Below are 243793 nucleotides of genomic sequence, written 5' to 3' on the forward strand. Positions count from 1 at the left end.
CTGTGATAGCCACGGAATGGTTTAGCCAGGATTCGGGTTTAGGTTCTTTTCACTCCATGTTCTGTGTTCCCTCTGGGTAGTGCTTCTAAAAAGGTCTCAGGTGCATTCTGGTAAGTATGGCCCCAAAGTCCAAGTTCTTTACACTACCCGTTATCTTATCATCAAGTTCACCAGGTGGTAAGAACGCTGTAGGCTGTGGGTTCAGCTTCTGCAAACGTACAGCGGCATGAAAGCACAGGAGGAAATGGGGAACTGTTTAGGTCCATCAATCGTGCAATAACCGTTTTACTGGTATAAGTGTCTTTCTGTCTCATTATTATGCGGCGGTGAGTCATTTAGGGGAGGACCAAAAGGGAAAGTCCTGTCTCTTGTCACCTACAAGAAGTCAGTGAGAACAGCTTAGGCAGAAAGGGGCAAAAGCGGGCGCTGGGAGTCGAGCCACCAGCTCTCTATTCCCACCCTTAGCCTCGCGTCGTCCCGAAGACGAGACGCGCCGAAGGGGTTAAACGTAGCTTGGTGTAGGGGGGCAACCGGCCACCGCCCCTTCCCAGCATCACCTCCCACAATGCCTCGGGCTCCCAACCAGTTCCCGCACCTCGCGAGACTCGCCCAGCCCCTTCCCCGAACGACTGCCCGTCCCCCTTCCCTACCGAGCTCTGCGCCGGGCGGAGGAAGGGAGGAGAGGGCGGAAAAGACGGGACGCGGGGCACGTCGGGAAGTGTGGTCCAAGAGTTTCATGCAGCCATATTCTTCCGGAGCGGAGGAGGCCAGAAAGGCAGCCGGAACTACGACTCCCAGCCGCCCTTTCGGTTTGTTTTTGTTCAAAAAAAAAAAACCCCCACACTCCCCCTCCTCACTCTTCACACACACTCACACACACCCACGGCAGACACGCATACACCCGGGCGCCGAGGGGAAAGCCGATTCTCGCCTTCCCGCCCCGCCGCCAGTCGGGTCTTGCCCTCTTAGCAGAGCGGGAAAGCGGAGGCCGGAGCCGTGACCTCTGACCCCGTGGTTATGCGGAGCCGCCGCATTCCTTAGCGATCGCGGGGCTATTGCCTTCGTCGCCGCCGCCGCCGCCGCCGCCGCCGCCGCCGCGGGCGACTGACGCAGCGCGGGCGCGTGGAGCCGCCACCCCTCCCCCACCGCCGCCCTCGCGCCGGGTCTCGCGCCAGCCGGTCCCCGCGCGCCCGCCCCCTCTCCCCGGCCGCACCCGAGTCCTCGCGCGTCGCCGCCGCCACGCGCCCCCCGCCGCCGCCGCCGCCGCCGCCGCCACCCCAGTCCCGCGCCGCCGCCCGCCCCGCCCGGAGGTCCCGCGTGGAGCCGCCGCCGCCGCCGGGGAGGAGGAGGATGAAGGACAAACAGAAGAGGAAGAAGGAGCGCACGTGGGCCGAGGCCGCGCGCCTGGTGAGGCTAGCCGCCGAGGGGGCCTCGGTGGGGGTTGTGAGGGGTGGGCTCGCCGAGCACCCCCCAAAGGGAGGGGGAGGGGCGAAGCCCTGCCCACTTCAGGAGGGGGCGGGCCACCTTCCTCCCGGAACGGGACAACCCCCTAAGGCATTGGGTGGGGAGAGGTCCCCCGCCGGGTCGGATGTGGCGCCTTTTTCTGCACGCCCCCCAACCCCCCCACATTCCTGCGGAGGGGCGAGCTGGCGGGCCGGCTCCTCCTCCTCTGGGCGGCGGGGCCCCAGCCTCCCCTCCCCCACTATTTGGCAGCGTCTAGGGGGTCTGGGGAAGCTTCGTTTGTGCACTCGGGGGAGTTAGGTTTCCGGGAAGGGTCGGAAGCTCCTCCCTCGCTTCCTGGTGGGCAATGGGGTGGTGCGTTTGACTAGGGATGGGAAAGAGCCCCCCCAGTCTGAAGGACGCCAGTGGCATTTTGAGCTTTCGCAATCTAAACCGGTGTGTGGAGGGAAGCAAAGGCTCACTCCCAGCCTGAACCCTGAGCCTTGGTTCTCAAACTTTAGTGTCCTGTGGGGGCACCTGGGGAGGTTGTTAAGAATGTTCATCCTAGGGCCCTACTTAAGACCTACTGAGTCTGAGATTCTGGAGTAGAACCTGAGTATCTTCATTTTGACCAGCTTCTCAGGTTGGTTGTAATGCAGGTGACCCACGGACCACACTTTGAGATCTGCTGACCCAAGTCCACAAGCTAGCCCGAAGATAGGCTATCTGCAGACAGCTAACTACACTTTGCAAAGAATGTTTGCGTGTGTTCTCTATTCCATAGTGTCCTCTTGCATGTATACATGAAGTGTTGGACAAAGACCAGGTGTCTCTGTTTGAAGATACTGCTCACTGAGGACTTAGCAAAGGAGAGAGTAATTTGAGTATTTGAAGCTGCCTGGTAATGCGGTTTTTTGTGAATCTTCTGTTGTCCCAAAATGTCAGAGGACTTGCAAGTGAAATATATTCCTGTGGATTTGCACCCAAAAAATGAAGACACTTTGAGACGTGTTCTTATAAAATCTTGCTGATGACAATAGTAACAGGTTATACTTGTCTCAGAGATGTCACTTCATAGAACTGTCACAAAGCAGGGTTATAGTGCAGATAGCATCCTTGTGTCTTGACACCCTGTAGTTTATATGTAATTGCTGTAATTCACTTTTAATCATGAATGAAGCTCACCCTTTTAATATCTTTAATTTTATTGGGAAGTGAGGTTCCTGCCTCAGAGGTGTTGAGCAAAAAAGATGAATATGTGTTGGAGGTTTTTACAAATCTTGGTACACTCTTTTCTTTCTTGGAGCCTTAAAACTCAGTTATTGACTTAAAAGAGGAATGCCGTTTGGTGTGTAGGAGAAATTTCACTGGTGTACCTGATCGTCTTTCTTAGGCCTTTTTTGCCCGAGAAACGGAAGTAGCAATTAGTTTGTTGAAGTTTTGTGTTTCAGTTACTTTGTTTTGGTTTGGCATATGAAATTTGAAGATTTTGAAGCACCTAAGTATGTTTTTCAGATGCAGTCAAATTTGGAACCTTTGGTTAGCTTTCAGGATCTCTTGGAACTTTCAGGATTTCTCCAGCATTGCTTCACCTGCAAACAGATTTAGGCCCAAAGGAGAGTAGTGAGAGCCAGAAGGACGCGCTCGCTTTCTCCTGGAGGTTGAGGCTGTTCATTGAAATTCTCCTCTGAGTTTCTGTTCTGCAGGTGTTTATGACTCTGGGCACCAAAAGGAAATTTGCTTGCCAGAGTTTTACTTGTTAGAGGTAGGTGAAATTACCTTTAAATCCTGTGTTATTTATGTCCTGACAGAATTCTAAAGTCTGCTTGTCTTAAAGCTCCTTTGGCTCTTCCTAGTTGAAAGACTCTGGGAATTTAGGGGTCCACTATTGAGCCTCTTTAGATTCTTGAGTTTACTGTGATCTACAATCCAGTATCCAGGTTGCTATTTCTGTTTTTATCATTGGCTCAGTTCATGCCAGTTTGTTCCCAGTAAATTCTTTTTCTTTTATGGTTCTTCATTAAAAAATAGTATCTCCTCCTGGAAATTACTTACGTTCTTAAACTCTTGCAAGATGACTTGTGGAAATATGATGTGTAGTTTTGTATATCTTTTATTGTTTTTTGTTTAGGGTTTTCTGTCCCTTTGGATGGACCAGTTGGTGGGTGAGGGGGAGCTCTTAAGGTTTCTCTGCTCATTTGGAAAAAAAAAAATTGCTATAACCAAGTGCTGGAGAGTTTGTGAGTGCTTACACTGGAGAGAAGAGTGAGCTGTAGTGGTAGGAGGGTAGATTCGTTTTAAGCACTCTTTGGACAGGTGAATTTGGAGTGCTTGCTGTGGCAGTCAAGATGCACTTGCTTGGGGGCAGTTTCATATTGCTCCTGACCTTGCTCAGTTTGGTGGTTAAAATGATACCAGGAACCCTTTTTAAGCTATTTTGGTAGGAAAGAAGAGACTTCTGGACTATTTCAGTAGTGTAGTAAATCCCAGGAGATTGATTTTTGCAGCTCTTAATTATGTTGTTGAGAAGTAGATATTCTTTCAAACACTTGCTAGTATTGTTTTTCCTAGATGTAGGAAGTAGACTTTAGGTGGTTGGGTGTGTCTAAATCCTCCTGCTTGTTAGAGACAATTTGTTTGGGAGAAATAGCTGAGTGGATTTCCCTTTAGATTGAATGCCCTTAAATGGATTCTCTCTGGCTTTGAGAAACTTCATTGCCTGCTTTATCTTTCACTTTGATTCATGACTGACCATTCTTACATCAAACATTTTTTCCCCCTTTGAAGTTGGAAAAGAGATACTTTTTGTATGCTCTAGAAAGACAGGGTGGGGATAGAACACTGCTGAATTGTTCTTACACTAAAAGCTGAAGGCATATACAGTTTTAATAAAAGTGAATACTCTGTATCTTTTGATGTAACTTCCCTATAGAGATTCCATGTCCTGTGTCTTAGATTCTCAGGCTCTTCCTGACTGCTGTTTAAATAATTGGTAACTAATTTTTGAGTCATGCTTCTTAAAAAAAACAATTACTGTGAAAAAATTCACTAGCTCAGCTCACAATTAGTATCAAAGAAGTCATATCTGTGGCAGTGAACATTAGTTGCTTGTATTGTGGGTTTGCTCATCAGTGCTGCTTAACTTGGCAGTTAGGTTCTTGGAATTACAGATATGGATAAGGTCTGCCCTTGAGGAGCTTATGGTTTTTCTGGGGTTAGAAAAGGTTGAACCCTTCTCTACCAGGTGAGTAGAATTTCATTACAGGCATGGTAAGTGCCAGCATAGATGTATAAATGGTAATAGACATCCTGATTCCTGTGTACTGTCCAGGCATAATTATGAATAGTTAGTTCCTCCTTTTACTCTCAAGTGTTCTGCTTTGGAAGATGAATTATATGTGTTGTGCAACTATGGGGCCCTGAGAAGAGATGCTTAACTATCTGGCAGAGAGTAGAGAAGGCTTCCTGGAGGAAGGTGCTTTCCAAACTGAATCTTGAAGGGTGAGTAGGAGTTAGACTCCTCACAGAGGACATAAGCAGGATCTGGAAACAAAAAATAGGAGAGAGTGTGTGTTTATCTGCAGGGTGAAAAGTGTGGGAATCGGGTAGACCTGCATGTAGTTATTGGAACATAAAGTTTGTGGAGTATCAGAGAGCCAGGCAGAGACCAGATTGTGAGGGTCTGGCATGCCTGGCCAGCACACACGCCCTTTGTGTCTGGCACTGTAGGCACTTACTCCGTTATCTTTGCAACAACTCTGAGAGGAAGGCCTCAGTATCCATCCTTCCTTCACAAATGAGGAAACCTAGACTCAGGGCGGGTAGGTAACTTGCCCAGGTTTTTTTGTTGTTTATTTCGCCAAGTTGTGTCCAACTCTTTGCACCACGACTCTTTGCCCAGGTTTAGAAGACCAGAATTTGAATTTTTAAAACCAGGTCTATCTGCTTCTAAAACCCGTGCTTTTCTAGTGGGCCAGTGGCCTCTCTGGAGTTTCAGCTTCGCTGTATGGAAATAGGTTGCTGTCGAAGGACTGTGTCGAAGGACAGTGCGGAAAGTGATGAGGGCAGGTTTATTTTGTTGGACTGACCTCAGGCTATAGCAGATTAAGTTTTGCAAAAGCAGAGCTTTGATCTCTTTTACTGATGAATTTCTTAAATTGTTCCTAGCACAGAGTGTTTCTTGTATTTGTTGAATGAAGGATGGCAGTGGAGTAAGAATGAATTTGAGGAAAGCAGGGATGTTAGGGAAGAGGCTGTTGTGTCAAGTCGCGGCAGAAACTGGCTGTGGGGGGACTTCCCTGGTGGTCCAGTGGCTCCAAGACCTCGCACTCACAATGCAGGCAGCCCAGTTTCAGCTCCTGGTCAGGGAACTTGATCCCACGTGCTGCAGCTAAGAGTTTGCATAGTGCAACTCAAGATCTAGAGTGCTGCTATTAATATTAAGACTTGGTACAGCCAAATAAATAAAGTAAAAAAAAATTTTTTTAAGGAAAGAAACTGGCTGGGAGAACTGGGGGACAGGTGAGAGTGAAGGATGATGCCTTGGTTTCCCAATTAGGTGATGAGACAGACTACCAACCAAGAAGAGGAATATCAGAAGAGAGGAGATGATCATGAGGGATGTCTAGTACCGAACTGAATATTTGGGGCCTGAAGCTTAGGGAGAAATACAGGCAAGAAGTCGAGATTTGGGAGTTAATTCAGTATTTTGGTAGTGTTGAAACTGTGAGAAATGATGATGATACCCAAGAAGAATGTAAACACTGAACAGAGAGGTTAAGAATGGGACCATAGGAAATAGGGGTTTTATTTCAGCACCTGCTTCTCCAAAACTAGACTTCTTTATCACTCAGAACTCGTGTTCTTCCACAGAGAGCAGCTTCACAGCAGTACTGTTAGGCTTCTTGCTTTGCATTTTATCTGTGACACAGCCATGCAGTACTTTGTTAGGGCTGTTAAATGACTGTAAGATGTTGGTGTGGTTTGGCATAACCTCAGCAGCTGCACTGCTAGAGATGGTACAGAGATACTGACAGCCTGTCTTTTTTCCTCCCTGAAAAGGATAACATTTCTAAAACAACTCAGCTTGTTCAAGTGAGAGAGCTCTGGTTGCTCACTAAGACATTGTTGCCGGGGCTTAATTATAGATGTCACTAATATAAATGGGATGTTCCATGTCTCCTTGTTTTGCTTGCACCAGTCATACAGAATCGTAGCATTGTATTGCTGAAAGGCAAATTGTCCTGTACTAATTAACACCAGAATTCCACAACCCAGTGGCGAAAGTCATCATTTAAAAAATAGAAGTATCTGGAATTCCCTGGCAGTCCAGTGGTTAGGGCTCCATCCTTTTGCTGCTGAGTGTCCAGATTCAATCCCTGGTTGGGAAACTAATCTGCAAGCCAAGCAGTACAGCCACCTGCCCCCTCCACCCCCTCCCCCCAAAAAGATAAAAATATTATAAGTAGTGAAACTTACTTGGGAAGGAAAGCCTGAATGCAGTTCTGTCTTACAGTTTATAGTATTATGTATTCCATAGTTTAGTTGTATTAACAGCATCAGGTTAAGTGGCAGTTAAAGTTGGGAAGGCCCCACATACCATAACATGGATGCTAGGAGGATGTGTATTTTCAGAATTGAAAATTAGAATATTTATCTAATTGCAGTCACTTTCATCAACTAGTTAGATATATGTGTAATTTGGTTTCAGAAGTAATTTTGACTGTGGAAAAACGAAGATGTCAGCAGTGGTACCTCATTGCAGAATTGTAGCCCATGTTATATAGTGATGGATATAAATGGGAACTGCACACTGAAATCAGAACATTTATATTTCTTCAGGTACTGGAAAACTATTCGGATGCTCCAATGACACCCAAACAGATTCTGCAGGTCATAGAGGCAGAAGGACTAAAGGAAATGAGGTTTGTATGGCTCTTGTTGCTTAATGTTAGGGTTTTATAGGACATGTGTCTTCTTGCAGTTAGGTAGTGAATGAGAAAATCCACAAATGCATATATGTGTGCACACATACACACACACATATTTGATGGTAGTGTGGAGCTGTCTGAGCGTCGTACGTCCTCTGGGTGGAGGGCGGGAGTGGCTGCAATTCTGTTGGTTTTCGTCAGAGATGCAGCAGGTTGCCCTATCCTTGCTCTACTATACATTTCAACGTGGAGCTTGTTTTTGCATAAGGAGTCAGCACATTTTCTCTTGTATTCCGTTTTGCAAGTTTCAGTGGTAGAGAAGGAAAAGACTGATCTGCTCCATCATGTCTAAAACTATCTCTGTACCATATCTCTGAAGTTCTTTGTTTTAGGCTCAGAGAAGGGTGATCCAATCATCATAAAACTCAACTTTTTTCCCCTACTGATTCTAGCCATTCCTTCTATGAGCATGCTAAATTTGGGGATGACCTTGATTTTCTTATCCTATGATATATTTTTCCTAGAGAAGCAACAAATTGGAAACACAAAAAGAATTTCAGGCACAAATAAAAACCAAGGACTGTCCTGTATCCTTTCTCTGCTCACCCCAACCTTTTTTTTCAACATTTAAGTGGCAGAGGAGTACACAACACAGTCCCTTCTTGGGATTCAGAACAGTCAGCATATATTTTGCTGGTTAAGCTTTAGCTACTTAAATTGATCTTTTAAGATCAAAATATCTTCACTTTCCAGTTGTCAGTTCAAACATTCTCAAACTGACATTTTGTGGGGAGGGAAGATCGGGATTGTCTGGATCATGTTCTGGTATTTTATTTAAATACTGCCTATGCACGGTGTAATGTTGTAATTGCATCTTTTGTTTTATTTTGTTTTTATGGGCTATTCCCCATCGTACTCCTGTCTGCATTGCTGTTGGACCACTATGCCTATAGAAGGTAAATTAGTCCTTTTGGGACAGATGGAATTGAGAACATAACTTGTTTCTGCTTCTGGCTCTTACAGGGATTATGAAGTGGTTGGTCATGGTGGCTCGTGATGAGTGAGCAGCTCTATAATTTGTAGACAGAGGGATAGTGTGTAGGAGTCACACTGTTGGAAGAAAGACTCTGCCAGCATGCCTTCCCGTGTAGCAGAGATGTTAGCACACCCACTTGACACTCCAGTTTCTGCACAAGATTTCTTATAGAGATTGATCCTTGGTAGATTGGTCCTTGGTGAAATTTTTTTTTTTTTTTTTTTTTTAGCATCCAGGGTGTTCCAAAGCCAAATAAGTAATAGTTTTTTTTTTTTTGACTTTTTTAGACTCAAAATTTATTTTTGACGCAGCATAAATTAGGGCCTCTAATTTTGAAAAATGCTAAGAGGCATTACTTAAGATATTGGTATTTATTTATCTTGCTGGGGAGAGGGACAAGAAGGTACACAGGTAAACTCTAGTACTAACATGCTAGTGCCAAACTCAGTTAATAATTTGTCTGTATTTTTGACAGCTTTTCTTTTTAAGATGGAGTAAGCAGTCTCTAACTCACTTGAGTTGTCATTGTTTTGCAACCTTCTGTTGTAGCAGGGACCATGAAACAACTTAAGATGCTATCTCTTTTTTTGGTTTAATGGTTGAGCATTATTGCGTACTAAATCCATTTGACTTTTTACATTCAAATTTAAAGTGTTGCTCCTGGGTAGATATAAAATAAAATGCATCTTTCCCCCTTCCCAACTGAGAAAAAGCAAATGACATACTATTCCTTTTGTGTGCGTATTAAAAAATAATTTAACTGGAAAAAAAAAAAGTATACTTATTTTCTTGGGACAGCACCTTTGATGCTTGGTCTTTATGTTAAAAATGTTATGTGGCAGTTTCTGAGCATGATGTGCAGGTTGAAAGATAGAGGCTAGGGAATCTTGGTTTTGTTTCTAATCAGCATTAAAATTTAATTTTAAAAATTTTGAGTAAATAAAAATATTGGGTAGTTGTTTTTTTTTTTTCCAAAACTCCTGAGTGTACCTGAAAAATATGTGCAGTGTTTCTAACTTTCTTGAGAGTTTGGTTCATATCGTCGAAAAGCACTTAAGAATCATCAGGAAAAAAAGAAAAAAAAGAAAAAAAAAAAAGGATCATCAGGTGTGGAGTAGAGATATCACGTAACGTGTTATCCCAGAGCTCTCTGAGTGTGATTTACATGAATTTCATGTGCTACTCCTTTGCCACTTTCAAAATAGAATCCTTGTCGTGGGATATTTTATATTTCTTCCTGTTCTTCTTGATTTAAGAATGAGTTGAAGGGTAAGAGATGTTTGAGTAAGTAGATATCTTGATTTGTATGACCTTTTTCCATCCTTGTATGTTTTTACAGTGGGACATCCCCTCTTGCGTGTCTTAATGCCATGCTACATTCCAATTCCAGAGGAGGAGAGGGGTTATTTTATAAACTGCCTGGCCGAATCAGCCTTTTTACACTCAAGGTAAGTCATGTAAATTCTCCTTTAGTGCAGTGGTTCTTAAAATTTTAGTGTTCATAAGGGTTACCTGGTAGGTCTGGAATGAGGCCCACAAATTTGCTTTTCTAATAGGCAGACAAGGGATGCTGCTGTTGTTCTGAAATGGCACATTGACAGATGACCTAGTGTGAACAGGTTATTAGGAATTATTAAATATTTAGTCATATCAGCTATTGTGTCTGTAATGTTTTTCCTTGTCTGTATCTTTGCAGATTATATGCAGTAGAGGGATAAGTATGTGTGTGGGTCATTGCAGATGTGCTTAATTATGAATTTGTTTGTAATAATGTTGTGAAGGATAAATTACCGGACAGCTAAGTAAGACCTACTCTCTGGAAAATAACTGAAATTTGAAAATACTTGTGGAAATTCAAAAACTCATTAGCATTTACCAAGTGACACTAATTACTATGGGAGAGAAATCAGGTAGAATTCACAATAAAGCTTAAGTAGAGCTGAATTGAACAGGCTAATTGCCTTTCTATTGTTTATGATATATATCATTTAAACCAGGAGTTGGCAGATTTTTTTCTGTGAAGGACCAGATATTTTAGGTTTTGTGGGCCACACTGTCTCTATCATAACTATTCAACTCTACTGTTGAAGCAGGAAAGCAGCTACAGGTAATGGACAAATGAATGGGCATAGGTGTGTTCCAATAAAACTTTATTTATAAAAACAGTGTGCTAGATTTGGCTTGGTGGTGGTGTTTGCTGACTCCTAATTTAGACATAGTTGACCTGTTGATGATGAAGGATGAAACTGAAAACCTGATCCTAATCCTTGTAATCATCCATAATGTAGTTATAAATTGCAGTAGTCCATAAACTTTTCTGTTTTAGTTTTATTTTGATCGACTTGTTTATTAAAAATGAAGACTTGAACAAACAACAGCTGTATAACCTGTGGTCATAAATCTTGATCTGTAGATACACATGTGTTTCTCATGTTCCTGTGTCTGTGCTGTTTTCTATATTGTTTTTATTTGTAATATTTCAGACTTTAAAAGGCAGCATAATGTAATGTTAGAAACTGAGCCTTGGAAGAGATAGCCCTGATTTCAATACCTAGCTCTGTAACCTGGGACATATATAACCCTTCTTTATGGTCGTGTATGCATACCTGACACAGTCAGTCCTTAATAAATGGTAGCCTTTAAGATATTCCTTTAGGTTCCTTAATCTTAATTGCTTGTTAGTGGCATTTTTCTATTATATATTATGTATTGTAATTATATGTAATTGTGTATAGTTACAGTTGTATGTATTATATGTATTACAATGTGCTTGTTAATGGAATGTTTCTCTTTTAAGAGGAAGGAGAAATATCTATTTCTGTGGACACCTTAAGGAAAGGAATTGAGTTTCATTTGTCTTTGTAATTTGACTCAGCAGAATTCTTGGCATAGTTCATGCTTAATAAATATTTGAACTGAGTTCAATATCTTAATTTTCTGAGTGAACTCTGCTGTATGAATTTGCTGTAAGCTTAGGGGTGTTCTGTTAGTCTGCAGCCCATGTCTGGGATGCATTGATTGATGTGTTTGGCACGTTCTCTTACCTGCATATGCCTTTATGTTGCCCAGTCTTCCTAGCAGCTTGCTCATTGGAGTTGTACATCACCTCTCTGATATTTTTGAGTTCATGGTTTGCTTGTCTCTTTCCCCCATTGAGACTGTATACTTGAGGGCAGAGAGTGGGTCTTTTTCATTTCATTATCCACTTGGATAATGTACAAAGTGACTGTCAATGAGTGCATATTTAACGAATGAATTAGTGAATAATGGCTGCATTCTGGTACTTCATCATTATCCTTTGCTTGTGACATTTGATAGTAGATAATTCTTGTAATCTTGATGAAACTATCTATAGACCTGCCTCTGGCATTTCACTCACAGCCAAAATGAAAGATACTTATTCCTGTGGCTTTGGTAGACTTTTAGCTTGGCTGATTATCCACGCTGTCTCTTAACATTTTGACCTATTATAAAGTGATACATGGAAATGTAACAAGTAAAATGCAACAGAGAAAGTAAAGGTAACCTGTAAATTCAGCTACTTGTAACCTAGATAAAAATTTGTATAAATAATATTTGAAAAAACTGGATTGTAATTTCTTTATGGCTTTGGTGCTTATTTGTTTAGTTAATATGTTTGTTGTGTTGGTACATACGGACACACCTTATTCTCCTCCCCACCTCTACCCCCTTGGGCTTCTTGAGAGTCTGAATCATTGATTAGTCTTATTAATTGCCTCATTATCACCACACTGTCTTCTAGAAGTTGTGCAGACATTTAGTTTATTTTTATTTGGGAATGGATAGAAAGGATACCAAAAATCTGAACCAGCTGATAACCAACCACCTGAGGACCTAGGTCTGCTGAATCAAGTCCACGGTGGTGCATTTTTTTCCTTTCTTATCTCAAAAAAAAATTTTTTTTTGAAAAAATTTGAGACCTACAGAAAAATTAGAGTACTGCAGCCAGCTTGCTTTCTTCCTGATTGTTACAAGTTTGCTTCATTTGCTTTATCTCTCTATGCATATGTATGCGTTTTTCCCCAGAACCATTTAAAAGTGTTAAACTAGTACTGGTATTTCACCCCTACACATCTCAGAATGTATGTCTTAAGAACAAAGACATTATGTTACATAACCATAGTATCATTATTATAGTCAAGAAACTTAACGATATAGTAGTATGTAATATAAATCTATATTCCCATCTTTTCTGGTTTTAAAAATATTCTTTATGGCTTTATTTTTTAAGTCAAGCGTACAGTCAAGAGTCATACATTATGTTTGTTTGTCGTATCTCTACAATCTCCTTTAGTGTGGAACAATTCCTTTACCTTGTTTTGTTTTTCGTGGCATTGATATTTTTGAACACTCCAGGTTGGTTGTCTTATAGAATTAAGTACATTTTTCAGGGACTAATAAGCATGTAGAAATCTTGGTTATTTCCAGACGCCTTTACGTTTGTACTGCTACATCTTGTCTACTGTTCCAGGTTGTCACCCAGAGCCACTCAGCAGTGAAAGATGGAAATAATGGGATGTTTTGTATGGTGTCTGTCTAAGGGTAGTTTGCTCCGAGTCTTGCTTGTAATAAGGGACAGGAAGGCACAAATTATTTAACTCATACTCTTGTTTTTCATTTTGAGGGTGTAGTGACACCTGTGAAATCCTGTGGTGTTTTTTCTGCCTAAGTGTTTTTCATATTGTTGAGGAGAAGCACGTGCAGAAAGATTTGGTTTCTTTCTCTGAAACTCTCTTCTAGTGGACCATAAAGGTCAGAAAGCATGGGATTTTGCTACTTAGTTGAAAATAGTTTTTTCAGTTCTAAATACATTTGTGTAGCTTTATCTATGATTACCAAAGCTTTACTGATAAGCCAGAGTCTTCTAAGGCTTGCCACAGGATTCCTTCTCTGATAAAATTTGTTCTAGGTAAGGTAATGGTACGTTTGACACATCATACATAAATGCTTGCATCAGGCCTTAGAGCTAGTCCTCAGGTATGGATGGGGCAGATGAAATCTGTCCATGCTTTGAATTCTTGATTTGAGTTGCTCTCCTTAAGCTTTCTCTGAAGTTGGCTGTCAGTGTCCATCATTGCCTGGTTAGAGATGGGATTTATATTGTCTTTTACACTTGGGATTTCCTATCTTTGTAAACCAGTGAGAGCGCGTTTGTAGTGTTCCATGTTTTTAGGACTCATGCTGAACTACTTTGCTTCTGTGACGATGTGGTTGTGTCATTGGTGAGGTTAATCTGGTTTGGTGGGTGGCCATTCCAGCACTCACTGTCAGGCATGACTGCAGTCATCTGAACATGGTTAAGTTTTATTGTGAAATGATGCTCAAGTTTTTGCACCTTATTATACCTCACATGGTGATGCAGGGCTCAGCCTTAGGGGTCCTTTAATTCAAATAACAAGTCTAGCTGAATCTTTTTAATATGTAGAATATATAAATTTATTAAAAAATCTTCCTGGTAAAAGAAATAGATGTCTGCACTTGAAATATTCATCCATTATCACATTTTGCAAATAAAAGCAAATGGAGGAAGAGAGGGAGGTAAGTTTTGCAGTTTCACAATGTTATTTATAGAACTACAATTAAATTTTTCTTGTACAGCTCCACAATTACATCAATTCTAGAGCTATTTACATTACCATTAAATATCAGGGAGACTTTGATACAATAAATTATAGAGTCTGTCATTTGAAAGGCAGTACCAGAATCCATTTTGATTTTTGATAGGTGCATATCAAGCAAAGTGGTCTTTTAAAAACACAAATCATATCATACCACTATCCTCCCTGGTCCTTGCCTACCTCTCTGATTTGCTCTCCTGACACCTTCTCCTTGGTCATTTTACTTCAGCCACCTTGGCCTTCACTCAGTTTCTCAAAGGCCTCAAACTCGTGTCCACCCCAGGGCTCTTAGACTTGCTAGCCACTCTGTCCGGAAAACTCTGGAGTAACTTCTTGTTGTTTGGTTGTTAGTCCAAGAGTATCTTCCTAGTGAGGCTTTCTCTAAATACTAATTCTAGTTACACAACGTTGACAGGGTTTTGGTTGTTTCAAAGTCCTGCCTTGTTTGTTTGGTTACTTGGTTATCACTAGGCTCCCTCTGCTAGAATAACAGTGCAGGGGCTTGTTTTCACTGTATCTCCTGCATTTGGCAGATAATACATATGTAATAAGTATTGGGTGAATGAAAAATAGAGAATAGCATCATCAAAATCTTAAGCCAGATAGTTCTCCTGGAAGTCTAGTTTTGTTTCATATGTTTTATTACAGAATATGCTTATTCTGGGTTATTTTTTCTTCTCAGCAAGTTGACTTCTTAGAATCTGGTTTTTTTCTTGCCCTCTTTAGAGCAGTTAGTTCTACGTTAATCTGTGAAAGAATCTGCTGACACTAGAAATAAATCTTTCCTAGGCTGTAGCCATAATCTGCTTCCTCCAATTGCTGAAGGCAGAAATTGTGCTGTTACAGTTTAAATGTTTTAGGTATGTTTTAGATATCATGTTACTCTTTTTAGAGTTTTGAACTTTGATCATTTTTCTTAGAAATAATTTCTTTTATATAAACTGGTAATGATGTTTTTAGATATCTTTTATAGTTTATGTTAGCTTTATCAAATACATGATTTTTTAATGTGTAGAATCCTAAAATTTCAGTGTGGAAGAGCCCCTGAAATCATCTAGTTTATTGGTATTTTGCAAACAGAAAAATGAGCTTCTAACAGTTTAAGTGACCATGTGTCCTTCATGACCATGTATCCTATTCATGACCATGTATCCTTGTGACAAATGCATGTGGCCTAGTTGAGACTAGAATCCACGTTTTGAGTTTGAGTTCTTATAGCTCAGTTGGTGAAAAATCCGCCTGCAATGCAGGAGACTCTGGTTTGATTACTGTGTCGGGAAGATCCGCTGGAGATGGGATAGGCTACCTACTCCAGTATTCTTGGGGTTCCCTTGTGGCTCAGCTGGTAAAGAATCCGCCTGCAATGTGGGAGACCTGGGTTTGATCCCTGGGTTGGGAAGATCCCCTGGAGAAGGGAAAGGCCACCCACTCCAGTATTCTGGCCTAGAGAATTCCATGGACTGTTTAATCCAGGGGGGTCACAAAGAGTCGGACACGACTGAGCGATTTTCACTTTCTTTTCATTATGCCAATTTAAAATAGTTTTTCTCCAGGTTTTAGGACCTTTGGTTACTTCATCTTTTTGAAGTGTCTTATGAGTTCCTTGATATTTCTCAAAATGTTACTTTTATTCTCTTTAATGAAAGTTCTTGTAATTGTTAAGCACAAGTAACTTTTCATATCCTTAAAAGTGTAGTCTTTAGTTATGGACAATTGGTTTCCTTTTCTGCACGTACATTAATTATATCAACATTTCTGCTGATGGTGGTTCTGTTCTGTACCAGAATGAGTGGTGTCTGGTGGTAGTGAGAGCACTGGACTAGAATAGAGGTCTGGGTTTCAACATAGCGCCTCAGGTCCTATGGAATATCTCCATTTATACTGCTTTGTCTCCGACACTGAGAAGTTGAAATAGGTTGGTTGTTTAAAAAACTTCAGGTGTAAAACCTTTTTTCTCATGAAATGGAGCTGCATGGTATAGATGATTGTGAAACTGCTCTGGTAGAAACAAGCATCTCTGGTGGATTCTGCTATCCCCATCCTGTGTCCCAAGCACCCAGGACATCTTTCCCAGACCCTAAAGCTCTGTTGAAACCTCCTGGAGTCAGAATTCGGTGAAGATCCTTTCTGTGCTCACATTCTAGCATCTAGACTATGTTGTGTGAACAGTTAAGTCAGCTCTGGATATTTTTCTTTTGAGTTGCATTTGGAGTTTACTAGAGGCTGACTTTTATTGTAAACCTTTTCCACTCTGTACTGCATAGAAGGTCTCTTGGTAGAGTGGTACCATTTGCTGTGGTTAATGGGAGTAATAGTTTGGTTTTGATGGAGGTTTTGACCCCTCAGTTGGTAAAAGTTTTGTTATTGGAGTAATTCTCAAGGGCTGCCTGGCTCCACCTTTGAAAAGTGGGATATTCTGTTGTCTGACAGAATGTTCAGCTTGCTCAGGGAAAAAAGAGAACTTGCTTGTCAGTGGAGCCCTGGTCTGACTCTGGTTTGATGCCTAAAAGATGATGAGCGGCCCTTTGTCCTGCTACCTCCTGAAGTTCCAATCCCTGTAAGAATGAAGTGGTAAATGGTAAAGGTCAGGGAACAGAGGTTTGGATAGCACCACCACTGGGATGATTTTTATGCAGTTCAGAGGGGTGGGCAGGATGATAATTTTTGTAAGTGTGATTTTTAAAGCACCAGCATTGTAGGAAAATGAAGACCTTGTCCATGCTTTAGCCTTCCTTGGGACTGTGTGTGAAAAAATGCTTAAACTTTTTTGGTCAGCCAGTATGAAAACTGCATTTGATTTCTTCTCAATCCTACACATCAGACTCTTTGGGATGGTTTGAGGAACTTGTTTAGTCTAAGGAAGTTTCTTCTTTTTCTAGTTTAGTTAAATCTAGTAGAAAAGATGGAAACTGATGCTTGAGTGCTGACTGTATTCCAGACAGACGTCATACTGCTCACATTGGTCTTTTGAAAACAAATATGTTTTCCGATTCCTGTACTAATGGGGGAAACAGTCTGAGAGAATTTAAGTACGGTAAGTCTCCTTGGTATAAATCTTCAAGTTGTGAACTTTCAAAGATGCGATGTGCATCCCATCAACATCAGGTGTGAATTGAGTGAAACTGCAGCTTGCCCTCCATCTCCTACTGCTGACAGTCTGTCATCTCTACCACCTTCCACCTCTCCTCCAATATAGTTCCCTGGTGGTCTAGTGGCTAGGATTCGGCGCTTTCACCCCCACCTCTCCTCCAGTCAGTAACTCTTTTTGCCTGTTCACTCGATGCCAGCCCCTGTGTGCCAGCTGTTGTGCAGTGCTACTATACTTTTCAAGGCACTGTAAGATTAAAATTGTTTTATTTTTTGTTTTTTATGTATTATTTGTGTGAAAAGTATTATAGATCTATTACACTACAGTACTAAATAGCCAATTGTGTTAGTTGGGTACCTAGGCTAACTTTGTTGGACTTATATACAAATTGGATATAGGAATGCACTCTCAGAACAGAACTTGCTCATTTGTAAGGGACTTAATGTAAATGGTATGAAGTCACATTTTTGGTTATTTGAGAGACTGATATTTAACACATGGAGGACAGGTCAGAATATTCTGCCAAATGAGTTGGTTCTCAAATGTTTGAGATGCATTCTCAGGGTTCTGAAAGAATAACTTCAAATTCTTTGTGCAGCATGAGGTAGGAGAAGAATAGGGAGTTAAAAAAGTGTCCCATTTTCTTCTGGAAGATACTGTCGTCTTTGATTCATGTGTAGTAGATGGGCTTTGAAATGTGTGCCTTTCAGTCAGGTAATCCTTTTATTTTAGTTTTCTCTTTATGCCAGCTTTTCGTTAGTAAATTAACTCCTGACATTTCTTTCAAAATTGGTTTTTGTTTTTTTTTTTGGTCTGCATTTCCACTGCCTTAAGTTATCCTTGTATGCTGGCTGCTGAAATAGCTTCTGCCTGGTCTACTTGGTTTCCCTTTTGCTTCCTTAGAATCCAGTTTCCTCTTTTGTAATCCATAAAGCAGCTAGAGAGATTATTTTAAAAAACATCATTTGATCATGACACATTTCTGTTTGACTCCTGGCAATAGTTTGCCTTTTTATACTGTTCATGGGGTTCTCAAGGCAAGAATACTGAAATGGTTTGCCATTCCCTTCTCCAGTGGACCACATTTTGTCAGAACTCGCCACCATGACCCATCTGTCTTGGGTGGCCCTACACGGCATGGCTCATAGTTTCATTGAGTTAGACAAGGCTGTGGTCTGTGTGATCTGTTAGGTTGTAGTCCATGTGATCCGCTTGCTCCTTGGAAGAAAAGCTATGACCAACCTAGACAGCATATTAAAAAGCAGAAACGTTACTTGCCAACAAAGGTCCATCTAGCCAAAGCTATGGTTTTTCCAGTAGTCGTATATGAAAGTGAGAGTTGGACTATAAATAAAGCTGAGCGTTGAAGAATTGATGCTTTTGAACTGTGGTTGAAGAATTGATGCTTTTGAACTGTGGTGTTGGCGAAGACTCTTGAGAGTCCCTCGGACTGCAAGGAGATCAAACCAGTCCATCCTAAAGGAAATCAGTCCTGAATATTCGTTGGAAGGACTGATGCTGAAGCTGAAACTCCAATACTTTGGCCACCTGATGGGAAGAATTGACTCACTGGAAAAGACCCTGATGCTGGGAAGGATTGAAGGCAGGAGAAGGGGACGATAGAGGATGAGATGGTTGGATGGCATCACCGACTCAGTGGACATGAGTTTGAGCAAGTTCTGGGAGTTGGTGATGGACAGAGAAGCCTGGCGTGCTGCAGTCCGTGGGGTCGCAAAGAGTCGGACACAACTGAGTGACTGAACTGAACTGAATAGTTTCCCATGGTGTTTACCAAAAACTTCAAACTTTGCTCAGCCACACTGCTCTTCTTTCAGTTTTTGTAATTCCATAAGCTCTTTCCAGTTTTAAGGTCTTCTATTTGGAAGTCTCTTCTCTCCACTTGTTGCCTGGCTCAACTGAGTGGGTCTAAACTTAATTGTCAGGCGCTCAGAGGAGCCTTCTCTAAATTGGGTTTGCCTGTTGTGCCCTGAACTTCTTTTCACTTGTAAGTTTGCAGTTATAATTATTTGGGTGATCATTTGATATGTTTGTCCTGACTAGGCCCTAGGGGCAGAGAATCTGTTTTATTTTGTTCTGGGTTATATCCTCAGTACCTATCATAGTAGGTTTGTTAGACAAATGCAGTGGAAAAACACATAGAAAGAGGTTGTTCTGATTTAATTGGTAGCAGTTCTCTTTGCCAAACAGTTAAATTGATTGAGAATAGTAATTGTCAGTATTAAAACTGAAATATGTAGTACAGAATGTTTATCAGGATCTCTTTTTCATGGAATGGAGTGTTTGAAAACATCCAAAGTGTAAGCTTTGTTTTCTCAAAAAAGAGAAAAGTATGTCCAGTGTTGCTCTTGAGATCTAGTGACATTGGTTCCTAACATTGTGTATGTGCCCGCCTTCTTTTTTTCTACTGCTTTTCTCTCACAAGTGTTCTAAGGTCTTATTTCCATGATTATATACTTTAGTGTGGGTCTTTTTTTCACTCCACATGACTTATTCAGATGTCTGATGATTTTTGGTTGAGGACCTATTCTTGAGAGTCAGGCTTTTAAATGCTAGTGGCAAATTTCAGTGCATTGTGGTTTTGTGGCTTCACTTGTCTTCTGCAGCGGTAGTGGTGGTCACTTAGATGCTTGGTGTTGGAGTAGGGGTGTCTATCTCCTGATGCAGACTGAACAATCATGATTTTCCCACCTCAAACCCGTTTCACCCTTAGTGAGAATTCCATCTTTTAAGTTGCTTAGGTAGAAACTTTGGAGTTCTCTTTGAACTTTCTTTTTCCTTCATGGCACATGTAATCATCAATAAATCCTATTGGCTTAAGTTTCAGAATATACCCTGTCTTACCATCCGCTCCCCCCCCCCCATTCTGGTTTAAGTCGCCATCATCTTTCTTCTAGATTGTTGTAGTAGCTTCCTTGCTGGTCTCCATACTTCACTTTTACCACCCTCCTCAGCACTGGAGCCAGGAAACTTTATTCAAAAAGTCCTGTCAGATTGTGTCATTCCTGCAGTGCTCAGCGCCCCCCCCCACGGCCCCCCTTCACTCAGGGTGAAGGCTGAAATCCTTTGAGTTGCTTGCAGTGCCCTTTCACCATCTGCCTCCCTCATTCCCATCTCTCTTCCTCTTGCTCTCTCCCCTTTCACTCGTTCTGGTTGATAAACACAGTGGCTTCCTTGGTGATCCTTAACATGCCGCCAGTGTCATCTCAGGGATTTTGCCCCTTTGCTTCAGCTGTCTGAAGTGCTTCCCTCCCGAAACACCTTCGTGGCTTGCTTCCACACCTCCTTCCAGTCTGTGCTCAAATTGTACCCTTACCTCTTCACACCGCATAGCTCGCCCAATCTCCCTGTTGCCTGACTTAGATTTTTTTCTCTTGGTATTTATCGCTGTCTGATATACTACATTATATAGACTTTGTTTATTGTTAGTTTCTGTCTCCTTTGACTGGAACTAGTCCACTAGGGAAGAATTTTAATTTTAGTTAATGTTGTTTCTTCAGCCCCTAGGAAAAAGGTAGGTACTCAATAAGTATTTGTGTGAGTAAATGAATCATAGTTTATTTCTTTTAATTTGGTAATACAGTGAATTATATCAGTATATTTTTTTTCCAGTGTTCAAGCATCCTTGTATTCCTAGGATAAACGTCATGTTGACATGGTTTTCTTTTAAATACCACATTGTTGGTTTAGAGTATGAATAGTTTATTTAGGATTTACATCTGTGTTCATGAGTGACCTATCTACATTTGATATTTTGGTTTAAGCCTTGCCCTGTTTTGGCATCAAAACAAGCTGTGCCGTTTTCCCTGTCTTGATTCTTAGCTATAGTGTCTGTAAGACAGTTTTCTTTTTTTGTAAAATTTGCCTATGAAACCTACTGGACATGATGTGTCTTTGAGAACATGTTGTTTTTACTTTTTAAGATTGTGAAATATATAAATTATGCAGAAGAGAATATATGCAAGTTGAGTGTTATTTTAAATAATAATAACTAAGAAATAAACTCCTGTGTCCACTAGCCAGCTCAGGAATAGAACATCCTCTATACTCTTTGAAGCCTCTGCTCAGATCTGTCTCTATCCCTGTAAGATAACCGCTGTTCTCATTTTCATATTAATCATTGCCTTCCTTTATTTCCAGGTTTACCCACATGTGTGTGTATTGCAGAACATGCCTTTTAAAAATACCTTTATGTGAATGGAATCAAACTGTATGTGTCTTTCTCAGACTTGCTGCTTTTGCGTGTACCATTTCTGAGCTTGATCTGTGTTGGTGCATTTAACTGAAATACATCATATTTTCTGCTGCATGCTGTCTTAGGGTTTGAATATTCCATGATTTCTTTGTCCATTCTGCTCTTGATGTGTATTTGGGTTGTTGCTGGTTCTCGCTGTAACAAACACTGCAGCATTGATTACTCCTGTGCATCTCTTGGCGTCTGTGTGCGGTAGCTTCTGCAGGGTGTGTACATTGCTGGGAATGGGGCTGACTAAGTCGGTCTTGCACCTGATCATCATTACTAGGTAGTACAGCTGTTTTTCAAAGTAATTGTATGAATTTACATTCCTTTCGTAGTGTACAAGGATTCCTGTTGCCCCATGCCTTGTGAAGGTAAAATAGTTTATTTTCCCCCCGTTTTTAAATTATGACATCATTTACATACAGTGGAATTCACTCATTTTGATGTACTACTGTACAGTTAAAAATTCATGTGAATTTTCACATTTGTTTTGACATTTTCTTTGGCATTTTAATAGTGCTATTTAAAGGTATGCCGTATGTGGCTTGAATGCGGTTGCTCCAGTAAGTGTTGGTGCTAACGTGCTTTTCCCTCCCCTGAAAATTCACTTTTGTATTTATGGACAGTAAAATTCACCCTTTTCAGGTTATAGTCCTTTGAGTTTTGGGAGACACATAGAGATGTGTATTTGCCATCATCATTAAGATATAGAGCAATTTCATCACCCTAGAATCTTCCCATGCTTCCCCGCCCCCCCCCATGCTTTTTTGTAGTCACTTCTTCCCACCTCAGCTCCTGCCCAGCCATTGATTTGTTTTCTATCCTTGAAGTTCTGCCTTTTCTGGAATGTCATATAAATGGGCTTATACATTATGTAGCCCTTCAAGTGTGGCTTCCTTCACTTAGTGTGAGGTGTTTGAGACATAGCCATCTTGTAATGTACAGTATAGTCCCCCCTTATCCAAGATACTCACTCTTTGCAGTTTCAGTAACTGGTGGTCAACTGCAGTCTGAAAATATTAAATGAAAAATTCTGGAAGTCACCAATACATAAATGTTAAATTGCACAGTGATCTGAATAGTGTGAAATCTTGAGCCATCCTGTGCCCTCCCACCCGGGATCCCCAGCCATTGACATTGTGTGCTTCCAGCATCCAACTATGGATGCTGTCATGGCTCAGTGATGTAGGGCCACCCAAAGCAGATGATCTTCCTCTTGTAGCCTACCACACAGTGCCTGTATCATTCACCTCCCTTCATCTCACATCGTCACAAGAAGGGTGAGTGCAGCCTAATAAGGTAATTTTGAGATAGAGACTACATCTACATAACTTTTATTACAGTTCTCTTTATTATTGTTGTTAATTACTTATTGTGCCTAATTAGTAAATTAAACACACTTAATTATCATTGATGTGTGTACAAGAAAAAACATAGTATACACAGAGTTTGACACTATTGATTTCAGACTTCCTCTGGGGGTCTTGGGACATATCCCCCATGGATAAGAAGGTGCTACTGTATATGAATAGTTTGTTCCTTTTTATTGCTGAATAATATCCTGTTGTATGGATCTACCATGTTTTACTTATCCATTCCTTAGCTGATAGACATTTGGATTATTTTCTTTTAATAACCAATATTTTATTTTTATTTAAACAATTTAAGATTTTTTATTGATGTATAGTTGCTATACAGTATTTTATGTTGAAGGTGTACAGTATAGTAATTCACAAGTTTTGAAGATTATACTCCATTTGTAGATGTTACAAAATTCTGGCTGTATTCCCTGTGTTGCACAATATATCCTTGTAGCTTATTTTACACATAATACTGAATTGGCCAAAAAGTTTGTTCAGGTTCCTCTGTAATATCATATGAAAAACCTGAATGAATTTTTTGGCCAACTCAATAGTTTGTACTTTTTTTAAAATTGGAGGATAATTGCTTTACAATGTTGTGGTGGTCTCTGCCATATATCAATGCCAATCAGTCATAATTATATATTTTTATATATATATATATATATATATATCCCCTCCTTCTTGAGTCTTCTTCTTCCCCACTTCCCCGGGACATTTGGATTATTTTCTTGTTTGGACTATTAAGAGTAGTACTATGAATATTTGTATACAAGTCTTTGTGTGGATAAACGTTTTAATTCCTCTTGGGTAGATACCAAGCAGTAGAGTTGCTGAATTATAATTCCTGTTTACTTTTCTAAGAAACAGCCAAACTGTTTTCCAAAGTGACTGTATAACCTTACTTTCAAGTTTATTGTTCCTTAGTAAAATTTTTTCTTCCCTACCCCCCAGCAATATTATTTTTTCCCTGAAATTATTTTGTTACTGATACAGCACATCCAGCTGTCTTATAATTAGTTTTTGCATGGCATATTTTTCCCATCCTTTTGCTGTTAACCTATCTATGTCTTTTATCTTTGAAGTTTCTTTATATTTCTATTTGGGCTCTTATTTATTTTTAATCAGCCTAATAATTCCTACATTTTAATTAGGATGCTTGAACCATATACATTTAATGTAATTACTGATAAGGTTGGATTAAGTCTTCCATCTAGTTCTTCATTTTCTCTTTTCCTGTTGAATTTCTATTTTTCTTTTCCTGCCTTCTTTTGAACGAGTATTTTTAGTTTTATGTTTCTTTGAGACATTTATTTATTAAAAATTTTTTATTGAAGTATAGTTGATTTACAGTGTTTCAGGTTTACAGTAAAGTGATTCAGGTATGCATATACATATATATCCATTCTTTTTCAGATTCTTTTCCATTATAGGTTATTACAAGTTACTGAATATAGTTCCCTGTGCTATACAGTAGATCTTTGTTTATTTTATATATAGTAGTGTGTATTTGTTAACTCCAGGTTCCTTATTTATCCCTCCCCCCTTAACCCTAGATTGAGTGTTTTTAATATTCCTTTTATCATCACAGCTTATTAACTTTATCTGTTTTTTTTCTTCAGAGGTTGCTTTATTGTTAACAGAAGGCACCTTTAGTTTTACATTGACCACCTTTGAATAGTATTACACATTTCACATAAAATGTAGGATCCTCGTGATGCTTCCATTTACTTCCTCCTAGCCTTTGTGCTAGTCTTTTTTTTTTTTAATTGAAGGATAATTGCTTTACAGTGTCGCATTGGTTTCTACCAAACATCAGCATGAAACAGCCGTAAGTTTATTTTTTTTATATATGTGTGTGTGTATATATATGTGTGTTTAATTTTATTTACTTACTTTTGGCTGTGCTGCATCCTCATTGCTGTGCAGGCTTTTTCTCTAATTGTGTGCGGGCTTCTCATTGCAGTGGCTTCTCTTGTTGCAGAGTATGGGCTCTAGGTATGCAGGCTTCAGTAGTTGCGGTACATGGGCACAGTAGTTGTGGCTCCCTGGCTCTAGGGCACAAGTTTAGTTGCTCCCTGACATGTGGGATCTTTCTGGACCAGGGATCAAACCTCTGTCTCCTCCATTGGCAGGCACATTCTTTACTGCTGAGCCACCAGGGAAGCCCTGTGCTATTCTTTTCATACATTCTACTTCTTCATAGGCTATACACTTCACAGAGCATTGTTGCTTTTGCTTTAAACAATTCTTTTAGAGGAATTTTAAAATGAGGGGAAGTCTTATTTACCCACACATTTACTATTTCTAGTGTTCTTCATTTCTTTGTGGAAGTCCAGGTTTCCATTTGTTACTATTCTCCTTCCTTCTGAAGGACTTTTGACAGTTCTGTGGTGCAGATCTGCTATTACAGATTCTCTCAGCTCACAGTCTTTATTTTACCTTAAAGACTATTTTATCTAGACATATTGAAAAGTTTTTTTTCCACCCCCTTAAGCATTTTAAAGATGCCCATCCTTTGTTTTCTGGTTTCCATAGTTTCTGATGAAAAGTTTGTGGTAATTCTTACATGTGTTCCTCTTTTTTTTTCTGTTGCAGGTTGGAAGATTTTTCTCTGTAGTATAGGTTTTGACAGTTTGATTATGGGCTGCAGTGGTGAACTTCTCAAGTCTGTGGGTCAAATTTGAAATATTTTCGGCCATTATTTAATCTTTCTCCCATTATCGTATTTCTTCTGGGATGGCATATGTATTTGGCCACTTTACCACAGATTACTGGTGCTGTTAATTTTTGCCAGTCCTTTTTTTTCCTGTGCTTCATTTTGAATATATTCTGTTGTCACTGGTCTTTTTTCCTGCACTATCTAATCTGCTTTTAATCTGATCATTGCAAATAATGTATTTTTCATCTTTAGAAATTCCTCTGTTTTATATCTTTGTTTTTCTTATTGTGTTCATGCTTTTAATCCTTGATCATAGTGCATGCATTAATAGTAGCTGTTTTAAGTCTTTATCTACTAATTCCATCTCTGTCATTTCTGAGTCTTTTGCTATTGACTCTTCTGCTTATGAGTCACATTTTCCTTCTTCTTGGCATATCTAGTAGTTCTCTTTGGATGCTGACAATGTGAATTTCACATTGTTGGGTGCTACAGTTTATCTTCCTTTCAAGAGTGTTGGGCTTTATTTTGTCAAGTCATTGGGTTACTCCCTTTAGATTAGCTTACTCCCTTTGAGGCTAGTTTTTAAGCTTTGTTAGGGCAGGTCATGGAGAAGGCAATGGCACCCCACTCCAGTACTCTTGCCTGGAAAATCCCATGGACGGAGGAGTCTGGTAGGCTACAGTCCAGGGGGTCGCTGAGAGTCGGACACGACTGAGCGACTTCACTTTCACTTTTCCCTTTCATGCACTGGAGAAGGAAATGGCAACCCACTCCAGTATTCTTGCCTGGAGAATCCCAGGGATGGCGGAGCCTGGTGGGCTGCCGTCTATGGGGTCGCACAGAGTCGGACACGACTGAAGCGACTTAGCAGCAGCAGCAGCAGGGCAAGTCAGAGTAGCCTTTTCTCTAAGAAGGAATTTAATTCTCCTACTAAGTTACTTCCCTTCTAGGGTCTCTACCAAATGCCTCAAATGATTAACTGTGTCCCTCTACTCTGGCTGGTTGTAACTCCTAAGTCTCCAGTCCTTATATGTTTGGGAGAGTTACTCAGCCATTCATTGCCCAGCCTAATGGAGTTTCACTCCATACATGTGCAGAGACCCCATGCAGATTTTTCTGCAAAGCTTCCTTCTTTCTGAAATTCTGTTGTGCAACCTCCAGCCATCTCTCCCAGCCAGAACTTTGATCTCTGTCTCAGCTCAGGAAACTGCTTGAGATGCCCTGTGTGTGTGTATTTTTTTTAAAAAAAAAGATAAACTATTTCCTGAGTTCTTTTTGGTAATTCAAATTCAAGACTATAGGTTTTTGGTGTGATCTTTTCTGATTTTGCATGTATGCCTTCTTTGTGGAAATTTTGACTCCTATTAAAACCACGTAATTGTTCATTTGCTTTTCCCTATTAATAGTCTTCTCAGAATAACAATAGCAACAACACCATCACCAGTAAAGTAAAAGTAAAGTGAAAGTCGCTCAGTCCTGTCCAACTTTTTGCGACCCCATGGACATACAGTCCATGGAATTCTCCAGGCCAGAATACTGGAGTGGCTAACCTTTTCCCTTCTCCAGGGGATCTTCCCAACCTAGGGATTGAACCCAGGTCTCCTGCATTGCAGGTGGATTCTTTACCAGCTGAGCCACCAGGGAAGCCCTCTAAAGGGATTTTGTTGTTGTTGTTGGCCTTAGGGTGTATCTCACTAGAGATTTAACACATCACTGCAGTTTAAAAATCACTTGAAATAATTTGTGTGTGGTCGTTCCATTAACTTGATACACAGTTCTGTGTATTAGTTTTATTCACTTTTTAAAAATAGATTACATGTGTTATTTTGCCTTAAAAGCAATTTTAATTTTGCTTTATAATAATATAAGGGCTTCTCTGGTGGCTCAGAGGGTAAAGCGTCTGCCTGCAATGCAGGAGACCTGGGTTCGATCCCTGGTTTGGGAAGATCCCCTGGAGAAGGAAATGGCACCCCACTCCGGTACTCTTGTCTGGAAAATCCCATGGATGGAGAAGCCTGGTAGGCTACAGTCCGCGGAGTTGCAAAGAGTTGGACACGGCTGAGCGACTTCACTCTCACTTTCATATTAATATAAAATATGTGTGGTTAAATATACAGCACAATATTTAGTGAATTCTGTCTCCTTTCTGGTATCCTTTACCTGCTCCTTCTTTTCCCTATGGTAAGCATTTTATTTTATTTTTGTTATTTTCCTTTCTTCTCAGAAATATAAACAAATAACATATTTGGATTTATATCTTCCTCATTTTTTAGAATGGCACCATACTCTTCCCCAGTTTATTTTTTTTTACTTAGCAGTATGGCCAGGAGATCTTGTAGCCATATTATGGAGATTGTTCCTCTTTACAGCTGTTTAGCACTGTATTTTGTGGATTTACCATTGTCAGTACTAATCAAAGTGTGATCCACAGACTGTTGTCAGTTTGTGAACTATCATTCTTGTCTGTGATAAGTACAGAAATTAGGAATGTTTAGAAACTTATTGCAGTTTGACATTGCCACAACATCTGCGCATGATTGGTGGACTCATCCTCACTCTAGAGCAAGAGTGTAGATCAGCTTGCGTGTTTTCAGACTTGCGCAGTGAGTCACGTGTACTAGTCATGTGCAGTAGGACCACATACTGGTCTTTGATGGGTTGAGGGAAAAACAACGAAACTGGTTCTTTAACCCAGATGGAGTATTTTAATTTGTGCACCCTTTGGTGGTGTACATGGCCTCACAAGTTTTGACATGTATACTTTTTTTTTTGACATGTATACTTTTAAATTATTTCTTCAGTTCTAAATATTTTGGGAGTTCTGTTGTAAAATTTTATTTAATTCATGAATTGAAGTGGTTTTTTTTTTTTTTTGGTTTCCAAATGTATATATTGTGTTCCCCTCCTTCCATTTTATTCGTTGTATTAAATCAGTGTCAAAGAAGTGATAATGTGTATTTTGGATCCTGTTGAGACTTCTTTTCTGGTTTAATATTATGGTCAGTTTTTTTAAATGTTTGAGGTGTGCTTTGACAGTATATATTTTTTACTTGTCTGTTTTCTACATTAGTATTTATATATTACCTGTCAAATTTTAAATTAAGTTTTAAAAGGTTTATCTTTAATTTTTAAGTCAAACTTTAAGTATCAGTTTGAGAAGTATTCCCATTTAACTGTAGATTTCTCCTTGAGATCAGACCGTTCTTCCTTTACATATTTTAATTCTATGGTGTTTGTGTTTTTAGTTACATATTATGGTGTAAGAAAGCACAGCAAAGCTTAGTGTTTTAAAAAAGCAACCATTTCAATCATGTCTCATGAATCTCTGGGTTGATTGGGCTTAGTAGAGTGGTTCTTCAGCTCCACTTGAGCTGAGGTTACAGACATGTGGGGCCTCTATTAGACTGAAAGGTCCAAGACTGATGACAGTTTTGGCGGCGTGACAGGGATGGCTGAGAGGCAGGGCTGAGCTTGGATGGTGCTGGAATGACTAGCTTTCTTTTCATGTGGTCTTGGGGTTTTCCCTTTTTCACAGTCCTTCCTATGCTGTTTCTCTGGCAAGGTTATCCAGCTCAGGGCTCTCAAAAGTGCAAACGTGGGAATTGCCAGGCATTCTTAAGGCTCAGGACTGGCACAGGGCTACCTCTTCCACACTGCGTTGTGCAAAGCAAGTCAAGAGATGAGGCCAGATTCAGTGGGAGGGATCTGTACAAAGACAGAATACCAGGCGGCTTCATTTGGGCCAGTTTTAGAGACTGGTTGGTTACCACAGTGTGCATTCAGGTTTCTGATTGTTAGAATCTTCAGATTGCCTAGATTGCCTCTTTTATGTCCCTCTTTAGCTATATAAATGCTTTTTGCTTTGGATTCTTTTGTCTTTTGGGTGGGATATGGTTGCTATATTCTCTTCAAGTCTTTTACTTTGAACCTTTCTGTTAGTGTTTTTGCTGTTGCTTATGAATAGTTTATAGCTGGATTGTTTTTTAATATTTAAAGTTTCTACATTTTAATAAGTGAATTAAATCTGTTTACATTTATTGTGATTACTAATGTATTTTTGATCTTTTTTTTAAAAACATCTTTCGCATGCTTTTTCTTGTGTTGTTGCTCCTTTTCTGGCTTTTATTCAACTGATTAAAAAAATCACTGTCTTTTATTTCGCTTCTCTTACTGTGGTAAAATATACATAACAAATTTGCCTTTTTAACCATTTTAAAATGTGCAGTTCTGTGGCATTAGTAAGTACACACACATTGTTGTGTGTGTACAGTGGTGTGTGTCACCCCTGTCCACCTCCAGACCCTTCCCCAACTAAAACTCCACCCATTAACCGCTGTCTGTTTCTTCCTCCTCCAAATTCTACCTTCTGTCTCTGTGAATTTGATTACCCTAGTAGTTAGATAAGTGGAATCATACAATATTTATCTGTTTGTGACTGCCTTATTTCACTTAGTATAATATCTTCAGGGTTCATCCATGTTGTAGCATGGACTCACTTGTAAAGTTCCTCTTTTTTTACTCCTGTTGACTTGTAAGTTATTTATTCTGTCATACAGATTGCTTTTACAGTTTTCAGCATGAATACTTAACAGCCTAAACTGAGTATGTGTCTCTCCTCATGAACAATAATTGCATTTTACAATGTTTTAATTCTGAGTATTTCATCTCTCTCATGCTCTTCTCTAATTCCACCTTACTTTTAGCTCTCTTGAAGACAGACATTAAAAAAATGTTTAAAAGTTAATCTTTATGTTGAGCTGTTACAAATTTATTGGCTTACCATGACTTGTTGCATCCTGTTCCTTCAGTTCTATGTTTCATTTCTTTTGTATTAATGTACACTGTTTATATAGCACTTTCAGTTTGGATCTGTAAGTAATAAACTACCTTTGTATATCTTAAGGCCTCTTTGTCCTTACTCTTAGATGGTGTTTTACCTGTGTAATTTTGTAGTTGACTGTTACTTTTCCTTGTAGCAAGAGGTCATTCGCTTGTTTTCTGGCATCCATTGTTGCATTTGAGAAGTCTGGGATCTGTTGCTACTTTATAATCGTTCTTTCCTTTTGGTTGCATCTTACTACTTTTTGCTTGCCTTTATTTTGCAGTCTTGCTATAGTGTATGCTGCTGCTAAGTCGCTTCAGTTGTGTCCGACTCGGTGTGACCCCATAGACGGTAGCCCACCAGGCTCCACCGTCCCTGGGATTCTCCAGGCAAGAATACTGGGGTGGGTTGCCATTTCCTTCTCCATTGCATGAAAGGGAAAAGTGAAAGTGAAGTCGCTCAGTCGTGTCCGACTCTTAGCGACCCCATGGACTGTAGCCTACCAGACTCCTCCATCCATGGGATTTTCCAGGCAAGAGTACTGGAGTGGGGTGCCATTATATGAGTAAATTACCCTGGCAGTCTGAAAACTTAATGTGTTCAATGTTGTTCAGTGTCCTTTTTTTCTTTTCTTTCTTTACTTAATTTTATTTATCTGTTTTTGGCCATGTTGGGTCTTAGTTGCTGCACATGGAGTCTTTGTTGCTCACGGGAGCACAGGCTCAATAGTTGCAGCTCACCGTCTTAGTTACCCCTTGGAATGTGGGATCTCAGTTCTCCAACCAGGAATTGAACCCACGACCCCTGCCTTGAAAGGCGAATTTTTAACTGCTGGACCACTAGGAAGTCCCCAGTATATCTTTGAATATTGTCTTTCTTGCTTCCTCTTCTGAGATTGATACTTACTGATATTTCAGTGTGTTAAAACTTCTCATTCTGCCTTCAGTGCTTTCACATTTTCCGTCTCTATTTTTTTGTGCTACATTCTGTGAGGTTGTTTCAGATCAAGAATACTAATTTCAGATAAAGTTTACTATTTTAGTTTTGACTGAGCATTACGCTTTATAATCACATTTTCGTTTCTAGATTTTCTATCTGATTCTTTTTGAAATTCGTGTAATGCTCATTCTGTCCTGTTCTTTTTAACTTTATTTCTGTACTTTGATCTGGAGGCCTGAATTTGCCTATTTGTTGTGTCTACTGAAAATCCTTCCTGTCTTGGATGGCTCATTTCTTTATATAGTTTTTAATTTTGATGTATAAGCTTATCATCTGTGGAATTTGTTTTGTTTTTTTTTTGGTGGAGGTGTCCCTGTAAGGAAGTTTTGCACTTCTCCTGAACCTGGCAGGTTTCTGTAGCATGATTCCTGTGGTTAGGCTAATTTCTTGGCTTGGGGTTCCTGGACTGTTTGGGTACAGTGATTTTTGGAACTCATACTTGTGATGATGGGGTTTCATTTTCTCAGAGGTAATTTTTTCACCTCTTGACTTCTGGCAAATGGGAGACTTCTATTTCAGGGACTGGAAATGAGAGTTCATGTTATTCCTGTGTAGTTTTTTGGTGGCTTTGGTATATTATGCATTTGACCCATTTTCAATTTCTTGTCTCTTAGTTTCTTTCAGGAACACCAGCTCCAAACCCTAAGTCCTATATGTGGTTTTAGTAGCCCTGTGAGTTGTTTGGCCCTGTAGCTTGTATCTAGCCTCAGGGAATTTCCTATCTTGCTTTTGGGCTTGCTAATTTGTATGTGTTGTATTTTGCACAGTTTTTCTACATATTTGGATTGGGAGATAAGTGCTGCTGTGTCAGGCCTGTCTGCCATGTTCACTGGAAGATTCCTGACACATTTGCTCACTTGTTACATCCTGTAAAACAAGTGTAACTCACTAAAACATAGAAGTTTCTGGGTTCTGTCAGAATCATATTACTGGTGATGCAGCTGTCGTGTCATTGGGATTTTTCACCTCACTCACAAAGCACTGTGTCAGATACATATCAAGGATGTATCAGTTGACATCATTAATGGCCCCTTGCAGTTTGATTGATCAGAGTGTTTTGATTGCCTTGTGCTCTAGCACAGTTCTTCCTCATCACTTGTTCTTATGGGAAAGAATCACTGCAGTGGCCCAGTGTTGTTTTCTGAGTTTAAATATGTCTTGGGATAGAGAAAAGATTCCTCATCTTTTCTTTTTTTTTTTTTCTTTTTAATTCTGCTGCACCACATGGCTTATTATGGGGGAGGGTCTTCGTTCCCCAACCAGGGATTGAACCTGGGCGGTGAAAGAGCCAAGTCTTGACCACTGGACCTCCGGGGAATTCCCAAGATTTTCTTCATTTTTTTTTTTTTCTGTAAGTGATCTAATCTGTGCCCCTTGGCACGTGGGATCTTAGTTCCCACATGCCTGGGAACCAGGGATTGAACCCATGTCCCCTGATTCAAAGCACAGTCTTAACACTGAACTGCCAGCGAAGTCCCTAGTGATCTAATCTTCAGCTATCACAGCCGAGTGAGCAAATTAATTCAAAAACTCCAGATCCGCATACCCAAAAGGACATTTCCATGCAAAGATTCCACTGTTATCACAGCTTCACCTTTGTCTGTATATAGTGTCCTCTTTTTGGCATCACAGATCAGCCTTCCTCTTGGGTTTCCTGCATCTGTCTGTGCCCTCACTGTCTTCTCAGTAACCCAGACTCAGAAGCTGAGTTACTCCTGACTTCTTCTTTTACATGCAGTCAGCTGCTAGATCCAGTTACCACTTTGTCATAGTAATCCTATCTTTTCTCTTACCAGGACAGAATCAGGGTATATAATCTAGTTCACAGTCTCTCATTATCTCTCCTAATTTTCCTCTCTGATCAGTCTGTTTATCTTATCTAACTCAGACCAAGGTCTCACCTTCTTACTCTCCTTTCTCATCCTAAACTTTTGGTGAAGTTCCACGAAATGGCTTGTATGTGTGGTGGAGGTATTTTTCCTTTAGGCATATTACAACATAACTAGAAAAAGAGCCAGAAATGTATTTCCCATTTTTGTTCTGTTTTAAACAAGTTAGTGAGTCATGAAATTGTGTCTGTGGTGGTCAGGGAGTAGGGGAAAGGCTGAACCTAGAGACTGGACTTTTAGTCATTAACTAATAGAATGACTTTGGATAAATTACTTATCTCTGAGCCTCAGTTTCATCATCTATAATATGAGGAGTTGAATTAGGTGATTATATTATAGTTAGCATTTATTGAGCTCTTAATTTGTTCCAGGAACTGAGCTAACAGTATTTTCATGTATTGTTATTTGTAAAGAAACTTTTTATTTGGAAATAATCCTCAACTCACAGAAAAGTTGCAAGGATAAAATAAATACTACAAAAATACCCTTATCCCATATACCCAGATTCAACTATTGTTAACATTTGTTAGCAATGGAAATACATGCATTTATGTTCGTAAGGTGTATTGAACTGGAGTTTTCTTTTCATGTGAGAATAATGCTGTTCTTACAGAATGAATTCGTGTCTTTGGGTTGCTGTAGCAAAACACCACAGATGAGGTAGCTTATAAACAGCAAAAATTTATTTCTCACCATTTTGGAAGCTAGAAGATCCAAGGGTCGCTCATGGTAGGATGAGGGCCCTCTTCTGAGTTGCAGACTTTCTTTTTTCCCCTTGGCTTTGCCACATAACATGTGGGATCTTAGTTCCCCAACCAGAGATTGAACCTGTGTCCCCTGCACAGAAATTACAGAGTCTTAACCACTGGACTATCAGAGAAGTCCCCTAAGTTGCGGACTTCTTATTGTACCATCACATGGTTATAAGAGTGCTGATTCCATTCATAAGGTCACTAATAATCCACCTCATGCCTTAATCACAGCTCAAAGGGTCCCACCTTTGAATACTGTCACATTGGACATAAGGATTCCAGTATTTGAATTTGGAAGGGGATGTAGGGGACACATTCAGATTATAGCAATTAGAAACTATCTTTTCCTTTTAGATTTTCTGAAAGAGTTTTTATAGAATTGCTATTATTTCTTTCTTAAATAGAATTCACCTATGGAGCCATCTGAAGTTGGAGATTTTTAATTATAAATTCAATTTATTCTATAGATATAGAGCTGTTTAGGTTATCTCTTTTTTCTTTGGTGAGTTTTAGTAGTTTGTGTCCTTTTCATCCAGATTGTCAAAATTATTGTCATAAGGCTGTTTATAATATTTATTTCCTTATTATCTTTTTAATATTTGTAGGATCTGTAATAATGTCACTGCTGTCCTCCTGATACTGGTAATTGGTGTCTCTGTCTTTATTAATCTGCCTAATGGTTCATCAGTTTTAGTAATTACCTGAAAAATCAGCTTTTAGTTTCTTTAGCTCTTTTCTATGGTTTTTCTGTTTTCTATTTTGTTGATCTCTGCTTGTTTTCATTATTTTCTTTCTTATGCTTGATTTTGGTTTAATTTGCTTCCTTCTCCCCATTTTTCTCATGATGGAAGCTGGGGTATTTATTTCTTTCCTAACATAAGCATTTAATGTGTACAGCAAAATTTGATGTATTTTTTTTCCATTCAAAATACTGTTATAATTTCTCTGTTGCTTCTTTACGTTACTGGTTATTTGGAAGTTGATATTTAGTTTCAGTATATTTGGGAAATATCCAGAGATCTTTCTGTTACTGATTTTTAATGTAATTATTGTTGTGGTAAGAGAACATACCTTGTATGATTTGAATCCTTTTAAATTTATTGAGGCTTGTATTATGGCCCAGAATACAGTCTGTCTGGATAAATGTTCCATGTGTACTTGAAAACAGTGTATATTCTGCTGTGGAGTGGTGTGTTCTGTAAATTTTGATTAGCTTGTTGGTGGATAGTGCTTTTCAAATCTACATATATTCTTACTCATCTTACTGATTTTTCTATCCACTTATTCTAGCATTATAACTGTATATAGGGAGGGGGTATTGAAATCTCTAATTGTGGATTTATGTATTTCTTTTAGTTTTACCAGTTTTTACTTCAGGTATTTTAAAATTCACTTGAAAAGGCACAAAAACATTTAGGTTCCTCTTGATGAACTGATTCCTCTGTCATTTTGAAATGATCATTTTTATCATTTCTGGAGCAAAGGTAATATTCTTTGCTCCAGAATCTGCTTTATCTCATAATAATATAACCACTCCTGCTTTCTTTTGATTAGTATTTGCATGGTATGTATTTTTTCCTTTTTCTTTTATCTTGTGTCTTTGTATTTCCTATGAGTATTTTGGTAGGTTTGTTTATAGTTGGCTCTTGCTTTTATGCAGTTTGTTAATGTCTGGCTCTTTGTTGAATGTGTAGACCATTCACATTTAGTGTGATCACTGATGTCACAGAGTTTGAGTCTACTACCTCGTTAGTTTTCTATTTGTGTCATCTATTCTTTGTTCCTTTTTTCTTATTCTGCCTTCTTTTGCATTATAGATTTGAAAAAAATATAATTTTTCTTCTTCTGTCTCTTAGTTGAACTTTTAAATTTTGTTTTACTGGTTACTTTAGTATTTATTGTGTAGATATTTAACATCACAGTTTGCCTTCAAGTGATATAACACTTTACCTGTATTTTAGGAACCTTATAGCAATGTACTTCCACTCCCCACCCCTCAAGTTTTTGTACTGCTGTTGTCATACGCTCTACTTCCACAGATGTTATAAACGCCACAGTACATTGTTATTATTTTTCATTTAAACAGTCCTTTTAAGAGTCTTTTGAGAGATTTAAGAAATGTCTGGTGTTCTTTATTGCCTATCTGAAATTTTCATTCTGCCAGAAAGACTTTCTTTAATGCTTCTTGTAGCGCAAGTCTGCCAGTGATGGTATTTTAAAGCATTTGTGTGTCTGAAAAATTATTTCTCATTCTTTCTTTAAGGATATTTTTCACTTGCTACAGAATTCTTCATTGATAATTTTTTTCTTTCTGTACTTCGAGGATTTGCTCTTCTGTTTCTGGCTTCCATTATTTCTGATGAGATGTGTACTCTTATTTTAATCTTTGTTCCTAAGTAAGCATCTTTTTCTTCTCCTTTTTAAGATTTTCTTTTAAAAAATTTCTTATTATGTATTATTTATAAAATAATTTATAAATTATTTATTTTATTATTTATTTATAACTTATTATTTATTGCTGTGCCAGGTCTTAGTTGTAGCAGACAGGATCTTTTAGTTGTGTCAGTTGGGATCTTTAGAGCATGTGGGATCTAGTGTCCTGAGCAGGGATCAAACCTGGGCCCACAGCAGTGAAAGTGTGGAGTCCTCGATTGTCAGCGATTTCCTAAGATTTTCTTTTCATTACTGCTTTTCAGCAGTTTCATTATAATGTGCCTTAACATGATTTGATTCATGTTTCCTGTTGCCTGGGTTTTGTTACATTTCTTGGGTCAAATTTGATAAATATTCAGCCATTATTTCTTCAAATATTTCTCTCTGACATCTCCCCTCCCCCTTTGGGGGCTATAATTTATAGTTTGATCAGTTGAGATTGTTTCAAAACTTAACTTATGTGCTGTTTCCATTTTTTTCTGGTGGTTTTGTTTTGGATAGTTTCTGCTGCTACATCATTGCCACCAACCTTTTTTTACTGTAATGTTAGGTCTGTTTGGGTGGTGTTTATATTTTACATGTCTCTGCTTAATGTGCTTAATTTTCATCACATGAAATATACTTCTGTAGACATACCTTGTGCTTTGCTTTATTGTCATTTGTGTGGAATGTGTTTTGTTTTACTTGAAAGTTTATGGCAACTCTTCCTTGAGCAAGTCTGTTAGCATCATTTTTCCGACAGCATTTGCTCCCATCATATCTCTGTGTCACACTTTGCTAATTTTAGCAATATTTTAAACTTTCTCATTACTGTTATTTGTTATGGTGATCAGTGATCTTTGATGTTACTGTTATAATTGTTGTGGGGTGCCATGAACTGTGCCCAGATAAAACTGCAAACTTAGTAAGTGTTCTGACTGTTCCACTGACTAGCTGTTCCCCCCTCTCTCTCCTCCTCCTTGGGACTCCTTGTTCCTGAGAAATAACAGTATTGAAATTAGGCCAATTAATCCTACAATGGCCTCTTAAGTGTTCGTGTGAAAGAGTTATGTGTTTCTCACCTTAAGTCAAAAACTTGAAATGATTAAGCTTAGAGAAGAAGGCATGTTAAAACCCAAGATATCCTAAAAACTAGATCTCTTGTGCCAAATAATTAGCCAGGTTATGAATGTGAAAGAATAGTTCTTGAAGGAATTAAAAGTGCTACTCCAGTCAATGATAAGAAAGCAAAGCAGCCTTATCCTTGATGTGGAAAAAGTCTTAAGTGGTCTGGATAGAAGATCAAACCAGCCGCAGCATTCCCTTAAGTCAAACCCGCATCCAGAATATGGCCCAGCTCTCTTCAGTTCTGTGAAGACTGAGAGAGGTGAGGAAGCTGCAAAAGAGAAGTCTGAAGCTAGCTGAGGTTGGTTTATTAAGTTTGAGAAGAGAAGCCCATCTTGGTAACATAAAAATGCAAGGTGAAGCCACAAGTGCTGATGTAGAAACTGCAGCAAGTTATCCAGAAGATCTCGCTAAGAAAAGTAATGAAGGTGGCTATAAACTATGGCCTTCTGTTGGAAGAAGACGCCATCTAGGACTTTCATTAGCTAGAGAGGAGAAGTCAAAGTTCAGCTTTAAAGGATAGGCTGACTCTTACTAGGGGCTAATGTGGCTAGTAACTTTAAGTTGAAGTCAGTGCTCATTTACCATTCTGAGAATCATGGGGCCCTGAAGAATTAATACTATATCTACTCTATCTGTGTTCTAGAAATAAAACAGCAAAGCCTGGGTTTATAACACAGTTTGCCGAATACTTTGAATCCACTACTGCTCAGGAAAAGAAAACTCAGAATATTAATGCTTATTGACAATGCGCCTGGTCACCCAAGAGCTTTCATGGAGACACAATCAGTGTTTTCGTGCTCATTAACACAACATCTATTCTATAGCCATGGATGAAGGAGTTATTTCAACTTTCAAATCTTATTATTTAAGAAATAGATTTTGTAAGGATAAAGCTGCCATAGATAGTTATTACTCTGATGGGTCCTGGCAAAGTAAATTGTAAAGGATTAGCAAAGTAAACTGGAAAGGATTAACCATTCTAGATGCCATTAAGAACATTCATGATTCATGGGAAGAGGTCAAAATACTGACATTAAATAAGCAGGAGTTTAAAAGAAGAAGTTGACTCCAACACTCATGAATGACTTTGAATGGTTCAAGACATTAGTGGAGGAAATAAATGCAGATGTGATGGAAATAGCAAGAGAACTAGAATTAGAAGTGGAGCTTGAAGATGCGACTGAATTGCTTTAATCTTATGATAAAACTTGAACAAATGAAGGGTTGATTCTTATGGATGAGCAGAGAAAGTGATTTCTTGAGGTGGAGTCTACTCCTGGAAAAGATGTGAAGATTGTTGAAATGACAGCAAAGGATTTAGAATATTACATCAACTTAGTTGGTAAGGCAGCTGCAGGGTTTGAGAGGATTGACTCCAGTTTTGAAAGAAGTTCCACTGTGGGTGAAATGCTGTCCAATAGCATTACCTGCTGTGGAGAAATTTTTCATGAAAGAATCTTTTGATGTGGCATATTTTATTGTCTTTATTTTAAGAAATTGCGTGGAGAAGGAAATGGCAACCCACTCCAGTATTCTTGCCTGGGAAATCCCATGGACAGAGGAGCTTGGCAGGCTACAATCCATGGGGTCTCAAATGAGTTGGACATGACTTAGCCACTAAACAACAACAACCATCCATCCGTAGTCCCACCTGTTAGAGGTAATTTGTGTTACTCTTTTCGAGTGATGCTAAATAACCTATTTGTTAACATGTGAATTCAAAGCACTAACTGATTTGCTCTTGGAGAATCTGAAGCTTCTAGTCTGAGGAATTCTCAGGTTTCTCAAGGAAGAGGCAGGATACATGAATCTGGAATGACAACAGCCAAGTCAAGAGGACCCCTAAGGGCCAAGGTCAGAGAGATCAGAACCACGAGAGGATGATCCTTGAGCAGACACCCAGGATGGAGACAGAACCAAAGGGTAGACACCACCCATCCCCCAGCTGTGGCCACTGCAGGAAGGTTCCTGAGAGTCACAGGTCCACCAGCCTCCTCCCCATCCAAATGACTGCTCTTCTACTGCTTTCTGTGAGAACAGTCTTAAATGGAGTCTCTGTTTCATAAACGATGGAACTCTGTAAAAAAAAAAAAAAAAAGAAATTGCAGTGGCCACTCCAGTCTTTAACCACCATCCTGACCAGTCGAGCTATAAACATCAAGGTGAGACCCTCCACCAGCAAAAATGATATGACTTGATGAAGTCTTAGGTGATGGTTAAAGCAGTGGCACCCCACTCCAGTACTCTTGCCTGGAAAATCCCATGGACAGAGGAGCCTGGTAGGCTACAGTCCATGGGATCGCGAAGAGTTGGACACGACTGAGCGACTTCACTTTCACTTTTCTCTTTCATGCACTGGAGAGGGAAATGGCAACCCACTCCAGTGTTCTTGCCTGGAGAATCTCAGGGACGGCAGAGCCTGGTGGGCTGCCGTCTATGGGGTCACACAGAGTCGGACACGACTGAAGCGACTTAGCAGCAGCAGCATTTTTTAAACAGTAAAGTTTTTTTTAAATAAGATATGTACATTATTTTTTTAGACATAATGCTATCACACAGTTAATAGACTACAGTGTAGCATAAACATATGCATTGGGAAACCAAAAACTTGGTGTGACTTGCTTTTTTGCAATAATCACTTTATTGCAGTGGTCTGGAACTGAATCCACATTCACAGTATCTCCAAGGTTTGCTTGTAATAACTTTCTGTAGACTCTTCAATAGTCCAACCATGTGTCATTTTGGGGTCTGTTTCTATTTATTTTTCTTGTCATTATGGGTTAAATTCCTCTGGTTTGCATTCCTAATAATTTTTTATTGGATGACAGACATTGTGAGTTTAACGTTGGATTCTGGATATTTTTGTATTCATGTTAATATTTTTGAACTTTGTTCTGAAATGCAGATAAAGTTACTTAGAAATGTATCCTTTTGAGTCTTGCTTTTAAGCTGTTCAGTTCACTTCGGTCGCTCAGTCGTGTCTGACTCATTGCGACCCCACGGACTGCAGCACGCCAGGCTTCCCTGTCCATCACCAACTTCTGGAGCCTCCTCAAACTCATGTCTATCACGTCGGTGATACCATCCAACCATCTCATCCTCTGTTATCCCCTTCTCCTCCCGCCTTTAATCTTTCCCAGCATCAGGGTCTTTTCCAATGAGTCAGTTCTTCACATCAGGTGGCCAAAGTATTGGAGTTTCAGCTTCATCATCAGTCCTTCCAGTGAATATTCAGGACTGATTTCCTTTAGGATGGACTGGTTGGATCTCCTTGCAGTCCAAGGGACTCTCAAGAGTCTTCTCCAACACCACAGTTCAAAAGCATCAATTCTTCAGTGCTCAGCTTTCTTTATTGTCCAACTCTCACATTCATACATGACTACTGGAAAAACCATAGTTTTGACTAGACAGACCTTTGTTAGTCAAGTAATGTCTCTGTTTTTTAATATGCTGTCTAGGTTGGTTATAGCTTTTCTTCCAAGGAGCAAGCATCTTTTAATTTCATGGCTGCGGTCACCATCTGCCGTGATTTGGAGGTGGAGTTTATTGTTCCTGTGTTTATTTTTATAAAGATACACAGATACATGTTTTCTTATTTTCTTTTCTTTCTGTTACAGAAATGGCCTATATGTGTTCCTTTCATTCATTCTTACTTAATGCTCATAACAGTCTTTTTCCTTAGAGTTCTAACATTCTTACTCAGACAGTAACTACCCCTGGCCTAACAGTTGCATTAGTTTCTTAATTAGTGCTCTCTGGTTTTCAGACTCTTTGCCATATGTAATGCAGTGTTCAGATTCCTGTCAGAATGATTCTAAAATACAACTCTGATAATGTTTGGTGGTGTTGTTTAGTTGCTAAGTTGTGTCTATGACTGTTTGCGACCCCATGGACTGTAGCCTGCCAGGCCCGTCTGTCCATGGGATTTCCCAGGCAAGAATACTGGAGTGGCTTACCATTTTCTTCTCCAGGGGATCTTCCTGACCTGGAGACTGAACCTGTGTCTTCTGCATTGGCATGTGGATTCTTTACCACTGAGCCACCTTGGAAGCCCCTAAGTTGTTTCACACCTCTGTAAAAAATCAGTTGGCTGTATTTTGTATATGGTTCTCCTTTTGGTCTCCGTTCCATTTATACCTGTGTGCCTTTTCCTCTGTTGTACCATGTTGTCTTGATTACTGTTGTATAGCCATATGATAAGTTTTAAAATTAGGTGATATGATTCCTCCAATTTTATTCTTCTTCAGAACTGTTTTACCTATTATGGTATCTTTGCCTTTCCATATAGAACTGTCAACTATATCTACAAAATATTTTGAGATTTTAGTAGTAAATACATTAAACCAATAGATGAGTTTGGGGAGAAATGGCAACTACGTTGAGTCTTCCATTTTATGGATGGTATGACTTTTCATTTACTTAAGATTGTTTTTTATATTTTCATCATCAACAGTTTTGGGTTTTAGCATCCATAGTCTATACATGACTTGTTAGATACATACCTTAATTTGTAAATAGTATGGTGCTTTTAATTTTGGTTTCTAATTATTGATTGCTAGCATATAGACAGTATTGATTTTTATTTTATTTTTTAATGTTGGCCTATATCCTGTGAATGTGATAAATTCACCTATTCTAGGAGTTTTTCCTTTAGATTCCTTGGGATTTTCTGTGTAGATAGTCATGTTATCTGTGAATAGGGCCAGTTATGTATGTATTCTTTCTGATGTGTGTGCCTTTTATTTCCTTTTCTTGCCTGATTTCACTGGCTCGGATTTCAGGTGATACGTTAAATAAGAGTGGTGAGTGTGGACATCCTTGCCTTCTTCTCAGTCTTAGTGGGAAAGCAATGCAGGAGATGCTGGTTTGACCCCTGTGTTGGGAAGATATCCTGGAGAAGGAAATGGCAACCCACTCCAGTATTCTTGCCTGGAAAGTCTAATGGACAGATGACCCTGGCAGGCTGCAGTCCATGTCGCAAAAGTTGGACACCACTGAGTGAGTGAGCATACTCAGTGTTTTACCATTAGTGTGATGTTAGCTATAGATATTTATAGATGCTCTTTATCAAGTTGAGAAGGTTCTATCCTGTTCCTAGTTTGTGGAAAGTTTTTGTCATGAATGTGTATTGAATTTTGTGAAAAATTATATTGCGTTGATGAATATATGATTTTTTTTACACGTACCTCATTTTAATTGATATTTTTCATGATAAATGTTCAGTACGTTTTCATGTTCTTACTGATCATTCGTGTCATCTTATGTAAGTTTTCTATTAAAGTTTTTCCCATTTAAAAAATAATTTATTTGTATTTTTTAACAATGATAAGCTTTCAAAAAAACTTTAAGTATAGTGCAAAATTGTCACTTCTCCGGAACCATTTTAGAGCCTTGTTACAATACTTAAATGTATAACTTTACAATTGAGGACATCTGCTACATGTTCTTAATTCAGTTCAGTTCAGTCGCTCAGTCGTGTCTGACTCTTTGTGACCCCATGAATTGCAGCAGGGCCTCCCTGTCCGTCACCAACTCCCGGAGTTTACCCAAACCCATGTCCATCGAGTCGGTAATGCTATCCAACCATCTCATCCTCTGTCGTCCCCTTCTCCTCCTGCCCCCAATCCTTCCCAGCATTAGGGTCTTTTCCAATGAGTCAACTCTTCACTTGAGGTGGCCAAAGTATTGGAGTTTCAGCTTCAACATCAGTCCTTCCAGTGAACACCCAGGACTGATCTCCTTTAGGATGCACTGGTTGGATCTTCTTGCAGTCCAAGGGACTCTCTCAAGAGTCTTCTCCAACACCACAGTTCAAAAGCATCAATTCTTCGGCGCTCAGCTTTCTTCACCGTCCAACTCTCACATCCATACATGACCACTGGAAAAACTAGACGGACCTTTGTTGGCAAAGTAATGTCTCTGCTTTTAAATATGCTATCTAGGTTGGTCATAACTTTCCTTCCAAGGAGTAAGCATCTTTTAATTTCATAGCTGCAATCACCATCAGCATTGATTTTGGAGCCCCAAAAAATAAAGTCTGACACTGTTTCCACTGTTTCCCCATCTATTTCCCATGAAGTGATGGGACCAGATGCCATGATCTTAGTTTTCTGGACGTTGAGCTTTAAGCCAACTTTTTCACTCTCCTCTTTCACTTTCATCAAGAGGCTCTTTAGTTCTTCACTTTCTGCCATAAGGGTGGTGTCATCTGCATATGTGAGGTTATTGATATTTCTCCCGGCAGTCTTGATTCCAGCTTGTGCTTCTTCCAGCCCAGCGTTTCTCATGATGTACTCTGCATAGAAGTTAAATAAGCAGGGTGACAATATACAGCCTTGATGTACTCCTTTTCCTATTTGGAACCAGTCTGTTGTTCCATGTCCAGTTCTAACTGTTGCTTCCTGACCTGCATACAGGTTTCTCAAGAGACAGGTCAAATGGCCTGGTATTCCCACCTCTTTCAGAATTTTCCACAGTTTATTGTGATCCACACAGTCAAAGGCTTTGGCATAGTCAGTAAAGCAGAAATAGATGTTTTTCTGGAACTCTCTTGCTTTTTCGATGATCCAGCGGATGTTGGCAATTTGATCTCTGGTTCCTCTGCCTTTTCTAAAACCAGCTTGAACATCTGGAAGTTCACGGTTCATGTATTGCTGAAGCCTGGCTTGGAGAATTTTGAGCATTACTTGACTAGCGTGTGAAATGAGTGCAATTGTGCGGTAGTTTGAGCATTCTTTGGCATTGTGTTTCTTTGGGATTGGAATGAAAATTGACCTTTTCCAGTCCTGTGGCCACTGCTGAGTTTTCCAGATTTGCTGGCATATCGAGTGCAGCACTTTCACAGCATCATCTTTCAGGATTTGAAATAGCTTAACTGGAATTCCATCACCTCCACTAGCTTTGTTTGTAGTGATGCTTTCTAAGGCCCACTTGACTTCACATTCCAGGATGTCTGGCTCTAGGCGAGTGATCACACCATCGTGATTATCGGGGTCATGAAGATCTTTTTTGTACAGTTCTTCTGTGTATTCTTGCCACCTCTTCTTAACATCTGCTTCTGTTAGGTCCATACCATTTCTGTCCTTTATCGAGCCCATCTTTGCATGAAATGTTCCCTTGGTATCTCTAATTTTCTTGAAGAGATCTCTAGTCTTTCCCAATCTGTTGTTTTCCTCTATTTCTTTGCATTGACTGCTGGAGCAGCCATGAAGAGATACCCCACGTCCAAGGTAAGAGAAACCCAGGTAAGACGGTATGTGTTGCGAGAGAGCATCAGAGGGCAGACACACTGAAACTATAACTACAGAAAACTAGCTAATCTGATCACATGGACCACAGCCTTGTCTATCTCAATGAAACTAAGCCATGCTGTGTGGGACCGCCCAAGACGGATTGGGTCATGGTGGAGAGGTCTGACAGAATGTGGTCCACTGGAGAAGGGCATGGCAAACCACTTCAGTATTCTTGCCTTGAGAACCCCATGAACCAGTATGAAAAGGCGAAAAGATAGGACACTGAAAGATGAACTCCCTAGGTTGGTAGTCCTCCAACATGCTACTGGAGATCAGTGGAGAAATAACTCCAGAAAGAATGATGGGATGGAGCCAAAGCAAAAACTACACCCAGCTGTGGATGTGACTGGTGATAGAAGCAAAGTCCAATGCTGTAAAGAGCAATATTGCATAGGAACCTGGAATGTTAGGTCCATGAATCAAGGCAAATTGGAAGTGATCAAACAGGAGATGGCAAGAGTGAACGTCGACATTCTAGGAATCAGCGAACTAGGATGGACTGGAATGGGTGAATTTAACGCAGGTGACCATTATATCTACTATTGTGGGCAGGAATCCCTCAGAAGAAATGGAGTAGCCATCATAGACCACAAGAGTCCGAAATGCAGTACTTGGATGCAATCTCAAAAACGACAGAATGATCTCTGTTCGTTTCCAAGGCAAACCATTCAGTATCACGGTAATCCAAGTCTGTGCCCCGACCAGTAACGCTGAAGAAGCTGAACTTGAATGGTTCTATGAAGACCTACAAGGCCTTTTAGAACTAACACCCAAAAAAGATGTCCTTTTCATTATAGGGGACTGGAATGCAAAAGTAGGAAGTCAGGAAACACCTGGCGTAACAGGCAAATTTGGCCTTGGCGTACAGAATGAAGCAGGGCAAAGGCTACTAGGGTTTTGCCAAGAGAATACACTGGTCATAGCCAACATGTTCTTAATACATGTATCAAATTCAAAAAATTACATTGAGGCATTTTTGCCATCTATTCTTCAGATTTCATTTAAGTTTTGCTTAATTGTCCCTGTAATGTCCTATGCCTAAAGAATCTAGTTCAGAATTTACATGTTGTATGTAGTTGCTGTAAATCTTTGGTCTCCTTCAGCCTAGAAAAGTTCCTTTATCTTTCCTTGACTTTCATGACCTTGACTCTTTCAAAGATTATTTCATACTTGCTTCATAAAATGTGGTCCATTTTGGGTTTTCTTAGGTTTTCTCATGAGTCAGGTTATGCATCTGTATCAGGCATGTCAGAGAAGTGACACTTCTGAGTGCATCTTCTCAGTTTGCTCATTATTTCAACTTGTCCTGTTACTAAGGATGTCACTTGGTTAAGGAGCATCTGCCAGATTTCATACCTGTAAAGCTCCTCTCCCCCCCCTTTTAATAACTTTTGTGGGAGGAGCTTTGAAACTGTGATATACCATTCTAAATTTTGGTTTATTTATATCAATATGATACCCTAGTTGTCTGTTTCATTCAATGTGTTACAACTTATTAATTTATTTATGACTGCACTGGGTCTTCATTACTGTGCATGGACTTTCTCTAGACTCAGTGAGCGAGGGTTACTTGAGTTGCGGATGTTCATATTGTCCCTGATTTGGCTGGTGGGAGTTTTGTCAGTCTGGCTGCTGTGTCCCTTTGACATATTACCATCATTCTTGGAGTGATGTCATCTTTCTGGCAAAAGATGGTTTAGGCTCACTGTGTGCTTTGCCTGCCTTGACACTGGTTCTTTTATCGTGTAGTGGTATTTAGAAGCCAAGATCTAGGTTCTAGATATGCTTACTGTGATTGGTGTGTAGTTGATCCTAGGTCCTCTCAGTGAGAAGAGGCTAAGGAATATTTGAGTATATTTACATACATATCTCTAATATATATCTTAATATATTTACTTGTTTAATTTTCCCAGTCTCTTAGATAATCTCTCCTATCACTGTTGCTGCCCTTCCCTCATGAACATGATCTCTTGACTCCTCTTAGATTCCAACCCCGTCTCCTGGCTTGGCCCCCATGGATGATAGACCCACCTGCACAAACTCTGACCGACCCCTCCCCTCCCCCCCGCCCCGCACACTAGGCTGCCTTATATAAACACCCTCCTCACCCAACTTGAGCTTTGATAACGCTGCCTCTGGTCATTCCTTGTTTGGGAGTTTCACCCTTCTTGAGCTCTCACTCCCACACCATGCATGCTACCCTCAAATGTGAATACCTTCTGTCCCCCACTCAGACTTGGACATCCTACTCTTGGCCACTGGGGCTCCTCTCTCCACCTTTCTCACACACACACACCTAATGGAAGGAAGAAAAAAGCAGCGCTTTCCTTTTTATTTTTAAGTTGAAGTATAGTCATTTTGGTTTTCATTTGTAGATTTAAAAAAACAGTATCCCATGGATACAAGTCCTTTGTCAGATACACGTATTGGAGATATGTTTCCCGGTCTGGCTGCCTTTTCTTTTTTTTAAGATCTACTCCCCTCCCCTCGCAGTATGGGGGGTTTTAGTTCCCTGACCAGGGATCAAACCCAGGGCCACAGCAGTGAAAACACTGTGTCCAACCTCTGGACCACCAGGGAAGTCCCTACCTTTTCATTTTTATTAAGCTGTCTGATTGGAAATATGAAATTTTGAGAAATTGCAAATTTTATCATTTTATCAACATTTTTAAAGGATAAAGTTGGTCTTGGCCAATGAATATTTACTACAGTTTCTTCTATAGAAGCTTTGTATTTTTTGGCTCTTAAGTTTAGGTTTGGCTCCCTACTTTATCTACTTTGTATCTACTTATTTGCTAAGTTTTAGAGTAAACATATTTAATGCTTCTAGAATTGCAGGCCTATGTGTATATAGTTAAAATATTATCTTCAGGAGTTGTTACTTGCTTTAGATCCATCCTTGCCCTCCTTAGATGTGGTTGTATTACTTGAAACATATAAAGCAACAAAATTTAAAGTATCACAGTGTTTTCTCTTTTTAAACCTGTGGGAAAACAGGCATTGTCATACTTTGATTTAGGAACACAAATCAGTACAACTTTTTTTGAGGGCAGTTTGGCTGTTAACAAAATTACTTTTACATCTACCTTTTGATTCGTCATTTCTACTTCAAGAATTTACCCTGAAGATACACCTTCAATAATATAAAAGCACAGATTCACAAGGTTATTCAAGGCAGTGGTGTTTCTGTTTGTAAAATATTTAAAAGCCATCTAAATGCCTTCATGTGGTGAAGTAGTTGCATAAACAAACTTTGGTATGTTTGCATCGTGGAGCATTATACAGCTGAGAAGAGAATGAGGAAGAATATCTATAAAGTGAAAGAGTGATTTCCAGGATACATTGTGGTTTTTTTTGTTTTTGTTTTGGGTTGCATCACACTGCATCTTAGTTCCCCAACCAGAGATTGAACCTGTGCCCTCTGCATTGGAAGTGTGGGGTCATGCTGTGGAATGGATCTTTTTTCATTCATTGTGCTGGGCATTTTGCCTTATTAAACCTGGAGACTCAGGTCTTTTAATTTTGGGAAAACTTACCATCCTCTTACTATCCTCTTCTGTTTTCTCTTTTTGGAACTTCTGTTTGTTTTATGTGGAACTTTTCTTGATGCAGCCTATTCTCTTTTTCTTTTGAGTCACTTCTCTGGGAAATAACCTATTGGTTGTTGCTGATTTTTTTTTTTTTTGGTATTATTTTAAATTACTAGCATATTACTCATTTCTCAGATGTTTCTTCATTTTATTTTTTTTAAATAGCATTTTGTACTTGTCATTGTCTCTCTGAGAGTATTTGCTGTGGAGCTTCATTATCTCTGTTTTCTTTCAGTTCCCCCTTTTGTTTATTTTAGTTGCTAGCCTTAATGTAGCAGTAGTGCTTACTTACCTGGTGGTCCTTGATAGATCATTCACGGTGAGAACTGACACATCCTGTGTTGTGGGCACTACTTGTCGACTGTTGTCGAGTGGGGACCTGGATGTTGTGTTTTTTAAATTCCCCCAATTATCTGTACCTTGAAGGAGTTTTTTTCTTCAGCTGCTCACCATTTGCCAGGTAGCAGAGAGCAGGCCGGGGTTGGAGTTGTGGGGCTGCCACTGTTGGGAGAGCTTTGGGAGTCAAGTTGAAGCAGAGAGCTAGGGTGTCGCCGTTTTGTACAGGTCTTTAATACTTTGGCTTCTTGAGTGTGGTACCTCACTCTCTCTGTACTCCTGGAGCTAGTGTCTTCTCTTCCAGAAAAGCATTAGTCACTCAGTTGTGTCTGACTCTGGGACTGTAGCCCGCCAGGCTCCTCTGTCCATGGAATTCTCCAGGCAAGAATACTGCAGTGGGTAGCCATTCCCTTCTCCAGGGGACCTTCCCAACCCAGGGATCGAACCCAGGTCTCCTGCATTGCAGGCAGATTCTTTACCACTGCGCTACATGGGAAGCCCCCTATTCCAGAACCTCTCTGATTTAGTCCAGTCAGAATATAATAATCTCCTGTTTTCTTCTGGACCCAGAGGAGGGTATTGCCTGACTGGGGACAGAGAGATCTGAGAGGTCTAACTTCTTAGAATTTCAACTAGTTCTCCTGTTTTCATTCCCATGCCTCACCTCTGTCTGCAGTGGTTCCTGGTACCTCTTAATTCCTGTCCCTGTGGGGATTTTACAGTACAACTGGCTTGCTCATTGTGACTTTTCCTTCTGCGGTCTTAGACTTCAGTTGTCTTTCCCTGCTGAGTATTCAGTCACTTCTTGTCTTCCTGCTATTCATCTTCTAGAATTATGTTGCTAGTTCTCATGTGCTGCCTTTTCTTCCTTCTTTCTCTTTGTGCGTTTATACCTTTTAAAATACAGCTATTCCAAATGAAGCTGCAGGAGTTTGCAGAGAGCTGTGTGTGTGTTCATTTCACCCTGTTGAAATGGGAGCTGCAGCTTTTGTGCAGAGGAAGTGGGAAATGCCTTTGACTTCCACACCAAACCCTACCCCTACCCTTCTTCATGCCATCCAGGCCTGTGGCCCTTCTTCCTTCCCAGTAGCAACCAAAGATTGTCATCAGTTTAAAGTGCATCCTTCTTACTCATATGTATCCATAAAAAATGTGTACTTTGTTTATATAGATGTATTTTTTATTCCTCTTACCTACCATTTAGTGGTATATCATATCATCTATCCAGTACCCAATTATAGACATTTAGGTTTTTCACATTTTTTTCCAGTTTTGCCCAATTACAAACTAATAGTAAAACTGCTGTTAATGATCATCCTTTTACTTTTGTACTCGTCATATGCAAATGTGTGACATTTTTCTAGGAGATGACTTTCTTTTAATGGGTAAAATGGAGGTGGTCTGTGGGGGACTCAAAAATCTTTCATTACATTTTCTTTATATGTTATATCTATTGGTGAGAAAAGTTGAATTATAAAAACTTCTAAATGTTTTAAAATTTTTATTGAGAAAAGTGCTTTTTTAATGGTCTAGTAAGAAAGAAATTATTGCTAAGTCATGTCCGACTCTTGTGATCCCATGAACTTAGCCTGCTAGGCTCCTCTGTCCATGGGATTTCCCAGGCAAGAATATTGGAGTGGGTTGCCATTTTCTTCTCCAGGGGATCTTCCCAACTCAGAAACTGAACCCAGGTCTCCGACATTGCAGGCAGATGCTTTACCAACTGAGCTACATGGGAATCCCCCATGATCTAGTAACCCTTTGTTTGGTCTTCCCAGGTGGCTCAGTGGTAAAGAATCCTGCCAATGTAGGAGACTCGGGTTTGATCCCTGGGTCGGGAAGATCCCCTGGAGAAGGAAATGACAACCCACTCCAGTATTCTCGTCTGGGAAATCCCATGGACAGAGGATGTTGGTGGGCTATATAATAGTCCATGGAGCCACAAAAGAGGCAGACACGACTCAACAACTAAATAAATCCCTTATTAACAATACTGAAATACAAAATGTTTTGAGAATTGAAAAAACTTATTCCTAACTCGTTTGGTAGTAAAAACCTGGCTTGTCTAAACTCATTTGGCGGCAAATCTCTGCTCTAGACTGACAGGGACACTTTAAACGTATTTATTCCACTTAGTATGTCCATATATGTTAATTCAAAAAACATTAACATCTGTGATTATGGATTACTGGTGGTGTTAATATGATATATTGCCATTCTGAAATTCAGGAAGCCCTAACTTCTAAAGTACATCTAGACCCAGGGGTTTCAGAGGAAGGATCATGGGCCTGTCAACTAGAAAGTTTGTTTGCAGCCATCAGTGGCACATCAATCAATTTATTTTGGTTGATGGAATTTATTTTTGGTTGATGGAAACTACTTTTTTGTCATTAGTGAGATCTCAGACAATTTCTTCTCTAAATTCAAAGAGTGTGTTCATTTTCAAAAGAATAGCTCTTCCTTTTCTCTTTGACAGCTGTAATATTGAAATTGCTTGTGATAATGCAAATGGATTTCAAATTCAGAGAACGTATTTTACAGTAGATATTTTAAAAAAGGATAAAGACTTTTCTCAAGCATACACACAGAAGTTGCTTTTTGCTAGTTTTAATTTTCCTTTAAGGTTCACATAAGAAAGTTAAAACATAGTAATAGACCATTGTCTAATCATGAAGTTTTACTTTGGATCTCGGAGAAGGCAATGGCACCCCACTCCAGTACTCTTGCCTGGAGAGTCCCATGGACGGAGGAGCCTGGTGGGCTGCCGTCTATGGGGTCGCACAGAGTCGGACACGACTGAAGCGACTTAGCAGCAGCAGCAGCAGCATTCATGTTTTTAGAGGTGTTGAATTTAGTAAGCAATTTTTTATCCAAGTTTGTTGGGATGTAACTCGCAGACCATATAGTTCACCCGTTTAAAGTGTACAAGTCAGTGGCTCTTAGTATATTCATAACTGTGTGCAACCATCACCATTATCTAATTCCAAAACATTTTTATTCCCTGTAAAGAAATCCCACACCCTTTAAAAGCAATCATTTCCTATTCTCCCCTTCCCCACCCCCTAGCACTGCTAATCTACTCCTTAAATTTGTGTGTGTAGTTAGTCGTTAAGTTGTGTCTGACTCTTTGAAACCTCATGGACTCTGTCCGTGGAATTCTCCAGGCAAGAATACTGGAGGGAGTTGCCAATCCCTTCTCCAGGTGATCTTCTAGACCCAGGGATCAAACCTGGGTCTCCCACATTGTAGGCCGATTCCTTACTGGCTGAGCCACCAGGGAAGCCCACTCCTTGAATTTACTAGAGCTTTATTTTATTTTTTTAAAAAGCAGAGCTTCTCATCTTCTTTTTGAAAATATCTTTTGCTTATTTGCGGCTCATTGCTTGTCCCTGTACAATCAAGTACTACTAAAAAAACATTCAGCTAAGAGTTTTATTGAATCTGCTAGTCAGTTTGAAGAGAATTGACTTCCTTACAGTGTTGAGTCTTACATTCAAGAACATAATGTAGCTCTCCATTTATTTCGGTTTTAAACATTTCTCGATAAAGTTTTGTTTTCTTTATAAAATGGTTATGTTTCTGTTGTGAGCTTTATCTCAGTAATTTATGTTCTTTGTTATAAATTACATTTTGTAATCGGTATTATTGCTGATGTTAGGATCACTGGCTTTTTTTTTTTAATATGATTTCGAATCTTACATCCTTGCTGAATACTAGTTTGGAGTCTCTCAGATCTTCAGTGTAGCTAATTATACTTATTTAGAATTTATGATATTCTTATTCTAATTCCAATTCCTTCTTGTTTCTTTTTGCTATGCATTGGTTAGGAATTCTGATATACTGTTGAATGGTTGGTATGTTCTTAGCTTTTAATAATACACGTTAAACAACCCTTGCATCAATCAGCCTTCCCTAAGAGACAGTATAGATTTTTTTTTAAGCATTTGACTTATGGGAAAATATTTTATCTGGTTTTATTTATTAATGCTGATTGTTCCCCCCACCCCCATCACTAGCCTGTTTACCAGTTGCCTTCCAAACTAATAGATTTGTATTTTAAAAACGTTTGTTTGTGTTAACAGATGAACGTGGGTAAAAACTATATGGCAGGTGTTCTTTGTACTGTTTTTATTCTTACAGCTTTTCTTTAAATTTGAAGTTGTAATGAACTGCTGATGTATGCAGCAGCATGGATAACTCATAAACATGAGACTGAGGGAACTTCGCTGGCAGTCCAGTGAACGACTCTGTGCTTCCACTGCAGTGGGCACGGGTTCGATCTCTGGTCAGGAGACTAAGATCCCACATGCCATTTACACATACAACAAAAACAGGCGAATTAGTTTTTAGTGGTAGAAATTGAAACAACCACTATCTCTTGGGTGGGAGGGGCAATGTTTGTGCGGATTGACTAGGAAGGGGCACAAAGGGAACTTTTAGGGGTTCTGGGTATGGTCTGTATCTTGATACGCATTTGTCAGAACTAATCAGGTGGTATACGTTTCACTCTTTGTAAATTATCCCTCAGTTTTTTTTTTAAAAAAGGGAAAGGACACGAAGGATGTACATTGATTCAAGGACATTCTCCTACATAAGCACAATACAGTATTGTTCATCCATGTTGTAAGTAACTGTAGCTCATTCATTTTTTTATTATTGTATAATATCCATTTATTGAGTATCGGTCAATACAGTCATTGACCAGTCCATGTAGTGATTCTGTTGATGGGCACCTTGTTTATAGCCGAAGTTACAGATGATGCTGTCGTGAACATCTGGGTGTGCTTTCTGATATGGATATTTATGTCTTTCTCCAGAGAATTCAAACCTAGGACTGACATTGCTGGGTTATAGGACAGTTATATCTTCAGCTGTGTCAGATAATGCCAAACTACATTCTCAAATGCTTGAATCCATTTTCAGTGTCCTTGTTCACATCCTCATTAGCACTACTTGGTATCGTTAGTTAAACTTGAATTTCAGCCATTCTTGTGGATGTGATAACATCTCGTTGTGGTTTTAATTTGCATTTTTTTGGTGTGTCTTCCTTACTTAGTGAGGTTCAGTATCTTTTCATGTGAACATTGGCCATTTGGATACCCTCTTTGGTACAGTGCCTACTTCATGTCTGCTTATTTTTCTTCCTGGTTGTCTTTTTCTTTCTTTCTTTCTCTTTCATTTTGACTACACCTCATGGCATGTGGGATCTTAGTTCCCCAACAAGGGATCAAGCCTGAGCCCCCTTAGTGGAAGTGCAGAGTGCTAACCACCAGACTGCCAGGGAAGTCCCTGGGTTGCTTTTTTTTTTTTTAATTGACTTAGGCAGTTTAGATACTCGTTCTTCATTGGTTATATGAGTTAGAGCTCTCTTCCTCAACTCTATAGAGTAGTCTGCCTTTTTATTTGCTGAACAGAGAATATTAATTTTAATGTTCAATTGATTGACTCTTTCCTTTCTAAAATAATGTTCTGTATGAACTTAAGAGATGTTGGGTTAAAAAGTATATCATTTTTAGATTTTTGCTCATAGATATCTTAACTCACTGGCTATATATAAACCTTTGTATACCATTTTCACTCTCACCAACAGTATGTATGATTTCCCCACACTTTTGCCAGAACTGGAGTTTTGGGGTCAGTTTTGATGATTAATAAACCTCTTTTCTTCATTAAAACCTCTTTTCTTCATTAAATTGAGTATTTTATGTTAGTTTGCCTGTATGATTGAGGGAATAAATTTATTGCATCATTCCAAGAACATGGCAGCTGATAAGCATAATTGCAAGATTAATGCTAAAAGTACTCTTCAGCTTTTGATCCTTGAGACACATTTATGGTTGGTAGGGAAAAGAGATAAAAATATAAAAAGCCATTTTGTTTTTATTAATTTAGGTCAGAATGATACTGACTTAAATTCATGAAAATAAATTGATAAAGACTTACTACAGTAGTCCCCCATTGTCTGTTCCAGACCCCCCAAGTGGGGGCCTGAAACTGTGGATAGTACCTAGCTCTGTATATACCTATACATACTTGCCTATGAGAAAGTTTAATTTCTACATTAGGTACAGTAAAAAGTATAAATCAGACAGAGTAAGGAGTGCCAGCACCAGTGTGTTTGCCTTTGGGGCCATTAGTAAGTAAGAGTTACTTGAACACAAGTGCTGCGATAACCATGACTGTCGATCTGATAACCACAGTGGCCACTCAGTGACTAACAGGCAGGATATGCTGGACAAAGAGACAGTCCACTTTCCAGGTGGGCATCAGACCTGGACAGCATGAGATTGCACCCCACGACTCAGAACAGCAGGCAGTTTGAAACTGATGGATTGTTTCATTTCTGTTACTTTTCCATTTAATGTTTCTCAACCGTGGTTGATCATGGAAGGTTAAAGAAACCTGCAGATAAGTAAGGGCTACTATATAGTAGATCAGGGGACCCATGGAATTAATGAGTTAGAATTTTGTGGGTTCCCCTTGTAAATTTATGACATGTTTTTAAGTGATAGAATCTTGATTTTGCCTATTCTTTTTCACATACTTTTATTCAAAGAAGGCATCCCCACCCCAGTCTGTCTCTGCTCCCCCTCTTTCCCACCCCCCAGTATTCATTCATACTCCTTCCTGGTTTCAAGATAGCTCCTAAGTTTTCCTTGGAAATGGATATTGATTTGAGACTCTACAACAGACGCTGTTGGAAGAAACGTTTGTTAGGAGATGAAATTTGGAGTGGTGCTCTCCTCTACACTCTAACCTTTTTCCTGCTGTCTTACTTTAGATCCTTATCCTTTTCAAGGGCTTTCTGTCATAGTCTTAACTCTTCTTCCTGCCTCCAGGCGTCCCATGGTTAATGGAATGAAATTCCTAAAACTCAGATCATTCTCCTGATTAATATCCTTCAGAGACTCTAAAAATAAATCAGTCTTAATCCCTCAGCTCAGTGTCATGACAGTCATCAGCCCTCTTGCTGTCTCTGTCCTGCACACACATCCAGTTTCCCACATGCCTGCTGTTTAAAACTCAGCTCAAGCAAACCATCTCCTGGGAAAGCTTACCTCCCTGGACCTAATCCCCTTTCTGCACCGCCAAGCCCTCTCTGCTCTGGCTCAGTGGGTAGATGCTCCCTGTTCTGGGCTGCCCCTGCTCTCTTCTAGCCCTGTGCTTTGTATTGTTACAGTTTGGACTTTCTCCTCTACTCACTTGTGGGCAGGGCTCTGATTCCTCTCCTTAGTCCCACCCCCCCACCCCAAAACTAGCATGGTGTAATTTATAGGAGGCACCCCATAAATGTTTAATGAATGATTAGATGCAAAGTTATATCTAAATTTCTTGATGTATATATGAAAAGAACTTTCGAAGAAAGAGGTCAGTTAGAAAAGGATGGGAATTTCATCACTATTCTAAATCCCGCTTCTCCACAAGCAATACACATTTAGGAATGACTGCTGTGCTTGTAGGATTTGTAGGGTTTTGCTCACCTGAGTCATGCCTTGTTGTCACAGAAGGATGCCCTGCAGTGGTCTCGCAGTCCAGCTGTGGTGGAGGCAGAGGAGCCAGAGGACACAGCTGATGTGGAGAGCTGTGGGTCTAATGAAGCCAGCACTGTGAGTGGTGAAAACGATGGTAAGTGCCTGTGACAAGATGGGTGAAGAGCCACAAACAGTCGAGCTGGGGACTAGCCTTTACTTCCCTCTCTTCCAGTTTCTCTCGATGAAACATCTTCTAATGCTTCCTGTTCTACGGAATCTCAGAGTCGGCCTCTTGCCAATCCCAGGGACAGCTACAGAGCTTCCTCACAGGTAGGGGCGCTTGGTGACCGGGCTGGGTAGATGAGGAGGCAGGCATGAGATAGAACACCTCCTGCTGTGTTCAGGGAGCGGGTTGAAGTGTGGAGAAAATCCCTTTGGTCTCCACCTGTTAGTATTATTTAAAAGTGGGCCTTAGGGAAAGGGGGCAGTAGATCTGAGAACAGAGCGGTTTGTTTTTTCTTTTTACTGTGGATGGATGATTTCATTTGTATTTATGAAAAACCTGGGAACATCTAGGGAGAAGTAGAACAGTGGGGAGAAAGATCATGAGCTTGGGAGTCAGTAGTTTGAATTGTGGCCCACCACTCACTAGCTTTGGGTAGATTCTTTATCTGTAAATTGGGGATAACAGGGCATTCTTTTCAGTATGGGATGATGCTTGGCACGGTGGCTGGTACCTGGCTCCATAGCCTGAGTCATTGCTGCTGTCGGCATTACCTGCCCCTACTGGTTGAACACTAATTCTCTTTTACAAGACAGCGGGGGAGACGGTGGTCCAAGAGAGACAGCTGGTGTGACCTGCAGGTGACCCAGGCTCCTTTTGTATTCTCTCTGGGGAAACAGGCGAACAAGCAGAAGAAAAAGACAGGGGTGATGCTGCCTCGAGTTGTCCTGACTCCTCTGAAGGTAAACGGGGCCCACGTGGAATCAGCATCAGGTACGTGCCACCTCGTGGTTGTGATGCTCCCTCCTCAGGTCCTGGGGCCTGCCTTCCTCTGGCAGCAGATTCTGGCCCAGGTAGTGCCAAGCCAAGACAGTCAGGAGCCCTCCTCTGACAGGCAGCGCACCATGGTGGTGAGACCCGACCTAGGTTCTGGCGTGGGCTCCGCTGGGCGCCCTCCCCTTGGCCTCACGGGGCGGTCGTGAGGGTCCGGTGAAGGCGTGTGCAGGTGCTTGGTAAAAGGTGCAGTGCTGTGCAAACTAAAGACAGCGGTTTGGCATTCTTACGTGATATTTTAAAGCCAGACCAGGAGGTGGTGATCTCTGACAGCCCCAGGCTGGGCCATGGAAGCACCGGTATTGCTGGCAGCATCTCAGGGAGAGCTGGGAGAAGTAAGCTTGTCTGAGAGCCGTGGGCGCGGCACGTGATGCTCTTGACCCGTGGAATGCTGTGCCTTCAGGGTTCTCGGGCCGCCACGCCGATGGCGGGAGCGGCAGCCCGTCCAGCAGCAGCGGCGGCTCTCCGGCCCTGGGCAGCGCTGCTATCCGTGGCCAGGCCGAGCTCGCCCGGGACCCTGCCCCGCTCCTGAGAGGCTTCCGGAAGCCGGCCACAGGTGAGTGGCTTGGCGTTCATTTCCCTGCGTGTAAGGGGCCCCTGCAGGCCTACAGATGATGATGTCTTCTGCTCCACTTCCTTTATAGTTTCTATGGTTTGTTTTTACTTCTTGAGTGGCCCTCTATTTTTTTTATTTCCTTTGGCTTTCAGCTTGTAGTTTGGTTATTTCACAGAGAGTTTTCTCTGCTAGACCGAGAGGACTCCCTGTAGGCACAGATGGTGCCACAGTGCTTCTTGTATGTCCCTGTAAGGGCCTAGCCTCTGCCTCCCTTGATATGGCTCAGAAAGTGCTCAAGTGAGTGAAAATGGCTTTTGAACTTCTCAGTGGAGCATTCCAGCATTTGTTTTCTTTCTTTGGTAGCGTCCTGCCAAGTTTGTTCTCCACATCTGTAATCTCCCATCAGACACCCTTTTTCATAACCTAGTCAGTATGTGGGGTGGGAGCCATCCATTTGGGGCATGCAGATAAATTCAGTAGCGTGCACTCCCTACCCCCACTGGGGCTCTTAGCAAGGCTAGTATGCCGTTTGCTACTTCTGGCTTTATGTCTCAAAGCCCACATGCTGGATTTTTGTAGAAGAGTCCCATGAAACCATTAGGAAGACTAACCTTGGCTTCTGAGGATGAGAATAAGCCATTGCCCCAGTGGCAGCAAGGTTTGCTGTCCTGCAGCTTCTCCAGCTCCTCAGCAGTGCTCCATTTCACTCTCACAGGTCTGTATCCCATTGGCAGAGGCTTTTGTGAGAGGTATTGACATTTCAGTGGGCTTTAAACAACTCTTACTACCTTTCTGCGTGGAAGTCAAACTTCTCCAGCCCCTTCACAGAAGACTTCTGCAGATTTTTCTGTAGGACACTCACTAGGTTCACTTTTAGACAACTTCCATAATTTCTCCCCTTGACTTCGTGGAGCCTATTCTCCAGCTTTGGGAGGGAAGCCCAGAGTCTGCCCCTGGCCTGAGTTTCTCTGGGAACAGTGTCCTTTCAGGCTGTGACACAGTGTGCTACAGAGTCTTGTCTGAGGTGATGCCAGCCCCAAGTGTTCTGTTAAGTTCAGTGGTAGCCAGTAGGTTAGATTAGACCGGACGATTGAGCAGAATGTGTGCAGATAAGTTTCTTACAGCTTGAAAAATTACAGGTCAAGTGAAGCGCAACAGAGGGGAAGAGATAGATTTTGAGACGCCTGGGTCCATTCTTGTCAACACCAACCTCCGGGCCCTGATCAACTCGCGGACCTTCCACGCCCTGCCATCCCACTTCCAGCAGCAGCTCCTCTTTCTCCTGCCCGAAGTAGACAGACAGGTATGGGTGGGAGGCTTCCTCTTTGCGCTCTCTGCACCAGCTTCTGTTCTCTTTCTAAGATTCTTTATTGTTTGGTTTCATTCATGTGCTTTTTTTTTTCTGGCCTCATTCCTTCTAGGTGGGGACTGATGGCCTGTTACGTCTCAGCAGTAGTGCGCTGAACAATGAGTTTTTCACCCACGCAGCTCAGAGCTGGCGGGAACGCCTGGCTGACGGTGAGTAGACATTCTCATCCCAGTGGCTTGAGAGGTGCCTGCCACGTGTGGTGTCACTTGTCTCCTGGTGTTTAAAATCCAAACACTCATTTTTCAATGATCTTTTTTTTTTTTCCAAGGAGTATTGAGTATAAGGCAGGCTTTCCTCTAATTAATGTGGTGGATATAGTACCCAGTAGCTCTGAAGAAGCTACAAGAGTGTTTTAGCTTTCACTCTTTTGTGTGTATATATATTCATCTGTGTTGCCTCTTCATCATTAAAACTGTAAACTCTATTCTTTCCAGTAACCATGGCATTGACCTGCTTTTTAAATTCCACCAGGTACTCTTGTCTTTTTAGACTTTGTCACTTGGAGTGAGTATTAGCTTCTCTGTAATATTTTTTGGCTGCATAGTATGTGGGATGTTAGTTCCTGACCAGGGATTGAACCTGTTCCCCCTGCAGTGGAAACGCAGAGTCCTAACCACAGGACCACCAGGGAAGTCCTGATTGTTAGCTTCTCTTAATTCAGTTTTGTGGAGGAGGCTACGTGGAAACTGCACTTGGGAGGTCCCCAGGACCTCTCTCCCAGCTTGATGATTTGCTCGGAGGACTCAGCCCATAGTTGTTCTCACAGCTGTAATTTACTTCAGCAAAGAATACAGACCAAAATCAGCAAAGGGAAACGAGGGAAACCAGGCGCATGCTTCCCAGGTCCTCTCCCAGCAAAGTCCCACTGGATGTGCTCGGCCTCCCTTAGCAAGGAGTTGTGAGCGTGTAAGTGAAGGGTAGTCTACCGGGAAGCTTGTCCAGAACTTGGTGCCTCATGTTTTTATTGGAAGCTGATCAAGTAGAAAGCCTCTGCCTGGTGCATACCTGAATTCCAGAGTCCCCAAAGGAAAGCAGGTGCTCACCATTAAACCATCTGGTTTGCATAAACTGTTTAGGCACAGTGAGCCATTCCTATCAGCTAGGGAGTGGGAACCCTCCTGAAATCCAGTTTCCCAGATGTCAACCAAGGGCCCATCTTGTCAGCAGGCATGTCTCAGCCTGCTCTGTTAACTTCTCCCTGTGTGGAGTAAGAATGGTTCTCTTGTTGCTTGGTTTTGTTTTGCTTTTTTGATCAGTGTGTTGCTTGCTTTCCAAGGACTGATGACCCTAGAGAGGAGTCAGTTTCCTTTATAATAGATGGGTTAGTTCTGTCCTGAGTAAGGGCAGGACGTGAGAGGGCCTGGGAGGGAACCAGGAGCCAGCATGAAGATAGTGAGGGGTAGGAAATGATTTCCAAGCGCACCAAAGCCAAGTGTTGTTTTGTAAACTCCTGATGCAGTAGAACAGCAAGATTTGGCTTTTCCTGAGGCAGACATTAATCTCCATAATGTGCCACTCGAAAAGTTTTGTTTTTCTCTAGGCGAATTCACTCATGAGATGCAGGTCAGGATACGACAAGAAATGGAGAAGGAAAAGAAAGTGGAACAATGGAAAGAAAAGTTTTTCGAAGACTACTATGGACAGAAGTAAGGCCCTAGCGCTATGAGTTGTGGTGTGGCTTCTGGGGATGGCAGGGGGAGGAGAGGGGCGGTGGGCAGAAGCAGGTATTCTCAAAGCTGTGCGTGTTGCCATGTTTCCTGAGAATTGAAGGTCGCAGTGACTCTCACTTGACTTGATGCCATTCATGAGGAAGCTGACATAGGATTTCGTATGGTTACCATGCAGATCGGTTTTGTTCTGAGAATTCTAGTATCTGAGTGTATGTCATACGTAGTAGATGTGCGCTCTCTGCCCTGTAGCTGACAATCTGACTTTGGTTTGCAGGTTGGGTTTAACTAAAGAAGAGTCATTGCAGCAGAATGTGGGCCAGGAGGAGGCTGAAATCAAGAGTGACCTCCGTGTCTCAGGAGAATCAACACGACCACAGCGTGGCCCGGCCACCCGGCAGCGAGATGGGCATTTCAAGAAACGCTCTCGGCCAGATCTTCGAACCAGAGCCCGAAGGAATCTGTACAAAAGACAGGAGCCAGAACAAGCAGAGATCACTAAAGACACACAGTCTGTGGCACCAGACATCCCCCTCCACAAGGATGGGGAGGCTAAGACCGACGCAGCAGGAGTGGGCAGCCCCCACCCACCTGGCACGTCCTCCACAGCACCCAACCCAGAGAGTCCCGAATTCCTGGCGGAAACTGTGGCCTCCCGGCTCCAGCCCAGTCCCAGTGACCCAGCACGTGTCTCCGTGTCTCCAGACAGAATTCCCAGCTTGCCACAGGAGACCGTGGACCAGGAACCCAAGGATCAGAAGAGGAAATCCTTTGAGCAGGCGACCTCTGCCTCCTTTCCCGAAAAGAAGCCCCGGCTTGAAGATCGTCAGTCCTTTCGTAACACAATTGAAAGTGTTCACCCCGAAAAGCCACAGCCCACCAAAGAGGAGCCTAAAGTCCCGCCCATCCGGGTAGGTGGCTGTGTGATCCTGGCTGCCCTGAGCCCAGGGCCTTTGAGGGACAGGAGATTTGTGGGGCTCGTTTATAGGGACAGAAGGCCCTGGGGCCCTTGTGCTAATTTTGTGAGAGTGTAGAGCTCTCTATAGAGAGCTGTTCTTGAGACTGTCTTGAATAGCCAGGGGCTGAGGTTCTTTTCTTCCTCACTTGGTTGTTCACCATTATCTCTACAGGTCAGAACCCTGAGGGGTTTTAAAATCTTTTACTAGGTGATGGTAGATTCTTTGTGTAGTGACTCACACCATCCCACCAGAAATTAAATTTAGGAGTGTGGCACTTAACAGCCCTTTAGGAGGGTCTTTTCAGAATGGCGTGGTGTCTTGGACAGCTATGAAATGATTTGATGCTGTAGGCCATGACTTTTAAGCTACTAGGGTCCCAGTTTAGCTTTACAGTTTCTAGGTCAGAGCACTCAGTCGATTAAAACTGTTCTGTTCTTCTCTTGCAGATTCAACTTTCACGTATCAAACCACCCTGGGTGGTTAAAGGTCAGCCCACTTACCAGATATGTCCCCGCATCGTCCCCATCACGGAGTCCTCCTGCCGGGGCTGGACTGGTACCAGGACCCTTGCAGACATTAAAGCCCGTGCTCTGCAGGTCCGAGGGGCGAGAGGCCACCACTGCCATCGAGAGGCGGCCACCACTGCCATCGGAGGTGGGGGTGGCCCGGGTGGAGGTGGCAGCGGGGCCACCGATGAGGGAGGTGGCAGAGGCGGCGGCAGTAGTGATGGTGGTGAGGCCTGTGGCCACCCTGAGCCCCGGGGAGCCCCGAGTGCCCCTGGAGAGTGTGCGTCAGATCTACAGCGAACACAACTACTGCCGCCTTGTCCTCTAAATGGGGATCACGCCCAGGCTGAAACTGCCGTGTCCAGAGCCAGGAGAGAGGATCTGGCTTCTCTCAGAAAGGAGAAGAGCTGCCCACTGCAGAGGGTCCCAGATGGCCCCAACAGCGGGCTGGAAGATGTCTCCCGACTCCCCATTGTGCCCGCTCGGGACCCACCATGCCAGGCTCTGCCCCCACTGCCCTCTAGAATCCCGGAACCTGAGAGGTTAGTTAAGCAGCTTGTGTTGCATCCAGAAGGTAGAACTGAATGTGGGTCTGGTACCACTGCCTGGGAAAGGGGTGATGAGGAGCCAGCACCTACGATCCCCTCAGAGAACAGTCCTGTTCTGGCTCTGGCGGGGCCTGTTGGATTAGTAGAAGGAACTGGCCAGGCTCCAGACAGTGGCAGTAATCCCACCATGAAGGATCCTGTGAACATGACCCCCAGTTCCATCCCCGAATCATGCTTGGCCAGTTGCCTGCAAGACAGACCATTTGATGATGAATCAGAACTTGGTGACTCTGGCCCACCCACAAGGGAAAGTGCTTCTAGACAGGAAAACTTGAAAACCGAGGCTCCTGTCTCCCCTGGTGCTGCTCCTTGGAGGCCTGGCCTGTCAAATGACGAGGCAGGGGGACAGCCTGAACCCGACTCCAGAGAAGAGGTCCCATGCGTTGAGTCCCAGGTCAGAGAGGAGTGGGAGAAAGCGGCCCCCCTCATCCCGGCATCGCCTGTGGGCTTGACAGCGGAGGAGGGTCTGGATCCCCCCATCCACTTGGCTTCACTCTGGACAGTGCACTCTGGCTATGTTGACAGCAGCAGCAGCGACTGCAGGCAGCTGAAAGGTGAAAAGCCCAGAATCAGTGGAGACTCGGAAGCTCTGAGTCCTCACAGCGAGTCCACAGACACCGCCTCTGACTTTGAAGGCCACTTCTCTGAGGACAGCAGTGAGGCTGAGCCTAGTGAAACCTTGGGGCCGAAGAGGTCCTTGGCAGTAGAGCAGGGTGAGAAACACAATTGGAACCGCTGTGCCTCGCTCTCCAAGGTGAATGGTGACCTAAGTCAGGTGACCAGGACAGATGGGATGGTTGCTTCTCAGAGCTGGGTGTCTCGAGTATGTGCAGTTCCCCCAAAAATCCCAGACTCCCTGCTGCTGGCCAGTCCCGAGTACCAGCCGAGGCCCATGTCCCTGGGCAGGCCTGCGTCCTCAGTGGAGGCTGCTAACCCCCTCGTGATGCAGTTGCTGCAGGGCCACTTGCCGCTCAAGAAGGTTCTCCCTCCAGCCCATGGCGACAGCAAACCCGAACCCCCACGACTCCCGCTTACAGCAGAGCAGAGCCCTGCTGGCTCCCTGGGGATGGGGTCATTGCAGGATCCTGGGGAGAACAGGTGCGAAGTTGACAAGAGCAGTCCAGAGTCTCTGCTACCTGAGAGCTGTGAAGCAAGCACCGGCTTTGCCCGGCTGGAGGCCAGTCAGGCTCCTGAGGCGCCATTAAAGATGTCCAAGAACGCCCCGAGTTTAGACTCCCTATATCCAGTGACCAACCCAGTGGCTGCCTCTGGGAAAGCAGAAGTGGATTTCAAAGAGCAGTTATCTCCCTTCAGTTTCGAAGATCAGAAGGAAGCCCGTGACCCGTCCCAGTGCAGTATTTCAAGTGCTGCCCCAGGTGTGAGTCTGGGAAATCTCACTACCTCGAGAGCCCCTCTTTTCTCATCTCCAAATGCGGTCTCCTTGGGTCCCGATCAGGCAGGTCGGGCCCTGGGGGATCAGAACAGTGCGGGATGCCAAGGGAAGAAGCTCTTTGGCTCCAAGAATGTGGCTGCAGCCCTTCAGTGCCCCCGGCTGGTGGAGCCGCCGCCACTGCCTGCGGAGGCCCCTCCCACTTTTCCCAGTAGGAAGTCAGGGCCAGGCAAAACCTCTCTGTCTGGTGGGGTACAGACTGCCAGGGAAGACTGGGCCCCAAAGCCACCGCCTGCCTCTGTTGGCAACATGAAGAGTGAGAAGACTCTTGGTGGAGGGCCTCTCAAGGCGGATGCAGAGAACAGTAAGGCAGTGGGGCCTGATCCCCGGGAGCTGGTGGATCACTTGCAAGGGATGCCCTTTGTCCTTGATTTGCCCTTCTGGAAATTACCCCGGGAGCCCGGGAAAGGGCTCAGTCAGCCTCTGGAGCCTTCTTCCATCCCCTCCCAACTCAACATCAAGCAGGCATTTTATGGGAAGCTTTCCAAACTCCAGCTAAGTTCCACCAGCTTTAATTATTCCTCCGGCTCCCCCGCCTTTCCCAAAGGCCTGGCCGGAAGTGTGGTGCAGCTGAGCCACAAAGCAAACTTTGGTGCGAGCCACAGTGCATCCCTCTCCTTGCAAATGTTCACCGACAGCAGCACAGTGGAAAGCATCTCGCTCCAGTGTGCGTGCAGCCTGAAAGCCATGATCATGTGCCAGGGCTGCGGTGCGTTCTGTCACGATGACTGTATTGGACCCTCAAAGCTCTGTGTATTGTGCCTTGTGGTGAGATAATAAATTATGGCCATGGGAAAAGTTGTATATTTAGTGTGTGTATTTTGATAATGATGGATCTTAAATCTGTATACAGAATATCATTGATAAAACAGACTCTGTCTCTCTAGGCAAGAGTTCTCTTGCCGCTCCCTGAAATCTATAGTGCTAAAGCCCCTTGGCCACTTGTCGGCCCTTCGGGTCTTGCTGGAAGGGTTTCCTGCAGGGCAGCTCGCTGGGCTGCCCAAAGCCGGCCGGCTAGCCTGAGCTCTCATCACAGAGACAGAGCCTGATGCGATGAGCCTCTCTGAGACTTGGAGGGCCTCAAAACTGAAGTGAGAAGGTTGTGTTCTCCACCCAGGGGACTAACCTACCCGAACTGAGTAGAAATGTCAGTCTTCCACTGCCCCCTCCGTCTTTCCTTCGGCTGCTCCTCTGGGGAGTTAGAAGCCAGCACAGGGTTAAAGCAGCTCCCAGCAGTGCCCACCAGGGGGCTTAAGCACCTGCTGACCTCAGGGTCACAGTCAGTCATTTGCCAGTTGATGGAGCCAGTTTCATCTTCGGTTCTGTTGCCGAGGCTAATTTGGGACTTACCTGTCTCCGAATAACCCACTGGCCTGCAGGAGCTTTTGGAACCTCGAACAGACCTGCTTGGACAACAGGTCAGGGCTAGGATTGTCTTTCCTCCTTGTAAGTCAGGTGTCCAGACGTTTGGCAGGTGAATTCATCTGCTCAACACCTTGGACATCACTTTGGACTCTGTGGGAGTGGGCATCTCCAACACACCTGTGTATGTGAAAGTCATTTTACATTTCAAAGCAGTGTGTTTTTCTTATTTTTATATTTTTAACTCTTTATCCTTGGATGTATAAAGTGAACTTTTGGCTTCTGTAAGTATGCTCTATGCACCTCTGATGTTTTACCATATATTTATATGTTGTACACAGTACTGGCTGATTCTGTAAATGGATGTATTGTACAGAGAACACAAATGACTCCCTTATTTCACGTCTTCAGCATCGTTGCATTAAAGTGGTGTAATTGACTTCTCTCCACCCATGTCAGAGCCACTGCGTGCTGTGCCGCCGAACATGAGGGGTGGAGTGATTGACTTACCACCTGCCAGTTGTCCCAGTGTCCGATTACCGGTCAGCCGGTGGACCTGCTGCAGCTGCAGAGCCACTGGCAGCCTGGCCACTCGTTGCTGGGCAAACGCGTCTTGCTCCTCATCTCTTCTTCAGCCTTCACTGGCAGCTCACTGCCGTGTGTTACAAATCACCACCACCAGTGTTAAGTGCTTCTGGATTCTAGGGTGAGCGCCCTGGGCAGCCCCCAGGTGGGCCTTCCTTTCCCAGCTCACCACCTGTCAGCAGTAAGCCGGGACCACACTCTCCTGGGGCCACAGGGCTCCACTGGACACACCTGTGACAGCAGGTTAAGGAAGAAACAGCTGTGCCAGCCTCCGGCCTCTCTCCCAACATGTTCCCAGCAAGTAGATGTCTCCAGAGCTGTCTCACCTCCCTGCTTCCTGCCTTATCTTGTACCTCGAGTTGTGAGTTGAGCATCCTCCTTGTTGAACTTAGGTCTCCCCGTGCGATTGCGTCTGTGTGAGCTGTGAAATTGGTATGACTTCAGCAAGCCTCATTTCATCTGAAAGGTCTTGTCTTTCCCCCACTTCTCCTCCAGTGTGGCATCTGTGTCATCTGCAGCATGAGTGGTAAGTTGGCAAAGACGTGGTGGTGGTTTAAGTGCAGTATTGGCCAAGTCCCGGTTGTCAACTTCAAGAGTCTTGTTTACCAAAGACAGGGAGCAGAGGCCCAAGCGCGTTTGATCCTCTTCTTCCTTCTGCTGTGACCTTTGGGGCCACTCGAGGGGACAATTGGAAACTGGTCCGCCAGGGAAAGCACTGCACTTGTATGTCTCTGTGGTCTTGGAAAAATAAACCTGTACAACGTGCACTTATGGTCTCTGTCGTCTTCTGCGGCCATCTCGCTGGGCTGGGAGGAAAGTCAGGTTGAGGGGGAGGAGACCACCTCGCCTCACCTTGGCGTTGGAGCTGACATTTTTGTGTGCCGAGTTCTTTTGTGAGGTGGGTTCCGAAGGCATGGCTTATCAGTGTCGCGGGTCTTCACACCCTGTGCGTGAGGTGGTGAACATACCCATTATCCACCGTGTGGCCGGAAAGCAGAAATCCCATGTGAGCAGTGAGGTTCCTTTCCTCTTGTGAATCCAGGTCGTGAACTGTGACATCCCTCTGCAGCTGTTCATCCTAACTGCCTCGCTGAGCCTGAGGTTGCCTGAGAGATTCCTGGATATCTGTGGGGAGGGTGACAAGCAGCAGTGAGGGTGGGGCTGGCCTGAGATACGGGGTCCGGTGCTGGTTGATGAGCCTGAGTGGATAGAAGACCTTTGACTTTAAAGGTTAATTAAAGTACGTATCCATTCGTTTCCTGTGAATTGGAGAAAGATCTTGCGTGTGGGGCAGTAACAAGCTGTAATTCTGTGGTGCTGCTGTCTGATCAAGATGTGGGTGGAGAAGTCAAGGTCAGGGGCTTTGTGGTGACAGGTGGCCGTCTGGTGGTGGTGACATGTGCTTGTGCCTTCATGTCTCGGAATTGGCTCACTTCTGCAGCCGCCTAGGATGCAGTCACAGCCTTGCATCTCATCAGGAGAGTGGAATGGTTTCGAGAGGGCCTGGCTGCCTGCCAGCACCGTGGTAAGGGCAAGTCACTCAGCCTCTGGTAACTCTCTCATCTCTGATTTGGGTTACCAGTTGCTGCTTCATAAAACTGTAGTGCGCGGTGCCTAGGGGGTCTCCAGCCTGTTCACTTACCCAAGGCCAAGACCCTGGCTCTGTGAACGCACGGGAGAGCACAGTACAGCTCCTGGTGCCCGTTTGACCCTCACCCCAGTGAGCTGTGGACAGGGGACCCGTGTGGTGCGCTGAGTGCTGATGCAGGCAGAGCAGACATCTCACTACGGTTGAGTGCGTAGTCCTGGGTTTAGAGATGGGTCCTTGGGAGGAGAGGCTTACTTACTTAACTCATGGTCCAAAGGACGAGGAAACAGACGGTTGCAGAATTTGAAAGGAGTGCTGTCTTACTGGCCTGGCACAGGGTCATCTGTTGGTTTCGTGTTCAGTCTGCTCATGTGAAAGTCAGACCCTGCTTGAGAGGGGTGTTCTTGTGTGTGTGTGTCTATGTGTGTGTACGTACACTCACCCCCTTGGTCCTCGGGGACCGAAGCATCTGCCTGCCCTGGTCCCTGAGAGGAGGTAGCCTGGGCTGTATGTATGGGTGGGTGTCATTTAAATTAAAGGAGCAGATAGGTCACAGAGACCCTGGAGGTTAATATTTTGAAACCAAACAGTGCCAGTGACCTGTGCTTCCCCATGTCTTTGCGCATCATTTTGAAAGCCTGGAATGAATATTTCTTGAGAACCAGAAGGTGTAGATGGAAGTTCTGTAAGGAAAACAGTGACAGACAGCTGTCAGTGCAGTGGTTCTTAACTTTCTTGGGAACACAGGCTCCTTTGAGAGCCCAGTGGGAGCTCTGGACCTTCACCCCCAGGAGTGCATGCGTGCACACACACACACGCACAGAGTGGTCTGTATTATTTCAGGTGGGTTACGAGCACCCCCTACCCTGCCCTGGCAGCTGGAGCCCCTCACTGAAGAATGAAGAACCCCGCTGACTGATACTAAACCTAGTAAGAGCTGGATTTATACAGAAGAGGGGAGAGATGACTTTGCAAGGGATTCTCCTTCAGTTTTCTGTAACTACTGAGATTCCTCAATGCATTTAAATTACTTTAAAACTGCGTTACAGGCATAGTCTCCTGCCCCCCTGGTCAGGTATGCTGAGCTTCGCCTGCTCAGTCACTGAGTGGCCTTCAGCTCACTGTTGACGACAGGGGCGCCTGTTGGATGTTATACTCTCCACGCCATACCAGTGCTCTGGAGCCCCATTTCGAGAAGCCAGACTGCAACCAGCCCTTCTCTGCCCACAAGTGTCTCCTCCTGGGATCCCAGGGCCTGCACTGCTGTGACTTCACCTGGAGGTAAGTGCTTCCCACTGGGCCAGCGCGGACTGCGTGTGTATGGCCCGCTGTGTTGTCCCTGGTGGGGGTGTGGGATTTGTGGTCCCAGGGTCTACACTAAAACTGTGGACCCCTCTCCTTATATCTATTTGATATATTTGGCTACTGCACAGAGTTTCAGTTTAAAAAAAAAAGATTCTTTAGCCATTACAAAAAAATGCTTTTAGAACAACTGCCATATAGTGTATGTGCATACATGCAATAGTTGTATTTATGCTTGTAACTCATGCAGAATTGTTTTTAAACTTGTGACAATCGTGTTTGGCCCCAGTCACATTGTTGCAAGTTTTCCTTAAAGTTTAACCTCAATTATATGTAGGATGAAATAAAAGGCTGCACACAAGTCAATGTCTTTGAAAGAAAAAGCTCTTTTGCTTCCTTTAAGATGGGATCCCAGGTTTTGGTCAAATGTAGTGTCAAGTCCTGATGGTTCAGGACCAGGGACTGTTTCCTCGGTTTCCCCAGCCTGTGCTTAGAGACTGCCGCCTGAGTCTGGTTTCAGCCCATTGAAGAGTTGCGCCCTTGTGGGGAATGGGAGTGGAAAGGATGGTTTGCAGGGAGATGGCTGCATCTAAGACCTTGCTTGAGTACTGGCCACATTCAGGTGAGGCGTGCACTTGGTGTGTCCTTTTCCTCACCCACAAGTGGGGCCAGAGCACCTCCCTGGGCAGGCGGCCACAAGACATGAGATTTCAATTCGGTGTGTGCCTGGGCTGGGCACGTGACGAAGACCAGGAAAGGTTGATTTCTTTCCCTTGCTGATGGGTGAGGCACCAAAAAAAGTGACCAGTTCATTTGTTCAAAATCTAGCAAGGATCTTCTGTATGCTAGTTTATTGGCTACTGATAGAAGGGTGTTTCAGGGCCAAACAAGTTGGAGGGAACAGAACTGGCTGGCCATGCTGTTGTGGACAGGACACCGTGGAAATAAAGCGTTCGGTTTGTTATTCAGTGTTTATTAAGTAGATTCAGTCTTATATATGATATACAGATTCCAAAGAAAAAGGATTCCACATACTTATGAAATCAGTGCATTTAGCAAGTAATACCATGGAGATAACAGCTCGATTAACAGCTCATTGGTCTTTTGTTAAGTGAGGGGAGAGGGAGTTGGCCTGTGCTAGTCATTCCACAAACAAAACAGAATTGAGTTGCATCACATAGAGAAGACACATTCTAAGAATTAAAATATTAAGCCACATTTACTGGAAAAACTCACTATAGAGAACACAAATCATTTTTATAGAGCATTGAGGAGGAAGTCCTCACCTGCTTAGAAGAGCCACGTTAAGTTGCATAGGTGCATATCTGTAAAAATATAATTTAGAGGTGAAGCCATTGACGAAGTAATAGAGTCACCTTTAAAAGTTGGTGCCATCTGCTGTTTGCCTTAAGTGCCATATGCTTACTGTCTGGAGCCCCCTGCCCCTACCCAGAGGTCATGCCTCGTGAACCAGCTGCCTGTAGGGGACCCTGAAGAAATGCTTCTACCATCTGCATTGTAAAGTCTTAAAACTCATCTCAGGTAGAGAACTTGGCCTGTTCCCAAACATGTCTAAGGGGATTGGCAACCTTCTTGGGTTGTCCCTGAACCTTGGGTGGCTTGATCCTAAAGGTCCCATGAGTCAGCGTGACCTTCCCATTCCCAGGCTGCCAGGAGAAGAGCTCTTTCCACCCCAGCTCTACAGCTAAGTCCTGCCGTCCCGTTTCACGAGTCCATGCGGTTACCCACCCGCAGCCGACAGGAAGTCTCCCTTCTAAGCCCTGCTCTTAAGTGGACCACATGACACAGGCATATGGCCATCTGCCGCACAGAGATTTTTCGGAGCTTAGAAAAGTATTTTTCAGCAAATCTGAGTTCTGTGTGGTGTAGGGATTTTGTCTTTGTTTTTAGGTGGAAACGTAGGTAAAATGTGAGAGGTTTTTGTTTTGTGGCTTTGCTAAGCAGATGAGCTTAGTGAGGTGCACCTTCCTCCTCGGGAGCGAGTCTTGCAGGACACACAGGGACCGGGGCATCTGTACATGTAAACAGTACACTTTCACTGAGTCCAAAATTAGGAGCAAAAATACAAAGGTTCACATTGGTCTTAGGTAGATACAGGCGAAAAAGGACTGAGCTGTTTAGCTCATAAACAACAAAAACAAAGTTTCTAAAGCACCACTAAATTATATAAAAATCAGACCATGGACGGATTAAAACTGGTATTCTGGTGAAATACTTTACTATCTTGTAAAAAGTTTTACAAAAAATTACAAATTAAAAGTATCAACCCTCTGAGTTCAAAGCAGCATTTTGAGAATGAACTGGTAGTTAATCCTATAACCACCCCTGGAGTCGAAAGTGGCCCTTGGGGATTGGGATGGCTGGGTTCCTCCTGTTTGAAATCCTCTAAAACTTTTCTAACCCCCTGCCGGTCCCCCTCCCCCTCAGCACTGTCCTCGGGTATAAACTGAGTGGTGACGATGAAATGAACTGTAGATGGGTTATACTCTTACTGGTCTACTAAGATGATCCACCACTAAGACCAAATCCCCACTTCTCCCCTGATTCCAACCTCATGGGATTAGCCCCCTGCGAAGACTCTGGAATTGGTGTACTACTCTAGCGTTTCCTTTTAAATTTAGGATCCCAAATGATCAATCTGTGCCCTGAGGCCCTCCGTAAGAACTGGCTGTGGGCGCTCCCTTGGGGAGAAGGCAGTCCCCGGGGCGGGGGAACAGCAGCGAGCGAGGTTCAGCAGAGCCAGCTCTTTGGTGCTCTCCCAAGTCAGGAGGAGAGGGACGGGGTTGACGCTGTGTCTTTTAAAACAAAAGCAAAACTGAACAAGTTCCCTGACTGGACTAGCTAATGGAATCCTGTTTCTGCACAGTAACTTGCTCCTGATCCTGCCATCACGAGGGCTTCACGTGGAGCTTCACCAGGAAGGAGCCCACCAAGAGGTGGGATCAACGTGACGGGACCCACTGTCCTGGAGGGGCTCTGGGAGCCTCAGTGGACCCTGACCGCTAGCACTCATTTCCTCTCTTTGACACACACTGAACCTACACTCTTTACGGCGGTGCTCAGGCCGCTGAAGGTGGTCAGTTAGGACGAGCTTGACTCAAAACCACAACTTCACACTGTAGCCTATACCGATCTTCACATCGAACCCCTTGTGTCGGGGGTGGCAGGAGCCCCTTCCCCAGTCTTTCTCACTCCTGTCTCTTAAGAGAAGCGAACCATTCGTGCCTGGCCTGGGTACTGCCTCTGGGAGGAGAAACAACATGTTAAGCAGTTGATATCAAGAATTCTAAGTAAGGCGGCGATTGTCTCTGCCAGTTTTCAACATTACGATTTTCACAAATTGCCTGGGGTAACATTTTGCAAAAGATCTACTGATTTGTAGTATCGTTCACACACAAAAATAAATATTTACATAAATTCAGACGTCCGGGAGTAGTACTGAGCAGGTGGGGGCTGGACGTGTGGCCGCTGGGGTGTAGGGGCGGCCTCGGGCACTGGAGCTTGTGCTGTGCTGAGGGCGGGTCTCAGTGTCCTGACCGGAGCCTGGGGACTGGTCAGATGGAAGGCAGAGGTGGTGTGGCCGGGTGGGGTGCTGGAGGCCACTTGAGAGAGAAAAGGCCACCCTCAACCTCCAGGAGCTGGAAGCAAGCAGGGGGGCAGGACCCCCCCCCCAACCCTTTCGGCTTTCTGGAACCTGGGGCCCACAGCTCAAGTCCTGGATCTGAGGAGGGGGAGGCGTCCTCGGTGGAGCCCTCTCCCTATCCCTCCTGAGGGTGGTGGTCTGCCACAGTGCCGGCAGGCAGCTGGCTGCAGAAAAGCTGGTTTGGGAGGGGGTGCCTGCTTTGGGGTCGAGTGGCTCTCGATCCTAGGGTCCCCTTGGCCCGGGCTCCCCTGGGACCTCTTTGCTCTGAGGGAGGAAAGGCAACAGAGGGCTTCTGCCATCTGGGCAGGGGCGGGCAGCGGAGAGCTGCTGTCATGGCTACGGAGTGTTGCATGGAGAGGCCCTGCGGGCCTTGTGAGGTCTGGGCAAATCCCTGGTTTTAGCAGCACTGGTAGGTATTGCACTGAGCAAGAGGAAGTGCCTATTGGGGAGGAAGGAAACCAGGCCAGCCTTTTGTTTGCCCTTTCTCACACTCCAGGGGTTATGGGTTTCTTCTAGGACTGGCCCCTTCAGAAGGGCTGGTCCTTGGAGAACCCCAGTGGCTTCTCCATTTTTCTGATGGTCCCTTTACTCCAACCACGGGGGCAGTGGGGAAGGAGCTGCAGTCCGCCTGGTAGCTCACAGCTGCCTTTTCTGACAGCCAGGGTCCCTGAAGAAACAGGGGCCCTTCAAGAAGGCTGCAGGTGTCCGAGGGGCCAGAGCCTGTGCAGAGAAGTATGCAGACCTGGCTCCTGAGGCAGGCTAAGGGCAAGGGCCCTGCTGACCAGCTGCCATCTCCCAGCTCTCTGTCCTGTCAAGTGCCGAGGCCAGGGGACAGCCAGTGGCCACTCTCGTGGGCCAAGGTCTTCCCAGGGCTCCAGCCCCTGGCCTCCCCCTCTGGACGTAGCTCCCGGGCAGACATCCCTGGGCGGGGGAGGTGGGAGACGGCCGTTCAGAAGCGGCTCGGGGCACACCCTGGAAAAGCCCACGCTGGAGTGTGAGGTAGAATATGGGTGACCGTGTGCCTGGGGCGTCTGTGGGGGTGGGGGAGCCATTTTTTTCTGTCTTTGCTCTGCAGTGGGTGTGGGTGAGGCCCTCCTGCTTGGTGGTGCCAGGCACTCAGGGCCGGCCGGCCCGGCGCCCCCGCTGCCCCGCCCTGCCGGCCCCCAGCCCGCGCCAGTGTAGTGATACGGAACGTTAGGTCACAGGGACACAGCCTTCTGATCAGACACACACAGACTGGCAATCTGTACAAACACAAAAGAATCCATTTTCAGAAAAATAAATTACTAAGGGGAGAGGAAGAAAGGGTCCACTTTGTTTTTCTCAATAAATATGCAATTTTGCTCACCTAAGACTTGAAAGGTAATTATCTGGGGGTGGGGGGTCTAACATCAGGGCCCACGAAGATGATTCTACATAGAGCTGTGGCCCCAGCGCCTTGTCAGGGAGGGGGAGCCCAGCCCTTCTGAAGCTGCCCCGTTGGCCTCTTCCAAGCAGGTCAGAGCACCCGTGTGGTGAGATTCCAAAAAAAAAAAAGTGTCCTTGTGCCCAGAGTCTCAGGCGCTTGGAGTGTGGCTTAGAAACAGCTCTTTTGGATCCACCTCTTTCAAAAAACAAAAGGTACCAAACTGGTGAGGCGGGAAGCCAGTCCAGGGCTGGGGGAGCCTCCTTCCCTAGGGTAGTGCACTCCACGAGCCGCAAGGTCAGTTCTGCTGCAAAATGAGGTTTTCCAGTTCATCTGCCGAGCGCAGCAGGAAGGCGGCGGACTCTCGGTAGCCGGCGATGAGCTGCCGCACGGCGCTGATCTCGGTGGGACTGAGCTGGGCGGTGGGCATGGTCCGGCTGGTGCTGTTGCTGGAGGGGGTGGGCGTGGGCGTGGTGGAGGTGGTGGAGGCCCCGCCTTTCATGCTGAGGTCCGTGGGCCCTGTGGAGAGGGGAGCCAGGGTGAGGGGGGGCCCGAGACCCTCATCTGTCTCCATGGTTGTGCCCCTAGTGCTTCAAAAGGGTGGGTGTGTGAGGGTCGAAAGGTAAGATGGGACCCAGAGGTACCCTCCAGAGAAATCACCTTCCCTTTGCTTGTGAACAGTGACAGCCAAGAGGGAGCCTCCAATCTAACTGAAAAATACAGGGGAGGTGTGTGGCGGGGGTGGGGGGGGTGGGGGTGGGGTTCCTCTTCGTCTTTCCCAAACGGCTCTATGGGGTGGGCTGTGGGTTTGGAGTCAGAAACCCAGACTGGCAGCCTGCTCGGCCACTCCAGAGGCAACTCCTAACTGCCCTGGGCCCCCGGCCCAACAGCACCAAGAGGCTGTTGTGGGGCTGAGCCACGCTGGTGAACCCCTCAGCGAGGCCAGGGCTGTTCAGCCTATGGGAGGGCCACTGAGAAAGGACTTCCAGGAAACACAGAAACACCTGAAATTTGAAGAGCATTCTTTCCAGGTGTTCAGCAAACAGAAAGCCAAAGGAGGGGGTCTGGAGCTCAGTGTAAGAGCTGGAGCTTCCCTGGGAGGCCTTCTCTCACCCAGCTAGGTTCCTCTGCCCTGCCTTGCCCTGCGCTGAGGTTTACATGGGTGTTCGAGGCTGTTCTCCCTGATAAGCCAGCTCCTCACTACCCCATTGGTTCTGACAGCTGGTTTCAGCATCTACAGTGGCAGTTTGTCTGTTGTTTTTTTTGCTGCGCCACAAGTCTTGTGAGATCTCAGTTCATGACCAGGGACTGAATCCAGGCCATGGCAAGGAGAGCCTGGAATCCTAACCACTAGACCCCCAGGGAGCTCGCTACAGTGGCGGTTTTTATGCTGCTACAGAGATGGATAAGCTTGGCACTGGAGACACAGACTGGAAGTAACATCCTGGGAGCAATTTTGGAAATGACTATCAGTAGTAGGAACCTGCTTCACCCCCCAAATGGGGAAGGAAGTTGGAGTCTAGGATGGGGTGGTTTGTCACATGAGGCTATTTCCTCTCTAACCAGAGACTAGGGACGCCAAGTAGGAGGTCCTAGGAACTGGCTTGCTAAGGAACATCCTTGGAATTGAGGGTCAAGGGAAGTCTATTAAAACGCAGGAGGAAGGACTGGAGGTGTGAACTGCTGGGAAGAGCAGCCAAGCAGGTAGCTGACACCTACAGTAGTGGCAGCCGGGACAGGCTGGAAGCAGGCGGGGACTCTGCACTGGGTCCCGGCTGTGGCAGGGTTAGGTGCCCTCAGGACACTGCCTATGGCAGCGGAAGGCCGGAGCCGCCTGCCACATCAGTGTGAGCTGGCCCTGGGCTTCCTCTCTTTCCTCCCTCCACCCCCAAGCCTTGTCCTCTTTACTCCTGGGCTCAGAGCAGACCTTCCGTCTTTCGCCGGGGGCTCTGGTTACTCAGGGTGTTGCTAGAGGGGCGGAAGTGAGTGCAAGTTGCCCAGCACCCCAGGGAAGACAGGCAAGCCTCAGTCTATCTGGGCTGATCTGAGTCCCCTGATCCACTCATGAGCTAAGTGAGCAGCTCTAACCCACTGACGGGACTACCCACCAAGATGCCAGACTGACTGACCCCCTCATGTTAAGGGCTGTCGTTGGGAGGGCAGTGGGACTGGGGCTGGGTGCAGTGTTCTGCCAAGTGCTGGACCCAAACTGATGCTCACAGGATGTGGCTGCCCCAGGCAGGAGGTCAACGAGCAGAATTTGGCCTCTGTGACCTCACTGCCCACGTCTAAGGAACCAGGGGAGACTGAGCTAGTGGCCTGCCTTGAAGCCTCTCTGGCAAGTGTGAACAAGCAGGCTCTCTAGAGAGGTGGAGAGCCCTGGCAGCTGTGGCCTGAGACGGGCCCTGCTGTGTGGCACCGGGTGGGGGCCCGCCGCCTGGGAAGGGCTCTCCTCAGGCACGACAGGGGGCTCTAACTTCCCTGCCGCAGCTCCTTCTCCAGACCCACTCTAACCAGGTCCCCATGCAGCAGGGCTGTCGGACGGTGCTTCTTTCTGGAAGGAAAGCAGCCCGCCTGGGACAGCCCTCCCACTCTGCCTGCAGCCGGCCACTCTGGCCTCAAGCTTGGAGATTAGGGCCAGGCAGCCTCTTATTTTAGGTTAAGAGGCATTAGGAAGGATGAGAAGTTAAGCCCAGGCAGGAATCCTTCAGGGACCCTCACATATTTCCCAGTGGTGGGGAGCAAGGGGAGTGGAGGGTGCATGAGCTCTCTGCCATGGGAAGGGATCTGCGAGGTGTCTCCCTCCTACGGCCAAGGACAAGGGCTTGAGAGGAAATCTCAGGCATGTTCAGCCAAGACCTAGAACCAGAGTTCTCGGGCCTGTGGGCGGCACCTTCCTCTAACCTCCTCAAGCAGCAGCTGGCTGTTCCCCTCGGCTCTTCCTCACCTCTGAATGCCCCCAACCACGCTGCTTCGGCCTCCTGGCCTCCACGTTAAAATCTCACCACAAGGGTGGACAGCACAACTCACAGCCTCCTTTGCTTAGAGCCTATCTGTGGCTCCCACCACACATAGAACAAAACCCAAATGCCTGACCCAAGAAGCCCCAGGATCACCCCCAGCCGCCCTTGCCAGCTCCCAGGCTGCTCTCCACGGGGCACCACTGTTCCCCAGTTGCTCCCACCCCCCAGGCCTCCATATAAGGGCCCGAGGCCCGCACTCAGGGCAGCACCTGGCTCCATGGGGAGGTTTGTATCTTTGGGGGGCTGTTTCTCTCCAACACTGATCTGTGTCCCGTCTGCATCAGTCACCTGGGAAGAGTTACAGAGAGCACCTGGGGGTGGAGAGGGGACAGATGGCGAACCACTCACTGCCCCCGGGTGACCCAGATGGGGCCCCACAGTGCTCCCTTGAACCTTCATCTCACACATGAGGTCATGACCTGTGGCCTGGAGGGGGAGGTGACCTGCCTGGAGCTGCATCCTGGCTCTGCCATCAACGCTGGGAGACATGGGCACGAGACCTGGTCATTTTCAGTAAGACAAGTGTGCCAGGTGAAGCGCTGGGACTCTGCTCACAGTGGCGGGCGGGGAACCCGGGAGAGGCCCAGCAAGCCTCCTGGGAGGCGAGAAAGGAGTGGTAGGTAGTGGTTTATATTTAACCTTGCCTTCCAATCTGAGGACTAGCTAAGATGACGAGATGGGGAGGGTCTCTCTAACACAGAGGAGTCACTTTCCTGGCAACCTCTGTCCCCATCCTCCCCCCGCCCCCATCAGGCTGCTGGTCAGGGGGCGCAGAGCCTGGTGTCCCACACTCACCATTACTGTGATTTCCTGTTTGGAGGGAGGCAGGAGGCTGCAGGTTGCTGCCCAAGGCCCCGTAACCACGGTAACTGTAGTTGAGGCCACCGTTGACGTACACGGGGTCCTGGGAGTAGGAGGCTGGCAGTGAGTAGGTGGAGTGGGTGATGGCTGTGGAGTCCCGGGAGTGCTGCTTGTCCAGGGCTATGGGCTCGTCCTGCAGGGCGGGAGGGGGGCGCTGGGAAACCTCAGAGGCAGCCAGCCCTGACCAAGTTTCCTGGACGGGGGCTAGATGGTGGCCCCAGATTTGCTGGGACTCAGTATGGGGACCTGCAGAGCTCTGCCTCTCTCCCTGGCTGCCTTGCCCAGGGCCTCCCCCAGACCCCCATCTCTTGTCTATGTTCCAGGCAGATTTGATCTGTTCCTGCCTGGCTGAAGACCCTTTTGGGGTTCGAGACGAAGTCCAGAGACTCTTCTGAAGTCTGCAAGGCCTTTGTGTCTGGGTTCCTCTGCCTCCCCCAAGCCCCTGAACCTCCCCTGTGTGATGACACCCTCCCTGCTCCCTCTGCACCCGGGGCCCTGGGACCTGCAGGGTGGCCGAGGACTCCCCCCAGCAGCTGGCAGCAAGCAGGCACCTGAGAGGACTGGTAGATCTCCAGGCGCATCCTTTTGGCTGCTTTTCTCGTCTCGCTCTCGCAGGCAGCTGCCAGGATGTTTTCTGCCATGGCCGAGGTCAGGTGGGGAGGTGTGGGTCTGGTCTGCAGACAGAAATGGGGATGGAGCCAGTGCTGGGATGCAGAGAACCCTGGCCCAGAGGTGTGGGGGGCAGGGCTGGGGTTTGAGCTCCTCTGTGACCCAGAAGCCACAATGTCTGCTTCCGGAGGTACTGGAGGGGGGGTGTGGGAACGGGGTCGGGGGGCAGGGAACTCTGGGGGCTCACCATCTCCATGCCATTCTTCTTCATGCGCCGGCAGGACTTGAGGTACGTGCGGATGCGCTTGCGGGCCCGTTCCTGGAACTCGGGGAACTGCCGGCTGCATGACTCGATGATGGCCTGGATCTTCTCCTTGGGCTGCTTGGAGATGGGCACCATGCGGTCCAGGTTCTCATCCACAAAGAGACGCACGAACATCTGTGGAGGACACGGGCGGTGGGAAGGGCTGGCCCACTGTGCCCCCGCCCTGGCCATCCCAGGCAAGCACTCACGTTGAAGGCCTTGAGGCGCTCAGGGTCCATGCCCTCCGAGTCATTCATCTTGTCATTGTCCTCATGGTCGTCGTGGTCATCGTCGTCGTCATCTGCCGTGGGGGCCCGGCCCACTGTCAGGTCCTCGGGGCAGCCACTGACCTCGGTTTTGATGGAGTCGTAGCTCCCCGAGCTGTAAGGAGGGGACTGAAGAGGGCAGGGGCAGGGGGTCAGGTCACGGTGAGCGTGGGGACTGGGGGGTTCGGGCACACCCAGCTGCCCTGAGAGGTCCTGAGCAAGTCACTTTGCTTCCTGCTCCCTTCACCTCTGAGGTGGGCACAGCGACACGGCCACCCCTCTCTGGACGGCTGCAGGAGGCCACCCCTACCACAACCGTACCCCACAACTGATGCCCTGGAGAAGCTCACTGGAGGGGGTCGCAGCACCCACACCACGACCTGCCTCCTCGTGCGAGGGAAAGGCAGACACAGAAAGGGTTTCCCACCACCAGCCAGCCTCTCCTGCTTGTGCCAAGACGCATTCTGGCTTCAGGGTTTACCTCCCTCGTCCCCAAGGGGCTGCAACCCCGAGCTGACAACCGAGCTGTCACAAAAGCAGCGAATGTGCTGTCTGTCGGGGATGGGGAACAGATGGGCTGGGAGAGAACCAGCCAAGGAGACGGCCATCAGGCAGAGCATCCCCGCAGTTCCCGGGCTGGGCTTCTCCCGTCTGCCGCCACCCCCGGAAGTCACCGGGAGCCTGATGCAGAGCCCGTGTGTAGAAAGAGGAGAGGGAACCAGGCCCAGCCCATGGGGCAGCCACCCTATCCTGTAGCAGGAGCAGAGACAGGACCTGTCCCCTGCCCTCCAAAATAAGGAGCCCTTCCCTAGCTCTCCTGGGAATACACTTCCCCACTCTCCTCCCTGCTTTTCCCCTCTTTTTCATCCTTTACAGCTCAGTTCCCATCCTGTCTTGTGCCCCCTGCCACACATGCTCTGGTAAGGCCAAAGACCACTGTTGTTTGCCTTTTAGAAAGTTTGTGGCTTTGGCGAGTCCTGACCAGCAGTGTCCTGGAGACACAGTCTCTGCCCTCATGGAGGATAGCTTCTAGTAGGTGGCCAGCCCCAGGAAACAGATCAGACCCTGCCACATGGCTATACAGTGGCCCAGATGGTACCCAGCTCTTGCTGATGAACAAATGGATAAAGACAGACACTGACTGCTGCCCTGTCCGGCAATGGCTGCCACCACCAGCCTCCATGCAACCACACCCAGCAGGGTCGGTCCTCCCAGGATCCCTGGCCATGTGCCCATCTCTTGATCACGCCTAGTGCCCACCACACCTAGTCTCTGAAGGGCCAGGGACACCCAGGTCCTCTGGCCTCCTGCCAGGCTGTGTCAGACTCACACGGGAAGGTCAAAGGTGCCATGGGTCAGTCACATTCCCAGGCGCTCCTTGACCGATCCTCAGCCAGGGTGAGAGAAGACAGATTGTCAGTGACACTCACGCTCCCATCTCACTTCCGTGGTCCACACGAGTGGCCTGAGGCCACGGCGGCCACCTCAGTCATGCCGGCTCTCTGCCTGCTGTGCAGAGGCTGTGCCTGCCACTGGGGCCCAGTCAAAGAGGGAAGGACGGGGACTTCCCTGGTGGTCCAGTGGTTAGGACTCCATGCCTCCAATGCAGGGGGCACAGGTTCGATCTCTGGTCGGGGAATTAAGATCCTACATGCCACAGGGCTCGGCCAAAAAATAAATTGGAAAAATAAAAGTGGAGGGGGAGGACGATGTGCTGCCAGTCCTGGCTCCGCGGCCTGGGCTCAGGTACACTGACTGTATGACGACTGTATAAAGACCCTTGTATAGAAACGTCCCACGACAGATACCACTGCAGGCCAGCACTGGTACCCACCCTACACCCCCTGCAGAAAAGGAAACAGGCCCCAGGAAGAGAATTCTGGAAACTGAACAGGGGCCTTGGCTGGAGCCCAGGAGAGTAGGGGTCTGAGAAGGCACCTCTGGCCCCCCAGCCCTGGCAGGAGAAAATGCCCCCTCCCCAGGGGAGCTCCCGCACCCAAGGCCGCACTGTAGGAGATCTTACTGGTCTGGAGGTGACCTGCGGAAGTAACAGGAAGGTGGGAGAGGGCCAAATGGGGGGGCATCTATCTGCCCCCCTCAGACTGGTCTTTTGGATTTTATACCTCCATGTCCCTGAGGCCACCAAGGCCTCAATCTGCACCATCTGTAAAATGGGGACAAGTGTGCAGACCAGTCAGAAAATGGGAACCCTGGGGCCTCTGCTGAATGAAGCCCGCCTGCTGCTGCTTTTTACAGCGGACCCTGTTCTGGAGGCGGAGGGGCCAGGCCACACGTCCCTCCCCACCTCCACTAGGGCCAAGGCCATCAACCTCACTTCACAGATGGGGACGCAGGTGAAGTGAGAAGCTTGCTCCCGTTTCAGGGCCTCCCCAGGCAAATGATGGCATAGCAGCCACGGCCACCACCCTGCCTCCGCTGGTTGTGGCCAGAGCCCCAGATAACATGCAATTTCACGTCAGCCTCGCACAACCCTGCTGTGTATACAGGAGTGACCGAAGCTCACAGCTGTGGGGAACCCGCAGCCCCACACACCTCGGGGGTGGTCTTCACCCCGTACTTGACACGGCTCCGCAGTCCATCGGCACCGCAGCCATCGGAGGGGTAGGAGGGCGTGCCTAGAGCGGAGCCCTGTGGGAGCTTGTCACACAGGTTGATGGGCTGATCCTCGGCGCTGGCGGTGAAGTCCATGGGGGCCACGCTGCCGTTGCCATTCATCTCGGGGAAGGCCGGGTCTCCCTGCGTGCTGCTGGAGGTCGACGGGTTCAGGGTGGAGGAGCCATTACCGCTGCCACTCTCAGAGGAGGAGTCGTCTGGAACGAGAGGCCTGGGTGTGAGGCCCCACCCCACCACCCACTGGCCCCCGAGATACCCCCAGGTACATGGCCGGGGCAGCTCAGGGAGTGGTACTTGCCCCATGTTGTCCTCACGAGCATCCCTGGGCAGGTGAGCGCTGCTGTCCCCGCTGGAGGCTCCAAGAGGCTCCAAGCCTTACCCCAGCCCCGAGATGGGGGGCAGGGTCCCGCTGCCAGAAACCGGGCCCACCAGGAGCAGAGCAGCCAGGGAGTGTGCAGGGCATGGTGGCCTCCTGCCCTACACCCCCACAAACGCCATATTCAGCTTCGAGGGCCTGGGACTGAGCGGCTGCAGCCTCCAGTCTGATCCACCCAGCGGTGGCCCAGAGGTCCTCAGACACCCCCGGAGGTTGCATGGAGCCTGGCCAGCGCCCCCCTCTTCCTCTGGCTCACCACTGCCTCACCCCTTCACACCTTCTTCCCCACAGGACGCCCTCCCCACCGCAGACCCTGGAATTTCTCCACCCCCTGACTTGCAGGATGGCTCCACTGTGACACCCCTGCTCCCAGCAAGCAGGCCTGGGCCCAATCCTGGCAGCCTGTGTAGACGCAGACCTGCCTCCCTGCATGGCCACACGACACTGGACACCCAGAGCCAGGGCTGCAGGGTCTCTGTCCGCAGCACCTCAGTGGGCCATCCCGCCTTTCCTGCGGGGACAGCCCTACAAAGCCCTGTGGAGGGCGCCCCCTGCTGCAGAGAGCATAGCATTGCCGGGGAATCCAGGAGGACAAACTTAACTCGGGGGCTAGATCTTTCCGATGAATTCCAGGCTCCTTTCCCCGACCCTGCCCCCAGCCTCCTGCTTGATCAGCTGAGAAGGCAGAGGCCCAAGCTACAGTCTAGCTCCCGGGGTCACTGTCAGGTGAGTACCGCGTGGTTCCTGGTAGCGCCCAGGTGCCCAAGCGGCTCTGCACCTGCCACCAGGGTGGGTGGGGGAGGGACGGCTGCAGGGAGCCCTGACCGCATCCCAGGACACCCCTTCCCCCAGGCCAGGGTCGCGCACGACCCCACCCCCACTCCACCCCTCCCAGCCAGCAGATTATGAAGATTTAGTCCTTGGTGCTGGGCACTGGGCACGCGCACCTCCCAGCGTCCCCATGGCGACCGAGCGGCTCTAGCGCGCCAACCAATCGCTGGCCTGCTGGTTGCCCAGGGGCGGGGCCAGGCTGCCCATCAAGCAGCCAAGGCCCAGGGCTGAGGGGGATGGGAAGGCCTCCGCGCAGCGGCACCCCTCCCCCTCGGCTGCCGCAGGTCCCCTGGGCCAGGCTGCCCCTCCTTCTCCTTCTCCTCCTCTTCCTCTGGGCAGTTACTGCTCCCTCCATCCTCCTGCAGACCTGCTCCAGGCTCTACTCAGAGCCGCCCCACAGATCCCGCCCTTGCTCAGCTACATCCCAGATCCCAGAGTCCCCAGGCCAGCCGCCCTGCTACCCTCTGGAAGCTCACCACCCATCCCCTCCTCCTCAATCACAGATGGGTCTGGTTTTCTTCTGACAGTGTCTCCGGTGACCAATCTAGACATTTGTGGAATAAACAAACTAGCCAGCAGTATTTACTGAGCACCTACTGCGTGCTGGCCCTGTCCCAAGCTGAGAAAAAAAGTAGTAGCTGACTACGACCAAGATGCCAGTCCTCCTGAGGGGACAAGATGCTCACTGCTGAAACACGCGGAAAGTGAATGAGCTGCCAAACTGCCAAGCCACACCCACCCCCCCACTTTCCATCTAGTCTTCTTGGCTGAGTTCCCTCTTCAGCACTCCAGCTTCCCTTGGTCACACCCTTGCACCTGTCTCCACCCTTTCCTTTCCCAGCACCAGCCCAACTATCACTCCCTTAGTCCCCACCTTCCTGTTGCCCACAGCCTGCCCAAGGAGAGGCTGCACTCTTGCCGGTGTGTTCTTGGTCCCATGACCTCTGCAGCCTTCCCCCAGCCCAGGTCCCACTGTACTGGCCACTGCTGAACCTCACAGCTCCAGGCCTCTGCTAATCTGCCTGCCTTGTCCAACTCAGTAAATGTGAGTCCACCTTCAAAGGCTGGCCCAATGCTGCCTTCTCAGAGCAGGCCTCCTCCCATCAGGGTCCCTGGGAAGGAGGTACTCACAGACCCAACCCCAGCTTGTGCCCATCCCTCCGAGGGATACATCATGCCTCCTTGACTGGCTCAGGTGCAGGCTTGAGAGCTGCCCACCTCCCCACCAGGGCTAGGCCTAGCTGCCGGAGAAGCCCCAACACCTGAGGTTTCGGGAGTTTCTGCCAGGGCCCAGGAGACAGAGGGCAAGGATCACGTCCATCCTAGCTGACCGTCTGAGCTCCTCTGGGCTCTGGCCAGTGCCCATTCTTAGCCCACCTGGCAGGCATGACTTCACACCCTGCACCACTCCATAACCAGCCACTTGCTCGACCTCAGAGGGCCTTGTCTTCCTCCTCTGGAAGGAGGGGTTGCTTGAAGGTTAGTGGGTACCACACCAGGCATAAAGGGAGCCAGTGTCACAATGCTCAGCGTGGGCATCAGGCCCACGGCCTCCTGACACATCACAGTGGGCACGGGCCCAAGAGATGGCACGCCAACCGCCTACCTCCCAACCAGATTCTCTCCAGGGAGGAAGGACCCTCTTGTCCTGTGCATCTCCAGGCATGAGCACGAAGGAGGCTTGGATGCTATGAGGATGCACATGTGTGCATGTGTATGTGTGTGTGTGTGTGTTTTCCCAGGCCCTCCAGCTCAGGAGCCCAGGACTCTTGAGCCCTAGATTCTTGAGCTCCCAACACCCTTACCCCAGGGCTGTGCACCTCACCTACCCACCCAGGGAGTCACAGGCAGTGGCTCCAATGGTGGCACAGTCCCTCCTCCCAGACTTCAGTCTGACACAGGAATGGCTGGGCAGATGAGACACACGAGGCCAGGAGTCCGGACCTCGTGTAGCTATGCATTCCAAGTTTTTAGAAGAAAACCGGAAGTAGGCACCCGTGTGTAAATATCCAGGTTTTTAAATATTGGTGACTGACTCACATTGTTTACATTTTGAAGAACCTTGCTGGACAAACAGACAAACCAAATGTGGTCTATCTATGCAATGAGATATTCGGTCATAAAAAGTAATGAAATTCTGATACATGTTACAACATGGATGAACTCTGGAAATGTTACCATTAAATGAAATGAGTCAGACACAGCAGGACAGATACTGAAAGAGGACACACATGCAATATCAATATCTAGAATCGTCACATCCACAGAGAATGAAAATATCTGAGGGGTCACCAGGGGCTGGGTTTGGGTGGAATAGAGAGTTATAGCTTAATGGTTACAGAGTTTCTGTTTACAGTAATGAGAACTCTATCTTGGAAATAATGTGCGCTGGTTACACACATGGTCAGTGTACTTAATGCCGCTGAACTGTACACTTAAAAATGGTTAAAAAGTGGTAAAATCTGTTTTACAAAATTGTTCACCACAAAAAATTCCCCCAAAGCAAAACAAAACAAAAATCCTGGAGGAGGCCAGTGGGCCCCAGTTCCATCTGCTGCCACCCCATGGACCTGCAGGGCAAGCCTCTCCCACCTCCACTCTGCACTTGGGCGCCAGGAAAGCCAGCCACACACACAGGGCCCACCTCAGGGGGCACAGGCGAGTTAAAAGCACCCCCCTCCTCAACCCATCACGCCGCCCTCAACCTGCTCACAGGCTGCCTGCAACTCTGCTGACTAGGGAGGCCATGGGCTTTAGGCAGAAGGCGGAGGGGCTGTGTGTCCCTGAAGATGCCCCTTCGCCTCCTTTCAAAATGGGTGCCACGTTAGTAAAATAGGACTTATAAGGTGTAGACAATACCCAACACAGCAAATAGGTACTGAAGAAAAAGAACAAACGAAACCGGTTCCCTGACCCCAGGCCTTCTCACTTTGTAATGAACGCTCGCCTAGACTAGACTGTGGGTTTCCGGGGGCCCCTCAGAGACCAGCTTGGTGCCAAATATGAGGTGGGCAGGTGAAGGGAGGTGGGAGAGGAACTGGGCCTCAAAGACACGGACCCTGCCCTCGTCCCTCCCTTCCTCGAACACCTGCTGGGTGTCAGGCCTGTGTGAGGCACTGGGGACACAGCAGCGGAAAGATGGGGGCGGTCGTTGTCCTGGGGGCTCATCCTCTAAGGAGCAAGAAACCAAACAGAAGGCTCCAGAGGACACTGGACTCTGGGGAGAGCCTTGTGTGCTTCATGTCCTTGATCCTTGTCCCTGCAACCCCTTCCTCCTCCGGAGCTCCCCCGGGGAGGGGGGATCTAGAGTGGGCGCTGTGCAGGAGGGAGGCAGGGTAGGGTTTCTGGAAGTAGCCCATGGAAGAAGCCTCCAAGAACAACGCTGAGAAGGTCAGGGGGCAAGTGCAGAAGCCCCCTAAGGCCAGCAGGGCTCAGGAGCTGCTGGGGGTGAAGTGTTATCAGTCAATGCCCCCCGCCTCGCCAACCCTGGCAGTGGCTATGATCCAGCTGCAGCCCTTGGACTGAGTTCAAACCCCCAAACTGAAGCCAAACCCTCCCCAGGCCTCCTGCTGGGCCCTCCTGGCAGCCACCTCCCCCACCCCGTCCCCAGATGTCGCCCCATCCAGCTGTGCCCTGGCCTTGGCACTTACTGTCCCCTCTTCTCAGGACACTCCGTGTTCCTTCCCACTGGATCCAGGGCTTTGCTGAAAGGTCATCTTCTCCGTATGACCTCCCTGCCCCCACTCTGACACACTGACTCCTTTACCCAGTTTTCCAGAGTATTTATCACCTTCTCACATGTTCTGTCTGTGGTCTGTGCCCAGCCCCCCTTGTCAGCTGTCCAAGGTGGTTCCTGTCTCTCCAGAAACCACAGCCCTCTCCCTCTAGTGAGGGCATCCCACGTCTCCCAAGGGTGAGCCTATGCCCCAGGCCTGGCTGGTCAGCACAGTCCATCATAGTGATCCGCAATGGGCCCACGGAAGTAAGTCCAGGGGTTTCTGCGGAAACAAAGAAATACTCTTCCATCAGCCCAGGGGTTGCAGAGCTCACTCAGCAGGGAGGACCAGCAGGGCTGACAGGCCGGCACAGACCAATCCCCCCAAAATCCACCCGTGCCTAAAGCCAAAGAAAGCCCTAGACTTCTGGTTACAGGACTCAATGATTTCCTTAACTGTGAAAGCTGGCTGGAGGCAGGTCGCATCATGTGGGCCTGGTCTGGACTCTGAGTAACCCACGGTCCTGCCCCTGGGAGGGCCCAAAGGAATGGAGCCCCCCCCCGCCCCGCCCCTCCCCGGCTCTCTCCTCATCGTGGCCCACCCTAACCCCAGGAGGGGCCAGCAGCAGGGCCCACCTCCAGCATCCTGGCACAGCCCCGGCCCAGAGACCTGCCTCTCACTGTCTGGGGAAAGAACAGGGAGAAACATCAGCATTGCAGGCTGGGGCAAGCGGGGTTCCAATCCACTCGCAACTCTTGCCTCCCCGCCAGCCCTCTCCAAAAACAACGTGATTTAAGGGAGACACAGTCATGGATCCAAACCCGTGCCTGAAGGAGCGGGGCTGGGGTAACAGGTGCAGGGCTTTGCTGCCTTCTGACCTTGGGCACAGCCCGCCTCCCTAGCTCCTCTTATCTGCAGTCTAGGGAGTTGCCGCTGACGCCCTCTTGGGCTCTGACATTTTATGACCCTGTGAAAGAACCCAGCTGGCCCCATGGGCACCAGGAGTGATGGAGTTGGGCCTTCTGGGGTGCAGGCCTCCAGGCACATGACACGGAGCTGGAAGTGACCCTTTTGTCTCCACCTGGTCCTGATCTGTGTGGCTGTGCAGGAGGCCCCTCCAGGGTGGGCACTCCACCCATGGCCAGCCTGCCGGAGCCCAGAATCATGCCAGCAGGGCAAGACAACCCCCAACCTGTGGCTACAGTGACAGGGACAAGTGTGGCGTGGAACACCAGGGAAGCAGAGGGAATGCACCCCTTCTGAGCATTTCCACAAAACCAGGCCTCCTGGGCTCCGGTGAAGGGCAGCTTCCTGGTCTGGGCAGGACACAGGGCCCACCACCTGGGCCCGGAATGCCTCCGGGCAGGGAAGGACTGCGTGCCCATCTATGTAACGTGGGGCAATGTGCTGCTATTCAAATGGGGGAATTAGTGATGAATGGGGGAAATTGTTCCTCCTTCTGTCCAGTCTCCAGAAGGAGACAAAAACCCCTTTTACCTCAGCAAACAATGCCCTTATGTGGGCGCCAGCGCCCCAGAGCCCGCACAAGCCCAGCTCTGTGCGAGCCGCCAATTGCCACACCGGGCTCTGGGGCCACAGCCAGTGGCACCCTCTCCCAGGGGTGACCCTCGCTGCCTCCCAAGGAGGGCTGGGCAAGGGTGCAAAGGTCTGCTGACCCATGGTCCCAGGGCGTACATACATATGGCCCCATGGGTTCCGGGTGCTGGCAGCCTGGTATGGCCAGAGGCGTGGCAAGGCAGGCAGCACCTCCCTTCTCTGCCAGCTTCCAGGCAGGGGAGAGAAGGGAGCATCAATAATTCACAAACACCAGAGACGAGCTGGGGAGGAGGTGGGGAAGCAAGAGTGCTGGAGCTAGCCAGCGGCGGTGGGGACGTGGGGGGTAGGTGGGCGGGCTGGATCTGGAAGAGCCAGTCCCTGCCCCCCCACCCATGTGGCTTCAGGCTGCAGTCTGGGGGCACCGTCTCTGCTCTGAATTTGGGGTGTGCCTTGCCAGGCCTGGTCTCTCCACCTGCTCTGACAAAGGCCAGCGGCTGGGCCGTGTTTACATGATGCATAGTTCCCTGGAGCACCAGGCTCCTGGCAGGCTACCCTGCTCTTCCTCCCGGAAGGAAGGGGGAGGGCCCTGGGGTCAAATGGGGGACACTGAGGAGTTGGGTGAGATGGTGTCACTAGGACTCCCCCATCCTGGGTGGTGGGAACACATTGGGCACCTGCCCCACAGTTTGGCCTTCTGACCCCCACTGCTCCCTAGCTGCCCCTCGTGAATGCCACCCTGGTCCATCCCTGTGGTTCCAAAGGCCTGGCCCAGTCCTGCTCTCCATCTGGCCTCCATTCTTGCCCCCTAAACCCCACCCAGCACCTCTATTCCACAGCATCCATCTTCCTCATCAACCTTTTATGACTCATTCCTTAAGCTGGTGTCAACACCCGAGGCCCTCAGAGTCCAGAGTGGCGCTGTCCAACAGACACTTAATGTGAGCCACATAAGGAACTATTAATTTTCTAGTAGCCACATTAAAAAAATGTAAAAAGAAAATAAAACAGGTGGAGTAAATTTTAATAATCTATTTTATTTAACCCAATATAGCCCAAATATTATCTTTTCAACATGTAATATTATGTTAAATTTGAAATATTTTACATCCTTTTTCATACAAAGTCTTTGAAACTCTGTGTGTATTTTACACACATGGTATATACCTCAGTTTGCATGAGCCCTTTTCAATAGTGGTCTGTGACTCCCACATTAGGGCACACCCCGATTTTTGTGATGTTCCCCCTAACCTGAAATCACTTCTCTCGGTGCAGGGACCCTGGAATCTCAGTCCTTAGAGAGGTGTCCAAGTTGCAGATGAGAGTTGGGGTCTTGGGGCAGGTGGCCTGAGCAAGGTTGGCAGTGGGGACTGGGGCCGGGGGCCGCCTTCAGTGGGGGCGGGCGCCAAGTATGTGGCAGGCGCCGGGCAGACTCATTGTGCCTGCTTTGCACCCCACCTCCCCCAGAACAGACATCAGGAAGGCCAAAGGACCCCAGGGGGAGGTCCCCACCATCACACAGTGTGAACAGAAGGGCACAGACGGGCCCCAGTGTGGCCTGATGCCCCGAAGCACCCCCTCACCCAGCGCTCTTTCTTCTCTTGGCCTTGACTTGCCCAACTGTACTATAGGACAGCCCTCCACCCCCACCTCTGTACCACTTACTGCAGGTCCCTTCCCAGTAAATACTGGCCAAGTGCACCCCAGGGGGAACCACTCTCTGTATGGAGTGCCTAGGTCTATGTCTTCCCAGGCCCAAGTTTCCCTGGCCCCACCTGCAAGGACAAGCACGCGCAGTGAGAACTCAATACCGATTCTGTGTGCTAAGCTCTAGCTGAGAGCAGCTCCCTGTACCCCTCGCCCCAACCCCACAACAAATGATGTGTTCTGAGAGCAAACTGAACGACTTCGGACAACTGTGTGTGAAGGAGTCACAGGGCCCTGGCCCCGGAGCCTGCGTGCTTGTGTGCAGGCCTTCCGCCAGCCTGCCCAGAAGTCAGTCTGGGTTCGGTGCATCCCAGTCCTTAGGTCAGAGTGACGACGTCGACGCAGCCCTGGTTACTTCCTGGTTTCCGGGAACGTCACCCTTGGACAGGCTTGGGTGGTGATGCCTCTGGGCACACCCCTTCCCTGGCCTCCTCTCCAGTACAGCCGGCCTGCCTCCACAGAGGGTCAGTGGGCAGCTGGGTCTCCATGGGTCCTGGGCTGGGGAGGGGGGCAGGGCTCTGACACTCCCATGGCTGAGCAGACCTAGGCGAATCTTCCAGGTGTCTGAGGGATCTCTCTTTCTCTTTCTTAGCAGGTGAACTTCATTCGCCCCTATGGGCCTGGAGTTTGTCCTGTCCTCATCAGGCGTCTGGGGGGCTGTGAGGGCCTAAGACCCTGGCAGACTGCATAAGGCCGGGGCTGTGCGGGCCTGGCCGGCTCCAGGGATAAAGGGATCTCTCGGTGCTGTCTCCCAGCCTCCCTTACCCTGTGGCGGCCAGAGGCCAGGACAGCTCAGCATTGTCTGAGCCGCCTGCAGCCCAGCTGATGATGGACACTTTCCTGTGACCCAGGACTGGCGGGGCAGCCCACAGCCAATCCCCAGAAGGGATCAGGTCCTGGTTCTCTGCTCCTGGCAGGGGAGGGTAAACGGCAGGAGGCCACTGCCACCACCTCTCCATCACCTCTCCATCCGGTGTGTGGACATTTTGAGCCTTGAATAGGAGCTATGAGCTATTAATCTAGAAGGAGCAAGGAAGTGACCAGTAGCCAGAGAATGAGGCCCAGACACAGCTTCCAGCCTCACCTGAGACAGGCGGGGTCAGGACCAAGACCAGCAGGTGTGGGGGAGGGGAGGCTCAGTTTAAAAGCCCACTGCAGGAAGCCATCCCAGGGAGGCTGGAGCAAAGCGGTCACAGCCTTCCCTACATGTCAACAGTGACCAGGGAGGATGCCCAACCACGACTGTCGGGGCCACTGGCAGCAGGCTGCAGCAGGCCATGAAGTTTGGGGCCCCTGCTGGGGTGGGCACCACGGGCAGAGAACATGTGAAGTGGATGAAGCTCAGGGGCAAATGTGGGTGACTGCCTCTGAGTCTGTCTGGCCTGGCCCTGACTCCACTCACAGGACAGCCTCTTGCCTGTTCCCTCAAACGAGCAGCTCCCACCCCTGGCTGGGAACACTCCTGGGCAGCCTGAGTGCCCACAGTGGCTGGCATCCAGGGGGTAAGCTGCTGCCCAGGTGCCTTCTCCTTGGACAGCAGTGCTAACTTGCAGCCGCCAGCGTGGGAGCTTGGGACGGGTCTGGGTGTGCAGATTCCAGGAGATCTGCAGGGTCCTGGGAGACGTAAGGTGCCCCCACAAGTCCTGGCACATGTGGGTGGGGAGTGGGATGGGAACTCAGGAGATGCTAGGGTAAGCTGTGAGCGCCCAGGTAGTGAGCTTGTAAAGAGAGCTGTGGTCAGAACCCCATAGGGCTTAGTGGGCAGACGGGATCGAGAAAGACCTGGACAGATGAGGAGACAGGATTGGACCAGGTGAGGCAGCGAAGGGTCCAGAGGATGGGGAAGTGAGGAGGACCACTCAGTCTTTCAAGGGAGCCCCTCACCCACCTCCAGCCCCTCAGCCTGTGAGTGCCAGCTAGCCATGGCCTCCCGCCTCTGGCTCTTCATCAGGAACCCCTGTACCAGCCCCATCCAACCCAGCCTTCCCCATCCACACATGGTCCGGTCTTCACCAGCCATGCAGTGAGAGGGAGTGATTGGCTGCACAGCAAGGTAGGAGCAGAGGCAGATCCGAGTCTGGGCTGGGGCAGCGTGTCTGGGGTTGGGGCACACTCTCCGCTCAGACCCGCCCGGTGGACACCAGGGAGGCGCGCAAGACAGGGAGAGAGGCCCCTGGCCGGCATGGACAGGAGAGGCAGCATCGCCATAAATACGGGGCCCTGGGCAAGCGAGTCACACACCTGCCCCCCCAGTGACCGCCCCCGCTGCCCAGTTTGCATTTCTGGGTAATGGAGGGCCCCATCCAAGGGCAGCAAGAGCCAGGAGGCAGGAAGCCTTGGGCCTCTCACAAAGGGCTCCTGAGACACACCAGGATTAATGGCTGCAGTCACCCAGGGCACACGACAGACAGAAGCCAGGGATCAGAGGTGAGCAACTTGCTTCAGACTGCACTGCAGGACCAGGGCAGGCCAGGACCTGCTCAGGAGAGCCCTGGCAGGGTGGCACGGGTCGCCAGCAGGGAGCCGTGTCAGGTTGAGACCCCGGGCCCAAGAGGCAGCCTCATCTCTCTCGTTACTCCTGGAACCCTCGAATGCCAGCCCCTCAACTGGCTGGGGCCCTCTCTCCCGGCTGAAGCTTGGGGTCACCAGGAGCTTCTGGAGACACGTGACCCAGGAAACCCCCTATCCTGGCATTCAGCATCTTCCTCTCCTCCCAGCCTCCTCCTGACATGCTGCCCAAGCTTCCTAGGCTGCTATACACTTGTCTGAACATCACACTGTGGCCTTCTCCAAGGCGCCTCTGCTGGTCCCCCAGCTCTGCCACGGGCTTCTTAACAGCTGTTTGCTGGGCACCTGCTCTAAGCCAAGGGCTGGGGATAAAGCCCAGAAGAGAACACTTGGCCCTGAGGCTACTCCATGCTGCACGGTTTGTGATAACGAGAAACAGAGGCTAGAACACCCTTCCCCACGAGTGGTCCAGACTCAGGCTCTGGGGTCAGAGACACCCTTGTGGTCACATGGGGTCTGGCCAAGTCACCTCCCCCTCTGTAGGAAAGGCCTAGTCACAGCTCTGAGCTCACAGCCAACTGCCACCAGCACAGAGGTGAGCAAAGAGTGGGCTCAGGAATGGGGCTTCCAATCACCGGGATAATTGAACACCTTTAAAAACGCAGTATCAGTGCAGGGGAGAGGCGAAGACAACTTCTAGGGGAAAAAAAGGCGACTCCAGCACTACGTGATCCCTCTTCCTTTTTTTTTTTAAATAAAGAAAATAAGACTGATTACATACACAGAAAAGACAAAGAAGAATATGCCCCAAACACTGATAATTTTGATGGCTTTTTTTTTTTGCTCCTGTTTTTTTTCTATTTTCTACAGTGAATGTAATAGATGTGAAAAGACATGTTTTTTCAGAGACACATCTCCTGCCCTCAGACAGCTTACAACCTGGCAGGGGTCCCCTGTTCTGAGTGCCTGCCCCTCTCCTGCCTCCTGGCTCTTCCAAGAGGAAGGGACAAAGCCAGGAAGGGGTTATCAGCCTCCTGGGCCACAGGGCTCAGTATTCACGTGACAGACCCAGTGGAGAGTCCTGAAAGAACCAAGGGCTTAAGCCAGGACACTCAGTGCCTCGGTCCTGACGTGGTGATGGGCCCTGGAGGGGAGGCTCCAGACATCCAGTGTGCAGGCAGGAAATGTTGGCACCATGTCCCCAGGCGGAGGCAAGCTGAGGTCCACTGGGTCCCAGAGGCCTGAGACTGGAAGGGCCTCTCATCTGACAGGCACTAACAAGAGGCCCCCAGCAGCCCCGCAGCTCCTACCCAGCACCCCCACCCCCCACCCCGACCCCTGCCACAACCCTGCAGGAAGAAAGAAGCAGGACCCTTGGTTCTGCCCTGGCGCTGACTTCCTGTCTGCCCGGGAGGTGAGTAATGTCCGCTCCCCACCCCCCGCATCCCTTCTGGGGGCCAGGCTTCACATTTTCCGCTCAGGAAGGGGCAGAGCGAGAGGCCTGATGAAGCACATCAAGGGGAAATGGAAGAAGGAGAAGGCCCTGGCCTGGCCACACCTCTGATGTCCAGGGATGCTGGCTCACCTGCCCAGCCTGCACCCCTGTTCACTTACTCATTTAACAGACACTCCCCCACCTGCTCTGTGCCAGGCGCTGTGCTGGGCACCAGAGAACTGGCTCTCAGAGTGCTTACTCAGGATCTGAGGAAGAGATGGCCATCAAACACATCATCCCACTGATGGGGCATAACTACACACAGATGTGCTGTTCAGTCCTAAGTAACGCCCGACCATAGCGTCTCTGGACACGGTCTCAACAGCAGGCTTTTTGCAACTGTCCTCCTCTCTACCTCCTAAAATGCAGCTCCTGGGTCAGAGTGCTTTTCCAGGCACCTATGATGAGACCAGGGTTCTGTTCGGACTCCGAAGAAAGTCCAAACCCTCAGCTAGTGCTTAGTGCCTGTCTGGGGGGACCTGGCTATACATGGACTGGAGGCTGTGGTGAGAACAACCTGGATCACTCAGCCCAAGAAGGCAGTGCTCTGATTTTCCAGGGGGCAGCCTCCTCTGGTCCCCAGACTCCCATGCCCATCTTCAGCGGAACCTCACACATGGCCTCAGTGCCTGCCAAAGAGGAAAGAGGAGGGGAGCAGCCTTGGCATCCCCCAACTCTGGCCAGATGGCCCCAGTTCTCTCACTGATCAGCAGTTCCCTCCCGAGCTGGGGTGAGAGCCATGTGCTCACCCACAGTAGCTCCGCCCTGATGAGGAAGTACTTTGGGGTTCCCCAGCCAAGCACCCCTGCTGTGATGTCAATAAGCTGGGAATGGGGTCCATAAAAGAGCCCTGTGATGTGAGGCCTCATGGGTGGTAGCAGGCTTGGGGATGAAAGCACCACCAAGCACTCTCCCACTCCCGGTGAACCACAGACAAGCCCCCGGGAGTGAGAACTGGCCTGATTCATTCCTGGCCTCCGCCGGCCACGGGATCTGCCCCGCCGAGGCCCAGCCTCCATCTGCCTCAGTTAAAATTTGAAAAAGGAGGAGGTGGAGGAGGTGGTGGAAGAGAAGGGCCCCGACACATCCACCAACAGGTGTGAACCTGTGCAAACTGCCTGGTTTTTCGAAATGCTCTGGGCTGCACTCCTGGCCAGCAGGGGTGGGATGCTCCCTGACACAGTCTTGGGAGCCCCCACATTTTCTGGCTAAAAGAAAAAGACCCAGGTGCTCAGGCTGGGAAGGAGGGCGGAAATCCTCAGGAACAAAGAACCTGACTTGGCCCCAACAGGAGCCGACCTCTATCCCCTCTGGCTGGGGAGGGGGGGGTGGGCGGCACTCAATAAATGCTCGTTCCTTTACTCGTTTGGGCAACAGATATTCAGCAGGCCCCTATAATGCGCCAGGCATGCAACCAGAGTCACCAGGGACAGAGCAGAGAGCAGGATCCACGTGGTCCACCCCTTACAGAGCTCACAATGAGGGCCTCAGACACACAGGGCCGAGGGCCAGAGACTGAGCATCAAGCTGCCCTGGGGGTTGGTGTGTGCTGGAGAAGCCTCTGGATCAAGGCACAGGAGCAGGGAGTGGAGACCTGGAGACCATGGAGGGTTGTGGCTGGATTCAGACAGAGCCCCTGCCTGGCCTGTCCTTGCCCAATCCTTCCTTAACAACAGGGGACAGGAGAACACCCTGAGGACCCTGATAGTTTCCTACCAACTCACTGATGAGAGCGGGTTCCCAGTTCACATCTGCACTGCAGGCACCTTCAAAGAGGGGGCTGGCTGCATGCCTCCGTGGGGGCTGGGGGGGCTGGCCAAGGACTCTAGGCCGGGTCTGTGCCCAGCCCAAACCCCTTGGGAGCCCACCGGTCTGGACAGTCATGGCGGTCACCACCAGAACTAGGACCAGAAGGGCAGCAGAGATGACCAGGTCAGCTGGTCTCTCTGGGCCTGCGACCCTCTGCGCTGGGTGTGGGTTGGCCTCTGGCCGGCACATCAACCCACAGCCTCCAGACACAGGCTCTGATGAAATAATTAAATTGATGGTATCATGGTCAACACCATCCTCCCTGTCTCCAGCTCTGGCTGCCCGCCCTGATAAACACCCTCGTCCTGTCAGCAGGCCAGTCGGCCTAGGCCCCAGCACCCACAGCCAGGAGGGACCTGGGAAGCTGGGGGCGGGGGAGGACATGTGTGAAGACACTCGGCTTGGCTCTCCCACCTGGTTCCTCTGGGACCAGCTGTGGGGACACACTGATCCCATTAGCCCTGCTGAGGAAGCCCTGTGACCCTGCCCCCCTGCCCTGGACCTGATGCTGGATGCCCCAGATCACCAGATCTCCCTGGAAAGTGTCTCTGACAGACATGAGTCCCCCAAAAGATGGCTGTAAGCAATAACAGCATAAGAATTTTTGAGGATGAGCTAGGGGACTATGGCTGCCGTTCAGTCCTACTACTCAGGGCTTTCTATAAATAAATGCTCCGGATCCTCCTTGTGAAGGTACTGTCGACAGCCTTGGGCTGAGCTTTGCTGGTGTGGCCCTTGGGTGTGGCCCTCAATCAGCTCAGATGAGGCAGGAGGTCAGCTGCTGGGCACATCTCACCCCAGGGCCCCCCCCACCCCAGCACGCTGTACCCCACCCCAGCCCCCCCACCCGTGGGAACGCTGGAAGGCGGTGCTGGTCTGGAAGGCAGCACAAGGGGGTCGTGCTGAACTCCCGAGGCGTCAAGGGACAAAAGCCCTTTCTTTCGCAGCAGCCTTGCACCCCATTCCTCACAGAACCACACCCAGGGCTTCCCAGCCCGTGGATGGGCCACCCTGGCTGTCTCCGTGCTGGGTCTCCTCCCAGACAAAGCCAGATTTCAGGCCTGTGAAGGCTGCGGGGAGGCAGGCACGCGGGTTCCGCCATGGAGACGAACTTTGACCCAAACTGCAAGGCTCCTACTCCTTATTTACTCTTTAAGGCTAACCTATTTCGCAGAGTTAACATTACACCCCTTTTTAACCCTGCACCTTCCCTCCCACATTCCAGGCTCCGACCTTCGACCCCTCCTAATTGCAGCTCTACACCCCAGTTCTCTCCAGCTCTTCCCCCACCCATCTCATGTCCTCCCGGAAAATCAGAGCCCAGCCCAGGACACTCTGTCCACAGGTGCCACTGCACACCCACAACCACGTCTAACTGAGGTAGGTCCAGTTTGGGGGGCTCGACGCAAGAGTGCCGGAGTAGACCTCTGGAGTCTGACCCTGACCCCAAGAAGATGCTTCTGTTCCAAGGGAGGCTGGAGGAGGCTGCCAGGCTGGCCCTGGAGGGTGGCGGGGGGCGGCCAGGGCCAGGGCAGATCTGGACAGCTCCTCAGCCGGCCCACCTGAGGGGCTGGGGGCACACAACGGACAAGCACACTCGCTCACCAGGGACAGGCAGGGACACTGTCCCAGAGCCTCACATCCGGGCCACAAAGCCCAACTCCTGTTTTCATGATTGGGTGGCTGAACTGTTCTGGGGCAGGCACACTGTTAACCTTCCCAGACCTGAATCATGATAACTTTGAAATCCACATCCACCAGCCCATGAGTATCAGAGCAGACAAACTGGCAGGACATGGTCAGGCTGTCAATCCCTGAAAGAGCTCTGAGCCATTCACCTTTGGAAGGAACAACTGCTCTCCCTGGAATTAAGGGCTGGGGCAGTGGGGCCATGGAGATACTGAAAATGCTGGGGGTCGCTGTCAGCCAAAGCCTCAGCCACCCCTGGAGGCTCCAGCCCAGAGTCTACCCCCTGGGGATTCCTAGGCTCCCGGCAGGGACACAACCCTTCTCCTGCTGGCCACGAAGGAACACTCACCGTCCTCTTGGCTGTGGAGGTTTTGTGGGCTCCGCATCCTCTCGTCCTGGCTGGGACTCAGGCTGGAGGCCAGGTGTGGGTCAGCTGACATCCATGTGGAGTCGTTCATATCAAAATCTTCACTGCTCACAGAAGTTTCATCCTGATCAGGGACAAAGAAGGTGGGCGTTCAACAGGGACGGGCTCTCTGTAGCCCCTCGGCAGCATACAGGGTGAACCCAAGGGCCCGAAGGTGTTTGGGAGTGTGGCCATAGGGCACCCCCAAACCTTGCAGTGGGGGCGGATTTCTCCCCCTGCCCCCCACCCCCCATGGAAGTGGCTGGGGCTCTGGTCCCTGTCAGAAGCTGAAGCTGGGGCTGAGGGCCGGCACTGGCTGTAATTGAAGACAATTACGAGGTCTCGCATCCTGTAGGGGCGGGTGGCAGGGCCTGGCTCTTACCCCTGTGAGCCAAGGTTGAAGCAGGCGCCATAAACAAGGGCCACTGCTCCCCACTCCCTGCCCACAGCCTTGGGAGGAGGGTTCACTCCACGTAGGGCCAGGCGGGCAGACGTGGGCAGCAGGACACGTCGGGCACCGCCGAGGCCAGGCTGACGGCCCCCACCACGCTGGCCGCCCAACTCCCATGGAGCATGCATGGAATTCCTTTCTCCCACTCCCCCAGCCCAGAGGACATTTCTGTCTTCCTCCTTCCTAACCTTTGCTGTGCTTCAAAGATATGCTCTTGGGCGGCTTCCAGAGCTGAAAAGGCCAGCCCCAGAAGTATAGCGAAGGAAGGGGGTGGGGCAGGCAAGGGTTTGGATCAGACCGCAAAGGGGGTTCGGCTCAAGGGCCTGGGGGGCCGCCAGGGCCTTCCAAACAGCCGTAGGGCCTGCAGGCGAGGACCACGCCTGCCTCCTCTCCCCTTGCTGGCTTCAGTGAGCCCTGGGCCAGGCATCCGGGAACCCCCGGGGCGGGGCCCCTTCCACCCAGCCCTCCAGTGGGAAGGGACCCCACCTCCTTCTGGCCCAGCCTCTTTCAGGAGCAGCAGCTAGCAACTGTGTTTGGGAGCTGGCTGTAAAACGCAAGAAAGATGACCCAGCAGCTCCCACACCCTGGAGTACTGGCTTTGCCCCCTCCCCTCCCCCGTCCGACGAGATACAATGGCCTCTGTGGGCCCCCAGTAAGGACCTCTGGCAGAGCACCACCACCCCCAAAGCCTCCCTCCAGGGGCCCCTCACAGAGGTCTCTTTTACAGCAAGCAAACACACTCGGGTTTGAACTTTCTTCGGCTGTTGTCCGAGGCAGACACATCTGCTCTGCAAGTGCTAGGGAACCAGTGGGTGCTCCTCCACGCCCTCCCCCACCAGCCTGGCTGGCAGGGAGTTTCCTGGAATTTACAGCTTCTGGGCAGCACAGAGGAGTGGGTACCCTCTGTGGGTGAATCAGGAGGATGCCAGCTCTGCTCAGCTCAGGGGTCCCCACGCCGCTCACAAAGAGCCTCGGGGCACGGGGACCACGTGTGCCCTAGGGGCCCACCCCCCCCACACACGCAGCCACCCTGCCTCCCTCCCACAGGCTCCCTGCTCCTCATACACAAGAACGCACCCCCCAGCCGTCCCTGGGTGAAAGCCCGCTCGCTCACCCTCACTCAGACTGCATTCTCACACCTGGAAGGACACACGCATGTTCAAAGGGTTCTCTCTGCAAAAAGGGCAACACGACTCTCCCTGCGCTAACTGGGCAGGGACAGGAGGGTGAGGGGCGGTGAGCAGCTGGGGAGAAGGACCCTCAGAGGGGTAGGGTCATCTAGGTTCTGGGAGCCAGGAACTGGGCCATCCTCGTGTGGGCTTTTGGCTCCTTCCTAGCTGTCCCAGGGTCACTGGACCCTGAAGTCCCGGCTGAAGCAGGAAGGCCTTCTCCTGGCTCTTATGGAAACACTTGTGGCTTAAAGGACCAAGTAGTCTATTAACATCTGGAAGCACCACCCACTCAAAATGCTCCGTCCATTCAACAAGTTATTTAACGAACATCTATGTGAAAGTCGCTCAGTTGTGTCTGACTCTTTGCAACCCCATGGAATTCTCCAGGCCAGAATACTGAAGTGGGTAGCCGTTCCCTTCTCCAGGGGATCTTCCCAACTCAGGGATTGAACCCAGGTCTCATGCATTTAGATGCTGGAAAATTTACCTGTGGACAAGTCATAGCCTTCCTGGTGTTCACTGTGGAGAGGGACAACGGGGGAGAGAGACCATCAGCAGAAAAACTCATAATATTGGGAGTGTTAGGGCAACACAATAAAGAATAAAGCAGGACAAGAGGGGTGAGGGACCTGCAGGACTGACTGTGTTTGCCAGAGTGGCCAAGAAGGGCCTCGCCAGTCAGGAACAATCAAAGCAGAGGCTTGCAGAAGTGAGGGAGGTTGTGACAAGCAGTGGGGAGTGCCCCTTGGACTGGCACACGCTGGAGGGTTCCAGCAGGCAGTCAGGAAGCCACTGTAACTAGGAGATGGGTGAGCTGCGTGGGCAGTGAAGCCATTCGGGGGTGTCTCCTCCTAAGGAGCACATCATCCCAGGTGGGCATCTTCCACTCAGAGAAAGGAATTTCACTAAACACACAGGTTTTCTTCATCAAGGAGCAAGGAAAAGTCAGAACCACTGGGTGCAGTGCTGAACCCCACTCTAGCCCCACTCGGCCACAGTTTAAAATAACAACGATGGAAGCCATGGTTTATCAGTTTCCAAGTGCATCACAGGCCCACTGGGTGCACGCAGTTATCAGCTCCATTCTACAGATGAGGAAGCTGAGGCTCCAAGGGGTGAAGGCACTCGCCCAAGGTCATGACCTAACAAGTGTCAGGGCCAGAGTCCTGAAGGCCCAGACGCTCGCTTCCTTCCCAGCCCCTCACCTGGAATGCCCACGGGGCTGTGGCACCTCAGAACCCAAACTCCAAACGCACGTCCCCCTTCTGCATCAAGTCCAGCTCAGGCTCCATCACACCTCGCCTCACACCGCCTGCCTGTCTGTACCATCAGCCCGGCAGTTGGGCAGCAGAGAACTCAGCTGCAGCAGCCAGCACGGTGGCTCTCTGCCCTCTCTCCCCCCAGACAGTCTTAAGTCCTTCCAAGAGTGGGGAGCGGGCTCTATGCTCTCTGGACAAAGCCAGTGAGACCAGTCAAATTGGCTGAGTTGCCTGGCATGACACTGGGGTTTAACGAGGATGCGGCATCAGCCTGACAAGCGGGGGCTTGGTCCTGTTACACACGGTTCCTGAATGGAGACCATATGAAACCTGGACCCTGGCTGGCAGGCGGGTGGCAGCATGCTGCCGTGTGGCATTCCCTGCCTGCAGCTGCCAGGCGCCCCCATGCAGAGCCTCGGGTTTCTCTGGCTCAGATCACTTAACTGTCCGCCCAAATGGCCCCCCTCCATGTCTCCCTGCCTGGACAGGCCAAACTGGGCAGAGGTGGGCTACATTTTACACTGAATTGCCATCACCCAATAAGGAAGAGCACCCAGTGCCCATCCATGAGGGGCTCTGAGACAAGGGTTGTCTGAGCTTTCCTTGTCCAATAGGAACAGCAGGCGCCCGATTCAGGCCTCTCTCCAGATCTGGTACCCGCCCCCTCCTTGGACCTGCCTTAGCTGCCCCAGGGCTCGTGAGACTGAACCCAAGCAGTCTGTGCTCAGCACCCACATCACAGTCCACCACTCCCAGCGGCCACCTCACCGCACTTCCTCCTTTCAGTCGAAAGAACCAGATTCCTTAACAACAAAGCGTCTCAGGATGAGACCCAAAGGAAATTCACGGGAGATGAAGCTATATTTACACCCACACCTGGACCACTCTTATCAATGAATAGATGCGCACTGATGGACCACCTACTATGTGCTGGTGCTGTGTTAGGGGTGCTGAGACTACAGCAGGGCTCCTTCCCTCCAGGGCCCTGTTATTTAGGGAAGAACAGAGAAAACTTTTGACCCACGTGTAAGCACTGAAGGAGAAGGGGGCTGGGGAATACCCTCTCTCCAGTTATCCACTGACTATCAAGCTCTCCCCAGTGAGTGTGCCCACAGCCCCCAGCGTTTTGCCACATGAATCCCTGTTCTGTGAGTGATGGTTCTATTTAAGCTTTTGACACACTGACACAGAAATTTTGTTTAATTAATTTATTTTTATTTGGCCTTAGTTGTGGTCTTAGTTGTGGCATGCTGGATCTTTAGCTGTGCCATGTGGGATCTAGTTCCTCCACCAGGAATGAAACCCTGGCCCCCTGCACTGGGAATGCAGTGTCTTAACCACTGGGCCACCAGGGAAGTTCCCGATACAGTAAATTTTTAAGTAAGAAATCAAATTTATGATGCCTAACTTAAAAAACACACCAAACTATAAGTTCCAATCAAAATCAACTTCCACACCCTCACTTCGAGCAGACCTGCTGAGAGAAGGCTGCCCAAGCCCCCTTTGCCATCCATCTGCTATAGCAGAGCCCCCTGCAGACTGTCACCTCACTGGCTCACACCAGGCCCAGGCTTAAGGAGCAGGCCAGTGACACAGGTAATTACCAGCACACAATTCAGAGCCCGTCAGCGATGAGCAGAGTGGGACATAGCTGGGTCTGAGGGACCTGCAGGAGGTGATGGTGAGGGTTACGGAGAGCAGGCCCAGAGGTCACAAGTGGGGCACTCTGGAATCTCAAGGAAACTCGGTCTACTAATTTCTCTTTCTGTAAACAAACTTCATTGAAACTTTCATTAAAAAATGAAGCAGTGTGTACAATCCATTACTTCCGGGGCCCCTTTCCCTAGACCCCGCTTGACTCCTGGCTCTGGCTTCAGACACCCTGCAGGCTGCAGCCTTGCCCACCTGTTGACAAAAGGTCATCATTTATCTGGCGCCAAAGGACCTGAGCCACTTGTGGGGTCACAGGGTGATTGGGTCAACTGTCCTTCTGGAAAGGGAACTCAAGAGCTGGGTGGGGGGGGCGGCAGGAAGACAGCAGCCAAGGCTGCTCCTGGGACACACCCCAGTCTGGGAGCCCTGACTCTGGGCAGGAGGAGAGGAGCCAATCAGACCCTCCCTGCTCTTATCTGCAGTCCAGAATTCATGGGCAGGTTCAGTTTCTCTCCACCCAGGTTCTGAGGCCCTTCTTCCTCTGCAGGCAAACTAGCACCAACCGCTGCCCAGCCCAGGAGGAGGAGAAAATGGGAGACCAGAGGGGAAATGGTGGAAACGCGCCTGTATCCATGGCGTGTAACCAGGGGCAGGTGCTATCAGTAACCTGATTATTTTACAACTGGGGTCAATTTCTCAGGAACTGGGTTCCTGGTGCCTCTGAAGTTGAGCCATTTGCATCCTCCAGGACAGGGATCCTGGGGTGTGCCTCACACAACATTTTCCAGGCCTCTCCTCAGAGCTGTAACTCTATCTCTACTGCTTGCTTTGAGGGAGAAAGAGAGAAGGATTTGCTGCGAATTTAGTGCCGTTGTAAGCAGTAAGCCCTGACCAGGAGCCTTGGGTGTGTGTGTTTCAGAGGAGGGGTGGGAGGCAGGAATGGGCCAGGCAGAAAACAGACCCTTTCTCTGTCCAGCCCCTTGGGGTGGGTTTGATGAGAGGCTGAAGCTCTTGCAGAAAACAGACCCTTTCTCTGTCCAGCCCCTTGGGGTGGGTTTGATGAGAGGCTGAAGCTCTTGCCAGGAAGACCACCAGGCTCAAGACAGCTGCCCTGGCACCGGCTCTACGCCAAACCAGCAGACACCAGCGTGGACAAAGTGAGCACCTCCTTCTGGAACACCTGCAGGCCCCTCCCAGGCCCTGGAAATTCTTCAGCGGGAGGCAATTCTGCTGCCGGTCTCCATGTCAGCGAGCATTACACACACAGCCTTCTGAGCATGCCAAGGAGGTACTGAACCGCATTTGACCCCAACTTAACCACTTCAGCTCATCAGATGGCTTATTAATGGAAGACGAACACCCCACCACCACCACCGCAGGATCCAAAGCAACAAGGGTTCCAAATCCCGGTTGGGAAGGAACAGCACAAATAACATCTTAGGGTGGTCTGAGCCACAGCTCCTGGGGGCTAGGGAGTCCCAAGGCTGCAGCTCATGCTCTCATCCCAAGCTCACCTGGCCACCAAGGGTGGACGCCAGGATCCTGGGGACACTCCACTCAATTCCACTCCTTCCTGCCAGCAAACTTCCTCTGCTTCCTAGCCATACAAGCTCTTCTGGGAAACATGAAGTGGGGAGGGCTGACACAGCCAATCACCTACCACATTTTAGGTTTTCCTCTCTCGCACACACACACGCGCACACATGCACGCGCACACATGCACACACGCACAGGGTTTGTCAGAGACGTCTGCATCTGCACAGGGATGCTCTGTTGTCTTTGCTGTCATGGGTGCCTGGATGCTGGGGTGAGCATTTTCAACACCTTCCTACTAGTGTATTGAGTGTAAAACGGGCTTTTGTTTCCCAAGCAAAGGCAACTGGCTGTTTTCCCAGCACTCCTCACCACGAGGGCCTCATTGATACCCTAGACCCTGCCGTGAACAGGGGTCTCTTTAAAAGGGAGGCTGGAGAGATGAGCTTCAGCAGACAGGGTTCTTCCAGCAGAAAAGAGGGCTCGAGAGAAACCACTTTGCACTAATCCCCTGCAGGAGTTTCCTTCCAAGAAAAGGACCCAGACAAAAAAAAAAAGTTCTTGAGCAACTCAGGGCCAGTGTGGCTCCACATGGCCCCAGGGTGACTCAGGCCACATAAGTTCCCCCAGATCAGCCTTTCCAGCTGGGAGGAAGGCCCCGGGTGCTTGGTTTCCTGCTGTTCCTCAGGATGGTGCTGAATGGGGTGTTGGCACCCAGCCATGGTGCAGTGGATGTAAGAGGGGGGTGGTGCTGTCTCCAACCCCCACTCTCCAAAAGAAGCCCACCTTGAGATGGGATTGAATTAAGCTTGATAGTATTCACCTACGAATTTAGGCCATAATGGGTTTCCAATGTAGGGGTAATTCACTACTTCCCGGCTAAACCATCTCTGGGGCTTGGGCCCTATATGGGTCGTTCCCCCAGAACAATCAGAAGCCCAGAAGCTAGGGGCAGGCAAGAAGGGGCCCCTGCTCATGACTCTCTCTGGAGGAATTGTGAGAGCCCCACAACCCTCTCCCTGGTAGGACAGGGGCCCAGGCTGGGGTTTCCAGCTCATTCTGGGATAAGTAGGGCTTTATCTCAAGGGAGAATCTATTTCAAGCCACAATCCTTCTCAGAAAGAGGAGGAAATCACAGAGTCCAAACACCATTTCAGGTGAAATCAGGAGGTTATTAATCTCCCCTCAGAGCGGACAGAAAGAAAAATCAATGTTTTAGAGGGGGGATAAAGGTTCCATTTGAATTAATGGGTTTGTGGCTTCTCCATTGATCCGGGCCTCTTCACACTTTCTTTTTGTGCTTTTGTGCTCTTGGGGAGGAGGGAGGAAGAAGGGAATGGGGAGGAAGGGGGTGGGCCTCCCGATAAGGAAAAGGACGGTCTAACCTTAACCTTTCTCCAGGAATAATGCTAATTAGCAAGGCTTAATGAGAACTTCCCCCAGGAAGCGCGGCCCGCTAGGGGCCACTGGACTCAGGCAAACACTGCTCCAGGTGGGAGTAGGGGGTGGGGGTCACTTCTGAATCGGAGCGGCTGGAATAAAAACGCGAACTGCACTCCCCCCACCCCCGCCGCCCGAAAAAGTGTCCAGCCTCGGAGAAGCGGAGAGCGGCGGACGGAGGTGTAAATCCAACTTAACCCGGGCGCGCGCCCAGGCTCTGGCCAGCTGCCCCCGACCCATGCGCCCCGGTCCGTAAGGAATGCCCCTAAGACAGGGGCCGCCGACACCCCTAGCTTCTGCTCCGATCCTCCACTTGACAGGGGCACCAGTCTGGTCCAGGGAGGGGCGGGGGTCTGCTGAAGTGGGCTCAACTCTGCAAACCCCGTCTCAACTCCCCGCGCCGAGGCAGGGAGCCCCTCCCTGCCACTCAACGCTTCCCGTCCTCACATCTCCAAACAGTCCACTTCCCTTCTCGCTACGGCCTCGGCGGCGGCCACTCGAGCCCGGCCCCCACCCCGCCGCCTGCGAATGCCTGCCTCCCCGGGACGCGGTGCCGAGCCCGCTGCAAACCGTGCGGCCGCCGCACAATACCGCGGCACGGCGCACACAATCACCGCCCCCCAGGACCGGCGGCGCGCACGGCCCGGGAGTGGGGTGCGCCCGGTAGCCCCCCGCACTCGGGGCCGGGAGCCCCTCTCGAGAGCCCCGCGGCCCCGGGAGTGCAGGCTTCACCGCCCCCACCCCACTCGGTCCCACTCCTCCGCCCCCCTGCCCGAGCCCACTCCGCCCAGGGCGCAGCCGCTTCCGCGCGCCCCCCTCCTCAGCCGCGGCGCAGGAAGCTCCCCCGCGTCCCCCTCCCCGGAACCCCCCCAGTCTCCCGCCCCCCTAACCGCAGCTCAACGGCCGGCGGCAGCGGCGGGAGAAGGGGGGCGGCGGCCCGGGGGCCCGGAAACGGCCCGATCGCGGGGATCTGGGCCGGACTCCGTACCTGGGCGGGAGGCGAGGCGGAGACGGGCGGTCGGGCTCGGCGAGTGAGCGGGGCGGGCGGCGGTGACAGCCCTCCAGCTCCAGCTGCTGCTGCTGCCGCCGCGGCCGCCGGGGAGAGGGGCTGGCACCGCCGCGGCGCGTCACTGCCCGGCCCGGGGGCGGGGGTGGCCGGGGGGAGGGCCCAGGCGAGCGGCGGCGGCGGCGGCGGCGGCGCCGCGGCCGGGAGGGAGGAAGGGGGAGGGGGGCACCGGGCACGGGGAGGCGGGGGAGGGGGGCGGGACCCGGCACGGGGCGGGGGCCGGGGGGAGGGGAACGCACGGAGGGCTGACGCTGGGGGAGTAGGAGGAGCAGCCGGAGGAGGTGGGGGGGGCGGGCGGGAGGAGTGGGCCCGGGCGGGGGGAGGGGGAGAGAGGAGCAGGAGGCACCGGGAGAGAGGAGAAAGGAGGGAGGGGAGGGGGGAGGAGGAAGGAGAGGGTGCTGGGCCAGGTAGGGGGAGGGAGGAGGGCGCGCTGGACGCGCCGCCGAGCGCTCCCGGGGGTGAGCGCCCTTAAGGGGGAAGCGCTTGGAGGAAGATTCTTGCGGGGGACGGAGCCCGGGAAAGAAGGCGGTGGGGTCTGTGCCCGCCCCTTGCTCCCGGAGGACCCAGTCTTCGAGTCCAGGGTGAGGGTTGGCGGGGGTGGGGGGGCGCGCGGTCGGCTATCCGCGTTCAGGCCAGACGAGGAGAGACTTGACCCAAAGAAAGTGACTCAGGCACCTTTAGGAACTCTCGGCACCCTGGGCCTTCGGGCAGCCCTCGAACCCTACGCGTCCCTGGGTTCCCAGGGGACGCGGGTCCTCGCTGGGCGGGGCTGCTGGGCCAGAGGGCTGGGCCCCCCGGCGTTCAAAGCGAGCCCCAGGTCTGGGAAAGACAGGCACGTGGTCGGCTCTGTGCTGCGCAACCCCCCCCCCCAGCCTCTGGGCCCCCACATTTCCTCGATCAAGTTCAAGCTCGGGCTCCTCGGCGTTGCTGCCTACTCGCTGCCCCCTCCCATCCCCCTCCTCTATTCCGCACCATCTCGCTTCTTCACTCTTCCTTTGTCTCTTTCCCACCACTTAGTTTCCACCCTCTCCTGCTCCCCTTCCCTACTGGCGGGCGCCTCGGAGTCCGGCTGCGCTCACCTGTGCGACCCAAACATTTCCACCATCTCCAGCGCCCGCCGCCAGCCTGCTCCCGGGTCCGTCCCCGCTTCCCCCCCGCCGGTCATTGTGCTCCCCTAAACCACACAGCGCGGGCTCCTGAAGACGCGCAGGATACAGTTGTAAAGTAACAGAATAACATCAAGAATGCTGCTCCATCCCAGACCCGGGAGCGCGCGGTCCAGACACAGCATCGCAGTAGGGGGAAGACCCGCGCGGATCAGAGATGTGGTGCCGCGCGCAGACGATCCTTGTCCACCTTGGGTGCAGGAGAAGACCGCACCGGTCGTCGCGGGGGTGTGGGACCCCGGACCTCTGAGCAGCCTCAGACTCAGCCTGGAACATAGCGCGCTCGTACCCCAACAGCAGAATTAGACCCCCCAAAGCAGGATTAGATCCCGACAGAGAGGACGGGTCCGGGACAGACTCCCCCTCCCCAAATCCACACCCTCCAACAGGTCAGCCTTCAGAAAAACCCTGTGTTTTAACGGGGTTGGAGAGCTGCCCTCGTGGAATTCTGTGAGGAAATGGCAAAAAAAAAAAAAAAAACCCACCAGTAACGATCCTATCTCCTGATTCCTCTGGCCGCATCCAAAGAGGAAGGGCAATTTCTACTGACTTTACGCTACAATTCATTCACAGGGAAACCAGCGAAGAAGAGAAAACGAGACAGCCAGCGGGATTGTTTGCAATTTTGAAACAGACTGCCTTTAACCCTCCAACTTTTTTTTTTTTCTGTAAAAAGCCTTTTTCTTTCTTCCACTGAAAGCTTTGCATTGTGAAAAATCCGAGGTAAACAAGGCTCCCTCTACAGGTACGAGTTGGAAATACAATATCACAGGTTCAGGGCTCAGAATTCACCCATTAGAAAAATAAAAAGATGACAACACATCGAATTAACAGCGCACAGACTTCCTTCTGCACACGGTAAAGATTTCACTGTCAATATAAGACCCACATTTTATTTTTAAAAGAGGCTCTAAGCATGTTACTCATTAGCACCTTTCATCCCTAAAACCAAATGTGTTTTCAAACCAGTTCTCTCTTCCCTCTTTTCTCCATGAGGTCTTTACGTCCCCTCCTCTGTGGTGGGAGACAGTTTGGAAACTTCACTGCCTGAACGTCCACACACCGATAATGATTTTTAGAATTAACTAGTGGCCATGACTCTTGAATTCATACATGGAAATGTGGCTGTTTCCAACACAGGAACTGCCCTTCCTCACTCTGCAAATGACATAATTCAAGCCCAGGATTTCCCATCTCTTCCCCCCACATTTCTGGAGACCTTTGACTTCTCCTGGCCTGAGTCACGATTTCACAGCAATGGTGGACATCTGGGCTCGAAATATAAACCCAGATCCAACTGGTGTTCAAAGGAGGAATTGAACCCAGATAACCCACCTCTTCTCTGACAAATAAGAGAGCTAGTGCCGCCCAGAAGGGCAGAGCAGTGATTTTCTCTAGGCATGAAATATGAACTCATTTACCATCCCTGAGATAAAACAGCCCCAGCCCCACTCGACCCACAGGAAGTGGCTGGGGGCCCTGGAGAAGCCTGGCTGTTCAGCAGCACTGTGAATTAGGGGAGTTTTCCTGTGTGCTGAAGCCTGCAGAAATCTCCTGGCTCTCTAATTCCTGCAGGAGCTGCCTACTCCTTGAGTAACCTTGTGTAGGTTGTTTTCAGCGTCTTTGCGCATCTCCTTAAAGTGGCCACAGCATGGGACTCAACGAGGAATGGCATGACCTAGTTTCTTGACCACTAATTCTCCCAGTGATGTGTCTCTTCTTCCAGCCCCAGTCTGGTGAGAGACCACAACAGAGAAAGGCTACTCTCGTCTGCTTAAGGGTGCAGTGCTGCGTTCACGTCCCCTCCAGGCTCTACATACAGTGGGTGCCTTTGTAAATGGCGGCATTTGCTCTGTGGAGCTTCTTAAGCAGCAAACCCCTCCAGGCAGACTCCCATATGAAATGAGCATGCTCCAGGAGCAGGGACCTGACCATGGGAACCGGTGGTTCGTGATTAGGAATAACGGGATCTTATCGTGACCAGAGTAGATACTATTCAAGCATCTCAGTGCATTCAAAAATGCTTTTCCCTGCAAATTACTTATAATGATAAAAGACACATATATCTGCACCATGGCAAGGCTGGCAGACACTCCCCAACTAAGTGATCAAATGAGCAGACCCCGAAGTGGAGCCCCCCTGAAACGATGTGCTCACCTCCTGAAGGGATGCAGCGAGAACACAGCATCACCTGTGTTGAGTTCTCCCCATGTCAAGTCCTCCCAGGCAAAATGCTTAACCTGAATCTGATCATGAAGAGATAACCCGACAAGAAATACTGAAAGACTCTCCACAAGTGTCCCAGATTCCTCAAAGATTCATTGTCATCAGGCTGACAGTTCTCAATCACAAGACTAAAGAGAAATAACAACGGAATGTGAAGTTTGTTGACTCCTGGTTGGATCCTGGAGACACGGGATGAGGTGGTGATGGGGTGAAGGAGAAGCAGAGGATGACGGGGTGGGGGTGGAGGGCACACAGGGGGGACAAGGTGGGCTCTGGGCTGAGTGGTCAAGGAAGCCCCTCTCAGTTTGAGAAAGCCCACATGGGCCCTGACCCTGCGATGGTGGAAGCTGACACCTGGGTGAAGACTTGGGGGCACAGTCTTGCAGGTAGAGGAAAACAGCTGGTGCATAGGCCCTGAGGTGGGAAGGGACTTGGTAAGAGCAAAGGGGAGGTTGGGAGGAGGGGAGGGGGAGAGAGCACTCAGAGGGCACCCAGCACTCAGAGCCTTGGTCACTACCGTGAGGTATGGGACTTTTATTCTAAGAGTGAGAAAGTCATGCAGTCTAAATTATGAGGAGATCAGAGGAGATTAGATTATATCTTATGTATCAGGAGTGGTTTTGGGGTGACCATGAAGGAGGTGGACTAGAAAGAGTTTAGTCAAATGGCTAAACAAGTGTGACACCAAACAAGTGTTCTGGGGCACTGGTTTCCTCATCTACAAAGTGGATAATAAAATAGTGTTTTTAATGTATTTGACACCAAAATTTCCCCTTTGACATTAGAAACTGCCAGCCTCCCAGCTGTCCCCAGATGAGCCTCCCCTCCAAGTATCACACCTGGGTCCCCTGGCACAATGGATAGGGCAATGGAATTGAGGGTCTATGACTTCTGAGCTTAGGTCATAAAATACAAGCTTGCTCCTTCCCCCAGAGGGAGTACTGGTTAAGTAGTAGCTTTTATCGGCAGCATCAGAGGCTACTTTTCACAGTGCTGCTCAGCACCCTCTTCACAGATGCTGTTGTACCAGTTTCCTCAGCCGCCAGTGGCACCTGGCAGTTCTCATTTCACTACACACTTGTCAGCGCTTGGTACTAGCAACCTCTTTCATCTTTGCCAATCTGAGAAGTGAAGAATAGTGTCTCTCTTTGCCCTCCATTTGGGAATGGGAGCCTATATTGATGCATATTGTGTGTTTACTGGTCACATGTAATTCTTTTTTTTAAACAAGCTATTCATATTCTTTGCCCTTTACTGGGTTGTGGTCTTTTATTTTTTGTAAGAACTGTTTAGAAAGGAAGGATATTAATCTTTTGTTATAAAATTTGCAAATATGTTTTCCTTTTGTTATCTTTATTTTGTTTACAATGTGATTTTTTGCCATATGAAAATTTTACATTTTTATATCATCCAGTTAGTTTTTTTCCCCTTAGGGCTTTAGGATTTCAGGTCAAAACAAAGGTTTTTTTTTTTTTTCCACTCTAAGATTATAAATGTATTTCACCCATATTTTCTTCTAGAGCATTTATAGCTTCATTAGAGTTAAATCTTTATTCTATCTGTAATTTATCTCCATATAAGAAGTGAGGGAAACTGAGAAAATCATAATTCAAAAAGGCCCATGTACCCCAACGTTCATTGCAGCACTATTTATAATAGCCAGGACATGAAAGAAACCTTGATGTCCACTGACAGATGAATGGATAAAAAGAAGATGTAGTACACATACATAATAGAATATTACTCAGCCATAAAAAGGAACAAAATTGAGTAATATGTAGTGATGTGGATGAACCTAGAGTCTGTCACACACAGTGAAGTAAGTCAGAAAGAGAAAAATATCATATATTAATGCATATATGTGCAATCTAGAAAAGTGGTATAGGTGAATCTACTTGCAGGGCAGGAATAGAGACACAAACGTGGGGAATGGACTTGTGGACACAGCAGGGGCAAAGGAGGGTGAGACGAATTGAGAGAGTAGTATTGATATACGAACACTACCGTGTATAAAATAGATAGCTAGTGGAAAGCTGCTGAATAGCACAGGGAACTCAACTCAGTGCTCTCTGATGACCTAGAGAAGTGAGATTGGGGAGGGGGAGGGAGTATACATATAGCTGACGTTGTTGGTTGTTGTATAGCAGAAACTAACACAACATTGTAAAGCAATTATATTCCAATTTAAAAATAAAGAAGTATGGCGAAGCTCTAGCTTATTCTGTTTTTTAATGGCCATCCAAATTGTCCCAATACCATCTTTTAAATAACTCATCTTCACCCACTGACTGGAAGCACCATGTTTATAGAATGCTAATTTCCCATTATTTTGGGAATTGCCTGTTCTATTGATCTGTCTATTCCTGTCTCAACAGCATAGCTCTGGAATATATTTTAATATCTGGTAGAACCAGCACTCACCTCTACGCCCACCATGAACTGTCCCTGCCCCAGCATAACAGAGAGAATTAATCCCTTCCCACAGCAGACGGTGCTCTAGGTGCAGCACAGTTTTGACACAGGGGAGGTGTTTCTGATTAAGGGGCTGTTAGCGGGTGGTTCCTGGGTAGCTCAAACGAATTTGCCTGCAATGTGGGAGACCTGGATTCAATCCCTGGGTCAGGAAGATCCCCTGGAGAAGAGCATGGCAACCCACTCCAGTATTCTTGCCTGGAGAATCCCATGGACAGAGGAGTCTGATGGGCTCTAGTCCATGGGGTTGCAAAGGAATCAGATACAACTGAGCGATGTCACCTGGAAGAGGTGACATCTACTCTGAACCAAAGAAGGCTGGAGGAATGTGACAGGTGGCCAGTGAAGAGGGCATTCCAGCAGGAAGAGGAGCGGGGCTAGAAGCTCCAGACTTGACCCATGCCTGGATTCAGAATACCTGAGTAGTAACTCGGCTTGTTCGTTTATTCCTCACATGCGCTGATTTTTGCCCAGCTGGCTGCCAGCTCACAGTCGGTTTGACACCTTTGTGGAAATCCAGGAGAAGCTGTCCCATACTATTTCCGCACACCTTCCCTATTCAGATAAATTTCCCATGATGCACAGAACTGAGAGCCTGACTTGTCAAAATACAGTTTCCTAACAACCACGACAAAGGTAAAAACGACAATTTCATCAGCTATGTTTTCAGAAATATGTTGTTTTAGAATGCCATCAACTAATCTCCGCTCGTGACACTCTCCTACTCCACACCTTCAGTGGCTTCCCATTGCTGGCAGACTCAGGTCAGAGCTCTCTGGCCTTGTGTTTTAAGGGCTTCCACGGCCCTGCTGGCCTTAGAGCCTTTTATTTCAAACTGTGAACTCTACGTCCAACAGACTCACCTCTTCTGTCCCTCAATCGCCCATGTGTGATCCCCTCCAAGCCTCTGATCAAGCATGCTTCCAGACATGTTTTTTTTCTCCCACAAATAACGTATAGTGCCCCTCTACATGCCAGGCACCATATGATAAGTATGAGTGACACAACAATGGACAAAACGGGTCAGCCTACTCGGAGCCTGTGGGCCAGTAGGAGAGAGAAATTAAACATAGGACCACAAAGCTTCTAGTCACAGGATATGTATTCAGTTTGCACTTGACAGGTGCAGGACCCGCTAGGAAGGAAGTACCTAATAGGTGAGGACATAGTGGATCCTGGAGGACTCCACTGAGGAGGTGACATTTAAGTTGGGCACTGAAGTATACATGGGTGTTCACTAGGTAGAAAAATACTTTGGGCCATCAACAAAGACATCCTCCACCCCTGCCAGATGTAGGCCCCTCTGAACTCAGAGCAGCAGTCTCACAGACAACCCAGCTGGCTCTGGTGGCAGGTCTCTGTCAGTCTTATGTCACAATGCACTGTGGTCCTTCCCATTTCCTGCATTATACATCTTCCCCAACTGGACCGTGAGCCCTCAGGGGTTGGGACAGGCTTTTAGATGGCAGAGTCCCTGGTAGCATCGGGTCCTATAGGGACTCACCAATGCATTGCTCAGGACCCCGTCCTGCCCTCTGTCCAGCACAGCCCTGAGGTCTGCAACAGAGCTCCGAGTTAAGCGCACTCCCCCCTTAATGCAGACCACACTTCACAGCTTCCCAGAGAGGGGCAATCTACCTCTTCTCCTTTCTGTCGTAGCACCTCTAGAGAGGCTCGGCCAAAGAGCCAAGGCCAGTCCCAATGGTACTACCACTCCTAAATGTGCACACGACAAAAATGAGTTCAGATGGTCCTTAAAGAACATACACAGGAATGGTCATAGCAGCACTATTCACAGCAGCTCTGGCCCGGAAACTACCAAGTATCCATGGAGAACGGATGAGGGTGGTACATGTACTGTGGAGTACTGCTCAGCAGTGGGAAGGAACAAACTAGTGGTGCAGGATCCAACATGAGGACCCTCGCAAACTCATGCTTGTGGGCAAAAGAGTATACACCGTAGGATTTTATTTATATCAAGTTTTAGAATAGGTAGAAGCAATCTGTGCTAGGGACTACACTGGTGGTCCAGTGGTTAAAAATCCACCTTGCAACGCAGGGGACTTGGGTTCAATCCCTAGTTGGGGAACTAAGATCCCACATGCCGCAGAGCAACTAAGCCTGCACGTTGCAACTAGAGAGTCCATGCACCACAATGAAAGATCCCGCCTGACATAATGAAAATCCCACATGCCACAACTGAGACTTGAAGCAGCCAAATGAACAAAAAAAGAAAAAAAAGCAATCTGTACTATTAGATATTAGAGGTCAGGAGAGTGGTCACCCTTGCTGGGGGTTAGTGACCAGAGGGAGACATAAAGAGTCTTTGGGGTGCTGACCAAGTTCTGTTTCTTGATGTGAGAACTGGTCACAACAGGTAGATTCTGTTTGTAAAAATTTACTAAGCCATCCACTTAATGATATGCATGCTCTTTTCTGTATGTGTGTTAAACTTCCATTAAATTTGAAAAAGGGGAAAAAAAGCTAAGGCCAGTTACTATGACCGAAGTCAATGTAATCAATTACCACGACCCACACAACACCGGGCACTGTCCTGGGTGCTAGGCTATGTGACCTTATTTAACCAGCCAAACAACAAGGGTGATATTAATTGCCACTTTGCACACGAAGAGTGGGGGCTCTGGGAGGAAGATTAAATGACACATCCAGTCACCAACAGCTCAGAGACCAGGGGACATGCTCACAGTCACAGAACCAAAAGTTAGTGGCCATGCTGGGGTTTGAAGCAGGGTGCACTGATCTCCAGAGCACGTGGTGGACCCCAGGTGGGACCCCTGAGCTGGACTGCGGGTTGCTGTGCTTCACCCACCTCCAGCAGAGCAGAGAGAGGAGCCCTCCAGGGGGAGTCTGTGGCTGGGTCAGTGGAGGCTTCCCTGGGCTGGGAGCTGGGAATGGGCTAGGGCTGCTCCACGGTGGGCTTCTCCGTGCACCCCCCGAAAGCAGCTGAGCCTGGGGCTCTGCTGGGTTGCAACTCTGGCTGCTCCTCAGCAGGTGACCGGAGGAGCAGGGGGGTCCCTCTGAAACTGGCACAGGTGGCACTTCCCATTTCAGCCCTAACTGCCTCCATGACGGAGCTGTGGGTGTGTGTGCGGGGGTGGTATGTGGCAGCCAAGGCTTTGGGGCCAGAGCTGGTGCACAGAGGCCTTTCTGGTAGCTGAGTCAGCTGTTAGGGTAGGGGTGGAGCACGGGAGTAGGGGATGGGCTTTGTTTGCATTCAGGCCCTTCCTCAGTGTGATTTCAGGAAGGCGACTTCTCCATGCCTCAGTTTTTTCATCTCTAAAATGGGGGCACAGTAACAGAAGCTTGTTTCTGAAGGCTGCCTTCTGTGAGGCTTAACCGCAGGGAAGCCTGCTGGGTGTGGACTGATGCCTGGTGTAGAACACCTGCCCAAAGCCTAGCTATTGTTAATGATGATGTTGGTATGAAAGATAAGTAATTAATGATGATACAGACATTGGTCAGCAAACATTTATTGAGACCCTACTGTGTGCCGGGGCCTAACCCTGGTGAAGGACTGTGGTGGTGAGATAAGCAGACCTGGGCCAGCACTCATGAAGCTGCTTGCTGCAGGGCCCTCGGCCTGGCCCTACCCTCATCATCACTTCCTTTTTCCCTTCCCTTCTCCCCACTACCTCCCCGCCCATCCCTTGGGAAATAACAGCATTAACCTGGGAGGGAATGCGGCTCTCCCTCCCACTCACTCTGTAACTTCCAACGAGCTTCCTGAGCTCCCTGACACCGAGCCTCAGTTCCCCCATGTTGTTTGTGTGGGACCTGGTACATAGACGGCCTCAGACGACGGTTCCTGCTCCCCTCCTCGCCGCCCCCTCCTCTTCTCCTTTCTCCCTGCTTCCCCTCTGTTAACTTCTCTTACTAGTCTTCTCCTTGTCTGAACCTTTGGGAACTTAACACGGAAAGGCATTGTCAAGCTCAGTTGGCGCCAAGGCCACGGCAGGTACTGTGGACTAACTTACTTGACACCCAGACTCAGCATTTCTCTCTTCTCGTCTCAACTACAGAGAGGGGAGGAAGTGAAATTCTTTCTTTCCCAGCACCTCCTTGCAGCTGAAGGTGGCCATGTGACCCTGGCCAAGGAGATGTTAACCAAAGTCTGTTGGCAACTCTCTGGGAGTGCTTTTGCTTTGCTGGGCTAAGCTTATGCCACCCCTTCACACCTTCCTCTCATCCTGAATGTGGACAAAATGGCTGTAGCAATAGCCACCAACTTGTAAGCATGAAGAAAAGGTCAACAGTGTCACAGAGACACCAACCCAACGTGACTGACGTTACTACCAACAGCTGCTCCTGCACTCTTTCTGTTTCAGGTGTAAAAAAACCTTCACGTTTTGTTTCACAGCCAGCTGAGCTTTTGGACCCATAGTCAAAAGTATCACTGTCTGATTTACAGGGCTCCTGTTTGTGGATGGACTAGACAGCAAGGCCTCACTCCCACGTGGCCTTTCCTCTAGTGTAAACTCAGAGACCAATGAGCAGGGCTGTGTTGCGGCAACTGCTATGGCTACTGTGGCGTGGGGAGGACTCAGCAGAGGGAAAGGTGCCAGGCTTTGCACAGGTGTGCCAGGGCACTCCCCAAGCCATAGCAGTGTTCCAGTTAAAGCAGATCTTGTTTTGTTTTTCTCGAGGCACTTGGAGCCATTCCAAACATCCAAGCCTTAAAACGACCATGGGGCTGGCACGGCATGGGCTCTGTCACTCATGGCTACTGAGGAGGAAGCTGCCGGAGAGATAGGAGCAGCCAGTCTGGGGCAGGGCTGCCTGTGGTCATGCTGGGTTGGGCCTCTCTCCTGCTTGTGTGCAGCGCACCAGCCCACAGCTCAGGGCTGTTCAGGCCCTGTGACTCACTGCTGAAGGCTGGAGGTGGGCTGGCGGGGAGCAGGAGGGCAGGTTGAGCAGAGCTCCAGGGCCCCTTTCCCATCTTTGCCAGCGGCACGCCTGCTTGCTGCTGACCCTTGACATGTTAACTTCCTTCCTAGAAGAGTTTCTTTGAAGAAAGGAGTTCCTCTGTCACAAAGCAAACTTTGAAAACCACTTAAGTCTGGCCCAACCTGCTGTTGGGAAGCTGCAGCAGGGAGAAGTGAAAGTCAGACGGCTGGCACAGGGCAGGGCCACACCTAGGGTCAGAGTGGCGGGGCTCTCCTGGCCCCTCATCCCTACTGGCTGTCACCTCCAGTGAAGACTCTGCCCTCCTTGGGCAGAGGAAGGCTCACCCTGAGGCTCTCCACGTGACAGGCGGGCCAGAGAGTGCTGTCCTCTGCAGGCAGCTCGGGCTTCTCCCCTTGCTCCCCTGTCCTGGCCCCCTTGCTGTTCCCACCCCAGGGTCTTTGTACTTGTTGTCTGCCCCACCTGGAAAGCCTTTCCTCCATGGGACCAGCCACCTTCTCCCATTTGGGTCTGGGCTTGGATGCCATCTTTTCAGAGAGGCCTTCTCACATAGAGGGGCAGACTATCAGTGGTCTCAGTTTTAATTCTCTGCCCCAAATCTCTCACTTTTGCATATCTGTGTTTTTTTCTTCTTGACTTATCATCTCTGTGTCCTGTGAACTCCCCGAGAGTGGGCTCCTTGTCTATCTAATTCACTGCTGTAGCCTCAGTGCTCAGGACAGTGTCTGGGATGTTGAAGGAATTTGAATGATATCTGAATGAATGAAGGAGAAGATTTTTTAAAAACATACCAAAGAAAGTGAATTTGCTTATCTAATTCCTTCATTTCAAACAGACGGTATTTAGAAAGTTAAACTTAGTGATATATAGTTTCAGAACTACATCTGATCATAGTGTCATAGTGCAATTTGTTGAATACACTATTTAATTTTAAAATATACTTTATAGAGAGCGATTTTTAAAAATTATAGCTCCAATTTTTATTGCTAGTATATAAGCATATATATACTTTTTAACATTACTGATTTATAAAAATAAATGTCATTTAAAAGCCTTTCTAACAACAACAAAAAAACTATACAAACACAGGGTTACAGGAAGGGCAAGGGTCTGGAGGGCTGTGAGCAGAAGCCGTGGGCCCTTGCCTCTTCTGTCTAGGTGGAGGTGGGGGAGCTCCCAGCCCGGCAGGGGTCGGCGGCTGGTCACCCTATGAGCAAAAATGAGGCAGCGAGCACAAACTCACAGTGTGACACTGCTGTGCCACCCGGTAATGAGGTAAACATAATCACAACCTGGAAAAATCTTGGCCATGCTTCTTTGAGTCCACCCAGAGCCATTATCTCTAATTGATCTCCAGACATCAGCTGCTGAAGCGTCGGAAACCCTTCTGCATTTTCTAGGTCTGGTTACAAAGCCTGGGCCATCCACCCATGCACCCACCAAGGGTGGGGGAGGTAGTCAGGTCTCCTGGAGCAGCTCTTTGCTGGGGGCTGGGACCTGTCTGGGCCCCACCTGAGAAGAAGCCATCAGGCTGGCAGGGTCGAGGAGGTCAAGATGCTGGGTAAAAGCCACAACCCACCAGAGCCGAGCAGCCTGCATTGCGGTGCCTTAAGCAGAAGGTTCCAAAAGCCAACAGGGGTCTTGCTCTCAAAAATGCGTGACTAAAAAATAGAACTGGAGAAAGTGCCCTGCCCAAGATATCCCCCTTGTCCTAGATGATCTCTCAGAACTGCAGTCATGAGTGCCATTGTTAAAGACAACAACAATAATGGGACTCAGCCACGAGACAACAAGGCCTCTCTGGGTCTCAGGCAGGCCAGATCCAGAATGGAGGGGGGCAGTCAAGGTGGGCAGTTGGTTCAGTGACCACATGGATGTTTTGACTCGCTCCTTTCTGGCCCAGACGGGGAGAGACGCCTCTACCTTGCCCCCACCTTTTCCCTTGACACAGATAAAAGCATCTCGGGGCCGGCCTGGCACGCAGGACTCTGCTCCAGGCACCAGGCAGCTCTCCTGCCTACACCAGTAAATTATGGCCACTGCATGCCACCAGATAATGAGGTTGAAAAGCCGCGTCTGCATCCTCGTGTGCACGGGGCTGGATTCAGTAGCCTGGAAGGGGTGTGAGACTTTAGGAGCAGATGGGGACAATGAGCTGTTGAGGTTTGAGGTATCTACTAACTGCATCAGGCAACTGTCTTTCGAGACAGGGTGCTGGCTGTTTTCTGCTGCTTTCCTACACACCTTCAGGGAAGCAGGAGGAAAGAAGACAGACGCAGATGTCTCTGAACCCAGGCTGCCCCGGCACAACAGCCACAGTGCTCATTTGCTTAGAGTATGTGGAAACTACAGCAAGTTTCTTGAAAGCACTCAAGGACTGTCAGTGAAATAGTGACTTAATGTTCACTAAAATAATGCCCACTGGGGGCTTCCTTGGTGGCCCAGTGGTTGAGAATCCGCCTTGCAATGCAGAGGATATGGGTTCAATCCCTGGTCTGGGAAGATCCCACATGCTACGGAGCAACTTAGCCCGGGTGCCACAACTACTAAGCCCACGTGCTTTAGAGCCCATGCTCCACAACGAGAGAAGCCACTCCGGGGAGACGCCCTTGCACAGCAACTAGAGAGTAGCCCCCACTTGTCACAACCAGAGAAGGCCCTCTCACAGCAAGGAAGCCCAGCGCAACCAAAAATTAAAAATAAATAAACAATAGACATGTCCTATTTTCCCTGTCACCATCTTCAGGCAGCTGGGAATGCTGGGCTGTTGATGTTTTTAGCTCCCAGTTTCCTGCAAGGGACCATGATACTCCTGGCCCCCAGCCCAGCTTGTTTCCTGGGTGAACAGAAAGGCCTGTGGTCAAAGTAACCCAGCTTCATGTTTCTGTGGCCGCATCAGCGGTGCCTCTACAGTGTCTTTCCCTCATCAAGAATGGTGTATGAAGTTTTTTAGGCATTAGACATTTTTTTTTCAAATAACTCTTTTTCAAGCCAAGAAAATGTCTAAAAAGAAAGACAGCAAGGAAGGGAACCATTCCTGCTACATAGTAAGACGTATTAGTCATGAGATGTGTCGGATATTAAGACATATTAGTCTCGACATTTAAAGCAGTGTGGAGCTGGCACATGAATAGACAAAGAAACCGATGGACTGGATAGAAGTGGATTCTGTTTCAGATGGAAATTCAGTAAATTATAAAGGCGGCGTTTCAAATCAGTGGGAAGCAAATAGAGTCTTTAATAAATGATGTTGACACAAAAGGGTAAAGGAGGATATGTACCTCAATACATATAAGCTCCAAATGGATCAAAGATCAAATATGAAAACGTGTATTTTTTTTGCTCTGTCAGCTGAGAGGGTCTAAAAGAAAGGACACCCCAGTAGCAATAAGCATACTTGGCACCCAGATCTTGGTTTTTTAAAATATGATTCTATAATAAAAGGAAGATACAACTGATTCTAGGATTGGGGTAGAAAATATACAAGATGAGCCTGGAGCATCTTGTAGTACTGGAAGGTAAAAAAACACTAAAACAAAACAAAATCCTACGAAAAACAAACCAACAAAAACCTTCAATGGGGTTGTGTCAAAAGAGCACAGGAACCAACTGAAAGAGTTCCCAGTGGCAAAGCTGGAACAGTTTGAGCATCAAAACAGATACAGTAGTACTGGATTATAACCCAAAGTCAAGAATAAACAGCCATATAAATAAATGATTGAATATATTTATAAATGAGGAAGGAGAGACAAACCTCCCACGCAAAAGAATTCCAAATAATGTATGTAGATACTTCACCCTCAAGGAGGGAAATTATAAACCCCATTCCTTAGGTGTGGGCTGTACATGGTTGACTTCATTCCAAACAGTACAGTATGGAAGGGGGTAAAAGAATAACTTAACAGGGATCAGACCTGACAAACATTAGGTCAGCCAGGTGTGACCAAGCCAACATCAATAGTCATGAATCATAGTGACAGTATGTACGCTTAATATGACGTGGTATGGGACTTCCCTGGTAGTCCAGTGGCTAAGAACCCGCCTTTCAATGCAGGAGACACAAGTTCCATCTCTGGGAAGCTAAGATTCCACATGCCTCGGGACAACTAAGCCTGCACTTCACAACTACTGAGCCTGAGCATTCTGGAGTCTATGCACCACAACTAGAGAGAAGCCCGAGCTCTGCAACGAAGAGTCTGGGTGCCGTGACTAAGACCTGAAGAAACAGAAAAGAAAAACGTGGTAGAAATAGCACTCTGAGTTTGGGACTAGCAAAGACAAACTACTATATATAGGATGGATAAACAAAAAGGTCCTACTGTATACTACAGGGAACTACAGTCAATATCCTGTGATAAACCATAGTGGAAAAGAATATGAAAAGAATAATACATATGTGTGTGTATAACTGAGTCACTTTGTTGAAATTAAACACAACATTGTGAATCAACTATACTGTATAGTACATACTATATAGTATATACTATACTATATTTATATTTAATAATTTTTTTAAAACAACACTCTGTCTGTGGTCTTCCTCCTAATAACCCATAACCGCAGTTTTACATTGAGAAAAACATCAGACAAATTCCAAAATTCTACAAAATATTTGACCAGTATGCTTTAAAACTGTCAAGGTCATCAAAATCAAGGAAAGGTTGAGAAACTGTTACAGACAAGAGGAGCCTAAGGAGATGTGACAGGTAAATGTAATACTGTATCCCAGAAAGGACTGTGGCACAGAAAAAGGACAGGAGGTAAAAACTAAGGAAATAAACTATAAACTTTAGTTGACAAAGTGCCGAAGAATCGGATGTCTTCAAACTGTGGTGCTGGAGAAGACTCTTGAGGGTCCCTTGGACAGCAAGGAGATCAAACTAGTCAACCTTAAAGGAAATCAGTCCTGAATATTCATTGGAAGGACTGATGCTAAAGTTGGAGCTCCAATACTTTGGCCACCTGATTCAAAGAGCCAACTCACTGGAAAAGACCCTGATGCTGGGAAAGATTGAAGGCAGGAGAAGGGCACGACAGAGGATAAGATGGTTGGATGGCATCATCGACTCAATGGACATGAGTTTGAGCAAACTTCAGGAGATGGTGAAGGACAGGGAAGCCCAGCGTGCTGCAGTCCATGGGGTCGCAAAGAGTCTGACATGACTGAGCAACTGAACAACAACAATTGGTTCATTAATTGTAACAAATGTACCATACTAATGTAAGGCATTAATAAGGGGAAACTGTGTGTGGTGGGGATAATGTGGGAGTTCTGCTCTATCTTCTCAGTTTTTCTCTAAATCTAAAACTGTTCTAAAAAATTAAAAAACGAAAATACTAAAAGAGGACATAGAAGCAGAGTGGAGTTAGCCTTTTTAAGACTCAAATGCAGAAGCTACTAAAGAAAAAACTGATAAATTTGAGTACATAAAAATAAGCATGACAAAACATACACACCATAAGCAAGATCAAAAGATAGAGGGCTGAGGTCGGGAAAAAAAGAGGCAATGGCTAACTCTGTGGAATCAAAGAAAGAAAATGCGGACTTTCTTGATGATCCAGTGGTTCAGAGTCTGCCTGCCAACGCAGGGGACACAGGTTCAAACCCTGGTTCGGGAGGATTCCACATGCCAAGGGTCAATGAAGCCCATGTACCACAACTACTGAGCCTGTGCTCTGGAGCCCACGTGCTGCAACTACTGAAGCCCACGTGCCTAGAGTCCATGCTCGGCAACAAGAGAAGCCACCACAATGAGAAACAGGCACACCACAATGAAGAGTGGCTCCTGCTCACTGCAACTAGAGAAAGCCTGTGCAAGCAATGAAGACCCAGCAGAGCCAAACATTAATTAATTAATTAACTTATCTAAAAAAAGAAGGAGGGATTTCCCTGGTGGTCTAGTGGCTGAGACTCTGAGCTCCCAATGCAGGGCGCCTGGGTTCAATCCCCGATAAGGGAGCTGGATCCCACATGCCGAAACTAAGACCCAGCACAACCAAATAAATAAATAATTTTTAAATATAATAAAAATAAAAAATAAAAAAGGAAAGAAAATGTAATCATAGTGTGCTATCAGCTCATTTATGAAAAACCTATACAGTCATAATAATATAAATACAATAATTTATCTAAATAGGGAAGTATGGATAATATTGAGGGATGGAAAAAGGAGAAATAATACATGTGTTTATGAGAGGGTGTGATTCTGTACATATTTATCTCCTCCAGCAAGAAATTAAACAACAGTAACCAAAATAGTCCAAACCAAAAAATCAAGAACTAGCAGTGTGAACACATTATTTAAAAATAGGAGATGAATACTAGAAGAGATAGCTAAAAAATAAGGAAGAAAAGAAGCTGTCTCTGATGGGTAGAAATTGAAGTGGGGAGGCTGGGACAGGATCTGCCATTTTTCTATATGATTTTTAAGATATATATTTTATTGATAAACACAAAAATGATTACAAGTAAATAAAAGAGATGAACACTTGCTAAGCTGTTTCTGAGGGTTAGCTGCCCTGGGGTTATGAGGGTTAGCTGCCCTGGGGTTATGCGGGAGGGACCAAGGGGCACAGGGCGGAACCTGAGAACAGCCACTACACTCACACATCTTCTCACAGCAGCAATGTGCCAAGGATCATTCTTTGCCCGCAGAAATCTAAACAGCAGCCTTGGTCAAGGTCAATATTTCAGTGGCTTTTTGTTTTTCTCGCCTCAGTACAAACCTTCTGCAGTGCCAGGGACTTACGGAGATGGGAAAAGGTTTGTGCTGCAGCTTCTCAGATTTTGAAAATGGTGCCAGTGGCATTCCAGGCCTTTTTTGGGTTCTCATGGGGGCAAGCCCGGCCCCCTTGACTCAGCTCCATAAAAGTAACAGTGGGGCTGATCTTGGAGGCCTGAGGGGAGTGCCTGAGAGGAGGGAAGCAAGAAATGGAACTATAGTTTGGAAGGAAGTCAGCTGTGGGCCAGGAAGGCCTGGAGTTGGGAAGAAGGCAAAGGATGGGAACTGAGAGAGTGGCCCCAGCATATCTCAGTGGGTGAGCTCAGTGAAGAGAGGAGGAGAGCGACTAAAATTCAGGCAGTAAAGGCAGCAGATTCAACATTCTCAAAGTCCCACAGGGTCCACCCCTCATATTACTCTATGTAGATTTATAGAGAGTAGACAATGAAGCTCCAAGTATGAAAATACTGGTCTAGAGAAGTGGCTACAGCAAGATAGCAGCAAAAAAATGCAAAGGTGCTATAAAGCAATTATCCTTCAAATAAAAAATAGATAAAAAAATTTCAAATGCAAAGGTGAAGTGAAGAGACTGATGATGGCTGGGAAAGAAACATGCAGCCTCTCACAGTGAAGCCCAAGTTACTCATAGGACCTATTGTCCTCCTTCACTTCCGCACAAGGCAGACCTCTGAGGTTAAGAGGTCTCAACCTCCCCAAGGGCAGACCTCCAAAGTTAAGAGGCTCTGAAATCTTATTGGGAAACTGCGCTTTCAATCAACATAAAATATCTCACTTTGCCCTATTTAATTTTTTTTTTTTTTTTTTGCCTTGAACTTGTTTGGCATTAATAGTACTTCCCTCTCTTTCCTATATTTTCATCTTCTTTTTTTTGTCATTAACAAAGTCTTTTATAAACACCAAAAGTATTTTACCATTAAAAAACTTCATTTGAGCATTTTTTACTTTCTAGTGGAATTTAACCCATTTACATTTATTATGATTTACTAGTGTTTGATCTTGTTCTTGTTAGTTTATCTAAGTTTTCCATTTATTATAACTTTTTGATTGCTTCTTCTTTTATTCCTTCATTTAATTACTCTTGCTTTGGTTGCTTTAATTACTTTCTTTGGTTCTGTTATTTTTCTCTAGCCATTTACAAATTCTACATTCTATTTTTATTTTGTGAAGATTGTTGCTTAATTTTCAAGAAATACATCAGCTTTTTCATGAAGATGGTGTCGAAGGTAAAGGAAGCCCCTGCCCCTCCTGAAGCTGAAGCCAAAGGAAAGACTTTAAAGGCCAAGAAAGTAGTGATGAAAGGTGTCCACAGCCATACAAAAAAGATCTAGACATTACCCACCTTCTGACAGCCCAAAACACTGCAGCCCAGAAGGCAGCCCAAATATCCTCAGAAGAGCACCCCTAGGAGAAACAAGCTTGACCACTATGCCATCATCAAGTTTCCCCTCACACCAAGTCAGCCATGAATAAGACAGAGGATAACAACACACCGGGTTCATTGTGGATGCCAAGGTCAAAATAGAGCACCAGGCTGTGAAGAAGCTCTATGACACTGACATGGCCAAGATCAACACCCTGATCAGGCCTAATGGAGGGAAGAAGGCTTATGGATAGCTGGCCCCTGACTATGATGGTTTGGATGTTGCCAACAAAATTGGTATCACCTAAACTGAGTCTAGCTGGCTAATTCTAAATATAAAAGTTTTTACTATTAAAAAAAGAAGAACAAAAGAAACACGTTAGAACCACTGCTTCCTAAAAAGACTATTAAAACCTTGGACATGGCAAAGTTTCCATTCTGCTATTTCTCTCTTGAGCTCCCACCTTGCCTGGGCTTCGGGGCAGCCTGAGGATGGGGAAGAAGGAGATCATTGTTGCCATCAAGTTGATATATAATTTTATTTATTTATTTTTGGCTGTGCTGGGTCTTCACTGCTGCACAGGCTTTTCTCTAGTTGTAGAGAGTTGGGGCTACTCTAGTTTTGGTGCATGGGTTAGGCTCAGTAGTTGTGGCACATGAGCTTAGTTGCTCCATGGCATGTGGGATCTTCGAGGACCAGGGATTGAACCCACGCCTCCTACATTGGCAAGCACATTCTTTACCACTGAGCCACAAGGGGAGGCTGTCATCAAGCTATTAAATCTGGGTGCAGAGTCAGCATTTGCAGGTTTTCCACAGGTGAAAGTCCTATGAGTCAAGCACTGTTTAAGTAAGTGACAGGATCTCACTGTGACCCATCAACTGTGCTTCTTCTTTGGGTCTGTCCATTTTGGGGGACCCTTCTGAGCAGGAAGAAGGCTGAGTATGCCCATGAGAAGAGCAAGCCATAAAGCGGGCTGAGGACTCAGAGAGAGAAGGAGCAGATCCCTGTTTTAATCCCTCCCTGTCCCACAGCCTGGTCTAAAAGATTAAAAAAGTAAATGTGGCTTGTCCCAAAGTGGAAACAACCCAAATGGCCACCAATGGATGAATGGAAAACAACAATGCGGTCTGTTTATACAATGGAATAGTATGCAGCCATAAAAAGGAATGAGGTTTTGACACATGCTGCAACATGGATGAGCCTTGGAAACAACATGCTAAATGAAATAAGCCAGACACAGAAGGACAAATATGTGATTCCACTTAAAAGAGGTACTTGGACAGTCAAATTTAGAAAGTGAAACAGTGCTTACCAGGGGCTGGGGGTGGGAGGAATGGGGAATTATTGCTTAACGGTTACAGAGTTTCTGTTTGGGGTGATGAAAAATTTTGGAAATAGGGGTAATGATTGTACAACATCATGAATGTACTTGATGCCACTGAACTATACACTTAAAAATGATTAAAATGGTAAATTTCACATTTTGCCACAATTAAGAAAGTGAATGTCGAGAGCTTTTCAGAGTGGGCTTGTTTCCCTCTCCACTAAGAAAGATGGGAATCTGAGAAAGTTTCACACGTACAATGTGCTAATTTCCTGCCCCCAATCCTCGCCTGGTTCCCAGGTGCTGACTGGGGAAAGGGCTCTCTTGTGACCTCCCTTCTAAGAGGCACATGTGCTGAGTCCCTTCGCCTCCTCTTTCTTCTTCCTTTTCCCCCTTTTCCCAAATTGGCTCTGGCCTTCCCCAGCTCAGATCCTCCTAGAGCTGTTATCCCTCAGCATCCCCCACCTGGACCTTCTGGGTTGGTCCAAATCTCATTTTAAAATAAGCGAGTGTCCCCTGAACCACCTGGCAGGTTCCTGGTCCCTTCCTGTTTCTGTTTTCTTATCCTGGATTACAGTTCCACGGCCACTGTCTTGTCCTCTTTACTAAGAAGAGCTCCTGGAGACCAGCTATGCTGTCTTATTCATCTTTGTGGCCCAAGAACAATCTTGGACAAGGTCCTTCACTGCGTCTATTGAACCAAGGTTGCATAATAAGATTACCATCAACAGCAGCAGAGGTCACTGAGGCTTCCTCTGTGCTTATAAGGTGCCCCAGCGCTGTGCTAAGCACTGTGCCTGCCTTGTGTCATTTAACTCTTGGGCTAACTCTATGAGGTGTACTGTTATTATACTGTTATTACTCTCAAGTAACAGGAAGAAAGGGCTTCCCTGGTTGTTCAGATGGTAAAGAAGCCACCTGCCAAGCAGGAGACTCGAGTTTGATCCCTGGGTCTTTGATCCCTGGGTCGGGAAGATCCCCTGGAGAAGGAAATGGCAACTCACTCCAATATTCTTGCCTGGGAAATCCCAAGGACAGAGGATCTGGTGGGCTACAGTCCTTGAGGCTGGGACACGACTGAGTGACTAAACAATAACAGCAGGAGGAAAAGGGAGCACGGAGAGGGGAAATGATTAGCTTCAAGTTACACAGCTGGTAGGTAGTAGAGCTGGTACTGTCAGTTCCAGGGTCTTTGGTGGGGGGGCTGGAATCTTGGCTGAGAACAGTGCTGCTCCAGACCGCCTCCCGAAAGGAGCAGGAGGGCCAGTACTCTGGGGGACCCCCCGGGTCTCTGGGCAGGGACTACCCTGCAGGCCCCACATCTGGGGGATGGGGGAGGGAAGTCTGCCCTTTCTCCCCCAACCTCCAAGACCCAAGGAAAACTCTGGGCCAGGGGAGAGCTGCAGAGGAGAGGGAGGCAGAGGTTAATGGAGACAAATAAGAGCCTCCATCACGCGGGTTTAAACAATGGAGCGCTGCACTGCTTCACACACTGCTGGGAGAACCATTACAACCATTAGCAGGACATTAGTGCTGCTCCAAGAATTGGAGAGAGGGAGGCAGGAGGTGAAGGAAGATGCAGACAGGCTTCCAGCTCTGAAAGGAGCAAGGAGCTGGGGAGGCGGGGTGGCCAGGGGTTGTCCTGGGGAAGTTGCTAAGCCTCCCCCGGGTCCCAGTCTCCGCTTCTATAAAATGAAAGTGTGTGTCGGGGAAGGAACACATGATTTGTCTTTCTCTTTGGGATCTGGATCTGATTTCTACAATGAGGTCTTGGTTCAAACACTGTGATCTCAGGAAAGATCAGGTTCATATCCCCTATAAAGTGGATATCAAATTCTACATGTACCCCAGCAGGTAACTGGGCATTCACAAGGCAGGGGGATACCTCCAACCCACCCAGGTCCCCTACCAGATCCCTCCTTCCCACATTTCCTTAAGCTTCATGTATTTCAGGCGGCTCCCAGTTCCCAAGCCAAACAAAGCTCTCTGCCTGCTCTGCCAGCGTCTCTGTCAAGGTCGTTTTTTCTCTCCATTAGCCCTGCCGGTGATCCGCTGCTCAGTATCCAGGTGACCCACCGCCTTGGATTCTAAGGAGAACACCCTCATCCAAGAAGCCCATGGAGAAGTAGGGTTTGTGGCTGTGGCAGGGGCATAGGTTTGGATGGAAAAGATCTGAGTTGCAGTTCATGTTAGCGGTTGTGTGACCTTGAGCAAATACGGAAACTTCTTGAGCCTCAGCTATGAAACCAGCAAGATGAGGATAATGATGTGACCCTGTTGAGCTGGGAGGGCGAGGGGTGAGGTTTGTAAAGGGCTGGACACAGGACAGGTGCCTGAAATGGCATCCATTCTGCTCCCCTCTCCCTCCTCTGTTCTGCCTCTAAGCACTTCCTACAGACCCCAGAATGTTGATTTTGATTTTCCTTGTCTCTCTCACTGGACTGTGAGAGGCGGCAGGGCAGAGAGACTGTTCACCACTGTCTCCTTAGCAGCTGCTAGCTCAGGTGCACGATGGATGGATGGATAGATGGATGGGGGGATACGGGTGAGGAATGAGTGAGTGACAAGAGAATTATAAGATCAGCTTATCTGGTAGGTGGAAACATCAAGGCTTGGAGAGTAAAGAGACTGAATAATACAGGAAAGCAAAGTGGGTTGTAAAATGGTACGTACAGGATAATTTCCTTTTCTCTTCAATAGTCTGGAAGGTTGGACACCAAAATATTCAGTGATCTGGGTAGTGGGAGGATGGTGATTTTTATCACCATACTTTTATTTTGTGGTGACGGAGGCCAGGTGTATTTGTATAATTTTTTTTTAAGTATGAAAAATAGAATAAAATGAGGCAGAAAACAAAACCAATGTCTACATGAAGAAGAGACCCTAACACTCCACTTGGTACATCTTGCACACAGCGCTGGAAGAGAATTTGAAAGATCAGCGGCTGGGGGTACACTTGCTGGCCGCCTCTGGCCTCATGAGTGCGGCCTGCACCCCTCCCTGGGGTCCCATCTTAACAGAAGAATGCTTTGGAACATTCTCCACAACAGTCCACATCTCATGAGATCTTCACACCCTGCCCCCTACAAGAAAATGCATTTGTCATCAGTAAAACTAAATGTGATTTCAGTTGTATATCTTCATGATGCTTCCCCAAATAAGGGGAAAAAACTCGACTTTATTGGGGGCCCCTCACCTATTTTCAGCTCTATGTGGCCACCAAAATGACAGCTCATGGAGGGTCTTGTGTCTTAGGATGGGGGTCCCGGGAGGGTGGACCTAAATGTCTTGCATGTTGAGACACCATAATAAATATTCGCTGCGTCGGATCACACGTCAATAATCTGTTTTGTTCCTGTGAACATTATTATTGGAATTCCCAGGTGACACTAGTGGTAAAGAACCCTCCTGCCAATGCAGGAGACGTAAGAGACATGGGTTCGATCTCTAGGTTGGGAAGATCCCCTGGAGGAGGTAATGGCAACCTGCTCTATTCTTGCTTGGAGAATCCTATGGACAGAGGAGCCTAGCAGGCTACAGTCCATGGGGTGGCAAAGAGTTGGACACGACTGAAGTGACTTCAGCACGTATGCATGAACATCATTATTATTAAATTTTCACGTTACCTAATATCCTCTGCAGAGAAAGACCCATTTCTCAGCACATTAATCCAACACAACTGGACAAAGGTAACATGATTCTGTCCAGTTCACAAACAAACCCCACCACCTGTTCATTGTCTGCTCAAAGCCGAGGGAGGGGAAAATGTCCTACTTGCCTTACTGTTGTACTGTCTCCTGGATACCTAATGCTGGGAAAAAATGAATTCTTAGGTTCTTCTCACTCAGAGATTTTTGATGTAGAGCTTTGTTCAGCATTCATAAAATATCATTTATCCCAGCTGTTATTTACAATTGGGTTTATTTTCCATTCCAGCCTTCAAGAATGATGTGCAGACACTACAGGTGTCTTCTGTTGGCAGGCCTTTCGGGGTCAGAGGGATGCTGCAGGGAATGAAATTACTCTCAGAGCCTTGCCTTGAGACATGGTGTTTGACAGCAGCAGAGCCAGACCCGTGTTGTACCGGGACAGGGAGCCATTCACCCTCTCAAACGGGAGCCCTGTTCTGACGTCACTACAGGCAGTGTTAGCCGTCTAGTCATGTCCAACTCTTTGCAAACCCATGGGCTGTAGCCTGCTAGGTTCCTCTGTCCATGGGGTTCTCCAGGCAAGAATACTGGAGTGGGTTGCCATTCCCTTCTCCAGGGGATCTTCCTGACTCAGGGATCAAACCTGGGTCTCCTGCATTGCAGGCAGATTCCTTATGGTCTGAGTCGTCTAAGCCACTAGGGAAGCTACATTTTCACTACAGGAAAGAAGCTACCAATTCAAGTAAGTGTATTTTTAGTTTTCAACTCAAGCTGAAAAATCAAAGACACCTGGGTCCTTGGCCTTTCCTTGCTGCTGCAGATAAATAACCTGGTAAGCAGTGTGACTTCTTGTTTTGCCACGTGCCTGGCTCTTGAAGTGGGATCACGGTGCTGGTTGAGAGGCTGAGGCCTCGAGCGCTCACTGCGGCGCATGCGGTACGGGAGGCTGATGTCTGGAGGGCCCCAGGCGGGAGGGCCTCCTCGCACACACCGCCTCTCCTGCCAAGGGTGTGCAAGGAGGGGCTGCATTTTTACCTTCTACCACACACTGAGGAAGGTTGGGGACATTCAGAGGGCCCCCATTTGGGAAACCAGGAATGGAGGTGAAGATACAGCCAACTCCACTGTCAACTCAGGCCACCTCAATCTCAGCCTCAGCCCCAAGCCCCTGGGGAAAAACACCTCCAGGGCGACTTATCCAGGAACTTCCATTCATTCACAGACGCCCATTAAGTGCTTTATATGCTGGACTTCCTTGATGGTCCAGTGGTTAAGAATCCACCTGTCATATATTCAGAGAAAAACATGGCCCCAAAAGATCCATGCACCCCAGTGTTCACTGCAGCACTGGTTACAATAGCCAAGACATGGAAGCAACCTAAATGTCCATCAACAGAGGAATGGATAGAAAAGATGTGGTACATGTACACAATGGAATATTACTCAGCCATTAAAAAGAATGAAATAAGGCCATTTGCAGCAACATGGATGGACCTAGAGAGTGTCAAAATGAGTGAAGTAAGCCAGACAGCGAAGGAGAAATATCATATGACATCCCTTATATGTGGAGTATAAAAAGAAATGATATAAATGAACTAACTTACAAAACAGAAAGAAACTCACAGACTTAGGGAACGAACTCATGGTTGCTGGGGGCGGTGGGTGGGAAGGGATAGTCAGGGACTTTGGGTACGTCCTGTACACACTGGTTGCTATATTTAAAATGGATAACCACAAAGAGCTACTGTAGAGCACAGGGAATTGTGCTCAATGTGATGTGCCAGCCTGGATGGGAGTGGGGTTTGGGGGCAAATGGATATAGACGTTTGGCTGAGCCCCTTTCCTGTTCACCTGAAACTATCACATTGTTAATCAGCTATACCCCAATAGAAAATGTTCTTAGTGTTAAAAAATAATAATTAAATTAAAAAAAAAAAAACAAAAGAATCTGCCTGCCAATGCAGGGGACACAGGTTCCATCCCTGGTCGGGGAAGATTCCACAAGCCCGTGTGCCCCAACTACTGAGCCCGTGCTCTCTAGCCCATGCTCTGCAAACATGAGAAACCACCACAGTGAGAAGCCACCACAGTAGGAAGCCCACATGTCACAACTAGAGAAAGCCCATGTGCAGCAATGAAGACCCAAAGCAGCCATAAATAAATAAATAAAAAGTGTTAAAAGTGCTTACATGCCCAATGCTGTGCTTCTCCCACTTTTCTTTAGCTTCAGAACTGCTCACATTCTCTGCACCAGCCATACCAGCCTCTCAAATTGTCCTCCCTCAAACCACAGGGCCTTTGCACAAGCTGTCTCCTCTGACTGGTGCTCTCTTCCCTGAAGATCTAATTCAGCTCAAGCATCCTCTTCTAAGGCAAACCTTCCTGACCCCTGTGTCAGTCCCCCCATCATGCCCATCTAAGTACTCATGGCACCACATGTCTCCTGCCTGGCACTTGTCACAGCTGTACCCATGATGGCTGGTTAATCTCTACCTCAACTGCTGCTACCTGCTATGAGCTTAGCACTTGAGTGTGATTTTTTTCATTAGTGTCTGTCTCTCCCCAGATCATAAGGAGAGCTGGGAATGGTGCTGTCTTTGGTCATCCCTAGAGCCTGGCTCTTGGAGTAGGGCTCCATAAATATTTGTTAAATGACTGAATCCTTGTCAATGCACCTAACTAGCTTCCCTGGTGGCTCAGACAGTAATGAATCTGCCTGCAATGCAGTAGACCCGGGTTCGACCCCTGGGTCGGGAAGAAAGAGTTGGACACGACTGAGCAACTAACACACACACACACACACACACACACACACACACACACACACCAGTCTTAATGCCCCTTGGGTGCATGCATGCTAAGTCACTCAGTCATGTCCAACTCTTTGCGTCCCTATGGACTGTAACCCGCCAGGCTCCTCTGTCCATGGGATTCTCCAGGCAAGAATACTGGAGTAGCTGCCATGCCCTCCTCCAGGGGATCTTCTCGACCCAGGGATGGAACCCATGCCTCTTACCTCTCCAGCACTGGTAGGCAGGTTCAGTACCACAAGCACCACCTGGGAAACCCCTTAGTGCCCCCAGAGAAAGCAGGAATTTGTATAACCAAATGAAACATACCAAGATCCATTAATGAGGGATCCCAGTGTGGGCTGCACTGACCACTACTGGTTCTGGTGGTGAACTGGGCTCAAGCGCCATTTTGAAAGAAAAGAAAAGAAAAGCCATGGGGCTGAACTCCTGCTGTTTGGCTATTTGAGTGCCTTTGTGCTTCACCCCACATAGTGGTGCTTAGATTTTATAACTGTTACTTCTGTTAGAGCAACACTCTTATAACTGGCATTTCCTGCACAAAACAACTTTGCGGTTTTGAGTAGAAAACCTGACACCATTATCCCCACTGACACTGTTTTTGAGTCCATGAAGTTTCTTAGGGATGCGACCGTCATAGAAAAGAGAACATCTCAGATAAAAAGACGGGAGAGACGCAAACAACTCCACCACCCAGAGCCCAGCTTACTTCATTTGACCTTTTGAGGCTGTGGGGATGGGCGGGCCACCACACCTCCTCCTCAGGGCAATGCAGAACTCAAGCCAAACAGCTCAGATCCTCAGACCCCAGCCCCAGATGCTACCTGAGCACCTCCAGCCACATCCCCTCAGAGCTGGTGGCAGCGCTGTCACCCTCCTCGGTGGACACATGCTCAGGTTGTCAAGGAGACCAGCCACATCCCAGATGGAACACACCCAGGGCTGGAAGTCAGATTTCCAATGGAGAAAACAACCCATTCCCCTAGCCGAGCCTCAAAGATACGGCAGGTTCAAATGTCACAGCTGATGAGAAAGCTTGAAGCAGGAGGTGAGACACTCTGACTCTGGGTTGGGGCAGTGGTCAGGGAGGTGGGGTAGCGCTCACGCAGTCCTTCTCTGAAAGACAGTCAGGCTACTCGCCTTGCAAAGGGCTAGAAGGTGGGCTGTGGAGGGAGGTAGGCAGGAGCGGTTTTCTTTTCACAGCCTGTTTCCATGGTGCCTGACAGCCCTGGGCAATCCACAGCTGGGCAGTCTTGGACAGCCCATATGGGGGGGTGGGGGTGCGGGCAGGGCCTTATCTCACCCTGGGCCACCCTCCCCGGCCCATCCTCCAGGCCCGCCTAGGCCCCAAGAGTGACAGAGGCCACAGGCAGGTGGGGCCTTCCTCTCGCCTCCCCAGGGAAAGGAGAAGAGTGGCACAGCAAAGGGCAGAGCAGGGCGAGGATAAGCCGAGAGCCAAGGTCAGCAGCTCTTACCTCCCCCCGACTTCCACCCCCTTGCCCCTGCCCTTAAGGAAAGTTTCCCTGAAGACCTGGCAAGGCGGTCTGCCCAGCAGACCTTCTTACTTAGGAACGCGTTCCTTCCCTCCTCTCAGTCCGGACTGCCCGGCCCAGATAACCAGATAAGGGCCTCTTTGGTTTCCCGTGTGTTTACACAGGCTGTGGCCCCACATCTCGGAAAGGCTCAACCACATCCAGGCAAGTTAGGATGCCTCCAGGTGGGGCGAGGGGGGCGGATGCCTTACCTGTTCCTGGGAATTCATCACGCGCAACTTCATCTGCTTCAGGTACGTGGAGGTGAGGGGCATGTTGTAATCGATGATCCCGGAGACCAGAGGAGATGGAGGCTCGTTTTCTGGCGGAGAGAAGAAAAGGAAGCCCCTTTCAGCCTGTGCAGGTGGGCTGCCAGCAGCCTTGCACCCATGTGGGGAACCCAACACGGGGCCCAGGGAGGAGGCCAGGCGGGCAGGTGGTCTCTGACTCGTGGAGCGCCCACCGTATCTGGCCCATGGATGTGGACTGCACGGTGCTGAGAGTGTTTCTCAACTAAGTGACCGTGGTTAGTAAGAGAGTTCACAGTTGAAAACCGGGCATTTCTGGCTTCTTTGAAAAATGGAAGGTCTGGACGCACAGGGCCCTCACTCGCACATGGCAAACACCCACTGCAGCTGAGCCTCTCCTTTTAGACAGGGCTCGAGGGCTCTGTTCTACCGCAATGTCCACCTGTTTCTATTGCCCTGCACACTTGCACTCAACGATGATGCTTGCCAGGCCCCTGAAGTCAAATATGTAAGTTTCCTATGCTGGTCTAAGCCCACTCTCATGCCACACTGCCCCACGCTGACTCTCACCCGCCACAGCATCCTCCCTAAAGCCGCCAGGGACCACCTGGCTCATGGGTCTGGGCCAGGCCTCCAGTCCACCCAAATTCTAGTTCCTCTTTAACCACATGGAGAGGAGCATTATTCCTCCCTTTTATTGCTTTCTTGTCCTGAAGATCAAAGTAACACATATTCCTTTTGTAGAGCATTTGCAAAGTGTGGAAAGACGTAAAGAAAAAAAAAAAAGTCCATAATTGCACCAAGCAGCTTGGCATATGCTTCTGTTTATTTTTTCCTCTGTGATTTCCTTTTTACATACTTGATATCATAATGCATACCGAGAATAACAGTCTGCTTTGAAACCTTTTTTTTGCTTAACATTTTGTCATAGGCATTTCCCCTACCATCAAAAATCTCGTTTTGCTTTGCAAATATAACTTTTATACCCCTGTATTGTTTTATTGTATGTTCTGTAAGTTACTCCCTTACGATTGGCTACTTAGGCTATTTGCTATCAGGGGCTACTTATAAACACTGCTGGGAACATCTCTGTATGTGAATACTGGTCTGTATTTGCGATCGTTTCCATTTTAGACCAGATTCCAAAACATGGAATTCATGGGTCAAATGGTAGGAATATTTAACAACTTTTTTTGTTTTTCCTTGAGCTCACCCAGAGGCATGTGGGATCTTAGTTAGAACAAGGGATCTTAGTTAGAACAAGTTAGTTATAGAACGAGGATCGAACCCACGTCTCCTGCACTGGAAGTGCGGAGCCTTAACCACTGGCAAGTACCTACTCAACGGCTCTTGGAATGTCTGTCACGCAGCCTTCTGTGAAGGCTCCTGCAGTGGACCAGCCTGCCACTGTGCTGTGCATCTTAGGTGCCACTGTGAGTGCCATTTAGGAGCAACTGCAACGGCGCAGGAGTAAGTCAACAAGACGGGAAGCATGATTCAAGGGAAGCCCATCACCACTCTTTACAGTCCAGCCTCCCCTTCATATGTCTCCTGCTGTGACCAAGCTGGAAACCCTGGAGCCACCTGCTGGGACCCGTCACACAAAGCAGGGCCTCATTTCGTCATTTAGTCACTTGACCTGGCTTCACCCTCTGTCTGGGGAGCCATCATGGTTACCTGTTTTCTGGCTGCCTCCTCTCTCAGCCTCCAAGGGTGCCAGGCCTTTGACTCAAGTGCTCCTTGGCAGCTAGTTCTATCTGTGGGCTGGGGTTGCAGTGGTGTGAGAAGTAGGGACGACTTTCTGATGAGCTGAAGCCTGCGTGCCGCCACTGGCACCATGCCCAGGAGGACGGGCTGGAGGGAAGCCGGTGACTGGTGAGTTGGAGGAAGGCAGGGACCTGCTGAAGCTGCCACTCAGAGCCGGAGTCCAGGCTAGCAGGCCCCCACAACCTTGAAAGCACTGCTGAGTGGAAGAAGCCAGACGCCATGGGACAAACAGTGGGTGATTCCGCGTGGATGGGGCAGCTGGAACAGGCATGTTCACACAGACAGAAAGTAGAAGAGGGGCTACCAGGGCCAAGGGATCTGGGGATGGGAGTTACTGCTTCACGGGGCTGCAGGTTCTGTTTGGCAGGACAAAAAGTTTTGGAAAATAGACGGTGGTGATGACTGCTGGGCAGTGAGTATAACACCACTGAGTTGTACACTTAAAATTTATTAAAATGGCAAGTTTTGCGTTATATTTTATCACAGTAAAGAAAAATGGCTCCCGCAAACAGGAGAGCAAAACTAGCCATGGGGCACCAGGGCAGTTCCTACTTGGCGAGGATAGAACAGTCCTGTAGAGAACAGGGTCCACGCATCTTGAGGTGGTACCCATCTGGTGACTGTACTGCTTGAATAACATTTTCTATCAAGTTTCATAAAAACGCAGAGCTTCATTTTGCTTTTTTTAAAAAAAAAAAAAAAAAAAGTGTGGCCATGCTGTGTGGCTTGCGGAGGGAGTTTAGTTCCCAGACCAGGGATCGAACCCAGTCCCCTGCAGTGGAAGTGCTGAGCCCTAACCACTGGACCACCAGGGAATCCCTTGTTGAGTTTTTGAAAGCCATGTTGTCATATGCAGAAATGTTCGTTCTTCCAGGACTCCCTAATAGGAAGTCTCAGAAGCTGGTTTGAAAAATGGGCCAAACTCTTCCTTCTATTAAGGGAGTCCTTCCTGGTTCTGTGCCAGAGGGCTTCTCTGACGGCGCACACTGGCCCCACTGGCACAGACGCCCAGTGCTGTGGGGAAACGAGAATTCGTTTTTGTGACTGTGGGTCCTCTTCTTCTTGCCGCCCCACCATCTACCCAGACCTGACCTCTTCAACCCAGGGTGGGGGGGCACGCTGGGACCTGCCCACCCACCCCCACCCCACCCCCGCAACTCCACGAGGCCGGACGCACTGTGTGAGGCAGAGCCCGCAGCCACACTGAGACAGTGTCATCCAAAAGAGCCACGGTTCCTGTTTTGGAGTGAGGGTCTTCGGACGAAGAATGTGGCCGTTTCCATTTTGTTTCCTCAGAGACGCGGCTGTCTGCTGAGAAGTTGCTGGACAACGTGGTACGTGAGAAGGGCCCCCCACCCTAAGGGTCCCCAGTCAGAGCCTCACACGAAGACTTCATCAGGTGACGTGGCGACACTCTGCGTTTCGTTGTTCTTGGAGGCCGGACACTGTTCCTTTACCAATGGTCACCCGTGTCCTGCCTGAAATGCCATGAATCCTTACAAAGGGGTAACTTAAGAAAAAAAAAAACCAGGGCCTTCCCTAGTGGTCCAGTGGTTAAGACTCTGCACTTCTACTGCAGTGGGTGAGGGTTCCATTCCTGGTCTGGGAACTAAGATCCTTTGCGCCTGGCGACACGGTCAGAAAAAAAAAAAGTAATATTAAAAATATAAAAACAAATAAATAAAAATTTTAAAGCCAAGGTTCAGCTAAGTTTAGGGTGGGGAAAAACCCACAATGGCTGGGAAGGTGCTCTTGGGAAGTGGGAGAAGGGGTCTTCCTTGGCCTGTTCCCTCCGCAGCACGTCCACAGATCAGAAACTGCTTCCGGTGCCCAGAGGTGAGCCAGGAGAGCTCAGAAAGAGGAGGTTGGATGCCCTCGTGAGGGGTGGGGAGCCGGACACCCTGGACACACAGATGAATCCATCAGAGATCCGTGTGCCATGAAATGCTTGCGTCCGCAGTTTCAGAAGTGAGGGCTCTGTCAGGGAGGCAGGACCTTGGCAGACAGGAGACATTCCCGGGGAGGGAATGCGCCAGGGAGCTGGCTGTGGGAGGTCAGGGCTTGGGCCACACCGCAGCCAAGAGACAGGCGGGCAGGTTTTTGGCAGTGAGGGAGCTGAACGGTTCTGGGGTTGATAAGCACCCCACACACAGACTTATAGGAAGGAGCTAAGGAACAGCGCCAGTGGGGGCTCCCTGGAGTCACGTGCTCACGTGGGGAGGTGGGGGATGAGCGAAAGTGAACCCATGAACGAAGAAGCAGCAGCTTCCCCGGGCTCTGCTGGATGGGCCAGGTCCCTGCCGTGGTCAACAAACACAGGGGCCACGTTCGAGCCACTCCAAGGAACTGAGACCACCAGTGAGTTCAGAGTTAGTAAGGGTCACGGAGCTGAAATAACCCCTTAGGTGGCTGGTGAGAGAGGCAGAGGAATCACCCGAAGAAATGTTTCGACACTTTTTTGCCAAGGAAACCTGAAACCAGCCCCAGCACTAGACCTAGCTTTACAGGCCGTTGAAAAGAGCCCGTGACACAGAGGCTCTCCCCAGGCCAAGCTGAGCGCTGACCATAGCCCGGCCCCAGTGACATCTGCCAATCAACGCAAACTCCAGCTGAGGAGGTGGCCTGGATCCTCCAGGTGGGAGCACAGGGTGGCAAATTCTCTTGAGTGTCCACCCACGGGAATGGAAGAACTCCTCAGTCCAGAGACACTGTAGTTTGTGGGTGTCAGGGCAAGAGTTCTCAGGGTCAGGGCTGGGGGGGGAGGTGAAGGATGTGTGTGCAATAAAGGCCTGGTGCAGAGGAAACGTGGGACCGGCCAACCTGCCACAGGGTTCAGATTTGGAACTAGAGATCCCAGGCCTGGGGCTGGCTTAGAAGGTGATGAAAAAAAAAAACCCTCTCTTCAGGGAGGAGAATCAATAGGTCAGCAAGTCTTCAAGGAGCACCGAAGGGTGTGCATTCATGGCAGGGATGGTGGGGGGAAGGGCACAGGGCCCCTGGGCCCAGCAGGGCGGGACTGATGGCCAGTCCATTAGCACTCTAAGGAGGAAGAGCTCCAGGGCCGCTGGCGTAGGTCCAGGCAGCTTTGTGGAGGGGCTATTTCCACAGGACTTCTGTTCAGTCACTTGGACGACAGCTACTGAGCCCTGCCAGGGCTCCACGCAGACCTTCCTGCGTGAGGCTCCCAAGGACTCCGTGAGGTGGGTGCTCATGTTAACAGCCCCAGTTTACAGATGAGGCAACCTCCCCAGGTTACACAGGGGCGAGAGGTGAGAGAGGGCAGGCCAGCGCAGGAGAGGCTGCAGGGGCAGAGAAACGAGCCGGAATGGGGTCATGTGGGGCAGGACAGGAAGGGGGAGCTCTGGAGGGGCCAGGCAGGGAGGGGTTGAAAACCACTGCAGGGGCGCTACCGCCTGAGTGGACAGCTCTGGCTGAGGAGGGACCCTTTGGGAGGTAACCGGCGTTGCCTGCTGCTAACTCCTTGTCTGCAGCCACGCAAACAGCATTTTGTCATGTCCAAGAAAAGTGAGATGTGCCCTCTCCCGAAGCCCCTCTCCACAGCAGCCCAGGGCTGGGACCAGGGCACACCCGGCTCTCATCTTTGCCTCCTCTCCGCCCAGACTCGCTGGTGGAGCTGGGAGGCCCTGGAATTTCCCATCCTCGGACTTCCTGATCCTCACAGCCTCCTTTGTTTGTGCTCCTGGCGCTGGGGGAGGGCATGGGACTGTCCAGCACAGCCCCCCCACCTCCACCCCCTTCTCGCCCCCAGGCCACCACCGAGCAGGGGAGGCTGCACTGCTTCCTTTCTTTCTTTCTAACACGAGGCCAGGAAGCAAGGCGTCCTCCCAGCCGCCCCTCGAGAACTCTCCATCCTGTTCCATGTCCCTCTCCCGCCCCACCTTCCTGGGACAGGAACCTGGGGCCTGCCTGTGGGGCCAGGCGCAGGCTCTGATTTCCCGGAGGGCGGGTGAAGGAGGAGGGGAGGCTGGCAGAGCAGAGCAGAGCAGGGGTGCCTGTGAAAGAGCAGTCGCTGCAGCTGACCACATCCAGAGAGGCCAGCCTGGTGGGCGGAGACAGCGTCTCCACGCTCTCAGCTGGGGCAGGAGATGGGAGGACCTGCCAGCTGACGACAGGGGTCCAGGCACGAATGCCTCTGACCATTGAGCAGACAGCGGAGCCTTTCAGCCTCTAAGGCTCTCCACTAGCTGCCTCCAGCCTCCACTAGCAGCTTTCAGCCCAGTGGCCAGGCTGTGGGTGCTTGCCTGGGTGGGTGACTGTGTGTCTCTTCGTGGGACACCTGGAAGCTGGCAGCCTTGTGTTTGGCTGGGACAACAACACTGGGTGGAATCAGGGACAGGCTGATGTTTCCCAGGCACCTGTCACACCAAGCGCCCTACAGAACGAGCTCGTTTAATTCAACTTCATCCTCATGAAAACCCCAAGAGCGAAGTGTTGTTCCCGTTTGCTAATAGGAAGGTAAGTTCTCCTGCCTTCTGTGGGACCTTGGACAAATGATATTATCGCACCACCTCTCTGTGCCTTCTCTCCTCAGCTGTGAACCGGCACAGACACCTCTCAGGATCACAGCAGCTGCTGTGAGCAGCTGATGTTCAGAGAGGTTCTCGAAACCCGCTGAGGGACACACAGCCGGGAGCAGGGCAGCACACCCAGGCCTGCCTGACCCCAAGCCCACCTTCTGAGACACTGAGGCCACGCTGCCTCCGGCTCTCTTGAGATCTCCTCCTCTCCCTGTGTGGGCAGCTCCACTCCTGGGGACAGGGAAGTGGCATTCGGCCTGAGGACAGGCGAGGATGGGCGTGGTGCAGACTTATTCCCCTTGCCCTCTTCCTGCTGGACAGGGAGGCTCCAGCACAGAACCCACGAAGCTGGACACGAGGACCGTCCTCCACACCAGCAGGGAGAAGGCAGCAGAATAGACGGAGCCTGCAGACACCCGACAGCAGCCCACAAACACAGCCTCTCCTGGCTGCCCTCTGTTCCCTCAGGTTCTGTGTCTGACTTCGCCAGTCGCTATGGAAATGACAAGGGCAGCACAGGAGGGGACAGGCGGATGAGTGGGCAGGGACGATGCAGCTACCACCAGGGCCTGCGCCCCTGGGACGCGGACCCGGGCAGGGTGGGGAGGACAACAGGGAAAGTCTCCTAGCCCAGCGGCAGGTGCCAAGGGGGCTGTCTTAGCACAGGGGTTGCAGCTGCTCAGCTGGGGCCAGGCCATGTGGGGCAGGGGGCCTCCCTCAGGCCTCAGGCGTTATCACAATAACTGCCACCGCCTCAGTTCCCTCGTCCTGTGCGGCAGCCTTGCCCTAGGTACAGGGTTTAACTCTCAAATTTCATCAGGACCCTGCCCTTCTCTCCCACTATCAGGTAGGTGCCGTTATTAACTCCATTTCATACATGAGGAAACTAGGCTTAGAGAGGTAAAGTCACTTGTTCAGGACACATGGTTACTGAGTGGCAGAGCTAGAATTCGAATGCACTCAGTGTGGCCCTGGCGCCCCTGGCTCTTAAACCAGGAACCCAGCACTTATGAGGAATGAACTACATTAACTCCTGTCCCTCATACATCAGCAGCTATCCGATGAACTCAGTGAAGTAGCCGTGGCCTAATGGCCCCCAAGGACAGGAAAGCCTCTGGGTTTGTGAAGTGGCTGCTGTCCAAAGTCGCATCAGGGACCGACTACCAGCCAGGAAAAAGACTCTGATGCTGGGGAAGATCGAAGGCAAGAGGAGAAGGGGATGACAGAGGATGAGATGGTTGGATGGCATCATCAACTCAATGGACGTGAGTTTGAGCAAATTCTGGGAGATGGTGAAGGACAGGGAAGCCTGGCGTGCTGCAGTCCACGGGGTTGCAAAGAGTCAGATAAGACAGAGCGACTGAACTACCAGCAGGAGGAAAACCCCACTGGCGTCTATGTTCCAATGCCCTGCTGTCACTGGGCGATGCTATTGGTTTTCACCACATTTGGTGGATGCCACCCGGGCACCGCCTGAGGAAGTGGCTCACCCTTTTGTTCCCATCCTCAGGCAAACACCCCAACACCCACCCACCTCAGCAACCTTTGCAGGCCTGATGCCTAGAAGTCCTGATAAGTAGCCCATCTGGGCACCATTTCTCAGGCTTGAGTTATGGTCACACCAGCCAAATGCAATGGCCCTTCTTGCTGTGCCAAAGCCACCTTCTAACAGATGGCCCAGACTTATTGCAGGGAGGCCTCTGGGACATTCACATTGAAGCTTTGGGGGGACTTAGGCAGGGGTCCTTGCAGGGAAGAGCTGGAGAGCGTGGATGTCTGTCTAAGGGACCAGCTTGGGCTGATCACACATACTCTGGGTGTTTTCTCTTTATTCCCTATTTTTTGGCATCACTGTGTGGCACGTGGGATCTTGGTTCCCTGACTAGGGATCGAAATCGTGCCCTGTGCAGTGGAAGTGCAGTGTCTTACCACTGGACCACCAAGAAAGTCCCTCTGGGCATTTTCAATTCTAACCAATCCCCACAGATCTGGGTGTGCACTGGGGGTAGAGGGCAGGAGACAAATACTTAGGGAGGCCTACTACTAATGGCAGGAGGGTGGCTGTAGGATAGAAGGGTGCATACAGCGAGAGGTGTGCTCCTGTCCCCAGGGAGGGCACAGTCCAGTCAGTGAGACCAGATCCACTGCCCGGGGTGGGGGCGGGAAGACCTGGGTGGCGAGGACTGCAGAGTTTAGGAAATGGGGTGAGGTGGCCATTTCCGTCTGTAACCTCGGTGGGAGAAGAGAGTCTTGAAGGGCAGTAGGAATGTTCTGTTGGTTTTTAAGTGACACTTGACATTTAGAAAAAGTTAAAAAAAACAAACCAACAAACCAAACCTAAAATGAGGCTCTCTGGGCAGCTCCATGGACCCACGCTGGCCTCTGGGAATTGTGACAGCTGCTGGTTGTGCACTTTTCTGTCCCTGCCAGCAAAGGGCAGGCCCTTCTAGGGGAGAGCCCCCCCCCTGCACAGCCTCCCCCAGGCCTCCAGCACGCCCACCTGCTCCCCTACCTTTGGGCTCCAGGCCGTTGGAATTAAAGTGCATCCTCTTCTGACACTCCGTGCAGCTCATCAGGAACCGGGTCACGGCCTCCCGTGGAAGGAAGGCGTAGGTCTCCGCGATCTGGGGGAGAGAGGAGGCTGGCTGTTACGTGGGTCTGTGCGGAGGCAGCTTGCTCACCAGGTCACCAAGGGCTCTGCTTCGGTGGCAGGCACTTGGCCCTTGCCAGGAAGGGCAGGGATTTGAGGAGAAAGAGACAGATGTCTTACGAGTCTCAGCCATAGAAATGAGTCAGTACTTTCGCAGAATACCAGTAGTTTTAAAATTTTAAATGAAAGAAGCTTTAAAATTGTAAAAGCAAAACATTGAAACATCATCTAGTCTATAACCTATGTTCTCATAAATTGGGAATATTCCTCTCAGGTCATTTCATCACTGCTACTGAAGAATGAGTTGAGAAACACTGCTCTAGGGTAGGAGACAACTCCCACTCTTAGAGAAGGATAAACTGAGCCCCACTTATAAATCTACCGGCTATGGGCCTATAAACAGAGCCCAACGCTCTACAGGCTATTCCTTGATCTATTCACAGACGCGAGAGAGCTGTGAAATGCCTCCAGTTGGACAGGCTCTCAGGGAGCCCCGTGTTCCAAGCAAGGTCACAAGGCCCAGAGAAGTGAACCAATTCACTTAAGGTCACACAGCTCTTTATAATAGTGCCAGACTAGAGCCGAATCTCCAGGTCACCCCCAGAGCTGCCTCCAGAGGGCCTCCCCTAGCTACGGAGAAAGAGTCAGCAGTGTGGGAGGGAAGGTGAAAGTGATGGTAGGGAACACAAGAGGCTGGGTGGGGGAGTGGGGAAGAAGGGGGCTGTAGTCCCAGCAGCTCAGTCCTTTCCTCTTGCTCTGGGTTTTGGGAAAAACCAGGTTGGTCCTGGTTTGGCTGCCTGAGGGGGCCGGAGGGACCTCTTGGGCCCAGGTTCTCTGGCTGAGGCCGGCAGCTGCCCGGTTGCGGGTTTCACACATTTCCCAGAGCCCGGGCCGTCCCTCTCCTCTCCACTAAGCGGCAGCATCACCCCAGCCATTCCTCTGTCCAAGCCGCAGCCCAGCCGGGAAAGTTGGCCGAGGGCGCTGGTCAGCCCACAGCAGGGGATGATGGGGGTGGTGCGCTGCTCTCCAGGACGCACCTAGTCTGTTCCTTTGGGATGCACACTGCTCCATCTCTGTGGTGGCCAGGAAGTGGGGCAGGGTGGGACTCAAGAGAGCTGCCAGGCTCTCCTTCCCCGCGCCCCCCACCCTGCGGCCAGGCCCTCGGAGGACAGGCTTGGGCTCTGCTGCCTGTGGAGCTCCACGGGCCACTCCTGCCTGGCGGCCAGCTGCAAATGCAGAGTTAATTTTGGTGACACAATTGTTATTTCTCAGCTGATTTGATGCTCTGCGGAGCAGGCAGGCTCCTTGATGAGTTATCTCCCTTCCAAATTCTTTGTCTGATTGACTTCCTCTGGAGGTCAGGGACAAGGGCAAACCCCTGCTCTCTGATTGGAGCCAGTGGATAGGAAGGTATGAGGGCCAAGGCACAGGGCTCTCCTGCCACACACGGGGACATCTTTATCCCCAGCCTGGGGCTGCCTGGAAGTCTCAGGGCGGCAGGTCCCTCTCGGGCCCACTGGGTTGGGAGGGATGGGTCCTGTTGAGGGGCTGACAGCTATAGGAGTAAAGGGAAGAGGGAAGGACGCCCTCTGGGTCAGGCAGAGGGCTGAGGCTGAGTTGGGCCAACAGATGACCTCCTAAGGAACTGAGCTGGGGCATCCCAGGTCAGGCCTCAGAAGAGCTGAGCTGAGCACGTCGAGGAGGAGGGTTGCAGTCTGCTGGGAGAGGAAGAAAGGTTGATACCATGGGGAAAGCCCGATTTCAATGCACGGAGCTCTTTGACCGCTGGGCAGAGATGGATTCTACAGGGCTCAGGGAGGGCGTTCCTGGCCGGGCTGCTCTGCTGAGGGCTGCCCGTGGCGTGGGCAGAGGCTCTGCTTGCTGCCTGGCCCACTGAGGACACAGGAGCAGTTACCAGAAAGTGCCCAGGGGCCTGGGCCTTAGCAGTGACCCAGCAGATGCAAAGGCTGGCCGGAGTGCCACAGGGAGGTGGTGCACTGGGTACACAACTTCTGGCTCCGGATCCCACGGACGGGCAGATGGGGCGAACCCAAGGTGGGTGGGTGAGAAGCCCTTGGAGCTGTCCGAGGGCCCTGTGAAGCTGGATGGTCTGCAGCCTCGCTAAGAGCTCCCGTGGGGCGTCAGTAAAATGTCCAGCTCTGTGCTGCTGTAGGGACCCGAATGGAGGAGGATGCCTTCCCCCACCGAGGCCCTCAACCTCCTGTGGGCATCTTTTGGTTCACGCTCTTGCCTCATCCACGTGAGAAATGGGACCTCCCATTTCTGTTTGGCTGCACAGATGCCCGAGGCCACAGGACCACAGGGTGAGCTGAGACACGGAGGATCATCCCAGCTGATGCCCTAGTCAGCAGGATGGTGGTTTTCTGATAGTTTTACAGCTACAGACACTGTTCTGGAAATAGACTCTTATCCTGAAGCCCGAAACGTGACACAGATAAAGACAGAGCTGCTGCATTTAAGAAGGGGCCCATCCCCGCCCAGCAGCCCTTGGTGGCCCTGGACTGTCTGTTGCCTTGCTCTCAGGCCTCCAGCCTGGATGTTGAGACCGGTACCTGAATCTACCTTTTACGTTTTTCTTACTGGGAAAAGCTGAGTGAGATTTCATTGGAAGACAGCGCAGAAGCTATTTGCAGAGTCGCTGACTTGCAAGGCCCCATTTTCACTCCCGAACTCAGAGGCCGACAAAGACAGATGAGGCCAATTGGGGGATTTGCACCACTTTACAAGATCCTCCTTCTGCCCTACGGGCGGATTAGCACGTGGTGGGCCTGGAGCAGCTGCTGACCACATCTGGCCCCAACTCCAAAGTGGTCTGGGCAGTCAGATCAGGGCTCCAGAGCCCGACCTCACCTTCCAGCACCCTGGGAGAGAGGAAGGAAGCAACAAGGCTCGCTCTGATTCAGGTGGGTGCAGCCATTAGGAGTTCCCTGGTGGCTCAGCTGGTAAAGAATCTGCCTGCAATGTGGGAGACCTGGGTTCGATCCCTGGGTTGGGAAAATCCCCTGGAGAAGAGAACAGCTACCCACTCCAATATTCTGGTTTGGAGAATTCTGGCCTGGGTCCAGTTGGACACAACGGAGCGACTTTCACTTTCATCAGACATCAGAAACAAGCTTCCCTGGTAAAGAATCCACCTGCAATGCAGGAGACCCTGGTTCGATTACTGGGTCGAGATGATCCCCTGGAGACGGGATAGACTACCCACTCCAGTATTCTTGGGCTTTTCTGGTGGAAAAGAATATGCCTGCAATGTGGGAGGCCTGGGATAGATCCCTGGGTTGGGAAGATCCCCTGGAGGAGGGCATGGCAACCCACTCCAGTATTCTTGCCTGGAGAATCCCCATGGACAGAGGATCCTGGCGGGCTACAGTCCATGGGGTCTCAAAGAGTCAGACACGACTGAGCGACTAAGCACAGACATCAGAAACGCTCCTTGAAAAAGGACCAGTCCTCTGTGTGGGCTCAGGGAACTTTGTAGAACACACAGCTCTGCCTTGGCAAGACTCCCTGGGATCCTCTGGACCTCAGGCCATGTGGTATCAGAGGCAAAGTTAAGGCAGGGCTTCCTGCCCAAGATGGGGACTCTCTGTAGTGTCCGTTGTCAATGGTCATCAAACCCTGGCTCATCGACTTATAGTTTCAGAAAGCTCCTTACCTGCCCTCCCCGATCCACTGCTGGAGAGTGGTAGGTGCTAAAAAGTTCTTTTCCTATTGAAGAGTGTGCCTCCTTTAATGCTTTGAACAAGACTGCCCATCTCCCCTGCAGTCCCCTGCTCCCTGGGGCACCCCAGGCCTGTAAGACTCCGTAAGGTCTCAGGTGCCCTCAGAGACATCAAGGCAGTCCCAGAATTCAGGTTTGGCAAAGCATACGGAGATGGGTCCAAAAACCCCTCCGAAGGGCCTGATGCAAGCCCCGAAGTGCCAGGCTGTACCCCTCTGCAGCCATCAGCACCGAGTCTCCTAGCGGGCACGGATGGGGCTGAAGAGCTAGGCTTGGGTTGAGGCAAATGGGAGCAGGTGAAAAGAGGAGGACAAAAGCGTCCCCATCACCCCGCCCCCCGAAAAGGAAAAGGGTGACAGATGGGGAAGTGGGGGAAGGGAGAGGAAGTGCACGGGGAAGGAAGGGGGTGTGGTGGTCCCCTTGGCCTCACACCCACAGCAGGAGGGCCTGGCCTGCTCCCTCTGCCTTGGCCCTGCTGCTGAAATTCCAACTCTGAGTGCAGCCCAGCTGGCTCGCTGCCAATCATGTGCCAGCTCCAGGCTGGGCAGCGGGAAGTGGGGCACACGGCAGGCATATGGACGAGAAGCCAGGAAGCGCAGAGCCAAGGGCTGGATGTCCGCTTGGCCCAGAGACACAGAGCCTGGTGGGCACAGCCAGCTTCGCCCTCTCTGCAGCATGGAGGTCGCAGACCCCAGCCTTAATGAACACCCAGGAAGTGCCTGAGGGTAAGGTTTGGGGCTGGGTACCCATGGGACCGGGAAATCACACAGTCCAGTCAGCTTAAGCCTATCTACTTTGACAAGCAAGTCAGTGGGCTTGCGAACTGGCCACAAGATATTTGCAACGAGGCAGCATGTCTAGTGGTCAGGGCACAGGCTCTGGGCCAGATGCCTGACTCTGAACATCAGCTGGGTGACCTCAAGGCAGGCTTAATCATCTCTCTGAGCCTCGCTTTCCTCCTCTAATGGTAGCGCCTGCTTCATTCTTATACCCTTCATCCGCGTGATGGCTTTGAGAGCTGGCGCAGGGGACGTGCAGAACGCACAGCCTGGCACGAGCCGGCTCCCAGCATGGCAACTTTAATGCTGAGAAAGTGCACAGGGTATCGTCAGCACCAAGGGGTCCACATGGGCCCCAGCTCAGGAGTCCTTCTCTCCATCTATGACTCTCCAGTGGAAATACCCTCAGAACTCCCTTCCCACAAGTCACTTCCCAACACACAAGTGCTGAACTGCAGGGCGGGGCAGGTGGTACAGTCATCTCTTGCTTCCCTCAGCCCGACCCCTCCTCTCTCTGAGATCTTCAGCCCGTGGGTCCATCCTTAAGACGCATTTAACAAAGGTCATCTTCTGACATCAAGGACAAACCAGATGGTTGGATTTTTTTTTTTTTAATCAGGCCATATGGGGAAATTATAGACTTACACAAGCCACCTCTGCCACACTCCAAGGCTATTTAGAAAAGAACCTGGAGGGGTTGGCATCCACCTTGGGTAAGGAAGGCCCATCACAGAGGGGCAGGTCTCTAGGAAGCCAGAGAGAAAGTCAACACAGAGTGGGGAGTGAGACACTAGCTGACCGCTGCCTCAGTGCTGTGTGACCTTAGAGTGGTAGTTTAACTCCCTGGGCCTCAGTTTCCTTAACTGTGAAATGGGCCACAGAGCCTCCATCACAGGACTGCTGTGAGGCTTAAATGTTGAACATGAAGTGCTCGGCTTCCTGGTTTAGTGGTGGGTGCCGGACAAGTGGTTCAGAGCCGGGCATAAGCCATGGCAACGGGGGCCAATGCGAGGACGCTTCTAGAACCCAGGCGGGCTGTGACCACCGTCCCCTCCTCCACAGTCTTACGTGTGATATTTCCCATCCTAGGTGGCCACCTCTGCTCCCTTCTGCCTACCCAAAGCTTAGACTGCTAGCTGACCCGCCACCCTCTCCGTGAAGGCCCCTTGCCTTAGCACTGAACGTTGGTGTCTGGAGGGACCTTGGCTGAATGCCCAGGTGCCTGGGTTCTTGTTCCCCTGAAGCTAGTCTTGGAGACATTTCTGTTTCTCTCAGCCTCCCCAACCCCAATCAAGCTGTGCTGTCCTTGAGGGCGGGGCCCAGGTCCTCAGAAGTCCCCTGGGGAACTTCTGGCAGTGACTTCAGGGCTGCATTGTAGGGGACTTAACGCACGCACACACGGGGAGTATTAGGACAGGTTTGGCACACAGCGAAGGCCATGGAAGCATTTGCTCTGCCGATTACTATTATCTGGCCTCCCCCTCCCCCAACCACAGCCCCAAGCTGGGGCTGGGGGGATGGAGCGAAGCAGAAACCAGGAAGAGGAGAGCTTTCCTCCTGCCCTCCTCGTCCCTCTCCTTCCCTCCCTCTCACCCCCTTCAACCTGCTTCTCCTTTGTGCTCCGACCACAGAGCCCGCCCCCTCGCCCTGTGAGCCATCTCTGGCTGCCATGCCCTTGCCCCGTGCCCCCCTGGATCCCCAAAGGCCGTTTCATCACGCCTCAGTTCCCTGCCCCGCCCCCTGCCCAACATGTGCGGAGCCCATGGCCTCCTGCCAAGGCCTGGGGCTGCCAGCAGAGGCCAAGAGACAGAAATCTCACCGCTCGGTAGGTTTTCTTCTGCCCAGCGTGCTTGGGGGCTTTGCCGGGCTCCGCTGAGCTCTCCACATGCATCGAGTAGATGATGTCAAAGAAATCTTCCACCACAGCGACCCGCTTCAGAGAGATGCCCTCCGGCTCCGACAGGCCATCTGCCCCCTGCGATAGGGTGGACAAGCTGTGTTAGTGTCAGGGATGACGGCGGGGTGAGAGCCGGGCCCTGCGGCCGGGCAGCGGGGCGGGGGCAGGCATGCTGCTGCTCGCTGACCCCCACCAGGCCTCCCGAGGGTAGGTCTGGGGGGACCTGGGGGGACAGGAGCCTGCTTAGAGGGCCACAGGGAGGGGCTACCAGAGTCAAGGGTGGCTGCTGCTACGAAATCTACCAGAAACAATGGGCAGAGAGAAATAACAAGGAAAAATACAAATTAAAAAACCAAGAGCCTCCATGTTCACAATTTCAGACAGATTGTGCCAGACTCAGGCGGGGAGCTTTCGAATTGCACGCTGTGCCAAGACCATCCTGGAAGTCTCTGGGGAGGTGGGGAGGGGGGTGCTAAATAGATGCGTCCCCATCAGGAGCTCGCCAATTAGCAGTAACCTTTCACTGTGGTCCCGGGCTGGGGGCCCAGGGGAAAGGCTCACATCACCTGGGTGACTCCTGCCTCGCCCTGGCCTTTCAGAAAAGCTTTTCACCGCTGCCCGCCTCCCCACTCCAGCAGCTGAGCGCCAGCAACAGCACCCGGGCTCTTTGTGTGTGGAGACACAGAAATAACACACACAAGGCCATGTGGAGGTGGCAGGGCCGTGTAAGTGGCGTGGCTGTGGGGCCTCCCCGAGCCTCTTACTGGGCTGGCACGAGTGTTGTCAGCTGGCCCCGAAAAGGTGTGCCAGGATCTCAGGGGCACTGGGCTCTCTGCCACCCTCTCCCTAAGGGGAGACCTGGAGGGCTCTGGGGGGCGTCAAAGAGGAAGAACAAGCAGAGGGGTGGGGGTGGGGATTTAGGAAAAAGGAGGCGGGCTTTTCTGTAAAAGTGCTCAGAACACAAATCTCCCAGAGGATTCTTCCCCAAAGGACCCCCACTCAAGAATGTCGGCTCTTTGCAGGAGGGAGTGGAAGTGTGTGGGGCGGGGGTTCTTTTGTCGGCTCACAGCTGTCTCCCTAGCACCCAGAACGATGCCTGACACATAGTAGGCTCAATAAATTACTGCCGAATGACGGCCTGGTTACAGGCAGCCGCCAGGAGGGGTAGTTTAGCCACGCGCTTCTTCAGTGTCAGTTGGGGCCCATCGTTTAAGTGGTTGTGTGACTCTGAGCAGGTATCTTGCTTTTCTGAGCCTGGGGTCCTTTATTGAGAAAATGGGGATAACAGAAGGCCCCTTCCCATGAGCTACGGAGTAAATGAAATATGTGTGCAACACTTAGCACCAAGTCCGACCACGGGAACTGCTGGATAAATATTGTCATTAAGAAGTGTTTTGCCGACTGCCAAGTTTCCCCTAGCCAGGACGGGGCTGAACATCGCAACCAGCCTGGGAGACTGTGAGGGTCAGGACCTGCCTGTGGGACGGTGGCGTAAGTGGAAGGGCTGGCTCAGGACGTTGGTCTTTGTCGTCAGAGGGGAATCGAGGCCACACTGAATGCGACGCTCACTCACAGCACATCCCAGACACAGTCAGGGTTTGCTTTTATCCTGCAACTTTCTCAACCTGCCATGGTAGGATAGCGGGGCTGTCTCTTTGCCAGTGGCCCACTTGAGAGCAGATGGGAGAGGAAAGGCATCTGGGGTGTAGGGACCAAACCCTAGAGCTAGTGGGCAGTGTCCGTGAGTGATGACCCTGGGTGGTGACCTCACTGGCCTTGCACAGGCCCTAGAGCCAATGGCTTTCTCCCAAGTTAGCATCCATTGCAATGGGGACTTCTCAGCAAGTATCTAGTGGGGTGTATGTGTGCCCACCTGTGTAGAAAGAGTTGCCTGCTGGTCCTGCTTGTCTGCTGTGAGATTGTAGGCAAACTCTTTAACCTCCCTGAGCTTCATTTATGAGGTATAAAATTCCATACTCTTCTCTTCTTAAACCCCCTCAGAAGTTACTGTTATCTCTTTCTTGAGGGTATCTGAAGTCCCCTCTGAATTCTTGGGCTCATCAGTGACTAACTCATTCATTAGCTGACGTGTAACCGCCAGTATTTTAGAGATCTTCAAATACTGTCAAAGTAGAGCGGAATGGGACAAACATTATGACAGGTCAGTTATAATACACTTCTAACCAGAGGTTCATGTTGGCAAAAACAAACAAAAGAACCTCCAAGAATGAAGGTATAACTGGGTTTCTATTTCTTGATCAGGATGGGTTCAATTTATAAAAAGCCATTGATCTGAACACTTACAATTTGTATACTTTTCTGTGTGTCTGTTGGGCTTCCCTTGAGGCTCAGCTGTTAAAGAATCCGCCTGCAATGCGGGAGACCTGGGTTCGATCCCCGGGTTGGGAAGATCCCCTGGAGAAGGGAAAGGCTACCCACTCCAGTATTCTGGCCTGGAGAATTCCATGGACTGTATAGTCCACGGGGTCACAAAGACTCAGACACGACTGAGCGACTTTCAGTTCACTGTGTGTCTGTTAATTTGTATTTTGTTTTGTTAATTTAATTTTTTTTCTTAACACCAGAAGTGTCTGCTAATTTTAAAAGGTATATTTTTTAAAAAGTATAATGGGGTAGGTAGTTCCAAATTTTGATAATTTGAATCCAGAAGCATAATGATGGGTTTAGCTGCTTACAAGTGAATAGACCTCTCTGTTCATAAAACTGCTTCAGGCCAGAACACAGACACTTCTGGTAAAAGTTTACAAAATTGGATGAGAAGGAGTGGAGAAGAAAACAATCTGATGAAAGATAATATTTTAGATAGGTGGGATGGAAAATTGTCCTCTAACCAGCTTGGTGACCTTGGGCAGGTCACTTTTTGACCTCTTAAAACTCATTTTCCTCAAACCTGTAAAATGAGCCTACAAAGTCCTAGTTGGATGTGGTTCCAAGGCTAAGTAAGAATATGTCAGGCATCTGCCACATACAGGCTTGTAAACATTCATCTCTCCCCTTCAGACCCACTGAGTGTGGACATTCTGTGTTTAGGGATCCATTCTTATTTCCTGTCCCTCTAATCCATTCAGGTTACAGAAGGGGTCCCCCAAGGTAATAACCACCAGCAGAAGAGATGCAAAGTCTTATGCAAAATAACCTGCTAAGGCTGTCACACAAACTTGGAATAAGCTTTCCTAAAGTCCAAGTATAACTAACTAACCCAGATTAAAAGCAAAACGCACTCCCAGTGCCTAGCCTGCCTCTGTCCCAGTCTTCCACCTCCATTCTTAGGGAGACGTGGGTAATCAACCTGGCCCAACGTGACCAAAAAATTATCTCAGAGAAACTCTTCAGGGATGCTCCCTCTTTAAAAATGGATTATGAGGACCACTTCCCTGGTGGTCCAGCAGTTCCCATGCAGGGGATGTAGGTTCGATCCCTGGTCAGGGAACTAAGATCCTACCTGCTGTGGAGCAACTAAGCCCTCAAGCAGCAAGGAGAGAAAGAGCATGCCGCAAGGAAGACCCAGCACAGCTTAAAAAAAACAAAACAAAACAACAAGGACTGTGCTCTTCCCTGCTGTTCAACCCTGGGTCCTATAATCGGTCTATCTCAACTGCAGAGATGTACAAAGGAAAGAAGAGGTCCCTTAGCAACCAGAATTCAAACCACACAAGGTCTGCAGAGCCACACCTTGAACTGTCCTCTAGTGAGCTGCAGCCACCTGGACACCATGTGTACTACACCCTGAGGGAGGAACACCAGGATATCTGTGTGGCCTTCAAGGAGAACCCTGGGAAGAGAACAAAGGGATCCCACGGCAGTCACGTGCTGCAGACAACTCTGCCATGCCCTGCATCCATAGAGGTAATAACCTTCATGCTAAATGCCGCAGGAGAGGCATGCTTTTCCTAGCTAAGAATCCCGATGCAGTATACAAGGCAAAAGCTGCTAATTAAGGGATCGGACAGCACCTTCTCCTTAGCCTTGGGATGCCCCTGCCAACCACCTCTGCTTAGTACCCGAGTTAGCTTAGTCTGATCCATAGCCCTAAGCAACCTGGGCCCTGGGCTGACAAAGGAAGCTCACTTCATTTACAGGCTGGATAAAGAGTGGGGCTGGATGGAGCTTCTTGACTACTTCCCACTTCCTGGGAATGCCAACCAGGAGTGATGGCATGGAGCCCTGCAGCACCCCCTGGGAAAAGCCATGAAACACACACGGTCAGTTGTGCAGGACCAACCTCTGGGGCCTTCCTGCGTGGGGGAGAATATTTCCATGGTAACATACTACATCTTTTTGAAACAGCTAATTCCAAAACAGCCAGTCAGATTCGGGCCAACAAAACCAGACATGGCAATAGCTTTTAAAAATTCAAGAAAGGGGGTTCCCTGGTGGCTCGGTGGTAAAGAATCTGCATGCCAATGCAGGAGATGTGGGTTCAATCCCTGATCCAGGAAGATCCCACATGCCTCAGAGCAACGAAGCCAGGGTGTCACAACCATTGAGCCAGTGCCCAGAGCCTAGGAGCTGCAACTGCTGAAGCCCATGTGCACTAGAGCCCATGCTCCACAACAAGAGAAGCCGCTGCAATGAGAAGCCTGTGCACCACAACTAAAGAAAAGCCTGTGGGCACCAAAGACCCAGCACAGCCAAAAATAAATAAATAAATAATTTTGAAAAATTCAGAGAGGGGCTTCTCTGGTGGTCCAGTGGCTAAGACTCTGTGTTCCCAATGCAAGGGGCCAGGATTCGATCCCTGATTGGGGAGCTAAGATCCTGTACAACATACAGCACAGCCCCCCCCCCCCAAATACATAGAGCTGCAAACTTTCTTGGATATTACCATCTTCCTTAAAACCAGCCTATTTGAGTTCTAAAGGCCAGATTGCGAGTCATTGAGGAAATCACCAAATGTCTACTTAAGTAAGGCCGGTATTTCAGAATATTTATAACAATGGTTGGGCTTCCTAGATGGTGCTAGTGGTAAAGAACCCACCTGCCAATACAGGAGACTTAAGAGACTTGGGTTCGAGCCTCTTAAGTCTGGAGACTTTAAGAGACTCAGAGGAGGAGGACATGGCAACCCACTCCAGTATTCTTGTCTGGAGAATCTCCACGGATAGAGGAGCCTGGTGGGTTACAGTCCCCAGGGTTGCAAAGAGTCGGATATGACTGCAGCAACTTAGCATGCCTGCATGCATGCATGCATGACAGTAGTTTGCAAAGTGTGGTCCCTAGGCATCACTTGAGAACTTGTTAGAAATGTGATTCTCAGGTCCTGCCTCAGACCTACCAAATTTGACACGTTGAGGGTTTTAATAGGCACCCCCCTGTCTAAGGCAGGACAGAGTTTGAGAACTGCTGATTAGAATGTCTCTGTGATTGAGACAGGGAGGTGGCTAGTAAGGCAACTGGCATTGGATAATGAATATAAACATTTTCTGTGCTGCTGGGCCTAATATATTAATACTTTCTTCTCTAGTGAGGGCCCATTTTTCTAACGGTAGGGACAAAAGATTCTTATTGGGCAACATGAGTATGAATTTGAAACACCTACCCAGAGACTTGCTGGGCACTATGGCTAGAAAGAGAAGGAGTGCCCAGCATCCTGACATTGGAGTTTTAAAGTCCTTCCTGGTGAAATTAATTCTTAAGCAGGTCATTCCTTGACAAGTCTTTTCTGGCTTCCTCAGTTTCCTCAAACAATCTGAATGCTCAGCGTAAGGAGGACTGCTGTGTCCAGGGCTGCAAACCTACAAGGAAGATGAGTATATCATCCCAGGCCCCTGCCCACGTAGCCTTATGGGCTGTTGTGAGGAGTCATCCTCAGATGAGCTCCTGAGTCTGATTGAATCTTGCCTGTCTCCTCACTAAGCCAATTAAATGGACTCCTGCCCTTGATGGCAGGTGAGGTTCAATTGCTAACGGATTGCAGTTCTGTCATCTCCACTGGAACTTCAAAGTTGCTTGCTGGTAATAAGTTACATACTTATCAAGGTGGTTGCACCCTTTCAGGCCACCAGAGTGCCATTTAGTGCACCACCATCACTATATTAGAGGCAGGTGCCTTCCAGCAACGAAGTGCCCATGATTAAGAGAATGTGGCTAAACAGTGGGGACATTTCTCAATTGGGTTCCTTCTTCAAGAGGAAGAAACCACAGAAACAGTCCGTAGGATGAGCCCTTTCGGTGCAGCTCAACAAAGAGCAAAAATCAACGAGATTGCCGTTACAGGAGAAAGTCCACGAGGAGAATCCACCCCTGGGGAAAGACACCTTTGGCGACAGGATGGGAGCCCAGGACTTCCGGGGGTAGATTGTACGGGCAAGTGTGAGGATACTGCTCCATCCCACGTAGGCCAGCCAGGATGACAGGCAAAAGCTATGACAAATATTAGCTGCCTGCTCCTCCCAAATTAGAAGGGGGTAACAGAGGATGAGGTGGTTGGATGCCATCACTGATTCAATGGACATGAGTTTGAGCAAGCTCTGGGAGATGGTGAAGGACAGGGAAGCCTGGCGTGCTACGGTCCATGGGGTTGCAAAAAGTCGGACACGACTGAGTGACTGAACAGCAACAACCTCCCAACTTCTGGAACTGTTCCTCTCATGCCCCAAACCACATTTTAATAAGTTCAGGCAGGACCAAGGTTTTGGAAATGGGGGTAACAGTTTTGGGGAGTTCCCACAAAAGTTCTTGCCACAAAAAAAAGTTCTCCTTTCAACTCTTGGTAGGGCTGAAAGAAGACCAAGGGGGAGGAGTCAGCTTCCTGCAAAGGGTCCTCATAGAGAAATTGATGGGAGATGTAATTTAAAAAGCAAACTAAACTAAGAGAACGAAAAGAACAGGAAAGCAGAAATGAAGACCCTCACCCAAATATCCAGAAATTCTCTCCTCAGAACCTCCAAGAGAAGTCAGTCATGGTTTGTAAAAACGGTCAGATGACTGACAGGGGCTATTGTTTTAATGCGACAAGGACAGTATTTGAATTTCTCTCCTGTATGAATACTACTTACCTTCAGACTGGAAACCAAAACCAAAAAAACTCCAAGATAAAGGTTCACGGCAGAATTTCTGGACCCATGGTTATACTATAGCCAGAATTTCTGGACCCATGGTGATACTGTAGCCAGAATTTCTGGACCCATGGTTGCACTGTAACCATGGTTGCTCTAGGCCTGGACAGTACTGAGGGATGAGACCACTCCCTCCCCCATAAATAAATAAACACAAAAACGAGGCATGGAAGACTCATTGTAGCACCTGCCTCTTCTCCACCCCTGTGCACAATCTCCAACTGCTAGTGCGGAGCGGCCACCGCGGTGCACCTGCCATCTGGAGCAGGCCTCATATAGTCCAAGACCTCCTTTCTGCTTCGCTGAACCTCCATCTTCTTTCAAATCACACCAGGGACCAAAAGGCACACCCCAGGCCACAGGGCAAGGTGCCTGGGATGGACCCCCAAATAACAGCCATATCCTTCAATCGGCTCTGAATATTTATTTTTTTTTTCCTTTTGTTAACTCTTGGGATGTCTGGAAAGTGAGGGGCGGGGGAGAGAGAAAGGGGGGAGTAGTGGTCCAAAGTGCTCCCCTCTTGGTCGCAGAGGGGCAATGACCCCGGTTTAAGGGATGGAGGGAGGAGGTAGCTGGGGCACTCTCAGGCCAGATAGGGTGGGGCCTGGGGGACAGGGATTCTGGCCTAGGTGTGCCAGGAGGGCGCAGAGGCTCTGTAAGTCAGAGGTCTGAGGACAATCCAGCCCCGACCCTGGGCCTCAGTTTCCTCCTGTGTAGAGGTGACACGGTATGTACAATGCGTTTCGCCACCTCACAGGAAGCTTATGGGAACCCAAAGGATGCACAGACAGCCCCCGCCCCGGGCAGAACATCCATAAATGACCCGGTCACCACTACTATGGAGGGGCGCGCTCCAGGGTTCTGGGGACTCGCCTCCCTCGGGCATTGCGGCCAATGGCAGGGAATGGGGTCCCTGAGCGGGGGTTTCTAGGCGGAAGGGGGCGGCCCTGAGCCAAGCGGGCCCCGCGGGCGGGTCCCTTCGGGGCTGCGGCGGGCCGCCCGGGCGCGCTAACGAGCGGGCCCCAGGTGCGGGCCCCACCCCGGGCTGGGGGGGCGGGAGGAAGAGGAGGGCCTGGAGGGGGAGGGGAGAGGCCCGCGCTAATGACTGTTGACAGCGCGCGCTGGGGCTGGCCGGGCCGCGCGCGCCACTGACAGCTGCTGGGGCGGGGGGCGGGGGACGCGGGTGAGGCGGCTCGCGCTCCCCCCACGGCGCACGCGCGTGCGCCTCGGCGGGGAGGGGCCGGGAAGCGCGCGCGCGCCGGGCCCGGGTTCGGAGGGCCTGCTGGAGCGGTTCGCGCGGGCTCCTCGCGGGCAGGCAGGTAATGAGAGTAACCATGGCAACCCACCAGAGGAAGTGTATTCTGCAGTAGACGTTAATCCCCTCTCCCCGGAGCTGGGACAGCCTGACTTTCCATTCTCACACAGTAATTAGATACCAGCTGTCAGTGCAGGGGGTACGGCTCCGCGGCTGCAGCCCGGCTGGGGGGGCGCACAAAGGAGGCGAGGGGGGAACACGAGGAGAAGGGCATTAAAGACACAGGGACGCTTTCCGGCGGGTGGGCCGGGGCGGCGCGCCTCAGCCCGGTCTCCGGCCTCTAGGCGCGCGCCCGCTCACCTGGAGACCCCGCCCGCGCGGGACCCCGCCCACCGGACACGCACCTGCTGCGCGCGCGCGCCCGCCCGCAGGCCCGAGCGCTCCCCCTCTCCAGGCCCCGCCTCCCCACTCCCCGCGCACCTGCTCCGCTCCCCGCCCTCCTGGGACGCTGCCCACCTGTCCTTTGTGCGGGGCGGTACCATTCGATCTAGCCAGCTCTCCTTCAGGGAGCGCCCGCTATGTGCCAGGCGCCGTGCCAAGCCTGATCTGTGTAATCCTCCCAGACCCTCTGCGGTAGGCGCCTCTGCTGTTCCCCGCCCAGGGTGCAGTGGGGTGTGGCCATTTGCCCAGGGTCACGCAGACTTGAACCCCCATCCCGATGCCCATTGAACCACCAAACTACAGCGCCTCCCTATCGCGTCCACATCCGTTATAGCTCCAAGGGCCTCCCAACCGCCCAGGGAGACAATCAACACTGGTGGCTGGCATCGTGGTGCGCTTACTGTGTGCCAAGCATTTGCTGCCTCATTTCACTTTCCCAGCAGCCGTGGGAGGATTGCTGCTCCCATCTTACAGGTGAGGAAACTGAGGGACAGAAAGCTGAAGCGACTTGTGCACAAGCATGGAGAATAGAGTGGAAGAACTGGAATTCAAACCCAGGCAGCTAGACCCTAGGATCCATGCTCTCAGCCACCGGCACTATTAACTCCACCCCCAGGTTCCTGGTGGCCGTAATCCAGCCCAGGCCTTCTCCTTTCACCGTTCAGCCCGCCCACATCCTGTCCCAGCATCAGTGAGGAGCTGCCTCTCTTAGCCATACCTAAGAAATCGAAGAAGTTCCTAGGCCTAAAGCCACTGCCACGTCCCTGATTTCTGCAGGTCTCCCTGACCCTGGCTCTCAGTGAGGATGCTGTGCTGTGCTAAGTTGCTTCGGTGTGACCCTATGGACTGTAGCCCACAAGGCTCCTCTGTCCATGCAATTCTCCAGGCAAGAATACTGGCGTGGGTTACCGTGCCCTCCACCAGGGGATCTTCCCGACCCAGGGATCGAACCCACGTCTACTGCTGTTCCCACATTGTAGTTGGATTCTTTACCACTGAGCTACTGGGGAAGCCCCCCTCAGTGAGGATAGCCACTTGGAAATCCTTGGAAGCCTCCCCGTTTCCCAGGTAGAGGAACCAAGACCCTCAAGGTAAAAGGCTAGACCAAGGAGGAGATGGCCTCGGGGAGCTTTTCGTGGGGAGTCCAGTCCCCACAGGCCCAGCTATGCCTCCTGTCCCCCACCCCACAGTTGGACCTGTGGGTGGGCACACCAAGGAGGGGCAGGAGGTGCTGAGAAGCAGAGCGGGCTCCTGTCCCCAGTGGCGGCGGGTGTCTGGGGCAGGAGGAGGCTATCTGATCCCTTCCCCACTGCCCCGGCCATGACCTCCTCCCTCCCTCCCTCCCTCCATCTCTCCCTCCCTCGTGGCCTGGGTAGCCAGCACCCTGGACTGCAGCTGAGAACCCAGCGTTCCCCGACCCGGCCCACATTCCAGTGGGAGGAGGGGTCAGTGGGGTGGGGGGGGAGTTGGGCCAAGGGCTTTAGGGACAGGGGCACCCCTGGGGCTGCCCCCCCAGCTTGGGCCAAGGCCGGGCTGTCTCCAACCTCACCATTTCCTGCCTCCGCTCTCCCCATCTCTCAGTAGCAGAGCTGCCTAAATTTGGCTCCAGGAGGGAATGGGGGAGGTGGCAGCAGGCGGGTGCTGTCAGAGGCCAGGGCGCAGCTCCCTGTCTAGCCGGCTGGCATTTTTGCTGTCTGGAGGAGGGCAGGGGGGCCCAGCAGCCCTCTCCAGGAAAGGGAGATGTTCGTACCTTCAGACATGCCCTGAGTAATGTGCAAACCACATGCAAACCAAGCTTCAAATCAGCATCTCAGCCAAGGAACAGCTTGGGTGCTTCTTTTGGGATAAGAACAGAAGAACAAGTGGCCCACTCCCCGGGGCTCCATTGGGGGCTGGGGGTGGATGCAGGGTGTCCAGGGCTGGGAGTTGGGAGCCTCCGTTTCTTGCCAGGTGGAGTTTGGGGGCTTTAAATCAGCGGCTGGACTCTCTGCCTCCTAGCCTCAGGGCAGGGCCATGGCCTTCTCTGCCTTCTCTGGCATAGTGCTTGGCACACCATTCCATGATTAAGCACATGAGGTTGTAGTCATCCTGTCCAGGTTTGAACCCTGGGTCTCCACTGGCCAACTCGGTGAATTCCTCAATGGTACACCTGGGCAAACAGCTCATGTGATTGGCATCCCTTTTAGGACTTCCCTTCCCTAGAAGGTGGGCACAGGGGCACAGCCCAAAAGAATACCGGTTTTGGAATCAGACCTGGATTCCAGGTCTGGCTTAGCCAGTGAGGCTCTGTGGATCTCACACTCCTCCTCTGGGAAATGGGTTCAGGATCTCAAGTTCGACTATGATGTCCGTGTGGGGGCCTGGCACTCGGTGGACAGTCCAGAATTCTTCCCACCAGTGTGGTCTCACTGCTGTCTGCCTTCATCCAATTACATTCTCTGTCCCAGTCCCACCTCCCCTCTCCCTTGGGTTTCTCCCTCCTCTCGTTCTCTCCACTTGTCTTGGTGATCTCAGGGAGGTCACTGCCTCTCAGAGTCTCAGTCTGCATGTCTATCTGCTCCATGGGGGTAATGGGAGATGGATGCCGTCTGGAGTCTGGAGTCAGGAGGCGCTTGATGGGTGGCAGCCCTTTATGAGGCCCATTTATATCCCAAATGACCAGGAGGGGTGGGCTGTGCCCTCCAGCTCTATCAGGTATGGGGTGTTGGGGCCCCTCTTCTCGGTAACTCTGTTTAACCCCAGATAACTGCTCTCTTGCCCCTCGGCCGGGGCTGATATGAGCTGAATCCAACTTCCTGCCACCCAAAAGCCACTTCCTGCCAAACTCAAGCTGATACCAGAAGAACTTGTTTTCTGTGCACAGAGCAGTCCTGCCGCCGGGCGGCCACTGGCCTGCCCCGGGTGTGAACATTTTTTTCCATTTGCCTGTCTGCCTGGTGGGGCTGGGCGGGGGCGGGGACGGGGACTCTGCTCTCTCCACCTCTGAACCTGCCCATCCTGCCCCACCATAGCCTCTGGCCCTGCCAGCCTGCCCAGGAAGGGTGCCAAATGGCCCCTTTGGGCCCAGACAGACGCGTGTAGGCAGTGATACACAGTCCGTCACAGCCACACACCAACCAGCCAGTCTGACAGCCCCCAGAGGCACCAGGAATTTGGGTGAGGACTCTGGGAGACAAGTGTGTGACCCCGTCAGACAACAGTCACACACACTTTTAGAGTCACACACACATCGACGGGTACACCCAATCTCAGAGTCACTCACACACATGCACACAGAGCTCCCCCACCCTTGCCCAGCATCCATCCCCCTTCCAGGTGTATTCACTAATTCAACAGACACTCTGAAGGACCTGCTCTGTGCCAGGTCTTTGTCTAACGCATAGTAAAGACTACTGGAATAGTAACTAGCTGACCTGTGCTGTTCCCTCAGTTTCCTTATCTGTGAAATGGGGATAACAGCCCTGCCCCACAGGGCTTTTGGGAGGCTTAATGAGCTAATGCATGCAAGGCCCCTGTCCCCGGCTGGCCTGTAGACAGTGCTAAGTTAGGCTATCTTAGTTAGCCAGGAGTATCCTGTGCCCAGCTCTGCTGAGACCTTACATACTTATCGCCCTGAGTCCTGACCCAAAGCCCCTGGCGGCTCAGGTCCACGCTCCCATTTCCACAGATGAGGAAACCAAAGCTCAGGTAGGAGGCCCACAGGTCCTCAGGGTACCGCCCCGACTCCTCTCTCCTCTCCTCCTACTCTGCTGCCCCCGGCTGCCTCACCACCCGCCCCCCCCCCGCCCCTGCCACACACACAGTGGCCTCTGTCTGGAGTGCCCTGGCCACTTGCTCTCAGCGTGACCGGCTCTTTCTGAGCTGTCCACTGCCCCGGCTCCTCCCCAGAGCCCTGTTCACTTTCCTCAGGACACTCGTCACCCGTGGAGCACCAGACCCCCCACTGGATCGTTCTGTCCTGTCCACCGGCACCTAATAGGGGTTCAACAACTTCGGGACGTAAATGAATAAACAGCCTGCTCCTCACACCTAGCTACTGGGGCCAGAGTCTGGAACCACACCAGGACACCCCTAAGCTGGAGCCCAACTCCCAGGCTAGCCTGCTTCTCACACCACCAACAGGCACTGCACAGCGTGTGAATGAACAAATGAATGAAATCAAGATTTCGGGATCCCAGTCCAGGGCTCTCTGGGCTAAACCTCCTTCACTTCCTGGCAGCGTGGACAGGAGCCAAGCTCCAGCCGCCTCGGATGGTGGCGGGGCTGACGGGCCGCCTGAAGCCGGCTGTCAGGAGCTCGTCTGGCCACAGCCGACAGCAGGGGAGACCAGCTGGCGGTGCAGGGTCCATCGGCCCAGGCCTGGAATCTGAGCCACCCTGAGAGGCCCAGCTTCTCTCCAGGCCCCCACAAACTGGCCTTTGTTCCCCAGGCCAGCCAAGACCCAGGAGCCTGGGCTTTCTCTCTGCCTGCGGCACCCGCGCTGAGCCGGCAGGGTAAATGGGCCAGCCTCCCCTCTGTCCGGGGCCCACGATGTCGCTTCAGGACTAAATGGAGATGTAATTTTCTATACAAATCCATGACAATTTAGATGGAGTGATTGTAATTGGCTTTTCAATGGGGGTTTTGTCCAGTGCTGGTGGCTAGAACTGGGTGGCCTGTTTGAGGCAGGCTCCATTTAAATGACAATAAAGCAATAATATTGAGGACTTGTACAGTACCCAGAGCGCCTCCTGGGCCCAAGTGGAGCCTCATGTTTATGGATCTGGTCCTTCCCTTGGGCAGTCTGGGCAACCAGGGGGGTGGGGGGCACCGAGCCCGGGAGAGGGGCCATTCCAGACCTAAGGGCTCTGGGGCGGCCAGGGCAGGGCCCCATGTCCCCTGGCTTACCTGCTCCGTCATTCACCATACAACCACCAACCAGTGCTGCCTGTGGGCTGGCTGCTATTCCAGCTGTTGGGGGTGCCAAGAAACAGAGAATCCTCCCAGGCAGGTCAGAGGTGGGAGGAAACAGTGGCAAGGACAGACAGCATGACCCAGAGCCAGATGGCCGAGTTTAGATTCTACCAAGCTCCTTACTAGCTTTCTGGGCTTCAGCAAGTTACTTAACCTCTCCGTGCCTCTGGCTGGCCGGCCATAAAACAGAGCTGCATTCAAAGTTACTGTGAGGACGAAACCCCTGACTAGGGCTCAGCACAGGGCCTGGCATGCGGATGGTGCTGTCGGTAAGTTACTGCCGTTGTTCATTAAAACCCCAGCTCTGGTGTCAGACTTGCTAGCGGTGACCGTGTGCTTGCGACTTAACCTCTTTAAACCTCCACTGGCCTCTCTTTGGGGCTACCATGGTGTTTCAGATGGTCTCCACTTGTAATGCAGGAGACCTGGGTTCGATCCCTGGGTCGGGAAGGTCCCCTGGAGAAGGGAATGGCAAGCCACTCCAGTATTCATGCTTGGAGAATTCCAAGCTTCTCTTTAAGGTGGGGCTTTTAGGAGAGCCAACCCCACGGAGTGGTGGGGATTTAAGGAGAGAATGCAGGAAGAGCAGTAAACACTAGCTCTCACTTACAGGACGCTTTTTGGCCTTGAGGAGTTTGCGATTCAGTGATAATTATACTGTTGAGTGTTGGGAGACAGAAAGGGAAGAAGAGAAAAGCTCACAGGAAGCCAGGACAGAGCTGTTGGTCCCAGCAGGGGATGCAGGGGGAGGGAATGATCTGGAGGGGCCTTGGGAACAGGGCAGGGCTACGGGCTGTGCAGAGGAAGGAAGGCTTCACAGAGGAGGTGGGTGACATTTGGGATGGGCCTTGAAAGAGGAGTGACAGGTTTCTGCCAACATAGGGCGGGTCCCAGTGCCAGGCACTAGACCCTCCTGAACTGCTTCCTACCCGTGCTTCCTACCTGTGGGAGGAGTCGAGGTGGGGCGGGGGATGAGAGCAGGCCTCCAGGGAGGCTGTCCTGAAGAAGCAGAGCTGAGAGCATCTAGGAAGGGAAACAGCCTGTGCAAAGGCCTGCAGGTGGGAAGGCAGCTGGAGTCAATGGGCCCTGGTGAGTGGACAGCAGGGGAAACTGCAAAACATGGCTGGAGGGAGTGGACAGGGGCTGTGGTTTGACTCACAGTGAAGTAGGTGGCCACAGAGGGATTTTAAACAAGGGAGTGACACTATGCATGCTACATTTTTAAAGGATCCCTCTGGGTGCTTGTGGGCGATGGGCTGCAGAGTGGAAGGGGTACGAGGGAGACCCTGGAGAAGTGGTCGGGTCACTGAGGGGAGGGAAGTGGTTGGATCTGAGAAACAGCAGGCGCTCAGTAACTGTTGTCTGGAGGATGGGCAAGTAGAGCACGATGCAGGGCTGGGTGCAGCTGGCACATAGTGTGGTTGGTGAAAGGAGATGAGAGAAGAGAGATGAGGGCCGCCTCCCACCTCCCTTCATCAGGCTAAGGCTCTGGGGCTTTTTCCTGAAGGCAGCAGGGGAGCCAATCCGGTTTTTTCCTTTTTTCTCCAGGCAGAGAAAGACCATGCTGGGACTTGTGCTTGGAAAGATCATTCTGCTGTAGGGTGGGTGGGTGGGAGGTGGCAGGTGGGCGAGGCTGGAGGGAAGGAGGTGGGGAGGGAGAGTGGCTGCTGCAGGCTCAGAGGCCTCAATAGGCATCCTAGCCATCCCCCAACTCCAAGAGCAACAAATTTCCTCTTCAGTGAGGTCTAAAATCCAGTCATGGGTCACAGAGTGGTCATTGGCAGAGTTGAGATCCAACCCCAGGGCAAACTCAAAGGCCCTTTTGGCGTCATCTGCCTTGATTGCTAATACAATCCATTATAAATAGTGTTTCATGATAACTGTCAGCTGTAGTACCCTTACTACAAACCTGGGAGGTGGGTATTATTATCATTCCCATTCTGCAGACAAGGAAACCAAGGCTCCGAGAGGCTGAGTCACTCATCTAAGGACACAGAGCTGGGAATAGAGATCCAGGGTCAGACCCAGGCAGTCTTACTCTAGACCTTCACTCCTTTGAATTTATTGCTAATCCCTGGTGGCTCAGATAGTAAAGAATCTGTTCGATTCTTTAAAGGATCAGGTTTGATCCCTGGGTTGGGAGTACCCAGCTCCAGTATTCTTGCCTGAAGAATCCTATGGACAGAGGAGCCTGGTGGGCTACAGTCCATGGGATCACAAGGAGTCAGACACGACTGAGTGACTAACATACACTTAAAGGTTGGGAAATTTCATGGAGGAAGAAAACCTGAACTTTGCACAGAACCTCCTGATGTTGGCAGCTCCTTCAACTGAAGCCCAATCCTTCAACTGAAGCCCAATCCTTCAACTGCGTCCATCTAGTGGCCTCAGTTTTACACCTCCAGCCTGGGCCTATCCTCTGCATCCATTCAGCCCATTGGACGTATCTGAAAGCAAGTGTGTGTTTAGGGCCCCTGTAGAGCAGGGTACCCCAATCGCTGGACTGCACAGCAGGAGGTGAGCAGCAGGCAAGTGAGCGAAGTTTCATAAACTTCATCTGCTATTCCCCATCACTCACATTACCACCTGCACCCACCCTGACCCCTGACCCCCGTGGAAAAATTGTTTTCCATGAAACCCTGATGTCAAAAAGGTTGGGGACTGCTGCTGTAGCGGGCCAGGGAAAGGCATCCATCTATTCATTCAATAAGCATCTGGACCACTGCCACCCCCTACACTGTCTGGCCATCACCACCAACTCTTCCTCCACCAGAAGAAAGCCTTTTCCACATTCACTTTCTCAGGCCAAGCACCCGGGAGTCATCCTTGATTCCTCCATCTTTATCTCACATTCCCCCATGCCCAGCCCATCCATCAGCAAATCCTGTTGACTCCACCTTAAACTGAGTCCAGAATCCACCTGCTTTCCACCATTTCCCGTGCTCCTGACCTCCCCTCCTGGGACCTGTGGGGTTTGGGGGAAAGGCACAAGCTAGCACTGGAAAGCCCTTGGTCCCTCTCCTCTGGGTCTCAGTCTCCTCATCTGTAGAGTGGGTGCATGCTAAGTCGCTTCAGTCGTGTCGACTCTTTGGGACCCCACGGACTGTAGCCCTCTAGGCTCCTCTATCTGTGGGATTCTCCAGGTAGGAATACTGGCATGAGCTGCCATGCCCTCCACCAGGAGTTCTTCCCGAGCCAGGTTTCGAACCCACATCTCTTATGTCTCCTACACTGGCAGGTAATTCCTTTACCACTAGCACTACCTGGGAAGCCAAGGAAGTGTGGGTACAGTAAGTCATTTTGACTCCCATTATCCTTTCGTCCTAGCAGGACACAGGTGGGACTAATGAAGAGCGTGTGAGTGCAACAGAAGAAAAATTAGACAAACCGGACCGCATCAAAACTAAAACTTTTGTCTTTCAATGGGCACCATCAAGAAAGGGAAAAGACAGCTGACAGGCTGGAAGCAAATATTTGCAAATCGTATATCTGATAAGGAATTTGTATCTAGAATATATAAAGAACTCATAACTCAATAATAAAATGAATAATGCAATTAAAAAAGTCAAAAGATCTGAATAGACATTTTTCCATAGAAGATACACAAATATCCAATAAGCACATGAAAAGATGCTCAATATCATTAGCCATCAGGGAAAGGCAAATCAAAAGGCAAATCAGATACAATTCCACTGACACTGGGATGGCTCTAATCAAAATGACAGATAGTAATAAGTGTTGATGAGAATGTGGGAAAACTGGAAGCCTCCTACACTGTGGATAAGACTGCAAAATTATGCAATGATTTTGGAAAACAGTCTAGCAGTCACTCAAAGGTTAAATATAGGATTACCCTATGACCCAGCAATTCTACTCCTAGGTAGAAAAAAACTGAAAACATATGTCCACACAAAAACTGTACATGTCTGTTCACAGCAGCATTATTCATAATAGCTAACATCTGTAAACAACCTAAATGCCCATCAACTGTTGAATAGATAAATAAAATGTGGTATATCCATACAGTGGAATATTATTGAGTAATAAAAAAGGAAAGAAGTATATGCTACAGCATGGACAAACCTTGAAAAAAATTGTACTAAGTAAAAGAAGTCAGGCACAAAAATCCACATATCATATGATTCCATTTATAGAAAATGTCCAGAGAAGGATGGCAAATCTACAGAGAAAGAAGTAGTTTCCTGGAGCTGGGGAAAGACATTGGAATATGGGGTTTCTTTTGCGGGCACTGCAAATATTCTAAAATTGATTGTGGAGTCACACAATTCTGAATATACCAAAAAAAAAAAAAAAACCATTGAGTTGTATTTTAAATGGGTAAATTTTATGGTATGTGAATTAGATCTCAATAAAGCCATTATAAGGACAAAAAGCAACCTACGGAACAGTGTACAACATATTTTGTGTAAAAATAGAAACAAACCCCAGAAATGCCTGTGCATATGTGCTTATACATATGTATAAAACATCTCTGGAAGGAAACCCAAGAAACAATAGTGGTTGCCCCTGGGGAGGGGAACTGGGTGGCTAGGAAGAAGAATTTTTTTTACATTGGTACCTGATGAATTTTTTTTTAAATAATGAGATTCTATTACCATTTCAAAATGTTATACTTGAAAAAAACCAAACCAGTGGTTTATTACTGGCCCTCAGCCAGAGGATGGGTTAGGCAAGACAACTCTGAAACACAGAAGATAGAGAAACCCAACTTCACAGTTTTCCAAGCCTTGCTAACATCCATCACTGTTTTTATTCCTCATGCAAGTCCTGTCGGAGGGTTTCAGCACAAGCCCTGTTTCCACCAGCAAATACTGTGGGTCCTCCTTCAAAAAAGAGCTAGAATCCACCCACTTCTCACCCTCCACAGGCACCACTGTGGCTCAGGCCACGAGCCCCTTCCACCTGGCTGCCCTGGATCATGACACCAGCCTTCTCCCAGCTTCCACTCTCTCCCATCTATACTCTACACAGAGCTGCGTTTCCTCCCACCAGTTGCCTCTACAGCCTGCGCTCTTGCCCACTGGCACCCCCACGGTTCCTCAGACTTACAGGCACTTCCTGCCTCAGGGCCTTTGTACTTGCTCTGCTTGCTACCTAGAGTACTTCCCCACCAGATATCCACCTGGAAGCTCCCTCACCTCCAACAGTTCACTGTCCAGTGTTTCCTCATAAAGAAGCCTTCCCAGACCTCCCCATCTTCTTCCCCTGCTTTATTTTTCTGTATAGTACTGACATATTTAATATTTACATTTACTTATCTGTGATCTGTCCCCCTCACTTCCAAATGTAGGCTCCATGAAAGGCAGGCTTCTGTTTCTTTCCCCAGCACCAAGAACCATGCACATTGTAGGAGTTCCAAAATATTTGTCAAAATAAAACTGGGTCCTAAGAAACCATCACAGACCAGAGGAGCTCAAGGAGATATGAAGAATAAATGTAATGCAGTCTCTTGATTGGGATCCTGAACCAGTAAACAAGCCTTAGGGAAAAACTAGTGAAATCCAAAAAGAAAAAAAGTGTGAGCTTAGTTAACAGTGATGTACCCGTGTTGGTTCCTTAGCTGTAACAAACATACCATAATAGTGTCAAATGTTAACAATAGGGGAACCTGGGTGAAGGGTACATGGGACTTTTCTGGACTATCTTTGCCGCTTTTCTGTAAGTCTAAAATTGTTCTAAAATAAACCATTTATTTAAATTTTAAAAATGTGTTAAATGAAAGCATACACGTGCAAACTGAGGCTCAAAGGTGAAGGCAAGGGCTTCCCTGCTGGTCCAGTGGTTAAGGATCCACCTATCAATGCAGGGGACACAGGTTCAATCCCTGGTCAGGGAACTAAGATCCCACATGCCTCAGGGCAACTAAGCCTACATGTGCTGCAATTACTGAAGTCTACACTCTAGAGTCCATGTTCTGCAACAAGAGAATAGCCCCCATTCGTCACAACTAGAGAAAGTCCATGCACAGTGCTGCAACGAAGACCTAGCACAGCCAAAATTAACAAATAAAATTTTTTTTAAGGTGAAGGCATTTGCCACAAGCTACAAAGCCAATGAGAAGCTGTGGCTCGTGGGCAGAGATTAGTGAACATCCCCCAAGAGATGGTCTCTTGGGGAGACAGGTCTCCCTGTCACTGGAGACCCATTTATGTTTCAATGAAAGGCAATGTGTTGGGGAAGATGGAGGCTTTCTTTCCAAGCATCACAGGAGACTGAGATGTTTTACTGAGAATCCACGTCTGGCCCTGTGGAGCTCAAAGACAGGACTCTCCCAGCAACTGCCTGGGAGAGTGTCCTTTTCTCCTTGGCTCCCAGGAAGCCCAAGTGGCCTCTCCAAGTCACAATACTGTTCACCAAGAGTTCTTGGCCCTGCAACTCAAGCTCTCAAGCCAGGTCATACAAATCAGGTTAGGGGACAAGGTGGGGGGCCCGAGGGAGACAAAGGGTAGCCCAGGAAGGAAAGAGAAAAAGGAAAAGTCTTCTTGAGCACTTCCCAGGAGCTGATACAGGCCAAGACATTTTAGGTGTATGTGCGTGCTAAGTCACTTCAGTCATGTCCGACTCTTTGAGACCCTATGGACTGTAGCCCGCCAGACTCCTCTGTCCATGGGATTCTCTAGGCAAGAATATTGGGAGTGGGTTGCCATGCCCTCCTCCAAAGGATCTTCCCAACTCAGGGATCGAACCCGCATCTCTTACATCTCCTACATTGGCAGGTGGGTTCTTTACCACCAACGCCACCTGGGAAGCCAGGTGTGGCTTTTAGGTCTATGTGACCTGATTCCAGGCTCCCAGACCCACAAGGTTGGTTGGGTCATTCCTGTTTCACTGATGAGGAAACTGGTGACTAGAAAAGAAAGCAGCTACAGGGCGATGAAGCAGTCACAATGGGGTTTGATCTCGGGCTTCATCTTGATCCCCTCTCCACGTCCTTCTTGCCCTCTAGCGACACCAGCTTCTCTCAGAACCATATCTGCCACCTGGCCTTTGCCCACACTGCACCCTCTGCCAGAAACACCCCTTCTTCCCTATGACTAAGCTAATTTCTACTTGACCTTCAGGCCTCGGCTCAAGTATTACTGCCTGTTACGGGACGCTCTGTGACACCCCCCCACACACACTCCTCTCACTGCAGTTTCCTGTGTTGAAGTCTTAACTTCTGTACCTCAGATTGTGACTGTATTGGGAGACAGGGTCTTAAAAGAAGTAATTAAGTTGAATGAGGTCATTAGGGTGGGCCCTAATCCAATACGACTGGTGTCCTTAGAAGAAGAGGAAATTAGGACACGGAGACACACAGAGGAGAGACCGTGTGAAGACACAGGGAGAAGACGGCCATCTGCAAGCCAAGGAAGCGGCCTCAGAAGAAACCAAAGCCCCGGCACCTTGATCTCAGACTTGAAGCCTCCAAAATTGTGAGGAAATTGATTTCTGCTGCGTAAGACCCCCAGTCTGTGGTACTTGGTTTTGGCGGCCCCAGCAAATGAATAGACTGCCTCAGAGAAGCTCTCCTGACCCCCCTCCCCAGGGCACAACCTTGGGAGCCCCCTTCCTTCACGGGGCCTCTCACAATGACGACACTCTGTTTATTTGTGTGTCCGTTTGGTTAATGGTTATTACCCCCAGCAGACGGTGAGCATTGTGAGGGTACGGGGGGTCTGCCATGGTCTCCACCAGGGCCTAGCACAGGGCCTGCACACAGTAGGTGCTCCATAAACAGGCACGACATGAAGCCATGGAGTAAAGGATTTGGTTTTGTTTCCCTTTGTACCTCTGTCCCTGACCACAAAACAGCAATTTTAAGGCTTCTGGAACTCTTAAACTTCATTCCTCTCCTGAAGCAAATATTTCATTGCGGGGGCGGGGGTGGGGGGGCGCGGTGTGGGTAGGCTTTAGGTCGGTTAGGCTCAGTTTTGCCCAGCAACTTTGAATCAGATCCTTGCTAAAAAATGTAAAATTCATTCCTGGAGTCAACAAAAGAAAAAAGGGCCACGCCCTTGGCTACCTGTGCCCTGCCTCCCAGAATCCTGTTCTCCTTGCTCCCCAGTTCCAGCTCCACCCAAATCCTGTCGACTCCCCGGGGCTACATCCAAAAGGCTCCCTCCCAAAGAGCTCACCCTAGAGATGAGGGAGCCCAGAGACACAGAGTGGAGGCTCAGAAAGGGCAAGGAAGTGGCCCAAAGTCACACAGCCAAGCAGAGGCTGGTTTATCCGTGAACCTCAGCTCCAGACCCAATCCCATCCCTTGGGGCATCAGCTATGGCATCTGCCCACATAATGCCATCAGCCCCGAGGATGCGCTACTTTTCTGACCTCAGGTGCAGCAGAGGTCATGGGGCACAGAGAGGGTGTGACCTGCCCAAGGTCACACAGCAGGGAAACAGTGGAGCCAGAGCTGGAAGTCCTGGAGCCCAAGCTGCCAACCATTCAACCAACCTGCTCTTGCAGGTGGGCTGCAGGAACTGCGTCATGTGATACTGATGGAGCACTGCAGGGTGGGGAACCTCAGGAATCAGACAGACCTGCGTGTGTCTGTGCTCAGTCATTTAGTCATGTCTGACTCTTTGCAACCCCGTGGACTATAGCCCACCAGACTCCTCTGTCCATGGGATTCTCCAGGCAATACTGGAGTGGGTTGCCATGCCCTCCTCCAGGGAATTTTCCCAACCCAGGGATTGAACTTGCATCTCCTGCGACTCCTTCATTACAGGCAGATTCTTTACTGCTGAACCACCAGGGAAGCCCCCAGACAGACCTGCTGCTGCTAAGTCGCTTCAGTCGTGTCCGACTCTGTGCGACCCCATAGACGGGAGCCCACCTGAGTTCAAGTCAAATCACCATGTAATCTTAGACAAGTGACTAAGGTTGTTCCCTCCACTGTAATGGAGTCCACCTGGTGGGGTATATGGTGCAGGTTCAATGAAACAAGGTTAATGTCTATTCATTAATGTTCATGTTAAGGGGATGAAGCCATCAACACAGAGCTGTCTACGACATAAAGCAGGTCCGTCTTCTCAGCCCATTCCACAAATTGGGGTCTACCCTCCCCATCCCGCCCCTGTGGAGGGGCCCCCTTGCTGCTACACTGCACTGGGGTCCTGTCTGCTGAGTCATGGCACCCTCTCCCCCCATCATTTGCATTGTGGATGGTGCTGAAGGTGCACAGGGTAGTTAGGATGCTCTCAACATTTCCTTGGTCTCTACTTACTGTGGGTACAGAGTCACACTCTGAACACAGGATCCTCTCTGCAGGGGAGTCAGGAACAACACAGCCAGGTTCCTGAATTTGCCCAGTGCTTGGACATGCCCAGTGCTTGGGCAGGGGAAGACTGCTGGAGACTCTACCTCCTACCAAGCTCTATGGCCTTGGGCAACCCTTTAATCCCTTAGTGGTCAGGGAGCAAACACTCACACTAACCAGCTCCTTTGAGGTATGAAAACAGGTTCTGTACATCAGGTATCCCTAGAAGGACAGACAAGATGATGGTCGAAGTGGTGCCTTCTAAGTAGGGGGGTGTGGGGTGGGCAGGGGGAGTGAGCAGCAGGAGGAAAGAATGGAGGATATTTACCATGTTTTTTTAAACTATCAAATTTCCAATCATGCAAATGCACTGTGTATTTATTTTTTAAGTCTTTTATTAAATTTGTTACAATATTGTTATTGTTTCTGCTTTATTTTTTTTGTTTGTTTTTTTGGCCATGAGGCACATGGGATCTTAGCTCCCCAAGCAGGGATCAAACCTGCACCCCAGGCATTGGAAGGCGAGGTCTTAACCCACTAGGCCGCCACGGAAGTCCCTGCACTGTGTCTTTAAATAAAATTAAAGAAATAATAACAGAACTGAGGATTCTGGATGGAAAGATTAAAACCCCCAGCTTCCCGAGCTAGCCTGACCCTTCTGCCATGACGGCAGATAACTGACACCGGCCAGAGAGGTTTGGCCACTACATGCATGCTACATCGCTTCAGTCATCTCCGACTCTTTGTGACACTATGGACTGTAGCCCACCAGGCTCCTCTGTCCATGGGGATTCTCCAGGCAAGAATACTAGAGTGGGTTTCCATGCCCTCCTCCAGGGGATCTTCCTGACCCAGGGATCGGAACCCACGTCTTTTATATCTCCTGCGTTGACAGGCGGGTTCTTTACCCACTGAGCCACCTGGGAAGCCCATGGCTACTATAGGGGGAGCTAAATGCAGGTCATTTCACCTATGGGCCTCAGGGTCTTCTCAGGATCAAGAGAGCTGTTGAAATCCACGTCCTAACCTAGTCCTGACTTGCTAGTCTTCTCCTTGGATTAGATCTGGAGAGGGCAGGAAATAGTCCATCATGGGAGCCACTGGGTGAGGGGTGGGGACGAGCTCGTGAGAGCTCCAGGGGCCCTGTACTCTGAATGAGATTCTCCAGGCACCACCCAGACAGTCCCTATGTCTTGTTCATGGGGAAACTGAGGCATGGAGCTGGAAAGGGACTATGTGCCAAGCTGACATCGCCAGCCTGGATAACATCACTACCCACTGGCCTGCACCTGACAGCCACAATCAGGGGGCTCCGTTTGCATTAATTTCACCCCTACACCCTCAACAGGCTGCACAGGCAGGTGGAGGCTCTGGCCTGGACATGGCCCCGTCCACAGCCTGGGGAAGCCGGAGGGTCAGCTGCGCCGGTCCGGCTGGGCCTTTCAGGCTGCGGTATGGAGTCTGGTCTTTGTCCTAAGAGCCCCTGGGGAGCCACTGAAGGGTTTTAGGCCAGAAGCTGATGTTGGCTGATTTATGTCTCAGAAGATTGCTCTGGCTGGAGCTCTGGGTGGAGAATGGACTGGAGGGGCGAGAGGGGGAGCCGGAGACTGACACAGAAGCTGCTGCAGCCTAGACTGGAGAGGGAGCGGTGGGAGAGCCGTGAGTGGGTCCAAGGGAAGGCCAGCTGACTGCAAATGGAAAAAGTATATTCCTCCCTGGGTAGTGACTCTCCCAGCCCTGGGCGTGTTTAAACCAAGCCTAGACCACAATATGACAGCACTGTTACTGAGGGGACTTGATAAGGTGGATCATAAGGCCAAGAATCTAGGTCACCTCCTCCAGGAAGCCCTCCCTGACTCCCAAGCCTGGGTTGGCAGCCCCCAGGGCACCTCACATCACAGCACTGATTATCCTGCATCATAATCATCAGTTTCCAGATTTTTGTGCCTTTCCCTGCTCCTCTCTGGACTCCTGAAAGTGAAAGTAGTTGCTCAGTCATGTCCAACTCTTTGCAACCCCACAGACTGTAGCCCGCCAGGCTCCTTTGTCCATGGAATTCTCCAGGCAAGAATATTGGAGTGGGTTGCCATTCCCTTCTCCAGGGGATTTTCCTGACCCGGGGATCAAAGGTTCTCCTGCATTGCAGGCAGATTCTTTATCTGGACTCCTAGGGCTCAGCAAAGAGCCTGGCTCACAGTAGGCTTTCATATATAACTTCCCCTCCTTTCCTTATGCTTATCTCCTCAACACTCTCTTCTCCTAGGTCTTTCATCTGGGTATCCCCAACGCCCAGCCCAGATTCTGGCACAGAGTAGGTGCTTAGTAAATATTGGGTTGGCCAAAAAGTTTGCTCGGGTTTGGCCATATTACAAACACCGACTCATTGGAAAAGACCCTGATGCTGGGAAAGATCGACGGCAGGAGGAGAAGGGGACGACAGAAGATGAGATGGTTGGATAATATCACTGACTCGATGGACATGAGTTTGAGCAAGCTCCGGGAGTTGATGATGGACAGGGAAGCCTGGCGTGCTGCAGTCCATGGGGTCACAAGGAGTCAGACATGACTGAGCGACTGAATTGAAAAACTGAGCTATTTCTTGAAATGGATCATCTCTCCAGTGAATCTAACACACAACTGGTTTGGCGAATGTTCAGCCCCTACTTCTCGCGAATGCAGTCAACACCAGTGCAGTAACCCTCACCGGGTGCTTTTCTCGACCGTGCTAAGAGCTTGAGGTAAGAGTACTGTCATGTTTATTTTGCAGACTGGTTAATGGAGGCCTAGACAGGTGTGGGAGTTTGCCTGGGCCACCCAGCTGTCAAACAGCAAAACAGGGATTTGAACTCAGACTGTGTGGCCTTGTGCTGAGGGCCCAGCTGCTACCACTGTTCCTGATCCACAGGAGGTGCTGAGACCTGTCTGCAATGGGTTCCCAAACGACACAGTCACCCCCACCCGGCTGCCATGGGGTGCACCAGCCTGATACCACTCTCCTCCCAAGCCTGGGTCTCCCTCCTGCCAGGGATGGGCCAGGCCATCCCAGGGGGCCGCGGCCAGCCCAGGCCTGCTCAGGCCTCGCCGCCCACGCGGCCTTCCCTGAGCCGCCAGCAGGCGGGCAACGTGGCCTGCCCCAGGGGATGGAGCCTCGGCCACCGGGCAACCCAGACAAAGGCCGGCAGCATGCCCATTCCCCTGGCACTTGGGCTGCCTCCTCCTCTCCCTCCAGGGCCGGGGCTGGGGGCACTGGCAGAGGTTGTTTTCAAAAAGAGAGGTGGAAGGAAGGATGAGGAATGGGGCTGAGCAACCCCAAGGGCAGAAGCTGGAGCAATTAGAATGTCGGGCGGGAAGCAGGGCTGAGCAGCCCAGAAATCAGGTGGGTGGGGGCACGGCCAGGCAGGTCTGACTCCTCTCCCTGCCCCCACACTGGCACCCAGCAGGCGCCTATCCAGGTCTGTTGAATAATGACCACTCTCCGTACTGAGTGCTGTCAGGGTGGGGCCCTGGGCACACGCATCACTGATCCTCCCAACAAGAGAGAGTGCTTCAAACTTGCCCGGAAGAGAACAGGTATGGAGACAGCTATTAATTATCTCTCCAGTGCAGCCAAGAGGAACCTGGGGTTCCAAGAGGCAAAATGACTTGCCTAAGGTCGTACCGTTGAAAGTTGGACAAACATGAACCCTATCCTACCCAGATCTATCTGATCGCTGTGGGCGACATGCTTCCCACTGCCCTGATGGTCTCTTTACACATAATTAATCACTAATAAAAATAGAAACAACAACTAGTCTTTATTGAGCATTTAATATGTGCCAGGCTCTGTGCTTAGGCATTGCCTGTATTAAGTCACTTAATCCTCACGGCGATGCTATGAAGTAAGAACTATTATTGTGACCACTTTACAGATGAAAAAACTGAGGCCCAGCAAAATAGAATAATGTGACCAAGATCAAACAGCAAGGAGGATTTCAACCCAGCCATCCAGAGCCTGCACAATACACCAGCATTCTATCCGGAATGGATGGATAGAAGGATGGGTGGATAGATGACGGGACAGACTGACTAATGAGTAGGAGCTCTGCCCTGTGTGCACCAAGCCTACGGCTGGGCACCCAGTAGGTGCTTGGCCAGCAGTAGCCATAACAACACTGTACTTTCCCTTGCAGCCCCTGCCAGAGGGGCCTCATGTCCCCAGCAGGGCTGGAGCTCGGGGGCCGTGGCCGTATGCCCAGGCTGCTGGGGCCGCCCCAGCTCCCTCGCTGAGCCGAGCGGCGGCTTGACGGATGTGCCCGCCGCCGCGGGGAGCCCAGGGTAGAGCAGTTGCCTGGAAACAGGCCGCTCTGGCGGCCCACACTCAGACCTTTGTCACCATCTCAAGGACCTTTTTTTCCTCCTCCTCCTTTCTCGCTGGAGCCAGACCCGGCACGCAGGTGAGAAGCTGCAGCCGATGCTGCCAGCAGCCCCTGTCACAGGGGACCCAGGGAGCGGGCGGGGTGGGAGTGGGGGAAATGGCCCCAGGTTGGGGAGAGGGAGGCAGATGTGGGAGAGACAGGGGAGCCTTTGGGGGGGGCACAGGCCGGGGGGGCGGGGGAACCGAGCTCTGCGGTGGCCCAGACAAGGCGTGGAAATATCCTGATGCTGGGGCGCTTCTCTCACTGGCTTGATTTCTCCCAGCTTCCCTGACAAAAATGAGCCTCTGTCCTTCTTCTAAATGGTGCAATGCTGGAAGCATCGGCTTCTAGAGCTGAGGGTGGTGCCTGAAAGATCTGGGCAGGGCTGGGCCTCTGGGGGGCCCAGGGCAGGGGACAGGTGTGGTGCCCCCGTGCAGCAGCCACTAATTGGCTCCAGTACCGGTGGGCCCTGACAGGGGATTGACTGCGCCCTGGGGAACGGGCTGGGGACAAGGCCACGCCCCAGCCAGGGCCCCACTTGGGGACAGGGGTGTGGAGAAGCTGTGAGCAAGGACTCCGGGGCCAGACCAGCCTGCGCTCAATCCCAGCCCTGCCCCTTGGGCAGATCATTTCTCTTCTCTGTGCCTCAGTTTCCTCCTGAATGATAGGGGAGGGACTGCCTAAAAGGGCAGTGGAGGAGGGCATGGCAACCCACTCCAGTATTCTTGCCTGGAGAATCCCCAAGGACAGAGGAGCCTGGCGGGCTGCAGTCCATGGGGTCGCAGAGAATCGGACATGACTGAGCAACTGAGCACAGCACAGCACAAGAATGCAATGACATAACCTCTATAAAATAACCTCGCACATGGCGAGCAGTCCATGAAAGATTCCAGGGAACTTTTTGCCGAAATGTCGGGGTGCCCGGCTGCAGGCACAACATAAGGTCGATTTCATTTTCACCCCAGGCACTCAGGGAGGCAGGAAGTCCACAGGCCACTTGGACACATGCAAAAGCTGAGGTTCCCGGAAGTTTCTGGAGGGATCGGATTTTCTCAGGTTGGACACCCAGGAAGGTAAGAGGCCAGGGTGACTTCTACCCTTCTAACCCATCAGGTTTCTAGTCTGTACAACCACTGTCTCAACCTCCCTGGAGAACGGGGCTGCACCTTGACTTTGAAAATCAGATCTCAAGGCCGTCTGCCTCAAACCTTCCATGGCTCCCCAGTGCTCGGATAAAATCCAGACTCCTCTGCGGGGCAGTTGAGAGCTCTGTGATGTGGCCCTACTCACCCTGGCTTTGAAGCGTGCTTCGTTGCGAGGCTGTCTCCTCTGCCAGGATGGCCACTCTCTACTCGACTCCTTGCTGAGGAGTCCTGGCCCTAAGGCAGGCCCTTCCAGAAAGGCTTTCCAGCCCAGCACTCCCCAGGCCAAGCCAGGGACGCCTCTTCCTGTGCTCCAACGCTCTGTTCACCAACATTCCTCTGCCCTGTGGGCCTGGAAGCTCTCCTCCCTGGAATCTGGGGCCAGAGGGGAGATTGCCCCTGGCCTGACATCCAAGGCCTCACAGTCAGACCCTATCTATCTTCCAAATCTCTGCAAACCCCCACCACCACCCGGACGGACCTGCCACAGGGTCTGGCGGCAGCCTGTGTCCTGGGCCACTAGCCTGAGAGCCTCGTGGCCCCTGAGCAGACTATCCATTTGTGCTCCACTCCTCTGCTCACACAGAACCCCCACCACGCTGCCTGCGGAGTCCAGCCGAGACCCTCCATCCTCTGGAGGCTCTTCCTGACCACCCCAGGCCACAGGCAGTCCTTCGACCTGATTTTCCCACAGGAGTTACAGCTGCCTTCCTCCAATGTGTTCTTGAGGCCTTGGGGGGGAGGGCGAGGGAGAAGGGGAGAGAGTGGGAGGGAGGAGGAGTGGAAGGGGGAGGGAGGCGGGACAGGGAAGGAACTCCATCTTTGTTAGGCCCTGTTCTAGGCACCTGACCACACAGTGTCTCAATTATTCCATTGCTTGGGGGAACAAAAGAGGCTCAGGCTCTGAGAGATTAAGTTTGTCTCTTGCTAAGGGCCTGAGGCCTAGCTGGGCTTCTCCTGCCGCCTGTGACGCTGAGATGGTGCTACATGGTCCCCAAGGGCTGTCACTGGGCTTGCACTTCTTGTATTCTCCACGTGGGCCAGGACAGGCCCAAGGCGATGGCAGCAGTGACACAATCTGCTGCTCATGGACCCCATTTCGGTGCTGGGCTCCCAACCCACACAATCTAAAGTCCAAGGTAAGGAAACTGCCACCCAGAGAGGCAAAGCGCCTTCGCAAGTCACCCAGCCAAAAAAGCCACAGAGCCAGGATCTGAACCCCATGATGGAAAGGCCATGAAGTCCTGGAGCCCAGGACACTGCCTGGCCTCCCAGCCAAGCTGGCACTGGCTTCAGGCACCCGGAGTCCCAATTCCAGCCACCAGGTCCCAAGCCTGTCCCCAGCAGCCACCCGCTAATTAGCCAGGCAGCTTCTGCATGCTCTGTGGCTGCTTCAGAGCAATTCTCCCAGGAAAGGTCAAGCTTGCAGAGCAGGCAAGGTACTCGTAATCTGCACAAGAGGCGACAAAGGGAACAAATGGGGACAAAGGTGTCGTTGGCTGCCCAGGGCAGCCTGAGCCAGCCTCATGGCCACGTCTGGGACTACCCACTGCTTGTCACCATCACAACAGGCTCCTTGAACATCTGCTGTTGGCAGACACATCCACGCACAGTCCTGATCCAGTCTGGGTCACCGGGTCATACCCCAGGAAGAGCACAAGTGAGCATTCACGTGGCCCCTGCCATCCTTTCAAGCACCGCAGGGAGGGCTGGACAGGAAGCTCAGCAGTTTCAAAACCTGCTGCCCCTGTGCGTATCCTCACTCCCAGGGCACTCAGCGTGGCTGCTCCCTGGACCTCACAGCAGCTCGAGGGGTGATATGCCTCTCAGACTCATTTACAGGTAGGAAGACTGAGGCACGGGGAGAGGAAGTGACTATCCAAGGCCGCAATCCTCCGCTAGGACATGAAGGGGCTGGAATTCACATTCAGTCTGTCTATCTCTGGAGTTTCTGCTCTCAAGTAAGATCATCTGGTTCCAGTCTCCCATTTTGCTGCTGAAGAAACTGAGGGAAGGAGGGCTACATTATAGAAAAAGCATGAGCTCTGGAGTCCTAGCACTGCTCTCACAGCCCGTGCATGTTAGGACATAACCTTTCCTCTTTGTGCCTCAGTTTCTTCATCTAGAAAACGGGCCGAGGGAACACCGCCTTGGTGGTCCAGTGGTTAAGAATCCTCCCTGCACTGCAGGGGACAGGAGTTCAATCCCTGGTTGGGAAACTAAGATCCCACGTGGTGCGGAGCAATTAAGACTGCATGACACAACTAGGGCTGCGCACCGCAACAAAAGACCCCGCGTGATGCAAGGAAGACCCTGCGTGCCGTGACTAAGACCCAATGCAGCCAAATAAACAGATGTTAAAAAAAGAAAATGGGCCTAGAAACCCCTGCATTGGGTGGGGATGGGGCAAAGGCTGTCTGGGGCCTTAAACGCACTGAATAAGGGTGGGGTCCCTGACGTCTCCTTCAAAGGGGCCGAATGTGAGCCCAGTGTCCACAAGCAGCTGATGCAGGGTAGAGCTAGAATCCCATGAAGGTTGAGATGTGGCAACTAAGGAGCAGAGACCAGTCTGCAGGGCCTTCTGTCAAGGGTGAGGAGGCCAGACTGTGGCCAAGAAGGCAGGCTGAGGGAGGAAGGGAGCCTTCTGCACAAAGCTCGCCTGCTGGCCCCTGGCTGAGCCATGACCAGGAAGGGCCAGCGCTGGGGCTTGGCCAGGTGGTCCTGGGTCCAAATCCTGGCTCCCCCCAGGCCAGGTGGGCACACCCTTCTCCGAAGCTTGGCTGCTAACTGCTGCTGCTGCTAAGTCGCTTCAGTCGTGTCCGACTCTGTGCGACCCCATAGCCTGCAGCCCACCAGGCTCCACCGTCCCTGGGATTCTCCAGGCAAGAATACTGGAGTGGGTTGCCATTTCCTTCTCCAGTGCATGAAAGGGAAAAGTGAAAGTGAAGTCGCTCAGTCGTGTCCGACTCCTAGCGACCCCATGCGTCTGCAGCCTACCAGGCTCCTCCACTCATGGGATTTTCCAGGCAAGAGTACTGGAGTGGGGTGCCATTGCCTTCTCCGGAAGCTTGGCTACCTCATTCGTAACGCACTCCCTCCCCAGGCTGTGCGGAGGCTCAGGGGCTGATCAGGTCGGGTATGTGGATGACAAGGCACAGGGGGCCAGGCTGCTCGGAGACCAACCCGGAGACCCGGCTGGCTCTGGCCACAAAGGCCAGACACCGGATGGCCAGACAGGCCCAGTGGACAATCACATGAGCCCAGACCTCTTCCTCTTCGCAGGGACCTGCCCGCCTTTGTCCGCCTGCGGCCTGAGCTTCCCCATGCTCTGGGCCTTTCAACACCCTTACAACAGACCTCCGGACTGGCCAAGCCATGCCTTACAAAACCTGCTCAGGGACCACAAATCTGAAAGTCGCTATTGTTGCTTGGTGTGGGCGATGTGTGCACATGTGGACACATACACACACTCATTGGGGGGGGTGGGAAGGGCGGGCTCTGGACAATCTCCACTCCCCTTGCTCCCTGATTTCCCTGAACCAGGAGACCCACCTCTTAGCCCTCTATTGGCCCTGCTTCACTGTGACCTTGGGTCCTCAGTTTACCCCTCTGTGAGTTGGGGCTGATACTTCCTGCCCCCTCTTCCTTTTTAGAAGACTCAAGTGATACGACAAATTCCCAACAGCTGTGAAAACAATCTGAAGTCACATAAATGTTAGGTTCTGGCTTTTAACATATACTGAGCACCTCCTCCAGGAAGACCCAAGGCTAGACATTTATACACGTGCTTCCAGGTGTGTTTCCCGCCAAGTCCCATCCCATCAACCCTGATACACAGGCACTGGAGCCTCATTCAGCAGATGAAGACACTGGGGCTCAGAGGAGGATTTACCGAAGGCCACATATTCAGAAAGCAGTAGGCTCAGGGTTTGAACCCAGGGCGGTGACTGTCAGTCGTGTGGAGCGAGGAGAACTATGGTGTTCTCTTTTATAAGCCCTCACAGGTCTTAAAATTCAGGCTTTGGGTTGAAGAAACAGGTAGCAAGGCCTCTGCCCTGGCCCCATCCAGGAGGTGGCATCAGCCGCTCTCCCCCAGATCGGGCTATGTGGGCTCAGAAATCATTGTTTTCTGGGGTCTGAGGTCCTGAGAGGTAAAATGTGGTATTTTGATTCTCAAATACAGGCTGGGGGGGTGGGGCCCAGCTGGGGACGCTGGCCTCCTTACTGTTCCTCAAATCCTCCACGCACACTCCTGCCTCAGGGCCTTTGCACTTACAGTTCCCCCTACCTAGACCCGTTTTCCATCAGATACCCGCATAACTCGCTCCTGCACCTCCTGCAGGGTTTTGCACAAAATGTCACCTTCTCAGTGAGGCCCTCTCTGACACTCTGATTAAAATTCCAATATCTCCCACTTCAGCACCTCTGATTCTCCTCGCTCTGCTTGGTTTTTCTCCACAGCTTTGCCAGCATGTGACAAGCTAGGAGCTTTCCTTGTTTACTACATAGTATCAGTCTCCATCAGAATGTCAGCTCTCCGAGGGCAGAGGTTTTCATTTGTGTCTCCAGAGCCTGGCACAGAGCACCTGCTCTGTATGTATTTGAACAAACGGATAAAAGTGAGGTCCAGAGAGGGACAGTGGGGGAACCCTGTCCACAAAGGAAGAGCAGAGGCAGCATCTGTGTCCAGGCCTTCTGCTCTGAGCCCCCACCCCTGTCCCATCTTTGTATTGGCATGGGATCACTTGGGTTTGCTAGAACTGGGTGGGGATGGCTGGAGCCTGGGTCCCAGAGGCACAGCAGTCAGCAGTGAGTACAAGAGGAACAGTCCCTCCCCTGGGGCCTGTGTTGGGGAAGCAACAAGCAGGGGTGTGTACAGTGTGTCCATCCATCCAGGAGCCCCTGGGTCCCATGTGCCCCCTCCATCGCAGATGGAACTGAGTCTTTCTCAATTGCCTCCTAATTAGGGAATGGGCTCTCTCCCTGGAAACGTCAATTGCTACAGTGAGGGTGGTGTTTCCTTGACTTTCTGGTGGCTTCCCTGGAGGATGGTTCTCCCCTTTCACAGATGAGGTGCTGAGGACAGAGGAGCCATTTGCTCAAGCTTGCTGGGGCAAAGCCTGACCTCAAACCCTGTTCAGGCAAGTCAGACCCGTGCATTCTCCCCAGCGCTGGGCGCTGTGCTAGGTGCTGGGTCCAGAAGGCAAGGAAGGGGCCTGACAGTCATGATAGTGAGGGGGAGCTTCCTGCTGGAAGTGGCAGGTGGCCACGGCTAGGAGCAGCTTGCTGGTCAACCCGCTTTGCCTGGGTTTATATCCGGGTGCCGCCCTTTGACTCACAGGGGGCCTCAGGCAAGTTGCGTAAGATCTCAGTGCCTCGCAGGGTGGTTGCAGGAGCCCAGAGTGCAAACACACAGGAAGCACTTAGAACAGGCCGGCATTCAGTGAGCACTCAATAACGTGGGAGCCAACACACCACCAACCTCAGCATCAGCATCATCACCATCACCACCATCATTACCGTCATCATCACTATTACTGTAACTATCATCACCATTGTCATCACCGTTACCACCATCAGCGCTACCACCATCACCACTACCATGACCATCACCACCACCACCATCACTGCCACCACCACTAGCACCATCACCACCACCACCATCACTACTACCACCATCACCATCACCATCACCATGATCATCACCACTACTACTACCACCATCATCATTACCATCATCACTATTACCATTACCACCATCACCATCATCACTACCATGATCATCACCATTACCACCATCACCATGATCATCACCACCACTACTACTACCATCATCATCACTATTACCATTATCACCATCACTACTACCATGATCACCATCACTGCCACCACCATCATCACCCTGATACCACCATCATCACCATCACCACCACCATCACCACCACCACCACTATCACCATGCCCCATGGCATCTTTCCCACAATGCATCCTGAGCTCTGCCAGGGCAAGAGCCACATCTGTGAGGCTCACCACTGCACCCCAGGAAGCTCTCTCCAAGTTGTTGATGAGTACATGAATGAATGGATGAATGAATGATGAAGAGGCTATTATGAAGAAAAAAGCACCTCATACAAGGAAGAGATTGTTAGATCCATTCCTCTAGCCCCTCCCCAGCCCCCTCCACTTCATTTCTGTAGCTTCTGCTCCCAGTTGGGCTGCTGTGCCCAAGAACCCAGAGCTTCCCTGGGTCTCAGACTCCAGTCTGCCCACACACTGGACCAGACTCAGCTCCCTAAAACCCTCCCTCCCCAAGTTCCCCTGCTCTGTGATACTCAGTATCTCCCACTGCCTGAGAGCTGGCTTTCTGGGGCCCCATTAAGGGACCACCAGCCACATCATCTCAGCACCAGACCTCCCTTCAGGCCTGTTTCCCCTCCCATCTTCCCACAGTTGTGTCCCAGTCCTGCTTGGGCTTCCCAGTGTGACTAGGATGAGCCCAGATGCCTCCACATGGGGCTTGGAGGCCTCCCTGATCACCTGCTGACCCTGTCACCCCCCTCTGGCTCTCTCAGCTCTGAGACCAGAGGAACTGCTTGTTGGGCAGGTCAGGTGGCCTTTGATGGGACCCTGGCCTGCACACCAACCCTCAGGTAGACCCTGTAACAGCTCTAGTCCATCATTCTGCAGAAGAGGAAACTGAGGCATGAAGAAGAGAATGGAAAGGCTGGAGGCATCATTTAACAAATGCTTCCTGAGGGCATACCATGCAAGGGGTCTCTGGGGCTCACAGCTCTGGGTGGACAGAGATCAAGTCTGTCCTTTTCTCCACTCCAGGCACATAGTAGGGACTCAGAAAATCTTTGTGGAATGAATGAACAGGACCTGGTACACAGCAGGTGCCAATCAAAGTTTGCTGAGTGAATCAGTGAATGAATGCCCCCAGTGCTGGGAAAACAGCAGTGAGTAAGACAGAAAATACCCCTGTCCTCTGGGAGCCCAGGGGAACACACAAAATGCAGCATTAGTCAGATGTCAATAAGGGCTTCGGAGTTGAAGTAAACGGCTTGAGAGTGATGGGGAATAAAGGGTGTTTTGGAAAGGCAGTCAGGGAGGGCCTCCCTGAGGAGGTGATATGTCAGCAGAGCCCAGTGAGGGCTGGGGGACAGCCTAGAGGCTAGGGGAGACAAAGGGCAGTGAGCAGAAGCCCAGAAGGTGGAAAGAGGGGCAGAGCTGGGCCTTGTGGGCTTGGTGGCTTTTGCTCAGATAGTGATGGGGACCCACAGAAGGGTTTGAGCAGAGAACGAACACGGTCAGTTTTATATTTTTAACACCATACTTTGGCCTCTGTGTAAAGAGGAGAAAATAGGAAGGACAATGAGTGCTGTTGCTGGGGAGGAGGTGATAAAACTGGAGCGGTAGGGGCTGATGAGAAAGGTCTTGCATTGCACCCCTCTCCCCAATTCCCTCCTGAGTTCTACTTCTGGGAAAGGGGGAGTCAGAAGGACCAGCAGGACTAGCTTGGGGACACCACGGCAGAAGTGGCCTCTTGAGCTCAGCAAGCCCATCTCAGTGGGGACAGGAGCCCAGTTATCTGAGACAACCTGCTGGATGGCACATCAGGCCCTAGGTGCCCCTTGACCACCAGCTAGTGGAGGAGACTGGAACTCTCAGATCTAGGAGGGCAGAGATCAAGTCTGTCCTACTCCTGACACATAGTAGGTGCTCAGTAAGTCTTGGTGGAATGAATGAACAGGAACTGGTACACAGCAGGTGCCAATCAAAGTCTGCAGAATGAATCGGTGAATGAATGGATTGCCTGCAGCCCTGTATTGTTTGCTGATGGTTTCTCCAGTTCCTTCATCTCGGTTCCTTAAAATAATTGCAACTGCTGCCAATCACAGAGCCTTACTCTGAGTCAGGCCCCTGGCTCTGTTTCTTACCTGCGTCCAATAACCCCACAGAACAGGTTCTATCGCTATGCCCATTTTACAGAGGAGGAAACTGAGACCCAGAGAGTTAATTAATCCCCTCCCTCTTAAATTTCCCCAAGGTCACTCAGCTTCTAAGCAGCACTTTTATACCTTCCAAACTAGGATCTTATCAATAACACCATCAACGTACTTGTAAATTCCCTGGGGGCAGAAACCTGAAGGTGGGGTCCTTATAAACAGCTCAAGACTCCATCACATCTGAGGGTTGCCCTGGCTCCTCACGGCAGCCTGGTACCACCTTCCTGATAAGGAAACCAAGGTCTAGAGCTAGGAACTTTTTCAAGAAGCTTAGGGGGGAATTATGGCAGAAACCTCTTCTTCTGGGGCCTGGCCAAGGGCTCCCTGTACAGCCCCTTCATCCTTCCTGTGCCCCCCACCACATGTTCCCAGCGCAGGGGCAGGAGATGGAGTCCCCACACCACAAGCCCTGAATGGGTCGGTAGTGAATAGTGTCAGTCGCTCAGTCATGTCTGACTCTGCGACCTCATGGACTGTAGCCCGCCAGGCTTCTCTGTCCATGGGATTCTCCAGACAAGAATACTGGAGTGGGTTGCCATTCCTTTCTCCAGGGGATCTTCCTGACCCAGAGATTGAACCCAGGTCTCCTGCATTGTGGGCAGATTCTTTACCATCTGAGCCACCAGGGAAGCCCAACCCATGGGTGGGTGGCCCAGCCACTGACGTTAGGCCCATCCCCATCAAAGGCCTGTCTCAAGATGCAGGTACAATGGGATGACCTCTGGGTGGACCTCTCACCTCTGCTTCTTCCTCAGTGGCCAGAAGCAATGAAAACTGAGCTTCAGGACCGGCCAGGAGAGCTGGGCACTTAAAGCTGCACACCCAGTGTACATAGCTGCACATGCACAATAATCATCATGGCAGTAACAGTAACAGCAGCAGCAGCAGCAGCAACAGCCAGTGCTCCTGGGGCACTCAGCCACCAGCCCTGCCCTCTGCTAGGCTTCAGGAGCCCTGGTCCTCATAACAGTCCAGAGAAGCAGGTCCTGTTACTACCCTCTGCTTTTTAGACATAGACACAGAAGCACAGAGAGGTGGAGTAAGTTGCCCAAATCGCACAGCAAGAATAAAGCAGGTTCAGGATTCAAACCCAGGCAGCCCAGCTCCAGAGCCAAGCGTATCAGGAAGGATACATAAGGGAATGGCCTCCTCTGGGCAGGGGAACGAGGTGTAGGGGGTAGGCTGGGCACTTCTCACCCTCTTAGGGGGCTGCTGTTTGGTTGCTGTTGTTGCATTAAGTCAGGTGTCTGTATCACCTTGAAAACAAGCCTCTCCGGTGCTCCTCTGTCCACAGTACCCCTTCCTCGTCCTGGGAGGCCCTGTCTCTTCCTCTCCTATTTCACGACTCACACCTCCTCTAAGAGCCCTCCCAAGTTCCTCCCTCTCCTCCGTGGGTGCTGCCCAGACCAGGCACTGGCCACTTATATCCTCTGGGGGCCACTGGCAGCTGCCTGTGACCTGGTGGTCAAGCCATGCCTTGTCTCATGTTGGTGGGCACAAGGCTCCCTGGTCTGAGTTGGATGAAGCACGCTGGCTGGCTGGCCATGGGGCTCCATGCTGCAACCCAGCCCTCCCTGAATCACAGCATCCCTCAGTGACCCCTGAGGGTCAAGCTGACCAGTAGATCCCATTTGTGCCCAGGAAGTGTGTTCCAGAATCTGGCACACTCTGTCATACAGACTCACCCCTACCTCCCCACCTGAGAAGAGCCATCATTCAAGCCCAGGTAATACCAAAGGGGACCCTAGGCTCCGAGAATTGCTGTCAGCAGGATGGGTGATTCAGGGAGTGGAGGACACTTCCCCACTGTGTGGGCTCAAGACCCTGCTCTGCCTTTCACTAGTTGTGTGGCTTCAGGCATGTGACTTAACCTCTCTGAGCTTCAACAGCCTCATCAGGAAGATGGGGATCCTAACGGTAGCCATGTTCCGGCAATCACACGGAGGCCGGGGCATAACCTATTCAGCAGAGCATCTGGTATTTCAAAACAAGCACTAGCTGTGCCTTGATTGTCATTGTTTCTGCTCAGCAGCAGACACTGACTGAGTAACTGAGTACTTTATGCATCTCAAGTGATCCCCGTAACAACCCTAAAAGGTAGTTGATATCACTATCCCCATTTTACAGATGTGAAAATGGAGGCACAGAGAGGTTGAGATGCATCCAAGTTTGCACAGCTGGTTGGTGAGGCAGGATCTGAACCCAGGGCTCTCTACCCTGGGGAGCATGTGCACTCTTAGTACCATACCTGGACTCAGGGAAGCCCACTGGCCCTCTCACCCACCTTCCCTGACAGCCAACTGCTGACTGGACCAGCAAGACTTCTGACCTCTCCTTCCCACCCGCTGTGGCTAGTGCCTTCCCTCTGCCCTCTCATCAGATCTGGGTTGCGGGGTCCCCAGTCCTCAAGGGCAGACCTGGCTGACCAGCTCTCCTCCTAGAAGTCCTCCCCTCTGGTTTCCCTGCACACACACTCCTTTTCGCCTCTGTCCTCTGCCTCTTCTGTTCCTCTCTGCTCCAGCAGCCATTGGCCCTACCCCAGACTCCAATCCCTACTCCACCTACCCCTGGCCACGCCACAGATGCAAGTACAGAAATGCTCCTGTTTCCTGTGCTGAGCACTTGACATGGAGTCTCTCTTCACCTCCCCACAGTGACCCTGTGAGATGGGTCAGCCTCAAAGAGGAAACTGAGGTTCAGAGAGTGACTTGTTTCAAGGTCATCTAGCTAGTGAGTCACAGCTCAGTGCAAACCTGAGGCCAGCCTGAGCTTCAAAGCCCAGCTCAGCAACAGGGCTTGAATGGCCTTGTCACGGATTCGAGGGTTATTGATTGGCTCACAATTATAATCCTAATTATAGCTCCCTTTTATTGAGGGCTTGATTATGGCCACCCCCTGGTACAGATGCTTCTAGATTATAGAATATAGTATGCAGTATATGTAGTGTATGGTGTATACACATAGTATAGAACATGGTGTAGAAGGATATAAATGAAGCCACAGCTATCATCATCCCATTTTACAGATGAGGAAACTAAGGCTCAGAGAGGGGAAGGGATCTGCCCATCCTGCACAACAGTATACAGCAGAGCCTGGACCCAGCCTCTGCCTTCACACTCCCTGTTCCTCTGCTGACCGGCAGGGGCCTCCCATTCAGCACAAAACCCTTTGCCCCTTGGTCTGCTCCTGTCTCAGCCCCTAGATCTCCCTGAGTGGCCCCGCCCCCCAGGGAGCTTCCCAGCCTGAACTCTCTGAGCTGCCTCCCCTCCCCTTGGGAGGTTTACAGCTGTCTGGTTTGAAGAAGATCTTTGCATTGGAGTTGGGGGCGGTTCTCCAAGGGACTCTGAGAAGGAGCTGCAGCCCCTACTCACTGGCCTGTTTGTCAGGCCTGGTATTATGCCGTCTTCCCAGTACCCGCCAAGGTGTGGGTCATCACCCACTGATGCCTAAGCAGGCAGGGGATCCAAGTAGGCAAGCCATTTGCCCAGAACCAGGAGCTGGTGGCAGAGCTGGGGCCTGAATGCAGGTCTGTTGGCCACCTTACCCTCTGGCCTTCCCTAGGGCTGCTCCACCCAGTGGAGAGCCCCTGTTGCCTGGATGGACCCCTTGCATCCTCATGTAAATGACAATCCCACTATCTGAGCATTTCTCATGATTCCCTTCTTCTGTTTCCCCAACAAGCCATAGGGGAGGGACGATCATCAGACCCATTTCTTACATGAAGAAACTGAAGCACCACCAGGCAGTTACTTAGCTGGGTGCCCAGCACAGGCTGCACCTTGGTTCACTGACTTGTAGAATGGGGTCATGACAGCCTCCTAAGGCAGTTGGGGATGTGTAAGATTGTGGAAGCCTGGGGCTCGTGGAGACATGCCCTCGGGATGCTCTTAGACAAGGCTGGAGGCCTGAGTGTGTTACTCTCGACCTGCCAGCATCCAGTGAGGGCCTGGCCTGCCAAAGGAAGGGCCGCGTGTCTCCTTGAACATTTCCTCAGCCTGGGGATGCCGAGAAAACGATGAGTCATCCACCAAGCACCAGCCTCCCAGGAGCCGGCCTCGGGTCCCAGCCAGGGCAGGGAAGGTTCCAAGCTGGGAAGGGGCCCCGTGAACATGATTACTCCCAAACTGTCCCCACTGAGACCTGAGTCACCAGGTCTCCTCCGCAGCCTCCCACTGCCATATGCTACCAACCTTGGGGACAGCTCTTGGGTTCCACCCACTAGACCCTGCCTCTGGGTCATCACCCCAGACCTGTGGGTCTGCCTACATTCCTGGCTTCCTAAACGGCTCTCTACCCAAGAATATTGCGTCAACCATGACCATCGACCATCAAGCTTCCCTCCCCACAGCCCCATGTCACCCAGTCCCAGACACTCAACCTCTTGTCCCAAGGGAACCAGCCCCTCCTCTTTGCCCCAGGCCAGCCTTCTCTCCACGTCTCACTATATCCCAGCCTCCTGTTTTACTTTCTCTGTAACACATCTCTCTCTTGCCACAGTATCCTGAGGCTCCTTCTAAAACCTGAAGCTGACCTCATCTCCCCTCTGCTTGAAAATCCTCCTGCAAACCCCTAGGTCTCCTTGATGGTGACGCACTAGCTCCTCTGAGTGGCTTTCCAGATGCTTCTCTTCCATGTGACCCCAATTGATTTCACCAGCTAATACCCCTCAGGATCCCCAAGTGGTTCTCCAGTGGATCTGACCATTCACCGCCCCCCCCGTCACCCGTCTGAAATGCTCTGTAGAACATGCTTCTCTGGGAGAGTGTCCCTGGTCCTCACACCCAATCTGCGCTGACTCCCCAAAACCTGTCCACTCCAGCCCTTGCTCATGTTCTTACCCCCTAGAGGGAGCCTTCCCGTGTTCTGTTCTTGCTGAATAATTTGGTTTGCCCCTCGAGGTCCAGCTCAAATGTCGCCTCCTCCAGGACTCCTTGGATGCTCACAAGAAGGCGGATGGTCTGAGCCTTGGGGCTCCTGAAGCCCTGAGTACAGAAGGCCTGGGCAGTTCTCAGACGCCCACTCTAAGGCACCTGCTGCCCCCACAGTGGGGAAGTCCCTTAGTGGCAGGGGCCCTGGGGATACGGTAGTGAACCAAGCTGATAGAGCTCATAGCCTTACGGGAAGAAAGATATTCAACATGTAAACTCGTAAAATATATACACAATGTCAGAGGGTGGTAAGGGCTAGAGAGAAAAACAAAGTAGAAAGAGAGTCCAAGGAACCTAAGGTGGCTCTGGCTGGGTGATCAGGGAGGGCTTTTCTGAGGAGGTGACGTTTGAGCAAAGATCTGAAAGAGGAGGGGGAGCAGCCATGCAGAGAACTAGAGGAAGTGTTCCAGGCTGGGGAAACAGCCAACGCAAGGGCACTGGGGCAGGTTTGCAGTTGGTGGTTTTTAGAATCGCAAGGAGGTCAGTGTGGCTGACACTGAATGAGCAAGGGAGGGGGGGCGGGGGCAAGCAGAAAGGGCAGTGGGGCCAGATCGTGTAGGCTTCAGAAAAGACTGGCTCTTGCTTTGAGTGAGATGGGAATCTTAAAGGGTTCAGAGCAGGGGAGGGAGAGCATCTGAATTGCTTTTTGCTTTTGCTGATTTGCTGGCTGTGTGAGCCAGAGGGAATACCAGGGGGGCTGGAGAGGACCCAGGGAGCCCTGTGGGAAGGCTGGCTGATGCATCACCAGGTTTGGACTGAGCTGGAGGCCGTGGAGGTGGTGAGAGGGTAAAACTTGAGATGTATTTTGAAGGTAGAACCAACAGAACGTGCAATTTGGATGGGGAGGGAGGGGTGGTAAGAGAAAAGAATCAAAAATAACGCCTGGGTGTGCCCTGAGCCTGGGAAGGGCGGAGCCCCTGTGATGGGGAGGGTAGTGGAAGGAGCAAACGAGTGAGCCAGTGGATGAATGAATGAGTGAGTGAATGAATGACTCCCTGCTTTGGAACCCAATGGGCTCACACTCAGCCTGGTGCTCTGTGGGAACTGCAGCTCCCCCGCTCCGCCTTGGTCTTCCCAGAAGCTCAGGAGCCCTGAGTCCAGTCGGAGTCTGGATGCTGAGGGAGTCATTGACCTTGCGGGGACAGGACAATTGTTCTCTCTCTGCCCCCGGCAGCCTGCCCAGGCCGGGCCAGGCGAGTAGCTGTCCGAACCTCTGAGCTCACGGGTGCCCTGGCTCTCCCCTCCCCATGGTGACCCCTCATCTGAGGGCACTCTACCAAAGGTGAGAGGGTGAAGGTGTGGGCAACGGGGCGGGGCGGCTTCTGTCTCCCACCAGGCTGGGTCCAGACAGGGAGGAGGGCTGCCTCAAGCTCTGGGCAGCTTTTGTAGGGTGTCCTCAGATGGGGACCACAGTGAGCCTGGGACGAGCAGGTGGGGAGAGCCAGGGCACCTGTGGTCTGAGAAGGTCAGACAGCCACAGAACCCAGGCCCTGCCACTTTCTCACCGTGGGGCTCAGGGAGGCTCCTTGGCCTCTTTGATGCCAAGGTCTCGTCCACTTCATGGAATATCCAGGCGAGATGAAATGAAACAGAGTGTCTGGCACATGGCAGGGAAAACGTGAGAGAGGAGCTCAGGCCACCGCCCCACGGGGACATTCACGACACCAGCCTCACCGTGCTCTCTGTGAGAGCCCAGAGCTCAGGCTCCTGGCCAAGGACTAAGGCAGGGCTCGGGGGCGTGTGGGCCGGGGGCGGCAAGGGGTGGGCGGTCAGTGAGAAGCCTCTGAGAAGCACATCCTTCTACCTTTCTACCTGGCAGGTACCTCGAGGCCTGGGTAAAGCCTCCACTCTCACCTCTCTAGCGCCTCTCCTTGAGCTCTGGGATTGGACACTCCCAGCACCAGGAAGGAATTCAAAGGCAGGAGGGACCACAGGAGGCTTCCCTGTGCAACAGCTAGGAAAACTGAGGCTCAGAGCAGGGCAGGAGCCAGTCAGGGCAGAGAGGGACCCTAAGCCTTCAAATCCCCAGCACTGGGGGCTCATGCCACACCTATGGCCCTTGTCAAGACCTTGCTGATTTTTTTAAATTTATTTATTTTTTAACTGAAGGATAATTGCTTTACAGTATTTTGTTGTTTTTCTGTCAAACCTCAACATGAATCAGCCATAGGTATACATATATCCCCTCTCTTCTGAACCTCCCTCCCATCTCCCTCCCCATCCCACCCTTCTATTGCTGGTGTTTTGTGCATTTCAATACAACATTAACCAGGCCCCAGTGGCACTGGAGACACAGAAATAACCCAGACACAATCTCCAGGGAACCAATAGCTGCTTCCTACCAAGTACATGCCAAGGATTTGGCTGGGTGTGTTATTTCCATGATCCAATTTAATATCTGTAACATTTTATTACCATCCCCATATTTCAGATGAAGAAACTGAGGCTCAGGGAGATCACACAGTAGCTGACATTTCCTAAGACTTGCTATAATCTTTAAGCTTTATGTGCATTAACGCATTCATCTTTGTAACAGTACTATGAGGAAGATAGGATTATCAGCTCCATTTTACAGATGAGAAAACTAAGGCAAAACTGGTGGAAGGGCAGAGCTGGGATTTGAATCCAGGACCCTGTGGCTTGACACCCCAAGCCCTTCACTTCCCCTCTATGTCAGGGGGGGCCAGGGGCAGAAAGTGGACTCAGGAGTCCTTGTTCTAACAAGCCACCAACCTGGGTGGGCTCTCTCCCAGCTTCCTTCAGCTCCCTCCCCCGCTTTGGCACCCAGGGCCCAGGCCTGGCTTTGACGGAGGTTAGCAGAGTGACCTCCTGAAATGACAGACAACAGAGCCTTTTCCAGTTTTCCAAGTCTCCTGGAAGAGTGACTTTGGAACCCATTTTCCAGATAAGTAAACTGAGGCTTGAAGAGGTCAAGCAGGCTATTTGCCTGAGATCACATGGCAAGGAAGTGGGTGCTTTAGGATCCCACCAGTCCTGGCCCCCTCACTTCAAGTTCAGAACCCTCTCTCTCCCACCCTGCTCCCCATGGTGCTTGGCTTTGGGTGCTGGAAGTGCCACCATGGCCAAGGTCAAAAGCTTTCCCTGTTGCCCTTGTGGGGCAGGGAGTGAGGGAAGAGGAGGAGGAAGGCTGCTGGAAACAAGGAAGTGCTTCGGCCACTGGGGACAGGGACATGGCGCCACCTCTTGTGTCCACTCCTTCCCTCACACTTGGCTTCAGCAACTGCTGAGACCCCAGGGGCAGCAGGGGCCAGGAGAGCAGCGCCGGCTGACTTGGTTATAATGAAGGACGCCCCAGCAGCTCCACACTGCCAAAGGACAGAGTGTTTTTCAATAGGATCCTGAACATGTGGCATGCACACACAGTCACACTTGTGGTCTGCCAATGCCCACACCCCAGGTGCTTGCACATCTGCCAACTCAGACACTCACAGTCACACACACTCACATGCAGTCTCTCCTCCACCTGTATGCACATGCACGCACACACACAGACACACACACACACTGCCCCGGGCACACAAGCATCCCCAGCCTGCACAGGACAGGCACAAGCACACTCACGCCCACACAGCCACACTCCTGCACACATACCCACATGCACACACATGCTCTAGCCCAGGAGTGCTCATACATGCTCACCGTACTCAATCTGTCCACAAACTCCCAGGTAAGAGCTGGCTTGGAGAAGCCTAGGTTTACCTGAGGCTGAGTTGGACCCTTGACCTTTGTTCCTGGGCAGCCCCAGCCCCAGCCCCTCCCCCCACCTCCCAGTCCTCCCCAGAAGTATTTTTGGAGTCCCAGTTGGGCCTCCTGACTCCCAGGCACTCAGAGATGGGAAGGCAGCCGGCAGGGACCACGAAGGAGAGGATGCTCATGCCAGGTCTCGCCCAAGGACAAGAGAGGGGGTGTGCTGCCCCACCCCCCACCAGCAGAAGGTGACCCAGGATCCAGAAGAGAGGCCAAGGGAGGGCAGAGCCTGGTCCACCAGGCTCCAAACTGAAGCCCCTCCCCCAGAGATCCCAAGACCACATTCGCCCAAATCACTATGGCTTCATAAAGGAAGCAGCCCACTCTGCCATTCATGAGAAATCCAAATAGGGCCCGTGTGATTGTCAACCTTCTCCCTGAAAGTCCCCCAGGACACAGGACAACAGAGGCCTTCTCCTATTCTCCTCACCCTATACCCATCCTGTCACACCCTGGGAAAGTTCCAGACAGCAGACACCGAGCCAGTCCTGCCTGAAGCGCCAGCCTTGTGATTATAGACATCTTGATGAGAGAGAGTCTTCTACACTAATTCAGACTAAGGTGTAATGGACTGAAAGCTTGTCACTTTGTCACTAAAAGTTCTATGCTTTCAGAGTACATCAGGCTGTAAGACATCTCAGGGAGGGTCAGAGTGGAGGAGTGTACAGGCAGTACCCGAGCTCAGCCTGCCCTGTCGGTGGTGTGGCCTTAGGGAAGTTCTGAACCTCCCTAAGCCTCAGTTTACTCATCTGAGGGATGGCAGTGACAGCAGCATTGACCTCTGGGCACATAGTAGGTGACTCAGAAAGGGTCAATGTGGTGACACTTTAGAGGAAAGTAGGAAATACTGAGGTGTTCAACCGAAGGTCACAGCCTATGTTACACTGTGCTAAGTCAGAGGCCATTTCCCGCCTAGACCAGTGGCCGCAGGTGCCAAAGGTTTACACGAAAGCCCTGGGGAGAAAGGGTGAACACTGTGAAAATGCTCTCCACTAAATGAACGTTGTCTGCAAACTGGGAAAAGACCACCATTAGTCAATTTGGCTGGAGGAACACCTGGGGTCTGGCTCGCAGAAGCCGGGTGCTGAGAGTGGAGTTTGGCAATCTGGTGTTTCCCTCGGGGGAGGGGGCTCTAATGGGGGGATTCCTGGCATGTGATGAACCCCCGGAGAAGCCTCAGGGCAGTGCAGAGATCTGCCTTCCAGGCCTGGCTCCCCACCAACGAAGACTGCCTCGCTCGGGGCATCAGTTTTCCCATCTGGAAGATGGCAGAGCTGGGCAGAGAACCTCTATCTCTAAGGAACCTGGGGGTTCTCCAGTCCTGGAAGCTGACAGACTGCCTGGGGCCCTGCCCCAGACATAACCTCTGGCCCGTGCAGGCCCCCGGGACAGCCCCATTCCAAGAGACTGGAGGAAAAGGGTTGGTTCACTCTGCGGCTGAGGCTGGAACAGAGTCGGGGGGTCTCGCCTCCAAGGGGCTTGCTTCCCTCTCTTGGCAGCCCACTGAGACCAGAACAGCCCAAACGCAAAAAATCATAAATCCAAACCAGGCTTTGCCCAGTCAGGAGGCCCGGCTGGCTCTTGTCACAGAAAAATCTTGTCCCCAGGAGCGCCCCGTGCTGCCCAGTGGAGAACTCCGCCCTCCTCCCCTCAGCCTTCAGCCTCCGCCTCCACTTCTATTTCCTGTGACAACCTGCAAACTGAAGACCAACTTGTCTGTCTCTCCCCCCAACCTCCACGCCCAGGCTTCTGCTCGACCCCCGCCCCACCCCGCCCCACCCCACCCCACCCCACCCCACCCCACCCTGCAAGCGGGGCCCCAGCTGCAAGAGGCCCCAGCCGAGTGTAATTCCCCGCACCCCGCACCCTCCTCTCCACCCTGGGCCGTCCGGACAGATTAAGCCTTTGTCACACACACCCAGAAAAGCTCAGGGCCAGATGGGACAGGACAAGCGGTGTCAGATCATCGACCCTCCACGGCCAGGACTCGGAAGGGCCCCGACCGCAGCACCACATATGGCTGTGAGAGGAGGAAAGGGGGCCCCCGCGGGGGACAGGCAGAGAGCAACAAGGACGCGAGATGAAACACCACGGCCACCCTGGGGACCCGGGCCCACACAGGGGCGCAGGGGACCCTTGTTCCATGGCTGGGTGACACAACTCCCACACCCCTCTTTGCTAAAATTGTTCTGCCTGCCTGCTGGCCCTCCCCTGGAGCTTCCGTGGGCTTCTTGACCAGATCCTGGGCTATTCCCACCTCCCCCACCAGCTGGGTGCCCAGGGAGCAGGCTCAGAGTCCAACCCACTCCAATGCCCCAGTGCCCCCACAAGGCCTGTGGATGCTAAACAAACGTCTCACACAAAGGTTTGTGGCCCAATGACCTTCACAAAAACCCACCCAGGACAAACGACAGGATCTCTTCCAACTGACATCAGAAGCAATGGTAACTTTAACTCTGTGTGTGTCTTGTGTGTGTGTGTGTGTGTGTGTGTGTGTCTGTGGTGTGTGTAAGCCATTGAAGGTAGGGGATGTCCTCTGCACCTTTCAAAGATGGTCCCATTCAGTTCCTCCCAGGAAAAGGCCATGGCTGCCCCAGAATTCCCAGCAGGACTTGTTCCTCTTAGATCAATGAAAAGGAAAATGGAACTGTAAAAATAATAACTGAGCCCCAGGAAGGTGCTTGGAGCTGGGGGTGGCAGGACTAAGGGCATCTCCTGCGGCTGGCTCCGGATGGCTGGGTGAGTGGCAAGGTAACTAACAGGCTCTCTGGGGACCCGTGGGCCAGGCAAGTGGGTGTGGGTAGCTTGAGGGCACGTCTGTTGTGTTTGTCACCCCCCTGGTAGCCTGGGCAGGGAGGCCTGGGTTCCCTTTCTCTGCCTCTCAGGCAGGTGGTCCCTCGGGAGGGCTTATTATTGGTCTGGGAGTCCGGGTGGAGTCTTTCCAGGCTCCTGCTGCCAGGCAAGGCAGGTCAGGGTGGGCCTCGTGGAGGATCCAAAGGCTGGCAGGACCTGGGGTCCAGGCCGAGCACCCAATTTCTGTATGTGGCCTGGGTGGGTGTGTGTCCCACTTGCTCCCCCTTGACAGCTGTGGGACTATAGGGGCAGGGGGACTGACGGTTTCACTACGCTCATTCCCTAGGGGAGAGGTCGACCAGTTCAGAGAACCAGTGAGCTAGCTGCCAAGCCTGAGGGCCACCTGCTCCCAAACTCCAGGAGTGGGTGGAGTGGGGGATCCTGCCTCAGACAGAGAAGGAGGTCGGGCCCAGACTCTCAGCTCCCTGGGGAGGGATAACAGGGATGGGGTGGGGGTGAGGGGCACCAAGTGACCTGGGAAGCCTGGATGGCTCAGGGCAATGACCCAGGGTAGGGAGCGCAGACCCAGCCAACCATCTGGTGGGTCACTGACCTCGAAAAAACCACACTTGGGCTGGGGACACTAGCCCAAGATGGAGGAGAACCGAGGCGGGGTACGCAACTGGCAGAGAGGAGAGCTGACCTAGGCTGGGGAGAGGCAAGGACCCCTACTCCCTGCTATGGACAAGTGGGCATCAGTTTGGGCTCCCTGACCCGATCGGGGAGGAGACAATGACCCAGACTCTCGGGGTTTGGCAGAGAGCACTGATTTAGGCGGGGAGGTCCCGGCTCTGGCGGGGTGGGACGCTGACCTAGCCTCCCCCTCCGGGAATCCGGCCCCGGCGCGCCCCCCTCGGCCCGGCCCCCCGGCTCCGGTCCGGCCGGAGGCGGCAGCGGGCGCAGATGGGCGGCCGGCGGCCGCAGTGGCGGCGGCGCGGTTATCAGCGCTCCTCGCAGATGGGCCGCCCGCCCTCCGCGCTCGCGGCTCCCCACTCCCCGCGGCCTGCAGCCCCGTCCCCTGGGCGCGGGGCGGGTGGGGGGGAGGCGCCTCTGGATCCGCTCCCCGGCCCCCGCCTCCCTCCCTCGCGGCCCCCTCACCCCGCGGGCCCGGCCCGGGCGGCCGCCGGAGGGGGAGGGGGAGGGGACAAGTGCACTTTTCGTAACGACCGAATCAATTGTGTGTGAAGAGCCCGCTCCGGCCGGGGACGGGGCTGAGCGCGGGGCGGGCGGGCCGGACGGGGGAGGAGCGCGGAGGGGGGAGCGGGGAAGCGAGGGAGGGAGGGAGGGAGGCCGGCGCGGGGCCGCCCCGCTCGCTCGCTCGGGCCGGGCGAGGCCGGGGAGGGAGCGAGGGGGGCAGGGAGGGAGGCCGGCCTGGCCCGGCCGGGCCGGGGGCTGAACGCACTAACGGAGGGTCTCCTCCACGGAAAGTTCAAAGCTCAGCAGCGCCCCGGGAGCAGCCAGCCCCCCCAGCCCCCACCCGCTGCAGAACAATGAGGTCCCGGCGGGGGAGCCACGGGGCCCGCGCCGCACGCCCTCTCCAGGGCGCCCCGGGCCGGAGGGGACGCCCCCGCCCGGCCGCCTGCCTCCTCCCTCTCGGCGGCTGCGGTTCCCCGCCCCCTCCCCCACGCCACCCCGCCCGGACCCGGGCCGGCCCCGGGGACGGGGGAGGGGAGGGGAGGGATAGGTCAGGCCGCCCCCGTCCCAGGGAGGGGGGGAGCTGGGGGCCCGGTGGGCGGAGGGGGCGCCCCACCCACCCGCGGGAGGCGGCTGCTGCGCCAGGCTGCGGCTCGGGGTGCCCCTCCCCGGGCCAGCCCCGGGTGGGGTCGGGGAGACGGTGCCCGGGCGGGCCCCCTCCCCTGGCGCTGGGAAGCCGAGCGGACTCCCCGTCCCGTGGCTCCCCTGCCCCCCTCTCCCGCGGCACCACCCTCCACACACACACAGACAGACACACACACACACCCCACACCACCCAGCCGGCCCGGGGGCGGGAGCGCGGGGCGCCCGGGACAGGCAGCCCCGGGGCGGGCGGGGGGAGGCTCGGGCTTCGGAGCAGCCGCCTGCTGGCGGGGGGAGGGGACGGGAGGACGGAACATGCTGGGGTGAGCAGCCCGGGACAGCCCGCTCGGCACGGCCACAGCCCGGGCAGCAGCGCAGAGGGGGCAGGGACGCCCCGAACCCGGAGCGTTGCCCCGGGCGGGCTGGGGCGGGCGGGCGAGCAGGGACGCGGGCGCCCCGGGCGGGCCAGACCCTTGGACCACCTCGGGGACACACGTTCGGACACACATCCACACCCCCACCCCGCCCCCGCCCGCCCCAAGCCCCGCGGCGGGACCGGCCCGCGGCCGCCTCGCGCGCACTCACCGAGCCCGTCTTGACCGGCACATACACCACTTGGCCCATCTTGGGTTCCCGGCCGCTGCCCAGGCGGAAGCCCTTGGAGCGCACCCAGAACTGGAACTTGCCTTTCTCGCCGGCTGCCGGGCCGCTACCCGCGCCGGTCCCGCCGCCGCCCTGCAGGACCTCGGCGATCCGCTGGTATTTGCTGCGTGTCACCGTCTTGGTTTTGGCCGAGTCGCCGTAGGTGCGCAGGCACCAGTCCCGGAACTGGCGGCCCAGCTCCGAGTCCCCGGGGCTGCGCTCGCGCTCCCAGCCCCCGCGCAGCAGTAGCGTCGGCTTCGGCATCCTCCCGCCGCGCCCGGCGCCCTCGGGGGCGGGCCGGCCGCCGGGCCGCCCGGTGCCGGGACTGGGCTGGGCTGGGCCGAGCCGAGCCGGGGCGCGCCGCGGCTCCGGCTGTCCCGCGGTGTGGCTCCGGCGCGGAGGCTTGATGGGCACGGGCGGCGGCCGGACGCGCGGGGCTGCGGCGCGCTCTGTCCTGCTCGGGCGGCGGCGGCGGCGGCGTTGGCGGCGGCGGCTCCGGCTCGCCTCCTGCTCCGCCTCCTCCTCCCCCCCGGCCGGGATGCAGGAGCGATGGAGGCAGCTCCGGGCCCGGAGGTGCAGAGGGGGCGGGCCGCCCCGCGGGCGGCCGGGGGAGGCGGGAGGCGGGGAGCGGCCCCGGGCGCGGGGAGCGAGACCGAGCTCGGGCGCGGGCGGCGGCGGCGGAGGCTGTCAGCTCGCGCGGCTCATCCTGCTCCTGCTCGGGCTCCCGCTGCCGCTGCTCTTCCTCCTCCTCCTCTTCCTCCCGCGCCCGCCTCCACCACGCCGCGGGATCCCACCTGTTAGAGCGGCGCAGCCTTCGCCGCCGCCCCCCCACCCCCCGCGCGCCCGCCCGCCCGCCCGCCCGCGGGGCCCAGCCCCCGCCCCGGCCCGGCCCCTGGGGGCGCGGGGGCCGGCGCGCCCGCAGCCGCCGGGAGGGCAGGAGCCGCAGGCGCACAGTGCCCAGCCCAAGGACCGAGTTCCCTCCGGTCGGGCCTGGCCCGGAGCCTCGCAGGCCGCGCTCCGCCGGGAAGGGAGAAGGGCGCAGACCCCGCCCGGCCACCGGCGTCCCTGCCTCTTCGGGCGACCCCGCCCGATTTTAGCCCGGCGCGGGTGGGACCGGGCAGAGCCCCTACCCCTTCTCCCAGCAACTGGCCCGACCTCTCCAGTGCAAGCTCGGCGCCAGAGGATCAGTGTTCCCCTGGGGAACCCCAAACCGCCGGCCTTCAGGGGGCCCCCAGACTTCCTCCCCTTCCACCTCACCTGAATTCCCCGAAGTTTGGCCGGCCTTGCTTCTGCTAACCCCACTGCTCTGGGACTGCCTTAGGCCCCAGAGAAGTCGTCAACATTGACCAGTGGTCTCATTCAGGCTGGCCTCTCACCAAGGCTCGGGGCAACGCTCAACACACCCACAAATTCATCTGGAGACACCCGGCCTTCCCGGGTGCACAGTGGCCTAGAATCACTGGCTGAGTAAACTCAGGTGGATCTGCCAGCCGCCTCCTCCCTGGGCAGGACTGACTTTGGGTAGGGCCAACCCCCTCCCCCTTCACTAGATAATAACATAAATAAAGGCACAAGTCAACTCCCTGGGCTTTCAGCCCTCCTTTCTTAACAGGTATGAGAAACTGGTGAGCTTCTTTTCTTGCTCTTCCTGGGGTCCACCCCCAGTGTCCCCAGGCCACTCCTGCAGGCAAGTCACCACCAAGCCTGAGTCCCCAATTTTACCCAGTGCAGGACCATTTTCTGCCTAGGAACTACTGGCTACCCTCATCCCAAGGTTCCCTGCCCTGGTATCTATAGAGTGCCAGGTCCAGGAAACTCTGAGAGGCAAAGGCAACTGGCTCCTTTCACAGATGAAGGCCTGGGGCTTGGAGAAGTAGCCTGACCTGGTCAAGGTCATGCAGGGAGGAGAGGAGGGTTCTGACTCAGGTCTGTCTGGCTCCTGCTGCCACATCACACATGAAGTCTCCTCCTGATGTCCCTCTGGGAGGGATCCCCACACTGTATGAGGCTGCCTCATGCTCCCCAGTGGACCTGGGGAGCTCCAGGTGTTCAGGGTTTGTGTCTGACTCATCAGTAGACCCTAGGCCTTAGCACAACCCCTGGCACACAGTAGGTGCCAATAACTGCTGAAAGAACCCAAGAGGTCTTCCTAGTCCCAACCTCTCTCAGTATTTCACATAGATGTATTTTTAGATAATTTACATTTCTGTGTTACTTTATATATACCAACAACTCCACACTCATTTTTCCTCCTTATCTTCCTAAGAACTCTGTTTGGTTCCATACTGGCATGCCCATTTTTCAGAGATGACCACTGGGGCTCAGAGAGGGCCACACACTAGGCAAAGGCCACACAGCCCGCTCCCCCCCAAGGGGAGGGGCTTCTGCATGATTTGGAAGCCCATGCCCTGACTTTTTCAATACATCCCTTGGCACATACCCCCACAGTTGACTCCTTTCCTGAGAACTATGGTGCTTTAGCCTAGCTATGCCAATGCTCACTTTCAGCAATGGTGCTCTGGTGCCTAGGTAGTGGGGCCCCTTGTTTGAGTCTTGTCTGTGTATTCCAAGACACACCAATAACCAGTAAGCCAGACCACCTCTCTATGCAGTCTGGGTCTTTGCCTGCCTTTCAGAACCTGAAAACCTGCTTGTTAATCTTGGGCTGAGTTCTAGGATGGCAGAAGGTGTAGTATGATGAAAAGAATATAGGTCTCAGGGAGAGTCAAACAGACTTGAGGTTGAATCCTGACTGCCATTTGCCGTGGCATTCTTCGTGCCCACAGATCCCAGTTGACTGCTTCCCATCTGAATTAGCCCATCCATCGACCCTTTGCTGGGTGACCTCTGGCAGGTCACTGAACCCCAACTTCATCATCTGTGTTATTATACAGACTGTAAAGTTTCAGCAGAATAAAGTATGTGAGAGATCCTGGCATATATAACAGGTGCCCAGTAAATGCCATTTTCACCTCCATGGAGGTTGTAAAGTATTCAAAAAGGAAGGCGAACTTTGTTAATACTTTTTGTGTTTCATTCAGTCAACAAACTTTTCTTGAGCAGCCACTATAAACCAGATGCTGAGGATGTAGCCAAGGGATCCCCAAGGTCCTTGTTCTCTAAGAGCTTACTGATGGGTGGGGAAAAGGGTCACTGAACAACTATCAATTATTATAGCTTAGGGTAAGGGCCGGGCCCGCCTCTGTGGCTCAGTGATAAAGAATCTGCCTGCAATGCAGGAGTCACAGGAGATACAGGTTTGATCCATGGGTTGGGAAGATCCCCTGGAGGAAGGCATGGCCCACTCCAGTATTCTTGCCCTGGAGAATCCCTGGTGGGCTACAGTCCATAGGGTTGCAAAGAGTCAGACACGACTGAAGTGACTAGCACACACGTAGCATAAGGGCCATGATAGAAATAGCAAGCTGTGATAGCAAATAACAGACAAGAGAGACTGCTGTTCTTGGGGGGTCAGGAAAGTCTCCTCTGAGAAGGTAGATTTAAACAGTGACATAAATGGCAAGGAGCCAGCTATGTTGTGTTCCAAGGGAAGAGCATTCCTGGGAGAGGGAATAGCATGTGCAAAGGGCCTGGGGTGGGTAAGAGATTGCTATTTTCCAGAAGTTGAGAGGAGGCCAGTGTGGTAGAGTGAAGTGAGTGAGGAGGGGCTGGAAAGTAGGAGACCATGGGATAAACTTTGGATTGCAGTCTAGATGTGATGGGAAGTCATTGGTGAGTTTTAAACAGGGGAGAGACTGAGGAGTACTCGAGAGGAGTGGAGGGCCGCTATGGGGACCCAGGGATCTGTGGTCTGGGGGCTTGGAGGTCAGAGGCCTTGGTTTCTCCTCCCATGTGTCAGCTCACACAGCAAGCACGTCTCAGCCTCTTGCCCCAAAGGGTACTAGAAAAAGAGTGGAGGTGGCTGAGCCAAGGATGAGAATGGCCTCCTGCAGCCCATCCCCACTTCTGCTGAAGCGGGTCCCTGATCTCTGGCCTGTTCATGTCAGTGGCATCCGTTAGCAGGGATCCTGCCCCATAGCATGCTGGGTGGAAGGTAAGTTTCTCTTGGGGAAGAACAGGGCAGTGGATGGGCAGTCATGGTCCTAGGGGGGAAACTGTTCCTCCCTTCTTCCCATTCCAGATAGCTGCCAAAAGGACAAAGTAGGCTGCCCCATTATTTGTAGGTTATTGGATCCCTGGATTTTTTTTTTTTTTTTTTTTTACCCTTAATCCAGATGTCCAGTGGAGGGTAGGACTGAAGGAGTCCAGACCCCTAGGGCTCATGTCCACTTCCAATACTGACAGTAATGTACTGGGTCACAGGAGATTAAGTGAGAAAGGGTCTGCAGAGAGTATGCAGTCTCAACCCTGCCTTTTACAGATGGGTAAACTGAGTCCCACAGAAGGGAAGAGGCTCAGGGCTACCGGCAGAGTGGGGCATCTGGCTTTTGCCTGGTTTGGCCCAGATCACCTACTTTTCACTAAGCTCTGACTCTGGGCCCAGATGAAGGGGAATGCCTGTAACCCAGAGGTGATGTGGCCCCCCAGCCAGGGGTGGGGCAGAGTTCCAGGCCTGGGTACGGCAGAATGACTCAGGCACCCACAGAGGCCTGACCACTAAAGGCTAGGAGGAGCAGGAGGTCCTGGGTCCTTGGGATGTGGTGTGGGGTGGCTTCCACTGTCAGGCTCTGGTCCCACTTGCATCAAGGACTATGCCGCCACTCAAACCCCAACTCCCAAGCGTCTCCCTCTGTGGTCTGCTCAGCCACAGTGACCTGCTGCTTTAGGTCCACTTCACTCAGAAAGGCTTCCTGACCCCTCAGTTTGGTTCAGGGGTTTCCACGTCTGCTTACAGACCCCTGGGCTTTCCCCATCCCAGCTTTGATCATGAATGCCTGGATACCTGTACCCACCAGTGCCCAGTATAGGGGCCAAAGTTTAATAATGATGAAATAAATGAGAGAATGAAGAAATGAATGAATGGGCTTGTTCTCAAAATGCACATCTCAGACAACTACAGCATTTCCCACCACTCTACTCTGCTTCCCCCATAATCAATCAGTCTATTAGCATTTAGTGTGCTCCTCCTAGAAGGCTCTTCTGTTGAGTGACCTGACATAGATGCCTTGATTACTCTAAGCCTTGGTTTGCAAAACCAGTAAAATGGGGATAATGATCATACCTAATTCACAGGGCTGTCGTGAGAATAAGTGCTCAGTGAATGTTAGCTCCATTTATCACCATGTCCATCTGTCATTCATTCGGATGTTTGTTTGAGTGGCCTCTGTGTGTCAGATGCCATGCCTGGCATAGGGATCACAGCCACAAACAAGATGGACCTGGCCCCAGCCCTCATGATGTTCAGGGACCAGCTGCCGTTGAAAAGATCAAGACAAATGGGTTGAGAACTAGAGAACAAAAAGCTGCCATTACACATGAAGGGGGCTCAGAAGAGCATCTTTTGAGAAACCTTGCCTAAGGGTTCCTTGGAAGGAGGCGCTCAAAGCAAAGATGGAGGAAGGAGAAAAATGTCTCCACGTCTACAGTGGCCTTGGCTGTGGAACACTGCCAAGTGGGAAACACTGACCCATCTCGCAGAGGTAAGGAACCCTTGAGTCCAGCATCTCCTATTCTGCAAAATAAAGCATAAAGAGATAAGGATTTCATTCAAATGTCACTGCCCCAGCAGAGCCCTTCTTGACCACCCTTTCAAAATAGTTTCCAGTGTCTCTCTATCCCCTGCGCTGCTTTATTCAACTACATAACCTCGGCACCATCTTCTATTATAATGTGTATTTATCTGTTTCTCGTACACTGCAATGTATGTATCAAAAAGGCGGGAATTTTGTCTTGTGACTGTAGTATCTCCAATACTCAGAACAGCCTGGCACATAGTAGGTGTTCCACACATGTTTGTTGAATAAATGAGTGAATGAAGAAACCCTACATGTGTATGTGTGTGTGTATTTGCATGCACATGCATCATAAATAAAATGCATAATGAGAACCAGGAAGAGTTAGGTTGAATTGAAAAGGAAGGAGGCTTTTCTTTCTGTTGCTAACTTTGTCTATTGCAAGTTACCTTCCTTCATTGAGCCTCGGTCTCCTCATCCATGAAATGGAGCTAGTACCTACTTCACAGCATCATTGTGGGATGTCAATCAAATGTGGTGCCAAGTGCCCAGGTGGGACCTGGCACACAGTAGGTGCCCACAGGGCATCTGTTATTCTGATGGAGCCCTTAGTGGGGGAGGCTCCTGAAGGGGGATCCCCAAGGCCTGAGCCTTCCCATAGGACGCAGAAGAAGCTGACACTGGATCTGTCCCGTCACCTGAACTCGTCGGTAATTTATTGATGCTGGATGCTGGCACCTAGCAGCTTGCCGGGTCAGCCTCAGGGAGCAGGTGTGTGAGACCTACACTCGGCCTCACCCAGGAATGGCAGGATGGGAAGAGTGCATCTGCCCAGGAAAACTGATAGCTCAGTCCTTATAAATCCCTTACTATGTGCTAGGCACTGGGGGACTAGGAAAAAAAAAACAAGTGTGTTCCCTGCCTGACCAGAGCTGATAGAGTGTGTTGTTGTTGTTCAGCCACTGAGTTGCATCCGACTCTGCAATCCCATGGACAGCAACATGCCAGGCTTCCCTGTCCACTGTCTCCCAGAGTTTTCTCAAGTTCATGTCCATTGAGTTGGTGATGCTATCTAACCATACCATCCTCTGCCACCCTCTTCTTTTCCCTTCAATCTTTCCCAGCATCAGGCTCCTCACCCCAATAGAGGGTAAGAGAGACATAATTCAAAATTTGAACACCTACAAACATAGTGACAGCTGATGAGGGCCTACTATGTGCCAGGAACTTTATATACATAAGCACATTTAAGCCTCATATGAATAGACCTTGATCAGATTCTATAGGTCAGAAAATGTCACCAAGGGGAGGTAGGATGATGAACTCCAGCTCACATGGCTAGTGAGTGGCAGTCTGAACCCAGATATGATTGGCTCCAAAGCCCACACATATGTTACCACCATCCTGCCCTCCTTGGGCTGGCTGGACTAAGAGGCATATAAACAAAAACCCTAAATAAGGAGCTCTGTGAGGTCAAGGTGAGCAGAGGTCCATCCCACTAAGCTTCCTGGAGATCCCTTCTTTTAACTGGCCTTCAGAAAGTGAAAAGTGAAAGTGAAAGTCACTCAGTCCAGCCCAACTCTTTGTAACCCCATGTACCATACAGTCCATGGAATTCTCCAGGCCAGAACACTGGAGTGGGTAGCCTTTCCCTTCTCCAGGGGATCTTCCCAAACCAGTGATTGAACCCAGGTCTCCCACACTGCAGGTGGTTTCTTTACCAGCTGAGCCACAAGGGAAGCCCTTTAGAAGATGGGTGAAAATACCAGAGGAGGGTGTATCTTAGGGTAGGGAGACAGTCAGAGCAAAAGTCTGAGGGTGGAAAAGGGACTGATGGGTTTGGAGTGTGTGTGGTGGGCAGGCCCTCCTTCGAGAGCAGAGGGCCTATTAGGGGCAGTGGGTGTGCAGGGCTTTGAATGCCTGGCCACCTCTGGGCCTCCCTGGGTGGGCCATGCAGAACCTGGGGAGTTGTAGAGTGATACAGCCACCATTTCCTGTTGACCTGTATATGCTAAGAGGCCTGGCATTCAAGGACCTGTAACATCTGGTTCAGCCTCACCTGCCTTCCCTCCCTGTACCAGCCCTCTGGGTCTGGCATACTCACCAACCCCAGAACACATCTTGTTGGCTCTCACCTCCATACTTCTGTTCTCCCAGATCCCAACTCCCGCATCCTACCCACTGCTCAGGCCTCACACCTAGGTCTGCTTCCTCCAGGAAGCCTGCCCTGACCACACCAGCCCTTGGTGATACGCCTCAGCCTCAGAGACCTGAGCTGGGCAAGGGCCCATCCTTTGCTACAAGCCATAAGTACTCACCAACCATAGTGTCGGCTGGTGCCTTCACCTGCCTAGCATCATTCTTCCCCTGGTAATCTGAAATGCCTTTGAGAAACTGCCCCTTCCCCTTCTTTAGAGCAGTAGCTGGAGCAGGACAGGCCTGAACCTTGGCCATCGAAAACATCCCCTCCCCTTGACCACTGTGATGGTGGCCAGGTTTCTGACCTTATTTGAGCCCCTTGATTCAGTCATGCCTGAAGGCCCTTTGTATTTTTCACTCAGGTCTCTTTGGGCTGGATTGCAACCAGCCAAAGACCCTTGTCAGAGCTTCCCTGATGGATCAGTGGGTAAAGAAGCCTTCTGCAATGCCGGGGACACAAGAGATGCAGGTTCAATCCCTGGGTTGGAAAGAACTCCTAGAGAAGGACATGGCAACCCACTCCAGTATTCTTGCATGGAGAATCCCATGAACAGAGGAGCCTGGAATGCAACAGTCTATAGGATCGCAAAGAGTTGGACACAATCGAGCAACTGAGCATGCAGGACTTCTCAGAGCCTTTTATTTGCTATTGGGCACCATGAGCCTATGCGCCAGCTTGCTCCATTTCAGGAGTGAGGAAACTGAGACCGAGAGAAGGACGAGGACTCATTCAGGCAGTTGACAGCAGAACCGAGCCCAGGGTCCCGGCCCCTGCCCCAACCCCTACCCAGTATTCTCCCGTCTACACCTCAGGCCCCTTCTAGAAACAAGTCACCTCTATAGCAAAACGTCAGGAGCAAGGGTCCCTCCTCTTGCCAGTTGTGTGGCCTTGGCCAAATGACTTAACCTCTCTGAGTTTCAGTTTTCTCATCCATCAGGTGAGTAAGCGCCTACCTCATGAGGTTGCTGTGAAGGTTCAAGTCCACGTAGGAACACTTAGTAGGAACACATAGTAGGTCCTCAGTAAATTGCGGCCAGCACCTCAATGGCTTCAGCTTCCTCAGGAAATACTGCGCACACTGAGCCCTAACATCTTTGGGGAGTTGTGGGTCTCTCTAGAGAAAGATGCCAACACAATGCTAGGCCCGGGCTGGGCTCACCTCCACAGGGTTCGAATCTGGGTCTCAGCACAGGGTCTGCTCTTCTGGATGCCCAGGTGTCAGGCCTTCCTCCTCCCTGACTTGAAAAGAGGCATTTTTTATTTAGAGGAATCCCCCCCCCCCCATTTCATCCTGGCTCTATAAATTGGATTTTGTTGAGTGGTTTCTGACAAGCAAGTCGACCAGGCACGTGTACGGAGGAAATGCAAGGCCGCCTCTGGCCACGGGGGTGGATCCGAGGCCTTGAGTTCAGCTGCTCGCTGGCCACGAGCTCAGGCCCTGGGCAGCTGCATCCTGGGGAGGGTGTGTGTGTCCTTGGGGGAGATCCAGAAGGACTTCTTCCCCAGGGAATTCTTTCCAGAGGTTTCCCACGAGCTTCCCTTAGAGGAAAAGCCCCTCTGACATAGGGACCTGGCTCCCTCTGTCCTCCAGCCAGCCTGCACCGCCTGTATTCAGATTCATGGTGGCCAGGGGCTGTCCCCAAGTGTCCTACCCCAGATCAGGTCTCCCGAGATGATAGTCAAGTGTTTCTCCAAGTCACAGTGTTTCTACATATCTTCAGCCACTAAACAAGGGGCAATTGACACAGTAAAGCAGGAGAGATTTCAGTTAGACAGCAAGAAGGACTTCCTCCCTGCCAGATGGCTCAAACTTGAGCCACGCACAACCTTGGAAAGAGCGCTTAATTAGAAGCCAAGACAGCTTTCTTACTGTGGGACTTTAGGTCAGTGTCTAAATTTCTCCTTCCCTTGGTTTGCTCATCGATAGAATGGGTATAAGAATTTCTGTTCACCCTGCCTCCATGTCTTCAGATGAGACAGTGGAATGAGGCCTTGAGGGCAGTGGCAGGGGGTTGGATCAAATGACCTCCGTAGGTTCCTTTTCCTCTCTTTTTGGGAAGGAATTCCCAAGGCTGCAGCCCTGGCCTTAGGCCCAGGGACCAGGTGGTGAAGTGTGTGTGTGTGTGTGTGTGTGTGTGTACACATGCACAGGACTCTGGGTCACATAGTAGGTGCTAAGTAAACGTTTGGTTTTCTCTCACTTTTCTTGGGCCAATCTCCAGATACAGAAAGAGCCCTGGGGAGATGTCAGGAGCCCAAATTCTAACCCTGGTTGCTTTGACCTTGGCCATGTCCCTTACCCAACTGACTCTCCATTTCCCTATCTGTACCAGGAGGATTTCAGATGGTTTCCAAGACCCCTTCTCTCCTGAAACCGTGAAATTCATGACTGACCCAGGGAGGTCTGCCCCCTGCCCCCTCATCTCTCCCACCAGCCATCACTGGGGGTTTCAGATACACTGACCTTCCTTTGCTTCCTTGAATTTGTCAGGACCTTGGGAACGGCCTTAGGCCCCTCTCACAAGTTGTGTGACCCTGGATGTGTCACCCAAGGGTCTCTGCCCAAACCTTTCCCCTCTTGCCACAAATTCACCTAATTTGCTCCAACTCATCCTTACAGCTCTTAGTTCAATCATCATGTCCTGACGACCCCTCTCTCCCTAAGATTCTCCTCCACGACTCACTCTCCTGGGGAACTCCCCTGCACCCCTTCTTTATAACATTTAACCACCTGTACCCCTCACGTTTACATGGTTTCTTTATTGGTATCTGTCCCCACCCCGCCCCGCCCCAGACTGTGAATTCTGTGAAGACTGGAACTGGCTGGGTCTCAGTCAACACCCTGTCTGGGTGACCCAGCACAGAATAGATGCTCAAAGAATGAATGGAATTGAATGAATGGATGGATGACCTCTCCATTCTGGGCCAGGGGCTGAGCGGCTGACAGGCCCTACCTGCAGAAGATGGGCTGGGGGTGTACTGAAAGCCCCTCACCCCCACACCCGGACTTTACTGTGAGGTTCTCCCAGCTGTCCTGAGACGTCAGGACAGGCAGATATGAAGTATCGGCTCCATTTTTTCAGATAAGGAAAGCAGCCTCAAAGGCATGCTGGCTGGAGCAAGGTCACATAACAAACACATGACAGGGCTAGAGTAGGATCCCAGGGGTAATAAAGCTGGAAGGGTTTTCTAGCCTCTATTTGACAGAGGTGGAAACTGAGGCACGAAAGGGGAAGGGATGAGATCAAGGTTTTCCAGGCCAGGCAATGGCAAAGTGGGGAGAGGAATCCGTGGTTCTTGAACTCAGAGACCTTTCTCCTGCTGGGCTGAGGAGAAGGATCCATGGGCTTGACCCCGGGATGACCAGGAGGCTTCAGATAACTGATAACACCACCCTGTGGCCTCTGGGAGTGGACACCGCTGAGGAGAAGCACCCTAAGGGTTTGGATCTCTGCACAGAACCAGGCTGTCTGGGTTTGAATGCCAGCTCTGCTACCCAACAACCATGTGACCTTGTTTGGGTCACTTTACCTCTCTGTGCCTCAGTTTCCTCATCTGTAAAATGAAGGAAACCTGGGTTTAACATGTAAACAAAACGAAGCACTGACAGCAGGAAGTGGTTTGGGACGACTCTTAACACGTGTGAACGGCAGAGCTGACCTGGCCAGAAGCAAGAGGAAGTGATTCATTCTCTGTGCACCGGGGAACTGGGGCCAAAAAATATCAGCCACCTGCTTCTCGCCCCTAGGTTCGCTGGAGAGAATATACAAGAAGGGCTTCAATGATCACAGCAAAGTTTTCTGAGCTCTCTGGTACTTTACAACCCACTGAATCCTCAAAGCCACCCCAAGAAACAGGATCTGCCATTATCCCATTTTACAGATGTGAAAACCAAGGCCCAGGTCCATCACCTGCCCAAGTCTCACAGTTAGTGATGGGCAGAAACAGGATTCATACCCAGAGTTCCAAGGGTGAAGGGTCCAGAGATCAAAGGAAGAAGAGAGATGTGTTGGCCAGGGGAGCAGAGTCCTGGAGGGAGGTCCTGACTAGACCTTGCAAGCTAAGAAAAACTGGGCAGTGGTGGCACTAACGGAAGATGCAGCTAGAGCCCCCGTCTCCCCTGGGGCAGGATTGTGGGTGAGCCCTGCTTGGGAATCACACCATGTTGAGCCCCCACCCTGGCCAAGCTCTATAAGGGCAGGGCTAAGCCTCTTACCCTCACCATCAGGGCCCCCGGCCCAGCCCTGCCTAGACACCGTGAGTGCTTGTTAGGTTAACGGTGCACCAGACACCCTATCCACTGAGGCCAGGCCTCTTGACCATCACCAGCCCCATTATCCAGGTGAGGAAACCGAGGCTCAGAGTGGGGAAGGGACATGCCCTGGGTCACACAGGTCTGTCTAAATCTTCACTCTCCTGGAGGATGTGAGCCCAAGGACCACAACTCCCTGCCTCCAGCAGTTAAAGCCTACAACAGATCCTGGAAGGCAGGTAATCCTGAAGGGGTGGGGAGCATGAAGCATCTCCCCAGGATCTTACCAGGTTAGACAGAGTAGAGAAGGGCAGCTGCTACATGCCTCCCCAAATCCCCAAAACATGGAAACGTAAGGACCATCTTTAGGGCTCAAGGAGTCCAAGCTTCCCCTTTTACAGATGGAGAAACCGAGGTCCAGGAAAAAGGATGAACCACATTCAGAGCCATCAAGCAGCTGAGGAACTGACCAGAACCCAGCAGAGCAATTCCGAAAGGCCCTGAGGTTGGCACAAAGTGAGAACTAAGGCTGGCAGGCTGAAGAGAGGTGAGGCTGAGGTGTGCTGGGACCAGGCCAGGCAAGAAGTTTGGACTCCAGGGCAGAGCAGTGGGAAGTCATTGAATTGGAAAGGTCTGTCCACCACCTGGTTTGGTGCTTAAGAGACCCAGCTGGCGGCCGGGGACTGACTGAGCTGCAGGAGGGCGGGATGGGAACAAGAGACCCGGGAGCAGGGCTGACACTGATCCCAGCCCGCTGTTCTCCCTTACCCTCTAGACCCGCCCGTGGGCCTGCCAACTCGGCCTCACACTCAGAGGACTGAGGGCATCCTAGCAGCGCGTGTCCAAGCCCGAGCTCCTGAGTTCCACCCCAGATCGGCCGCTCTGCCGCCTTCCCATCTCGGTGAACACAAACTCCGTTCTTCCCGTTGCTCAGGCCAAAACCCCTGGAGTCAGCCCCACCCCGCCATTCTCTCGCCCCGTCCACCTGATCCGTCAGCAAATCCCTTTGGCTCCACCTTCACAATATGACCAGAAGCTGACCACTTCTCACCATCATGCTGCTGCCCCTGCTCACCAGCAGGACAATTGCACCGGCCTCTCCTGGCCCCGCGGTGCCCCCTCCATCAGGCAGCCAGATCTCGGCTCCAACACAAGTCGAATCACGCCCCTTCGCTGCTCCAAAGCGTCCCGTGGCGCCTCACCTCTCTCAGAGTCAAGTCTTGACCTTGGCCCTCACGGCCCTCAAGCTCCGGCCTCCCTGTCCCTGTCTGGCCCTCTCTCCCCAGTTCCTCACCCCCAGTCTCTGCGGCAGCAACTCCGTGTTCCTCTCCTGACCTCCAGGCATTTGCACCTGCTGTGCCCTCTGCCTGCAGTGCCCTTCCCCGATGTCTGCACTGGGGCTCTCTCACCTCCTTCACGTCATCAGAGGTCACTTTTCCAGGAGGCCTCCTGTGACCTCCAACTTAAAACGGCAGATCCCTCATCCCATCACACACACATACGTCGTTTGTCAGCTTTATTTTCTCCATCATTTTCTAACATACTGTTTAATCGACCTATCTGTATTGTTTTTTCTTGGCTCCCTTGGTACCCTTCTCACCCCACAGTAGGATTTCTGCTTCCTGAGGGCAAGACTCTGTGGCTCACCAGTACCGAGAATGGCGTCTGTGCACAGCTGTTATATTTGATTCACTCTTGTGTGGTTTGAACAACTCAGGGTGGGAGGCCACCTTAGCCTCCGATCACAGACAAGGCAACTGAGGTCCAGGGAGGGAAACCGTTTGCTGGGGGTCACCAGGCCAGAACACAGTGGGGCTGGGATCTGGACCCTGGCCAAGCCTCCCCCCGCCCCATCCCGGCCAGTTCAGGCCGAGTGTCCGCCGGGAGCAGGACCGCTGAGCTGGCTCTTGGGGAGGCGGCCACAGGGCAGTGGCTCCTGCCAGCCTCTTGCGGTCAGCGCCCTCCCCAAGGGGGCCACGGCAGCCAGCAGCCGGGCAGGGAGAAGGCTCCAGGGCGGTGGTGTAAGAGGAGCATTGGGAAAGGCCCCGGTCCATTCTACGGTTGCCCAGTCCTCAGAGCCTGAACGGCCATGGCTGAGAAAGGAAGTCAGCAGGATCCAAAATAGGTCTGTGTTTTGGGAAGTGAAACCGGGTGCTGGGGACACTTGGCTAGAGGAAGACCCAGGCCTCCTGGGTTGAGGCTGTCAGGCCGGGTCGGGGGTCTTCCCCTGCCTCCTCTGCCTGGGGAGGGTGGGTCTTAGGAATGGATTCAGGCCTCTCTCACAAGCCAGGTGACCCTGGAAGTGTCATTCTCATTTTCTGACCCTCAGTTTTTTCATCTGTAAAATGGGACTAAGGAAAGTACCTACCTCACTGGGGACTGGGAAAGTGTGATGAGACCGCACCCTGAAACCTGAAGCTGTTGCTCAAGAGATGGTAACAGTCACTACCGGTATTCCAGATCCATCTCTGGTGCATCCTCCTCCAGGAAGCCTCCCCAGGTCCTTTGGTCAGAACGAATAATCGAATCTCTTCTCCCTGGTGTCCCAGCCCCTTCTAACTTCTATTTGCTTCTGTTCACATGTGTCTTTTCCACTAGAGGAGGCCAGGCCCTCATCTGAGTCCTCTCAGTGTCTCCTGTGCCCAGGACAGGAGAGATGGGAGATGCCACACAGTGGGGCTGGATGGGGGAACCAAGGGCAGATACTGATGTCTGCCCTTGAGGCTCTGGTGTCTGTGTCCTGAAAGCCAGCCCTGGCTGGCCTGGAGTGGAGACAAGAGGTAAGCAGGTGAGTTAGGATTCCTCTGAGTCTCAGTGTGCTCATCTTATAAAATGGGGACAATTGGAAAAGAGGAGTCATGGTTTCTTTGTCCTGAATCAGAGTGAAACATGGGCCACCCAAGATGCCACCCCAGGCACCTCAGAATGGGCCTGGGAGAGGGCTACCCTGGGGGGAAGGAAGACCGTTCAGACCCAGGGGACCCTGCATTCTGCTTGCTCCTGCCTCCATCCTACTATGGTGAGAAGCAGGACTCTGAAGCTGAACAGTATCCCAGGTATAACTGAGGACTCGCCACCTAATGAAATCAGGAGGCTCTAAATAACAATAGAGTCAACAGTCTGTAGAGGCCCTCACATCACCCAGGTTTTACAGATAAAGCCCAGAGAGGTCAGGTTACTTGTTCAAGATAACACAGCAAATTAGGGCAGAGAAAGTAGGGTGTCCAGCCCTAAGACTCAGTCCTGGGGCTCACTTGGCACCTCTCCACAGAGTAAGGCTCAGGACACCCATTCTACAGATGAAGACCTCAGACTTCGAGAGGGGAAGGGTCTTTCCCAGGACCACCACCCAGAGGCTCCACTCTTGAACTTTCTAAAGAGCTCTCAGGGGTCCCTTGAAGGCTGGATCTTGAAACCCAGGGACTGAATGCAGAACTGAGGCTCCGCCAGGAAGGACCTCGAAGGGTCCGTGTGGCCCTGAGTTTCCCATCAGCCCTCTTGTCCTGCCAGGTTCACCTCTGAGTCAGCTACAGTGCATGTTTGGGAGTTGCCACTATGCATCCCACCAGGCAGACTCAGAGTAATGAGGCCCACATGGCATTTCCTGGGTGCCCCATTCTAAGGGCTTTGCTACATCAACTCGCTTGAGTCTCAGAAGAACTCAGTGAGGTCAACTCCACGATTGGCCCCATTTTATACAGAGGAAACCCATGTACCTCCCAGACTGCGCTCAGCATCTGCAAAGCTGCTCCTCTCCCAGTTCCCAGCCCAGGAAGTGGCTCCTGAAGCCCCCAGGGAACTGCGCTGAGAACAGGCATCACTGCTGATCCCCACGCTGCCTCTCCCCGCAACATCCCATCAAGTCAACCTCCTTAGCTGGGCACTGGAACTGAGCCAAGGAGCTGAAGCTCTTTGGGTCTTATCTGTCAAGCAGGATAACAGCCCAGTCCTGTGAAGGGCACGGCAGAGTCGTGGAGTTGGGCCATCTCTGCCCAGCTGGGTGACCTGTGGCTGGAGGACCAACCTCTCTGAGCCGCAGCTTCCACATACATGAAGTGGAAATGATAACACGGCCCACTCCTGGGGTCTTGGGGATGATTCAGGGGCCCCTTCCCTCCCTCCTCCTGAGACATCGCTCCAGCAACTATCCCCTTCGCTTAGAGGTCCTCAGCCTTTTCCTCTCGACCAAATCAACCTGCGCAACGTACAAATGGCCGATGTGTTTCTCTGAGCCCCTACCTCACCCCTACTGCCTCACGTCTCCCCTGCCCCCCATGAGAGCTCCCTGAAAGGGAGTCTGTCATCACTGTCCCCACTCCTACCTTGAATCCTCTGCCCTCGGGTTTCCATCCACCTCCTCCCAGGACACCAAGGAGGGGCTAAACCAGCACCATCACTAGCCCTCGTCCTCTGGCCCCACACAGCCTGGATGCACTGACTCTCCCTGCCTCTCCAATGCCTTCCTTGCTGGCTGTCAGAATGCTCTGGTTTCCTCCAACTTCCTGGTGGCCCCTTCTCAGACTCTTTTCTGCTTCTTCCTCCATCTCACCCCCACCTCTTAAGGTCGGGGGCCCCGGGCTCAGTCCCTGGTCCTCTGGTTCTCTCCATCTGCCTTCCTCCTTGGCTGACTTTCAAGACGGTTTCTCTGTGAGTCCCCCACCCTGACGTGGCCAACCTGGACTCTGCCCTGAACTCCAAGCTCAGCGCCTACCCTCTTCCTCCGCAGCACCTCCTGCCTTCCCGTTTCACCTTGTTCCAGCCTCCTCTCCCGATACTTGCACGTCAACCTGTTTCACCCACAGTCTTCGTCGTTCCAGTGAAGGGCAACTTCAGTCTCCCCACGGTCCAGGCCAGCGCACTAGCTGCCATCCTGAGCTTCCTCTCTCTGACTCCGTCTCTCACATCCCACATGAGATGCATCCGTGAGTCCTGCTGCTCGAACTTCTAAATCCATCTCAGTTTCCAGCACGCCTCAGCCTCCGCAGGTCAGCTCCCATCATCTCACTCTCGAATCTTCACCACAGCTGCCTCCTGTTCTGCTGCCTGCGCCCCTACGGCCTCTGGTCTGTCCTCCACACGGCAGCAAGATAGACCTCATTCTGGGCAGAGTTAGATGCAGCCTGCAGGGCTCTACCCTCCAATGGCCCCTCACTCAGAGAAGCCCCACTGCGTATGAAGTCCCCCCAAACCCTGCCTGCTCCCCACCCTACGGCTCCCTCTGCCCTCCTACCCCTCCCCAGGTCCACCCCAACCCCAGCTCCTGCCGCAGGGTGCTGGCTGCCTGGAATGTTCCACCAGCAGCATGTGGGCAGAAGGCTCCTCCTGGGATGGAGTTCCTGGTGCCTCCTCCACCATTTCAACCTGCCACCACCACCCCCTTAGCCCCCTCCCCACTTCTTTCTTTCCCCTTAGCACTTTCACAGATCTCACGCATCGTGTGTGCTAAGTCGCTTCAGTCGTGTGCAACTCTTTGCGACCCTATGAACAGTAGCCCGCCAGGCTCCTCTGTCCATGGGATTCTCCAGGCAAGAATACTGGAGTGGGTTGCCATGCCCTCCTCCAGGGGCTCTTCCCGACCCATGGATGGAACGAACCCGTGCCTCCTGTGGCTCCTGCCCTGCAGGCGGATTCTTTTACCACTGAGCTACCAGGGTAGCTTTACCACGCACCATATGGTTCACTTACTTATCTTGTTTAGCATGGGGCTCTCCCAGGAGGGCGGGAGTTTTCTGCCCTGCGTCCTGCGTTCCTGTCGTCTCCCCGCCTAGAACAGGGTCTGGTGGGCGGTGGGGGCTCCTGGGGGCGGTGCTGTAGGGATGCTGGGTGAGCACTCCCTGAGCCTGGGATGAATGTGGCCCCCTCTCACCCCCAGCCACACAGGTCTATCAGGGGTCCTGCTCTCCCAGGGCCTTTCCATCTTCCACTACCTCCCTGCTTCCCACCCATCCCCAGGCCCACTGAGATCCACTCCCTTCTCCACAATGGATGCCAGAGGAGTTGTTAAAAGCTTGGATCTAATCATGTCATCCACTTTCCCGAGCTCTCGAATGGCTGCCCTTGGCCCCAAGGCTAATGACCCAATTCCCCACCTGACATAGGAGGGCCCTGAGGGTCAGCCCAGCCCCCCAGAGCCACCTCCTCCTCCCCCGCCATGCCCTTGGAAGGCTCCTACCACGGAGCATCCCCCAGCAGGTTGCTTCCCACCATGGGCCCCTGGTGACTGCGGACCGGCTTCCTGAGGGCCTCGGTGCGTGCGGCCCCATGCCAGAGGCCCCACATAGCCCATAACCCTCCAACCACTCATCGTGCCAGCCGTGCCAGCTTTTACTAAGCTCCTACTACATGCAGGGTGCTGAGAACGCAGCAGTAGTGAAGATGTGCTTTGTCCTCACCTGCTGGAGACACATTCTAGAGAGGAGGGCAGAAGCGCCCCCTCGGGGCCTCTGCCCCTGATACCTTCCCCGCAGAGCCCCAAGCTCTGCCTCTGCTTCATCAGAGCCTCCTACCCTACTGTGACTGTCTTTGTGAGCACCCCCCAACCCTCTCCTGCTTTCTTTGTCTTAGTGTGACTTGCATGCTAGAATGTGCCCCCTGGGAAAAGCCAGGAGGGGATGTCTGCTCTGTTCTCTGCTCATCCCCAGCACCTAGGACAGTGCCAGGCACAGGGGAGCCATGTGCTGGGTAAAGAAATGCAGCCTAGGAGGTCCACGAACACATAAAGCCCAGGACAGGGGTATGGGGGAGTGAGATGGCTCTGTTCTGATTGAGGTTGGTCCAGGAGGCCTCTCCTAGGAGATGGCATTGAGCAGAGACTGAAGGCCATGAAGATTGAGCCTAAGGAAGCAGTAAATTGCAGGGCCCCGAGATGGGCCTCCCTGGTGGCTCAGATTAAAGAATCCACCTGCAATGCAGGAGACCTGGGTTCGATCCCTGGATTGGGAAGATCCCCTGGAGGAGGGCATGGCAACCCACTCCAGTATTCTTGCCTGGAGAATCCCCATGGACACCAGGGGAGCCTGGTGGGCTACAGGTCATGGGGTCGCAGAGTCAGACCCAACTGAGCGCCTAAGCACAGCACAGAGATAGGGTGTTACAGAGCAGCAAGGGAGGCTGGAGTTGAGTGAACCAGAGGAGGGCTGGGGGACAGGGGGAGGCTTCCTAAGCTCTTTGCCAGGAGGGTCCACAGAAGCCCAGGGAAACTAAGTGACTTGTCCGAGGCCACAAAACAAAGAAGGGGTAGAGGTGGGCCTGCTGGTAGGATATGGGGTCAGAGACTCAGGCCCCCCTCCCCAGTGGGAGCCCCTCCCCGTGGCTCTCTGGGGCTCACCCAGGCTCTGCTCAGTAATAACTAACCCAGGTAGGGCCCCACTGGCTCAGCAGCCTCCAGGTATTGGCTCCGCCCAGCGGCCTCTGGGGCAAAACCTGGGGAGTGAGCGAAAGAGCAAGGGGCCTGCTGGGGAGGAGCTGTCGTCCCCTGCCCCACCCCGCCCCACTGCCGAGCCATCCCCACTCAGGGGACGCTCCGTTTGCTGGAGTTGAAGCTCACTGGCTGGGGCAGGAGACATCACAGTCAAGTGCTTAGAGACTACGCGAAAGTCAGGCCTGGTGGCCCCCACCCAGAACCTTCCCTGCGCAGGTGGACCTGAGATGAGCTGTGGTCTGCCAGCACCTGGGACTTGAACCTGCTCCCTCTCCTCACCCCTGGGCTCCTGCCCTACAGCCGCTGGGCTTCCCCGCTGCTCCCAAGCTGTGGGGGCCATGCTTCCGGCCCTGTCCTTCCCTCTGCCAGGGACTCTCCTCACCCAGTGCTGCCTGGTTGGTTTCTGCTCAGCCTCAGCTCAAACATCCCCTTCTCAGAGGCCTTCCCTGACCACCTGACCAAAGCAGGTCAGCTGCCCCCCCCCACTCTCCGTCAGAGGGCGTCCTGAGGTCTTTCATGACACAACAAAAATGACAGTCATCCTATGTGTTGTTTATTGTCAATGTCCCCATTCCCAGCCTTGGGTGTGATATCTTGTTCTCAGGAGTCTCCTTAGGGCCTACCCCAGGGCCTGGCACACATTAGATGATCGATAAACATTTGTGGGATGAGGGCATGAGAGCCTACCCTCCTCGTTGTACAGAGGCAGTAATTGAGGTTCAGAGAAGGTGAGTCACTTGCCCAAGGTCACACAGCAAACCAGAAGCAGATCCAAAACAAGGGCCCAGCTCAGCTCACCTGACTCTGTGTCCAGTGCTCTTCCACCTGCATCGTAACTGGCACTGAGGGCTCAGCCAGGCCCACTCCACTCTCCCTTACAGGACCTCTACCCTTCACCACTGTCTCTTAGCTGTGGGAAGAAGAAAGCAGTGGGTAGAAAACCCAGAAGAGAGCAAACAAGGGAGACTGAGCGTCTGAGACAAATGGGTCCTCAGGAGTCACCTAGTCCCACCTGACCAGGCCCAGCGAGGTTGGGCGCCTGGCCTGGGGCTTTGGGGCCCCAGTCCAGTCTTGCCCTTGCTTCCTGAGCTGGAAGGGGTTAAATTTTGTGCTTGGCTCCTGGCTCACTGTGGACCGTGGCTGGGACAGAACATCTGTCTGTTGCTATGGTTGCCGTACACTTGAAGGGGATGGCTGGATAATTATGGCAAATGCTGCCGAGCAAGTGAGCGGGTGCCCAGAAGCAGCTCAGGACCCCTGCCCACCCGGTGCAGTGGAGGCCGCAAGCCCCTTGCCTGGCTGGTTCACTGTAGGCCCTGTCCGCAGCCTTTGGCTCCTGGGCCAGGTGGAGGGGGGTCAGCCAGAGCCATCTTGACCTTTGCACAATGAATGGGCCTGGCCACGAGGCTCCTGGGAAGCCAGGAGCAGAACACACACTGGTAGCCTTGGCACTGGAGCCTGAGGGCAGTGGGCTGGCTGGGACAGGGAGTGGGCTCTGATCGTGTCTCAGTGCCTCCATGTCCTCCCCCCAGGGGAGATGCCCTGTCATCTGTCCCTTCTCTTTAGGTCCCATGGAGCCCAGGAGGTGGCAGGTGGGGACTGGCTGCCTCGGCCCAGGCCTCTCTGCTCTGCCCACTCTCTGGGCAATGCAGGTGGCCCCCCAGCCCCCCTGAGCCTCAGGGCGCTCATCTGCTCGTGGTGGCGGAGCTGAAGGACTGGGACTGGGGCAGGGCAAAGGTGACTGCCCCACTCTGGCTCACCAGGCCATTTGTGAACCTCACTCAAGCGGCCATGGATATGAATTCTAACCTGTGAACTGAGGTCCCCTGGAAGGGCTGGAGGCGGCTCAGTGCTGTGGCCAATCACACGGTTTGTCTTTGGATCCAACCACTGCCCGCTGAGCTGTGGGCACTGGGGAGGGTCACTCCCCACCCCACCCTCCCCTCTCAGTTTCCAGAAAGCTCTGTGCAGACTCCCAAGCAGACCCACAGGCGGACCTCAAGGCCTGAGACTCCTTCTGGCATGGCAGGCAGTGGGCAGGAGACAAGGGTTGGCACCCCCCACCAGGGCCACCCTTACAGGTTCCTGGTTCTCCCTACACCACAGCCCCCTCCTCCTGCAACTTCTCTTCTCTCCCCACCATCTGCTTCCCTAACATAAGAATTGCAATAATAATAACTGACATCATGCAGGTACCAAACACCGCACGTATCAGCTTATTTACTTCTCTCAACAATCTATGGGGAAGATGTTTCTAATGCTATTTTCAGATGAGGAATATCAAGGCACAGAGCAGTAAGGAGATCATCTCAAATTCCCCTGGGAGATAGCATAACCCCGAAGCTCAAGCAGAGCACACTCTTGGGGACTTCCCTATCGGTCCAGTGGTTAAGTCATCACCTTCCGTTGCAGGGGATGCAGGTTCGACCCCTGGTCTGGGGGACTAAGATCCCACAGGCCACATGATTCGGCCAAACAAACGAACAAAACACGGGGGCCGCACTGGGCACCGACTCCTCTTCTGTCTCCCTTCCCTCTGAGGATGACCTCTTTGGTGTCAGAGGAAGGTCTAGTTCTGGGTCACCGGTTCTGTGCACACAGGAGGAGCAGACACATGGTTAATTTTCTGCTCAATTCACCAAGCGCGGACCACACCTTACGGGTGGGGTCCTGGCCCGGATGGAGCAATGATCTGCGGATCTAGAGGTCTCTGAGGACAACTGCCCCCCAGTGCACACAGGTGGATTCAAATGAAGGCTCGGAGTCACTCTGGCAGTCTGGAGGCTGCAACTGGCTTTCTACGTTACAGAAATTCATGGAGACTAGGTGCCCTGCCCAAGGAACACAGCTATGTCCCAAGTGAGGCAGCCCCTGGGACCCAGAAAGTTGCACCTCAGGGAGCTGTCAGGGTGGGGTGGCTTTGGTCTTGGAGTGCTCACAGTAGAGCTACCAGCAGGTCCTGGTTTGCTTCCCCCAGACCCAGGCAACCTGGACAGGTGGTGACCCTCGCCCGGGACCTCCACAGACCCCAGCTCAGGTGCCACAGGCCCAAGATTCAGAGCCAGGCTGCCTGGTCTGAGCTCCAAGCTCCCTCTCTTCCTGAGGGTGTGGTCCTGGAAAGGGGAGGGCCCTTCTGGGCCGGGTCCTCCCTGCCCCGCTCTGGGACCTGTGGGCCCCGCCCCAGGCTACTTTAACAGGTTAGAGTCACTAATTCTGCCTTTGGAGACACCAGGCCTGCCTAGTTCCTGTTCCTCAGGGCACACAGGCTGAGTAGGGAGGCCCAAGCCGGCCTTAAAGAGACAGGCGCAGGCCACAGTCAAGCTCCTATTTAACAGGCAACTCCTGCGAGGCATGAATCAGCAGCCTTCTGGGCAACACCAGAAGCACTTTCCCAGCCAGGCCCCTCTTTCAGCCATTGGGGTGGAGCGGGGAAGGGGATGGCAAGGAGGTCTGCTAGGAGGGGCTTGTGGGCCCAGAAGGCTGCTCCCCTCCCAGCTGCAGGGCCTCCTTGGAGTCTGACAGGCCCCAGCCAGGGCTTCCAGGAGACCTGCAAAGAGGGCCTGCAGTGAGAGGCATGGGGGCCAGGCGGGGGGAGCCTGGTACCAAGCCTGGCTCTCCTGCTTCCTGGCCATGTAAACTTGCGTGGGGACCTGAGCTTCTCCAGGCCTCAGTATCCCTAAGCAATGGCATCTGACCTCTGTGACTTCTCTGGCCCCATCCAGTCTTCCTGAGATTCTCAAACTGAAACCGAACTTCCAGATTTCCAATGACACCGGCTGAATCCTGCCTGGGCCTTCGTGTCCCTAGGTCACAACATTCAGCCTGACACACAGTGCTGAGAAACACAGAATAAAAAGATGGCTGGCTGGCTGGATGATGGGAGATTGGTTGGGAAGATGGATCTATGGATGAATGAATGGATAGATGGATGGATGGAGAGAGAGAGACCTCTGAGCCAATGGACTCCTCAGTGCCCGGCTGCCTGGCTCCACTTGGGTAAGGGACCACCAGTGAGTGAAGGAGTCCTGGATTCCTCCCAGCTCTTAGCCTCACATCCACAGCCCCATCAGGGCCATCGATTTAACCTCTAATTTCCTCTCCATTCTGGTACCTTCTGGCTGAGGCCGCTGCCCTCTTAAGCCCGGATGACCATAGCACCATTCTCACTGGATACCCTCACCCCACTTCAGATTATTCTCCAAGAACTGGAGGGGTGAGAGTGGAGATTAGCCCCTACTTCCTCCTGCCTCAACTCTCTGCCCCCCTCCCGCCCTCCTTACCCTGGTCCACAGACCTCACCCCAGATACCACTGGGCCTCATCTCCTGCCACTCACACCCCCACCCCACCCCATCTCTCTGTGCTCCTTCACACTGACTGGTCTCCTCAGGTGCACCCTGCTTGTGCCCGCCTCACAGGCTGGGAACAACCACCCCCACACCTCATAACCAGTACACTCACCCTGTACCCACTTACCTTCCCACCCCTTCAGATCTCAGTTCACTGGTCACTTCCTCCAGGAAGCCCCCCTTGACTCCCAGCTTGTACCAGCCACTCCCAGACCTTTCTTTTCTAGCTCTTCTTGCCACCGGAAGCTTGTGCTTATCTGACTAATAGCATCTATTCTTCTGGTGATATGGCCCTTCATGAGTCCTTCCCCACTGGGTCCCCTGCACCCAGGACAGGGCCTGGCACATAATCAGGACTCACTGAGTATTTGTTGAATGAATGAATGAACAAATGAACAGATGGAAGGATGGATGGATGGAAAGGAGATGGACAGAAAAAAGGAAGCAGAGTAGAGGGTAAAGGTTAAGGTGATGACTGTTTAGACTGGGTGGTTGGGGGCCTGAAGTCTCGATAAAGAGGTCACCTTTGGGAAGAGTCACGGAGATGGTAGGGGGCAGGTGGTGGGCATCCAGACAGAAGAAAGCACTGCAGAGGCCCCCCAGGAGGCCAGCATGCCTGTCACAAGGACCCAGGAGAGAGTGGAATCAGAGAAGGCAGAGGGTGTCTGGCAGGCCTGTGAACACTGGAGTTTGTCCCAAGGGAGGCGGAGTGGGGGGGGACCTTTTGAGGACTCTGACAAAAGAGCGGTGGCTTCATCCCTTTCTCCCCCTGGGGTAGAATAATCACTCAGCGAGGGCAGGCCCTGTTCTGTCTGGTTGAATCACAGTAGTAAGTACGGTTTCAGGGAGGTGGCCAAGTGATCCTTGTACAAGGATCCGAGGGGACATCTGCCATCCTCTCTCTGGTGCTTCCAGTGGGAGGACCCTCCAGTGGCTTCCAGTTCACTTGGAGTAAAAGTGTCAGTCTTCAGGCCCCTCAACAGGTCTTCTCCAGGCTGTCCTGGGCACCGCAGGATGGTGGCCTCAGCCAACCTGGGCTCCACCTGCTACATACCAGTAGCATCCCACCCCTCAGCTGTGACAAACAGAACTCTGGGGACACTGCCAAATGTCTGCCTCTGGGGATAAAATCTTCCCTAGTGGTGGTGGGGGGAAGTAAAAACCACTGCCCTACCAGATCTGTGCTGTCCCCCCATCCCACCTCTGTCCTGGACCTCCTGCTGAAAATAGCCCCCACCACCACTTCCCAGCCTGTCCCAGCTTAATTCCTGCCATAGATCTTACCAGCATCTGACATTTCTTTAGTTCCTTTGTGTGTTTAGCTGGTCTGATTCCCCACTTGCCATGAATTCCATAAGGGTGGGCACCAGCTTGGATCCCCAGTGCCCAGCACAGGGCACTCTGAGTGTGTGATGAGTGGATGCCTGAATTTGGGTCATCACTCCCTGTTTTGTGGATGAGAAAACTGGATCAGGAGAGGGAAAAACTAGATCAGAGAGGTTTGGTGACTTACCCAAGGTCACTCAGCTGAGTCTATGACACCAGTAAGACTAGAACCAGGGCCTCTGACCCTAAATCTGGGTTCATATAGGGACTTCCCTGGTGGTCCAGTGGCTAAGATTCTGCTCTCCCAATGCAGGGGGCCAGGGTTCCATCCCTGATCAGGGAACTAGATCCTACTGAAAGATCCCACATGCCGCAACCAAGATCGAAGATCTCACATGCCGCAACTAAGACCCAATGCAACCAAATAAATAAATAAAAATAAATATTTAAAAGTAAATCAATCCATCTGGGTTCAGTTAACTCCATCTGTGCCCAGCCAAAGCCTGGGATGGGGTGGGCAATGCAGAGTAGCCAGAGCCCAAGAAACAGGATTCCACTGGGGCTCAAACCCGTGATCACCTGAATGTGAAGGAGATACATGCTGTTTGCATCAGGGGTCACAGTGTGGGGCTGAGGGAGAGGGAGCATCCCTCGGGGATATGAGCAAAAATCTCCCAATGATTAATCCATCCTAATGAACAGGGTTTTATTGAATTCTTTAAAAGACTCGGGCTGGGCATTTTGAAAAACATGGTTGCAGTGTCTCCCCAGGAAATGTGCTTCGATATCAGGCAAGCAAGCAGACACTCTTTAAGATAAAAGTTCAGTGAATTTACCCAGTAAACCTTCCAGCTGGGGTCGGGGGAGGCGGTGCTCAGGAGAAAGGGGTATGATTTCCTGAAGAAGAGAATACGCTTTTCATAAATTACCAGGAGGAAAATTGTATGTGTCGGAATAAACTCTGTCAAGAAATATAGCAGGGCTGCCGTATAGTTAATAATTCAGAGCTGTTCCCCAGCACGACGTGGGATTTAAAAAATATTTCCTTGAGATTGTTGTTTAAAAATACTGTTAGTGGTGGGGCACCTTCTCATCGCATTAGATGGCAGTAATGCCAGCCATGGGTGGGGCTTCTGGTGGAAGGCAAAGGACAGTGACACAGTGACTCACTGTGGTGTGTGAGTGAAGGACCAGAAAAGGACTACAGACACGCATCCCATCCTCCTCGCAGTCCCCAGGATGGAAGGTGAGGACTGTGGGACACAGAGAGGGCAAGAGCACAGCTCCAGACCACACAACTAGGAAACAGAGGGCGGGGTTGGGATGAAAAACCAGGTTGCGGTGGTTGAATTGCAACAACCTCACCCTGACTTTGAGCCATGGATTCCCCTCCTCTGTGCTTCAGTTTCCTCATCTCTAAACAGGAGATCTGTTAATTTGCTTCAACAACAAGTATTTATGGGGTACTTGTTAAAATCTAGGTATTGGGATGGAGTGTGAGCAAGACAGATCCTGTGCTCGCTTCCATGGGGCTCAGTCTGATGGAAGAGTCAGGTGATGAACAAATACATCCCATCACAAATGGTAATCAATATTATCAAGAAAAATAAAGGCCGAGTAAAGGGACAGCCTGGGTGGGAGGGTGGATACTTGAGTTAGGATCAGATGATAGTTGAAGAGAGACCTGAAAAAGAGGGAACTGAGAGGATTTCTGGAAGAACAAGACAGAGGGAACAGCAAGTGCAAAGGCCTTGGGTGGGGGGCTTTGGGGCTGTACTAGAGGAGCAGAGAGAGGGCCATCACAGCCAGAGTGGAGGGAGTCAGCTGAAGAGAGGTGGGAGGTGAGGTCAGAGATGCCGCCAGGGGCCAGATCACAGAGGACCCCGCAGAAATTCGGGTGTCATTCTGAGAATTCTGGGGACCCACCAGAGGGCTAGTTTGCAGGAGAAGGACCAGTTATAGTGTATGTTTTAAAATGACCCCCTGGGGAATTCTCTCCAGTGGTCCAGTGGTTAGGATTCTGAGCTTACCCTGCAGGGGGCACGGGTTTGATCCTCGGTCAGGGATCTAAGATCTAAGATTTCTTATGTCTTGGTGTAGCCAAAAATCAATCAATAAATAAAAATTAAAAAATAAAAAGATCCCCCCAAATTCTTCTGTGCCAAGTGAAAAACCACAGGACAGACACGTGCATGTATGCTACTGTCTGCGGTTTTTTTTAAAAAAAAAAAGGAGATAAAGGTATGCACTGATTTGTGTATGCATAAAATTATCTCTGGCATGATAGATGAAAATAGGAGGAAACAGTGTTTGCCTCTGGGGAGTTCTGCTGGGCTGGGACTGGGTGGGAGGGATATTTTCTTTATTCTCTCTTGCACCTTTTGAATGTTGAGTCATGCAAATTTGTTACCTATTCAAAAAATAAATAAATACATTTTTGGAAGCAAAAGGAAAAAAGGGAAGAAAAGGCCCCTCTGGCTGCTGTGTCGATAATGGATTATAGATGTGCCAGGGTGGCAGCAGGGAGGGAGATGGGGGAAATGCTATGGTCCCTTGGTTGATATATTCAGCACTACTTTACAGGTAAGGACTGTGAGACTCAGAGAGGACAAGTACCGAACCCCAAACCACACAGCCTGGACGTGGAGGATGGGGTTGGCAGGGAAGGCAGGTCTGTTAGCTTCCTCCATCCCTCCCATTCTCTGCCCTGTGTCCTTGGATCCTGGAGGTGTCCTCCCCGAGGCCCCGGTGTGAGGGGTCTGGTTCCCAGGCCCTGTACCAACAGCGGATCTTGCCCTCAGGAAGCGTTCATAAATATTTGCTGAGTGATGAATTTGTTCACCCATTCGTTCATTCAGTGGTGGTATTGGGTGCCTTCTCTGGGCCAAGCCCCAGGATTCAGTCAGGACCAAGACAAAGCCCCCTCCTTCCTGGAGTTCACATTCCCAGGGTGGGGTCGGGGGAGGATGTGGGGAGGCAGACAATTAGACATGACCTGAAATATGTCAATATCAGCACCAGGAAGAAAACTTAAAGCAAAGCAGAGAGGTAACAAGCAAGAGGGGAGGTGCCTTTAGATGATCAGCAAGGGCTGCTCTGAGGAGGGGGCATTAGAGCAGAGGCTTCGGGGAAGTGGGAGTTTGCCCTGTGGGGCTCCGAGGGAAGCGCATCGCAGGCAGAGGGAACAGTAGGCACACAGGGTGGAGCTGAGTACTGGAGGGGGAGGCAGCCAGGCAGAAAACCCCAGAGTGGGGAGGCCAGAAGGGACTGTCCCATCCTTTGAGGCTCCTGGGGTGTGCTGGAGAGGACCTGGCCATGTAGACAGAAGCTGGTGTCCATTCCCAGGTCTCAGCTGTCTGCTTTGTCATAGGGGGACAGGGTCACAGATGGAGGAGAGCTCCCCAAGGCTGGCCACACGCTACACGCGAAGAAGATCAGCGGTGCCTGATAGAGACTAACTCGGGCCTGGAGGCCGATGGAGCCCCCGCCCCCGCCATTGCCCGTCCCGCTGCAGTCCGGGCTCTGGCTCTGGAGACCTGGCCTCCTGTGCTTCCACCATCTGTGCATCACGGCTGGCCAGGCGTGCCTGACTCTGGGGTGCCCATCTGGACACCAAGCTGACAGCACATCCGGCTCAAGCAGGGCATCTCCCAGCGATCATTCACAGATTCATCAGGCTTCCAGGGATCTGGTTTTGTTTTTCGGCCCATCTCCTCTCCCGGTTGAGCTGATAGGGAAAGCATGGGCAGACAGAACTCACACTGCCTTGTCTCCTCCTCCGTGCAGGAGCCATGCTGGCCTTGACTGACACCCACGACCCACCCCCGCCTCCCCACCATTTACAGGTGTGTAAACTGAGGCTCAGAGAAAACTGCAGCCAAGTTAAGAAGCCAAGCCAGGATTTAAACCATCACTTGCTACCAAATCCCAATTCCCCCTGCCAGCAGACGGGGTGGGGTGGGGGTCGGGGACGACAATGCAACACCTTCATTCCCAGGTTCAAGGGAAGGGCCACTGTTCCTCCATAACAGTGAGGAGGTGAGCCGGTCAGCAGGCTGTGTGAACACGGCTCCCTCCTCCCCGTGGGGCAGCCGTGCCCCGGGCTCAGGTGACACAGCACCTGCAGTTTGAGTCACCACCTGCCTGGCCTGCCAACTACAATACCCCAGGGCAGCAGGCTGGGGGCCTCTGTCCACTGGCCCAGCCTGGGGAAGCCCAAAAAGGGAGGTCAGGAATGCTGATGCCAGGCTTCCAGAAGCTTCTCCAATTTCAGCAGGCCCAGCCGCTTCTGGAATGGACCCCAAATTCTTATCAGACCCCCATTGACCCCAGTGCACCCCTGACAGCCTGACCCCAGCCCAGACCCTCTCACAAGTGCCAGCTCCTATGTGCACACACGTTACCACCAAGGATGGTGCTTTCTGCCCTTGGCTCGTGAGGGGCTTTGGAGATTTCAGGGAAAACTCACAGAGGTGCCGCCATCCTGAAATCCACCATCAGCCAGCATCATTTTGGGTTAAGAATTGCCTTTTCCCAATTTTTACCTTAAAAAAATTTTTGCCTACAGGGACTTTCCTGGTGTTCCAGTGGTTAAGACTTCACCCTCCAATGCAGAAGACTTTAAAAATGGTCCACATCAAAAAATCTTTAAAAAAAAAATGCCTATAATCTCATGAGGGAGACAATGATAAATCTTTAACAAATCAGTGAAATAGGGAATTCCCTGGCGGTCCAGTGGTTAAGATTCCATGCTTTCATTGCCAAGGGTCCAGATTTGAACCCAGATTGGGGAACAAAGATCCCACGAGTTGTGCGGTGTGGTCAGGAAAAATTAAAAATAAACAAATAAAACCGGCTTGCAAGGAGGAAAGAGCATCAAATTCCTGTTATAGACTAATCAGACTTGAACTCAAATTGTGGTCCATGCCTTCACACCAGAGGCCTCTCTCTGCTCCTCCGGCCTCATATCCTTCTCTGGGTCCCTCTCAAAGGCGTCCCTTCTTCTCCATCCCCAGGCACTCCCGTGGAGTCAGTCCCTCCTCATCCCTCTCACGGACTGTTGCAGTAGCCTTGCCACTGATCACAGCCACTCCGTCTACACTCCACAGAGGCCATGGAAACTTCTCTCTCAAACACAGCTCTGACCCACCCCTCTCCCACTCAGAACCCTACTACGGTATTCCAGAAACCCCAGCAGTGGGTCCTGACACCTTAGCTTGGACTTCAGGGGCTTTTGTGGCCCAGGTCGCACTGTCTGTCTAATTCCACCTCTGGTTGTTTGAAAGCATGGGCTCTGTGGTTGCTGTGTGACCTTGGGCAAGTGACTTAGTTTATCTGAATCTCAATTCTTCATTCATAAAAGTGAAATAGGCCCTTGCTGCAAAGAGAGCAGAGTTTAAATTGCGTGATTTCAGTGAGCTCATGCCTGCAGCACTGGGCTGGGCATACAGTCAGAGCTCAATAAACGGAGCTATCTTTATTTTTCCACTGGCCCTAAGAAACAAAAAAAATTCCCCATCATAGCATGCTGTTTCCTGTCTCTGAGACTGTGCTATGTCCTCAGCTTTGACAGCCTGGTGAACTCCTATTGATCCTTCAATGCCCCTCTCAGGCAGTGCCCTGACCTGTATCAGCTCTCTTTCCTCAGAACACTCCCCTGTACTGGACAAACGGCTAATATGGAATTTTTCTATTTACTTGATCCTCCACTATATGACTGTGGGTTCCCAAGGCAGCAGCTGACAAATGACTGAACCAAACCAGCCAGGGAAGACTAGAGTGATGAGGGAGGGGGTTCGAGAGAGGAAGGAGGGAAAGGTGAGGGGCGGGGCTCTGTGGTTGGCCAGTACAAAATAAAACTTCCATTCTTTCAGTCATTCATTCATTCATCCAACAAATGTCTTTGCCCTCCTTTTCTACCTAAAGTCACTTGCTAACTTTCCACAGCTTTTAGAATCACACCTCAAAACTCCCCTTCATGGCCCACAAGGCCCTGAGATCCAACCCCAGACCACCTCAGTCTTCCTGTCCCTCTGTGCTCGTGAGATAACTGGCTCCCTTTGGTTCCTCAGGCAAAGCCACATTCTAGAATGTCCTTCTCCTGACCTTTCCAGGCCGGCCCTCTGGAGAGGCCTTCCCCAAACACTTCTGTGTAAATGGAGGCTCAGTCCGCCTGGCACCGGCTCCTTCTCAGCCCAGGTCTGTCTCCTTCCTCACCCTCACAGCCCACACCCCAGACACACTTGTGGGATTAAACAATTAACACCGCCTCCTCGCCAGGCTGTGAACTCCCCAAGTCCCAGCTCATGATCCTGACTGGTGACTTCCAGAGAGGCCACGCCTTTGGAGAGCTGCCTGGGGAGCCCGGGGAGGCTGGAGCCAAAAGGGGCCTTGGTAGCATGTAAGTCTGCCTCTTCATGTTATAACAACAATAATAAAAATAATCATATTTCCAACAATAACAACAGCTAACACTGCCCACGTGCTAGGCTCTGTTCTTTTCCACTCACTGTTTCCTAGAATCTGAACAATAGCCCCACCAGGGGAGTCTCCATTATATCCCCATTTTACAGAGGAGAAAACTGAGGCTGAGAGAGGGGGACTCTGAGGCTGAGAGAGGCTCTGGCCACAGAGCCTCTACTTACTCTTAGCTAACCCCTGGGCAACACTTCCAGATGACAGGGGGACAGAGAACAGCCACCATGAACACTGCAGCAATGCAGGGCAATGACAAGACTGAAGTGGGTTGAGGCGACACCTTTTTAGTTGTGTGACCTTAGCCAGGTCACATAACCTCTCTGGCCTCGGTTTCCTCATCTGTAAAATGGAAATAAGCACAGTCCCCTTCATAAGATGAATGTTCACAGAAGGGAGGCTCCCAGGGGAATGGATGCTGTGAAGGCAGAATTCTGGGAGTCCTCAAACACTGCTCCAGGCCCGGGGCCTCTCCCACAGCCAACCCCCCACAAAGCCAGTCTTGCTCCTGACCTGGTTCCACCAGGACCTGGGCAGGGCAGATGGGTGAGTGGGTCATAACACCCTTCCTGAGAAGGCCCAGAGATGCCATTGTAGTAGGTGAGACCCAGGGATCCTGGGGTATGCCATGGGCACCCAGGTGGCAACACCAGTCCCGAGTTGAGCCCTGAGCCACAGGGACCCTGAGCACCCCCAACCCTCCCGACACCTGCTCCCCCTCACCCCACGGGCCCGGCAGCGGGAACGGGCATCTGCTGGGGCCTCCCCTGGGCTGCACCAGCCTCCCGGTGCCCAGACAAAGCCCCTTTCCCCCAGGCCTCTGGGGAGGGGGCGGCCAGGCAGGGGAGCTGACAAAGGGAGCCGGTGGGGCTGCGCCCGGGGCTTGTGCCACCCCTCCCCGACCTGCCCAGAGCGCCCGCGCCCCCTCCTGCCACTTGGCCGCTTGGCTGGGGCGCCCGGCACCGTTGCTATGGCGGCAGCTCTGGGGAAGCTGCAGCTGGGTAATTATTGCGAACATCCATCCTGCCTCCTGCCTGCCCCGGAGAGCGGGGTAGCGAGCAGCCAGGGCCAGGGCAGCCCCTCCTCGCCTGCCGCCGGGTGGCCGCACCCTGGCCTGGCACAGCGCCCACCCGAGGTGCAGGGCGGAGGAGAGCCGTTCGGGCAGCTCGGGCGGCGTGCAGGCAGCTCCTACGGGCCCCCCAACCCCACTTCCACCATAGCCCTCCCACCCGGCCGACTCTTGGAGCTGACCAGCCAGGCCGGAACTTATTTTTTCTAGTTACCAACATACACACACACACACACACACACACACACACAAAACCCCGCCAGAGCAGCTCTTTTGTTCAGAGTCTTCCCTTAGCCCTTGTGGGACAGTGGGGGTCTGGTCTGGGCTGGGGCCTGCCACATGGGGACTGTTGCCCGGGACAAGGAGGTCCCTCTGGGGCCCTACTGTGGGCCCCACCACCTCCTCAGCCCCAGGAGCTCACCCTGGCCCCAGTGTCTAAATATAGCTCAGCCTGGCTGAGCTCGAGGTCACACATGCTCCCAACTGCCTGGGGTGGCCGCACCGGGGCCAGTGAGTGGCTTCCACTTGTCCGGGTGTCTGACAAGCATTCTCAGGGGCCTTCACTGGGCACCACGTGGGGTCCAGAGCCCCAGCCATGAAGCAGGCCTACCTCCGCCTTCCGGGGCTCAGGATCTCCTTAGAGAGACGCACAGCGGTGACACAAGGCGCTCACTCCGTGGGGGAACATGGGAAGGGGTAGGTGATATCGGTGAGGAGATCGCGGGCCTGAGGGGAGAAGCAGGCCCAGCAGAGGGGAGAGGGAGCAGGCTTGCGACAGCCTCCTGTGGGTAGGAGTGTGGGGTGCACCCCAACCCCGCAAGACACGGGGCCAGGAGCAGTGGGACACTGCAGGCCAGGGGTCAGCAGGCTGCAGGGTACAAGACACCCTTTCCTCTCCTTTGGCCCCTGTCCCTCCTTGGGGCTCTACACAGGCCAAGCCTTGGTTGAGGGCATCTGGAAGGCACTCAGCCAAGATCCCTGCTAGGGTCCTTGTTTTCCAAAGATCCCTGGGGGCCAAGGTGGAAATGGCAGGGGCATGAGGGAGGGAGGAGAAGCTGGCAGGGGCAAGGGCCATGGGCAAGGCAAGGTCCCCTGGGATAATAGGTTAGAGGGAAAAGGGAAGAAGTGATAGGATGTGGGGCTGAGAGGGAGGGAGGGCGTGGCCTGCCTTTCGGCTGCCTCAGCGCCCGCCCCCCTGCCCAGACCCTGGTCATTTAGGTGCTGACCAGGGCTCTGCATGGGATGAATGTGCAAAAATAAAAGGGAAAATGTTTGCTGACAGAGATCCCAGCCCTGACATGCTCCCAGACATCAGAGCCCCGGGGAGAAGACCGTTTGCTCCTCCATCGGTGATGGAAGGAGAGCAGCCCAGATTTCCTCAAAGCCTTCAGGTGAGGACCATCCGGTCCTGACGGCTTCTGGACCACACTTACCGTCATGTGAGCCATCAGTAAATACTGTCAATAAATCTTCCCAGTGGATCAAAGTTTTCCATATGGGAAGCTCTTTCCCATCCAGCCTCTTACACTATCTTCCAACAGTCCTGGTGCTTGGCTGCAATGAGGAACAGCATCGTACGCACAAGGAGACTGAAATTCAGACAAATAGCAGGGAAAGGGAGAGAGGGGTCATGAGGTCAAGCACCTGCTAGGTGGTGGGAACCTAACCCACACTGATCGGCAGCTAGAAGGTGCTGGGAGCAGAACCTGAACTCACAGCTGATGCCCTGGTCCAGAGGTCCCCTCGATCACCTCCTGAGATAGGCTGGCAGGAGTCAGAGGCCAGGCCAGACTTCACTACCTCTAGCAACATGTTTCCTGAGACTAGCAGTCAGAAGGCAGGGGGCCCAAGACAGACAGAAATGCCCTTAGGAATCATTCAATCTGACTATGACCATGTCTGGGGTTCCCTGGTGGCACAGACGGTAAAGAATCCACTTGCAATGTGGAGAGCTAGGTTTGATCCCTGGGTTGGGAAGATCCCCCGGAGGAGGGCACGGCAACCCAGTCCAGTATTCTTGCCTGGAGAATCCCCATGGACAGAGGAACCTGGCGGGCTACAGTTCATGGGGTCACAAAGAGTTGGACACGACTGAGTGACTAAGCACAGCACAGAGGACCATGTCTACCTTACAGACGCAGAAACTGAGGTTCTGCCAGGCCCAGACCCGAAGAACCTAGTCTTTTCCAGATCTTAGAGTAGCCCATTATCCCCAGACACAGTGGGTCCAGCTGTCCATGTGACACTTGGGGTTTTTCACTTGGAACATGGGAGAAAGAACTCCAGATGCGGCTTCAGGGGAGAGGGTCCTGGGCCAGCCCTGCAACTCATGTCAGCCATGGGGACTCATGGGTCACTAGGTCAAAGCGACTTGGATCTGGAGGGCTGAGGAGGGGCCAGCCCTAGCCATCTGCAGGAATCTTAATAGTGCAAGCGACAGTGACGGTGCACGTTTTCCGGTGCTGTGAGTGAGAAAATGAAAGTAAGGCCCTTGAAGGAGCATCTGGCACACGACAAGGCTACAAGACGCACTTGCCACGATTGTTATTATTATTCTTGCCCTTCCTCACCAGGTCTCTGCCCTGGCTTTTCTCACTTCATCCTCAGTGTGACTCTAGAGGGAGGTATTAGCGTTATCTGCATTTTAGAGACAAGGAAAAGGAGGCCCAAAGATATCCATCCACCCACCCACCCATCCATGCATCCATCCACCCATTAGCCATTCATCCATCCAGTCCAATCCATTCCTCCTATAGCAGAGACCCAGTTCTGGTTACAGGCATACAGGGGTGAGTCAGCGGCTTTGACCCTGCCTTCATGGGGCTTCCAGTCTAGACAATTTTCTAATCTGTAAAATGGACATTATGGTGTCCATCTCCTGGAGCTGTTGGAAGAGTGAGTTCGCATGTATGAAAGGACAGATCATGGGCATCAGTATTAGTAAGGCCAGGTGTCATTGGCTACAGGTGACAACGAGGGTGGTAATGAACTACAAGCCAATCCCCAGCCTCCATGGCCCACAGGGCAGACCTGGTCTCCCACAGCTTCCAGCTCTGCCCTTGGCACCATGACCCAGATCAGGCTTTTTCACCATGAACATGCCAGGTAGGGAATTCTCTTGTGGTTCAGTAGTTAGGACTCAACACTCTCACTGCCCGAGGCCTCGGTTTGATCACGGGTTAGGGAACTAAGATCCTGCAAGCTCCATGGTGTGGTCAAAATAACAATTAAAAAATGAAACTAGAAATAAAAACCAAACAAACAGAAAACATGCCAGGTTCATTCCCAACTCAGGCTTTTTTTCAGGCTCTTCCACTCACCTGGAATGCCCTTCCCTTTCTCCCCAGATCCTACCTGTTTCTCCAGATGCTCCCTCCTCACAACACACACACACACACGCATGCATGCACACATGCATGCACATATATACACATGCATGCACATGCATGCATGCACAAACACACTTTTCTATTGTTCATTGGTCTCAGGTGCTCTGGGGAGCCAGCACCACCTCCTACACACATCTGAGCTCCTGTGGGTGCAGGGCCCAGGTTCTGGGGCTATAGACGCCTGAGTTCAATCCCTGGCTCCTTCACCATCCTCTGCCTCCTCACTTGCAGGATTATAGTACCCACTGCAGAGTGAGTGCTTCAGGCTGGAGTGGCACCAGACATGCAGGAGGCACTTTACAAGGAAGAGGCCCTTAGGATGGTTCTGTTTCTTTGATGCCCCTGCGTGTTCCACCTTTCCACCCTTCTTTGCCCCACACTGCCCATGTAGCTGGAAACCTCAGGTTAAAGGGCTCCTGAAGGGGGCAGAGCCTTCGCCAAACCTCTCACCTTCATGGAGGAATTTCAGGAGGGGTGGCCTTTAGAAGGGGGAGAAATCTGGGGCTGTGGGGTTCCCCCCTTCTCCCTGAAAATCACCACAGGCAGCAGGCTACTCACCAGAATGGCAAGTCAAGATAAGGGGAAAGTTCTCCGCGACCCAGGTTTCAAAGCCAAGCCAGTGGAGAGATTGGAGGCTCATTGAGGAAGGATTATGCCAGCAAAGGAGGCCTGATGCAAAGGTGTGACCCGCGAGACAGCTCAGTGCTGGTGATGAGCACGGACAGAGTCGGGCGGTCTACGCCCTTGGGTGGGAGTGTGAATAAGACTTCCTGGAGCGTGGTTCGTGAGTAGCTAGCCCAAGTTCTCCCCTGCCCTTCAGCTCTGTCAGGGGCTAGCCAGGTACTTCTCCCTGAGAAATTGCTCGAGTGCACAGTGAGGCCAGGGCTGTTTGTGGAAACAAAGCAACGGAAACCATTTCAGTGTCCACCAGGAGGGGACAACAAAGAAATGATGGGCCAACTCACATCACAGAATACCGCATGTGTACCTGTTAAAAAGAAGGAGGTGATTATACCCATACAGGCACAAAAACTGTCCATAACACGTTCAGTGAAAATAATGCATCCTGCAGAAGACACACAGACTGTTACCATTTATGTGAGAAGCACACCATCACTACAGACACATCAAAATCCATAGTTACAGAGGATACAGATATGGATATAGACACAGGCACGTTTATTGTTTAATCATTTCGTCGCATCTGGCTCTTGCAACCCCATGGACTGGAGCTCACCAGGCTCCTCTGGCCACGGGATTTCCCAGGCAAGGTGAGTAGGTTGCCACTTCCTTCTCCAGGGGATCTTCCCAACCCAGGAATCGAACCCCCATCTCCTGGCAGTCTCCTGCATTGGCAGGAGGATTCTTGACCACTGAGTCACCAGGGAAGCCCCATAGATATAGGTATAGATAAAAATTGAGATATAGATATAGAAGTATAGACATATACAAAGGAGAGTAAAACTTTCAAAACGATGTCAACCGACTGACAGAAATGTTTCAGGGAAATGGAATTCGAGAAGCGCAGGGAAATCATTCAGGGATTTTAAGAATATTCATTGGCTTGGCTGCACTGGTTCTTACTTGCGACATGAGGGATCTTTCAGCTGCGGCATGCGAATTCTTAGCATGTGGGATCTAGTCCCCTGACCACGGCCCCCCTGCGTTGGGAGCACGGAGTCTTAGCCACTGGACAGCCAGGGAAGTCCTTACTTGGGCTTTTATTGGCTACATTTTTATTAACATTTGAGATATTACAGTGAGAATATTTTCCTAAAATGTGTAATGCTAAAAATTTAGAAGGAGCCTGGCCACATGGCTGGAAGGCTGAGTAAGGGCTGGGCCAGAGGCTCGTGGGGGGCAGGTCTGTAGGGGTCAGGGCCACTGGGTTCCTTAGGCCGCACCTGGAGCCTCTTCCTAAACCAGCTGTGGCTCCTTCTCCCCATACCGCCCCGGCCAGAGGCAGAAAGAACTGGCTTTGGCAGTGGCAGCATAGCAGACTCCCTGGTCTGGAGGTAGAGGAACCCGGCCCACGTTCTCTGCCAGATGGGCCCACTTCTGCTCTGTGAGGCTGGGCGGCCCCCAGAACCTGGCAGACGGGGTGACCTCAGACAAGAGGGCAGAGCAGTGGGCGGGGGACCCCACCAGTCCCCAGACCCGCATGTAGGATGCTGTGTGGAGCCTGAAGGTGTCTTCCCAGATGGCACTCACGCCTGAACCTGACAAACACGGCACCAGAGGAGGCAGCGGCCCACCTGTGCCCCCTGAACACCTGGCCCCGGCGCTGATAAGGTCACGGGTGGGAGCGGGGAGAAGGCCAATTGGTGGAGCAATTCCTGAGCCCTGAACTAGGCACTTTTCTTACTCTCTTTGACCTTTTAATTTCGTTTGGGAGCAGGGGGAGGTGGTTTAAGTTTTCGGGTGTTTTTTGGCAGAGTTGGGGAGTTTTTTTGGTCAGATAATGAAAACAAAGGGTTAAAATAATTCTAATAATGCAAAAGGTTATACAGTGACAAGTCGCGCCCCTACCTTTGCTCCCAGTCCGCCAGTTCCTTTCTAGGAGGATCCACTGGATGCAGAAGCAGGTGGGTGTGTTCAGAACCCGCCCTTCCCATACTAGCAGAAGCACACCGCAAAAACTGTTTTGTCCTTTGCCTTTTCACCAAAAATATGCATTGTTTTAGAGCCTCTTCATAGCAGTCCATCCGAGCCAACTCATTCTTTTTCATACCTGGACTTCCATGACATACAGAATTCTTTTTTAAAAAACAAATTAATTCATTAACCTGGCTTAGTTGCACCATGTGGCATCTTTCATTGTGGTGAGCGAGCTCCTCTCTAGTTGTGGCACACGGGCTCCAGAGGGCACAGACTCAGTGGTTGTGGTGCGTAGGCTTAGTTGTCCCATGGCATGTGGGATCTTAGTTCCCCTACCAAGGATCAAACCCACATCCCCTGCACTGGAAGGTGAATTCTCAACCACTGGATCACGAGGGAAGTCTCCAGACTTCTTCACCTGTAATCAGATCTGGAATTCTGGTCTCATGGTTTTGTGCCTGCCCCGTACTTACTTCTGTTCTGCTCAGCACTCCTGGGAGGCATAGAGTTCCCTGTGTTAGAGATGAATAAATGAAGGTGACCACCTCGTTTGCCTGGGGACTGTCCCAGTTTTAGTCCTGAGAGTCCCACCTCCCAGGAAAACCTTCATTCCCAGGTAAACTAGGGTGATTAGTCCCCCTAAAGGAAAGTGAGGCTGGGAAGGGGAGGAACGACCTTGTGAGTGGTCAGTGCAGGCCCGACATTGCAATTGTCCCCTTGGCACTGATGACACCATAGGAAGACCATGATAGCAGTGCCTGCTTAGTAAGTGCTTCCCCAGTGCCAGCACTTCACCCGGTCCTCACAACAGCCCCAAGAGCTAGACGGCAGGGCACTTTGCACAGGACCCATGGGCGGCAAACCCAGGTCTGCATCCAGCTGCAGGGTTGGCTCCCTCTCAGCCTCCAGCCCTGAACCCAGAACAAAAAAGGCGAACGAATAAATGAAGCACTAACATTTATTATTCTCGTTTTATAGATGGAAAAACTGAGGCACAGAGAAGTTAAGTCACACAGCTCAAAGCAGCAGGGTCAGGATTTGAACCCAAGAAGGCTCCCGAACCCATGTAACTTTGCCCTCTTCTGGAATGTTCTTGCCCACATTACCTGTTGGTGCCCCCACCTCCGACTCCTTAGACTGGTCCCCCCACCCCGGCCATCACTGCCACTAATTCCCCCTCCTTTCACTGCACTGCACTGCCCAGGCCCCTGGTCCCAGCCTCCTTTCACAGGAGTCTTGCCTCCAGCTCCCCAGTCTACACCTTGCTCTGTCCCCCTGGACTGCAGGCTCGTCCGGAGCCCAGAGTCTGAGTCTCAGCCTTTGCCCCACGGACTTTGTTTCAGTGGTTCACTCGTTCATCTGACTCTTCATTCCTTTGCTCAACAAACATTTGCTGAAACTGAAATGAGCCAGCTCAATCCCTGGTGCTGGAAATTCAAAGATGAAACTAGCCTGGGCCTTGTCCTCAGGGGACAAAGAAAACCAGACAAAGAAACAGCGCCTGTAACCCAGTGAGACAGCAGCTCTGAGGAAGCTGGCCTGGGCACACACGGCAGCAGAGGCAGGTGGGCGTGGGGGCTCCCAACCCTGGGGCTCTGGGGAAGCTTCCTTTAGAAGGTTTTGTTGGGCATCTGCAAAGATGAGGAAGAGGTAGCCAGACAGGGAATCAGGGAGAGAGAGCTGGGGGTGGCAGCCTGGAACAGCTCGGACAAAGCAGCTGGGACGTAGCAGAGAGCATGCGGTATCCAGAAAGGGCAAGGTGTTCCTTCCAGCTGGGGCCAGGCTATCCTCGGGCGGGGACATGTGGCCCTGGGAAATCCACCTACTCTTCTGGTTACCCAGCCAGCTCTGAACCCAGCAGGGCTTCCAAGAATCTCATGTCTAAGAATTAATCAGGAAAAAACACAATAATCAGCGATGTGGACATGGAATTATGTATGTGTGGAGGCTGTTTATCATGGTGTTCTTTGTTAAAGCAAACAAATGGAAACAGCCTCAGTGCTGAGTGCTGAGAAATGTTCTCCTAGCTAGGAGTTCACCACCGGCTGGAGTCCTCTGAAGGGCTTAGAAGTCAGGTTTTCAGAGATTATTTCGTGTTACCAGAAAAAGCATCTGATGTGATTTTTAAGAAAAAAAAAATAGCAAGATGCACACTATTATATTATTCTCAGTTAGGATGTATCTATATACACCTGTGTATCAGGAAGAAATGTATCCAATGCTTCACAGTGGTTATCTCTGGTGATGGGCTAACCTAGGGGTTGTATTTCCTTTTTACAAATAATTTCCTGTGTTCTCTGATTTTGCAACAGTGAACCAGTCTCACTTTTGTTTTCGGAGTCTGATTCTAGGAGACAAGCTCTGTGAGGCCAGGACTTCCTTTTCCAGCCTCCTCTGAACCCTACCTCCTGGCCCACCAAGAAACCTCCACTGGGACTTCCTGGCGATGCAGGGGACAATAGGTTCCATCTCTGATTGGGGAACTAAGATCCCACATGCCATGGAGCAACTAAGCCCTCATGCTGCCACTAGAGAGTTCATGCACCACAAAGAAAGTGCAAGGACGATCCCAGGTGCTACAACTAAGACCCAAAGCATCCAAATAAATAAAAAGTAATTTTTACAAAAGAGCCCTCCACTGAGCCACACAGCCCCACCTGTTCCCCAGAATTCCTGTGCGTTTACCTCTGCTGTTCCTCTGCCAGCTCTTCTCTTTCCCTCCCTCTCTGGTGAAACATCCCTGGCCTCCCACTGCCTCCGTCTCCTTCTTCCGAGGACCTGGCACACGCAGAGTGCCCATGCCAATGAAGGCTGGGTTTACCCACCCAGCTCCTGCAGCAGACCCTAAGCTGCTAGAGAGAAGGACCTGCCTTATCTCCCCCAAACACTCCAACAGGGGACCAGATTTACTGTATTTATTCCCCTCAACACTTTATTTTGAAAATGTCTAAACCTCTGAGACACAGTAAGACAAACACCCACATGCCCTTCACTTAGATTCTTCACTAGTCACTTCTTCCATCCCTCACCTGGTCTTGCTGACCCAGGGCAGATATCTCAGATCAGGGCTGGGGCTTGGAAGGTGCTCAGCACCCACTGGAAGGAAGCAAAGAAGGAACAAGGACACAGTGTTGCTCCGCTCTCAGCCCTCTGCCCCAGCGAAGATCCGTGCATGGCAAAGCACCACTCTTTCTAAAAGGCGGACACAGCGGAGTCGCTCACCTGACTGGAGGCTGGCTGTCCACAGTCAGTGCAGACCCTTCTTGGACATCCAAGGCCCCTCTGTCCCTTCTGGCCTCCTCATCACTGACCCTGGGAGGCAGCCTTGCCTCCACACCAGCCCGCTCCCCACACTCTGTGGCATTTGGGTCTTGGAGCCTCTGCCTTTCTCGCTCACCTGGCATGGACACACAGCCTCGCCTTCCACATCCTCAGAGAAGCAGAGGCCTTCCTCGGCCTCTGTAGGGGGTCCCCTCATGCTGATTTGCCCAGGAATTTACTGTTGAGCACTGAAAGTCGTGCGTCCTAAAAATCCCTTAGCCCCTGGCAGATCTCAATGGCTCTTACAGGGTGGATCAGACCCTGTTTCCAGGAGTAACTGTCTGTGAGCTACCTGGGGCGAGCCCACTTCCCCACGCCCTGCCAGAGCCACCGAACAGACCCAAGGCAAGGTTTGCTGATGCTGGTTGACTGCCTCAAGGAACGAACGAATGAATGAATGAATATGAATGAATAGATGGATGGATGAACAAACAATAACACTCTCTCCTTAGAATCTTTGCTCAGATGGCACCTTCTCCGTGGGGCCTTCCCTGGTCACACTGTCTCACATAACAAGTCCTCTCCCCAGGACCCCTCTCCCTCTTCCTGTTATACCAGCTTCCTCAGGGTGTCTATCACCAGGTGACATTCCCCATATGTCACTGTCCATTTTCTCTGGGGTCTGTCTCTCCCATTAGAGTGTTAGCTCTACCAGGACAAGAGTTTTGTCAGTCTTGTTTGCTGTCATATCCCCAGCGCCTAGAACAGTAGGTGGTCAGCAGGCATTAGTTGAATGAATGAATGAATGAATGAGTGAGTCTGCATTTTCCTGCAAAAGGTGGAGCCTTGGGGCCTTCCTCTCACACATTTGGTCTTTAGGGCAACTTGCTCCACAGACGTCAGCAAGCATGGTGTCAGTGGATGCGGAGCGGGGTTTAAGAAGC

General features: G+C 50.9%; 2 protein-coding genes and 3 long non-coding RNA genes across 20 annotated transcripts; 2 read left to right on the forward strand and 3 right to left on the reverse strand.

Moving 5' to 3' along the window:
• The first annotated feature begins 862 nt into the window (after positions 1–862).
• On the forward strand, positions 863–66992 carry ASXL1 (ASXL transcriptional regulator 1). 4 transcript variants are annotated; one of them, XM_081559619.1, is made up of 13 exons: positions 863–1407; positions 7282–7364; positions 8324–8326; positions 9746–9854; positions 56140–56260; positions 56339–56436; positions 57010–57103; positions 57567–57719; positions 58859–59022; positions 59141–59237; positions 60629–60734; positions 61033–61666; positions 62161–66992. In XM_081559619.1, exons 1-13 carry the CDS (start codon positions 1351–1353, stop codon positions 65053–65055), a joined length of 4614 nt encoding a protein of 1537 aa, XP_081415745.1. In that variant the 5' UTR covers positions 863–1350; the 3' UTR covers positions 65056–66992. The 4 variants fall into 4 exon arrangements, with proteins under 4 accessions (XP_081415745.1, XP_081415744.1, XP_081415747.1 ...); XM_081559618.1 differs by lacking the exon at positions 8324–8326; XM_081559620.1 differs by lacking the exons at positions 863–1407; positions 8324–8326 and adding an exon at positions 1416–2083.
• A 3075-nt stretch (positions 66993–70067) lies between these two features.
• On the reverse strand, positions 70068–201653 carry NOL4L (nucleolar protein 4 like). Of its 13 annotated transcripts, none has more exons than XR_014073822.1 (12): positions 200823–201619; positions 150300–150455; positions 143822–143933; positions 134969–135078; positions 97916–98057; positions 81801–82078; positions 79191–79376; positions 78925–79116; positions 78620–78742; positions 78003–78201; positions 77655–77802; positions 70068–74703 (listed from the first exon to the last, which is right to left on the reverse strand). XR_014073822.1 is itself a non-coding variant. In XM_081559622.1 (12 exons), exons 1-12 carry the CDS (start codon positions 201141–201143, stop codon positions 74483–74485), a joined length of 2142 nt encoding a protein of 713 aa, XP_081415748.1. In that variant the 5' UTR covers positions 201144–201619; the 3' UTR covers positions 70068–74482. The 13 variants fall into 13 exon arrangements, 10 of the variants coding, with proteins under 10 accessions (XP_081415748.1, XP_081415749.1, XP_081415751.1 ...); XM_081559622.1 differs by lacking the exon at positions 77655–77802 and adding an exon at positions 77417–77518; XM_081559623.1 differs by lacking the exon at positions 77655–77802 and having other exon boundaries at positions 200823–201653.
• LOC145533081 (uncharacterized) lies at positions 135853–138396 on the reverse strand. Its single transcript, XR_014073826.1, has 2 exons — positions 138333–138396; positions 135853–137571 (listed from the first exon to the last, which is right to left on the reverse strand). It is a non-coding gene; the product is annotated as an uncharacterized LOC145533081 (long non-coding RNA).
• LOC145533080 (uncharacterized) lies at positions 158119–163857 on the forward strand. The gene is made up of 2 exons (XR_014073825.1): positions 158119–158183; positions 163062–163857. It is a non-coding gene; the product is annotated as an uncharacterized LOC145533080 (long non-coding RNA).
• Positions 201654–205080: 3427 nt separating the features above from the next.
• On the reverse strand, positions 205081–237656 carry LOC145533082 (uncharacterized). The gene is made up of 3 exons (XR_014073827.1): positions 237549–237656; positions 221183–221294; positions 205081–206511 (listed from the first exon to the last, which is right to left on the reverse strand). It is a non-coding gene; the product is annotated as an uncharacterized LOC145533082 (long non-coding RNA).
• Between the last annotated feature and the right edge of the window lie 6137 nt (positions 237657–243793).

This window comes from Giraffa tippelskirchi, chromosome 13 (assembly GCF_054371585.1).
Source record: "Giraffa tippelskirchi isolate mGirTip1 chromosome 13, T2T-mGirTip1v1.2.pri, whole genome shotgun sequence".
NCBI lineage: Eukaryota > Metazoa > Chordata > Mammalia > Artiodactyla > Giraffidae > Giraffa > Giraffa tippelskirchi.

Bases quoted from the DNA above. Each gene is read 5' to 3' on its own strand.
- ASXL1 (XM_081559619.1), top strand. From the start codon at position 1,351: ATGAAGGACAAACAGAAGAGGAAGAAGGAGCGCACGTGGGCCGAGGCC. The intron at 59,238-60,628 runs GTGAGTAGACAT...GTTTTTCTCTAG, and splicing joins GCGGGAACGCCTGGCTGACG to GCGAATTCACTCATGAGATG. The intron at 61,667-62,160 runs GTAGGTGGCTGT...CTTCTCTTGCAG, and splicing joins CTAAAGTCCCGCCCATCCGG to ATTCAACTTTCACGTATCAA.
- NOL4L (XM_081559622.1), bottom strand. From the start codon at position 201,143: ATGCCGAAGCCGACGCTACTGCTGCGCGGGGGCTGGGAGCGCGAGCGC. The intron at 79,377-81,800 runs GTGTGTGGGGCT...TGCCCTCTTCAG, and splicing joins GGGTGAAGACCACCCCCGAG to TCCCCTCCTTACAGCTCGGG. The intron at 78,743-78,924 runs GTGAGCCCCCAG...TTCTGTCTGCAG, and splicing joins AGAAGAATGGCATGGAGATG to ACCAGACCCACACCTCCCCA.